Source organism: Python bivittatus, unplaced genomic scaffold (genome assembly GCF_059951505.1).
Source record: "Python bivittatus isolate LINGU-HERP-01145 unplaced genomic scaffold, Pbiv_v1 ctg000610_np1212, whole genome shotgun sequence".
In the NCBI taxonomy this organism is placed as follows: domain Eukaryota; kingdom Metazoa; phylum Chordata; class Lepidosauria; order Squamata; family Pythonidae; genus Python; species Python bivittatus.
The window spans coordinates 34,232,364-34,486,120 of NW_028277088.1; the positions used below are offsets into that span (position 1 = coordinate 34,232,364).

Here is a 253,757-nt window from a genome sequence, read left to right on the forward strand (position 1 = left end):
TTATTCTTATTTGTTCTTTAATTTTATTGTTTTACTTGCTTGCTTTGTGGTATGCTAGTTTTATGATGAAGCAGTCCATTTATCTTGTAAATACATAAATAAATAAACAAATTGACTCTAGCTTACCTAGAAACTTGTGAATTTAATGAAGCAGCTAGCAGACAAATTTCTCTGCACAGGAAAACTGCCTGAAGTACACCCTTCCTATTTAAACCTGATCTTCCAGATCTCAAGAAATAAACTTCTTGTCCTTCTCTAGAAATTGTGCTGTTCCCAAGGTAATAATTCCCAGAAATAGATCTGTACTTTCTGCTTGGCCCATCACGTATACAGGCCACTCACACTTCCTGAGTGCAGGAACTAATATTGTTGTCTTCCTCCAACCCCCATCTTACCACAAATGCTTCCCATGCTGGCATTTTACAGCTTTGATTCAAAATTGCTGTTTTCCAACCCAAGTCATCTTAAGCCCTTCAGAGCGAATGGTTTCCAGCATGCTGTTCCCTTCTAGGAGCAGTCCCAGCTCCAGTTGGCTGCAGTGCCTGGTACACCCCTTCCCCTCCAATGGTGGGATGCTGCCCTGGACAGCCTTTTTGTCCTGGGCTGCTGGGCTCTTATGTTCTTTGCTGGTCAGCAATTGCTATTTTTTTATAATGTTGTGGTTGGTAAAAGAGTGTCCTGTTAAGTCAACAGACTAATGGATACTAACAGAGACCATTGCCTTTGATGATGTGAGCTATAGCTCATGAAAACTTATGCCTCACATAAATTTGTTGGTTTGAAAAGGTGCTCCCAGACTCTTTTTGATTTTCATATGTTGGTATGTGGTTTTTAAAAAATCTGATATGACACTGAGGTAGTCTGGATTTGCCAGCCTGAGTATACCAGTTCATAGACAAATAAATGAGCAAATAAGTCTTTACATACCATTTGGGGAAAGCTTCACTTTCAGGAAAATTGTAAAATATTCACAGAATGCTAGTGAAAATTGTCAGGAACTAGCAACTAAGCTGTATAAAGAGATTAAAGGAGCTGAGCATGTTTAGCCTTGGAAAAGACCACTGAAAGGAGATAAGATAGCATACTTCAAGGCTGTCACATTGAGGATGATTCTGTCACCAAGGAGTTTTCAACTCCTAGCGACCACATAGATAGATTTTCTCCATGACTTACATTGAAGGTGGTCAAGACTTATTCTCTCCCACTCCAGAGTGCAGGACATGGACAGTGATTTAAGTAACAAAAAGGGAAATTCCATGTGAATGTTAGGGGGAAAAAACCCTGAACAGGAAGAGCAGTTTGACAATGGAACCAATTGCCCAGAGAGACTATAGAGTGGATGTGTTCAAATATACAACTATCCATGTGGAATACTTTGATTTGGATTACTATCTAATTTGTTCCTTCCAGCTTTATGATTTTAAGAACATCATTATAGAACATCTGTGTAGTGCATGGGTGAGAAACTGTAACCTTCCAGATGTTGCCAAACTACAGTAACATCAGTAGGAATCCCATCATCCCTGAATTATCCATGCTGGCTGTGGTTGATAAGAGTGTAGTTCTACAAAATCTGGAGGCTACAAATTCCCCATTCCTGCTTTAGTGGAAATAATGGTACTCTTTAACCAGGTGGATACCAGATTTTAAATTAAACCTTAATAGTGGGTGTTGCTGTTTAACAAAGTGATTGGTGACCTCCACCGACAAATGTAGGAATAGTTCAAGTTTTGCATCAAAAAACCTTTTTTTAGTAGTATATTTTTTAAAAAGTTCTTGCTTATCTGACTGATATATAATAGCCCAGGATCACAGCTTTATCCCAAATCAAATGGAAGATATAGTGGAAGTTTTATCATGCTGTCTGGAAGCCAGAAGGGTTTCGTTGAAGCTAAACCCAAACAAGATTGACTGGCTGTTGATCCAGAAGCCAATCAGTTCCAAGACAGTTCCATTTTTAGCTCTGGATGGGGTTGTGCTCCCCCCAAAAGGACCTGTTTTGTAATCTGGGGGGTGGGAGGCTCTTTGTAGATTCACAGATCCTGCTGGATCAACAGGTAGAGACTGTAGCCAGAAGGACTTTGCCCAGCTGATGTATCAATTATGATCGTTCCTGGGGGCAGGAGATACCAGCAACAGTTACTCTTGCCCACATTATCTCACAACTGGACTGTAATTCAGTGTACATGGGACTACTCCTGAAGACTGTCTGGAAACTACAACTGATATACGTTATAGAGGTCCATGTGCCAATGGCAGTGTCTCTACACTCCCACATAACACCTGTGCTGCAGGAACTACATTGGTTACCTGTTTGCTTTTGGGTGCAATTCAAAGTGCTGGTAGGAACCTATAAAGTCCTACATGGTTTAGAAACTGGACTTCTATGAGTCTGCTTGCTTTGAGTAGAATCGGTCTGCCCAATGTGTCCTGGTAGAGAGCATTTGTAGAGTCCCCATGCTTCATGAGGTGCTACAGAAGAAAATTCAGAGTGTATTGTTATTTATTTTGGCTTATGTGATCTATTTTATTATACTTGTATACCACTTTGACTATCCTGACTGAAGTGGCATAAAAGTACATGAAATAAATGAACACATAAAAAATAATAATTTTTTTCTTTTAGTTTGACTTGGGAGCTCTTAATGTAAAGCCATTCAAGCCTATAAATCATGTTTTATAGCTTTGTGGGTTCCTGGTTAAGCAAAACATGGCTTAAGAAGACATAAAGACCCAACCTATATAAAGCAGATCCCTAAGTTGGATGGGGTTACAACATGGCACAAAATCTTTGTCCATAGACCCTGCTGATTTCTATCCTGAGGTGTAAATAGACCTCCCTGGGCCTCAAGCAAACCTCACCTACTGGTTTTTGATACCTCTTTGCTACTGTCTAGTAGTCATCTAGATTTTTGCAGTCCCCATATGGCACGCTTATTTCTTTCCCTTCACTCCTTCACAAGCAGGAAAGAGGAAAAAGTGGGAAGAGAAAAAGCAGAAGGAGTCCTTCCTTCCTTCCTTCCTTCCTTCCTTCCTTCCTTCCTTCCTTCCTTCCTTCCTTCCTTCCTTCCTCCCTCCCTCCCTCCCTCCCTCCCTCCCTCCCTCCCTTCCTTCCTTCCTTCCTTCCTTCCTTCCTTCCTTCCTTCCTTCCTTCCTTCCTTCCTTCCACATTACACTTCCATTACAGGACCTGCTAGCATCCTCTACTTATTACTTGCAGCAAAGATCTGGAGGATCACTACACATATCAGCAAAGAAATATAGAAAAGTCCCTTATCTATCATCTAATAGTCATCTGAATTTTTGCAGCACAGATATGGTAGCCATACCCTGAATGCTCAGATTTGTTCAAGGCATGGAAAAAGGAATGAGTGAAAAGGGCAGCCCTGCAGGCCCCCAAAATGAGTACTTCCTCTCTCTCTCTCTCTCTCTCTCTCTCTCTCTCTCTCTATATATATATATATATATATATATGTACACACACACACACACACACACAAACACCTACATACATACACGTACATACATACGTGTATTAATCTGACATATTTTGAAAAGAACCATTACATATGTTTGATATAACACAGTAATTCACAACTCTTATTCAAAGACTACTAGGAACTGAACTTTAATATGGACTTTCTGAGGGAACAGGCTGTGGGTAAGCAGTATTCCCATAACATGCATTCTGACTACTGTGCATTCTTCACAAATCAGGTTGGAAACCTACGCATGGTTAAATATTAAAAGAAATTTTCTAGCAAAACACTCCTTCTGGAAGTCAACCAAAAGGCTCAATGTTAAGAAGTCCATAGTCTCAAAAATGAAGACAACTTATCCATCACTGTAGCAACAGACTTGATTGCATTGACTATGAGTGTCCTCAGTGGGGATTTGGGAGGCAAATGATGACATCCACATAATGATGCCATTGTGCTAATGCTGCATTTACACACTTGACAGTGGCTAGATCCTCTGGATTGCAGCATTGGTGTGATGGCATCATCACTGAAATGTCATGTTGATAAGTTCATATGATCATATGATGGATGCTGCAGGTCTTCCGTGACTTGCCAATCTCGAGACATATTGAGATTGTTGTTTGGGGAGGAAAGAGCAAGTAACTGCCATTTTTCCTCATTGCCACTCTTGCCAGGGCTGGGGTCTCCTTCTCCATCCTCACAGACAAATTGCCCTGGGAGAAAGAGCTCCAAACCCATGTAATATGGAGGTGGCAGTGTCAACCAGCCTTTCCAAACAGCCTGTTTTCATCACTGTTGGTCATGATAGGAATGAAAAAATAATACCTTAAGGACAAATAGTTAAAACTCACTTTTTATGTTTTAAGTATATTAAAAGAGACTGCTCTCATTTGGATAGTGGCACAAAGATTGTTCCTTGCCAAAATGAGAATTCTCCTTTAGTTTCATCAGATGGCACAGCTTCCTCTAATTATATAGCTTACTATGGGAATATGTTACAATTAAGCCTAAATTATATAATCAGTTGCATTGTCTGAGAAAGGCTGCATGTACAAAGGAAGTATTTTCCCATTTAATAAGAGGATTACAACAAAGAATCCCATTATGAATAATGACCAGCATGGTTTTTAATGAGCTGGATCTGGAGTTCCTTGCACTCAGCAGTGGACTGCCCACATGCTGTGTGCAAAAAAAACCTGTAAACAGAAAGAGACACTGAGGGTGAGAGACAGGGAGAGACAGAGGAAGGAAGAAGATAATTCCAAGATAAAATTAGTTTTGATCTCTGGAGATAAATTTAAATGGTCCAAAATGTGGAAAATTCTGTCATACTGTTTCTCAGCCATATTTGTTCACAAATATAACACAATAGTATTGTAGATATTATAGGAGGAGAGCCATATTAACCTCTGGTGGCGAAAAATCAGGAGTCTGGTAGCATCTTTTGTAAGATAAGTTATTAAAGTTTGTATAGTACTTTAACTTATCTGTTTATGAGGTGTAAATCCTGAAAAGTAGGTGCATAAGAGTGGGTAATGCAACATTCCCTGTTACTCTGGTAGGATAAGATTCAAAAAGTTACTTTAAGCACTCAAAAAGCTTGGGATTATCTAAAGCGTTGTGACTTTATCTAAGTTTGGGGTTATCTAAGGTGTTGAGATATAAATAACTGGGGCTTCCTGGGGAGCAATGGCAGATTGAAGATGGTCCATTTTTGTGGAGCTGATGGCTGTGGTGGTTAAGAGGAGCCGACAAAGGATCCGGCTGTTCAGTACCATCTCTGGACAAAGGAGGTGATTGGGTCACCCACAAGTACTCTTTACAGAGGCTCCCTGTGAAGAGATTAGCAATCTCCAGCAGGTTGAGCACTGGGAGTTGCAGAAAACATCGAGCCCAAGCTGTGTCTTGGAGCCTTCAAAAGGACACTAGATTTGCGTACACTCCCTCTTTTAACTGACAAAGGAAACTACCTATTAACAGTTTATTTGGAATTTTAAAACTTCTGAAAGGCAAGTTGCTGTATACCAAGAGAATTTCCTTTGTTCCTTGACAAAAGAAGATTTAAGTAAGTTTAAAGATTAAAAAGGGAAAAAAAACTTTAATTTTTGAAACAACAAAAGGGAGTTTAGAATCTTGACTGTGGACAGTTAAGGGGTAGATGGATTTGAAAGAATATTTTTTATAGACTTTTAAATTTTATAAAAATACAGCTGAAGATTTTGGAATTAACTGTAAGAAACCTTAATGTGGGAAAGTTTTGATTCTGAAAAGAAACAAAAGATAATGCTGGGCTTTGAAGGTCAACTAGAGGGAACCAGAGAGCATTTAAAGGAGAAGATACTAACATAATAGAGGAACATTATCTTACTGCAGAAGAATTTAAGTTGGTTTGGGAACAATGTGTTCAGGACTTCTTTTTAAAACTTTTTGATATTCCTAAAGTGGAGTTAACAGAGATTATAGAAGAATAAAATATTTTATTGGATAAAACAGAGGCTGAGGATGATTTGAATAGGGATCTTAAAACGGACTTTAAAAAACTGTCAGACTATAAAAGAGAGATGGAAGACACAGAAGATGTGGATTTGAAAAGGGACTTTAAAATGTTTGACTGTAAGACTGCCTTGGGAAAAAAAAGCTGCATGGGACCTACAAGTTATGCTAGTTTTAACAATCAAGGAGGATATTCAGATCATAAATCAGAAGAGTGACTCTGAGAGCCATTTTATTTTGGATCCACAGAAGGGAAGTATGAAAACAGGGAGAAAATGATAAGAGATTATTATGTGGGACTTTATTTGAAGAAGCGACTGAAGATCAAGCCTCTTAAAAAGAAAAAAAAGTTTGAAGTGGACATATTTGATCAGGATTAAATTGCATAAGGTGTGGTTCTGGGTTGTTACTATTGGAATCTTTTATTGACCAGGATTGTATGATGAGAATTTAAAGATATTTTCATATGGGGATAAACTTTGTATATTCTATTTGTTAGAGAAAGTTATAGGTCTGAAGGTAAAAGGAACCTATTTGATTTACTCTGTGATATATATGTTACTATTGTTGGTATTTTTATGCCTATGGGGATAAATCATTTATGTTTTACTTATTAGAGAAAGTTATAGTTAAAATGCATAATGGATTTATTTGTTTGTATATATGGGTACTCTTACTGCTTTTGCTGTGTAAGATTGATTGACTATTTTTTTTTTTTTATAATTTGGCTATTATTAAGCGATGACAAAGGGGAAGAAGTTTTTTGGGGGTTTTTTGTAATAATAGAGAAGGTCTTAAATTACTGTAAATGTTTATACCTGTTTGGAGGGAGGGGAAGTCACCTTTTATATGTCTTTGTTTCTTTTTCTCTCTTTTTTCTTTCTTGTTTGTATATCTTTTTAGTTCTCGATTAAGCTTTTATCCATGTAAAATTTTAATAAAAATATTATATAAAAAATAAAAAAGGGATAAGAATAACTGTAGGATCATGTCCTGCTGCTTCAAATAGTTCTGAAACGTCTTGTTTTAAAAGTATTTTGTAAATTGGATAGGAGTCACTGGTTTAGAACCGAGTCCCAAATCTCCTTGAGTATATAAAACATCCTGATATTGTTCCACATTTTGAATGCTATAAACTGGCTTGCATTATTTTTAATGTAGTAAAAAAGCAACTACCTGACTGTATACATGTATAAAATGACAATTATAATTTATGATATATATATATATAGTAAACCCTCAATTTATTAGACTTTCATGCAATAGGCTTCACATGCAATAGATGCCTTTTCCTTCCTTACCCAGGATTAACAGACAAATCCATTGGTTACAAAATCAGTTCAAACAAATGTCTCTATGCATGCATTAGAAATCTTCTTTGTGCACTTCCATTTCTTAATGTAGGTTTTCTGTTTCCTTGATGTAAACTGCTGGGAATCATTATAGAGTATGGCAGTATTGACTGATGATTGATTATGTACCATCAAACTGGGATCAGCTCTTAACAATCACATAGATAGATTTTCTCCATGAGGATCTGTCCCTAACCTGGTCCTTCAGGTCTTCCAACAGTGCACTCATCACCACTATAACTGAGTCGATCCACCTTGCTGTTAATCATCTTCTTCTGTTTCCTTCCACCTTTCCCAGCACTAGAGCCTTCTCCAGAGAGCTAGGTCTTTGCATAACATGTCCGAAATAGGATAATTTGAGTCTGGTCATTTGTGCCTGAAGTGAGAACTTTGGGTTGATTTGTTTGATAATCCATTTGTTTGTTTTTTGGCTGTCCATGGTATTCTCTAAAGTCTTCTCCAACACCAAAGTTCAAAAGTGTTAAACATCTTTCTATCCTGCTAATGAATAAACAGATTGAAAGAAAATATGGGACTTTGCTTTTATATATGACAACAGCAGCAAGACTTTCATTTCCACAGAGGTGGAAGGATTTACAAATACCTACAATGGAAGAATCGATGGTGAAGCTAATGGAATTGGCTGAGATGGTGAAATTTGCTACTTTGAATAAAGAAAAGACTTTGTCTAGCTTTGTTTCTACTTGGAAACCACTTTTGGACTTCTTGCTTGAAACTGAAAGAAATGAAACTTTGATTTGGGGTTTGAGGATTAGAACTGTCTGTGGCTATAGAAATATTGTGTGCTATTGTTAATTTTAGAGTAAGAGGTTAATGTATTTTATATTTGTAACTGTACCAAGGAAAGTCGGAAGTCACTCTTTTTCTACTTATTTCTTTTTTTCTTTTTCTTTTCTGTACTCTTAATTTTGCTTTTTTTCTGATCTTTTCTTTTTCTATTTTTTCTTTTCTTTTTCCTTATATTTTATCTTCTTTTTGAAACTTAATAAAGTCTTCTTAAAAAAAATCTTTCTATCCTGCTTCTTCACTTTGCAACTTTTGCTCCATAGAGTGTTCGACGGAATGCCATCGCTGGCACTATTCTGATCTTTGTAGGAGATACAAATAAATAAATGTGACGATAACACATTCCAAGGACTATTAATAAATCACTATCAAGTTTGTGTGATGTTTACTTATTTTTACTTTAAAAACAGGTTAAACTCATTAACTCTATGCTATACAGTTGTACTATATCCTCTAAGAACAATGCACAATATTAATGATGTGCATGTGAAGAGCCAGGAGAAAGAATGTCATTAGCAATCACATTTGGTCCAAAACTCCCTCCAAAAGTAAAGCTTATTCCAAAAATAAAAAGTAACATACAATTGCTTTCATGTAACCCAGAGCAAACATTTGAAATAATACTAAATGATATAGACATCTCCTCAGTTTCCTGAAACTATGGTATCAATGATATTTTGAGATATATGTTTTTTTAAAAAAGGAATGATTATGAGTTTTCTCCATTTTTTATGATTCTGTAAAGTAGTATTAAAAGCCAGTTTGGCGTCCTTTTTTTTCGTAATGTTATAAAGTTGTTGAATATCTGCCAGGTTTAAAACTAAGCATGAAAGCAGTCGTAGAAATATCTTCCATCTGTTTATTGTTTTCCTTTGAAAATAATTGCTTTTGTAGTAAAATTGCTATGAAAATATTGTATTCTTGGGTGAGTTGCTTTCAAAAGAAGCACTTTAAGGAAATAGAGAGGTAAGATAACATACCCAATTTGAATGTCTATGGCCTTTATACTTGTAAAAATTCTCTTTCTCTCTCCTCTCTCTCTCTCTCTCACACACACACACATGTAAATTGATATGCTCTTGCTTAAGACATTCCATAATACGTTTTTTTTACTAGGTGGGAGTCTGAATCTTAAGGCTGAAAATCACATAAGCTTATATAGGAATACTTTGAACTTCATGAGATTTGAAACCGAAGTAAATCTGTGTTATGTGGATTTGATATCTATAGATTCAGTTTCATCTAGACCAAGAGCAGTTCTAATCCTCAATGTTAGTTTAAACGTTCTTTCAAATATAACATCTCATTAGCTTATTGGGAATGTTACCAATCGCACAGTGAGTATAAGATTAAAATCAACTTTATTATTACTTCTGGTAAATTTACATTTTTTTCTAAGCTCTAAACCATGGGAATCTGGTAATGTTTTTCTAAGACCATTTATTTAGTCTGCATGTCATTTTGAGAAGTAATTTTTTCTGAATGAATGATTTAAAATAGGTAAGTAAATGTGATAGCTCTTCAAATGTTTCTGCTTACAGTCTGATTGTTTTAGATATGCAATTTATATTCTTGCTTAGGGTTTGTTGGTTAACCATGATTTCTTATGTGGGTCAACCTTTGATGCTAAGTAGTAAAATTGCCTTTGAATTGAGCTTGACTCCTGTCACACTGACACATCCAGGCTGTTTTCTTGGCAACAATAATACAGAATTGGTTTCCACTGTTTTTCACTTTCCGGTCTAGTCTTCTTTCCACCTAATTGATAAAGAATGACCCTGCTTTTGGCCCTTGTAAACGCATCCCTTCCTCTCTGGTTACTTTAGAGATGGCCAGGTCTACTGCTCTCTCTAGCAATCCTGTATTCTAATAATGGGACATGGACTAGGGTCTCCATTCACCAACTTGCCTGTCATGTCAATATAGAAATTAAAGCCCTAATAAGCAAGTTGCTGTGTGAGGTGTTGCATTACCGCACAGAGTGACCTGCCCACTGAAGCATTTACTTCTACAGGGATCTGACAAGGTTGCTAGAACGGTACTTACACTGCAAATCTATCAGAAAGCTATATACGGATGACCTTCCCTTATCTTTGAGAAAGAGAGAGAGAGAGATGTTATATCATGGCCCCATGTATAAGGATTCACATGATGGTCCATCCTCATCCTACTTGGAGGGGGTGAAATGTCTTTATTTTTACATAGCATACAGTATATCCTGTGTGATGTTTTCAATTACATTGACCACCAGTTTCATCCCATTTGGTCATATAGTCCTAAATAGGACCAAGTGCATGTACTACCTCCTGGTGGACAATGTACCTTACATTTCAAGATTCTGACAGATGGCTAAACTTCTCAGAACTTCCCTCCTCTTGTAGCCCCAGCTCCAGCTTAAGTCAGTGTTAGGAGGAGCAACTGGTATATATTTTTGCCCCCAGGAGGGAGCTCTGGATGCATGCACCTAGGACTCTTTGACACCCTCACACCGTTTGTTCAGAAGGAAACAAATATCCTTCCATATTACATAAATACTCTGATCCTTCTGTATTACATAAATACTCTGATATCAAACACCAGCACAAGTTCCTAAGAATGGTTAAACAATTAAACACACATAGAATACCCAAATATGTTATCTAAACATTCATTTTTCTTTTTAGTTGCTAACTGCAAATGCCCTGTTAGGACAATCCTGGTTTTAAAGTTATTCAACTGATAATCATTTTTATGGCATTAATAATTCACTCACTGGTATATTTTTCCGTTAATTAATAACAATACATATTATCACAAGGATGAGCACTTGGCCTGTGTTGGCATCTTTACATGTGAATATGAACTACTTATGCAATTTATTTCAACTATTGAGTAGATAATCAAGTTATTAAGACAGATATCCAAAGTCATCCCAACTGTTTAAACATTCATCATGAGAACAAGCCTCAAATTCATCTGTTATGCAACCTTACAAACGTGAGATGATTAGTACAGGACTAAATTGCAGCTAGCATACGTGGCAGATTAATCAGATTACTGTTGTAATTCCAAGTATAATGCATTCTGGAAGAAAAGTGACAGCCAGAAATAGCTTGACTTGATCCTTGAATGTCTTATAAAATAGAAATCTTTAAGTAATTTCCATTTACTCAGCCTAGTTACATAAAGTTGGTTATTGCTGTTGTGTTAGAGGCAGAAGAAATGTATATAACTGCTTCAGTTCATACATACAATATTTGAATGCATGAAGTGCAACTCTTTTGGTCTAAGCCATTCTGTGTTTTGTTAAATTTTGAGGAATGGAAGACTGCTAAATTCAGCTACTGAACTATATTTGACTTGTGTGGGTACATGTGCGTGTGCGTGTGTGTGTATGCATGTTTATGTCTGTGTGTATGTGTGGGTGTGTACACACACACACACTGTATATATGTGTGTATGTGTGCATGTTTATGTCCGTGTGGATGTGTGGATGTGTATACAGTATATACACACACACATATACTGTATATGTGTGTGTGTGTGTGTATCTCAGTTAATCAGGGTATGAGGGTGGGATGGGGTGGGAGCCCTGAAGTGATGTCTACTCTGCCTTCAAAGAATGTAAATAAATAAAACCAAAAAAACCTGTTTATCTAAAGTATGATCAGTGACAGAGAATAAAGAAATTATACTACTTTTTATATCCAGAAACCTACAAGCACAGATATGTACACACACACACTCATTCCACTCACCATTAATGTATTATTTTTTCAGGGGAAATTTAATACAGCAAATGAGAAACAAATGCAAATTCATCACACAGTGATTTAATCATGCAAAAGGACCATTTAGATTCCACAATTTATTCACAGCAGAAGAAGCGAACATCATTTAGGGCAGTATCATCTACCCAAATGCCCTGATAGGCCTCCTGCTTAGTTTGAAGGCCACAAATTCCACCTCTCTCACAGGGTGTACTCCACTCACTGTATTCACCAAATGCACCACCAGTTTCTTCGAGTTGAAGACCATTGCTGCAACGGAATCGGATGTTGTTTACTGCTGTGTCATCTCCAGCTCCTTGATCTGCTTCAACTTTCAGCTGAAAAGAACGTAAGACACCATTTCGTGGACACCATCTAATTGCTGACCAGTGTCCATATCTGGAAAAAGAAAAGAAAATATCAGCAACATCTCTTTCAAGAGAGGCTGTCTCTCACAGAAGGCTTATTTTATACCTTGTGTGAAATTGTTTAAGAAACACTAAAGTATATCTGTTTTGAACTTGCACAAGTGATTGTGAACTTTAACATGACCAGTTTTATTAGTGGTTGTAGATGTCTCCACTGAATCTAAGGCCTATTTAACAGGCAGTCTTTTTTAGTTTGCAAAAAAACACTTTTAGAACCAAAACAAAATAATCAGGATGATTCAGGAATGACACCTAGATTTCAGGGGTTCCCTGTGATTAGATTTTAGTTGATGATAACCTGTTAAAGAATGCAGTTATTTGAGTGGCAAATAAATAACCATCCCTCACTTAAATAGGAATTGATAGGTAACATCACTTCTCAAACCTTTGGTGTGTTTTCCACATTTTTCACTACAGCAATTCTAAACAACTGTATTTTTTTCTTATGTGCTTTTTAAAAAGCCGGTGATTCAGCATATTGCTATATTATAGATCATTTTAAACTCCTTCCATTTTTTAAAAAATGTTGAACAACATCTAGTTGCAGTCTAGAACAAGCATATAAATAGCACGATCAATTTTCTCAGTAACATTGACCATATATATTTGTACTTTGAACAGAGTAGAGTTAATCCCATCAGATTTTCATTAGTATACAGAAAAGGGAATCGTTTCTTATATGCTCACACAAGAGCCAAATATTTAGAAAGGGTAGCCTAGAAGTAATACTTTTTGGTGTCAGTGTCTCATTTTCTATAAAATTAAATAAATCATAGACATTTGGGGACAACAAAACTTACTCTCCAGGTTCAGATTCAACAGTATACATAATATTGCCGGTTTGTTCAGTTGAACAGAATAATCGGATTCCATTGAGTGAAGTGTCATCACTAATGCCTCTATACTCTTCTACCTAATGCAATAAGAGGGAAACAAAAACGTTGAGATTCAGATGACAAGTTTACAACCTGATTCAATGCCCGTAATAGGCACAGCAGATGGTTACCTTTACGCTAAAGCCAATGGCATATGATCCTGGTGGACACTTGTCAATCCATGTCCAAAACCCCCAACGTCCTCCATTTTTTACTGATATCGAGGTATAATCTCTTCTGTTTGCAAAGGTGCCATTAGCACTGACAAGTTGCCTATCCACGGCTGATGCAAGGCATACTAAAGCAAGAAAAAGGGTGACCGAAAAAGGCTGCATTTTTACAGAAGCTGGCCAAAGAGGCTTTAACAAGAGGCCGAAAACATTATGTTCTCTGTACTTTATACTTCAGTTTATCTTCACAGGTGTCACTGCAATGATAAATTCTTTCTGTCTGGAAAAATAAACATACATTAATGTTTAGCAATAGAAATTTATTAACTCAAATTGCTAACTGAATCTGGAAGATTTCCCTCAGCTTTGTCCCTGAAAAATGGGACCAGGCACAAAAATAAATCAAACCATATTTTTCCCTTTAATGACCAAACAGCCAATTATTTAGTCTCAGCTCCTGTGGAAATTCCAGATATTAATCCATTCAAAGCATTTGTACGTTCTTACTTCATGAACAGAGGAATCTTAAACTTTATTACAAGGAAATCTGATTTTATTTTGTTAGATTCTGAATAAGTACATTTAGATTCAGATTGCAACCCTCATAATTTTCTTTCCCAGGACAGACAATTTTGGTGGGCTAGTGGACGCATTTAATATTTTGAGAGCATATTTGGGAGGAAAAGTGGCAAGTAAATGAACAAATACATGTATATATGTTGTGGCTTCTCTCACTAAATGGCTGCTAGGGGGAAATTTGTCCTTTCACAAAGCAGCCAATTATCTGAAGCCAAGCTTGTAATATTGCTTGCTTGCTATCCATAGCGTAGTTTTGACTTTTTCCTGATGAAGGAAGCTTCATCTGAAGCTTCATACTTCTGAACAAGCTACCTACCAAATTTTTTTTTTTTCCTAAGAGTGACAATCAGGACTCTGGGGGACCTATAGGCATTTTTATAACTAAAGAAAATGGTAGATAATGGTACATTGGTTTGCTACCCATTTGTGGTTTTTTTAAATTAAAATAATTTTTAAAAACTTACAAATCAGGTGGGATAGGGAGGATGGCCAGAGATGTGTTGCATCCTCCCATCTGTACCACTGAGGAAAAGAAATCTATAGGGAAATACACTGTAAGAATTAAAATTTTCTGGCCCAAGTTCTATACAGTGAACAAGCAGACCAACATAATGTTTAGTTTTAGATTACATTTAGACCAAATTCCAAACTCTATTTAGCCTCAGAGCAGTCACAATCTCTCATCAAACCACTTCATAAAATAGGCCTAGGATGTCACCTTAATCTCAATTATATATGAATTAATTTTATTCTTGTGCAAGACCCACATTGCACAACTTAACCTTCCTTCAAGAATAAGGTTCTTTTATAATATATCACTGCTCTGATATTTCTTAATTCAGTTTTCCCTACAAGTTTTTGTTGTTATTGGTCCAGACACCCGTGCATATGTAAAAGTATACCATGTCTCTTAATTCAAAGTTAATTCCCAGACAATTCAAAATGTAACTAATGGCTTATGTGTACGTATACATACAAATACACACATACACACAAAATGAAAATTGTATTCTATAGTAGGCCTGCAATATGACACGTGCTAAACTTAATTCATACTCAATTTGTTTTTCCCGTTGGCTTAGGCATAGAATTAAAACACAGTGTCCCAAAATACGTAGTAGCTATACGTGTACAAACTACAATGCTCAGAAACATTTATTTTAAGTAGTTTCTCATGCTGTTTTTTGCTTGCTGTTAGCCCTAGAACTACAGCAGCAGTAACCCTGTACTCAGATGTGGCAAGAAAATGAGCAAACTCTACTGGTAATCTAATGTCAAACACCAAGGCCAAAGAACTTTTAGGTTCAGGTAAACCTAAAACTAATTAATTCAAACACATAAATGTTTAAAATCAATATTGTTGACAGTGCAAGTTATATACAGTAGATGTATCTTCCAACTTATTATATAGTGACAGTTCAAAGAGACCTACAAAATACTTCCATTATCAACATTATAGATTGCCTAGACTTGGATTAATTTCTCAGAAGTGAATATTTAGTTTTACAGGTGCTACTGACAGGACTGTCTCAGCTGTTGGAACATGCAGATAGAGACCTGGGTGAGGTTGACAGACTGACTCACTTAATGAACTTTAGCTTAACCTGGTTATGAAACTGATCTTTGGGAGGAACTTTAATTTGAATAGGGTACTGCTGGATTGTTTTTCTGGCTCAGATCATTGAATGTATTAACCTCATGTCAGTCTTGCTATTTAACCATTCAGAAAATTCCTATACAGAATATAGAATGTTCTCTATCATTTTATCAAATTACCAATTACTGGTATTTTATTGGGTCTTTTAATTTTATAAAATGATCAGAATAAGAGTCTTGTAGGAATTTAAAGAGAATTTTTTCAGCAAGTTGGGAATCTTACCTCGAATTGCAAGAAGAGGTGGCATGCTGCTTACATAAATAACAACTAAAAAGGCAATTTTTCCCTACAGGCAACATTTATTTAGGGACTCTTTCCCCATCATTACTTCTTCCAGACAGATGGTTTCTAACTCTATGCTGTAGAAAATTTGCAGATACTCTCTTTTCCCTCTGTAATGTATCTTCTTCTTGATGAAGCTTTTAACATGCAGCCATCCTATCTGAAACACACAATTCGTACAAGGAATCCAGACATTGAGTTCTTCCATTTGTAACTCTCCCTTGTCTTTCTATTGCTTCTGCCGTATTTTTTATTGCCAGAAAATAGAACACATGAGATGAAAAAAGTGAGAAGAACTTTAGACTGGTAGTCCTAGAAGCCTTCCATCTGGAAACACTTAATGTGGTATGAAAAAAGATAAAATATAATAGTAATAGAACAGACTGAAGACCTCAATGTCTGAGTTTCCCAGAAGTTCAATAGTTCTACAATGAAACTTTTGTTTTGACATATTTTCATGCTGGGACATTTTTGTTTACATGGCCTCCACATAGAAAGAGCATGCATATTGCAGTGTCTGTGTCTACAGGAGTGGACATTACAAATTACTGTATCAGAAGATAAAATGAGACCATTACTGATAGCAACTGATTTTGAGTGTCACAAAAAAAAAAGGAACGAAATGTTAGCTCACTTTTTCTCATCCAGAGTTGATCTCTAGATGAGAATTCTAGGGCTGAACTAAGGGTTAACGCTGAGTTAAGACCAGAAGTAGAGGTCTAACACAATTTGAGAATGCCAGATTGGAGAAAGTTTGGTTATTTTGTTGTAAATTTTTACTATCAGCAAATATAAGTGCTGGGCAGAATTATTTGGGTCTGGTGCCAGAATTGATTGAACCTGGTACCAACTAACTTGATGTAATATGGGTTGCAAGGGTTAGGATCTCTACATTTCATCAATTAAAAATGCCTGGTATGCTTTTGTCGTAGCTCATAATGTTATTTCTGGATGTATTCAGTATCAATCTGCCTAAATTCCTGAAGGATGTCAACATAGTCAACAAAATATGTGCTAAATGATGTTTTTAGATTTCATGGTTTTTTTCCCCTGAGAAAAAGCTACATACATTGGCAACTGAAGTGTTATGTTCTACAGCCGTGAAAGCCATAGTTTAATGCAACATATATCATTTCTCAACTGAAGCTTGTTGTTAAAATAACACCGAAGTATAACCATTGAAGATGCAAGAGTAATATATTTTATCTGAAATTAAACATATATAGCACGTGCAGCAATGTTTGTTGGAGTAAAAGAAATAGTCTGGTCTTTCAAGAAGCCATTGATTTATAACACATCGTCATAAGGTAGCTTAGCATATCAATACAAAAATAGTCAGACCTGAAGTGTGTGTAGAAATGGATACTGATCTCATCTTTCTATCAATTTCACAATTTCACAAAATGCTCTGTACCTTGTTTCCCATTTTTTCTTTCTTAAAGAGACAGGTAGCATTGGGCTGTATTTGGGGGTGGGGCACAATTTGGTTTTCTATGAACCTGTTGATACTTTTTTCTACACGAATAGTTCCATTTTAGAGACATGATGTCAATATTCACTACACCCAAATCTTTGGCTAATGTTAGTTATTAGTAGCCCCTAGCTTATCACTCTGTAACAAGATAATTACAGAACAGGATGAACACACACACACCACCTTTCTCTCTTACGCAAATCATTTCCTATATTGTCAAGCTATTGCCACTTAACAGCCATATCACAGAGATTTGGCAAGTTCTGGATAGTGTGATTGTGCAGAAAGCTGCGCCAAGCACTGTCTGTGGTGCACTTTCTTCTGCAGCAAAATTAAAGCAGCAGCAATGTATGTCCTCAGGATGCTGCGGTGACTGCCAAAGGTAAATTGATGGTGGGGCTTACTGGCTCACCTCTACATATCATTTTAGTAAGGGAACAACACTATTTACGTAAGACATTACCCACTGATGTAATGCTTCTATGATGAAACCACATATGAACGTTCATTCAGAACCAGAATACAATTGTGATTTTCCTCACAAAGGCTATTTTTGACCCAGGAACACATTCAAATTAAAAGTTGTAAGCAGTGTGGAGTAAGAACTGCTGTTAGAATACCTGCACTGCGGGCTCACACAGTTCTGGTTGATAGTCACCATGGTGTGAATTGGAAGATTATGGCTAAGGCTTATTATTGCCAGCCAGCTACACAGAGTATGAGAAAAAGACACAGAGCCATTTCTGCCACAGAATATGTAGTAAGGTATGAGATTATGCTATAGTAGCTAGGACGGCTTTAAAAAGGCATTGGAGAAATTCATGGTAGACAGGTCTATCAGGAACTATTCATCTTGAAGATCCGATATTACCTCCATATATTAGTTCTAGGGAATAATGGTGGAAGAAGTGTATGTCTCCATTTCCAGTCAGAAGCATCTGACTGGCTACTGAAACAAATAAATGCTGGACTAAAATGGGTCTTGGTCTGATTGGGTTCTCTAGTTTTAATTCCGCCTATGGGCTTGAGACATGCCCCTCCTGAGTCTTTTTGGGTAGCTTGGCAAGGTGTGAGTGGGATCCAGGAGGTAATCAATGCTTCTTTGAGAGGGAACAATGCTGCCTGCCTTGAGAGATACACTAATGCATCTTCTCTTGAATATGCCATCTCTGAACCTAGCTGTGTTTGATAAATTTTGTCTGGTCTCCAACCTTTTTTAGGGAAGGTTATTAAGGTGGTGATGGCAAATCAACTACAGAGGATCCTAGAAGAAATGGATTATCTGGGTTCTTGCCAATCAAGATTCAGGTCTGGTCATGGGGCAGAAATGGCAACCATAGTACCCTAGATTAAAACCCTGGTGGGCCCTAGACTGGGGGAGTGAGCTTCCTTGATCCTATTAATCCTTCAGCAGCATTTGATAACATGGAACATGGTGTCCCTCTGGACTACCTACAAGGGTTGGGAGTTGGAGGTACCATTCTACCATTGCTCTGCTCCTATCTGAACTGCAGTTCTGGTGGGTGATCATGGAGGAAGTGCTCAAGACCATGGGAATCCCAATGCGATGTCTGAGGTCTCAGTGCTCTCCCCTATGGTGTTCAATTTCTACATGAAACCACTGGGAAATATCTGTCAGTTCAGGGTCAATTGTCATCAGTACTCTGATCACACTCAATTATACACCCCAGGATGAGTTGGAGATGCCATGGATGTCCTGAACATGTCTGGAAACTGTAAAAATCTGGATGAGAGAAACAAGCTCAGATTAAATCCTACAAGACAGAGTTACTAGTCATGAGTGAACATCTGGGGAATCTGATAACATTAGCCCTGGGAGTGATTCTGAAGGTGTTATGCTCCTCCTCAAAAGGATGGTTCGTGACCTGTGGTCATCCTTGATTCAAGCAGCAGGTGAATGCTATGGCTGGGAGCTAGTGTTTACAACCCTAAATGACCAGAATGCCTTGACATCAGTAACTCAACCCAATTACAACTGGACTCCTGCAATATGATCTGTGTGGGGCTCCCTTTGGAGACAATATAGAAGCTACAGATGGTACATGGCTATCTCAGATAACACCATTTTAATACTGCTGCATTGGTTACCAGTGGGATTCTTGGCTCAAGTCAGAGTGCTGGTTATTACTATTAAAGCCCTTCACAGTGCAGCATTGGGATAAATCAGGTAATGGCTTGTTAAAATTGAATTTGCCTGCTCAGCCTGGTTATTGTAAGAGATTGTGAGGAGGCTGGGAAAGTTAGGGAAGGGAGAGTAGGCATAAACAATCAAGAGACAGAGGGTGAGTCTCTTGACAGCTTATTTTATAAACAGCAACTCAGCTGAGATAGCAAGAAACCTGAGAAAAGGCATTTCAAATAATTCAAGATTCCACCTTAATGAATTCAAAAAAATGAGGGTGAGAGATTCCTTTTATTGTTTCCAAAATTCTGTATTTACCCCAAGATTCACATTAATACCTTACTGAAGTCTTATAGTTCTTGCTTCCTTAATCTTGCCCAGTTGTGTGAGGCACGACAGTTATCCATAGAAGGCCTGCTGAGAATATCATGCTCTCATATGGGAGAAATATGTGGGGGATGGATTAGACAGCGAACCTTCTCCATGGTAGCCCTCACTCTTTGGAACATCCTCCCACTATCCTGAGACATCATGGCTCCTACCTAGTAGTCTCCCATAAACAACTACAAGCTGTGTTTTTCAGCAAGCCTTTGGCCCCAGTTGATTGAGGGATGGTGCCTATTATAAACCTGAATTTGAAGTTTTGTAATTACTGTCTCCCTCTTTTTTTAAAAAAAGCTACAGTCTTTCTTTTTTAAAACACAAAACCCAGTAGTTTATATTCTGCGTATTGCCAGAAGAATCAGAGTCCAGGATCAGTGGAAGCATTCAAAAAGGATTCATAATACCTATGTGCATATCCACCATCTTCATTTTCAGTCTTAAATTTGATAAATTATTCAATACTTTCAAATATCAACAGTTTCTTATGCACACGTAGACAGTTTTTTCACCACATCAATTCTCTTTTGAACTGAAGCAGCTGCTGCTAAGCAATAAATTACTACAAGCATGGAGTCTTCAGAACAGGTGTCCTTTCTGTCCAATTGTTGCCACATTTTTTAAGAAGAGCGACATTTACTGAATTGACCATCAGCATTTAACTAGTTCTTTGTTTGCTGTAAGTGGTGAGACTTCTTCGCCACACATGAACTGTTCCTGAAATAAGAAAACAAGATTCATACACTTGTATTAATATAAGGCTGGTACTAATTAAATGTAAACATCTGATTAATGAATCATTTATTTTAATGGAGAAAAGTAAATTCCTGATAAAATGATGGTTCTATAAACAAGATCACTGAACAAGAGATCATTTAATATCAGGGGAAAACAACATTAGTTCAGCTTTATAAAGAGAAAAGAAGCAAACTGCCCCAGCACTGCTTCTACAATTAACTAATTATAGTTAATATTAACTGTTTTTGCATCCTCATCCTCTTGTATATCAGCCTTCAGTTCATTACTATCAGGTGATGACAGGTGAAATTACCCAATTGGGTTTGAGAGCAGATAGAGAAAGTGATTAGTGGTACTAATTATTCACTGAACTTCTTGGCTGCACTATAGTGAATCTATAATTAACAAATGACTAAAAGGCATAGGTTGTAATCCAATAATTCATTATCCTATAGTTATCTGTTAGAGTTACTATACATGTCTTTTCTGATTCAAAATGAGATGCTTGGTATAATAAAGGGAGAAGAGTTTATTAAGATGGCACACCCCAAAGATTAGTTGCTTGCTGTTCTTCCGGTATTGCCATCCCTCTGCCTATTCAGGCAAATAACTCAAAGATAATTACTTTGTTATCAAACTCATTGTGCAGATCTAAAATAAATAAAAGAAAAAGAAACTCTTTCACCAAAGAATGGATAACTCAGAAAATAACGTGAGATGCATACTGAAATACAGATTAGATTATTCACCCTTTAATTAAATTAATTTAAATCTTATTGGAGTCAATAGGATTTAAGTGCAATTAACTGACTTTCATTATAGAACATCTCTAAGAAGTACAGTAAGAAACCTGAATGCACTATATAATCTCCACATCTGCTGAAGCATCAAGCTATTATTAATTACTACCAGGGCACTCCAGGAAACATAATTAATTTTGGAAGTACTTTACAACGCATACAAATATGAAAGGGGAAAAGAAATCACTTTTATCAGAAAAAAATATTTATAGAAGTGTCACCACTTACTATTTTTTTTCCTCCAAGATGTTTTTCCCCCTAAGATGGCAACAGCTTAGAAGCCTAGTCAGTAACTCCTCTTACTGCTTAGTTATTCAGTTATTAGAAGAGACTGTATATCTCCTATACTGAGATGGGCAAGAAGAGACATAGATCTAGCCCTGAGACTCTGAAGCAAGTGAAGGCTGCCAAACAGTTGAAGATTAAATGACTTCCTAACAGCCAACATTCCTACCTAATATCAGAAGTCTCCTGACAACAAGGATATTATAAACAGACCATTAACTCCAACTTATCAAGAAGTGCCTGCCAGGACAATGAGGACCAAAGTTCACAGTTCAACTCAACTCAACATTCCTTAAGACAGGCAGAGGAAATTACACTCTAGAACTGAAGGACTACCTCAGGCTCAAACTTAATTCATGAGACAGCACAACCTCTTGTACATCTCTCACACCTCAGAGAGAACCATAAGTCTATTTATATCTATAAGCAGCTTTCAAGCCTCCCAGAAGAGTTGATACAGTCTAAAGGCAGCACCTCCTCTATGAGACAGACTACTTCAGATTGCCCCAGAGCACAGGCTCAACTGATTACTACCATCTCTCTAGATCTAATGGCATGTGGGAATGACCTTGGGAGACAGGGGGAAGAGCCACAGCCAGGGGAACGGTTGGATAAGAGGCAGCTTAGCCCACGGAAGAAATGTGGATGTGACAAATGTCTCAGAAGGGACCTCCCTAGTTTCTTGGGCTGTAAAGGTGACAGGGGAGAAATGTACTTTCAGACTTGCAAGATTCTGTTAATATAACCTTACAATAAAATAGAATTAGTTCATCTGGGTGTGCTTCTTGTCTGGCCTGCCTTGCAAGGCTGACAGCGGCCTCTTCATTGTCAGAAGTTAGTTACAGAAAGCATAGTTTTGATTTCCCTCTGAGCCCCATTAATCTCCCAGAAGAGCTATACAGAGAGGATTTTCCATCAACATACATGCTTGTGGGCCTCAGGAAAACTCAGGGCTCTTGACTCCCATGTCCCCCTTAGCAGAAAACTCCAGAAAGTTAACATCTGGTCTAGAGTTACTAAGTTCCTACAAGCTGATCAGTATCTATCAGGAGCCACAGACACTGTTGACCCACCTTTACTCTATCTTCCTACTGTGCAAGGAGATCCATCTACTATAGAAATGGCAGCTTAGCCACTCAGACACTCCACAGACTGACTGAAAACAAATTCTAAGGGACTATCCTTGGTTTCCTGGAATATTGATAGGTGGAAGGCCAAGATGGACAACCCTTCTTTCCTGGACCTAATTCTTTCATATGATCTAATCCTGCTATAGGAGACCTAGTCTTAGGAGAAGCTGGTCCTCCAAGGATTTGCTGCACACTCTTTAGAAGCCACATTGAGAGCATCTAAGAGCCAGGCTTGTGGAGATCTTTAGCATCAACAACTTTGATGTTACAACCACTTAATTTGAATCCTGTCAGAACCTGGCCCTAACATCAGGGCTGTGGAGTCGGCACATAAAACCTTCAACTCCGACTCCTTTATTCATGGTACCTCCAACTCCAACTCCTTTAATTATATATCGATATAGGAAACACATTATAAATATACTAATTATATATTTCCTATATTTACTGCAAGCACGCAACATCCCCCTTAGTTTTCTGCTAAGGGGGACATGGGAGTCAAGAGCCCTGAGTTTTCCTGAGGCCCACAAGCATGTATGTTGATGGAAAATCCTCATATATTTACTGCAAGCACGCAACATTCATCACTGCCAATGTGAATCACCAGGCAACTTTTTAGAACCCTAACCTATTAAAGCTTGGGTCTAAAGGCTATAGCTAAGGCATTCTGGTTTTTTATTAAAGAAATTACAAACATCCAGTAACCTTATAATTTAAACAAAGGATAAAAGCTAAAAAGTAAAAACAATGAGGTTATATTTTTATCAAAAGACTATAGAGTATAAAGTAATGGGATATAAAAAGAAACTATAAAAGAAAATCAGGAACAACATTCTCTACTAGTTCAAAAATCTAAAGTATATCCTTTGATATTACTAAAAAGAATTCAAAGTCAAAACTACAAAAAAGTAAAAAACAATTGAACACCTAAAACAACTTAACAAATGACCGTTTTAAAAGAAATGAACTCAATTAGGTACATAAGTAACATAAACTTTCTTTTTTGAGATTAAAGTATTGTTTGAATATAAAATTCAAGTGAATATAGCATGAACATTACATTTAATGAAATAAAAATTATATTGTAGAAGATTGTTGAAGACTTCATTTTTGTCAGAACCACTAAAACTTCTAATTTTTGTATTTCATGTTTTTTCAGAATCACCATCTTCTATAATACACTGACATACTGTACATGTTTCTCTTCTGTTGTTATTGTAAAATGTTCAAAAACAGCCAACTTTGTTGACACTCTTTTTGCCATTGTTATTTTCTTCATAGGGTGCCGCTATCACAAATAAAAATACCATAGAATATGCTATATTTTGAAATTTGCAGAGAACATGAAATTCAAATATATCCTGAAAAAATAGGTTAATCAAATTATCTATGAAATAGGAAATTTTAACATATTATATTATTTATATTATATATAATTTAAATTTATTAGAAGTCAGAGTCAATACATTTTTACTGACTGCAGTAACCCAAGAATTGCTTCTAACTCCAACTCTGATTCCATGACTCCAACTTCACAGCCTTGTCTAACATCCATAATTATCCTACCCAATCAAGATCTCTTATTTGACAATGTTTATCTCCCTCCTTGTAGGCTGCTTTCCTTAACCAATACTCTTTGGGATAAATTGGAAAATTACAGTGGAACCTTGGGTTACGAACGCCTCTGTTAACGAACTTTTCGGGTTACGACCAGCTCGGCTGCAAAAATTTACCTCGGTTTGCAAACTCCGCCTCAGGGTACGAACAGGATATGTGGCCATTTTCCCTCCCGTGACACGGTCCGCGGCCATTTTTCCGCCCCTGACACGTGGTCGTAGGGAGGGGGACTCTCCCTCCAAGCAATAGCCGCCTCCCTGTCCTCCACGCCAGAACAGATTAACGGTAATTACATTGAACCTTATGGAGAAATTTCCTTCGGGTTGCAAACAATTCGGGGTGCGACCAGAGTCACGGAACGAATTAAATTCGTAACCCAAGGTTCCACTGTACATCTCTAAACTCATTTGGGAACACCTATATGATAGTGGCAGGTGATTATATTCCCAGAATCAATGATGTGGTGCTCTTCTCCTGCTTTGGCAGGTTCTCTCCCCTCTGAGGGATATCTGGATAATAAGGTGAGACATTCCAGGGACTTGGGAATGAACATGACAAATCAGTGCTTAATACAGCTTGCTAGGGATCTTTAGCTCTGCATATTAAATGGTGTGATGACGATGAGAACTCACATATTGGGGGACCTGAGAGTCAAGCACAACTGACTATATGCCGACCTCACAGCATTTATTTAATAAAGTGCTCACTTTTAAAGTCAATCTCTGGCAAGACAGTGACCACCTCTCTTTATTACTCCACTTTGGCTATAACTACCAGCTACCCCACTTAGCTAATGTTAGGAATCAAGAAACAGTCTGCAGAGTTCAAATCAGTCATAGGATTAAATGGACTGCAAAACAAGTGCAATGGATACAACTTTCACTAACCAAGAATGAATTCTCCGTGAGCATCTGCTATCAATCACAGATCCAAGAGAGGCTGTAGCCACATATCAAGATCTTGTAAACCACTTCTAAAATCTCCTTGCCAGGCTAGACGACCCACTGTATCCCTTGAAACCATGGTTTGACAGGAGCACATTTCAGCCAGGGCAGAATTAATGAAAGTTTTCAAGGGCCATAGATTGAGCAACTTTCCATGCACTAAAAGCCAGCTAATTAATCAGAAAAGGAATGACAAAAATCTAACTAAAATTAAAAAAAAATCAAGCCCTTGCCTGGGCAAATCAGGAGCAGTCTTTTCAAGCTACAAGGAATAAGAACCTTAGATTATGTTCTCACAAGTGGTGACTTTAAATAATTAAATAAATTGTCACCACTTGTAAGAACATAATCTAAGACAAGCACGACACCCACCCCTGCTCATTCCTCACCTTGTCGTAGATCACTTTGACTATGAGTGAACAACTTGGGCAGGTGGCCACATCTTCCCCATTCTCCAAATCTTCCTGCAACGATACATAAGAATTTATTCCTTGGGTAAAGCAGTCATTTAATGTGTAAGAAGAAGAGGGCACAATCCAAGTCGTGTCTGCCAGATACTTCTGAAATAACAGAATATTTCTCAGAACTGTTATGGGGTCTGAATTCAATGTACACTTCCTGTTAAAGTTTGAACTCAAGAGGCAGAATACTGGGATATGACCAAAGCCAATTGTATATATGCTAATTTTTCTGTCAGAAAACATTTTATTCACCTCAAAGTCTAAGTATTTTGATTTTCAAAGATGTCTTCTATGAATCTATACAGTGTTACAATTGGTTGAGCACCCAGAAAAGAGTGAGAAAAGAAATGTTAATTAATTATATAAAGTAAAATAAGATACAGGGATTGGTTCAAGCAAGCTAATCGGCTCAAGAGAAAAGAACCCCAAAACAAAATTTCCATTAACTGTTAAAGTTCCCCCTAAAGGCCATGAACTCAGCTCAATAATTCACTTACTCTCAAATTTAGCACAGCTCTAGGTAGTAGATGTCCTTCAGAGTGTTTGTTTCACCTGATTTATCAATATTATCCTCTCTGAAAAAAGGAGTGTCTTGCTGGTCACACTCACCTTGATAATTTCCAATATAGGATATCATAACACATCTATCTAGGACTGTCCTCAAACATGACTTAAAAACTTCATTCCAAAAAGCAGTTAAGTGAGATTCAGCAGCTTAGACATTCAGACACTTTTCTAAATCTCTAGCTCTGGCACTTAGGGCACATGTTCATCTGAAGGAAACTAGTAATAGATCTCAATTTGCTATGGATCAGAAATAAATTTTTATCTGTTCAACCATATCCACAAATTATTTTCCAAAATTATAGTGCTGAAATAGGCAGCTTGGGTAAAGAAAGTGTGGATACTTCTCTGGAAGGACTCTGCTAAGTTATGTCATTCTGAAGAAAATTTTCAACCCAGAAAAGAACAATATCCACAGTAGCTCCATCAAGGCTGAAGAATGTCTATCCTAGCCTCAGGCACATACAGTCTAAATTATTTGAATACTATATTAATTGATCCAATTTGGTTTTGAGCTAAAATTAAACTATAGGTGCTGACTTTTAAACCTCATAGAAGTTGGGATGGCACTGCCCTAATAATGCTGCTGCCCATCCAACACTTCTCAGGTTTACCAATCTTTTTCTTTTAAATGTAATAAGGTTATATCCATTCTGTCTTGCCCTATTATCAGAGGACTAAGATCCATTGGTTGTGTTTGGGATATCTCTCTCAGTTGCAATATTATTACAACCTTTTATAAATCCCGATTGAACACAGGAGAGAGATCAACCCTCCCCACCCTGGCACTCTCCAGATGTATAGGCTACAACTCCCAAAATCCCAAGCCAGAAGTGCTTGGAGCCCAAACATATCTGGAAGGCTCTAAAGCAGTGTTTATCAAACTTGGCAACGTTAAGATGTGTGGACTTCAACTCCCAGAATTCCCCTGGGGAATTCTGGGAGTTGAAGTCCACACATCTTAACGTTGCCAAGTTTGATAAAACACCGCTCTAAAGTCTAGCTTGAGGAAGACGGAAAGACAGTAAAGTTGATGGTCGCGATGTACTCGCAGTTCTAGATTCCTACATGAAGAATATTCAAGGAAATATATTTTGAGGGTTTGCCCCAACATGAGATATGCTCCCGTTAAAATGTATGTGACACGGCAATGTCTCTCGTCCATAGAAATGGCTGGCTCACCTATCCTCTTACCCGCGTAATAAGAAAGCGGTCTCCACAGGGGCACGGATAGCTGTAGGTCTCCGTCTCCTCATCGTACTCGAAGTCCTCTATCTCCACTTCGTCGTGGAAAACGGACATGTCGCAACTCGATTCTCTGCCTCCCTCCGCCAAACAGCAAACGTGGCCAGCACCGCGCGCCCAAGAAAACCGGCAACCGGCAGTTAAAAAAAGTAACGCTAAACCTCGCACACCACCATATTTGTTCCTGATTGAACCACAAATGATTTCCAGCCAATAAGCCTTCAAGGCAATGAGATTGACACCATATCTCGGCGCCTGACATCCAATAAGAAAGAGAGAGACAGAATTCGTGGAGAAGACAGAAAATTGTAGAGCTGTAAAACGATAGGAGGAAATCCTGAATCACCGCCCAATGCGTTCGGAGGGGCGGTGTCATCTCATTAAAAAAAAAAAGCGGCCAATGAGACTCCAGGTAGAAGAGGGCGGATCACGTTCAAGCTCTGTTGGGAAGGAGCACGTCAGAACCCTGGTTTACGTAATAAGGAAGAATTCCTATATCCCACCCCTAAGTTATAGAACTAGAAACCCTATGGAGCAGTGTTTCTCATCCTCGGTAACTATAAGATGTGTGGACTTCAACTCCCAGAATTCTCTAGCCACCATGTTCCTGCGCTTGAAATCAATAGCCGCCATTTTTAACCTCCACATCGATGAGTAAGCTTTTTTTCGATCGTCTCATTGAGTCCACAGTAATATCGCTCTGCCCTTGACCTCTCTGTGGAAAACTTCCATTTACTCTCTCGTCTTAAGAGTTAGGCGTAAAAAGCATGAAACACGACAAGCTTTTTTTTAAAAAAAATTCGGTCACCGACTATCAAAAGCGCGAACCATTTAAAACGGAAGTGCCCAAATCAGGGACGGAATGCGCGTCTCTTTTAGGGACCGTTTCCGCTAAATTTCTCCGGATGCCGGTTCTTTACTTGTAGTTTTGAGGAAGACGCCCGGGTGTTATTGCTGGCTTTTCCTGAGTCATGTAGCTAGGCTAGAAATTTAGCTGGAAGAGGCGACATTCAAGGCAGCGGTCGGAGGTGTAACAGGGTAAGTGTTGCTGGGGAAGTAAATGCCGTCTGTCAAAGCCCCCGCTCCTGAAGAGAAAAGGGAGATCCTTAATGAAGGATTAAGGGTTCGCGGTCAAAAACTGAGATGCTGGATCGAGCCGCTGACCCGAGAATAGCCCATTTGGTGGGCACGTTTCGCCTGTGAGGTGAGTCGGACGAAGGGCGGGTGGCTAGGCCAGAGGCAGCCCGGTGAGCTCTGTAGTTGTGTGGGGAATACCTGTTCCTGCTCGTCGAGCCTACTGACAGTCTAAGATGATCTTTTCGTGTATTGGACTACAGATACTTCAGAATTCAACTCTTGTCAGTTCTAATAAGCAGGAATGGTAGTGACTTTAAGGCAGTGACCATATAGCACCCTAAACCATAGTTTGCCTAATTATGGTTAACAAAATCACAGTTGTCTGGGCTCATACAACTTCATAAATCATTAACCATCATTTATCAATCACAGTGGCTGAGTCCACAGAGCATACTAAGTCATAAACAAATTCTATTTTATCTTAGTGTGTTATGTGATCTGGTCTAAGAATTGTTACACTGAAACAGGATTTTTGAAGCTAATGGCATTCATAAGAGAGGAAAGGACAGAGGAGAATGTTCTATGTATAACATCAAATATTTAATTTTATTAGCCATATGTAATGGGAGCAGTCACAGCAGCCTATCCTTGGCTTATAAAAAGCTGAGTACCTGATTATTACATGAGAGATCACCAGGAAATGCCAAAGCTGTAGGATAGATTGAGAATTCAAGAAAACAACCTGGAAGAAGGGAATGGCACTCCATTTCCATAACTTAGATTAAAATGGGAGCTCTGAAGAATTTATTATTTTAAGAAGCCACACAGAAGAGAAACCAGTTACTGTTGTTCCAAATATTCTCTGATGTTGTAAGAATAAACATTGGGAAAGTTTTAATTACTGTTTCTTAAAGGGGTATTTGAAATATTTTAGCGCAAGAGATTTTAGGTGCCAGCAGATGTCACCGTTGTTCATTACAAATAGCTGATGTGGCTATGTTACAGAATGTGCCTGAAAAGGAAACAAATGCATATTATGTATGAACAACATAGTACAGTAGAGTTCTTATGTAACGAAAGCATAATAGGTGGACTGTTAAAGTGATCAGTAATAAATAAATGTAATAAATTGAAATGTTAGAGAAATATTATGAGCTTTGGGAAACCTTAAAAACTAACAAGCCTACAATTAAGTAAGCTTTCAGAGATCACCATCCACTTCATTAGTGATACGGAATGAAGTCCCAGAAAAAGAACTTGTTATATGTTCAGTTTCAGAAAAGGTGGGAGGAATGATGGGAAGGGGCAGAATTGCTTCAAAAATTAGAAGCAGAGAGACAAACTTTTTTTGGATGTTAATCATAGTTAATAGTAAAAATAACAGATTCTGTAACAAGTGCTGTTAAATTCAAGTTTTCTTTCACATAAACGTTCACAGGAATGAGTTCTGAGAATTATTTTAGAAGGATGCTATTTTGCATTATAGCTGTTACCACATAATACAAGCTGTCTGCTTTATATTTCTGCCATCTTCTCTTAAGCTAAAAGTATTTCATTTTAGACATTTCTTCTGGGTTGTGCACAATTTTTAATTTCTCTGGAGTACAGGTATTTCTTCTTTATTACCAGTATTTTGGAATCTCAAGAAACCTGAACTAAAGCAATTACTTTTACAATAATTACATTGTTTTATTTAAAGAATATACATGTAAATAGAACAAAAACAAAACAAAACATGATTAATTCCATTTAAACATTCAACCAAAACTATTAGAAAAAACGTTACACTGCAACCTAACAAAAAACTAAAGAAAAGTTATAAAATAAAAATAATTCAATAATTATATAGTTTATTTTTATGATGCAAAATTACTGTATAAATTATAGTACAAAGTATTACAACTCAGTTTTTAAACAAATTATAGACTACATAGGATCATATTGCCTGATCTTTCCTTTCTTATGAGAAAGTGATGGTTTGGATCAAACCCTATTTAAAAACGGCAGGTCGAACTTTTTTCTTTTTTTTTTGAAGGAGGGAGAGAGAGTATGGGTCAAAAATGGGAGAGTCACACTTATTACAATCACAGTTATTAATGTCACATTTAATATCTTTGAAATATTACAAAAAGAATATAATTTACAAAACAGCTGAATGGCAATATATGTGGATAAAAGCATTGTGTTTTTTGTTTCCTCTGGAGGTTTTAGGATCCTCTGAAACTCTGATGGCCTTGGAAGCTTTGGAAAAAAGGTTTTCATAGAGGCCACACCAGCAATCAAATATTATCAATAATTTTTTTTTAATTACAAAAATAAATTTGGATAATATACAAGAAATTTGATTTGGGTAATATACAAGAAATTTGAAATGATCTGTCCTATATTACAAAATTAATGGTCCCAAGTGTTATGGAGCATCAGATATGTACCCTATTGCTTATGATTAGTAGTTACTTTTTGGCTATATATTAATACTGTAATAAACATGGCCTTGAGAGAAAGTTAGGATTTAAAGCTGCTAATGTTTTGTTAAATTATGTCCTCAAAATAAAATTTGTCTATTTATAAGAAGTTTTGAATCAATTACACCTGGATTGTTGCAAAAAAAAAGGGATTATGTATCCCTTGAAGGATGTTGTTTTCCAGGCTCTAAAGGGTGGTTTACCAATATTTGTCAACTCTCAGCCTTATGTGGTTGCTGTTGAATGTTTATTTGTTGGATGAATTCCACATTTTGTGTCAACTACTTTGAATGGTGGTATATGTCTGAGGACTCATCCAATTTATCATTTGTAACTTGTCTTACACTGTTCATTTTAATTTTATGAGATGTAGAAATAAAAATAGACAATATCAAATTTATCAAAGTAACGTAATGTTTTGACATTAACAGCATGAGGGATTAACAATGTTCAATTAGTTTGAGAGTAAACTTTACTAAACATAATGGGATTTTTCAGTAAATATGTATGGAATTGCATTAATGAAGGTTCTTAACAAGTTCTTAATTGAAATTTAAAACTTTAGTTTTATGATCTGGATAGTTCTAGCCCAGTTGGTAAAGGTTCAATGGGATATGACTGTGTTCAGGACTAGTAAATAATATTACTGCCTGACCTGCATCCTCCATCTTCTTGATGGAGTTCTTTGGGTTCAGTCTTTGATATTGGCTTTTCCTCCAACCTTAGTGGACAATTTTGAGAAGCTGGAGGATCCCGTATAATAATGAAATTAATATTGTTTCCTGCTTGGATGCCTTTGAAACAGCCACAGATTGAGAGGGGCATGATCTTTATGATGTGAATAGTTGGTTCATATATATTTTCTGTGATGTCAGCACTAGTCCAGAAGTTCATTTATTTTCTCTGAAGCATAGTGCCAATGAAATACTTCTTGTGATAATTTGTGTGCTTCAGAAGTTTACCGCCAGGCTGTTTGATATTACTGCCAATATTTGCTTATTAAAAAACAGATACAAATATTGTTTTAAATTGTGTTTGCAGGAACTTTTAACATAAAAGAACGCTATGATATGTACAACAGTTTTTGCTTTGCCTATATTAATGAGAAGTGCCAGTAGAATTCTTCCCTGCTGTTCTTCATACTTGTGTCTAAGACAGGCAGCTGTAAGATACTGCACAATAAATGGGTAAGCTATCAAATATTATTACTGTAAAAATGAAAATATTAACATAACACAGGCATTATTTTCCTTTAAAAATCAAAGAAAGAATTAGCTGCTGACTCCTATGTTCTAGAATATAAGGAAATCTGGATTAGCAGGCTGACTTTTAGGACTATAATTTTTAAATTAATAGATTTTTTTTTCAAATTTATTAAAATAAATCCTCGATAATAGTTTTTTTTAATTTTTAAATGTTAACCTTTTTATTTATTAAAAAAAATCAGATCACCCTTTATTCCATAAGATGTGTTAGTAAAAACACAGTATAATGGAACTATAAGCCATCTTCCATAAAATTGAGAGGAGACAAAGTTCTAAAACTGCAGCTAGAGGCAAAAAACAGTTTAACTACTTTGGCAAATAAAAGTGCCTTGGCCTGATTCTGAAAAGATTGTATTGCTTGGTGCCAGCCACGCTTTTCATAGGGAAGGTGTTTCAAAGTGAACTGGTCATAACTTGATGTACCTTCTCCTTTGAATAGATGGTGGAAGGTTTGGGGGGAGAAATCTTTTGAGTATTTTGGATTTGACCATTCAAGGTGAGCAACAGCATTTTGAATTGGAAACAAATAGGGACAGTTCCACTATGTAATTCAATGTTCAGAATTCTGAATTAACTAGTTTATGCATCATCTTCATGACAGTCTCATTTAAGTTAAGTTGCTGGATAGAGGACAGTAGCCAAGCTGTCCTCTATCCAGCAACAGCTACAGTTTAGGTATCAGTCAAAACTGATAGAACTGTAATATTTTAAAATGCATATACTGATAAATTCAGACAAGGCAAGAGGTGTTCCTGAGGATAACAACATTTATTTGGAGATTGTGCTTGTGAGGATTGTGTGGGTATATCATCTAAAAGTGAGTGGGGTTTTTTTTTTCCTTCAGAACTATTTTTTTTTGTTCAGAAATATACAGATCTCAGTGATTAACCATGTATATTTTAATAATCAAATAAAATTATTGTGTTTTTTTTGTTCAGTCCTCCTAACCATAGAATATCATAATATTTGCTCACCATTTATTCTTTATTCAGTCCTTTATTCATAAGCTTATCTCTTTTGGAGTGAAGCATTTTTATTGAACGATTTGGTACTCTTTAGTTTTTAAGTATGTAAAGCCTGATTAAATGGGAGATGAAGCATAATATAAGTTTCTGAAATTACTAAGAGTAGAAATAACAAAATAGTTTTCTCAGGGTTGACACTTGGGATCATGTGATAAACTTCGTTAGTAACAGATTTGCTACTTAACAAAAGAGGCTTAGACTGGGTTTATATATGCAGTGAAATGAGATGGTGATATATAAAAGCAACAGAATGAACTGTATCATTTTAGGATATAAATGGGAAATATCCTATAGTTTAAAAACTGGATTAGAGGCTAGATTCTAGCTCTTTTTCTGTTTTTTTTTTTTTTTATGATAGCATTTAGCATTTAAAAGATGTTATCGCTTGCAATTTGTAATACCAATAGAGGCGAATATGTGTAGCTCAGGGTTGAACTGTGGAGTCCTTGGGGTTCTCTGAGCTTGGCTTTTTTCTTGCAAACATTTCATTACCCGGCTAGGTAACATCTTCAGTGCTAGAATGGAATGGGGTTTGATCTCTGTTTATATACAGTGGCATGCCTTGCCAGTGTTGGTGGGGGTGTGGGTTTTGTTTTATTTTTTCCCCTCTGGAAGTTCCTTGATTAGGGTATTGTTTACTGCTGATTGTATGTCTGGTGATAATCTTGGTGTTAACAACATACAGTGTAAGGACTGTAATAACCACTATGTACAACGGACAGGCACAAGGCTAGCAGAGTGCATCCATGAACACCAACTAGCAGTCAGAAGACCCAATGAAAACTCCTTAATCTCACAACACATGGACAGACTTAACCATAGTTTCAACTGGGAAACAGCATCTTAGACCAAGCTAAATCCAAAAATGCAAGGGAATTCCTGGAAGCTTGGTATTCAGACAAGGCAGCCATCAACAGGCACATAAACAGCATCTACATACTATTCAGAAGAGACAATAGAGTGGTACCTCGGGTAACGAACTTTTCGGGTTAAGACCAGCCCTGGCTGCAAAAATTTACCTCGGTTTGTGAACTCCGCCTCGGGTTACGAACCGGATCCGCGGTCATTTTCCCTCCCATGACACGGTCCGTGGCCATTTTTCCGCCCCTGACACATGGTCCGTGGCCATTTTCTGCCCCTGACATGTGGTCCGCGGCCATTTTCCGCCCCTGACACGTGGTCCGCGGCCATTTTCCGCCCCTGACACGTGGTCCGCGGCCATTTTCCGCCCCTGACACGTGGTCCGCGGCCATTTTCCGCCCCTGACACGTCCGCGGCCATTTTTCCGCCCCTGACAAGTCCGCGGCAATTTTCCGCCCCTGACACATGGTCATAGGGAGAGGGACTCTCCCTCTAAGCAATAGCCGCCTCCCTGTCCTCCACGCCAGAACGGATTAACGGTAATTACATTGAACCTTATGGGGAAATTTGCATCGGGTTGCGACCAATTCGGGGTGCGACCAGAGTCACGGAATGAATTCGTAAACCGAGGTTCCACTGTACAAAGGAAAACAAAAGACCAAAACAGCTCCTCACCAGCAGTCATCACCCAGATAACCAGAGATTAACACCAAGATTATCACCAGACATACAATCAGCAGTAAACAATACCCTAATCAAGGAACTACCAGAGGGAAAAAATAAAACCCACACCCCCACCAACACTGGCAGGGCATGCCACTGTATATAAACAGAGAGCAAACCCCATTCCATTCTAGCACTGAAGATGTTACCTAGCCGGGTAATGAAACATTTGCAAGAAAACAACCAAGCTCAGAGAACCCCAAGGACTCTACAATTCGAAATACTGACTGAGTGCATGTATTATGTCTTAAGCTATGGATTGTTTTTTCACTTGATGTGGCAATAAGTCAGTGCATAAACAATTACAGTATTTGATTTCAGAGCAATAAACTACATTTTGAAACCATGGCTTGTTACATTACTGATTGCAATTGTGGCTTAGACTGATATGGATATGTATATTGTTTGACATTCCTTGATTCTTTTCTGGTTTGTTCTTATGATCCAGCCCATAGTTTCTACAACAGTACAAGGTAAGAACTACTTAGAAAAAGAAAAACAAACCAGTAATTAGCTGAACAAGGACTAGTATTGCCCTTTTTGATAACTTAATGAAATTATTAAAATAGTACCTAAGCTTGATTGAAGACAGAGATTTTCTCTTCTACCACCTCATTCTGCTTCATATATATAAACTGGGTCAAGAGGATTTGCTTTACTTTAAAAGAATTAGAAAATGTAGTGGATGAAACAAAGCTTCCTTATTCAGAAGCAGTGTACTTCTAAGTATTAGATACTAGGCACTAACAGTATTCTCATGGCTATATGCCTTGTTTTTTACTCTCCAAGTAACACTTTTTAATTGCTGTTGAAAACAATACATGGATGAGATGGATTTTTGTCAGTTCAAGGGACATCATTCTTATGATATCACGGTTAAAGTTAAATGAGTCTGAAGTTACTATTTAAAAGGGTCTTTAATGACGAGCTCAACCTGTAAAATTATATTGAGTAATGATACATCTCAGCTTGCCTTATTTATAGTAAAATGAAATCCAGAAGAAAGTCAGACCACCTGGAGAGAACAGCAAATGACTTTCGGCATGAGGTTGGTATTGTAGTATATGAGCCTGAAATGTACTATGTGCGGTGAAGGTATTAGATAAGTTTGAAAATAATTTAATCCTTCTCTATAATCACTTTTTTCCATCTATAATTGTTGTAAGCTGTCCAGAGTCACTTTTCCGTGAGATGGGCAGCTATACAAATTTGATAAATAAATAAACCCTTGTAACTTGCTCACAGTCACCCATGCTTTAGTTACCTTACTGCAGTGCACTTTGCACTTGCACTTTGCTGCCCTTGAAGACCATCCAGAAGTTGGAGCTGGGCCAGAATGCAGTGGCACATGCACTTTTGGGTGTCCTGCGGTTCACCTGAGTAACACCACTGCTGTGTGAGCTGCACTGGCTTTCAGTTGCTTTCCAGGTGCAATTCATGGTGCTGGTTATCACCTTTAAAGCTCTACATGGCACAGGGCCCAGGTTACTTGTGGGACTGCCTCTCCCTGAGGGTATCTACCCATCCTACTAGGTTAGATAGGGTAGGTATGCTCCAGGTCCCCTCCCTTAAATGTTGCCATCTGATGGGACCTTAGAGGCATGCCTTCTTGGTGACTGCCCCAGTCCTTTGGAACAGCCTGCCACCAGACAACAGAGGGATCCCTACCTTTTAGCCTACTGGGGGACTGTGAAGACCTGGCTCTTCCCCCAAGCGTTGGGCTAGGATGGAGGGTTGAGTTGTAAGGATGTTTGGTCTAGTGCCTGGGGGAAGGATATGTTTTTAAGTATGTTTTATGGATTGTTATAAGCCACCTAGAGTCATTGTATGAAATAGCAGCCATATCCTGAAAATAAATAAATAATTTCCAGAACAGTTTATTAAACATGGCATGTCATTATATAAATAAGTGGCATTGACACAAAAAATCTAGCTAAAATAAAAAAGGAATTGAGAGCATTGTATGATGTTGTTTCCAGATGATACAGGATGTAACAGTACTGATTGTTTCACCTTTTATTTATTTATCAAACTTATTAGGCCACCCATCTATCCATCAACAGTCTGAATGGCAAACATAAAGTATACAATAAAGCATTGACAGTTGTAAAACACAGGTTGAGGCCCTCTTGTTAAGAATCTCAAAGGACATCCCCACCATACATCCAGGCTAGAGCTTCAGAACTAACAGCCTGGCCCTGGTGCCTGGGGGAAGAGCCAGGTCTTCACAGCCTTCTGAAAGACTAGCAAGGTTGGGGCCATCCATATCTTTGTGGAGGAAACTGTTCCATAGGACGGTGCCATGACAGAAGAGGCACACTTCTTAGGACGCACCTGGTAACACAGCTTCACTGAGGGGAACTGGAGCATGCCCACTCCAACAGATCTGATGGGACACGCAGAAACCCTCAGGGAGAAGTGGTCTTGCAAGTAACCTGGCTCCATGCCACATAAGACATTAAAGGTGGGAGCCAGTGCAGTTCACACACAATAGTGTTATGTAGGCATACCATAATGTATGCAATATTGCACATGCCACTGCATTCTGGGCCAGCTAAAGCTTCTGAATGCCTTTCAAAGGCAGTCCCATGTACACTGCAGTAGTCCAATTAGGAGGTAAGTAAGATGTGAGTGACCATAAGCCGTGTCTCCTGACCTAGGAATGGGTGCAACTGTTGCATAAGTTGTATTTATGTAAAAGGTACTTCTGGCCACAGCTGCCACCTGCTCTTCAAGCAGGAGCCATGAATCCAGGAGGTCCCCCAGATTGCACACCAACTCTGAGCGTACTAAGAGGATGGATGAGTGAGCATGCTGGCTTACAAGTTCCCTGTATGCTTGTTTTGCCTCCTCAGTCTGAGACCTTGCCTTATTAAGCAGCAAAATTTAAAGAATCATATTTCTCATGATTGTGGTTCCTGCTTTAACATTTATATTACACCTTATGAATGAACGGTGTTCTGGTACATGATACTCAGTTTGTTCTACTTGGTTTCTCCTGTTAGTGGGAGTGACTAAATACATTTGGATAGCTAACTAACTAAGGGTTATATCCAAAGTAGGAACTCTGGCTAGTTTCTCTTATGGCTTATGACTCTGGGTTGTCAGGAGAGTACTTAGGCATAGTTCTCACTTTGCACATTAACAGTAAGCAAAACACTTCCCACATTTGTTTAGCTGCTCCTACTGGCAGGACAAATCAATGGGAACAACTGAGCTGTATTGAGCTGCACATTTGCTTAGAATTCTTGGAAATTGTGGGAACAAAAATATTTTCTGACATTCAGAGTTGCTTTGGCAAGATAGGCAGCCATATAAATCAAATAAATAAACATTTTTGTGATCTAGTTTATTTACAAAACCAAAAGGGTATCACCTTTTTCTGTAACAATATTGTATGCAATATCTGGTTCAGAAGTTAGTTATAAGTTGATGTGAAGATATTAAGGCTAGACTTATTCTTACTCTGGGGTTTCTGTGTTAAAGAAAACATTATGCAAGCATCATGGAAGCAGGACTAATTAACTAATATAACTTTCCTTAAAAAAATAAGTCTATTAAAATAAGAAAAAGTATGCTAGCATTTACTTGGCAAGCATCCTGTTGTTTTACAGGACGGTAGAAATGTTCAACTATTTTTATTCAGAAATTCATTTCCTGCCATATGTTTTAAATTAAGACATAGTTGGCTAAATTTCATTCATTGGACTTCAGTCCTTCTGGCTGGGAAATGATATACTCATAATTGTAGTTTGATATAGTTTATCATTTTAACATATTCTATCCTTTTGGACCTGCATGACTTATTTTAAGAACCTTAGGGTTTTGTTTTCCAGTTTATTAATATGTTCTGTAGTTTAACAAACAATTCCAAATGGTAGTTCTGTGAGTTGATTGCCATACTATAAAAGTCAGAGGAAACACTGCAGAAATCAAGAAAACCAAATTTTATCAAGGGACTGATTAGAAGTTATATGAAAGCTATTGTTGGCTAGGTTCGAAAAGATTTGTGTTCAAATCCCACCCAGCCATGAAGCTTGTAGCTGGTCTTGAGACAGTCATCCAATCTGCCTTGTAACATTGCTGTCAGAAAAATTGGAGGGGGGCAGGAGATGGGGGGTCCTAGAGGGAGCAATGTTATAAATGTCTAATAAAACATAACAATGGGATTTTCTTTTGCTTTAATGTTTTATCTGTGGTTATTTAGAGTTATGTTTTTCATTCAATCATGATTTCACTGTTTTCCTCCCTGCCAGTGGAGGAAAACAGCAATGTTTTTGCAGCAAGAGCTGCATTTTAAACTTTTTTTTAAACCTGAAAGCTGCAAAAGGCATGCCAGAAATGGGGTTAGAAGAGGCTGGATCAGAATTTTCAACCTCTTTTTTTAGTCTTTTGGGGGTTAAATAAATAGGTGTATTAAGTTTATTTGAGACTTAATGCCCATATATTTCTTTTAAAAGCACAAAAATTGGAACTGGGGCTACAAATAGGCCATAGATTGCTAATCTTTGCTATAAAGGAAGGGAGTGATGTAGAGATCTTGAAATGTATAGATATTTTTCTGTGCTAAAAGAGCTATAGCCAAACATGAGGAGGGCCATTTTTATTACTGTCTTTTAATTGATTATACTGTTTGGTTCTAATCTTCTGAAGTTGCCTAGAGTCATATGTGAGGGGGTAGCCATAGAAATTGAATGAATGAATGAGTAAATAAATAAAACAAGCCTAGTGTTTGTTTATTTTTTAACTCTTAGTCTTGTTAAGGACTCATCTTCATTACCTGCAGTGAGATTAGAACTTAAAATTTGTGTAAATGTGAAGGGATTGCAGTCTATCTAATAGTAGTTGCTGTATAAGAAGCCAGTGGAAATCATAGTTATCCCACTTCACTATTGGTATTGCGTGCCTGGAAGGATCTGGAAACAGATATTTTCTCTGTTGAATTTTGTGTTTATTTCCTGAAATAGTGGTGGTAGTAATGATGATGGTTTTTGTCTTTTTAGATTATTTCTAAAGCAAAAGTGTGTGGCATCAACAATGAATCTGAAATGGTTAAAAGACTCCGTTTGGCAGTGATGGATAAAGAATTTACTTTTAAGGCAGGACAGTGGTAAGGTTCTTTGATCTGCACATATTAAATAGAAGGAGAACTTAATAATGAAATCATAAATTGATGGTGCATTTATATCCAAATTATCAATTTTTATAAGCACAGGGATGTGCAAATGTTTAATTTAGTCACCTTTGATTGAAATTATTTGGTTTCATAAAACAAAAGAATACATCTCGATTGCAACAATTTCCCCACTTGTTCTTTAGCCTTGTATCACTTTCAAAAGGGTTGTACATAAAATTTCCTTAAACCTCCTCTAGTCTGGAGAAAGCTTCCTGTAAGTTTAATTTTCTCTAATACAAAGCCATATGACTATTTCTAAGTGAATATCATTGAGAAATAACAGCATGTGCATAGGAAATCTCACTTGAAAATAAAAACATTTCCAAAAGTAATAAAACACAAGATGATCTACTGTTTGAGAAAGAAAAAGTCAGTAGATCTACTTCTGTTTTGTTTCTCTGTAGCCTAATCATTGGATTGGATTCACTGGTATTTTCCCATTTAGCGTTTTACATTTCTCACTGCTGTATTGCATGGAGGGAGGGAGGGAGGGAGGGAGGGGAGGAAATAGGCTATTCCATTTGCAGAAGAGCTTCACTGAAATGAATTACAACCTCTAATATTTTACCTGGATATGGTATTGATTAGGACCAAGGAAAGTAAGTCTCCATTTAACCATGGAACTTACTGGTGATTTTGGCCCCTCATTGTCACTCACCCTATGCTATATCACAGGGTTTTTGTGAGGATAAAATCATGGGAGACTCTGCCTTGAATGTTCAGAGGAAAAGCAGAACATAGTATAATAATATAATTCTTTTAAAAATATGACAGTATTTTTTCTTGTCTTCATATCTCCATTTGGTTTCCTTATTGTAATTAAAGAAATTACAATTTGTTATTTTGATCATATGAACATTTTCAAGATCTGAGTGTTTTCCCTCAAAATTCAGGTAAATTTTTAGACCGAATTAGATACTGTACCTTTCAGTCTGGACACTGTTCTCTTGTTCTTTTTTTCTTTTACTTTCTATTATCAATCCATCTGGCAAGTAGGTTTTATAAGCATCAAACTTCATCTGTTAGGATGTTAATAGCATGAGTTACTAGTACGGTGTTAATTTTGCAGTCTTTTACATTTAGAACAAGAAAACAAGATGTTGATTGCAATAATTCATGTTTGTAGAGCAATTTGCAGCAGCCTTTGCACATGTGCACAGATGCATACTAAATTTGTGCGTGTTGGTTCTTAGGCAAACATTTACCCTTCAAAAATGTTTTGGTAATCATCATACTGAAAACTGGGTTCTTTAATTATAATTACTCTTTTCATTATCTTCCTTTTAAATTATTCCATTTCTGTTTGGCATGCTAACGTTCCACCAGTGCAGCTTGTAAGATTGCTTATGATCGAATGTGGTACTGAGAAGCAGAAGTGGGGAAAAAAGATTAATAGATTTACGTTTGTGATGGAATGGCTGGATGCCTCCTCTTCTTACAAACATGTACTATTGTTTTCTTTTGATTTGTCCAATAAATATTTCTCTCACATAGAGGAGCTACAGAGTTAGGGTTATGCCCACTTTCTGAAATTTCTGGTTTTGCAAATTGTAGCTTTTTTGAAATGTCATCACAGTAACTATTATACTGATGCAGGTTCAAGTACGTTCAGCAGTATTCTGTGTTACTAAAAAAGTTATATTTCTGCCTGACTACTTGTTCTGAAACTGGCTTCCTTTTCTTTGTATTTATGTTTACTAAAAATTACTGTTGCTTGTTTTCTTTAAAATTAAAATTATATATCATGAATGTTGAAATTTCATTTAAGTTATTTTTTTTTCAAATATGTTCTCTATGGTGTTTACAGTAAACTAAAAAAAATAGTTAAAAAGAACCCACAAAATGAAATAGACAAGACAAGTGTGGGTTATGTATAATACCAAAATTAAGATAACAGTCTCATCCATAGTCACTTAGGAATAGTTTCTTTCATTTATTTAAGAGTACTATTCTGTACATGTCAGAAGCATATCTCATTTTCAGTGGAGCTTATGCCCAATAAATGCATATTAAATTTCATCTATACATATGCAAGCAACATGGATTGGATTGGGTTATGTAGATGATGAACTCATTAACTGCCATTTAGAAACTAGATAGTTTCTGTTGAACTCCATAATGGGGCAGGACACCATGTATGCTTCATGAAAATAAAAGGTTTGTCTTTTATTTATATCCTGCCTTTCATTTGGAAGCTCAAGGCATACATAGGACTCCTTCCTATTTTTCCCAACAACTCTGTGAGGTAGTTGGGCTGAGAGAGAGTGACTGGCCCAAAGTCACTAAGTGAACTGCTGTGGTGGAGGATGGACTAGAACCTGCGTCACTCTGCCCCCAGTGTAACACCTCAATGGGTACACCCCCCTGGCTGTCAATACACATGGGGATTGCTCCCAGAGATACATTTTTGCATGCAAATTCATTTTAATGGAGGCAAAAGTCCATGTCCAAAGGGAGGAAAAGCTGTATCCTCCCAACTAGTAATTTTTGTGGAAAACATTTAAAGGAAAAAGACTTCTAGGGGGGGTTAGGAAGTATTCCAGCATACATTATATATAGAATCTATTTTTTATCTAATCAGGTTTCTGTTCATCCTGTCTTGATAGCCTGTTTTATATAGCGCATTTGTTCTGGCTAATTATGCATAAATGCATATAAATAACATTTATGTGCATTTAGTTTTATAAATACCTATAGCTTTCTGTGCAGAATATATTATAAGCTGTTATTGGTATCTGTAATTAGTGAAACACTTTCTGCAGACATTCTAAAAGGGGGAGGGCAAATGTCAGTCTTGCTAGATTTACTTTTGTTGTTGTTGTTGTTACAACCCAAAAGCCATTTACCAGAGGCAAGTGCAAAAGATATGCACTTAGAAGGACTTGTGAACCCAAGAACTTGTTTTGGGTAGCCAATCAGTATGTTACTCAAAGTTCTGGTTATCCCCTCTGTGATTGTTAAAATCTTTAGCTTCTTACCTGTCTACTTCATGTAAGTCAAAGATCTATCAGTAGATCCTTATGTATGCTTCTGTCCACCTCTCCTAAACAATTAGATTCTGGTAACTTTATCTCTAGGTTGCTTTTATTTCACAGAGAACTGTATTCTTATTACTATGTTACACTGATTCTGTTAACTCTTCTTATTATTGTGGACTTGTTGAATTCATGACTTGATGCACAGAATAAGAAGCTTATAAGATTCTGCCTTCCAGGAGCATCTTTAGGAACATATGTTTTTTCATCATTTCAGGCCACTATAATATTTTAAATAGATCCTCTGCTTTCTTGTCCTGGGCTGCATTAATGTTTCATAAATGTATTTTTCTATTACATTATCCAGTGTGCTGCATTTTTCAGATTGAAGATTCAGGTTTTTTGTTTTAGTGGTTTTATGATTTTACAGCATTATGATCTGTATTTATAAAGCATTAAACATATACTGTAGAGCAGTATATGTTTAATGCTGGCTCTGGGAGTTGAAGTTGACACATCTTCAAGTTGCCAAGGTTGAGAAACACTGCTATAGAGGCTTCTTTCCTACTGACTGTTCAGAATGCCAGCAGCACTATAGTGATTTGTTCTGTAAATAAATCTACAACTCTTCTAATTGTAGTTTTGCATTATTGGTGCATAGGTGAATTTCCACGGTTCCAGTAATAAAGGAAACAGTAAAATAATTGTTGGAAGAAATACTATTCTAAGATGTTTGTCTAGATAAATGGTAGCAGAGTTTCTGGCTTTTAATCAGGTTACTTGCCTGTGAAACAAGGCTGAATAAGCATCTCATCAAAGGGAGACATTGTGTTCAATTTGTACTAAATTTGAACTTTCATATATGTCCATAATTTGGTTTTACAACATTTAACATGCAAAATAATTTCTCACTAGAGGGCACTATAATGCAGCTTGTATGCATTAATTTATAAGGTTTATAAATGTATACATAAAAATAAAATGCAAATAACTCTGCGTACTTTAAAGTGCTTTTTCCTAGGCATTGTTTTGAAAAACTGAATTAAGTAGTAGCAGTATTGACAAAATTAGAATTGAACTTTTGAAAATGCTAGGCAAGTGTAACTCAGATAAGATGGAGACTGTATGTGTTTGTGAAGTGATTCAGATAGAAATGTATTGGATGGTAATGTGATATTCTTGAAATAAAAGTTCACATCTTAAGAATGTGCTATCAGTACAAGCTCAGTTGGCACTGGTGACAAAAGAACCCTTTTAACCACTTATATTTGCCAGCATGATTCCATCTAGATCAATTACGCATGGCTACATTAATGTATGCTTTAGCTGTGACCAGATTTTACTACTGAAATATGCTCTAGTGGGGGCTGCCTTTGATAACAGTTCACGAGCTTCAGCAGGTGCAAAGAGCAACATCCTGAACATTTGTGACCACCATGAGGTCCAAACATACTGTAATTAACTTGCAAAAGCCAATGTATATTGGGCCAATTCAAGTTGGGTTACAAACCTAATTAATACTCCTCTAGGTTGTTCTGTCTGGCTGCAATTAAGGGAGGGGTAATAAAGCAAAGATCCAGATCTTTGCACTGGTATACAGTGGGGCAAAGAAGTATTTAGTCAGCCACCAATTGTGCAAGTTCTCCCACTTAAAAAGATGAGAGAGGCCTGTAATTTTCATCATAGGTATACCTCAACTATGAGAGACAAAATGGGGGAAAAATCCAGAAAATCACATTGTCTGATTTTTAAAGAATTTATTTGCAAATCATGGTGGAAAATAAGTATTTGGTCAATATCAAAAGTTCATCTCAGTACTTTGTTATATATCCTTTGTTGGCAATGACAGAGGTCAAACGTTTTCTGTAAGTCTTCACAAGGTTTTCACACACTGTTGCTGGTATTTTGGCCCATTCCTCCATGCAGATCTCCTCTAGAGCAGTGATGTTTTGGGGCTGTCGCTGGGCAACATGGACTTTCAACTCCCTCCAAAGGTTTTCCATGGGGTTGAGATCTGGAGACTGGCTAGGCCACTCCAGGACCTTGAAATGCTTCTTACGAAGCCACTCCTTCGTTGCCCGGGCGGTGTGTTTGGGATCATTGTCATGCTGAAAGACCCAGCCACGTTTCATCTTCAGTGCCCTTGCTGATGGAAGGAGGTGTTCACTCAAAATCTTACGATACATGGCCCCATTCATTCTTTCCTTTACACGGATCAGTTGTCCTGGTCCCTTTGCAGAAAAACAGCCCCAAAGCATGATGTTTCCACCCCCATGCTTCACAGTAGGTATGGTGTTCTTTGGATGCAGCTCAGCATTCTCTCTCCTCCAAACACAACAAGTTGAGTTTAGACCAAAACGTTCTACTTTGGTTTCATCTGACCATATGACATTCTCCCAATTCTCTTCTGGATCATCCAAATGCTCTCTAGCAAACTTCAGACAGGCCCGGACATGTACTGGCTTAAGCAGGGGGACACATCTGGCACTGCAGGATTTAAGTCCCTGGCGTCATAGTTACTGATGGTAGCCTTTGTTACTTTGGTCCCAGCTCTCTGCAGGTCATTCACTAGGTCCCCCCGTGTGGTTCTGGGATTCTTGCCCACCGTTCTTGTGATCATTTTGACCCCACAGGGTGAGATCTTGCATGGAGCCCCAGATCAAGGGAGATTATCAGTGGTCTTGTATGTCTTCCATTTTCTAATTATTGCTCCCACAGTTGATTTCTTCACACCAAGCTGCTTGCCTATTGCAGATTCAGTCTTCCCAGCCTGGTGCAGGTCTACAATTTTGTTTCTGGTGTCCTTCAACAGCTCTTTGGTCTTGGCCATAGTGGAGTTTGGAGTGTGACTGTTTGAGGTTGTGGACAGGTGTCTTTTATACTGATAACAAGGTCAAACAGGTGCCATTACTACAGGTAATGAGTGGAGGACAGAGGAGCCTCTTAAAGAAGTAGTTACAGGTCTATGAGAGCCAGACATCTTGCTTGTTTGTAGGTGACCAAATACTTATTTTCCACCATGATTTGCAAATAAATTCTTTAAAAATCAGACAATGTGATTTTCTGGATTTTTTTCCCCATTTTGTCTCTCATAGTTGAGGTATAGCTATGATGAAAATTACAGGCCTCTCTCATCTTTTTAAGTGGGAGAACTTGCACAATTGGTGGCTGACTAAATACTTTTTTGCCCCACTGTAGTTCAGACCAACTATCATTTGACTCCTGCCCTGTTAGAATTTTCAGCTTCATTGGTCATTCCACATTATTTTATATTTCATAATGCTTGGAACCTGAACTTTTTTATTTTTCTTTCCTCTCACTGTTTTTTATATCGTTTATAAGGTTACTTACTTTCATGTGACATTTCATGTAAACATTTAGTCACTGATTGCACTGACTAAAAGCAGAGAGATGTGTATAGTAAATGAATAAGATTCACATGTCCATTCTTTGGTCTAAAATCCTACTGAAGGTTCTGAGTTCTCTGTTACGGGAAATTTTAGGTAGGTTAGCGAGTTACCATGTTATTTCACCAACAGTGATTTCAGTGGGAAGAAGCTCGATTCTTTCCTATAGTAGCATCCAAACCTGACTAGTGAATACTAAATATTTGGAAGATATTATTATGCTACTATGATTCACATTTATAACAGTCAGAAAATAATACCAACATTTGATCTGTTCTGTTGTTCTGATTGCTGATCTTTAATGGTATTATTATACCCATTGTTGCTTTACCACCTAATTATCTCCTATGTGATTTTTCCTTGAACTGTGCCTATAGAAATAGCAGTGCAATGTTCTGTGCAATTAATGAAGTTTACGTAGGGTTCTAACAAATAATGTGTGTATACTTGATCTACTACTAAACCTTACACGTTTAAATAAACTTGGCAGAAGTTTTAAATGGTAAAAAAGGAATCTGCTCCAGGACATTGCATAGAAGAAATTAAATGGAAATCTGTTTTCTTTTAGGGTAGACTTTTTTATACCTGGAGTTCCTGTAATTGGTGGATTCTCAATATGTTCAAGTCCTGGTATGTTGGAAGAAGAGGGAATATTGGAACTTGCAGTAAAACATACAACACACCCACCTGCTCACTGGATTCATAATCAGGTATCTATAACTAAGAGCACCTAATAATGTTGGTTTTAGTATTCTTTAAATTTATTTTTAAATATTAATTATTGGAAACCGTATTGTAACCTTATGAGTAATTAGGACAGAAGTTCAATGTTAGAGTGTAGTTTAATTTCTATTAGATTATTTGTGCAAGATTTATTAAATGTTACACCTGCCATTACACTTAAACAGGAAAAGATCTGTATAAAAGACAGTTTAGCACAGAAAGCTTCCCTGTACATTGCTGTTCATAAAACTTTAAAACTATATAAATATAACATTTTATCAATAACAATATCTAGAACAATCTGTGTTTAATTAATGTATATAGTTTTGAGTTGATCTGTTTTTCTCTTTTACAAACATACAGATAAAACCTTTGCCAGTACGTGATGGTCCTATACAAAAGTCTTCTCTTATTGAATTATGAAAGTGTAGTGGCAGGTGTGATATTTAAGAAGGCACAGTGAAATGGTAGAAATAATACAAAATTATATTCATTTGCATTCTAAAACTGGAAAAAAAAAAGTGTGGGGTGATATCAGAAGGAGGGAGAACTCTGAACTCCAGCTTATTTCCTCTGATGCTGCCAGAACACAAAGGGGCCAGAAAGTGGAGCTCGTTGACTAATACCCAAATAACAAAGACTCTTGTGGTATCTGAAATACTAATGCATTTGTTATCACATAAACTCCCATATATTATAGTCCTCTTCACCAGATGTATTTAAAGACTTGGCCTATGACCCATGAAAGTTTACATGATAATAAATAGGTTCACATTTTAGGTGCCACAAAACTTCCTTTTTGCTCTAGAAAAGCTGCTGCCCACTGAAAATTAATCCCAGAACATTCATGGATTGCTTTAAACATTTCAGCAGCAAAATACATACAAAACTGTTTTTTGAAAGGACAATTCCTGTAAAAGATAAGCGTTGAGAAGGCACCCTTTTGTGTGCTGTGTCAAGAACAATGTGCTTTTCTTCTGACATTATTTTTGTTGACTAGTAGGTCAATGTAAAATCAGTGCAGTCTTACCATTTGAGCAATGCGCGCTCTCTCTCTCTTCATTTCCCAGGTTGCTCCTAATCCATCCATTACCATATGCCCATTAAAAAGTGTTCCTACTGTTGTTAAATAGGCTACTTTCATGCACCATTGGAATTTCAATAAAATAATTCACGTTGAAAGGTATTCTGGAAATGTATAGAACCAGTTTGGCTTAGAAGAATCCTTGTGGAGATTTTCTATTGCATCTCTGTTGCTCATTAGGGACCTCCAAAAACCTAACCTCATAATTATCTGCCTCAGAGGCATCTCCTAGGACTTTTCCTTCTTGCTTTAATATTTTAAATTAAACTCATAGTGTCACAGTAATTAAACCAGTTAAAAGCATTAGCTAATTCTAGAACTGCTAGTTATCATTAAGGCTTTTTTATGCCAATTGGCAGGTTTCAAAAACGACATCCCTAATACGGGCGTTCTCCTGTGGAGAAATTACAAACCTATACCTTTTAACAAAAATAGAGCAAGTATTGAGAGATGACAAGAGATATAAGGCATTATCATAATCTGTGAGATTATGACTATGAGTTTTTCTTTAGTTATATAAAGTAGTAGTTAATAAGATCTAAACAAAAGGACGTTTTGAATCTCTTAGCTGTTGCTGAAATAGTTTATTGTGCTTCTTATTGTTTTGTGATTTTTATTGTTTTGGATATTTTAATTTCTAAAAAGGGAACTGAAACTGTAATGATAGTATAGTGCTACCACTGGATTGGATTTTGAAACCGTTAAAAAGCTAACAATTCTATATACTTTTTTATATATATATAAAATTATATATATATATATATATATATATATATATATATATATATGTTATATATATATATTATAATTTTGATGAGCATATGGTTATGTTTCTGCAGCTTAGGGAAAAAAATATACTGGATTCTAACTGTCACGAGCGGAGTGTTTCTAGGGCTAGGACTTTCCTCTTCTTTTCAGCATGCAATTTCAGTGCTGCTACCCACCCAAAAAAGACAGAATGGTTGGACTTGTGGCAAAGGGGAAGACCTGGAAATGGGACCTGCCTTTTTATCAGTGGAAGTGCTTTAGGGCCTCACTGGGTCTTAGTCAAGCTACTTGAGTTTTTTATCCCAAATTTCATTTGGCCTGACTGCTTTAAAAATGCCACCCTCAGTCTTCTTTGTGACTTGTTCCCATTTAAATTATCCTTCAGTAATAAAACCTTTTTGGTTTTCATATGCAATATATTTGCCAGTTCTATTTAGTCACTATTTGTCTTTTGGTGGAGAAAATATATACTCTGTGTTTTTATGTGTGTGAGAGTATTTTATAAAAATATTGTGAGGCACCCAGCATTCCTCATTTGGTACAGAAGTCCTTTCATTGATAGAACCAGGATGGGCAATTCCGTCTCCTTCCTGAGTCCATCATGTGCCCCAAGAGGTTGGAAGATGGAGGAGAAAGTCTTACAGTGAAAACTCATGTCCTCTCTCATGACATTGGATTCTGACAGCCTTCCCCAGTCTGGTGTCCACTCAGTGTGTTGGAACCAAATTCTTCACCCACATCTGGAGAATGTCTGATTGGGGAAAGTTGAATTATGCCTTTTTACATAATTCAGTTTAATATGATTGTTTTTAAATATTTTCTTCTTCACAGTATGATTTGTCTGGAAAAATTATGTGTCTTTCTGATTGGTAACTGTATTGGATACTGTGTAGCCATAACAACTGCAGAAATATGTGTATAATGTTGTAAGATAAACATTGAACTAAGTGCAACTTTTGTTTTTGTCCCTTTGGACAACATCACTCTCTGTTTTTTTAAAATGATTATAACTGCACTTCTACTTAATATGCCTCTGGCAAAATTCTTTTAAGGATATGTCTTTAAAAAAAATGTCCTCAGTTCCCAGGACCTTAGAATCTCTAATTTGAATTCCCAAGTTCTGCTGAGCCATACTTAGTTTGCGTTAAGCGTGTCCCATAGAATCAGAAGAAGAATGTAACCATATCTTATTATCACTCAGAGCGATCAGCTAAATAACATTCTTAACATTGAAGAATGTGTGGATTAGACTAACTTCTTATTTTCTAGTAAACTATGGAAGACTATTAATGTGGCTTTTCAATAAAAGCATTGCCTCTGGAACTCTTGCATATTTCCCTGTCTGATTTTCTTTGAAGTCCATCTGGGGTGTTTTTTTTTGTCTTTTTTCTTCTTCCTTATAGTGCACTCTTAATTCAGAAGTGGCTTTGCGAGTGGGAGGCAACTTCTTTTATGATCCTCAGCCTGAAGACATTCCAGCAAACATAGTGCTCATAGCAGGTGGAGTAGGCATTAATCCTTTATTTTCTATACTGCTTCACATCGCAGACCTTCACAGAGCTCAAGGAGATGGTTACAAAATAGGAACAACCAAACTCTTCTATTGTGCAAAAAATGCACATGAACTTCTGTTCAGGGTAGGTTTATTATAGATGATTGCATTATTTGCTTTGATAGCCACAAGACACTCTTAACTTCTTTTTTTTTTTTTTTTTAGAAGTCAGGGGCTGCAGTGGGTAGGAAGATAATGTAAAGTGGGTGGGGCTGTGTCATGCATGTAGGCAGAGCCAAGATTTTCTATTTTAGTGGGTGGATGGTGTTTTTAAAGCTAATTTAGGACTTAAACTTATACCAGTGGTTTTCAAACTTTGTGCATCTCCCTAAAATGTACATCAATTTGTGACCTCCCCCAGAATATAACTAACTATCTTATTGATGTTTGGATTGGGCAAGAAATAACTATAATCACTTATTTTTAATAGTTAAACTTTGTGGTACTCCAGCTGCCTACAGTGAGCTTCTTCGAGTAAAATGAGGAGCAAAGCCCAGAATTAGTGTTTTCACTTTGCCTGCACAAGCTTGATCGGGTTTTTGAAAAATGTGACCTTTGTATTGCTCCCCCAATGGGTCACAACCCAGTTTGAGAACTCTAATTTGCACTCTAGTTTTATGTGTTTCTTGTCTTTCCTGCCTCAAAATGACAGTTGTGAGCAGAGGGAGCATTGGGGATTGCAAATAGGGGTTCAGACCTACGTGATGTTTTGGGACATCAAGTTGCTCGCTCCTGCTACTATGTAACAGACTTTCTCCAGCTGTTGAGGGAACTTGGTGTAACTGAGCATTATGTAAAACTAGATAAGGGGAAGAATGTGAATAGCATGTGGTGTACTTGCTATTATTTGACCTGCTCTGAGCAGAAGTTGTTATAATTACTGATCTTGTCATTTTCAAGTCAAGCCAGCTACACTTGCAGCAGGCCTCTGATGTCCAGCCCAGTCAAGGTACTGTCCGCTGGAACTAGCGGACTAGCATCTAGTGAGGTTTGGAAAGACTGTACAGGAATTTGAAAAGATGCTTGTTTTCTACTAAACTTAAGAAAGGGCATACTCCTTCCATGAATTCCATCTTTACTTTTCTTGCTCTGTATTTCTTTTGCTGAACACCTATATGTATTTGCTCACCCCCAGCTGAAAGTATATTTTAGGTAAGGAGTAGAAGCTTGCATGGGACTCGATTAGAAAGTAGGTGACTATTTCTTGAGAACTTATTTGCACAGTTGGTCTCCACTGTAGGAAGATGTTGCCTGAATTTGAAATACTATGTTAATTGTAAGAAAAAGAGGGAGTTAGTTATACTACCCTTTTCTTAAAATGTTTGCTGAAAGTACAGTATTCTTACACAGTTCTTCAAATTTGTAGAACCTGGACCATCAAAAAGATCACATCTGCTTTGATTTATTTGACTGTGGTATGACTAAATATCTTGCACATTCCAGAAGCAGATTCTTGGTTTGACAAATGCATTTCCTGGAAAGATCACATGCAGTTTCCATGTTACCAAGCAGAATTCACCAATTTGTGAGAAACTTCAGCCTTACATCAAGGGTATGTATCTTTGTGATGCATTAAAAAAAATGCGTTATGAGTTACAACTTTAGTACTTTGAGATATACCAAAGTAAATATAGTGTACAGGTAGCCCTTGCTTAATGACCCTAATTGGGACCAGCAACTCCACTACTAAGTGAAGCAGTTGCTAAGTGTGACCGCTACTGTGACCGCTACTGTGCTTTCTGGCTCAAAAGAGACAAGACTAGTCAGTTTCACTCCTTCAGCTTTTGTTTGCCTTCTAACCACTCTCCCAACCTTTGGATTGCTTTAGTGCCTGCTTATTGTCTTGTACACCTTGAAAGCAATGCAATTGCACCGCAACCTGGGGCTGGAAGCCATGGGCATGCTACACAAACAGCTTACTCTCTTGAATCCCTTCCTCTCCAATCTCTCCACTCTGCAAGGGAGGGGAGAGAAAAAGCAAGCAATTTCTGTAGGCAATCTCTCTTATGCCTGACCCTTTCTGGCTGCCGGCACGATTATATTGCTTTCAATAGCTTTCTCTCTTGAAATCTCTTCCTCTCCAATGTCTCTGCTTTGTGGGGATGGGGGGTGAGGGAAGGGTCAGGCAAAGGAGAGATTGCCTACAGAAATTGCTTGCTTCTTTTTGGCACAGTCGCATTGCTATCGATGTGTAGAAGAGCAAACATTCCCTTGAAATCCCTCTCCAATCTCTCTGCTGTGCAAGGGGGGGGAGGGAAAGAAAAAACCCACAGGTCAGGCACAGGACAACATGTACTGACTGTTATGGCGATCATGTAACTGAGGTACGCTGCAAAGGCCATACATGAGCCATTTAGTTATTTTTTCAGCACTGTCGTAACTTTGAACAGTCACTGAATGAATGGTTGGTGAGGACTTTCTGTAGAACTTCAAGAGGATGGGGATTCATCATGCAGCCTATGCGTGTTTATTGAAAAATATGTCCTGATGTTAACAACAAAGCTCACTTCCAAATAAATGTGCATTGCAGTGAATAAAGATCCTTATTCTGAGTAAGGATGGCATGTATAAGAAAGTTATCAGCTTTCAAATGCAGTTAATGTGTTTTCATTTGCTGTTGACTTTTGTCAAAAAATATGGATATCCTTTACAAACATTTCTTTTAATCTTTTATTCCATTTCCTTGGTACTAGCTTGATTAAAGACAATTTTTGTTTGCTTGCATGCCCAGCTAGGCTGTTTTGATTTATTCCTGAGATAATTTAGTGGGTCAAGTTTAGTATTGTATTATTAATAGCAATTAGATTTTGGCTAAAACATAAAGTACTATAAGGAAATTCTTGTAAGCTTTCTGTAGCAGCTGGAGAGGACCTAGCTAGTGTCCTCCTTTCTGTTTGTAAATTATTAAATACTAAGGCTAAGCAAAGCATTGGAAAGGGGTACTTCAAAGTGCTTTGGCATAGTTGAAGCACCTCTTTGAAATGTTAAAGCATCAGTTTCCTCTGGAAATCTTGCATGGCTGCTTTAAAGACTCTTTTAAAGACTCTCCCCAGTTGTTTTCAATGCATGCATATGCACCACTGTTTCACTAGTGGTCCTAGCAGAAGTGTGGTCCATGTATGCTCAAGCCTTCTGGAAGATCTGGCTGCTGTAACAATTCAAGGAGAAAATGCTTTGCTCATGTCAACATGCTTTACAAAGCTCCCTTTTCAAATAATTAGCATAGTTCTATTAAATATCTTCATGAATGTTTTTCTTAATTCTGTGTATTCTCTGTTAGAAGGAAGACTATCTGGGAGTGACTTAGAAAAATGTATCTCCAAGAATACTTTGTGGTACATTTGTGGACCACCTCCAATGATAGAATCCATCTCCATGCTGCTTGAAAACCTTGGGGTTGTTCAGGGGAACATTTTCTTTGAAAAGTGGTGGTAGCACATCCAGCAGCTCTCCAAGCAAAATAAAGATGAAGACATCATGCATGCGTGTATGCTGATGAACACTGGAAGTTTACACAAAGTAAACATTTTTCCATTTGTGCAAATAAAATAATTCATTATAAAATTATATAATTTATTTTCAACATAGCCAATTTAGAAAAACAAATAGCAAACATTATGACAAATTTGTATATGTGCTGAGTCACAATTTCTAATAATAAAATATTTTCTTAAACATTTTGTTAACTTGAGTACATAATACATAACTATACAACTAAATATTATGTGAATAATATTTCACTGCACAGGGATAAGTAAAGGGATGACTTGACATCTAAGCCACAGTTTCATATGGGAAGGGCAAACTTAACATACAAGGATGGTGTTCATCTACCCATTTCTAGTCCATCTTTGTATCTTGTATTGAAGGCTTTTTGAAAAGCAAAAGGTGTTGCTTTGAAGTTTCTTGAATTTGAGGGAAGAGAATTGGTACAAGGTAATTAGCAAGCAAAGTTCTGGATGTACATTTCAGCCATTAGATTGGATCTGAAATAAATTATGCTTAGGATAGAACCACTGACATCAATGAGGTGAGATGAGCAGGTCATGAATAAATGAAGTGCTATTGATTTCCAGTGGTTTACTCAAAGCATGATGAAGTCTGGATCCAGCTTATTTCCATAATGTTACTACTTCTGTCATTTCTCAAAGCTATGGGACTTCATTGGAAATAACATCATTACAGTGTTGCCTATTTCTGAGTTAGCAGCAGCATGCTGGACACAGGAGTCAACCTTGGGGTTACTGCACTTGTATTCTGCTGCATCAAGCTTCCAAAATGCATCATCATAAATATATGAAGGTCCTGTACTTAGACTAAAATAGTTCTAAATGGTTTTACTTGGAAGAAAATCCTATTGATTTCAATGGAATTGACTTTGAAATATGTAGAACTGAGTGTTTGGCTTCTTCCCCCAACTTTCCATAAACCACTGGGCATGACTAGTGTATTTTGAGGCATTTAGTTCAACAGGAAGGCTGGTCATTTAAGGACTGCTCTGCTACTCTATTAGTGGAAATTAGGAACTGATTATGTAAGAGCTCTTATGCTTACCAGAAGGTGCTAAATAATACTGTGGTTAGGTGGTATAAGGTTTAAACTTAAGCTTAATTATGCTGCTTTCCCTCAGCCTGGAATGCTACATGTGGAGTTACTTTCCCATGTTACAGGAGTTACGAGGAATTTAAGGGAAGCCAAGTACAGAAGAAGAAAAAATTGTCAGTGGGATAAGAATTCTGTTTCGTCCAATGTGCTGCTAAGTATTTTCTCTTATGGATTGTGTCTCACAAAATTTGATAGTGAGTAGCTTATGTTGTTTTGAAAGGGGGCTAGACAAGGAATTGATTGTGTCTATCTTCCATACATTGCGATGCTTGTAGGGAACATCCCCTGAAGAGTGCGCTGATGCTCCCTGCAAAAGAGCATCACTATGGTCTCTCTGGGAAACAGGATATTTGGAGACTTGTCTGATTCAGATGGACACTTAGGTTTATATAATCTGTGATAACCATTGAAAATGTATGTGGAACTGGTCTCAGCTAAATCTTGGGAACAATTTTATGTATTTGCTTGCTTGCAAGGTTTATAGGTTGCTTTAATCAACTGACTCTAAGTGATATGTAACTCCCCAAATCCATAACTTGGGTTAAAAACAAATAGGACATGAAGGTTAAAACTAAAACCAAACATTGTAAAACAACCACATAGAAGCCACGAATCAACATTCATGTCACAAAAACTGATTCATTGTAAAGATGCTCGCAGCAATCCTGTCTCATTTATTTGAAAGACTTCAGTCCTGCTCAGGTGATTGCTGAAATGCACGAGGGCTTTCACATGATGCCCTCGTTGCTTGGTGGCCCTGCCTAATAAAGAAAGACACATACTGGATTCTCTCAGATTGTGTTACGCATGTGTGTATGCATATGTCTTTAATATACAAAAATAAAAAAGCTCAAGGAAAGAAAACGATTAGAAAAAAAGTAATATGTAATCACAGATATTAAAAAGCTGTTTTTAAATACGTAATAAACCTTGACCACATGGAATAGTATTGGCCCGTCTTTAATTATGTGAATAAAGAACATTTTTTGTAAGCAGAGGGTGAACACTTCAGTCCAAGATCGTAAATCCCAGGTAGCACTTATAACTAAGTGGCGACATCTCATGCTCAGTAAATCAAAAGTTCGTATACAGATAAACTCCACATTTTTGTTTAATTCTGTTATTTATATGCCACTCAATTCCAAAAAGTCTCAGAGTAGCTTTATAAAATTCAGCATCACATTGACTTCTTTACCCCTCATTCATTTCCCCAGACCTGTATTAACAAATGTATGAATAATAAACATTCTGTGAAGTGCCTGTAGACATGAAAAAGAAATGGTTGAATTAATGGCATTATAGGAGGAGAGCAATGTTAATCTATGGTAACAAAAAACCAGGAGTTATCTGGTGGCAACTTTTCCGATTAATAAATTTATTAAAAGTCACAAAAAGCTTATGCTTTTTAATATATATATTAGCCAGAAAAAATATCAGATTCTGATTTTTTTGTTGAATTAATATCTTTAGATCAGAAGAAACATAGTTTTTAAAATTATTAATATCAACTATCCCAACACTTCACTCCAAAGTTATTGCAATATTCATCCTGATAATACTCTAATTACCTACATAAATAAACACTGTAGACTTGGAAACATCTCAACATGGATCATTCAGGAGTTCTAGACGTTGCTAACGCATCTGGACCAAATTGGGAGATCTACATGTGTTGTCATATATTACCATTCAATTTTAGGCAATCCAATTTTCTTCTGCATTGCCTCAATTTGAAAGAAAGGAAATTAGCACAATTGGGACACCTTCTGGACAAGTTCTGTATAACACTTCACAATGGAGAGAGAAAGAGATAGAATGCAGCTGTTACATGTATTAGTTAGGTCACATTCTGTAAAATTGACCGGCACAGTGCAGTACAATGGAGGCTTTGTATTGCACCAAATTATTTTGAACTGCGTAGAAACATCCAGGTTTCCACAAACAGAGTTCTTGACATAAAAGAACCAAGTAGTAAAACTCTTCATGCAGCAGCTCTTCCCAAGCATTTTAAAATGGTACCACGTTTAGGTTTACCAGATACTGGAACAGGCAAAGGAGGAGACGGACAATTGGAAAGGAGGACAAACAGGAAAGGAGGACACACTAACTGTTCAACTTTCTTGGCACTTGTGACAAAAATTACGGTGAAAAACCACCAAAAAAAAAAAGTACATAGGCCTACATGTATATGAAATTACTTTTTCCAGCATCAGAAAGACTGTTTTTTCAATTGCAATGTTTTTCCAACAAATCCTTATTTTCAAGAACATATGCTAGCAATAATATAGAATTGACAACGTGCTTTTCAAATTTCACCATAGAAATGTATGACGAGTCATGTGATCTGCAGCTTACAGCCATCATAGACCATTCAATAATCATGGAGCCTAGAAGGGGCTGGATTGAAGTTGATTGGTGGAATCTAGAAATAAATAACATACATCTAGCTTTCCTTCTAGCTGAAGGAAAGAAGCAGATAATTTACAAGGTCCCAATGCACTAAGTTTGAATGGCTACTGTTATCAAAACTCTCCAAAATTAAAACAAAAATTAAAATGCTCAAAAAGCCAAACAATGATTGTAAGGCTATGCCTGTTGGATGAAGGACATGAGGAAAAAAGGAGGGCATGTCTTCCTTTTGCTGGACTTCTGGTAACCCTAATCAGGTTTTACCTCAAATGCTTAGCACAATAAATATAAATGCTATCCCAGCAGAAATCAAAAGTACCACAAGTTAATATTTTACCAAACTAAAATGGTTTTGCATGTGTCTGTGTGCAGGCATGTGAGCATGCGCAAGTACACATCCACGCATCTCCATGCACACATACAGGGTGCTCACATCACCCAGTAAGAACCAGCCTCAAAAACTATCACATGCCACAGAAATTCATCAGCTGCTCCTTTGGAGCAAAATGACCATTACAGCCCAGGCATTTGGACCACCGGATTCTGAAATTAACCTCCAGCCTTTTCTTACACATCCTACCCTGGATGCATTCCACCGCTCAGCTATGTAAGGAGAAGATACTTGGAAAGCATCGGTTCCCCAGTGCTCACGCAAGCCCCCGCGCCCTGTCAGGGCCCTGATGGAGGCGAGGGGAAGGAGACAGAACTGTTTGGGTTTCTGCCGGGCAGGGCAGGGCAGGGCGGGAGCGGGGCTCTTGTCAACTTGCACAAATACAGAAGTGAGGCTGCTGCTTTCTTTGAAATGCCAATCCCAATCTTTTTGCCTCCTCTGAGCTCAAAGAAATTAATCTCCCTCAAAAGGGAGATTATCTATGACAGTAACACTGTAAAGCTTAAAGTGGAACTATAAACCAGTCTTCTGTAGCAGCTTTTTAATGGAAACTATTTCTTTTATAATTTTAAGCAGTTGACAAGTGATGGATTGCCCTTTTAGGATACTCCGCTAGCCCGTCCATGAACCAAAGGGGCGGTGTGTAGTCCTGCATTTTTGCCAAAATGTTAACAAAATCCCCAACTTTAAGACCTCTGACTTTTACTGCTGGGTTGTATTTCTCTCCCCTTCCCATTCTGTCATTCTCTTTTATTTCTTCCTGCTGACTGAATACCACAGTGGCAAGGACACGTCTCCTTGGCCAGAGGACGTCACAGGCATCTGGGCACCTAGTGTTCTGGAATGCATTTTGGTAAGGGAACTCTCCACCCATGAGGAGGCCAAGGATTTGGTTCGCTAAGTGTAGGAGAGATGTGTTGCTTTGAGATTTTCAATTCTACAATAGCAAATACATCTTTTAATAACACAGGCACTTCAAACAAGCTGTTAAAATCTGTTTCACCTAGCATATTTCCTCTGAAGAAAAAGGACAGAGGGCATATCCATGTAATTGCAAAATTATATTCTCCAAGTGCTTTACTAACTAATTATTTTGCACCAAGGCTTTAATTCTTGATCATTAGGGAGTTCTTATGCATCTTAATGGTTTAAGAGTGTAGCAGTATTTTTAAAAAGCAATTGTAATTTATAATTCATTTGATGTGAAACTTCCTTAATTGAAGCGGATAGGGGATTATTCATGCAGATGGGGACAAGGACTGATGATATCACCAAAAGGAGGAACCTATGCAAGCAAAACTGCAGCAGCTGAGAGACACAATGATTGTTTTCACCTTGCTTATTTGTCAAAGAGAAGCTTGTCAATCTGTTCTTCGGGAAAGGGAAGCAGTGCCTATGGCCTTGAAAGAGGCTGTAGCATGCCCCTTCCTCAAGATGTTTGATACTTGATAACTATTGGGCAGTCTCCGTCCATTTTTTAGGAAAGATTCTTGAGAAGGTGGTGGGGCATCAGCTGTAAAAATTACTTAGGAAAAGTGATCTGGATCCCTCTCAGTTAGAGCTACTTTGGTCACATTGGTGGATGAACTTTGTTGTGGCCTGGATGTGGGTGATGTAGTGCTTCTGGTCCTATTGGATCTTTCAGCAGCTATTAATAGAGTTGGCAATTATATCCTTCTGAACTGTCTGCAAGAATTGGGGGCAATGTTCTACAGTGGTTCCACTCCTTCTACTGTGGGCAATTCCAGTTGCTGGTTATAGGAGAAGTCAGCCCTGTGGCCACCCACTTGTGGGGTGCTGCAGGATTCAGTCTTTCCCTGTTTAGCATCTAGGGGAAGTTGATAGGAGACATCATCTGTCAGTTTGTGGTGCAGGATCATTGGTATGTGATACTCAACTGTACATCGCCACCCTAGCCTGGGCTGGTGGTGCCATGGAAATTTTGTCCCCATGTCTGGAGGTTGTGCGGGTCTGGGCAGGACAAAACAGGCTGAAGCTGAACCCAAGCAAGGAGAAGTTGCTGTTTAAAGTGATTCTCAGCTCGAGAGTTGTGTCTCAAAGGAGAAACACTATCTCTGAGGGATCCATCAGGATTCACAGCTATTGCTTAATGGGCAGGTGGAAGTCATGGTGAGGAGTTCCTTTGCTCAGCTTTGGCTGATGCATCAGTTGTGGCCCTACCTGGAGCACAAGGGTTTTGCAACAGTGACTCATAGAAGACCACTTGAAAACTATAGTTGATGGATATGACCACCAAATGCATGTACTGTAACACTGTTGTTGCAGGCCTTACACTTCTACCAATAAGTTTCTGGGTGCAATTCAAAGCATTGATCTGTAAAGGCCTAAATGGATCGGTACCTAAATATTTGCAGGACGATCTTCTCCTACCTGAAACAACCCATCCTATATGATTGTCTTGGGAAAGGGTACTGGTTGTTCTTCACTTCTTGATGTGTGTGCGGGCACGTATATGTGTGTGTCAAATCTTGGAGGCACTATTTCTCATTCAGAGTTTTATGGAATAGCCTTCCCTTATAAATAAGGTTGACTCTTTCTCTAACATCTTTTTGAAAAATGACAAAAACAGCTCATTTTAAAGCATTTGGTGACTAACTTTGTTCAACATCGTGATTCTTTTTATTATGTAAAGTGCCCTGGATTTTTAAATCTATGCAAACAAATAAATAAATACAATAGTCTTATTGTTATGGTTGTTAATTTTAAAGGTTGATTATTTAATGCAATTATGTGTATATCTTTGTAATTATTTTAATAATGTTACTGTCAGTTTTTAATTATTGTATTGCAGAAGTTTAGTGAATAGTTGTCAGGTCCTGTGAGCATTGGTAGATGTGGCGGTATATAACAAGCAAACTCCAGGGGATTGAAAACTAAATGGTAGAGACCAGAAGTTGCAGCATAGAGACTGAAGATTGAAAGTCCGTCTAGTGTGAAGGGGAGAGATTTGTATTTGTCAGAAGACTAGTGCTAATACAGTAGATAATTGCATGCTGCTTTTAATTAAAAATAAAGCAACTCAGCATATTTATAGGTACATGTAGTGTAGGAAATTTTGCTTGGTACAGGTAGTCCTTGCTAAACAATCATTCACTTAGCGACCATTTGAAGTTACAACAGCACTAAAAGCTACTTACAACCGGTCCTCGCACTTACAACCTTCACAGTGCCTCTATGGTCACGTGAGCATGATCTGGGCACTTGGCAACCTGCTCACATTTACAATGGTTGCAGTGTCCCAGGGTCACATGATCACCATTTGTGACCTTCCAAGCCAGCTTCTGGCAAGCAAAATCAATGGGGAAACCATGTGATTCACTTAACGACCATGTGATTCACTTAATGGTCACAAAAATGTAAAAGCAGGTGCAGTCACGTGATGCCTCGCTTAGTGGCCACCCCACTTAATGACAAATTTTCTGGTCCCTACTGTGGTCGTTAAGTAAGGACTACCTGTAATCTCTACATCATTAGAGCCATGTCAACTGTAACATTTGTGACTTAATAAACCATGGTTTATTACGACTCCTCTTCCCTTAACTTCTCTTTGATCTTGCTCTGTTTAAACTGCATTCTAAGCTTCATTTATAAATGAAAGTGTGCTTTGATGTCTTTTGTAAAAACCAGGAGGAAACCAAGACATTAACATTAAGCCATTATTCTTTGATTTGGCCAGAATGAGTAACTAGACTAAATTGACTAGAACCAAGGTGTCAGAGTGCGTTAGCAGTAAATAAGGACAATGGGGAAGTGTATGGGCTTGATGATAATTCCTGGCCATCCTCCTCAGATCATTCTCAGATTAGTGCTTGACTTTAAGGTTTGGGGGACAATGTCTCAGCTGTCACCATAGATTTTGTGAGTCTCCATCACAGGTAGCAAAGGAACCTGTCCTTGGAGCAGCGGTAAAAAAGTTCATGGCTGTTACTCCTCCACCACTCATGCTCCGATGGCCAAGTAGGGGAAAGGGGCGCATTATTGGGGTAAGATGTAGAATTCAAAGATTCCCAGTCCCCTTGGCACATCCACCGATTGGAGGTGTAATACATCAATATGGTGAAAGCATATGTTCCTTCCTAAGAGGGGAAAGCTTCTCCAAAATTTAATTGTTGGGACAGGCATGTGTAGGACTATGCAGATCTTTGAAGGGATGCTTCATTCTGATGACACCTGGAGCACTGTGTCCCCTCAAAGCCACTTTGTAAATCAATGCAGATTCCTGGTTTCTAAACCAGCCACTTTGCTTTGTGTCACCTGCTCTGATTGCCTTGACTGGCACTTGCAGTACTCCGAAGAGCATTTGGTATATGCGACTTCTGGTGCTTCCAGTTAATGCTGTCTCTGTAGGAGGCTTCAGGACCCTTCAGTCTTCTGGCTATTGAAAAAGATGATTAAGGCTGCAGAACAGTAAAGCAACTTCCTGAGATGATTGCTTCCCCTCCATGAGAACCATGAAATCTCTGCAGCATGAAACTGTCCTGCACAAGCCTAGCGATTTGTACTAGGGTTTTATTTGAAAAGCTAGTCAGGCCTTGCTTGCCCCACTGGTTTGCTATTAACTTTGGTGACTGAAGAACTGCGTGCTTCTGATCCTTTGAGTATGCACACTGGGCTCAAGCGGGTGTACCTTTCTGTCAAAGCTCTGGAGACATGGGTGTCCACAGGGTATGGTCAAAAAAGTCAAGCTAGTGGCCACAAAGCACGTGTGATACCTGTGTGACACACATGAAAAACAGGCAGTGACACACTGCCATGGCCGTCATCTTGATTTTTTTGACCATGCCCTACAGACACCCTTGTGTCTGCATATGCTTTAAGTTCTGCAATCCTGCACGGAGAGGGCACAGACAATAAAATGCTAGGAAAATCCAAATAGTTGCAGATTTAAATATTTCTAAAGTGTTTATGATGTTACTGTCATGTTCTCCCTGGATGCACATAGATTACAAGCTACTTGTATTTAGTTACAAGTAAAAGCTTAAGGCATGGCTTGTTTTGGGGTGACAAGAATTCTTGCTTGTTGAATGCTAAAAGTAAAAAGTTATTTCTTAAAAGTCAGCTAAGCAGCTGCTAGAACAAGCCTTCTTCAGTTGTTGGTGGATGGGGGGAGCAAAACTGATAGAAGTGTCTTGGCATATGCATTGAACGAATGATTTAAGCTATTCTTCCATTATCTTTTATGTGTCCATCTGAAGTAGTCCACATTTGTTATAAAATGTTCTGCAAATTGCTGTTTCTTGTACATAAAGCTGACAGTTTAAAAAAAAACAGGTTAAGTATGCATGATGTGTACCTAGAGACCATGTTTTATTGAATCAAAATACTTTACAGAAAAACTAATGGGAACTATCAAACATATATCAGCCAGCTGGGAAAAGAAACAGTATTTTTTATACTCTCCAAGTTTCAATTTGTATAAGGACAGCATTTTCAAAACACTACAAAATCTAAACATTGGCTAAATAATGGATCTGCCCAGTAATAAGAGAAGCAACTACAAATATGTACAGTAAGATTCAAGTATAGTTAAGAGCTTTACAAATTCAAATTATGCAAGTTTTATTGTAAAGACTGACATGTTTGCAAAATGTGAGAAAACCAAGGATTTCACATTGCGTGGAATCATTATGTAGGAAATTTATTTTTCTTATCAACTTGTATATTTAAGACTACCAGCAGCTTTCACTCTGGTACCATTTATTCTGTGAAATTCTGAATAAGACTTCCTCTGTTTGCAACACAAGAAGATGACAGGAACCTAATCTTTCATGAAACAATACAAATTAATAGGGTGCTTTAAAAAACATTTTGTTTTATAGTCTGGATTATAATTTGATTAAATAGCAATCAGATACACTGGGTATGAATTAATTTCTTAAGCATATAGAAAATCACTGTGTGCTCTGTCTCTCTATCACTAGTGGTTTCTCAGACAAAATATGAGTCCTCATTATTGCTTTAAATTTCTGAAATAGATTATTTAGTCCAAAGACAATACAAATGGATGCACTTAAGACGAAATCTAATTAGCACCTGTTCTTTAAAGCTTCTAATATCCTAAATTCCATTCTGCAAAACTGAATAAAAATATGGTGCACATCAATAACACTTTCTTTAAAAATATGATATTAAGCATAAAACGTTCTTGTTTGGCTCAAAAGCAACTTATTCATGGATTTCCTTGGATAGCAGAAAAGCCTGAATAAGTTTGCATCTACTGCTAAGGTGAAAATGCAGTAGTGCTAACATTTCTACTATGTACCTATAAAAGCTCAACATTGTCAAACCAAGTCTAATTACATAGTTATGTTCAACGTGATAATCAAAATGAGTCCTTTACTTTTATTTGCCCCTCTCAATCAATTGATCACTCAGGCGCCCAGTCAGTTTCCGTTGCTTCTGCCTCACACTGTCCATCATTGTCTACTTCAATGCAGTGCTCTTGAAACATCTGGCTTTCGCAGTTTTCATGTGTGTCTTTCTGGCTCAAACAGAAGCCCCCTATGTCTTGATCACTACTGTGACTTGCATTCCATTTTTCTGCAGACACCTCTTTGTTGTAGATAGGCATGTCTCTGTGCTCAAGAGTTCTTCCGTCTTCAACACCAGCCAGCTGTTGATCTGAAATTACTGGGAACGGCAAACCACTTTCAACTGTGAAGAACCGTGCTTCTGAATTCCTTACATTTGTGATGGCTTCTGACTCCTGGGTTTCTTCCGTCTGCTGCTGTTGTGCTCTGGCACTTAGTTTTGCCTTCAGAGGTTTCTGTCCTTGCTTCTGGTGCCGATCTTGCTTGGAGAACCTCCAGTGGAACTGAAAACAGTACAGTGGTAAAGGTTATGTGTGAAAAAGATGAGAGCCAGTTTGATGTAGTGGTGAAGGTACTGGCCTAGAAACCAGGAGGCGCCTGCCTTAGGCATGAAAACCAGCTGAGTGACTTTGGGCCAATCACTCTCTTTCAGCCCAACCCACTCACAGGGTTGTTGTTGCGGGAAAAACAGGAGGTAGGAGTATTAGGAATGTTCATCGCCTTGAGTTACTTATAAAATAATAAAGGTGGGATAAAAACATCTAAAAAAAAAAAAAGATGAGGCACCAGGAGAAATCTACTTTAATTGCCAGCTTAATGTTAATTTATTTTTAAAAAGCTATGCTGAAGACAAGACAGTCTTCTGGCTTTTTAAATAGAAGTGATTTTGGAAAAAAAGACATTAACTTGAGTGTTACTTCTGCTGTAGATATATCTTTAAGCTTCCCAGAAAAAACTGTAAATTCCCAGTGTCAACAGCCTTTAATCAGCTGTATTTTTAAAATGTGTTAATCATGATCAAGTGGCTCCAGCAGATTGTTTTTTCCTTAAAGGAATTAGTTTAGTTCACAAACTGAAACATTTAACTGTAGTTAGAATGTTTTCTTCATAGAGGAAACAGGAAGCCTTCTGCAAAAGGAGGGCTTTACAGTGCTTCAGATTTTATTCTGACAAGGTCCTCCAGAATATGCAAAACCAGTTGGCAACTTATTACAGTTACTGTTTTTGTTTCCAGAATTCTGTGCTCTGAAGTACTATTTCAGGATTCAGTCTGAAGCCTTGCAAAGCCTTCACCAGCTGGGATCCTAGTAAACAAAACGAAATGCATTACGTGTCGCATCTACCCATTTGATGAATGCTTGCTTATCTTCTTATGGGGCTCAATTTCAACAGTAAGGTAATATCCAATTTCTTGAAAAATACACATTGGCAAGTGCAAAGTAGGAAGAAAAAGGCAGCGGAAGAAAATATTCTGTTAGGATGTATAATGGTTGGTCTCACAGTCAGCCAGATGTTTAGACTGGATTTGACATGTTTATCCACCTATTGAGCCCTTCCCAAGGACCTGGGATGATGATGATGATGATGATATTATATTGGCAAGGCATACACAACCAGGTTAATGGCATTGCTCTCCAGCAATTCCTTATCTAAGGGATTCTGGCTAATTAAGATCCCCAAACAATACTCTTACTTTCTAAAACAATTAGGGGAGAGGCTAGTAGTCTGAATTTCTCCAGCACCTCTCACTACTGTATTAGGCTAACTAAGTTAGGCCAACTTCATGCCATCTGAAGACTCCCCTAATTCATGCAGATAACTTGTTCAGTTTGTTCCCTTTCACAACATATTTCATTACTTTCTGACAGAAATGCTGATAATGTGTTCAGAGATCACACTGCAGCATCACCATTTTATCAAGAGCGTGCCTTCAAATTTTTGCCCATTCAAAAGGAACATACAGACAGTCTGTCTCTAGATTTCCTTCTTTAAATACACCATTCACATTTAATTATGAAAAACTTAATTCTACTGAAGCCAGAACATACCAGTGATTCGACAGCTCAGAGTAAAAGCAGAGCCAGAACAATTTGGGGGTAGTATAGCCTTAGCAGTGCTACCAGATCTGCAGTGCAAAAATCTACACAACCACTAAACGACAGCAAAGAGATATAGGAATCTGCAGCCTGTAGAATCTGCAGTTCTAGATATGCAATGGAGTGAGTGCCACAGCAACATTTGTAGAAAAGCTGACTGCAACAACTGATGGGAAAGGAGGGGAGCAGGAGATAAAATACTAGATTTCAGGACCTGATTCTATCCCTTTAACTTCAGAGTGCGCCTAGTGATCTGGAGAACTAGACCAACCCAATACCAGTGCTGTAAAGACAGAATGCAACACCTTTAAGTACTCCTAGTGGCTCGCTATTTCTTTGTGTCACAGTGTGGTTGGAGCCTCTCTATTGGTGTATATGATGTATGCTGCTTTCTTCTGCCATTTCCTTTGCAATCATAATATAATTTCTTCATGAAATGCATCAAAGAAATAATTTGAACATGCTGGTTTTTGTGTGCTTATGTGTCCGTGTTCAAGTCAGCTTCACTGCATTCGGGAAGGGACATCGTTGTTTTTTCCCTTTACTACAACCACTTCTCAACCTAACTGAAATTTAGAACGGTTCTTCCGCATTGAAGGGGCTACTACTGGTCCAAATTTAATTAAATTCTGTCAAATTAAAAGGATTTAAAAAATAGTTATTGAAGAAGTACAGCTTCAAAACTCAGATGTTGATTTTGATTATATTTGGCAGACTTATTCCTGTAATAAACTGATCTGTAAATTCCGTAGCATTTTGACATAAATCGAAAACACTATAGCCTTTTTTATTTCTCTTATGGTAGACAAGAGGACAAACAAGTCTTCATTTTAAACTCATTCCAGGTCACATTAGGCAATGTGTGCTTCAGTTTGCAGTTAAATGGGCCGTTCTGAAGCCTCAGAGTGGAGCCCCAAACTATACCCTGTGATCCAGGTGTACCCCTACCAAGTAATACTTGGGTATTTTGGTTCTTTTTGTTTTCCCAGGTAGTAAATGTCACAAACTGAAACGTCTTACTTCATGACATTATTTTTTGACATGTCTTTACTTTTAATTAGCCAAAGTAGGGGTAGACTTTAAATATGTAAAGACAAAGAGGGAGAATATGTAGTAACTCACTGGAAGGCAGGAGGGGAAGCAAGCAATGCTCCAAACACTGTTGAGCTACAGTTCCTAGCATTCCTCAAGATTGATTGAACTGACTGGGATTGCTAGGAGTTGAGTGTCACTCCATCTGAAAGTTGCTGAGCCACAGGTTCCTTGCCCTTGATCCCACTTCTTTTATCTTCTATGTACAGTAGTTTATGGCTCTTTGTTAGCCTTAACAGCTGAGCCATAATTGAAAAACAGTTCAGTAAACGTTTAAACTACAGCAAAGTTAAACAAGTAATTGATATGGAAGTCAATTAAATTATGAAAGCTTTGCCAAGACAAGCACACCACACAGTGGAAGGCCATGTACCTTAGGTTGTTTCCTCTTGGTTTTCTGGGGCAGGAATGGTCTCTGAAGAAAGACAATCTGCTTTGTGGCTAAATTCCCATCTCTACAAAATAAAAATAGAACCACTCTCCTGAGAATGTTTTCCATACCTCCACGCTGCACTTTAAAACTGATGTTCATCCATTTAAATTAGCTTTAAAACACGTTGTACACACAAGGTCCTTCACCAGACTGAGCCACTGGGATTGGTACTTACAACCATCAGTTGTCTATAAGCTTCTTCTGGACTCTCTTCCACAATGATAGAATTTAAAGTATGCTATCTTTGGGCGGAAGACAACACTTGGTCTTTGAGTGATGTGTCACACTTGCATTACAAAAACTAAAATGGATTTAAATTTAATATGACTTGAATTTAATATGATCACTCATATATTTAATAACAATCCCTGTCATTTTTCAAGGGGTTCATTCAGCAGCAGGTTTTGGAAAGCCCATCCAAGGTGTGAGGGGACCTTAAGGGGGCACCACACGAAACTGTTTATCTATTAAAATGTTTTGGAGTTGGAAAATAAACTCTTAATCACCAAACCTTTTTTTAAAATATTTAATCCATCTGGTAGCTGTCCTCCCACTGTAGTGGATGTTAGGGGAGAAAACATCTGTACAGATTGTATCTTCATTCATTGTTTCTTTAACTGAAGTCTCAATAGTAAGGTGTGGTTTGTGAGCCTCAAGTAGCACAGTCCAACACACACACACACACACACACACACACACACACACGGCAAATAAGATGCCCACATATACTATGTCAGCTTGATTCCAACAGAAGATTTGGTTAAAAAAGAATATATATGCATAATTGGCTGAATGATGGAGAGTTATGCCAGTGCCAACTTTAAAAATGGTTTTACATATTTTGACTGTAATCAGCCCAAATTCTACAGGCCTGGTTTTAGAGATTTCCCCAAACATTCCTTGGTTCACAAGTGGAAAATATGAACAAAACTAGGATCTTCATAGACCAGAGAACAGCTTAAGTGACTTCTAGAAGACTGTATCAAACACAAGATAATTTTATAACACCTTAAAGACCGAAACATATGCACCACAATAAATTAGTTTCTGTTTAAGGCCTCATAGGATTTTGTTGTTTTTGTCTAAAGGAGAAAAGAAAAACATGTCTGAATCTAATAAAGTATTTTTAATTTCTTTTTAATGATAGATTTTCTAATTAGAGACTCCTTTGCTATCCAACATACTATTGTCCACATCCTACCAATTCAGAGGTATGTGCAATGGACTGATACACACTTAGAATACTTCTGCAATTGTCTGATATATATTTTGTCAGATTTGTACTTCCTTTTGTTTCAGAAGCTCAAGGCAGAGTACAAATGCTCCTTCCTCCCATTTTTCCTGAAAACACCCTTATGAGGTAGGCAAGGGTGAGAAAGCCTCTATCCCAAAGTCATCCAGTGAGCTTCCATGGTTGATGTAGATTTGAAATTGGTCTCCCCAGTGCCACTCCAGCACTGTAACTGCTCTAGCATACATACTCTACAATGCTAACTACAACCCTAACCTGGAAGAGACATACAAGTCAACACTAAACTGGGTCAAAGTAATGAACCTCCAACTGCAACTTCTTTTTTCATTATACTACATGTACCTATTAAAAGTAAAGTCTCTTTCAAGTCAAACTCAACTTCTGGTGACTCAATGGACATATACACATAATATTTTTGCTGTGTTACAGAAGTGTTCTACCAGTGCCTTCTCCAGGACATCTTTTCAATTTCTCAGTCTAGTCTAGTCTACACAATTCAATGAAGGCCTCCTATTCAAGTATTAACCAGGCCTGATCTTGCTTAGTTTCTGAGCCCAGACAATATTGGTCAAATAATACCATCTACTAAGACATGTGTGTTAATTCCTTAAATTTGTTGGCCTTCCTAACCAACCATTCAGGATTATGCTTTATCTGAACGGCTTATTCCATAGTTGCAAAGATATAGTGGAACCTCGGTTTACGAACTTAATTCGTTCCGTGACTCTGGTCGCACCCCGAATTGGTCGCAACCCGAAGGAAATTTCCCCATAAGGTTCAACCGTTAATCCGTTCTGGCGTGGAGGTCAGGGAGGCGGCTATTGCTTGGAGGGAGAGTCCCCCTCCCTACGACCACGTGTCAGGGGCGGAAAATGGTCGCGGACCACGTGTCAGGGGTGGAAAAATGGCTGCGGACCACGTGTCAGGGGTGGAAAATGGCCGCGGATGTGTCAGGGGCGGAAAAATGGCCAGGGACCATGTGTCAGGGGCGAAAAATGGCCGCGGACCACGTGTCAGGGGTGGAAAATGGCCGCGGACCACGTGTCAGGGGCGGAAAAATGGCCGCGGACGGTGTCATGGGAGGGAAAATGGCCACGGATCCGGTTTGTAACCCAAGGCGGAGTTCGCAAACCGAGGTAAATTTTTGCGGCCGGAGCTGGTCGTAACCCAAAAAGTTCGTTAACAGAGGCGTTTGTAACCCAAAGTACCACTGTACTTGCAAATACTAACTGAGCCAATCAGCTACAGCCATTCAGTGGATAATCAGTTTATGGAAATCATAAACATAATATGTGACAATTACCGACTTTTAAACTTGTGATTAAACAGGTTCATAGTGGAAAATCCATTAATATCTGAATGGGACCTCCCAACTGATAGTGAAATGGAATCTGAATAGGACTTTGGCAGCTGAATGGTTACATTCACAGGAAATAGCTTTGCTGCTGCTGGAGGACAATGGACAGAGGAAAGCCCATCTTTTATTACCTTTTATGTGAGCATCCAGAAGCAGGTTTCCCTGGCAATGGGAACCTCCCCTTTATGGATGGTGCAATCCTAATATAAATACTTCTGTGAATGCTTCAATTCTAATGTAATTTGCTCCCATCCCCCAGGTTGTTTAATAACAACAACACTACTACTATGGATGTAGTTGAAGTAACAGAAAACAGAGTTTTAAAAATGAATGGAATCAGCAATAATCCATGTTGATAAACTAATTCAAGTTGATAATCCAGGCTACCTCTTCCTAGCCATCCTCTATGAAAAACAAGGCAGGTTTATATGTGGTGCTCTAGCACTGCCTGTGATGCGGTGAGGGTGGGAATTAAATCTTTGCATCTCCCCTCTGCTATGGACAGGTGCTACTAAAGCTGTCCCAGCTTTGCTACCCTCCAGATGCCTTAGACTGCAAGATCCAACATCCACAATCAACACAGCTGGGGTAAAGTGTTGGGAATACCAATTCAAGGCTAGTGCACCACACTAAGGAAGGCTAATCTAGAGCCTCACTAATTCTAGATTAGATCTTGGCTACCATTTTAAGGACAAAAGTAAAAGTTCAATGCTTTTTTAGGATGCTGGGGGTTTTGTTTTAATTTATTTTTGGCCTCAAGATGCTGGTTTAATATCCTGGCACACTGAATCCAGTGCTAATGGCATTTAAAGATGAAGGCTTCTGCAAGGGAGCAAAGATAAATGGCAGACATACAAGGGATGGTAGCAGCAAATGGCAGCCTAGGTAGATATGGAAGCCACATGACTTTTGTATCTTTGAATTCTATGACAATAATTCATATTCATGGGATGGCATTTTCCTGCTTTCCCCTGTAGCTTTCCACAGCCCCCTCCAAAGAGAACCCCTATGTCTGGGGATTAAAGACCTTTTGAGAATGTGTGAGACGTAGCGCAGGTGAATATCACTCCTACATGAAAGAGCAATCTAGGATATGAGCCAGTAAGGAGGAATGCCCTCATCTACTCTTTCATCAGGAAAAGAAAATTAAACAATTGATAATGTCTCAGATAATTGATAGGACTAGCATCTGCAGCTTGCATAGTCTACCCTGTGCTTGCCAAAGACCGCTTTCTACTTGCGCTGCAAGATTAATGGCACAGAAAAAGGAGGGGCTGAAACACTTCATGCTCTATTGTTATGCTGGCAGCCACTGTACAGGCTGTTTAAAGGCTCACAGAGAAGATCCCTATTGTAAGATCAATGACAGTTTCTATGACTGACTCTTAGACTTAAGGAAAAGGCCATCTCTTGACCATACCTGTTTGTCTTTACAATTGGAGTGGGAAGCACACAGGTCAGCTGCCATCCATACACAGCAAGAGAGTTCAACAAGGGGATGTAATCTGCCTGTACTTGAGCCCCCTAGGAAAGAGAAATTAAACAATTAGAGCTAAATGTGAAAAGTGAGCCTATTTTATAAAGATTGTTTATTAATCGGTTAGACTGTTTTTGCAAATTCACTAAGACCGGAAAAGAAATTAATATCACAAAACAAAAGGAATGAAGGTCATTTTTCAGTTCTTGCTGAAGGGATAAATAATTTTGTTTAAACAGGAGAAACACATTTCTTTCCATGCTCCAAAACCTTCCATGTGGCAGCTGATGAATCAGATCAACAGGAATAATTCATTTTGTTTTGTTGGAGATTCCCTGGATGAATGGCCTCCTGCAATATTAGCTGAAAGAGAACAATTACCTCCTTCCAGACAAAAGAGTATTCAAGCAATACAAAAATCGCAGCTCTACTAGCATGGGCCAATCTTGCTTAGAATTGTGCAAACGCAGCATGGTGGCAGCTGAAATACAGCAAGAAGCTCTTCATTTACACCAGATGGGCCAAGGAGACACAGGGGAGGGGAAATCCTGCTTCTCTGATTTCCAGAGCATTTCATGGTGTGTTAAACAACATTAGGGCAATAATGAGTCCAGGTCATTTACATCCCAGCAGCAACAGCAAACAAACAGAATGAACGCGATCCGCTTTGTTCTTTGCATTACCCACAGGCACACGAGCACCACCAATTTGTTATTTTTCACTAGCAAATATGTGAACAAGCACAACATGATGCTTTACACATCGGGGTCTGACTCAAAGACAGAATTATTGTGCGCACACACAATAGTTAAAAGATTGTTTGGCTTCAAACGGTAACATAACACAAGACATAAGCCCCTATCTGGAATAGGAAAGGTATGGGCTTAACAACAATTTATAGACAGGTTGATGAAGAATGGGTTTACTGAGAATTAGTCCATCTGAATGTAACAATGACCCATTTCCTTCAGGGAACAGCTTTCTGGATGGGTTGGACTTCAACCCTTAGGAAACCAGTCAGCAGGCTTAAAGGCCATGGAGTCCCCCTCTCTGCTCTAAAGTACAGTGGATGCTTTTGACAGTTAACACAATCAGAGCAGAAATTCACTGCCTCGCCTATCATGGCCCTGCAGTGTCTTTCTGCCAAACAAATCTCTGTTCTCTTGCCAGTTTTTAAATGGCCAAAAGCTTCTGGGGAGGGGAGTCATTTTTAGGGAGTGTCACCCCTTTCCCTCATGGCCCAGAGCAGGACTTAGCAATGTCGGCCACTGGGCACTCAAGCTTTGGTGCAATACAACTGACTATACTTGGTTTTTGCAGAAGCCGTACCATTTTGCTCCTTGCTGCCACTGATGTGTTCTCTACAGGCATGCATAGCGTGCTCACAGAGTATTGTTATTACTGTACTGCTACTACTATTTATTGTTATCATGATTATTTAGATTTAACCCTCACTTTTGCTCCTGGTGGCTCCTACCCAATCGTTGTGCAGCTATCACTGATGGGACCAAGTATTAGACCTAATGTGGCATTTCATGTTTCCATCAGGTTTTTTTTTCTAGTAAGGAAAAAAGACAGACATGGTGGGAAAATACAGGAGGGTTACAATGGACGACACAGTATTTGGGCTTCATAGAAAACCCCATGACTAAAGGGGGACAAGTCCATAATCAAAGTATTTTAGGAAAGCACCCATTGCAGTTTTTAAATATATTTTATTAAGCTTTAAAAACACTGCAATCAACATTTCTTTAAAATCATTAATTATGAATATCTAACACAATATCTAAACTAAATAACTATATGACACACACATTACTATTGTATAAAAGACTATGTACCTAAAAAAACACTAACCTATTTTATAAAAAACTATATGATGAAAGAAATAAAAAGCCTAATACTAATACACACACACACACACACACACACACACACATATCCTGGATTACAAAAAAGAAAAAGGAAAAAAAATTAAAACCTTTAACCTCCCCTTCCATCTAAATTATATCTAATTCTAAAAAAAAAAGGAAAAAATGTTAAAAATAAAACAAAATAAAAGGAAAAAACATTTAAAAAAAACAATCAGGTATTAAAATTATATAATTTTCATCAATGTCATCATTATAGTTCAATATTTGCATAGTGAATTAAACCAAGATGGAACGAAGCACCCAGCAAGGAAGGCCATAAAGGGCCCCCTGATCTGAGAGGGTTATTTTATACTTCATCTATTCAAGGCTTCAAACCTCTGAAAAACAGCTACTGACTTGATCAAAACATAAGAGATCAGCTGGAATAAAAATGTCTCTATACTTTACCTCCAAAGTATTGTCGTCAGGGTTGCCAATCCTATCTATATACATACGTTTTCATCCTACACTGAACCCCACCCCTTGGTCTCTTGTCCCTCTTTTAGGAACAGTGCCAAGTACCAAAGGAATCAAAGGGCCCCTGACAACCTGGATGAAGAGGAAATGGCTATTATATATGCTATTAGTGTCTTCCAAAAAACTGGAATATACAAAACATATGGGGAGAGCCACCCTTGATTTCTCCCCACCTTTTGGTGCCTATATTCCAAAAGTACAGAATTCAAAAATGCACATGGACCATTTTTTTCCTCTAAAGCTTGGTTTGCATTCACCTGATCATTACATAGACATTACATTACATACATTGTGTCTCGAACATGAATGAGCAAGTTGATACAGACCTGGGTTTTTCAAACTTGGCAACTTTACTGAATCTGGGAGTTGAAGTCCACACATCTTAAAGTTGCCAAGTTTGAAAAACACTGATATAGACTTTCAACAACAATTGAACATAGCTGAAACAAACCTTTCTACCCTCAAGAAATTCCTAAATGAAAAGACTCTTTCATATAAAAAAAGAAAAATAATAGCAGTTCTTTGTATTCACCCTCAACAAACAGTAAGGACGAATAAGAGCAATTCACAGAAGATTGTGGAAAATGGCAGTCAATGATTTGGAATTTTGGAATGAAATAAAAATGCCCTTCAAATTAAGGATAGTGAATGTGAGTTGAGTTACCTGAGCACACGACTACCTCTTATGGTAAGTGTTGTGGGAAAGGTGAAAGTTTACTGTCATTTCTAATTTGGGAGCCATCCCCAACAAATCTTAAGGAGTTAAGCGCTATTTAACACTGACAAGTAGATATTAGATCTTATGTTTTAGGTCTAACCTTACATGAGCTATCAGAAAGGGATGGGAGGCTAAAATATGGAGCAGCTGCTACAGAACATCCACCTTATCTGGTAGGGTCTGTAAAACTGCTACTATGATTGGGGTATTACCCATGGAAAGATGCATTTGGCCATAGTACCAGTTTTCATTGTCCTGAGATTATTTTGTTGTTGGTTTTAAAACCACAAAGAGTATTTCTACACTCTAATATATACCATTTGTTTTTCAGTGGTCCCATTGTGGTTCTGTTTCTCTTACACTTAAGGCCAACTCATTCTTTCTTAAAGATAATAATTAAAGGGCACCAAAACCAAAGAACATACATGTAATTTCATACATAACAGAAGTAATGAAAACCTTAACATTTCTAACACCATATGTAAGGGGATATACAATAGTCATTTTTAAACCTCAAAAAAACAGTTAACATCTCAATATTTTTTTAAGAAAAAAAAGCACATGTACAAAGGGGGAAAGAGTATAAGCTGATCTACAAGTCAGACTGAAAGACATTTTCTTTTATGTGTGAAAGGGAGCACAATTTTAATGAACTCATTCCCCATTCTTCTGCAGTTGATAAGTAATCTCTGATCACACCTTTAGTGTCAAAAACTAGAGAATGTTGAGCTGGCTGTTTTCTTCTCTTGCAGCAGATAAAAAGAATTCCATTTTACTTATGATTTTGGTGTTTATTAATTTTTCCCTACTCTCAGCAATAGTCAGGCTCATTAGGAAAAACCAGAAAGCTCTGTAATTTGAGATATGGAAAGGGGGAATATCTAGGCCAAATCAGTATAAAAAAAAGCAACATGTATTAGCAATTTCCCCCTTTTTCCTTCAGTAATACAGACTTTAGAATAAAGCCAGCAACAAACAAAATAATAAGATCCACAGTTGTATAAGACTAGAGAAAGCTCATCTGAAGCCATTTATTTTTTCCAATTTCTGGATCAAAATTGCCTGGCAGCTGTAGAATTGATATAACTTCAGAATCTGAGATGATGTATATGGTCATCAATCCAGCTCAACCTTTTATATGCTGAAGGATATATGAATAAGCAATCTTGATTGCTGCCTGTCAAACCACTTCTTGGAAACCACCAAAGAAACAAAGCCACAATACACAGGCAGCTGGAATGATGGACTTTGCTGAATGCATCACCCCCAGAGGAACATTCCAAAAACCCATCATCATACAATATTAGGACCAAACACGCACTACATTTTGGGGAAGCGTTTGAGATCTATTCCAGCACCCTGTCATCAACAGCAGAATTATACCAGCTTGTCAAAGACTGCATAGGAAGATTTTTATATATCTTGTGTAACATTAAACTGCATAATGCCATACAAACATTACGCATTCTTAGTGGTGTTGCTCTAATTGAGGGCAGTTTCAGGCAAAAAAAGTATTTACATTAGGCTCTATTTAAGGCATAGATCATATTTAACACAAATAACTGATGATATACTACATAAGGCTACAAGGAGCAAATGTTAACCCTTAGAAGTATTCCTTCAGGCCCCCATTCACTAGTGCAAACAGCTTCCACTGGAGCACAATTCCACACTGTAGGTGTATTACATGACTAAAATAACAACATAAAATTTCCCATTACATTGGACCATCTCTAATGTCAAGGGTGCTAACTGCATGAGAGAAAAAAACCACATGATTCACTCTAACTAGAAAACACTGCTGCATTGTCTTAAATACTTTATTGCTTCCAGCTTTATAATAAACTACGGGACCTTATTAAGTGGAAGCAATGTTGAGAAACAGTTTGTCTAGTATCCAAGATCCATCCATTCGTGACCAGTTGCAGTTTCCAGTAATCTTTCAAGAGCCATGCCATGAAAAGTGCTTGCAATAAGCCAGCCTTGAGGTCACCTGTCCATGTGTTATCAACATCAGTCTCTTTCTTTCAGGTATGGGCACAACTGGTTTATTAGTCAAAGCTCATAAAAGGCTCCCCTTGTTAGAGATGTTGCTCAGCAGTTACCTGGATCCAGCAGTTACCTGGGGTAGACCCCAGACTGTGACCTTTCCTCTACTGAGAAACTGATATGTAAATAGTGTTCAAAGTGGGAATGCATTTAAAATGACACCAATTGAATTTCACTTACTAGGTTATGGGGAGATGTTCAGCATAGACAGGGGAGATTTAATTCTTCCCATATGAAACGGTCTTCCCACAACCACTAGCTATTGCTTTTTTTTTTTTAAATCAGTTCATAAAATACACTCATGGAACACTGCATCTGTTCAGGATATAGCAAGTCACCCATAGTTTTGATCTAACTTAACCAGATAGTTAAGTTCTCATCCTGCCTAACACAAAAGGATGTGCACCACAGGGAACAATCCATTACATCAGTGGGCCTTGGTAACAACTGAAACATGTCCATGGTTATCATGGAGATGGCCCAGTCCTCAATCAGACCAGGCAAGAAAATCTGCATGCTGGTTTACCACAAGATTACCACACTGATTGAAATCCTTTGGAAACTGAGAAAGAGCTGGAAAGGAAATCTGGAAAAGTGGTTGGATTTACAGTAAGCTACTGAGACCCTGTTCCCTCACAAATGGGTAAATGGAGCTTCTCCTAACTAGTTCTGCCCAAAGCATCATATTGACAAACATATCAAAATCAATAATAGAAGGAAAGGTATTTTTTAATTCACTGACTAGGCTGCACCAGCTAAAGATAAATGGAAGAATATGTTCCTCTTCTTCTAATTATTAAGAGAGACAAATAGATGCATGCAAGCCCAAATCCTCTTGAAATACAGTAAGTGCAAAATCAATTAAGTATTATCTAAATAAATAGAGGGCAAATCCTGAATTCCTAATTTGCAGTTTCATTCATGTCTTGAGGGCTTTGTGGATTCACAGAAAATGAACCAACATAATATGCTGGTCAATGACTGCAATAAAGATTTTATTTTATTCTCAACACAGAGAACATTAAAAATCCTTCTTATGGATTTTTCATTTTATTTGAGCAGAAAGATGATAAGCATTTCTTTTAGCAAAGCAGATTCTTTTAATTTAAACTGCATTTACTTAACCCATTTATATCTGTCTCTGTTGCACTCTCCCCCATTCTTCCACCTTCCAATAACCCTTCTAATAATCAGAGTAAAACAGAAAAGGGAGACCTGATTTATGTACGCTTGGCCAAGCATTACTAAGTTAACTATTCTCTACTAGCAAAGTAAAGCTCCCTGCTTCTAATAAAGTTCATTCTATTATGTGTTAGCTAAAATGTACGTGAGTAGATAAATGGGTACTCTCACCCTGGTGGGAGGAAAAATGCTGGCAGTGCCTTGCAAAAAGGAATCGGAAGCAGTTGCCGGTAGCACGGAAGCCGCACTCGCCCGAAAAAGGCGCAAAGTAACTGAAACCCCGCCTCCTGCACTCGCCAGCTGGGCTCTGCTCTAGGAAGGAGGCACTGGCAAACCACTTCCTAAACACCTTGCCTTGAAAACTGCAAAGGACTTGTCCAAAAAGCAGTCACTGCAGAGTCGGTAACGACTGAGTGCAGATAAAAAAAAAAAAAATCTACAACACTCCCCACTTAGAGTTAAGTAAAGGCTTTAATTGCACTAACTCGTAATCTCTCTCAGGATGGTAGGACACGACTTCTCCATCAGGAAGACATGTTTCTCATCACTCATCTTCCTTCTTTTATGGTTTCTGGACCCCATCCAGGTCCATTTCAGGAGTCTTGCTCCAGCTCCTCCAGAACCAATACACCTTCACCAAATGCCTAGAATGCATTTTGAGTCACCAATCATCCTCTTCCTTCTTCCCTCAACCTCTCTAAGTCTACTAGCCAGTAGTGTTGGGGGGGGGGCTCACAAGGGGCAATATGATAGTTGTGACCATGCAATCAAAGTCCCTCCCCTTTTATATGTGCATCAATGTTGCATTCATGTACAGAGAAATGGCACTGTGACTACTCTCTTGTCTATTTTAACTTGTTCCTGTGGATACCACTATACCAGCTCTTTGCTCCCCCTTGCGAGAACATCAGCTTCCCTTTCCTATGGGAAAGTTTCTGTCTGAAAAGGTGTGTTACCTCCTCTTCTCCCAGCTTATGTTATCAGCTAAAAAACAGTATATGTGTCTGCAAGCTCACATGATAGACAGCCCATAGCTGCTATACGCTCTCACAATTAACACAGATTGTTCAAAGTATATATAGTACCATTATTTTTCTACTTGAATGCAAACTGATACACATTTTTAATAGTTCCTTGTTAAGATGCTGCAAAAAAGGTTGAACAAGTGAATTCATACCTGGGTTTGTATAAAAATGATTGTAAGCATTTTTATATATCAGGACAATACATTATATTGTGATATGTTAAACTGATCCAATATTTACTATATATATATATATATATATATATATATATATATATATATATATATATATATATATATATATATTTTAATCTGTGCTCAGTCGTTACTGACTCTGCAGTGACTGCTTGGACGAGTCCTTGCAGTTTTCAAGGCAAGTGTTTCGGAAGTGGTTTGCCAGAGCCTCCTTCCTAGAGCAGAGCCCAGCTGGCGAGCGCAGGAGGCGGGGTTTCCATTGCTTCGCGCCCTTTTCGGGCGCGCACGGTTTTTCGCGCTTACCGGCAACTGCTCCCGACTCCTTTTTTGCAAGGCGCTGCCAGCATTTTTCCTCCCACCAGAGTGAGAGTACCCATTTATCTACTCACGTGAGTTTTCGAACTGTTGGGTTGACAGGAACTGGGGAGGAAACAGGAGCTCACCCTGCTAACGCGAAGGCTGGACTCGAACCGCTGAAGCATCGACCATTTCTGGCCGGCAACTTTCAGCGTCATTAAGCCGCTGCACCACCGCGTCCCCCCATTTACTATATTATATCATATTTATTTTAGCAAAGTTTAACTAACAGCATTTCCTATAAGGCTCTATAGTTTTTTTTTTAAAAAGGCTTTAAAATGTATGCATCCAAAATATATGCAAAACTGCAACAGAAAGTTATTTTTCTCCAGACTGTTGTTCACTTTCATACCACCTATTTAGTCCAAATACCATATAAAAAAAGGTGTAAGAAATGCTCCTTATGTTCGAACTGCAGCACTTCCAGTGACAGACAGAAACTGCTGCCAAACCACATTGTTATATCTACCAATGATCTCTGCAAAACTTGACATCTGGCATTTTGAAGATTTTCGAGGTAGGAAGACACATGTGTCACACGCACACACAAAGAAACCACACATGTATACAGCTTCATAGGTTCAACTATTTTATCTATACTGAAAGAGAATCCCAAGAAGGCACAAATAGCTCATCTTCTTCCTCCTTTCTAGGTCACTCTGGAAAATAGCCAACAGGACCTTCAGTGCATTGAACTTCACACTCATCACCACTGGTCCTTCTGCTGCTCAGAGCTTCATCTGTCTGACTACAGATATCAAACTGTGTTTATCAAGACCACAATCCCTGTGCACTTAACAGATACATTTACACATCTAACACTGAACTGAGGATGCTTTGCTAACTGTGTACATGACATGTGCAGCCTTTCTCTCATCCCCAGCCCATAGCTGAGGCCAGTAAATGAGTTGATGTGGAAGAGGTATTTTCCATCTCTCCTGACACAAGCTTTGCTGACACAATGCCAGAGGGAAGACCATGGAATCTTTTTCATAGAAATTTTCAACTGAAAAATTTATACTCCATCAGCTAATGTAATATAAAACTAAGGCTCTAGTCCTTGTGGTTTTGAACACAGATCTGATTTAAAGAACATAAGAATTTTATTCTGACCTAAACCTGTGGCCCATCTGGTCCAGTACACTGTATTCTGGCTGGCAATGGCTATCCACAGTCCTTCCAATCCTGTGTCGAATAGTCAAGCACTGAACCTGGACTCTCCTCTTTCTTTCTTTTTTTGGGAGTGGTGGAGAAAAGTAACAGTAATACAGTGGTACCTCGGTTCATGAACTTAATTCGTTCCGTGACTCTGGTCGCGACCCGAATTGGTCGCGACCCAAATCAAATTTCCCCATAGGGTTCAATGTAAATACGGTTAATCCATTCTGACCCCTGTGAATTTGGTCGCGACCCGATTTTTGGTCGCGTCCTGAATCAAATTTCCCCATAAGGTTCAGTGTAATTACGGTTAATCCGTTCTGAACCATGTTTTTTTTTTTAAAAAAACCGCAAAAATATGAAACAAAATACAGTACGAAGAGAGAGAATGCTAACCTTGCTCGACACGACTTCTGGCGTGGAGGACAGGAAGGCGGATGGGGTGGCGGTTATTGCTTGGAGGGAGAGTCCCCCTCCCTACAGGAAGCCGCGACCACGTGTCACGGGAGGGAAAATGGCCGCGGATCCTGTTCATCACCCGATCTGGCGTTCGCAAACGGAGGCAAAATTTTGCGAACAGAGCCGTTCGTGACCCGAATTGGTCGTGAACCGAGGTACCATTGTAGTTATAACTTTCTGTGGATGGCAAAATCGGGAGGGGGGGACCAATCTTCATTTTTCCAAGGTACAACAGTATGTTGTCAAGTAGCTGCATCAAATATCCTATCTCTATCACTGTTCTGGTTCCATGAGAGATGTATGCCCTTCCAGTCTGAGCTATGTGTTCCTCATTCAAAAGACTGGCAGAGTATAAGGCTATTTTCCACAAAGGCACAGCTGGAAATACACTCTTCACTACCTTCTGGATCCTCTGTGTCACCTAGAGATTGCAGGGGCTGTGCCAGGATGCCAGCAGGACACAGGGAGGAACTTGGAGGGAAGACCATGACTCTTTGAAATCATACTCTCTCCTCCCAGATCCCCAAGCACTATGTCAGGACACGGAGGGGCACTTGTGGTGGCTGAAATAAAAAAGCCCTCCTGCTTAAGGGAACATCACCCCCCCATAGCATATGGGTAGGTTGTGCAGGGGAACTCAGAGGAGAGTCACAGTTTCTCTCACATCCCCTGTGCTCTGTGTGTGTCAGCAGGCCATATGGGGCATGAAATTCCCAGAAAAGCAGATGGGGAGAGCCTCTATTTTACTGGAAACCCTCCTCACCTAATTCACAGGGCCAGAGTGCTGGGGACTACGCCTTCCATCACCCCATACCAGTATATCAGCTGCTGCAGGTAGTAAAGCAGGGGTGGAAAGCCCCCATCCTTCTTGCAGATCAAGTTCCTACAGTTCTAGTCATCTGTCAAAACGTGACCCCTCTCCTGCCTTAGCCCCAGCTCACCTTTGGGAGAGACTACTGGAACTTTTTGAACTCCAGGGAAATTCACCAACTGCTGTACCTTAACTTGCCCTGCAATTAACTGTTAGGATAGCACCAATCACTTGCTTCATAACAAGGCTAAGTAGAGAATGGCTACATAAGTAGAGCAAATGTATGTTGGCATATTTTGTGCTGTCTCATAGAAGACAGCATGTTACATTGGCTGTCTGGGTGTAGAGGAGATGACCTTGAAGAAAGAATTCACAAACCATTATGTAAACATCAGCTTAACCCAGATACAGAGGAAGGGGATAGGAAAAACTCAAGATGTGGGGAAACACAAGCCAAATTTAAGCTAGCTCTTCAGAGACACTTCAGAAAGAATCATCACCTTCATGTAGTTCATCTTGCCCCCAGTTGGTTGAAATGCTGATAATGTTCAGCAGCAACAACAACAACAAAAAGGCATTCCAAGGGTCTAGCAGGAGCTAAAGAGAAGCAACAGCCATAATTACTATCAAGATTCAAACAGCCAACACTTGGCCTTATAGAATATCAATCAGCTTGGAAAAGCATTATCTTTATCACTTGGGGTGAAACAGATTAGGTTTGGGGAACAAAAGGACATGAAGCTATGACAGGGGCCTGCCTGTGCAAGCAAAATTGAAGCAAGGAAATAAGATTCAATGCTAGATCACACAAAGTTTATTGGAATTAATAGAGCCTGATATCTATAGGACTGGAGTAATAAGGGAGTAGGACACACGTGGCCATTAAATCCATATATTATATTTACTTCTACATTTGGTTAAATAACTCAGCTGTCTTACATCTTGTTGACTGCTTGGCAAGAACCACATACTGTGGCAGCTGGAAGGTTTACATTTTTTGCATATTGACATTTTACACACATATAGAGTACTGTGATGAACATATTCCCCTTGCTTACATTTGAGAAGCTGTTCTATTCTTAGAAATTAAGCATGCCAAAGTTTTTGTTAAAATGACAATGCCAATTCCCATTCAAACTCAAAGGAAGGCCCTCTCATGCTGTTAAATTAAACTGTAGATGAAAATGCAACTTGAACTACATTTCTCAGAACACCAGGAAAAACACTTTAAGGGCTGCATAATTCTTATGATAAGAAGAATTCTAAGATGTGCTGTGTTTCATACCCATATCAACACAAAAAACATAAGGGGAGAAGCCTAAGAGAAACTAACATTTATTTAAGCCTTCAGTGTGTTGCTAATGTTGAATTAGGGGAGGTCTGAAGGCACAATCCATTCACATCTAGCCAATATCTGAATGGGAGACTAACAATAAATCTATCACTCTAAATTCCATCGTGGAAGAAAAGTGGCATATTAAGGAAACAGCTCCATAGGAGTATGAGATAATTGACCTGTGTTATGCTTCCTTCTGACAAACCCTCAGAGGAGGAAGAACTGCTAAAGTAAGATCAAGAGGAACCAGGAGAGTCACAGCTCCTGGACCAAGGTGAGCCAGGGCAAAGCAGCACTTCTGGAGGCAAGGGAGTTAATCAGGAAAACTGCTAGACTCTGCCTGCCATCCTCCTCTAGATCCTAGGATCCTCCCTTCGATCCTAGAAAACTAGGCACAGGAAACTTGCACAAATAAGGCTCTACAGTACAATGCCTTAAACAATCAGAGATACCTGCACCCAGAGAAGCCCCTGCTGCAGCACTGAAGCCCACACCTGGCAGCTTTTCAGTGATACCGGCAACACTCAGTTTTGTTTGTGTGTGTGTGTGTGTGTGTGTGTGTGTGTGTGTGAGAGAGAGAGAGACAATCCTTGCAGTAGCCTCTTGTGCTTATCTGCTTCTATGACTTAGTTTTTGTCTCCCAAACTTTGCTGTGCCTATACCCTAAATTAGATAATTTGATTTATAGTCTTTCTGGCAACTGACCTCATTTTCATTTTGGATTCTCCCTCCCCATCTCTTAAGCTTAGTTATTAATGCCTGCAAAACCTAAGCAGGTCCTGTCTGAATGATGGACCTGGCTGGATAGGAAACTACCAGGAAATCCCAGGGCTGTAAATTAGACTGGGACATTTTTTAAACGTTGAGAGGAAGTAAGTGGCAAACAACTTCCATATTGTTACCAAGAAAACAGTTGATCTTGACACAAGGGAGACTCCGGTTTTTTGATTCCTCAAGATTTTCTTGTTAATAGGATTGGGGTTTAGGGCAAGACCCTGGCCCAGAACCAATAAGTAACCAGAGTGGTTGACATAACAACATTAAACAACATTCTCCCTATTCTGATATTCAACTCTATCCAGGAATTAGGCCAAAGGCTGACCGTAACAAAAACAAACTTTTGCAATAAATCCAAATGAACAGGGATTAGAACTTGGCCCAATCTGTAACAGAGCAGCCGAGAGATGTTATCTTACCACCAACAAAGCAGCCATAAAAGCAATCTAGTAGGATTGACCCAAGCAGTAAAAGAACCTACAGTACTAAGGTTTGATCTTATTTGGATAGTGGAGAATTTGTGAGTGATGACTTCTTCTATTATTATTATGTTTACAATCATCATGATCAAGTTAAATGCTGACCAGATTACCCTAATTTGTTTCTTAAGAGACTGTTTTTGGGAAGAAAAACAATCATATATTTAATTTGTTCAGAATGCAGCAGCAAGCTATTACTTGGCAATAGGGATTTGGATCATATAATCCCCCAACAATTTCTCAGTTGCTCAAGCCAAAGACTGACCTTTAAGGCCCTTCAGAACCCATGACTTTAGGAACTTTTTCCAGCTAAGTTTGCTTCGTTAAACAAATCATGCTCTAATGACTGTACCCCTCTGACATACCACAGGTGAGGAGATAAGTTGTAGACTGCCTCACATACCTACTTGCTCTTTGCCCTTTTGATTAGCAGCTGCATTTGTTTTTTTATAATAATAATAATAATAATAATAATAATAATAATAATAAAAATTAATCAAGTCACTATAAGGCTTTGGCTGTTTGAATATGCTGTTTGAATATACATTCCTATTCTTAAATCTTATTTTTATGACCCTGCTTAAATATTAATTACAGGATATAAATGTTTTATACCATTTTTCTTTTTGAAAGCCCGTTGAAATAAATGGCTTAGTTCTGTCCAAGAGTTGCATAACAATTTTGGAACTAAGCAGACATTAAGTATTATTTATTTATTTATCCAATTTGTCACCGTCCATCTCGTAAAAACAAACAAACAAACAAACAAACAATTCTGGGCAGTTTACTGAGAGGCTAAAATCAGTTAAAAATACAATATAAAATAGACCTAAATAAATAAGAAATAAATATAGTCCAAGAGTTGATGTTAATTGGCAAGTAGCTTATCAGGACACCAGCCACCCCCAGAGTTCATTAAAATTCTTGTTGCAAGCCAGGTCTTTAGTCCTTTCTGGAAAGCCAGGAGGTTAGGGGCCCACTGCCCCTCTGGGGGAAGACTATTCCAAAGGGCGGGGGTAATGACAGAGACGGCTCTCCTCCCGAGCCCCACTAGCTGACATCCTTTTGCTGACGGGGTCCGCAGCATGCCCTCTCTGCCTGACCCTTATAGATCTTATAAGGAGACTTGACTAACTTAATAAAGATTCCGTTTTTTTTTTTTAAAAAAGAGTCCTCCTTTGTGAAGTATATATTCCATATAAAGAGATAATAATGCAAGAAGTTTCAGGTAAACTCTATGCAGAATGGCACTAATAAGTTCCTTCTGCATGAATTTACTGTAAGAAAAAAAACACTATTTCTGACAACTTTCTTGGCAATTGTTTTTAAAAGGCTATAGTAGAAGTCATGATGAATGCACAATACACATGTAAAAAAAAGTAAACACTGAAGCTGATCAACAATCACAACATTAGGTAGGGCATTAATGCAGCGTGAAATTAATTGAGTGGAAAATGAAGCAAGCAAGATAAAACATAATTAATTTGTTGACAAATGCAGACATTAGTTTAGAATTTCTAATTTCTCATTGGGTTGTGATTCAAGATATTAGAAATGAGCCAAAAGGTAAAATGATATACTTACATCCAAGACTGTCCATTGCTCTACAACAATAGCATCATAGCCTTGTATATTTTTGCTATCATCCACAGAAAATTCTTCAAAGATGAACATTCCATCTGTCATGCCCTGGAAGGAATCTGTGCAGAAACAAACAAGTTCTATAAACCGCATAGTTAGCTATTATGTGTTAACAACAGTCTGTGCATTATTTATCACAATTCAAGATTCTTCTCACCATGTTTACAGAATAATACAAGGTGGGATAGACCTCTGTGAGGCTAAAGTTCATTAACATAAATGATAGTAATAGGGCTGGTAAGTTTCCATTTGAATTCTGCAATGCATTGCTGGTAACCATTATGAGTGCTGCACTTAACCTGTACTGGTAGTACCCACATATTGAAAGCATGCACCTGCCCAAGCTTATTGATGCATAAAGCATAAGGACACTGCTTTCCTTCCACTGTCTTTATTGTGCTGTTGTTCTGACTCCATGAAGCTCCCACAACTTTTCAGAGGCTTATGGATGTGGTGCTAGGGCAATGTAAGGCCTTTACAGCTGTATACTTAGATAATACGGACATCTTTAGGGACTTCTAGCAAGATCATCTGGCACATCTTCATCAGGGCTTTAAGCACTTACTAAACACAGAACTGTTAAATTGTCAAAATGTACCTGGGCCCAGCTGGATGTCAAATACTTAGGCTACATAGTAGGCCATGGGGACTTCAAGTGGAAGCTATTTGCCAACTGGCTCGACCACTAATCAAAAGGCAGTTCAAAAGTGTCTGAGAATGATATGATGATATCAGTGGTTCATCCCTAACTTTTTGGGTTTAGTTGCTCCTTTGACTAATTTTATACAGAAGGCTAAACCAATAAAAGTCACATGGACTGAGAAGCATGAGAGGGCATTTCAGAATTTGAAGCATGCTGAATGCCAAGCCCCAGTCCTCAAGAGTCCAGACTTTCACAAGACTTTACAATGAAGATGGATGCCTCAGAAGTAGGTATCAGAACTATCCTCAAACAAGTTCCACTAGGGAACGTAGGCCCATTGCCTTCATTAATAGGAAGCTATCACCTTGAGAAACATGCTATTCCACTACAGAACGGGAGTGTCTAGCCATCAAATGGGCCCTTGAATTAAATAGCATTATTACTTAATAGGGAGGCCATTTAAACTTTTCACTAATCATCAGGCTTTGAGAGGTTCCACTTCACGCACCAAACGCAAGATTGACTCGATGGTCACTGATAGTACAACCATATTAATTCACCATTGAACACATATCAGGGAAAGAGAACGTGGTAGCATATTATCTATCCTGATTGCCCAGTGATGATCAACTTACATCACTGAAGAAGATCTAGTCCCCACTGAAATAAGTCAAAAGCAAGCTAGCAAATAATCAAGACACTTCCTTTAAACAATGCAGCTTACTCCAGTCAGGAGACAAAAAGATCAAGGCAATCAATGAGTAAGTATGGTGAGTGCCTCTCTATCTCACAATATACTCGGAGCCCCAGAAGCCCACTAAACAATAGGGGGAAATATGGTACAGGAAAAACACCAGCCTCACATCAGCAGCAAATGAGTATTCACAGACTCAAGGTCTGTTGGATTTAAAGACTGCTCTGATGAAGAAGAAAGCATGGAGGTTGGAAACAAAAGACAGGGATGATGATGGACATCAGCAACTGGCCAAAAGCAAGCTAAAGAAAACAAAACTGCAGCTGGACTGCCTTTATCAGGCCCCTAAACTATGCTACCTTTCTATGCTGCCTGGCCTTGAATCAACTTTCTAATGCTTTTGTAAGGTATTTTGCAATATTTGTGTATAGGACAGATCAAGCCCCCATTTCTGACCCACTATTTCTTCCTGGCTAATAACTGCAGAAAGACATGCAGGCCATCATTCAAAAATAAGCTGAGGTCATGTTAAGAGAAAAATGAATTAAAGCACCTTTCCTTTAAAACTCCCACAAAATTTATGCCCCAACTCATGCAGCATTAAACTAACTACCCTGCCCCCATGTACTTAGGGGTCCTATAATAGCAATTCTGTTGCTAAGCAAATGTTTCCACTAAATTTTAGTGGCAAACTACACTAAGGTTTGGCAGTGCAATGATGAAAAATCATCTGGAACTGAATTTCTGATCTAGGTATTATGTCTTAAGAATGTCATCTATTTAAACATACTTCTTTTCATTAACTCCCTGAGTAGTTAACTTGTTTTTACTTACCACATTTTTGTGTGGTTAAGCCTGTAGAGCTCAGCGTATTCTATTTACTTAGATGATTCCTAATGCTAGATGATCAAGTGATGTCCCATTTGTTCTAATCACCAGATCACATCACCATTATACTAAATACTGAGTCTCTTCTGCTCAAGCTCTGCCATAATAATTATTTTTCTTTACCTTCAATCAGCTCATGTAAAAGGTTAATCCCTCCCTTCAAAAGAGAAGGTTCCATTATCACTGAATTTTTTATTAAGGGAGGATGCTCCCTCACTGAGCTCAAAAGACTATTTTCACTTGGGTATATAAATATTTGATGCTGTTCTGCTGGGCAAAATGTCATTTTAATGTTCCTGCACGTGATTTACAAGACAGCTATGGGGAAAAAAATTCTTATGCTATGATGACAGTCATACTAGTAGGAAGCAATGTCTCCCTGTGTTCTCTGTTTCCTTTGAACTATTAAACCCTCCGCACAAAGCTTAATCTTTGCATTATTGTTATTACCAAGTAAAAAATTCACTGGCACATATATAATAAAGGTATTTGTCCTGCAAATCTGCCTTTTATAGATACATAACCACTGCTTTGGCTGCTTCATATCAGGGGAGTTACTTTCACTGATTGTGATTTGTGTGTACCATAGCTTAGTGACTTTTTTGCCACAACCTGATAAGTAACAAAAAGGACACATGAATAGTTGTCACACACGACAGTGTCTATGTTTGTATAGCTGAGAAAAATACAAAATGTCCTATATGGAAATTATATATTGTATGTGTAAGTATTTTACAATGAGCCAAATTTTCCATCACGTTTCAGTAAGTACAAATGTGAGTTACTTGGGCTCAATATGTATATTTGTTACTGATCATTTCATTTTATGATAGCTTTACTTATATTAATAGCAAATTTGCTAAATATCCTGTAGAATGGAACTGATATCTTGCTATTATTACATTATTGCTGATTTTTCGATCTGAATGCAATTCTGAAAGTCAACAATGTTGTTATTCTATAACAATATGATTCTACTTGGACTTAAAATTAAACTTAACTTTCCTCAGGGAGGTGTTATCTCTTAAAAGACGCTTGCTCCTTGGGAGGAAAGCTATGGCAAACCTAGATAGCATATTAAAAAGCAGAGATGTCACCTTGCCGACAAAGATCCGCATAGTCAAAGCTATGGTTTTTCCAGTAGTAATGTATGGCTGTGAGAGCTGGACCATAAAGAAGGCTGAGCGCTGAAGAATTGATGCCTTTGAACTGTGGTGCTGGAGAAGACTCTTAAGAGTCCCCTGGACTGCTAGGAGGTCAAACCAGTCAATCTTAAAGGAAATCAACCCTGATTGGAAGGACTGATAATGAAGCTCAAGCTCAGATACTCTGGTCACCTAATGCGAAGAGAGGAGTCTTTGGAAAAGACCCTGATGCTGGGAAAGATTGAAGGCAAAAGGAGAAGAGGACGGCAGAGGATGAGATGGTTAGACAGCATCACTGAAGCAATGAGCATGAAACTGAGCAAATTCAGGGAGGCAGTGAAGGACAGGAAGGCCTGGCGCAATATGGTTCATGGGGTCACGAAGAGTCGGACACGACTTAACGACTGAACAACAAAATCATAGCTTATAGAACTACAAATAGAAGGGCTTCTTAGGAGCAAGCTGATCTCTACCAGTGAATTCTACTCATTTTCTAACTTGTATCATTCAAGTCTAAACTTATTTTGCTTGTTCACAAAATGAACTGTTAAACTCAACATGCAATACTATTTATGAAGGAACTTTAAGGTCTTGTTCTTTGGAAAACTCCCCAGAGTCTTGTAAATTATTTTTACAGTTGTAAGTCTTGTCATTATTCTATAGTGTTTAAGCAATAGGATAATGCTTTTCATGTGCACCATTTGGGATATTAAGCAATAACTGATAATGGTCCAGAAATCCAATTAAAAAAAAAACCTAATTGGCATGTATCATGCCTAATGAGTCATACTTTTGAAAATGTAGGGTGTGTTTGCACGCATGTGCACATAAATAAATAAATAAATAAATAAATAAATAAATAAAACGACCATTTGTCTCCAAGCAAGTTAGCTAGCAATGCACATGTTTTGCCAAAAAACCCCAAACAAACTCAAACCAAAAACAGGAAAGCATTCAGTTATGTGCCCTTTAAAACTGCCTCTGCTAAAGGATTAAAAAACCCTCTCCCTTTATTTCTCAATTTAATTTCAACAAGGATAAATGATTTTCACAGGGTATTTTAATTGGTGATAGCATTTCTGGCTATAATATAAACAAGAAACATTCTAGAATTTGCTTTCATTTGATTTACAAAGTAAGCTAGTTTTTTATGTGTTCAGTTGAGACCAGGGAATCATACATTCAATCCCCACTCAGCCGAGTTTACTGGATATCCTTGGGTCTGTTATTCTTTTTTCAGCCAAACCAATTCAACAGGTTTATTGCTGTGGTGATTTAGATGAGGTGAGACTCCTATGTATGCCACTCAGAGCTCCCAGAAGCAAGACAGACTATAAATATTGTAAATAATACTACGTGCCTGTAAAGTATTTGTGCTGTGTTAGCATGTTTCATTGAATTTCGCCCTTGGTAGTTCTCAAAAGGCCAGTCTAAAGACTTATCTGATTACCTGGCACCTGTTTCCATGGGATGTCGGCAACTGAAGATATTGGGGGGGGGGAGGAGTGAAACTTATGACACTAATGCATAGCTGGAAATACTTTTCACTCCTGAAAATTTTAAATCCACCCCTGAGAATTTATGACTCCCACAAGAATAGCTCAAAATTTCACCCAATAAGTCAACAAATAATAAAACTACCAAACCATTTTCAAACTTACCAATTGACTGTAATGAAACGTTCATCCCCGTATATTTTGAATTGCCTTCATCTCTGAATTTGCATTATTTTTCCTCTAAGATAATGCAACATTACTATCATGCCAATGTTGGCATTCAATAATGCTGGTAATAAAAATTATAAATAATTTATATGTAATGAAGGGTACACTGAGAGCCAGCATAAAACACTGGATCAGGACTAGGGAAATTAGGGTTCAAATACATTTTAGTTATGGAAGCCTACTGGGTAGGCTTTGCATCAGGCACTATCTCTCAGCCTAATCTACCTTTCAAAGCTGAGGAATGTTATGTTTGTCACCTTGAGCTCCTGAAGGAAAGGCAGGCTGTAGAATGAATGAATGAATGAATGAATGAACGAACAAACATGATGTTGAGCAATGCATAAGAGGAGAGGCTTGCATCATGAAGTCCTTTATTCTAAAACTGAACAAAAATGAACTAACACAAGAACAGGAGGGAAGAGCTAGTGGGGTAAACAGAATGGAATATCCAATTGTTTCAGATATACATGCATAGGCTTTTAAATATGCCATAGGGCATAGAAAGTGAGAAATATATACATAGTACATCCCCATACTCATAAAGAGTAATGCTTTTTGCATAGAATAAAGTGGGCTCTAGATCAGGAATTTCGAATCTATTTGAGTTGGAGAGCAAATCTGGAATTTAAGAACATGTTGGGGATATTTTCACAAAATAGCTGTGGAGGGACTTGCCTACTCAAAAATAAATAAATAAATGGCCGTCATGGGGGAAAAAGCACCCAAGTGTCACAATGTTACATGTCAGCCTTTCTAACCTGACCCTTCTGTATGATGCATTATAATGTCCTGGTTTACTTCTATTCTTTCTTTGGGCACGCAGGCATTCTTCCAGATAAAGCACTGGGCATGGCTCTTTTCTAAGGAAGCTCATCCAGCTCTGCAGCATGCCACCTTTCCAATGTTTGTAACAATAACTTTTTCAAAAGGTAGAAGTCAAGGCAGGGAGACTGGCAGGCACCAAGGGATACTGGCATATTCCAGTGTCACATTGGGGACGTAGCGCTAGACCTTGAAAGAATATGCCCAAAATAGATCTATTTTTAAGTTGACAAAAGAGAGTTTGTGTTGTTTTCTGCAACAGACTCTCCTTTGCCATTAGAACATGACAACGCTGGTCTTATCTTCATTAAGACTAGCAGTAGGCAAAAAAAACCCCAAAAAAACAAAATACCCAGAGGCCTACTAAAGCTAAACACGTCTGCATTTAATCAGTCATTCAAAAGGAATCTGCCTAAAATCTCCATGTTTACTGGCTTGAACTCTTTAAGGGAAGTACAGGAAGATAATTCTTAAATAAACAACTTAATTTTTTTAAAAGAAAGAAAAGCAATGTTAAATATCTTTAGATCTCAAGCCAAATTCTCAAATTAATTGTTCACTTCTCATAATAGCATTAACAAGCATCACATTCAGTGCAAATTCATGGGCTTCAGTCTTTTATATACACAAAGATATCAGAAACAGATTAAGAAAGTAGTCGTATGATACAAAGCGGCATGATGGGTATTACATGGCAATTGAGGGATTAATCTTTTATTACTTCTCTCATTCTTTTTTCCCCCCCTCTTCTTTCTGACCTATGGCAATTAATGGAGGAAGGGACTTAAATTGTCTAAGCTAACACACCTTTATTGAATCCATTAGCTCTAGGGTTCCTTTGGGGATTATACAGCAGGAAGAAAAGTGTTATTATCTTGTGGTTTCTCAATCATCCTGAATGTGCTTCATTCCCCACCACTACTGGGAGGAGATCTACAACTAAGGAACTTTTTATGAATGAACTGCTGACATCCCACCAATGACTTCTTTCCTCTCATCCCACATACTGCATCTAAGGCTTGGCAAAAGCTTTGGGCAATTTTACAGCTGTACCCTAAAACTGCTGGCATAATTATTTCTGAATAATAAAAATAAGATGCATGCTTGAGATGCATACAATTAAGGGCAGACAGAATTTTAATTTATAGGAAGGAGTAGCAATGAGACTAATTAAATGCAATCCTCAATATTATATAAGCCAAGATTTCTATCTTCAGAATGAAGAAAACACAAAAACAGTGTTATTCTCTACCAGAGTACATAATAAGAGTGGGGAGAATGAGCAATTGCAGAATTAAGAGTTTGTGGTTTGCAGTCATCACAGGGGATAAAAAACAGCTGTTATGAAGGAAGAAGCTGTATTCTGGAGGAAAGGGAGTATCACATGATTATGAAAGAGGTCCCGTGCTGCAACAAGGAGGCATTTTTTTTTACAATGTTTATTCTCAACTATGCTTGTGAAAATGCTCTTTTACTTACACATAATATACTTGGGTCTACAGATTTCATATAGTTCTTAAAATAATATGGTAGATTTTCAGAAAATTGTTTACTTAAAGCTAATGGAAAATTAAACCCCAAAGTTACTTTTAACTTGGTTATGTATCAGCTTTTTGGTATTCATTAAACAAGTGGTTTAATAATACTTATCAAGAGCTGTCACGCAGCACGTTGCAAAACATGTGGATGTTCTAAGCTACCATTAATTTTGGATGATATTTATATCATGTATCATATATACCATATCATATCATTCATAGAGAGACAGTTTAGTGTAATGGTGAAGGTGTTGGCCTAGAAACCAGGAGACTGTGAGTTGTAGGCCTGCCTTAGGCATGAAAGCTAGTCCAGTCACTCTCCCTCAGCCCAACCCACCTCACAGGGTTGTTGTGGGGAAAATAGGCAGGAGTACTAGGTATGTTTGCCACCTTGAATTGACCCAAATATATACATATACATACATACATACATACATACACAGTGTACACACACACACAAATTTATCTCACTATTGTATTTATATATTTATATTTATATACACATAAATAAAAAATAAAAATAAAAATCTAAAACTAATAATACATTACTAGTTCATGTAGAATGGAAACACTAGAATTGGTGTCAAAATCTAAGGGGTCTTCCACACAACTTACTAATTGCAGGCAACGTTTCAATAGTCTCATGGAAAGTGCTTGAGTGGGCAACGGCACCCTTAGCTCACCCTTATCCTGGCTCAGTGACAGCCTGTAAGTGTGCTTTCCTGCAACTCTTCCAGAGTGGTGTTTTCTGATTTGCACCAGCATGAGCCTAGCTATGTGGTTTCTCTGCTCTTCTTTAATCTGAAGTAGGCAGTATCTGCCTTCCTACTGGTTGCTGGATGGAACTGTCAATATACCCCCTCCCTTCAGGTTGTTGCCATCCCTCCTTTTTAACCCCCGCTTTAAAAAACAACAACAGATTCATTGGTTGACCTTTTCTGTTTTGTTTTAAACACATTTACTGACAGACATGCTGAAAATCACTATTCTGAATGTGGTCAAATGACAGAAAGATAATCTTGAACTACTAATGACCTGTATTCATTCCACTTGGTTGATACACTGCAGTTGTAATTGTGACTGGTTTGGGTTATTATCCATCTGCTTATTTCACACAGTAGTTTATCATTAATATATTGGAAGATCCAGTTCTTATATGTAATCTGTTGGCAGTTTTAACTGCCCCCACTAAAGTTAATTTAGATGCCTTCTGACTTTGTCCATTTTCTCTCTCACACCCCACCCCACAGGCTTTGAATCGAGACTTTTATATGGTTTGCTTTTTAAATTTTAAATGGATCCATTCCCATCTGAGCATTGCTCCACAAAATAGCAAGTTTTACAGAAATTTAAATGAGCAGCTTATAAAGGTGGTGCTGCTTCAAAGGCTGTTCCTGCCTGACTGTAACAGTTCACTCAGTATAGCCTGTAATTTCAAAGGGCAATTAGCACACACAGAAAATTTAAACTTTTTAATAATTTCAGTCTATTGAAAAGACTGAAATTGAAGCAAGAAGTGGTACAGATTAAGAGACGAGAACTGATACTCATTTAAGGAAACTAAGATGAGTAACACAGAAGAATTTCATACCATTTATCATTCCAAGACTGAAGATGGCATGGACCAATGTACTCCCTTTCCGGAAGTGATCTGTCATGTGCTCGAGCCAATTGGCTTCTAAGGTACAAATACTTTTTCCACTGCTGATGATCCTTACAGGTACAGTCACAGTGTAGTATTGGCTGGATGTTTGCAAGGTCTTTGGCTTGTTGAAGACAGCGAAGATCTCCGTTTCTAAACAAAATACAAGAATTGAAAAAGCAGCTGTAAGAGCAGCAAAAATGGCATATTAACTTTCCCAAATCTGTTGCCCTCCAGATGTGTTAGGATCTAAAGTCCTGGAGGCATGATTCCTACACAACTGGAGAACATCAAGTTGGGGAAACTGCATTACATTATATGGAATATAATACAGCATAAATCTAACATATTTAATAAGCACAACTGGTTTTCTTATGTAAAATTGAAAGTTTGGGATAATTAATAGAAACAGAATGACAATTAACTAATACATAGAATGATCTGCATAATGTAATTAATATAAAATATGTTGCATTAATTTTGTACAATTAATATGCATAGATTAAAACATTAGTCTGATAATCAAACCTTGCCACCTATAGCTGCATAAATAAAATAAAGTAGAAAACTACTTCATATGCCATTAGCAGTAAGGAGAGCTGATAAATTAGGGCAGAGGTTCCCATACCTTCCTGGTTCACAGAGCCCTTAACGTTTCAGTTATATTTTCACGGTGCACCAGACTCTACCTGTGAACTAACTTGAGCGAGTAGTTTGAGCGGTGTCCGACAGAGGTCGAATATGGCTGTATTTCCTTTGAAAATTTAAAATATCCTGCAACACCTTGGGGGGGCCACTGCACACATTTTGGTAACTGTAGAATTTGGGGAAGTCTACTGGGGCTGAACAACACAGAATTATTATCCAGAAAAAGCAAGCAGAGTTACTTCCTTTAATTCCAGAAATCTACAGTGTACACTTCCTTTCTTGGCATGATCTTGACTTCTCTTTCATTTCCATAATGTATGAAAGATCTGGTGGTTTTATTAGTATACAGAAAGTCACAATCCATGAACTCCTTATTTTTCTCAAAGTAATTTAACTGCAATGCTGTATTATCTACAACTTAATTTTGTTGTCTTTGTTTCCAAACGCAACAGTTCACAGCATACAGTATTGCTTTACCCTAAAGTGGTATTTTATATATTGTCTGCACAGTTTACTGTTTTCAGTCTGTCTAAACTGACAGATAGACCACAAACAATGTTTTTTTGTTTTTAACAATTAAAAAATTGAGACATTTTGGGGCTGCTTGAAAAATGTTAATTCTCTGCATCTGGGAAAACTCCTGCACGTTTTTTCCCTTTTGTCATTAGTGATAATGACAATGGCCACAACAAAGTTGAGTCAATTTTTCTCTTTTCCCCTTACCCCATTTTTAGCACTCTTTGACTGTTCTTCAAATTTCAGAATCTAGACAATGGTTGAGCCCCACCTTAAGAATGAGAAAAATCAAAAGTTCTCACCAGTATTCTTTCTATTGGAATATTATTGTACAGAAGAAGGGAACAGGGTTATACACTGTGGCAGCCTTTCTCCAAATTAGCCCCTTCAAATGTGTTGGACTCTACTTTGCAGAACTTCTAGCCACAGTAGAAGACATCACATTGAAGAAGGCTGTTCTGTCAGCCTCCTCACTATCCTTATGTTTGGGAAAAGTTATTTATTAAATGTTTACTAACACAAAACAAAGGTGCAGAGGTTTTTAAAAAAAATTGGAAAGAAAGACATAAAGAAAGACATAAAGAAAGATCAAAATAGAGTAGAATTAAATTACATTAAATCTTAAGCTGCCCCATCCACTTTTTGGAATATAACCTTTGACATGCTACCAGAGACTTTCCTTTTGGGTCTGATGGACAAACAGTTGGAAAAAACTTATGGAACTTTGTTTTTATATATGATAACAGCAGCAAGGCTTTTATCTGCACAGAGGTGGAAAGATATTACCTACAATGGAAGAATGGATGGTGAAGCTGATGGAGTTGATTGGGATGGCAAAATTGACGGCTTTGATTCAAGACAAGACATTGTGTAATTTTAATACTAACTGGAAACCTTTTTTGAACTTTTCGCAGGAAACAGAAAAAAATGAAATTATGTTGTATGGACTTGATGATTAGAAATAATATGGGTTAACAGAAATAATGGAAGTTATATTATATACAGTGGTACCTCGGGATACGAACGCCTCTACTAACGAACTTTTCGGGTTACGACCAGCTCCGGCCGCAAAAATTTACCTCGATGTGCGAACTCCGCCTCGGGGTACGGTCATTTTTCCGCCCTGACACGTGGTCCGCGGCCATTTTTGTGCCCCTGACACGTGGTCTGTGGCCGTTTTCCCGCCACGCCATGCCCGTCCGTTTTCCCGCCGCGCCCGTCCGTTTTCGCGCCGCGCCGCACCCGTCCGTTTTCCTGCCACGCCCGTCCGTTTTCCCGCCGCACCGCGCCCAGCCGTTTTCCCGCCCCTGACGTGTGGTCCGCGGATGCCAGAACGGATTAACGGTAATTACATTGAACCTTATGGGAAAATTTGCTTCGGGGTGCGACCAAATTCGGGTGGAGGGCGGAATGGATTAACCGTATTTACATTGAACCTTATGGGGAAATTTGCCTCGGGGTGCGACCAAATTCGGAGGGCGGAACGGATTAACCGGATTTACATTGAACCCTATGGGGAAATTTGCTTCGGGTTACGACCAACTCAGGATACGCCCAGAGTCACGGAACGGATTAAGTTCATATCCCGAGGTACCACTGTACTTAGAGAAAGAGTTTGATGTATATTGTTACTTATATCTGTTGCAAGGAGGGTCAGAAGTCAATTTTTTTCTTTTGCTTCTTTTCTTGCTTTTCACTTTTAATCTTGACTATCTCTTTTTTTTAATCTTTCCTTTTCTTTCTTATTTTCTCTCTTTCTTAATATTAGTTCTTGTTAGTTTTTACTATTTTTCTTTTAAACTTTAATAAAGTTAGTTAAAAAAATAACATGCTATGCAAAGCCTACAGTTTTGATTAAGCACTTTTGGTTTAATCAAGTGTAATCCCAGATACTACTTCGCAAATTTTCTATAAAAATATCACAATGAATCTAGGATTAAAAAACAAAATATGCCCTGGCAAAGTTAGTATCAATACAGTACAGCAAAGGTAACATACATAGAATAAAGGACTATTATTTCTATTATTATTGTTGGCCGCATAGTCAACCAGATGTTTAGACTGGATTTGGCATTTTTATCCACCTATCGAGTCCTTCCCAAGGACCTGGGATAGGCAGATGTTGCTATTTGATGGTGTATTGTTGCAGGATATAAGCTGTGCCAAGTAAAGTTGCCTTCTGCAATTGACTGATGGTGATTTTATCAATGCCGATGGTCTTCAAGTGGTGCTCCAGATATTCTGGGATTGCACCCAAGGCGCCTATTACTATTGGTACTATCTTTGCTTTCTTTTGCCACAGTTGTTCTACTTCTATTTGCAGGTCTTTGTATTTTGTGCTTTTCTCCAGTTCTTTCTTTTCTATTCTGCTGTCTCCAGGTACTGCAATGTCCACTATCCAGACTTTTTTGTCTTTCTTATCAATAATTGTTAAGTCTGGGGTGTTAGGTGGCAGGTGCTTGTCTGTTTGAATTCTAAAGTCCCTGAGCACTTTAGCTTCTTCGTTTTCTATTACTTTGTCTGTTTTGTGGTCCCACCAGTTCTTGCTTGCAGGTAAAAGGTATTTCTTGCATATATTCCAATGGACCATTGTTGCTACTTTGTCATGCCATTGTTTGTAGTCAGTGTGTGCAACCTTCTTGCAGCAGCTATCTAGGCGGTCCACTGTTTCTTCAGCTTCTTTGCAGAGGTGACATTGGCTGTCTCTTACTGGCTTCTAAATTCTGGCTTTGTATGCATTTGTTCTTAAGGCTTGGTCTTGTGCAGCCAGAATTAGCCCCTTGGTCTCTTTTTTCAACTTTCCTGCTCTTAGCCATTGCCAGGTCTTGCTGTTATCTGCTTTGCCTGCTAGACTCTGTGAGTGTGTGTGTGTGTGTGTGTACTGGCCATGTGATACTTTGCCTTGCCATATCTCTTTTCTATTCTTCATTTGGTCTTTCTTGTAGGCCAGCTTGGTCTCTTCACTATTCAGTAAGTCTTCGTGGTGTACTAGTTTCAATGCATCTTCTTCACTGTCCTTTGGATATTCTTCCAATGCCCCTTTTTCTTCTTCAACTGTCTGTTGTACTTGCAACATTCCAAGCCCACCTGTGCTCCTTAGTAAGTAGAGTCTGTCAACATTGCTGCGTGGATGAAGGGCATGATTCATTGTCATTATTTTTCTGGTCTTCTTATCCAGAGCTTCTAGTTCTGCTTGTGTCCAGTCCACTATTCCAGCTGTGTATCTAATGACTGGAATTGCTCAGGTGTTAATTGCCTTGATGCTATTTCCTCCACTGAGTTTGGACTTTAAGATCTTCTTCACTCTCATGATGTATTCACTACTAACCTTCTTCTTGACTTCAGTGTGTTTGAAGGATACCCAGGTATTTTTAGTGATCTTCTTCATCCAGACTCTTGATGTTATTTCCATAGAGCATTTTGATTCCTTCAGTTTTTACTATTTTTTCCCCCGTTGATGGTACATTTGTCCAGTCCAAACTCCACTGCAATATCTTGGCTGTATATTCGGACAGTGTTGAGCAGCAATTCTATTTCAGATGGTGTTTTTCCACACAGCTCCAGATCGTCTATGTAAAGGAGGTGGGAGAGCCTGGCAAATGTTTTTGATGTTTGATAACCGTGGCCTGACTTGTTCAGTACTGTTGACAGAGGAATCAATGTGATGACAAACCGTTTGATGATAGTGAGTCTCCTTGAAAGATTCCTCTCTTGATATTAACCTCTTCCAGTCTATCACCATTGACCAGCAACTGTGTCCTCCACAGTGCCATTGATCTTTGCACAAAGCTTCCGATGTTTCTACTGACACCTGTTATTTCTAGGCACTTGATTATCCAATCGTGTGGCAGTGAGTCAAATGCCTTCTTGTAATCAAGAAGACTGAAATTGGAGATTCTGCCTATAGTGCGTAATTCGAGCTGTAATTCTGCTGTTCTTCTTGGCTATGGCTGTTATTTGCTGCTCTATTATTTCCAGTGCTTCCTCGATCTTCCTTGTTCCTAGGTGATATTTCTTGATCAAGTAGTCTTTGGTCTTCTTGTTCTTCAGCTTCTTTCCTTCATCTGTTCTAGCTTGCTTGGATCTGATCTTAGCATGCTGATCTTACTTTCCAATCTGATCTTCCATTTTGGTGGTGCACTGTTTGGCTTTTTTTCTTGTTTGTTGATTTTGCATCCAAGATATTCAGTTATAACTGCAGCCATACTGTACATCAGTTGGTTTGATTATTGCAGTGAGCTGGTGCTTATATTTCATATTACAGCATCAGCATCTTTTAATACTTGTGCTAGCTGTTTCTTTGTAACAAGCTTCAATGCAAGCAACCTTATTCTGTTCTTTTTGTGCTGCTCTAGATGATCAGTTATTCTCTGTTTCAACTCCTCGTTTTTTAGTTAGAGGGCTTTGTTCTTTCTGAGGAGAAGGCAGAGAAGAAGTTGCCTGATTTGGGAATGAAAACAATTTAATAGCTATGCTGGCTTCCTCTACAGCTGACTCCCCCAGTTTGCCTCTATAGTCTGAGCTACTTCTGGTAAAGTTTCATTTTCTTTGCCCTGGGTAGATCTTTATAGTTCTTCCAATTCTATTTCTGTGAATATTTTATTTCGTATTATTCATCAATGTTGATCTGCTAGCTTCTGTTCTGTTATTTCTTATTCTGGATGTTGTTCTTTCCAGAACTGGTGCATTCTTTTCAGATATTCTCTCCTCATTGGGCTTGATTTGTAATAGCAGATCATTATTTCTTTGTTTTCAGTCTTTGTATAATTGTGACGGGTAAACAATATTTCTTCCAGTAGAAGCTGCTGCTGCTGGCCCTGGCTGCTCAGCCAAAAGTCCTGAGTCCTGTAGCCCACTTGTCACCAGATGTCCAGGAACTAGAACACCCAGCACAGTCCTTGCTGACCCGGGCAACGACTGATCTGGTATAGGTTTCTATAAATTATGTCTCACCATATTGTTTATGGGAGAGGCACTCTTTGTTTGGCTCCTCTGATGAGACCTGTCCAGCATGGTTGAGTCTCTTGGCATAGCTCTCATCCTCCTTGGACCATGCAAGCCCACAACCACATCGGGGGGGGGGGATTATTATTATTATAAACATGTGTTTCACCAGTGAGTCACAGACCCTCTGCCTCATGGTATTTTACTGAAATTAATAACTGAGACAGAAAAATAATGATTAGAACTTTTATCTCCAAATGCATTCTGTCCAAACAACTTCAGTATGTGGTCTCTCTACCCTTACTTTTGCAAACTGTCTTCTATTGGGGAGTTTTTCCCACTAATTATGCTTCTTATTTAAATAATAATTCTTACTGGCAAAACAGTTGAAGAGAATTGGAGAATTTGTATATAAGGACGACCACACAAGGGGATGATGGATTACATAATATTCAAAGAGTATAATTTTCCTCAAAACCAAACACAAAAGGCATTTTTGCTAGATTCACTATTCCTTTGTGGAATCTGAATCATTCCAAGGAGTTTGTATGAAGAAACTATCTAGAACACCCAAGAATGCAAAGAATAGACTGTATAGATAATTCATATAGGCTCTGGACTGCAACATGAATGTTTTACACACTTGAAACATGAATAAGCTGTTGGTTTGGTAAAACTTACCACATATTAAGCTTAGATTTTATAGAGAATTATTTTATATTGAGTTCTCAGATAACTCAATATAAAATAGAACTTTTTTCCCCCCAGCTAGGAACTTCATTATTCAACATACACATATTAAAAAAGAACTCAATATTATTCCCACATCTGTAATTATATTATACATACTATTGTAAATGGATCCATTCCTCTACAATCACCAAGAGGTTAAGAATACACTTGTGGGTAAGATAAAATGTTTTGCTATTCATAATTAAGGGGCAATAAGTTATGTAGGTAAGCAAAGCTAACTCAAAAGAAGAAGAGCAAGATCAAACACACCTCACTGGAAGAAATCAGAACTCTGAAACATGCTACATCAACCAAACGCAATGCATCATTCCAATTCAGCCCAAAATGAACTTTTTTAAAAAGACCTTGCCAAAGTGTAGAGTTATCTTTTAAAAATAAGACAAATAATATGAATGATGATAGTATTCTTTACTTCTTATGGGAAGATAAGATAGATCATGGCCAAAAGAGGACAAGGTTTTCCATTTCAGGAAAAAAGAACTGCTGACTACAGTCAGCAAAGGGGTAACAAATAAACCAGACACACACTGAGAAAACATGGTAACCACAGCTTCATCCTCACTTCTTGCATGTACAAATCACAAAACAGAACTCCAAATGTGTATATTTTAGAAATATTCTTAAAGCAGAACAAACAGAAAAGGCAGTAGTACCCAAAATATACCAATAGATCATATATATAATTTCTTTCAAGAAGTAGTTCAACAATTTGTTTTGCGTTAATATACAGTAATGGGTCTCAAATGTAACCTCATCCATGTTCCAATACTGTATGAATTTTAACTATGGTATGATATGGAATTGAAACATAAAGTAACTGAATTCCTATTTAGACACTGAAATAAAGCCAAAACCAAGAAAATAAAACAAAAGCCACATCCTTTTACTGAGAAGTTTACAGTAAAGAAGAAAAGCAATGCCTTTAAAGTAAACTCAGCCTAAAATCAGACCAAAAGAGGTGGCTAATCAGAACTGAAAATATATGTGTTAAAATCTGGTAACTCACCCTTTAGCTATTTTACTTTATGAAACTTCAGGCAACTTTTTTCCTAAGGCTTTGATACTAGGCTTCAGCTACTGCTGTGCTTTCTATTTTGGCTTTAGACTATGCTCAGCATTCATGCAGATTTCAATTTAAAAAGCAGTGTAAACAATGCATAATAAAAAGAGTCTAAGAAAAAGCAAAAGCATGGTTCTTCCTAAATGAAAATGGTCTTGACTCTGGACATTTTATTTCTGGTTTGTTTTGAAGAGTAATACATTATTTGAATGTAATTTCTTCTGCTGGAACATCTGACCCAAGAGTAATCACTATGTATGTCACTTCCCTCAAGAAATGAGGAGCTCTAATGCAGTAAGTTTGTGATAAATAGCATGTTCATCTTGTGCACATGGGAAAAGAGCATAAACGCTATCAACATGTTAAGCTTGTAATACACAATAACATAAACTAACCCTTCAGAACGAATTACTTAAGTCTGTAAAGCTCTATATCTATTGTTCTGGCAATAATGCAAAATCAGTAAAAGGTATTATATGACAATACTCTGACTGAATTAGACCTCTTTGAGTTTCCCACAAGACTATTTAGAAGAGCAGTTTCACACATAGAAAATAATCTAGAAGTGTTGGCAACTTTAAAACAAAAAATTCCTAGGGGGGAAAGATAACACTAAATGGGTGATTTGAGGAGATTATCAGAGTTTGTATAGGTTCAGATCCTCAGAACGGATTCTAGAATATGCATTCTAGAATAGCAGATTCAATTCCATGTATGGTGTTTCTGTTTTTATGCAGTACTATAATATTAATTATACTAAACAAACAGCATGTTGAAAGACATAACGTAGCAATAAGCACATTCAAAACACAGACAAATAGATTATTGTGGGGCTTTTTTAATGGAGCTAGGGTGTTTGCTTCATGTGTATGTGCATATATGAATAAAAATTCCTATACTATCTTTTTGTTAGATGCTCTGAATACTGAGTAGGAAAAAAATATAAAAGCAAAACCTATACAAACATGACAATTACATGGAACCTATTTTAAAACCTTGACACAACAATAATACTAATTTTGCTCTTTCTTACAAGTAATTATGCTATCAGGCCAAACAAGGCTGAATAAAAAGGGAGTCTAAATATTTACCTTATGATGAAAAGTAAAACCTTATTAAGCTGCATAATTCCAAATAACATTATCCACAAATTATCCAGCGTTCAACACTTGGCCTAGTCTAATGTCATTGTGACTTGATTTATACTGCAGTTGATACAACACAAAAGGTTTCAAAATTTGTTTCCTTTATCTAGGAGATACAGACGTCTCTGAGATGTGCAACACCTTCAGTCAACAAGAAGTAAATGGAGAAAAATTCTGAATCTGGTAGAAATTGGCAAGGAGGAAACTAAAGCAACAAAAAAATCAACGAAGCCAAATTTAACCCTTTTTGATTTGCCTTTCCTTTTGTCTGTGCTAACTGTTTCCCGTCCTGCTATGTGTCAGACCCTACCCAATCTTAGCTGATCCCCCAGAATGAAGGGGATATTTCTCCCCAGGGTACCTGCTTTCTCCAAACGTACTTCAGTGCTACTTCTTTTCTTGTGCTGATCTCTTATTTTTCCTTTACTTTGTTCTCTACCCCTGCCAATTTTAGCTTGTTTCAGAATGTTCTGTTCCAACGACCTGTGAACACTTTTCATCACTAGGTGGAGTGATGACAGGGAATTTCACTGTCAGAGCACCCTCTACTGATGAAAAATAAAGCTGCATCTTAAAAAGCTGCATTATTACAAAAGCACCAACTAATATTAAAATTGAAAATTAAAAAATAAAATATAACAAGTAGATCTGGACCCACTTATTTTTGGAGTGTGGCCCTTGTGGCCCTTGAGCCCTGATTTATGGAGAACTATCTGTTCTGCATCTATCTCAGAGTAACATTTTAAGTTTGTTGTTATTATTTTGGTGAAATGTACGAGCATCAGGCTAGAAACCAGGAGACCTAGTTCTGCCTTAGGCATGAAAGCTGGCGAGGTGACTTTGGGCCAATCACTCTTTCTCAGCCCATGACCTCACGCTTGGGCGACAAGCCGGTTGGTCAATACCTGTCACAACCAATGGACCAATATTTGGTTGATCTGAAAAAAAGGCGGACCCTGCACCTACAGGAAAAACGCTAGGGAGAAAAATATTTTGGGGTGAAATGTGTTTGTGGAGAGGGGATTGGATATATCTGCTTTGGCTGGACTATCTATATTTTTACAAAGTCTGTATGCATTTGGGACAAGGAAAATAACCTTTCTGTGACTAAGGATTACAGTTTTTCTTTATTTTCTTTTTTCTGATTATTTTGCAGCCTTTCAATTGCACAGGCAGTGTGGCTGTGTAATAGTGATGTCACCAGAAAGCTGATACAGAATTCCAAATTGAAATTTGGAACGTTCATAGAATACACACGTTAAGCCCAACAGGCACTTAATACACTTACTATATGCTTAGCTTTTAAAAAAAGAATGAAGAATCATACTACTTCAACAGCTTGGAAGCCCTGGAATCACAAAACAAGAGCCTGAACGTGTTCTCCAGCCTTAGTTTTGTGGCATGACTGTCGGAAGAGTTTGCCTGTTTGTTTTCTTTTCCCCTTAGCATTATCAGTTTCCCTTCAAAGAAATGAGCATTTTGCTTTATTTGTGGCATTTCAAGGTCAGAGTCTGCCTTGAGTTCTTGTTCCTGAGCCAGTAACTTGCCTTTTAGCACCAACAAGTTGCCTTTATATGGAACAGATGTTTTTGTTACACACTAAATTTTCTGATTGGCCATCATTCCTGTTGTAGACATTTTGTAAGCAGTCACATACACTTCATAGAAGCCATTTTATGATCCTGTTCATGGTACCTTCTCAATATTCTGAACATGTCTGCTGGCCCATAAGGGCTAGAGATCCCTAGCAAAGTTGACACAACCCACATTTCCTGAGGGCTTATCCATCAAAATAGAAACAGGCACTTCAATTGGTGAGAAAGCGTCAAAAACCATGTTTTAGATCTGATATTCTGCACAACTGACACATATAAAGGTTTTTTTGTCAAGATTAATGCAATAAACATACATACTTTGAAATTTCCTTCCCCTATAAACTAGCAGCAAACTGCATAATATTCTGCTATGGGGGGAACTCTAGAAGAGGAAATAGAATTGGGTATAGAAGTCAGCCCTTCAAGCTAGGCCGGGCTAGGAAACAGACACACAAATCCATGGACACTACTATATTATTGTAGGGTATATAATAACATAATCTTGAAAGTCTATCAGAGTTTCTCTCTGCCTCTTGCACCAAACAGAATCAAGACAGGGATATTTTGAGTTGCTTTCTCATGCCTTCCATTTTCCCAGGACTGATTTGCTGTTTTTCCTCCTTCCCCAATATCTCTACATTTCTTTACAGCAGAGAAAAAATTATCACTAGAAAGGATATGGAAGGTGAAGATACATGAAAAGCAAACAAGAACATTTTACCTAAGAGTTGCTTCCTTTTATAGACATCCTTTCTTTTTACCTGAACTGACAACAACCTTGGGTAGGGCACAGAAACATGTCAAAATTCCAGGTTAAGACTTAACGGCAATCACAGAAAAAGCAAGTTATTTGTAAACTATTTTCAAGCTACAGTTCAAACTTGGTTTTCCTGCCATTGTATAAGGATTTAGACTCAGAGACCCCACTTGACCAAAGACATCACTTGGTGACTTTGGACCAACTGGTCTTTCTCAGCTCAACTCTCTTCAACAGTTATTGTTGTGGGAACAAAATTAGGGGAGATTCCCATATACACTACATTGCCTTGGACTTTCAAGGAAAAAGAATGAAATAAATACAATACTATTACAATATTTAATATATCAGTAAACATCCATCTTGGTAAGGGAGTTTAATATATGAATTCAAATGTTAAAAAAAACCCATAACTATCCTAAACAAATATTGGCTTTTTTAACTTCATGTGCAAAACAGGCCGGTAATTCTATATCCCTTAAGTTCTGTTTGTACCAAAGTACATACATTCATACAGTGGGGCAAAAAAGTATTTAGTCAGCCACCAATTGTGCAAGTTCTCCCACTTAAAAAGATGAGAGAGGCCTGTAATTTTCATCATAGCTATACCTCAACTATGAGAGACAAAATGGGAAAAAAAATCCAGAAAATCACATTGTCTGATTTTTAAAGAATTTATTTGCAAATCATGGTGGAAAATAAGTATTTGGTCACCTACAAACAAGCAAGATGTCTGGCTCTCACAGACCTGTAACTACTTCTTTAAGAGGCTCCTCTGTCCTCCACTCGTTACCTGGAGTAATGGCACCTGTTTGACCTTGTTATCAGTATAAAAGACACCTGTCCACAACCTCAAACAGTCACACTCCAAACTCGACTATGGCCAAGACCAAAGAGCTGTTGAAGGACACCAGAAACAAAATTGTAGACCTGCACCAGGCTGGGAAGACTGAATCTGCAATAGGCAAGCAGCTTGGTGTGAAGAAATCAACTGTGGGAGCAATAATTAGAAAATGGAAGACATACAAGACCACTGATAATCTCCCTTGATCTGGGGCTCCATGCAAGATCTCACCCTGTGGGGTCAAAATGATCACAAGAACGGTGGGCAAGAATCCCAGAACCACACGGGGGGACCTAGTGAATGACCTGCAGAGAGCTGGGACCAAAGTAACAAAGGCTACCATCAGTAACTATGACGCCAGGGACTTAAATCCTGCAGTGCCAGATGTGTCCCCCTGCTTAAGCCAGTACATGTCCGGGCCTGTCTGAAGTTTGCTAGAGAGCATTTGGATGATCCAGAAGAGGATTGGGAGAATGTCATATGGTCAGATGAAACCAAAGTAGAACGTTTTGGTCTAAACTCAACTTGTTGTGTTTGGAGGAGAGAGAATGCTGAGCTGCATCCAAAGAACACCATACCTACTGTGAAGCATGGGGGTGGAAACATCATGCTTTGGGGCTGTTTTTCTGCAAAGGGACCAGGACAACTGATCCGTGTAAAGGAAAGAATGAATGGGGCCATGTATCGTAAGATTTTGAGTGAACACCTCCTTCCATCAGCAAGGGCACTGAAGATGAAACGTGGCTGGGTCTTTCAGCATGACAATGATCCCAAACACACCGCCCGGGCAACGAAGGAGTGGCTTCGTAAGAAGCATTTCAAGGTCCTGGAGTGGCCTAGCCAGTCTCCAGATCTCAACCCCATGGAAAACCTTTGGAGGGAGTTGAAAGTCCATGTTGCCCAGCGACAGCCCCAAAACATCACTGCTCTAGAGGAGATCTGCATGGAGGAATGGGCCAAAATACCAGCAACAGTGTGTGAAAACCTTGTGAAGACTTACAGAAAACGTTTGACCTCTGTCATTGCCAACAAAGGATATATAACAAAGTACTGAGATGAACTTTTGATATTGACCAAATACTTATTTTCCACCATGATTTGCAAATAAATTCTTTAAAAATCAGACAATGGGATTTTCTGGATTTTCCCCCCATTTTGTCTCTCATAGTTGAGGTATACCTATGATGAAAATTACAGGCCTCTCTCATCTTTTTAAGTGGGAGAACTTGCACAATTGGTGGCTGACTAAATCCTTTTTTGCCCCACTGTATGTACCTTTTATATAGCAAATAAAGTCGTCATCAGTAAAATAAGTGGCAAAATGCATTTGTTCATTCCTCCAAAATGTTACATTTATGAAACAATCGTCCAAGAACGCAGCCCGAACCTACTTGCAATAGCCTTAAGGAAGAACTTGCATGCTCACCTTGAAGTTGGTCTCCAGGTTCTCCAGCAGAGCTCAAGCTAAGATGCTCAGTGACCTCCCGTTCACCTCCTAGATCTTCACCAGGGTTCACATGCTGGTCACTACCTCCTTCTTCTGCTGCTGGGACTTTGCATATATCAGCGCAGTCTCCTTTTTCAAGATTTAATGAAGCAGAGTCTTCAGGAATATCTAATGGATTTTTGTCACCTTTTAGTTCTCTGGAGCTGTTGCTGATAGATATTACAGCACTGCTACTCTTGGAGTTCATTTGGGAAACATGCTGAGGTACTATCCCAACAAATTTCAGGCCCCGACTTGCAGCATCTTGAATCTATAAAATCAAGATAGATAATATTTTAATTTACAAAATGTCCTTGAGAAATATGAGTGCTTTAAAGAAATGCATGTCAGACAAACTAGCGTTATTTTATGGTTGGATTTTTCTCTTGTACATGAAAAGTCTCATTAGATTGGTATACTACAATCCAAAGAAGCCTATTAGTGTTTTCTTCTTTAAAAATAAAAAGACAGACTGTAATATAGAGAAGAATACAATAGGCATAGATTGTAAATACTTTGATTGCTGTCATTAGGCACAGGATTTGCAACATATGTTATGTTAGGCGAATAGTCCCCAGTATATGAAAGTCTGTATGCTTCTTACTTATATTAGAGTGCACTTTTCTCTTAAACTCTGAGACTGTATTGCTCCAATTTTTGTACTTGTTTATAAATTATTTAAATTTTAATACAAAATCAGAAGATACTGAGAAAAAACATTAGCATTGCTGAAAATATTACAGTAGTACTGAAAGCTGAACTGCAAACTATAGCTATGCAGAAAATAACTATAATAATGCAGAAAACAGATGTGTGGGGTTATATAAGTAGTATGGAGGGAAGATATGCACAGGAAGTGGGGGAGCAAGGCAAAAACAAAGACGAACCCATGGGCGAAAACAAAGATTCAGCAGTATTCCTTCAGCAACAATACCTATTTTATAAGATATCAAAAAAACTTTACACGTCATAAAAAAAACCTGCTTAGTGAAAATTTACTGGCTCAGAAATTCATACATATGCTATCAGATCTTCTTACTCCTCCTCTAGTACGTCCTTCCTCCTTCTGGTATGTTTTGGATGAGTTAAATTTTAACCCTCATAATTCCCAGCAACCGAGTTGGGGAATACTTTGCCCCGTGTAACACTGGTTGCAATCTGGGCAGCTGATTCGGTATATGATGCCAGTTCTTTCTTGATCTTTTGGTTTACACAAAATTTTTGTAGTGTTTTTATGGGTGTGTGGGTCACAGTGATGCCTCATGAATAATCCGCTGGCATGTTTTGACGCATTTCTTATGTATGGAAGTGTTATGGCGGCAGTGTCTGGATTGTCTTTTAGTTTTAGTTGTTCAAGTTGTCCTTTGGTTGTTTTGTTTCCTGGTGCGTTTTTTTTAATGAAATGGCGGGAGGGGGAGTTGTTTTTCTTGAATACGCTATTGAGGTATTTGAGTTCAGCTTTTCTGAAAGTTGGCGAGTTGCAGTGTATGTTGATCTGTTGATGAGGGTTTTTATGATTTATTTGCTTATTGTTTATTTCAGTTGTAGACCAGCATAAAACTAATAACAATCACTCTAATAGAAGTAAAAATAAAATATCATATTGATAGAATAAAATAAAGTAAAAATTAAAGCTATTTGCATAAAATTACAAAATACAGGGATTAAAACCATGGAGAGGCTTATAAAATTAAAATCAGTAGTCTGAATAATTTAAGTAATTAAGGTAGATAACTATAGATCAGTGTTTCTCAATCTCAGCAACTTTAAGATGTGTGGACTTCAACTCCCAGAATTCTCCAGCCAGCCACAGAGGGAAAAATAGGATATACTGAGTTATGGGGACTAGGTAAGGCTCAGCATCACATCACTTGGAGTTGTTTGTATGCAATCACAGCTCTAACACAGAACTGGGCTACAGTGAAATCCCCATCTCCTGATCAGCTAGTATTTAAGTAATCAGCCTCCAACCTGCCCGGGAATTGTATTGTAAATGAGGAAATATACATATCTCATAGGTTTCTATAAAAAAGGCAATGCAGCAATGCATGACCCAGAGTTTCAATTTCCTTCTTATCACAAGGGTAGAGCTGCAGCTCTTTTGGTATGTTACAGGACCTTCTCTCCAAAAAGGTGGAGGGAAGGGCATTACAAGGGGGAAAGTGTAAAAGCTCTTCTGGTGTTTTTGGGGACAATACTGTACGGGTAATGTGCAGGAGCCACACTTTTTTATGGGCTCACAGAATTAATATATGGTGGAACCTGGCTAAGACCTTGCAGGGCCATATATCTGGCATGTTGCTTGAAAGATTCTTTGGCCTGATCAAATCTCATTGGAATCAATACAATCAGGGAAAATCCACAATGGCTTAAGGTGGCACCAAGTAATTTCTACCAAGAAATCTGGTATTTGTCTTGGAGAGTCAAAGAAGCCAGATAGCTTGGGTTGAAAATTAGTTTGAGCCAGTAACTAACATGTGCTATTTGGGCACGACTTTTATGATTTCTGTGCTGTATGTTTGCAATGGAAGTTAAGGATTTGGTCAATATGGGTAGGTTTTCTGTAACCTTGGGTCTGCAAGTTAACATCACTCAGTGTGGTGATGAGGATGTCCAGGAGTGGGAGTTTGCCATCTTTCTCCATTTTTATAGTGCATCTGATCCCTGGGTATGTGTTATTGAGCGTGAAGGACATTATCAATTTGGTTTATCTTACATCCTTGACATGTGTATCAACAACATATCTAATCCATATTTTGAGTTTGATTTTAGGAAGAACCATACTTCCTAGGTGTTGCATAATTGCTTCTGCTATGTATCTTGAGACTGGGGATCCATAGGTGTTCCTCTGATTTGTCTGTACATATGGCTGTTGAACTGAAAGGAAGTGGTGAGAGCTCTTGTAGTATTAGACCTCAGCGTCAACAAAACTCAACAAAAGAATAAGCATTTTTTTCTTTTAAAAATGGCTGATAATTCATGAGATCTCCAAATCTTGCAAGATTTGGAAGTTTTTACATAAAACTGTAAGAGCATTAGCAGAAATGTGATAATCAAGGAAGAGCACAGTATGCTTGTTTGGGGCAATTTACCCATCATTACAAATTTCATCAAGGAACTTTCCAAAGTTTCCTTGGAACAGAAAGAAATATTCACATTTATGTAATATTTGTTTCATCTGTTATTTATCATTCTATTTATAACCCATCTAATTCAACAATCAAGCCTGCTTACAACAGCATACTAATATTAATAAGGCATTAAAATTAATAGCATAACTATGAAGTTGATGTATCCTTTTTACCCTGAATCAATATATTGGATAACAGCCTTATTATTAAAGAGGAAAAGGTATTTAGGACAGAAGATTGGCATCTATGATTATAGAAAAATAGTTCATAACACATGGTTCAAATTAAACAGGATGTTTTGAATGAACTTTGAAGAAATAAATTAACTAGCAAGTAAAGCCCTGGGGAGATCAAACAACTTTACTATCCCTATTATGTGTGAGTTTAGTAAAAATGGTTTTGCAAGTGCATGAGGCTTCATTCCGTATTACACTGATCTCAGTATTAAGTATATTTATATTTAATTTTCTGTACTGTTTTAAGTGTTGACTGTTTTTATTATTATTAGCCACCCAGAGTCACTGGTCTGAGATAGGTGGCTGTATAAATTAAATAAATAAATAAATAAATATTCAGTAATAAAATATATTTTACTAACATGAGCAGAAAGATCTCTATATATTGCCATCAAAAGAGCAAAAAAATATAATTTCCAGCTATCTCAAACCTTCTGAACTTATTTACATTTCTTTCAACTGAAGTAAATACATGAACCTTGCTGACTAGGACCATGTTTTCTAAATTATCAACGTACTTTACAGGAACAGCATCATAGTGTTGACTTAATTTATCTTTGTAATGGGACTTTTGTATTGATACAGAAATCCACAGAAAAGAGCATTCTTAGCTATAGTAAGGACAGTGAAGAGCTTGAAAAAGAAACAGTCCAAACTGGAGAAATGGCCACTAAAATTGCAAATCCAGTTCAATTATACGCAAGTATAAAATGATGTATGCTGGGACAAAAAAATTTGAACTGCTAGACTATTGGGATTTCTGATGTCAGTGACTCACCCGGAAAAAGGATTTTGGAGCATGGTGGATAGCTGAATAAAAATGTTGACTCAGTGTGTAGCATCAGTGAAAAAAGCAAGTTTCATATGGAAATCATTATGAAAGATACTGAAAATAGCTTTATAAAAATCTGCAGATTTAGCCATAATTGGAATACAGATGATCAGAGAGAGGTATGATTATCACAAGGTAGAGAAAAGGGCAAGTAACATATCCAGATGGACTTCCCTTCCTTTTCAGCCTTCTAATGTGCAAGAGGATGTGGTGACTGGACTGACAAGCTCCCACTATGCATTCACTGACACCTATTTCAATCTATCTAAATCCAAGATCACCGCAGACGGAGACTGCAGCCATGAAATTAAAAGATGCTTGCTCCTTGGGAGGAAAGCTATGGCAAACCTAGATAGCATATTAAAAAGTAGAGATGTCACCTTGCCGACAAAGATCCGCATAGTCAAAGCTATTGTTTTTCCAGTAGTAATGTATGGCTGTGAGAGCTGGACCATAAAGAAGGCTGACTGCCGAAGAATTGATGTCTTTGAACTGTGGTGCTGGAGAAGACTCTTAAGAGTCCCCTGGACTGCTAGGAGGTCAAACCAGTCAATCTTAAAGGAAATCAACCCTGATTGCTCATTGGAAGGATTGATAATGAAGCTCAAGCTCAGATACTTTGGTCACCTAATGCGAAGAGAGGACTCTGGAAAAGACCCTGATGCTGGGAAAGATTGAAGGGAAAAGGAGAAGAGGACGGCAGAGGATGAGATGGTTAGATAGCATCACTGAAGCAATGAGCATGAAACTGAGCAAACTCAGGGAGGCAGTGAAGGACAGGAAGGCCTGGCGCAATATGGTTCATGGGGTCACGAAGAGTCGGACACGACTTAACGACTGAACAACAACAAAATTTCAATCTACATTCCCTCATCTCGGATAGAGAGCCAGTTTGGTGCAGTGATTAAGGCACCAGGCTAGAAACCAGGAGACCATGAGTTCTAGTCCCACCTTAGGCACAAAGCCAACTGGATGACCTTGGGTCAGTCACTCTCACTCAGTTCTAGGAAACAGGCAATGGCAAACCACTTCCAAAATCTTGCAGAGAAAACTGCAGGAACTAGTCTAGGCAGTCATCAGGAATCAACACTAACTCGAAGGCACGCGCGTGCGCGTGCACACACACACACACACACACACACACACACACACACAGATCTCAGATATGGAATCTATATCTTCATAAGGGACAGATACACACAAATGCTCACAAAGGCCAACAGATCTCTCCCTTCCCTGCCCTCTGGAGAGGAAATATTTTGTAGTTTTAAAATACAAGCAGAAGTTGCTGGGATGCCTGAGATTAAGGGTTGTGTATTGTTTTAATTGGAATTGTTCACTTTGTTTTTATTTGGTTTTGGTTTATTATGAGCTACCCAGTGACAGTGTTCAGGTTGGGTGGCCACATTGATCGATCAATCGATCGATCAATCAGTCAATCAATGTGGAATTTCCAGAAAGGGTTATGTATGTAATAAATTGGCACAGAGATAAAATCTGTTCAAAAGTAGGCTATTATCTAGAAGAACAAGAAAAGGTTTGCTAAGAACTGTGAGAAATTTAATTTCTTTTTCTGTATGTGTATTTCAATTTAATTTATGTCTTTGGTGGTTATTGCTTCTATACAAGCTCAGTCATTTCATATTTTTATGTAACTAGGAATCTATTTATATGAGAATTGCTAAAGAGCAGCAAACCAGCATCATCTTTTTTTCAGTGTCTTATTTTCCTATACATTTTCTATGGGAGATCCCTTTAAGTTGCTTTCTGAGATTTGAACTACTCTATATTTTATCTCGTTTGCCATTCAATGTGGCACTGCTTGTGACTATTTAAAGCCAAAGGGGTATGTTATATTCTCTTTTGATTTTATTTCATTGATTTTATTTAATTAAAAGTTTGATTTTATTTACCTTGAGTGAAATTAGTCTATTTCCCCAAAAGGGAAGAGGAACTGATTTCCCTAGCCCTAGCATATACTTCAACACTACAGGGTCAGGAGGTGTCATTTATATAGCTGGATTCAGATTACTGGTTGGGACTGCCTCTCCCCAATAGTCTCCACCTGTCCCACCAGACCTGGCAGAATAGGCATGCTCCAGGTCTCCTTGGTGAAGCAATGTCACCTGGTCGGTCCCTTGAAGCATGCCTTCTCTGCCATGGTGCTTGCCCTAAGGAACATAGGTTGCCTCCAGAGATATGGAAAGCCCTGATTCTACTGGCCGCTCAGAAGGCTGGGAAGATCTGGCTCCCCCAGGCATTCATGATCTGACCATGCCAGAGGAGCCACAAAGAGCTCCCCCAATTCCAGATCACTTTGCCACTGCTCCAATAAGAAAACCAGATCAGGTGTGTGACCACTGTCCCTTATTGGGTCCTGGATGACCTGGGAAAGTCCATGAACTCCTGAGCCACCTTAGACCCCACTCCTAAGGAAGGCAGACTGAAATTTCCCAGACCTGAGGAATTTCACTGCCAGCCCTGAGACAGCATCAAGGAGCGCAGGCAGGGGTTGCTATGCAGCAGGGAGGCTGGTACAGCAGCAACAGTCCCGACTGATCCCTAGAGCCCAACTTAAGGAACAGTCTCACATCTGGCAACTTGTGGGGCAGTGCCCCTGAAAGCCATAAAAGATTCCCAAATGACAACTGCCACACCCCCACCTGGAGTCTTGGCTGATGCCACACCCTAAACCCAGCTGGGCACATTTCTGAGAGGGGAACCTCCCCCCAGACCCAGGGAGGTCTTGGTAATACACACCAGGTCAGCCTTCTCATCTGTGATTAAATAACAGATGAGGGAAACTTTATTACAGGCTGACCTGCCATTCAGTAGCAGCAGCCGAAAGCCAGGGCCTCTGAAGGCCTGCTGACCAGGAACTGAGGTTGAGATCTGGGGGCCAGAACATGAGACTGGTACAAGACACTGTGCTCGTTCCCTGAGAGCGGCTTGCCCCCAGCCTCCTACACCTTCCTATATCTGTCACCACCATATTCTGAGCCCCCAAACTTCTGAGTTCGCCACACCCTCTACCCTTACTTATGTTGATTATTTATTTTTAATTAGTCTTTATATTTGATTTTAATGGTTGGTTTTGTTGAACGCCATCCAGAGTTACAGTACCTTGTATGAAATGGGTGGCTATATAAATTTGCTAAAATAAATAAGATGTTAGTTACTAGAGCTCTGGCATAGATTTAGGTTGTGTGTATATTTTGAGATTTTTAATCAGGGCCTCAACTTTTTTTTTTTTTTAATGGTTTGAAACATTTCTTATTTCATTCACCACCCAGAGTTATATGGATAGGCCTTATACATTTGCTAAATAAATAAATAAATAAATAAATAAATAAATAAATAAGCAAGCAAGCTTTTTCTTTCTTTTCTTTCTTTCTCAAATTTGTCACCGCCCATCTCGTTAAAAAGCGACTTAAAATAATTTTCCCTTTTACTTGTAAAGCACACAAGGTGTGGAAGTCCTATCACAACCCCTGATAAAGGCACCTCCCTAGAAAATAAGTGGTGGCAGAAACTTCCAAGTCACTCACTAAGGCAAGCAGCACATCTTGGAGGACTGAGACTTCCACGTTCATTATCCGAGGCTCAGCCCTACCACTTTAGAGAGTATATTGGAAGTAAAATTCTGCACAATATGGAGAATAAAGTTTTTCTCCTTCTCTCCATAAAACCAAGATGATCCAATGAACCTGAACGGTGTGAAATTCAGGACTTTTAAAAGAAAATAGTTTTTCACAAGTAATTGGTGCAGTAATAGCATTAATTTGGGTGGCACTGAGAATTAGACAAATGTATGCAAGGAAGAGTTATCAGATGCTACTAACCATGATGACTATATATTATTTCTAATGTCTGAGATCACATGCCTCTGAATATCAGTTGCTGCAAAACACAAATGTGGTGTAATTATCCGTGTGTTTTGATTTTGGGTTTCCCATTTACAACTGGTTAGTTACTACAGAAAAAGAATGTTGGTCTTGGAGCCCTTTGGCATGATCCAAGATAGCAATTAAATTCTTATGTTCAAACTGTACCTCCCTATGGTCATCATCATTATCATCGTCATCCATTATCAACATCATCATCATCATCAAACCCACCCTTCACTTTGACGATAAACTGGGCTAAAGAAGAATGGTATTCACTTTTGGCATATTTTCTAGGCTGTAAAAAAAAAATACAAAATTGTGTGGTTTTATGTGTCAGTTACCACAGCAGATTTTGCATTTCTAAGAAATAAATATAACAGCATGAGAAAAAAAGCTAAATCCCTAACAAAAGCAATGAATGTAAATAAATAAATAAATAAATAAAAAATAAAAAATAATAAATAATTATGGAATCAATGTAGAGAAAATGAATTATCTTCCCCCGAATCCCTTGTTTCTTCTGCCTCTGATCTACTGTAAATAATTTTTGGATGCTATGCATATTTATAATCTGCACACATTGACTCAAATATTTTCACTGAATACAGAAAGCAACTCAGTATAATGAAGGAATGATTTCCCAATGCTAAATAAAACGCATAAATCCTAGCCACTGGGTAACTTACAGAATTTTTTGGAAAGCTTACTATTAAAACATCTGAAGTTGAACAGTTTTGTTTTCTTATTTACGGTTAACCAGAGACTTGATTGCATCTTTGAACACAATACAAACCAGGTTGTGGCATATTTTTGTCAACCACCCTTCCCAACACCAAGAAAGTATTGAGCAACAGGAATGAATATTAGTTGTTTTCCAGAAATATTCCATAGGCTTAGCCTGATATGGAAGGGAGAATGGGCAAAATCATTGTGCTTTGATCTAACATGATGATTCAAACTCCCAACTCAGCAAAATGCCAGTCTTATATTTTTCAGACTGAATTCCTTATTTGTACAATAAGAATAAAGCACTGACTCACATCATTACCTTCTTGTGGAAAAACAGTTTGTCTTGTCTCCATAACTTCAACCCTAATACCATATCTGTAAAATAAGAATAGCAATGACCTACCAGTTTGCAGTAAAAATGTGAGGCAACAATATTTCTATTAGGGATATGCTTGACTTCTGTTCTTTTTTAAAAAGCAAGTAAGTATCAGTCATGCTGACCTTAAAACAATGTTAAAATGGTAATAGGGGTTCAACATATTACTTCAAATTTAAGGATGAAATATGTATGCAGTAGATATAACTTTACAATTGAAGGCTGTATTAAATTTAATGAAATGGGAATCAGGAGGAGACTTAGAAAAAGAGGCCACGGCTCCACTCTTTGTTGTGATTATGGGAATGGTTTCAGAGAAAGTTGAGAGAATGTGGAATAGACATCTAAGTCTCTGTATCTCATTGGCCCATCAAATCTGATGGGTCTTTAACTTAATAAGATACATAGGTAGTAACTAATGGTCTTAACCCACTTCCACAAGTAATGAAATAATCTTCAGTCTATAATTCCAAGAGGTAATTTCCAGATAAGTTCATGCATTGTGCCAAGCAATTATGTGGTTTTATATTAGCTTAACGTATTGGACGGACACAGCTACTTTATGGCTTAGCCTGTGGCATACATTTGCCAAATATGTATTCGATAAACCAAAATTAAACAAGGGACTACTTTGGCCAATATGCAAACCAGGCTAACATATTAATTTCTGAGATCTCTGAATACATCATGTATCATTAAATGTATTGCAGATAATAACTAATATTACTTTGTTATTGTTTGGTTTTTAACATCATTGTCTTCATGCAAAACCTAAACCCAGGACAAGCCGCCATAGTCCAGATGGCACATGGTGAAACAGACTAGCTTTAGGTCATCAAAGGAATGAGACAAGGCTGTATACTCTTGCCTTATTTATATGCTGAATTTATATTGAGGGATCCTGGATTGGAAGAAGATGAGCATGATTTTAAAACTGGAGCAAGAAACATCAATAACCTGTGCTATGCTGATAACACTACTCTGCTAGCTAAAATTGCAAATGATCTGCAAGCTCTAGTAATGAAAGGCAAGGAACACAGTGGGAAAAAAGGGAACAAAAATTAAATATAAAGAAGATTGTGTGCAGCAACAGGTGTAGCAACCAGCCATAGAACTGACAATGAAGATACTGCAGTGGTAGTTTCTGCCTTTTAGGATCGACTATCAACAATAAAGGAACCAACAGTCAAGAAATACAGACTAGCACTTGATAGAGTAGCAATGAAAATCTTAGAAAAGATATTCAAATGCCATTTTGTTTATACTCACAAAAGCAGATCTGTACCTGCAATGGGTTTCCCTGTGACACTCTATGAATGCAAAAGTATGGAAGCAGGACAGAAAAGTATTCTTGTGTTTCTGATGTTGGAGAAAACTCCTGAGAATACCAATGGGTAGGCAAGAAAATAAACAAATGGATCACAGAACAAATCAATCCAGAGTCCACACTCACACAAATGATCAGGCTCAAATTATCGTATTTTGGACACATTATGCAAAGACATAGCTCTTTTGATAAGTCTATAATGCTGGAATGGTATAAGGAAACAGAAGAAGTAGTTGACCAGCAGCAAAGAGGGTAGATTTAATTACAGCAGTGATGGGAAGATCTGAAGGGCCAGGCTGGGGACAGATCATCCTGGAAAAGGCCTATTTAAAAGGTTAACAAGATGGCACATAATCAATTGATCTTCTTTCTTCACAAATATGAATATGAAGAAAAAAACGAAAAGAGCAGTGCCACTGTAGAGAGAATACTACTTCGCCCCTCCTCTTAACTATCAAATATCTGGTTCACCAGTTTAACAGGGTATAGTTTCAAACTTAATTTAGCAACCACCTGATTTGTTAGCAGTTGTATGTGCTGAAATAAAAACTGCATTACACAAAAAAATTAACTCACTAGTTTGTCTTAACTGTCTATAACAAGAGTTCTCAAACTGTGAATCACACTTTCTAGTCATTGTTATTTTGATCAAGGTTTCAAGCCATGTAGGCAAAGCTGTCAAAATTTGCTCCTACTTTGCCTGGGTAAGCCCTTTTGCAAGCTTGCTCAGGCACAGCAGTGAGCAAAGCCCAGAGTTAATCTTGAGAGAGGGCCATCTGTTAAAATCCCCCACTAATACAGGCACGTTGATTAGTGGATAATTTTATGTCAGCCAGTGACTTCCAGCACATCATGTAAAAGCATATTCATATTTTTTGGAGTGTCTGTAGAACTGGTACTTGTTAGTGAAGTTCAGAACTTTTAGCCATTATTTTTAAATTCTATCTTTTCAAAATGGAAAAAGTTTTTTTGACAGTAAGAGAAAAGCTAAAGATGATCAATGTACTTGTAGCAACCATAAACTTAAGTCAAGAAAGCATAATGAAAATTACCTATCTTTTTAAAATATATTTTTATTACAGAAATGTTTAATGACATAGAACTGTAAGAGAAAAAAAAAGATAATAAAGAATAGTAAATAGTGAAAAAAGAAAACAGAAAAAGAAATAGAAAACAAAAAGAAAAGGAAAAGGAAGATTATAAAGAAGTGGCTTCCGATCTTCTTGACAGCGGTTATAGATACATTTTTATTTTGCCCTCTCTCTAAGGTTACATGATAACTTCCTTCTTTCTATAAGCTACCCTTTCTAATTTTAAAAGCCATAAATCACAAGTTCATTTTTCTCTTTTTTCAGCAAAAAGTGCATAAGGGGTTTCCAGTCACTAATAAATGTAGTTGTTGATCTTTCTCTAATCAAACAGATTAATTTTCAATCTCTGCTAGTTTTGTCATCTTTACCAACCATTCCTCTGTGGTAGGTATTTCAGAGTCTTTCCATTTTTCCACATATAATACTCTTGCAGCAGTAATCATATATAAAAATAATCTTCCACGGCTCTTTTCTAATTGACTGTCCATTAATCCCAGTAAGAAAAATGCTGGTATCAGTTGAATGTTGATTTTTAAATTCTTTGTATCATTATATGTATTTGACCCAGAAATTTCTGGCTTTTTTATAAGTCCACCAGGCATGCTAAAATGACCCTTCAAATTGTCCACATTTTCAACATAAATCTGAAGTATCTTTATATATTCTAGACAATTTTTCTGGAGTCATATACCAACGGTACATCATTTTATAAAAATTATCTTTTAAATTATAACAATGTAAATTTCAATCCTTTTAACCACATATTTTCCTAGTGTTCCATCAATATGTTGTGTCCAAAATTCTTAGTCCATTTTATCATAGTTTTTCACTTGATTTCATCTTATATTTCCCATGTTCCTGTTCTAATAATTCTTGATAAGTTAACCATTTTTCTTTATCTATTGCTTCTTTCCTGTGAAATGCTTCTTGTGCTGAGACCCATAAAGGCATTTTTGGGACAGTCTGGGTTTATATCTGTTCCATATGCTCAATATGGCACTTCTAATATAATGATTCTTAAAATCTACATTAACCTTTATCATACCATAGAAGACCATGCCTTCCAAACCTCAGATCATGCTCTTCTAATTCTAAAATTCTCTTGTTTCTCAGCAGAACTTACTCTTTCATCCAGACTAAGCAGACTAAGCCAATTACAAAGATGAAGGTAAAAAGCAGGCTTCTCTCTTTTTTAATCTCTTTCACTTTCTCTATTCTCTTAAGGCTTTAGTCCAATTGATCTTTCTGTAGTTTAGATGACACAGTCTCATATTACACTTATCTCCTTATTTTGTAACTTCCATCTTTCCCAGGAAAGTCTAGTCTGTTTTTTTTCATTAATTCCAAGTAATGCCAAAAGCACTTTTGCCAAAATATTTATCTTTCAGATTGATACCTTCCTCTTTATCCTGTAACTTTCTTAGCCAAAATCTCGATTAAACTGTTTGCTGATATTTTAAATAGTTTTAAAAAGTATTATTTTCCTCTTTGTTTCACTTTTTGTAATCCAGAAGGAAGGCTGACTCAATGAGAAGTGTTCTTTGTCCTGCTGTTTTCAAAGACCTCTTTTCAACTGTAAACTCAAGATATCCTGAAGTGATTAGGAAAGTGAGTGGTCAAACTTAAGGTCTTTTAAAAGGCTGCGCATTGTAAGTGCGAGCGAACTGTTTCTCCTTGACTGCCAGCTGCTCTACTCACAAGAAGACCGCAAGACTTCCATCCTGCACTCTCCTCATGAGGAGCAGCTGTCTGGGGCACATGTGGGCAATCTCCCAGTCTCTCTTTCATCCAGAAAGACTTTTGCCACCCAGAAATCACCACTGGCTGCCATTCACTATCACTGCGCCATCTCCACTACTTTGGAGTCGTCTAGTCCACCATAGAACCTCACCTGGAAGCCCGAAAATGACCTGTCTTTTATTAAGATTTCTTACCCTAACCCTAATGTTAGCCTAATGAAATCATTAGTTTTATTTAGGGAAGGGAGACACAAATTAGTTTATAAATTAGGTGGGCATGGTATTTCAAGGTTTATGAGTGTCTGGTGTGGGAATTTGAGGCATTTATTCTTCATACCTCAGTGGGGGTATTTATGATGCAGCTCCTGCTAATACAGTGGTACCTCTACTTACGAACTTAATCCGTTCCGTGACTCTGATCGCAAGTCGAGTTGGTCGCAAGTCGAAGTAAATTTTCCCATAAGGTTCAATGTAATTACCGTTAATCCGTTCTGGCGTCTGCAGACCACGCGTCAGGGGCGGAAAAACTGCCGCTGACCACGTGGCAGGGCAGAAAAAATGGTCACGGACCACGTGTCAGGGGCAGAAAAACGGCCGCGGACCACGTGGAATGGGCGGAAAAATGGCTGCGGACCATGTGGAACGGGAGGAAAATGGCTGCGGACCACGTGGAACGGGCGGAAAAATGGCCGCGGACCATGTGGCACGGGCGGAAAATGGCCGCGGACCACGTGGAACGGGCAGAAAATGGCTCGTAAGTCGATGCGAATTCGTAAGTAGAGGTAAATTTTTGGGGACGGAGCTGATCGTATCTCGAAAATTTCATAAGTAGGGGCATTCGTAAGTAAAGGTACCACTGTACTTTGTAGTTCGCAGTTAAGGAGCAAGTATTAACTCTGCTCATTTTACAGACATATAAAGAAAGCTATCCCTATCTCTACCCTCTTATCATTATGATTATGACTGCACTTTTTCGCAGAGCTTTCAGAGAAGAGACTGCTATATAGGCAGACCACACTTTGGTGGGGCTTGGTGAGCATGTATTTATGATGGTGTTGCATTAACTGGTTTATTTATGTTTTATTGTTTTACAATTATAAGCTATGTAGGATTGATTGAGCAGTCAGCATACAAATAAATGTAAATAAATAAATATAAATTAATAAACAAACACAGATCCTACACCAATGTATAGTATAGTACTAGAATCAAATTGACTACATAAACGGAAACAGGGGGAGGAAAATATTATCTAGTAAACTGGATACTCTCAGGTGCAGACTGTAAAACAGATCATGAATTATTAGTATCAAATATACAACAACAACAAAATTATGTATATTCATGAAATTATATGGCAATAATTGACAAGCAGAAATTCATATACTTGGTCATGTAATGGAAGTGGATGATGGATTGGGAAAAAATGACAATGCTTGGCAAGGTTGAAAAAAGTAGAAGAACAGGGAAACAAGAGGTAAGGGAGGTGGGCTGGATCAGAGATATCACTGGAGTGTCCCTGGAAGAGCTGAGACTGAGACTAGCAGCAGGTTGAAATGGAGGGCAACTGTTCATACTAATTAGTAGGCTGGCCCAATCAGCCATCCAATCAACATCCAAGCAAGCAAGCAAGCAACCAACCAGGAACTGTGCTAGGATTTGGATTCATTGCAAGTTGGGCTAACTAGAAGGAAAAGCTAAAATTTCTATTAGTCTGGCTTAGTGTAACATGTTCCTTATAACCTTCAAGCATTACTGTACATTTGAGTTTTATTTTAGGACTGTGCAGTACTTTGGATTCTGTTTCCAAAAGCTGCTTCAGAGCATGCAGATATGCAATTTTAGGAAAGTATACCGTGGCTTTAAGATGTTGCAGACAGGTGCTATATTCACGCTCTTGTGTGCTTTGAAATAACCTCTGGTGAGTGAATCCAAAGTGCTGCACAGGACAGTGTACAACATGTAAGATATAATGGATCTACTAGATCAGAGCATTAAAAAACATGGTAAACATGTGATTTTGACTGTTGAAGTGTTTTTAATCTAAAAATATTGCATTGTGTTTTCAAGCACTATATTTTCAAGTATGCAAAATATATTAAACAAATCATGTATGCACATACAAAATAGGAAATGCTAGTTTCAAATATGTCTGTTCTTCAGACAATTCCTGGAATGCTGGGGTCATGCACTGTAATCGTTTACCACATCTATTTTCAGTTTAATCAGAAAGATGAATCTTTTAAAAAGTTACCAGGAAAAGAGGCTAAAAGCAAGCATGTCTTCTGGGCACGCCATGAAACACTCCTGTTATATTCACAATGTTGTTATATCAATGCAAAATGCAAAGTAAAAATGAACAGGCATATTTTGAAAAAACAGCCAAGAGCATGTTTATTTTTACACCATGGTACCCAATGAAAATTTCCACAATTCTTTTGTTTTACAAATGCTTTCAAAACATTATTACTATATACTATAGGAGCATTCCTGTCCATTCTTTTCTTTGTTTTAGATATCTACATCAAGCTCAATAAACATATTGTTTTCTGGACACTTAAAAAAACAAACTAAGAACTGAGTTAAATACTTTGCAAAAGGACTTTATTGTAAAGTATTAGAATATTTTTGAGGATGGAAATAACTTTAGTTTCATAACACTTAAATAAACTCTTTGAGAAATAAATAGGGTTATAACATGATCATCTTGGACATTTATACTTACACAACTGAAACACTTTAAATTTCATTATTTGAAATAAACTGCTTTAGGTTAATTTAAAAATACAAAACATGTATGAGGATCTTTTTTAATTAAACCTTTGTAATGCGTGATTAGCATACTGAAAGTATGTTCAACGTAGCAATAGTACATTCTTACCCATTTTCATTTTTATGATTCTATTACTGCTTAAGACTTGTGCTAGACTAGTTTCCTGTTGGACTGAAAGCAAGAAATTAAAATGTTTAACCAATAAATTTGAAAGTATAAAAACCAAAGGAAATGTGGCTGAAAAGACTGCTTCGGTTTAAGTACTTCTGCTTTGTAAGTACAGACATTTCTCTGTTCTGTACTTTATTCCCTGTAAAACATATACTGTACATATACATGGCAGACATTATCTCTTTCCCTCAGTTAAAATGCATCTGCAACCCATGCTGTTGTAACAGATTGTGCTATTAACAGCCTTGGAAATAAATGCCTGCAACAGGGTGTGGCAATTGCTCTTTCTATGCATTTGCTTTCCAAAGCACACTCAGTGGGTATGTAGCATTACAGGATGAGCTGAGTTCTCTCAAATGATTCCAACAATTCAGCAGGGCCAAGAAAAGAGAACCTACTTTGGAAAAGTTAGGAAGGTCTGCAGAGCTTGCAAATTTAAAAGCAAGTTGTTATAGAACTCAGCTGTGAAAGAAGATTCTGCTTTTTTTACAGGATAATCTATGAGATTTTAAATCAATTGCATCATATTAACTTCTATTAAACTTATTTCTGTTCTGTGCACCCTAAAGATGCTGAATGTATCTGTCCTTTTCTTATACAAAGAATGGGGAAGGAGTTGTTGCACAGCAATCAGATTGCTGTGCTCAATTGGGTGGCAGGATCTAGCTGACCTTGGTTGCTATGAAAAAGTTAAGCAGGGCTGGATTTGCTTAGAACTTGGATACCAAGGGCGCAGATTAGATTGGGAAATTGAAAGAACATCCTGGAAGAAGGCTCTGCGTTGTTGCCAAGAAAGTTAGACATGTCCACGAAATCGCAATTTGAATAAATTTGGAAAACTAGAATTTGGTAACTCTTGTTGTTGTTATAATATTTATTTAAATTGCATGGCTAACTTAAATAAAGAAATGCAATGGGTTCTATAGATTTAGTAAATCCCAGTGGCCTTCCTGTTCATGGTTTTGCATTCACATTTTATTATTTTGCAAGCATTTTCTATCAACTTACTTTCTTAATAAGGTCTGGCATTTTTGATTTATCTGGAAGTTGATCTGAGAAGAAGCAACTTTCTATCTCCAAAGTATTCCCTTCATTGGCAGGTTCCTTTTGCAAAGATCTAAAAAGAAAAGAGCTCTCAATTATGACATAGCAACAAAATTATGAAGTTTTATGCAAAGTTTGGAATATATAACTTAGATTGATTTTAGTTCCTAGGGCAGTGATGGCAAACCTATGACACACGTGTCAAAGGTGATACGCCACAATGTTTTGGGTGACACACCAGCATTCACCAACACCCAACAGCAACTATTCTCCCTGTTTGAGTTACCAAAGAAACTGAGTTTGTTTTACTCGTATTTCATTTTTGTAATTATTTGATGTTTCTTTATATAATACACAGCAACACACATGATTGGACTATATTTTTTTAAAAAATAAATGAATATGTAAAGAATCGTTTCTCTTTTGTTTGGGGGGGGGCACGCCAGCAGAGTCAATTTAGGCATTTTCTGAATTTTTGACACATCAGGCCCAAAAGGTTCACCATCGCTTTCCTAAGGTAACAATGTCACGGGGCATCAAATTATACAACAGGGAATTATAGAAATGTATGGATTTCCTGTAACAATAAGTAAAGGAATATAGTCCTGAACTAGAATTTGGTATATTTGAAAAACACACCATCCTTATTGTCACTCAGTATCACAGAATATGAATTTACACATTTAATGTCTAATTTACATATAATTCAACCCTTTTCCAACCTCACATTAAATTCTTCTCTCATAAATCTTTTTAAAATACCACTCTTAATAAAATATTGCCTTGCTTGCACATACTGCTTTAAACCCACAGTTATGCAGTTTTTAAATCTGATAAAAAAAGATCTCATTTCTTGAGCTACCAAAAATTGTTCTAATCTGGACAAAAAATACAAATTTGCTCTTGAGCCAAAACAGTAGCTAAATATTAGCCAAACAGCAGGCAGAGTAAAACTTAATCTTTCGAATTTTCTAACCATATCAGTTTCAGTTGTCAGACATATATATCCCTGCTCACCAAAGAAGAAAATGGTCCCTAGGAATTTCCTAAAATTCTAACACATTCAGAACTATGGAACAGGGGAAATAAAGAGTGAAAATGACTGTCAAGGCAGCCTAGGATTAGAGTATTCCTATGGGACATTATGGAGGAGGGTAGGCGGGCAGGTGGACAGGCAGGAAGGAAAGAAGAAAGGAGGGAAGCCATAACATACCACTTTATCCTAGCTGACCTTTTTCTCTTACTATTGTACAACTTTGGAACTACAAACTTCATGACATTACACACAGTCAATCTGAAATTAAAATCTAAGGTAGGTTCTTTTGTAGCTTTCAAGTGATCACTGATTTGTTTTTCTAAAGAAGAATGTAGAAAAAATGCTAATTTAATTCAGTAAACGGGAGAGGTAAGTGGGTACTCAGAATGGTACTTTCAGAATATTTCAAGGACTGAGCATCACATTGATCTTCAGGAAGTGATGAACATGAACAGCTTCTAATTAAGAAAAGTTTTAGTTTTTCAAAGCAAAGACACATATATCCCCTACTTTGAACATGAACAGCTTCTAATTAAGAAAAGTTTTAGTTTTTCAAAGCAAAGACACATATATCCCCTATTTTACTGTTAAGCAACTTGAATTAGTCAAAATATTCTTCCTTGTGATTAATCAGAATTCTCTTGAAATCTGAATTGGTTTAGGTTCTGCTCTCCAGAGTGACAGAAAACAGCCCATACTGTAATAGTATGCAGGATAACCTGGGGGACAGGACTTCGTATTCTTACTCTTATGCTAATAATCTTCAGAGGCACCTTAAAATTTAATGGGACTACTTTTCCCTGTCCCAAATTTTACTGCAAATCTCTGGCTTGTATTAGTAATATTTAATGTGATATACAATATACAATATTGATACAATAAACATTCATCAGTTACAAACCAAGATATCACACTTACCTGCCTCTGGATTCTGGTCTCTCTAGCTCACACATTCAAATGCTTTGTTATATTAATGTTACTAGCCTCAAAATATCTTGGATTTTTACAGAAAGATTTGAGAACATTTACTGATTTTGCCTGGAGGCAAAATTAATAAACATATTAATATTTTTACTTTGTGTGAGGTTTTGTATTTTCATGGGAAGCAACTGAGATTGCAAGATGAAGATTAAGTGCAATTCACAGTTTTTTAATAAGTGAGAATGCTTCTCTTTAATTGCCTTTGTATGGCATGGAAGCTAAATAAATACAACATATCATAGATGTATTTCCATTTGATGATCAGATAGAACTCTCCAAAGGCACCAGAGTTGCAACAGAATCAAGCCCCATCATGTGTCCATGGGTTTTGATTCAAACCAGAGACTCAATCTGATACACTTTTAGAGTGTTCTGTAATCTGTGCAAATAACCTTGTTTATAAAATGGCCTACGGACTGGATGGTTGAATAGTGTAAGAGGAGAATGCTCTAGATATGGATGTTAACACTGCTATTCTACTCTCAAAATATATTAATTCTTCTTTCCTAATCTTGCTTTTAAATAAAGGACCTATGTAAGTGCGACTGATTTTATACAACCCTTCTGTATGTCCACATTTCCAGTATTATGACAAAATTACCCAATAATAATGATGATGCATTACCTAAAATCTGATCACACAATATCCTCAAGCCAATGTGTCAAGGTTCTAAATGAAAAGACTTTCACCTGCTAGTTTCAAAAGGTCCTTTCAACTGGAAACATCAGAAATTAAACCAGAAATATTACGCATTCCTGTTCTGCTAAAAAATCTCAGTGCACTGTATATGAGACGTTATCTTCATATCTAGTTTGTAAGAAAAGTTAAGCCTAAGGATAATTGAATAACACTGGGCTTTACTTAGAGAAAATAAGAACAATCAACAAATTACTAAAAAGAAAACAAAACTCTGTAAACCTATTAAAGTTATGCCTTTTAAAGCTTTTACAGAAATTGTTCTTACATAGATAAATGTTTAATTGAACAAGATATGTTAAACACACAAAAGCAATTATCTGATAATCAGAAAACAAGATGACAGAAAAAGTTTGCCAAAATATCTTTCTGAATCTGTAAATGACCTTTTTATTATGCTTATTTCCTTCTCAGTGATACATAACCTACTTCTCCCCCATGTTCCTATTCTAGCAATATGCTTGGTGAATCAACTTGTAAAGGAGACAGGCACTCTAATAAGCCAGCGCTACCTAGCAATTCCTCCTCTGCACAGAGCTTTCCTGAAAGTGTAAATCAGTGTGAATCAGTTCTGTCATGTGAGAATCACTGAGAACAAGCAGTCCCAAGATGAAAATTCACATCTACAACCTCTTTATACCTGTCACCAACAAAACTCTTTTTATAATTTTGAAATTTCCTCATCAACCTTTCGTACTTATTTCATAATTAAAACATTTCTTGGATTTCCGTCCTGCCTCAGTTCATTTCAAGGCCTTGCCTGCACATCAGGCATTATTTCTTGTTAGATAGAAAGTATTCGAAACGCAAGGTGATAATGAGATTGTTTGGGTGGAATCCTTGGTGATTTTATATTTGTGAGAGAGAGTTTGTATATGGAATATCCAAGTAAAAGCAGGATTGTCTGTAACTTTCCTTAGTCTCCTTTGTTCATGAACTTGTACTTGATTGTTCTTTAGTTTCATATAGAATTAAATGGTAAACAGTGTACTAATTAATAACTTGGATTATTATTCAACTATAGGACAATAAAAAAATTAAGAAAATTCACGGTATGATTCAAAGGTATGCTTAAGAGATACTCAGAAGGTGAAAGGAAAAATATGCCTGATATGGGAGATTATAAAATTTGACTAATTGACCTTAAAAGTTGTTGGTGGCCATGATACTAGAGTATAAAGTCATAATGTCTCTGAATTTGCTAACATTAAGCATCACTGCGTTGCTCAATTTTTATTAAGCTGCCTGTTATGAGTATTTCTGAGTTCATAATTAACTCTGAAATATTAACAGCACCAACAGTAACATTTCATTCTGCTAGAAGAGCCTTCTTTGACTGGGGCATCTTCTGGTTGTGGGGACATGCTGACTGAAAGTTCTGGGAGTTGAAACACACACATCTGGAGAATATTCCAGGTTGGGCGAAGCCAAATTAAAAAGTACATAGTCTCTAGCAATTACTGCAACATGCCACAATTATACTGAAAACTTTTTATTTTATTATTTATTACTGCAATTTATATTCTGTTCAGTTTCAAAAAGGCTCTAAGCAACTAACAAATTATATAAAACCTAGAATAAAAGTAACAAGGAAAACAATATTATCCTGAAACCAACAGCAACATTAAACCTTACTATCCATTCCTTCCACCAAGGAAAATTAATCTTAACAATTTAACAAGTCTTAACTGCAGGAAAGACACCCACTATACCAGTGTTGTCCAAACTTGGCCACTTTAAGATGAGTGGACTTCAACTCCCAGAATTCCCCAGCCAGCCTGGCTGGCTGGGGAATTCTGGGAGTTGAAGTCCACTCATCTTAAGTGGCCAAGTTTGGACAACACTGCACTATACTGACAAATCCCAAGACTTTTTGGAACAGCCAGGGCTTAATGACTTTCCTGAATGCCAATATTGCATTATATAAACATGCAATGTGATTGTGTAATGGCATTGTGACACAGATGCAAGTACATAAGCCATATCATCTGGAAGATGATTTCATGATTTACATGCCATAATTTGCTCCCCTGCAGATGCCCACATATGTCTCAACTGGCACCCCAAACACCATCCAACTTCTCCTAAAGCTTGTGTATCTTTTTATTCACCTACCACTATCTAGCAGCAGCTAAAAATCCTAGACTTGATTTTTTTGCATAACACATTATATATTTCAAAAGCAACATTTCTCTAAATATTGTGATGCAGTTCTCAAAAATAAAAATGCATATAATAGTGAAAAGGATACACAAAATACATATTTATCAAAACACACCAAATGCATTATATTAAGGCAAACTGTTTCCAAACTGCTTCCAGTAGGTAATAGGGTCTATATAAATGTTATATATTAGGAGAAATACACAATAATTACATATATTTTAATGCAAACTTTAGAAAATATTTTCAGTTTGGTGTGATAAAGGAGAACCTGAACTTAAGACTGCAAAAAAGAAAAAGGGCAAAATAACTGATACATCCAACCAGCATAAGAGGGGGAAAAGTAGTAGTCGTGTGGTTCTAACAGTCAGTGAAAAATTATCTGATGTCACACACCTGCATTTTATAACACTCAGTGATATAATTTCTAGATAATGTACCTGATTAGTGACTAGATCAGAGTTTTTTAAACTTGGCAACTTTAAGATGTGTGGACTTCAACTCCCAGAATTCCCCAGTCAGCATGGAGTTGAAGTCCACACATCTTAAAATTGCCAAGTTTTAAAAACACTGCACTAGGTGAATCCTATATAATAGCCTCCTTGATCGGAGCCATTTCAGAATTCATATAATAGCTTGTTTATATATCTCTATTCTTCTTTTAATGTCTGTTAGCTTCCACAGTGAACAGGATCAGATAACCAACCTCAGTGTGAATGGTAAATTCATACAACTGCCTGAGAGGACTGTACCATGACAGTGATCTGTCACTAGTTTCAATAAGCCTTCTCCAAGATACAAACATAATAGCTTTAAATCTCCATCTGTCGGATTAAAAATAAATTGGAACAAAAACTAAAATACTAATGCCAGCACATAATATTTCAAGTATTACATGACACATATTAAACACATTTCTCTGGAAAAAAAATAAAGCAAAATCAAATGATTCCAGCTCGGATATGGAACTGATATATTATAGATTGTAAAGGATGAAAAACAAGCCACAGACACAGGGAGAGCTAGAGGAACACAGGAACAGTGTTAAAAACAAATGATTCTTGAAGACTGCGCCCTGTATGGAGTAGCTTAAAAACAAGCTGTGCTGTGCCACAAAGATAAAGGCTAAAAGCCTTTTAGAGCATAGCAGGCAATCTTGACTACATTTAAAGGATGTACAATTGCTGCTTAATGAATTTGCACTTACACCTGAGCCTCCAATAATCTTGGCTTTTAGTTACATCAGATGACAATTTTCACTGACTATAAGCTCTTCAGCAAAATGTCAGAACTAGACATTTTTTATTACCATCTATTTTTTTTTAGCTAATCTAAAACTGTATACAATATAGCCACAAATTGTATATGTATTTTGGTTAACAAAAATCCTTCCTAACCAAGCAATTTAACTGAAAATACTTTGTTCTATATTGCATGAAGTCCTAAACATTTCAGATGCAAAATGCTTTACTTCAACCGATAATCATAAAAATGGTTGATGGACTCATAGCATACATGTAACTGTAAAACACAGACACACACACACACACACACAATTTTTTACCATGTTCTCATGGTTTATGAAAACAGACAACCATCTCAAGTGAAAACCAAGTTTATTTGGCAGTTGCAGCTATTTGGTTTTTTTAACAGAAAACTGCTCCATCTGAGCCTCCTCTATGTATTCTGTTAGTAGTGCAGGTGTTACCTTGTGTGGTTCTTCTACTTTGGTAATGTAACATCCAAAAACTTAAATCTATATAGATTTCAGGTTGTGTAATTTAAGAGTCTTGAATATGAATGTTTGTGCTCTTGGTAGCCATGTGGTCAGATCAACACACCTGAGCTAAAACCATCAGGCATTCTGGGTTTTTTTTTTTTTTGTTTGGCCTTCAAGTCAGTCTTGCTTCTACTCCAGCATCTTAAACTTAGACTAAACTACCTCTCTGGTGCACAAACAACCATAGGAAAAGCAAGAACAATATTCACAACAGAGGAGAGGCCAGAAATAGCTTCTGGCTGTGAAAGCTAGTCAAAATGTGTAGTTTAAAATTATTTTTATAAAAGTTTAATCAGCCATATGACATGGCAGATTCACAACACCCTCTCTAAATCCCCCCCTTCAAAATGTTTATTCATCTTTAACCACAAAATACATATTATTGAGAACAAATGTTTCTTAATTCAGTGTATCTCTATCTGAAAAGGAGCGTTAATCATGGGCCACAAAGGAATACCTAGTGTGGCAATCAGCTGTTTGGTGGCTAGCAGCACGGTGGCAGCGCTGGAGCTGGTGAGCTCTGGAGGTGTTGGAGGCACTCGGCAGCACGTCTTTTGAGGTCTTCTTGGCAGTGGCAACGTTTTGCGGTAGTAAATTTACTGATTTTTTAAAAAATGCCGGCAGGCTGCACAAGGCTGCTTGGTGGGCTGCATATGTTGTGCAGGCCTGCCACATAGGCTTCAGTGGAAATACTGTTCCACAGGGCAGGCACAGCCATGAAGAATGCCTATCTTCAAGGTCCCAAAAGATGACACAGCTTTGCCAACAGGACCTAGAATGAACCAACCCTGCCATATCTTACCACATAAACCACCCAGAGTCACTCCACAGTGAGATGGGCAGTAACAAATTTGAAATAAAAATAAATAAATAAATATGCAGAAATGACCAGAGAGTATTGTATTTCTCAGTTTTTCTAGTAAAACTATTTCTAATAATTTGGAGTATCAAACATCTAAAGTTGGCATACAATTCTCCTTCCATTTCTGGACTACAGATGTTCTTGCTGCTACCAGTATAAATATGATCATGTCTTTATTTTTAATATTTTCATCTTTTCCTTCAAACAGTAATAAAATACATAATTCTTCTATTACTATGACAGGTGGCATATAGATTGTATTTACCTCCCTAAAAATTAATTTTTGAAATTGCCAAAAATGTGCAGCTTTTACCCAACAAATTTATGAGGAAGATTTTCTACATCATGAGTATAAAAACTGTGGTTTATCAAATTCTTGAGTTTCACTGAATGTTTCCTAACTCTAATTTAATCATTTTCGTATTTATTTCCAAATGTTCTCATGACTATTGAACATTTGGATATATCAACATTTATTGTTTAGCAGTACAGAAATCAAAGACAACCCATTCTCCTTTTTTTAAAAAAAGTATACATATACAGATATAGTGTTGAAAAATATTTAGTTGGAAGATGATTTTATTGACATGAATCATGAATACACATTTTAATTTGTTTTTAATAGTATTGCCTACTAGTAAAAAGACAATGAAGATATTCAAGAGCAAAATGCTTTTCAAGCTGCATTTAACTAATTTATTGTTACGATAAAAAGCAAAAATGTCTAAGAAACGTCTTCCTAACTTCATGCCCAAGACTGACTGTTTCTCAAATATGAAACACATTTCAGCTTGTTATCCCCAGACAATGTTGCCAATCTACAGAGGGTTCCTAAACACACAAAACATGGTAAGCCTATAGAAGTGTTCATGGTTAGCACAGTAAATATTAACATGACACCGCTATAATTTCCTGATCTGGGTCAAAGCTCAGTAGGAAATCTCATTGTCAATTTTTATTCCCAGTTCCCAAAAAGAGATTTACCTTTCCATTTTCTTGATCAATACAGCCCTGAAGATTTGCTCCTGAAGAGTCTTCTCATTCTTATTAGTTGGCTGCACAAAGGGATGGACAGCAGCCAGAATGAAGCCCTGCTGATACAATTCTTGCAGTTTAACTGGAAGATCACGTAAGGAAGAGAGCTTGATTACTGCTGATCCTGGTAACTCAGCTGAAAAAAAAAAGGTAGATTTATCAATAGACCTGAATTAAGCTCTGTAAGTATTTTAAACATCTACGAGTATATTTTAATCAGCCCAGCAAACTCTCCAAAAATTGCCATACTGTGAAAAAGCACCCATTGATATAAACTGATCTTAAAAAAGGAAAGGGGGGCATTTTCAGTAATCCTTCCATCCCCAAATCTATAAACCCACACACTGAAAAAAAATACTCCTGCACTTCAGTGAGACTTTAAAATATCTGCTGTTGAGATCAATGGAGTAGATTGGTAAACATCATAAAGTACATCTTTGCCATTTCATTTTATGTGTGAGTGGAGAAAGCAGCTGTTGTGAAAATATCCTTAAGCAAGATTAAGGATGGGAAAAGAGTCCAAGAGATGTAAGAGCACTGTCTCTCTCTCTGACATGCCTTTTCTCCTCTTTCTGATGCCCTGTCCTCTCTTTTCCAATCTGTAAGGAACAGACACGTAACTTACCTCTTGGAATTTAACCAAGGGCTCTATGGAACTGAAGGCCACATGTTACTCACTTTCTGTAAAAGTTGCCAAAATTTTAAAATATAGAATGCCACCCATTTCCTTAAACTGTGACAGTCAATTCTCAGCCTGCTTGTGGCTTTCTCCTGTAAATATCCTCAACAAATAAGATCCCCAAATTGGACCACTGAAAGTTGGTAGAAAAACGGCTGATTTTCATACTAAAAAGTACCAAAAAAATTGCATGCTAAAAATTAGTTAATTCTTACAGGTAACCCTAAATAATCCCCCCAGAATCTTGTGATTGTGGCAGGTATAAATACAATACATAAATACATAAAATGTACAAAAGGCTTGAAAATTTGCTGCTGATGGCATCCCCTTCATGACCTCTATTACTGGATGGAAAAAAAAAGTTTAAATGAAAAGTGGCTCCAGCTGCAAAGGTCCATGTGCCCCAAACTATGGTTGCATTTCAAACCATAATTTGTGCATCATCTATAGAATTAATATTCAATATGCAAAGAGTAAAAGCCCACGTAAACTTGCAATCAAAGGGGATTTATGAAATATACCAAGCTACATTAATACGCATACAGTATAACTCTTTCCCACTGCTCTATCTTCATGAGCATTCATTCTGTTTCCCAGCACAGGCTTCTTTAATTCCTTTTTCATTTGGGAGAAATTCACACTGTTTAGACACTGAGCTTAAGAGAGATTCAGTGTGCTCAGGACCCATCAACAGCCTAAGAGCTTACTGAAGATACTCAAGTTCTTGAAAGAGGCTCTTCTGTATGAAGTCCTATGGAATAAAGACTGCATGAAAGACTCTGAAAAACTAAAATGTACTGTAATTCCCATAAGAATGTTATCTTTTTTTTAAACAAGGAAAGGAGTTATCATCGAAATTAATGAATATTCAAAACCAATAATAAAAAGCATGGTTTAAATATACTCAATTCCTTACTTAGCTGTCGCAGATGCAATGCAGTTTCTGACTGAGAAGTGCAGGACACACAGTATCATTTCAAACACATCACCCACCCCCCAAACCCTTTCATATACTGATCAATAGGTACTCATGTGAAATAGCATGCAAATTAAGTATAAAATTTAAAACTAAATCTATTATACAGTGAAGTATAACATACCTTCTATTAAAGAAATATAAATTGTCAAGTAGGCTATAAATTAGACTGACCCTGTGCATTAAAATCATACGAAATAATTCTACCCTTAAAAAAACCCCTTCCTTTTCTATTATTATACTCAGTTTGTCTTTTTAAAATATCCTGAAGTCCTGTAATTCAGATTACATGATAGAACGTCCCTTTGAATAAGAATAAGAGAATAAGAGAGCCAGTTTGGAGTAGTGGTAATCCTCACTTAACAACCATTTGTTTAGTGAGTGTTCGAAGTTACAACCGTGCTGAACAAAGGGACTTACAACTGCATTTACAACCATCACAGCACCCCCATGGCCACATGATCACAATCCAGGCGCTTGGCAACCAGCTTGTACTTACGACGGTTGCAGCATCCTGGGTCATGTGATTGCCATTTCCAGACGGCTTCTGGCAAGCAAAATCAATGGGGAGCTGCGTGATTTGCTTAACACCATGCGATTTGCTTAACGGCCATGTGATTTGCTTAACGGCAACCTTATCAATCTCATTTTCTACCTTACAGTAATAATATTCTCCACACTCTAATAATTTTAGTCACTAAGCAATATAGAAGAATCTATAAACATAATGCAACAACTGATAAATTTCAGCATTTTTATTTTCAAAGAAAAAAGAGGGACGGATATGGGTATAATGCTGAATGTTCAAGTCATACCAGGTGTGGCACTGTGCCATTTTTTATTAGAAAGCATAACTGCCATTGTTAATTACTAAATATGATAAATGCTCCTATTTTCCCTAGATTACACTGTGACTCCTATCCTTCATTATCTTTTTCCAAGCTGATTTGTCTAATGACAGCTAATATGATACACAAAGACTGCTCATTTTCTGGACACCTAAAAACATGTTTTAATGATGAAATTTCATTACATTATGGAGGTTAGAGCGGAAGGATAAGTTTTCATGGGAAAGAAGAAAGGTTTCCAATGCACTAAAAAGCTTTATAGGTATAACTAAAACTATTCCAAAAAGGACAGCTAAATACTTTTAATACAGTACTCTGGGAATCTGCTAGTTCACTAAACATTTTAAAGGATTCCAAATGCAACGTTGGTCAAACATATTAGGTGAATTTTTAAAAAGCGTTCTTTTCTGATGATGGATATTCATCTAATAATCTGGTCAGTGGAATGAGTAAGCTTTTCCATTAATTCCAGTAAATAAGTATAATATTCAAGAATTATTCCCAGTTCCATCTTGCAGATCAGCCTATAGTCCAGTGCAACCATCATGGAGGTCAAATACAGTCCAGAATATCCTCTTAATCATGGTTAGCAGAATGCCTTATTTCCCTGTTCCAAAAATACAGGTCGGAGGAATTGTCAGAATGTTGTAATGTATTTTCAAATATATCAAGATATACAATTACTTATATCCAACTTAGACAAAAATGAAAGACGAATGAAATATATAGTGTCTTTGAGCAGTATAAGCAACCTATCTTTCTCAGTATAGAAGGTGACATCAGGAACATATGTTTCTGATAAATCTTTATGGTAAAAAACAAAGGTAATTGGTGCAACTATCATTTCATTTATTCCAAAGATCTAAACTTGACTTAATAAAATATTTTGAACACCTGCAGAAAACCAGCATCCAGCATATTAATTAACATTTTATGCCCATCTTATAAAAAAACCTAAAGAAACATTCAAACTACTATAATAAATTTGCATTTGGTTTTGGGTCCCTCCCACAAGAAGTGGTTGAATTACTTATTATTCAAGATATATTACTTCAAAATGAGCTTCAAAATGCAAATTTCTCATGAGTTTCTATACTATTTTTTTAAATTTTCCATATGCGCAGCCCAGCTTCATCTACTCCAGAATGTACTGACATTCTTGCACAGGCAAGCATAGGAAATTTTAATTTGTGTTTCCATATCGTATGTATTTATTCAATAGCTACTAAGTATCATCACTGAAGACTGGGAGCAATAAGATTTGTAGCTGAGCACATCAAAAGGACACCAGGTTGGGGTAGGCAGATGTAACCTTACTCAAGTTTGTAAATAACCTTTCCTGCACATGCCTTTTCTGATTACCAAAAATGTGTAACTCTACAGATGGTTAGCGATGCCCACTGTTTCTTGATATGGTCAACCAACTAATCCATAAAGTTACTACTGTACTACATATGGTGTGTTTCCAGCAAGTCCACTGAATTCCTATGCTGGATGTCTAAATCCTACTATGCAATACTTCAGACATAGATACAATATGGCTCCTACGCTCATCCAGTCTCATTATGAGACACTGAGGATATTTTATACTGATTACACAACAGAGCAAGACATGCAAGAAAATTATACCCATAAAAATTTTTGTGTGAAATTCTCCCCTTGTAAATTTGGGTACTTCCCAGCAATATGTATTTCTGTATGATAAATGAATTTCACATAGATAGGCTTCAGCGTTTATTATCTAGAATGAGTAATTAAACAAACAAAGAAACCAATAGCTTATACCTACAGCTTCCTAAAAGCCCAAAACATGTCATTCTATTGGCAGGAAATGAACAGACTGGAAATTTTAAAAAAGGAAGACACTTTGCAAAGTTTAATTAACAAGTCTTCATCTATAAACCTGGCAAAATCTCCACCCCCCCTTCAGAGTCTAACTGTAGTTGGTTACTACCAGCCTGACTCTGTTAATCTTTTTTTGGGGGGGGAGGGTACATAACATAGTCTGAGGAATGCCTTATTTAAATCCATAAGTTATGCATCACAGGTTTCTGACATAAAGTACAGGTAGTCCTCGAGTTGTGACGGGAATTGGGACCAGAATTTCAGTCACTAAGCTATGTGGTGTAAAGTGCACATCACATGACTGCATCGATTAGTGATGGCAATCCTGGCAGTCCACGTTATTGTCATGAACCAAATCCCATTGGTTGTTAGGTGAGGACCCACCCTGATCCAAGCCATTCCCAGCTTGGTCCCTCCCATCCCCAAGCCTTGGTATGGTAAGGGACTGCCTCCTCTGCTTCCTCTTCAATTCCCACCTATCTGCCACCCCACCTCTGTCCTTTTGGCTGCCCTGCACAGGGGCAATCCTTGGTGGTGGTGGCAGTGCTATGGCTGAAGTAGAGGCCCAGGCACTCTACTTTACTCAGACGGCTGCCACCACTCCCAGGCTTCTACTTCAGCTCCAGCATTGCTGGCACCACCGCTAGAAGTGTCAACTCAAGCCCTGCACCACGGCCAGCCGCCCCAGTACAAAGCCCCAGCCACCCTCATCACCTTGCACTCTGCAGGCCCTGCCACACCCAGCTGACCTTTGCTGTTTTCCTCCTGCTGATGATGAAGTGCACTTGGTCTGGCACTATGTAAGGCAGCTGCTGGCTGTGCCAGACCTTCTTCCCAAGGGCCAGGCTGGACATGCCTCATCACCAGCGGGAGGAAGACGGCAAGGGTCAGCTGGGCGTAGCAGGGCCTGCAGAGCACAGGGCAGCGTGGATGGCTGGAGCTTTGCACTGTGGCGGCTGGCCATGGTGCAGGGCTTGAGGCAGCACTTCTTGGTGGTGGTGCCAGTGGAGCTGGGGCTGAAGTAGAGGCCTGGGGGTGGTGGTGGCCAGCTGAGACTGCTAAAGGCCCTGGACCTTTACTTCAGCCCCGGTGCTGCTGCCACTGAGGAGTGCCACTGAGCAGAGCGGCCAAAAGGGCAGAGTTGGGGGAGAGAGGCAGGTGGGGGGAGTTGAAGTGCCCCTACGATTGTAAGTGTGGGCGGCCTTACAACGCTCAAATTTTTATCACATAATCGCAAAGGCACACTACAATGGCCGTAACTTTGGGGACCAGGTGTAAGTACCATTCATTCAGCACTGCTGTAACTTCGAACAGTCACTAAACGAACGGTCATTAAATGAGGACTACCTGTATGGTAGTGATAAGCTCCTTATATTTTAATTGCATACAGTCACAGGAAAAATGAATCTGTTGTATAGACTGGCCTAAGGTCACAATGATGCAGTGAAAGTTAGAAATAAGGAAATATGGAAACGCTGGAACTACCAATTAAATTCTATCTCACGTGACTTAAACAGAGACCATTTTTAGAAACATATTGTATTTTAATGACAAGATGTTTATGGTATCACATACAACGGTTTTGTGAATGGTAGTTGTTAAAAAGTAATTATCAATGCTTATATTTTCTGCATTTCATTTCCTGGTGTTTTAAAAGGAGTGAAAACCTGTTAGATTTTGTTAACGCACTAATGACTTCTTAAATGTTTTGTAAAATTTTAGAGGAATTGTTTAAGCATATATGACAGTGCCATTTTGCTAAAATTAATAACACTTTGGGTTTATCACAGTATATGTCACTGATAGAGAATCTTGTATGAAAAGGGAAAGGAACAGTACAAATGTAGCCAGAAAGTTGAGTGTTAAGAGGCAAGAGTCATACACTTGTCTAGCACTTCACTGCAAAGATTCCTTAGTTTGATTACCTTGATCCTACCACCAAAACCCTCAGGCTACATACAGGTTCTACTTGAATATGGCCCAAACAGCCTATCCAAATATGGCAACTAAATTCTATTTTTTAATTTGATTACATTAAATCAAATAAAATTTAGTATTTGTCCCGGATTATACTTCTTTGTCCAAGTCCAATCTACATTTTGAGAACAACCTTAAGCATATCACTCAAACCCCCAGTATGGCCTAGTCTTAAACAAAAATTGCACATCCCTGCTTTGGATAATTCAGGGTTTCTGAGAGTGAAGAAGAATCACCATATGACCTGTGAAAGGCTGTGGAGAGCCACAGAGAGACACATACTCTAAAACTGAGCCAAACTGACTCAGAATTTTCTCCCCCAAAAACTACAAGAATATTGTCAATAAAAACAATGCTTCCAATTTCTCTTTTTCCCACATGTGCCTAGAAAAAGAAGTCCATGATTTTTTTTACTAATAGCATCTACTCTCCCTTTTGGTTCAGGTCACTGTGGAATATGCAAAATGATAATTAAACTACTATTACATCTTCTGTTATTGTTATTTTTGCACCAAAGTACTTTGTGAGAGGCAGGGTGAGAAAGAAGCTGAGCTCTACTAATAAAAACCTCTATCTAAATTTTCTACCTACAAATGGGTGGAAATTTTTGAGAGGCTTATCACATGCAGTCTGCTATTTCTAATAATGAAAAGATCTTATTTGCCATACTATATCTGAGATCCACATCAGTTGATTAATGCCTCAAAATTTGCTTTATCAGTGACAATTAGACTATGAGGGGATATGTATGTATGTATGTATGTATGTATGTATGTATGTATGTGAAATACTAATGTGAGGATAGTGCAATTCCCAATGATTTAGTACGCTCAATAAAAATTACAATCCACTTTTAATCTTATCAATTATGGAGCAGTCCCATTCCCAATTTCACTCACAAATGCACTTCCTCTGAATGATTGTGTCCAGGGAGTACTGAAAAATAAAATGATTAACAATTCCTGAAACAAATACAATCAAATTGACTGACATTCTAAATGAATGAATCTGTATTTACTAAAACAAAATAGTGCCTGTGATGCTATATCAAGCAATATATCCAAGACATGAATATTGTAAAAGAAGTTTGCACGGTTATCTTTTTTTGAAAAATGAAGATAGGAAATTAAAACAAAAAATGTGTGCAATCAAACTTCAAAATGCCATTAACAAAAAGTATGACTTAGTGGAGGAAAAAGGGATAATATTAATAAATATTTCATATATTTTTCTTTATATATTTGATTGAATTGCACTCTCTAAGCTTCCTTTTTGCTTTGAAACAGTGTAATAAATATCTAATTAAACAAATTAGTAGTGATAATGCAAGACAAATTTCCACAAGAGCAAACTCTATTTATTTTTAATATAATATATAAGCTTTTAAATAGAATTAAAAGAGCATCAGGGAAAAAAGTATGAGTTGCGAATAGACACTCAGATATACATTCCCTTTTTTAATATATTAGAACACTTATCATTAGTAATATTCAGGAATGTTATTACCTAACATAATAATTCAGTAAGACAGTTAAATAAAATATGCATCTTATAGTGTAAGACTTGGATTATACATAGATTTTTTTTCCCTTACTTTTTTTCTAACATACTGTTCCTTGCTAGTTAATCAATGTAAGAGATTCCACTATGATATATTTAAATGATATGGACATACACTATGCATGAGACTTTGTGGCTTGTCTCACGGGAAGAAAAAGTGATCAGCTAAAGCCTCCAAGCTTCACTGTGTCCAGGTCATGGGCCAGCTTTTAAAAAAATATTTATTATATGCTTCAGCAAATATTACAAAATCAGCTGAATGGAGCCAATATGATCAATGCCTCAGCAGACACTGGCAAACTTAACAAAATCAATTTGGGATGTAAATACTGTCAGAATTTAAAGGAAAGGCAATTTCTGACATACTAGAAAAAGGCTAAGGTCAAAGGACAGCAAGCCACTGAGTGTTATTGGACAAATATGATCATATCGACCCATTTCAACAGCTACTATTCTTCTATATTAAGTTAGTAATCTATTTTGAGAAGCAGAAATAAAAACCTCAAGCCAGTGGTATCTCCCTATCACAGTCTTAGGAAAAGCAAGCTGTATGAGCTGTAGTTGGCCTTTAAATCATTGTATTTGGGCCAATGCAATGGAAAGTGCCAGAATGTAGCTGATGAGAGTATCAAAATAAGATTCTTTTCAAATGCCAGATACAGTACTGGATTATATTTTCATAATAGGAGGATGAAGAAATGGAGATGGAAGCAATAGCAAAGGGAAACCCAGTTAAAGCAAGTCCCGTCCCCCACAAAACAAACAAACAAAATGGGAGGCTGATCTCCATGTACGTGGCACAGATTGTCTCTCCACCCTACTCTATTACACAGAGATAGCAGGCAATGTCTTGAAACGTATCACATTAAATATATTATGTTTAATCCCAATTTGCTCCTATTCCACTTTTTCTTCAACACTCATGGTGACTAATAACAATAATAACACAATATACAAGCAAGCATGAAAATGGTCCAACCATTTTGCTCTCTGCTATATAAGATGAATTGTATAATGAGTTACATGTTTAAAACCATTTATTAATCTCAACAAATCCAATATGTTATGCCAGTATTCCACTGTTCCACTATTCTGGAATAGTAAAAGGCCATTGTTTGTTACAAGCTAAGCAGTTGAAATTTTAAATCAGGAGTGAGCAGCCCATAATCAGCACGTGCCCTCCAAACTTTTTTGTGGTCCACAAAGATCTTTGAAACTGCACAGCTGAAATACAAGAACAAACCAGGGACAAATGGAGATATGATTTTTCACTAATTTTAGCAGTAAACAAGATTTAAAAGAGTGCAAGATAAGATAAATGTAAAGTCCTTAAAGTTAAACACAACACCTGGTGACTTCCTGGACACATCCACAAATTGGGACAGTACTGAAGTGGTTTACCATTAAAAAGCAACCCCCACTCTGCACACACAGACTGCCCAATTCTAAATAGCTAGAGGTTTTGCTGGCCAAATCTATGCTGCATTCAAAGTGGTCTCAGCCCAGAATTTAAAGGGAGGAAATTTGGAGGGGAACTCCCATTGGATTCAACATGCTGGTAAATACTTAAAGAGCTTGGCTCCCTCCTTATTCCCATGTTTTGAGCATCTCCTTAGTCTGACTGGGAATTCTAAGTGATATAACCTGGCTCCCTCACCTTGTCTTTTCTGCACTCATTTTTGGCACTTCTATCATGTTGTTCTGACACAGTCTTACTGTCAAATCATGAATTGGCACAAAGCGCTTTCAAATGCAAATGGAGATTTCAGATGACAGAAATGACTTGTGCCTTCATCCTACTTCTCTTTAGTCAGTGCACTTTTCATTAGGATTTGACCCCAAATGACTAGAGTTTAATTCACTGATCTCAAAGAGACCTAAGTCTTATTGCTTCAATCCAATCCACTTTGCTTAGATCCAATCCAAGAATGGGGAGTAAAACTCATTACTATATCTTAATTTCTGAGTACAAAGTAATCTATGAAACAGATCAGCACTTAAGTATCAAACAGCTCGAGCTAAAACTTCACTTCGATTTTCCTATCTATGAGTAAGAAGTTTATTTGAATAATGCCCATTTTTGTTCATGTCCATCTTTTGGGGACAAACCTGAATGCAAATTATCAGTATAGCTGCAAACTGAAAAGTTCTTGTCAGCAATTCATGCAAAACAGTATAAAGAAAAAATACTAGAAAGGAATCAGACACTGCACATTTCCAAAGATCAGATACAGCTTTTTCTTCCTCAAGGAAAGAAATATCTTAGAAGGGAATGAAAAACTCTCATTAGCTTCTCACATGAACTGTATCTTTGATCACTATGCCAAAGATTGACAGGTGTGCCAACCAACAAACTTCCCACCAGGTTCTCATAATAGTCATTGTACAAAGTTCATTTCAAATAACAGGGAGCCTTCACACATTAAAAAAATTAAAACATTCCAATGTGGAGAAGACCTAGGGATGCCACATGCTTTCAAATGAAAGTATCAAAGAAATTAATCTGAAAACTATGAATAAACTATGAAGCCTAGAAATTAAACTGACGGAGTCTTGAGGAAGTTAAGGGACGATGCAGATAATAATGAAAGAAGAATAAAAATTGGTCTGCTACTGTTACATTTTGCCAGCTAAGTTTGCAACAGTTTTCCTACATAAGAATAACAAAGAGTATTATCTTCATTGGAATTAATTCGCTACCTCCCATCGTACTATTAAAATGCAAAACAAACTGACCTCCACTTGTACTCTGCATCTCAAAAAGAAAAAAGAAAAGAGAGAAAAGAGAAAAGAAGAGGGAGAGAATGGCACAATAAGTGGTCTCTTGTTAAGTTGCTGTTATGTGAAGTTTGGAACTGTTTCAGAATAATTTTTAGTTTGGTACTGTATTGTGTTCATTTCAGAAAGCTGTGCTCAGAAACAGCATCTGTCTTTTCTCCGTAGCTTTGCCTCTTTTTTAACCAGCTGGGTTGACTGTCTTGATGAAGCTTTTCAAATGATCAAATGGCTAAAATTAAAACATATTTGCAAGATTATTTTCATTGTTCTTCGCCACATGTTCACTGAATAAAATGCTTCGTTATTGTCTGACTTTTTGTTATCAAGCTGCACCCTTTACACTTCCTGTCAGTTTTGCTGTCGCCAATTTGTTGAGAGAGAGAAAAAGAGTGGGTGGGTTGACAGATAAGTAAGCATTTGATAGCAAGCAATCTTTAGAAACAATCACCCATGTACTACTTTACATGTTTGCTTATCATTCTGAAATTATATTTTTGTAAGCAATGTAATGTAAAAAACTGTATTTTTGTAGTATCACATTTCAGGGGCTTGTTAGTCATATTACAAAACATGACACACAATGAAGATGAAATAATGATATTGTAGGGTGAGACTAGATCCCATTACAAAAGAGAAATTGTAACGTCTTTAAAATCTAAGGCATTTATTACTATGATCGGTGTGCCTGATAAAGATTTTAAAGAGCTGTCTATAAAGAGGATGATCCTTTTTTTCTGTAACTGATTTATATAATTGTAGTTCCAGATATAATTAAAAATTGTTGGCCACCTGTTACATACAACTGTTGTTTTACAATTTTTTACAAAGAAAATTCACAGGCGCGTGCAGATGGAATAAATACCCAGTCATAAGAACAAAGAGAAAATGTTGTGTATTTGGGGGAAATTAAGGCCTGCCTTAAGCTTACATGAAAATCCCCATCTTTTGCAATTTTTTATTTTCTCCTTATAACAAGGATTTACTTAACATATTCTGGCTTGAGTACATACCACCTGTGTATATTAATAAAACAAGAAGTGACCTAAAGCTTGACACTGCCAATTTTTAAACCATTTTCTAGAACCCTTCAACTTTATTAACTCTATTAACTTCAAGACTAGATCTATATGATGATATTATAAGACCACTGTTATGTACTACATCATTTCCTTTATGCTGCGAATACCAAATATGGAGCCTATTATAAAAATGATGTATGTTTTCACTATTCATTTTTTTTTTTTTACGATATCAGAGAAGAGGCTTGTTTCAGAATGTCACACAGTATAAAATAAAACTGATAAAATAAGAAACATCCTTTTTTCCCATTTTCTTTCTTATATACTGCCTGAAGAATATATCTTAATGGTCAGTCATCTAAATATGGTGAGTAAATTAATACATTATTCCTGAAAGACATAATGATAATTTCTAGTTGTGTCTGTATTCACTTAGCCTAGGAAGTACTGTTGGAAAGGACGGATAGTTCACACTGTTTTATTTAATCACATTACAGTGTTAAGTTCTTTGTTTGCATAGCTGATGTTAGTTGCTTAAAATAGCATGCTCTGCAACTGAGGAACCAAAAAATGAAGATCCGTGTAAGGCCCAGGAGGAAATGCAAGTTGATTAAAAGGGGAAGGTTATAATTTTAAAATAAATTAACTACAAAAGGTGATCTGTGGCATTTCCAGCTACAAGAGAAAGCACTACAGAAAAGGAAGATAAATAGGTAACTTCCTTAATTTTTTTGCAGGAGGTTCAGCTATACACAAATCACTTTATCAGTCCCCAAATGCCTCAAAATGTTCTGTGCCTTCCTTTCAAACTGGCCTCTTGGATAAATATTTAAGTGCAATTATATTTATTTTTCAAATTTAGTCACCGCCCATCTCACTCAAAGCGAATTATATATGTATTTGGAAGTATTTTTTAAATTCTATGTTTGTGTTATAATAACCATTTATTTCTTTGTCCTGACTCTGCTGCTGGCATTTCTTAACGCCTTGAAGACCTGGATGTTCCATCAGGCATGGGGGTCTAGATCAGCGGTTCTCAAAGTACGGCCCGCGGGCCGGATACAGCCCACCAGGGTCATTTATCCAGCCCGCCCGCCTAATTGGCCGCTGCTGCTGTCTGTCAAAAGCGGAAGTGTCGGGAGCTGCAGGCGATGCACGAGGAGGGAGATCGTAGAGCTGGACTATTCTACATGACAGGTATGCCGGGTCTGGCGGCTCTCCTCCTCTCCTCAAACTATAGTCCGGCCCCCCAACATTCTGAGGGACCATGAACTGGCCCCCTGTTTAAAAAGTTTGAGGACCCCTGGTCTAGAATTTTGGGTGAGCTCATCAATGTGATTTTTCTTAATATGACTGTACAGATCATTCTCACTATCTGACCGCCATAGGGACCAGAATTTAGGTTGCTAAGTGATTTAGTCGCTAAGTGAATTGGAGCTGATTTTATTACTTTTACGATGGTCATTAAAAGTCACAAATTATGATCACATGACCGTGGGGGTCATAAAGCACTTTTGCCAAGGCCATTGTAACTCTGGACCATAGTTAAACAAATGGTCATTAAGCAAGGATTACCTGTAGTTGTATGGACTGGGTTAGATTATTCTCAGATGCCATTATGCTATTATTGTGTTATTATAATTTTTGTTTTTGTTTTCTTTGTTAACTTTAATCCAGGGTTCCCCAAAGTGGTCAATATCGACCCCCAAGGACCGACAGGACTATCCAAGGGGTTTTATTATTAGTAGTACTATTAGTACTATTGGTTAAAGTAGTGTTTATTAAATTATTTTAATATAATAAATGTTTGAGGGTCAATGAACAATCTGAAACTTCATGAAAGATTCAATGAACTGAAGAGTTTGGGGACCCCTGCTTAATCCTATGTTCACTGCCCAGAACATAATCCCAATTGTAAGATGGGTGGCTATATAAATTGATATATATATATATATATATCATTGCATATTTATAGTACAGTTTGAATTTCATTCTGGGGCATTTAATTTTAAATTTAATATTGGAATACCATGACACTGCCCAAAGTTATTTCTAAAACTAAATCTGAATTTTATAATAACCTAGTTCTGGGTTCTAAACTTATTCTGACTGAGAAGGAAAAGTGAGTTTCAGTTGCATGTCAATACTATATTATCCTTATTTCACACTGTCAAAGATGTTTTGTGTTACTAAAAAACATGCAAGGAGGTGGGACATATTTATTTATCAAGTTTTCTGTGCCTTCCACTCGTATGACTCTATGCAGTTTATAGTATATATAAACATTATATAAAAACATTGGTAAAAAATAATAAATAATAGGTAAGAATATTCATCGAAAACAAGTTCCTACAACTACATAAGATTACAGTGGCTGAACATCTTCCAGATTTTTTTTAAGGGACATAGAGTTGGGAACCTTAATGGGAAAGCTGTTCTAAAGTGAGGGGACTATTACTGAGAATATCATTCTCTAGGACCCAACCCTCCAATCTCTCTTGGATTCCGCACTGAGAAGTATTTTTCTCTTTGCTAAAGCATTTAGGGCAAGCAGATTCTGCATGGAGAAGTTGACCCTAAAGGTAACAGGAACCCAAGCTATGCAGGGCTTTATCACCAGCACCCTGAATTGGGCCTGGAGACCTACTGGTAATGCAGTTCTTACAAGATAGATGTAATTCTGCTAAAAAGACTATCATTCAGCAGGAAAGCAGCTGTACAGGTACAGCTTCTAAGGGCCCTTCAAGGGCAGCCACATGTAAACTGAACTGTAGTAGTCTAACTGACAGATAACAAAGATACCAGGCAATGTCTTTAGTACCTCCTGGTCCAGGGAAGCAAAGGCTAGCAAAAGACACTGATAGTCCTGGTGGATGATCATCTGAACCTTCATGGGGACGTGCACCCCCACTGGTCCTATTAAACTTCTCCACAGCTCTGTATACTATTGACCATGGAATATTGCTGGACTGCCTCCAAAGGCTGGGAGTCTCTACGGTATTTGACTCATTTTCCCCCATCCACTACAAGCTCTCTTTCCCATCCCATACCTTTCCTAAAAGTCTCCTAGCCCTTTGGGAGATGTTTCAAACTGCACACAAAATTACTGGGAAACAAAAGGGAAGATCATTCATTTTGCAGGAGCATACTTGCATGAATGTATCCCATGTCTTGAGGAGCCTACTTGCTGAAGCAGAACAAATTCTGAGTAACACTGTTCAATTCGTTCAGCCTGAAACCAACGTAAGAATCAATGAAACCACACCCTATGTAATAAAATCTGTATTGCTTAGCCATCCAAAAGCAATTACAATTTGTCTTGGTATGTTCATTAGTGACATTCACTAAAATTTATTTTTCCCCTCCATGAGAATAATGTACATTCTTCTATCCTCAGTTGGCTTACATTAACTCTTAGTCAAAAGACAAGATTTCCCATCTTCTCTCAGTAGGGAAGCTGTCACCACTTGGAGAAAAAGATTTTAACCATCTGTCTATCAAGCAGCAGTTGTGTGGGTGTTTAAGCAGTTTCTCATTATTACAAGATGGTCTATCAAAATGCACATGTTGGACCTTGGCCATAAGTCCCAATTTGCAAATTTACCTAGTTTGCTATTTTAAAAAATAATCCCAATTTATTTATGTACTGTACTTCTCAAATAATATGGAAACCTATATATTTCTATGGACTGCATCCTCAAGCTGAGCAAGCAGCATCACAATCATAGATTAAATTAATCTTCAGGTAATTAACCTGAGTTATATGTAAAATGCACATGATATACAGTATCTCCCACAGCAGCATTATGCTTACCTAAGTACGTTTTTCTGAATCCATGTACTATTATTGTTATTAATTAAATGTATATACTGTCCAACTCCCAAGGATTTATTTTACAAATAAAAATGTTAAAAACAATAAAAAATATGATAGACAAAACTGAGGGATGAAGATGGCAAGGGTGACAAAAAACTGGACAGGAACAAAAATAAATAAAGCCACATAATCCAAGGGGGGACTTTACTTATCCTTGCCAGAAGCCTAGGTGAAGGGCCAGGTCTTGAAGGTCCTTGGAAACATCAGCAGGGTGGGGGCTGTCCAGATCTTAGAGGGGAGATTTATAAGAACAAAGGAACCTGAAAGCACTTCATACTTAGTCATACTAAGTTGTCCAGGACTAGTAGATTCACATGTACTAACCATGATTTGTTGAATAAACCACTGAGTTTGTACATCTTTCTATATGCAAAGTAGTGGCTCACTGCATATAACTACACTTTTGCATTCATCTATGTATACTCAGAGTTACTGAAAAAGCTTTCCTTACAATTTGCTGATTAGTAGTTTGGAAGTACCTAGGAGACTATTGTGCTTAATTGAAAATAAAATATTGCTGGCTTGAAACTTTGTAGTGGTTTCTTAGTCTAGCTGCAGACATAAAACAGTACACAAACAGGAAGGCTGAGGTAGTTTCATAAGCTCTGTAAAAGAAAACAGCAATGGGCAGTATCAATTTCTGCTACACTGGAGGGAGGAATGAACATAGGAAAAAGATGCACTCTTCCATGCCCCAAGTTACTAAATGAAGTGTGCACTGAAGGTCTCCAATATGAGCCATGCTCTATTACCCACTATGAACTTCACTTTTATTAAAATCATACTATAGTCCAAATCAGCTGTTACAAAAGAATGTATACTAGATCACTTGAGAGGCTATGTTTTTTGTTGTCTCATAATAATTCTGTGTAGGTTTTTCCTCCTATTTGCTACTCACAGTGGATCACTTAAGCCAAGGTTCCCCGAATCCTGTATACAGTACTTCAATTCCCAGAACTGTCAGCAATCGCCATGCTAGAGAATTCTGAAAGTTGAATTCTTTACATCTAGAAAATGCCAACCATGGGAAAGGCTGAATGCCAAACAGAATGGTTCAGTCATACAATATAAGGAACTATAGTATAGGAGCTACCTTGCAAAACCTTGTTTGCAACTGGGACAGGTAACAACAGTCTCTTCAGTCAGCAGCAGTTGGCAGGAGGGAACAGTATATATGACCTTGTCTGTATCTTCCTCCCTTGCTGAGTTAAGAGATATCTACACATCCCTGAGTTGGCACAAAATTATGCCAGCATGAAATTTGCTGTCAGTTTTGCCATTCCCTATATTTCATCGTTTCTGGCCCTGATGATTTCCTGATTATATACTTGAAGGATGTGTTAAGCAAAGCAAATGATTATTTCCTCCAGCTTTACTTCCCTTCCTCTAGATGTCACTAGACATCACAGGGAAACACCCACCAATCATTACAGCAATACGAGAAGTGTCTAACACATTAGAGCTTATGGGCCTTTCTCCAGATAAATGAAAGCTCAGCATTGGAAAGTGACCCTGAACACAAAGGAAGATGAGCCACACAGATACAAAAAGAGTCCCACAAATGTGCAAAGCACAAAAATGTCAACTCCACCTAGTTCAGAGGAGGTGAGGGGCCAGTTTAACTGTCATTCCACTTTTGCACAATTACAGCTTTACACTAAAACCAGTGGTAACCTTTACTTCTTCCACTTGGTGAAGAAGGCTGCACTCATTCACTTTTTGGACTCAAGGTGGGAGGGATGAGGAAGGTTCAACTTTTCCTGGTCTGTTATCCAGTGCAGCCAAGAGTAAGGTTAGAAGTAACCTTCTAACTCAAAGCCAGCCTTGCTCCCCTCCCTGCCCACACTTTCATTTCTTCCTCTCCTCTCCCCACCCATTGTTTCCTTAGTTACTTGCTTGCTCACTCCCTGCCTACTCTGTCACTCTCACTTTTTCCCACTTTGTCTTTCCCTGCAGCATTGCATCTGATGGCCACTGCATGAAACTAACATATAAAGCCTGCCTAAAGCAGCATCCATAATAAACCATGACGACACCTTAATGACTTATGCATAGCCATATCATCGTGCAAATGTCACCCTTGTGTCCTGAAATTAGATGCAAATATGTAAGTTATAAGCTGATATAATCATCCATGTGCATTAACCATCCCCCTTCCATGGATGTCCACACCTGCCAGTGCTTTCCCTCTAATTAACTCTCTGCCACACTAGTTGTTTTCACTGTTGAGCCTTAGGACAACTTGTTTTGCCCAAGGAGGTGCAGTGCTGACAAACTAAGAGTACTAAAAGCGAGGCAGGCAGGAAGCAACCACAGCCACAAGGTAGGTAGTGAAAGACAACAGCGGAATGGTGGCAGATGAGGCTGATTGTGCACCAGATCGGAAGAAACATGCCCATATCAGCCTGAAACAGCTAATAAGCACCTAGTTCCAATAGAAGAGAATATATGTAGCTCAGGGTTGAACTGTGGAGTGCTTTGTGTTTTCTTTAAAATTAACTTCTGGGTCCATTGTTCACAAATGTCTTTCAATACATCCAATGTTAAAGTATTTTGCTCCATTCTGTATTAATAAGTCAAATTTAAGTGCTCTTCTCCTTTAATTACAATCTTTAGTTCCTTCTGGTTCCCTCTAGTGTCCAACCTTCAGAATCCCACCTTATCATTTTTTTTTTTCAGTATTCAAAACAGCAGCATTTTCTTGCAGGAAGAATTCTTATAATTAATTTCAAAATCTTATTTCAAATCCATCTGGACCCTTAGTTCATTTGTAACTTTCCAAAATCAACATTCTAATCACCCTTTTGTTGTTTATTCCAAAAAAAAAAAAAATTTTTAAGTCCTTAAACTTGTATGAAACTTATTTTACTACAGATTGAAGGAAACTCACCAAATATAATAAAACCTGCTATTATGGAGGTTCCTAATATCTTAAAAGCAGTTAATAAGCAATTTCCAAAAGTGATTAAGGAAGGAGGTATGCGAACCCTGTGTCCTTTTGAAGGCACTGAACTGCGGCTTGAGCTATGATGGCATTCCCTCAACTTCCAGAGTTCTAAACCCACCAGAGACCACTGTTTTGCCGTCTCCTCAGGAGAAGCTACTGTCTGGAGCACTTGTAGGTGATCCCAGTCCTCTCCTTGTCCTCACGAATAGTTGGCCCATTCACCAACTCTTCATTTCACCAGGATCATCAGCTCTGCTCTCAGTGGAACCATCTTCAGTTTGCCATTTCTTCCATGGAAGTCCCTGAGTTCCCTGGTGTTTTTGGATTGAGCTTGGTCTAGGATACTCAGAGTTTCCCATTTGAAACTATGGTTGAATCTGCCCATGTGTTGTGAGATTAAGGAGTTTTTATTGTGTCTTCTGACTGCTAGTTGGTGTTCATGGATGCACTCTGCTAGTCTTCTGCCTGTCTGTCCTATATAGTGGCTGTTATAGCTCTTACTGTAGATGTTGTAGATGACTCCTCTTTTTTCTTCTTGGGCTACTGGGTCTTTTGGTTTACTTAAGATGTTTTGGAGGGCTTTAGTTGGTTTGTACGCTACGTTGATGCCATGTGGTTGTATTGGTCTGTTGGTTGCTTCTGAGATGTTTTTGATGTATGGCACTGTTATCCCTTTGCATAGCTTGCATTGGTTGTGCTATACTGGGTTGCAGACAAGTACAAATGCACTGCAGCAACTTAGAACACCAGAAAAAGGAAACAGACCGCCTATACAACATCTTCCAAAAAAATGGAATTCCTGGAAGCTTGGCATTCAGACAAATCAGCTATCAACAGACACAGAGAGATAAATCACATTTACACACCATTCAAAAGAGACAATAAAAAAGCTAAGAAGGAAACAAAAAGACCAGAACACATTCTCTCCAGCAACCAAAACCCAGATAAGCAGGGATTAACACCAAACAATCAAGAGAAAACAATATCCTAATCAAGGAATGACCAAGGAGAAAACCACACCACCACCAATACTGGCAGGGCAGCCTACTGTATATAAGCAAGGAGAAAACCCCACACTCACTAGCAGTGATGATGTTACCTAGTTGGGTAATGAAACATCTGCAAGCAAATAACCAAGGTCAGAGAGCACCAAGGACTCCACAATAAGCACCTGGTTGATCCCATACGCTACAGGCCACTTGACTGCACTGCTGACCGAATGATAGTAAAGTACCCCAGATGTAATATATCCTGCAACTGCTGCTGGATACTGTCAGCTTAAGGAGGAAAGCATGACTAGCACAAGTATATCCAAGGAGAATGTGCATTTCACTTATGGGTTGGGGAGGAGATGGAGGCAACATCACAGGGATATAGCAAAAAAAGCATGTTACAACAATATGTTGTGCCATCCTTATATGCAATGGGGAAAGGTACTATATGGGGTTATGATTCTCTCCCCAGTGGATTTATCTAGATGGAATACTCTATCCCCCATCAAGTTCAAAATAATTGGGTACTTAAAGCAAAAGGGCCAGAAATTGATTACTCAGTATTACTGTGGACTATTTCACAGTTAGGCCTATTACTCCAACCCTGTGCTCCTCGTGACACAGAAAGAAAAGAGAAAGATGGGCTAGATGGAATATCGAGTATGAGAAACTAACAGGATACTTATTTTATCTTTTATTCTTTCTGCTTTTATACTGAAATAATGTAATTAAGTTACTTCTAACATTGGAAAATAAGCTAGTCAATTAACCAGGCAAAAACAATGCTTGAGGAAATGCATAAAAATTGTGTTGTACTAGAGTTATCTCACTTGTAATAGAAACAAAAAAGAGAAGCTCTGCACTAAATATGGGTGTACGTGTGTGTCTATTTAGTTACATACCATTTCTTTTTAAATAGTCAGTGTCAAAGTTATGTATAGGAGAAATTGCTACCAACTATCAATGTTGAGGCATATAACTTGACAAATTAACGAACCCATATATAACTCTTTTAAAATTGCATAAATCCTGCAATTCAACAATAATTTTGCTCATTCTAGCAATTATATAACATCTAGGAATACGGACCTTGAAAGAACACCTTATGAGCTATGAAAACCCTTGGATATAGAACAGTGTTTCAGGTATTTGAATATATACTTTATATGATAAACATGTGTACAGAAACACAGTAAAGATGTGAAAATATAAAAATAACAGTAGGAAGCTGTATCTAACATTGCTCAATAAGCAATTGCTTTACACTTTACAAAGTTAACCCACCAGTAAACACATAGTAAATATAGCCAGTATTATTCAACTCGGAGGTTTGGAAACTGCTGCAATGTATACCTTGGTTTTCTTATTTGACAAATATATAATTTTAATAAAGATCAAAAGCTTTAAGAGTTGTAACTCATGTGCTCATTTGTTGGCTATTGCAAAAACAGATTTAGCATAAACCTTTCCTCTACAGCAATATTCTCATACCACTCACTGGAATACATACACTGCATTAGTAGATAATAATTCATGTACTCATTTCATGTCACCCTTGGTTGAATTTCAAAACCTTATGCAAACAATCCATTCAGATCTCTGATAAAAGTTATCTATTTTCTATTTCCTGCTACATGACAGAGAAGAGGATGCCAAAAACAGACATGAGAGGGAGAAGAGCTATGCCTATCCTGTCCACTTCTGTTTCTAATCTGACTCATTGTTTATTGAAACTCAGTGCAACTGCTGCTTGTTCCAGTCCACCAGCCAGACCCCTGAGGAATTGCAGCCCTTGACAGCAAAGGCTGCCCATTCTCTGCAGAGGCGTCTGCGGGATCTGATGCTTTGTGAAAATTACAAAAGCAGCATCATGATGCAAGCTCTGCCCCTTTTACACATGCTGAAAAATCACAATGCATGCACAAAAGGGGTGGAACCTACATTGCAAAGCTGCAATGCCTTTTGCCTGTCATTTGCCCATCCTTGGGCCGCCCTGCAGATGCCTCTGATTCATGGTATGTCATAAAACATAGATTCCAGTTAGTGTAATATCTAGTAGTCTCTATCCAAAATGAAGAAATCAGGTTGTTGAACGTTAATTTTCCAGGGACCTCAGTCTATGTAAACGTAAAGGAAATAATGGATTCATTTCCCTCAAATTAATTTGATTATCTTATTTTGATTACCTTTCCTTCTTGCTGTAAGGACTCAAGGGGGTGTGGATATGCTAACATATACACATAGTTAAATTTTACTTGAATTGATTGGCAAAAATAACTGAACATTAAAAGATTATTCCTACAAGAGCTTTGACTTTTTTTCCTCTAAGAAAACACAAACTACATCAGCACAGTCTACATTTTCCCCCATTTTGAACCCAGTTCACTTTGATGTATTTCATGAGACCCAGAACATGTGGAGTACATTACCTTCCTTTACATTTGTTTTATTTTATGTGAATCTTATTATATTTGAAGTTTGCCAATATTAGAGGACAAAGCAAATCTAAATAACTTAAAAGATTTAAGCAGGAGATGGATAAAATTTAAAATGCCTAGAAAATATATATTGTTACAAGCTACATGATATAATTTTCTTTATGACACAAAATACACATTATTTTGTACAATGGTTACTAGCTTTGTTTTGCATACTGTGAAATTTAAACAGGAAGCAGATTCTCTTTTTATAGACTCCACAACATTTCCTTCTCCCAAAGTAAAAATAGTAACAAACCTTTCATGCTACAACTGAATAAAGAGAATTTAATGTGGATTTGTTTTCCAAAAATAATGCCAGCTAAGTCACAAATCTGAGCATTTTTACATGACTACAATCTCATTTAATGCAAGCTATTTTTAATTCAGCAATTGTTTTTAAAAAGAAACAATACTGAATGGGTCAGGAAATTGTGTCATATATTTGAATTATAAGTATAATGTCAATTTTAAAAACACAATTTAGAGATTATTGTATTCAGTGAAAATAAGAATTATCAATGATTTCTACAGAAAAATCAAAATTTCTATATGTAACATGACATGAATATATGATATGCCTTCATAATTCCACATTTCAATCATTCAAGTTCAATAAAAATGTAATATAACAAGTCAGTTCATACAAACTATGGAAAACTTTCCTGTGTATTCAATGTGAGGGTTACAACCTGTAAACAACCAAAGCAGTTCATAGGTATGAGAAATACATGTACACAGAATAGAAATTCTTGACTGTAAATGCTGGTTTTACCTCAAATCCCTCGTATTGCCTCAGAGAGCTATAACTCTTTTTTTTTTTTTTTTTGGAGTAGATTGCAGAACGGTTGGGTGAATATATGAAAAGGGCTAAAAGACAATTGCACAAGTGCTTATCTAAAGGTTATCTAAATGTACTTGATAAATGCATCATGTCATCTTTTTAATAACAATAGCACTTTATTTTTTAATCCATTTCTCCCTCTCAATGGGCCCAATCAAAATTGTATTTCTTCTCCTCCTCCATAGAATATCAGTGTCAGAAAGAACTTTGGAAATAATTTAGCCCAGTGCAAGAATCCACTATGAGCAGTACCCCAACTGTCTAGCATTTCTCCGTAATAATGTCTTTGTTGTTTCCCCTTTCTTGTATTCTTATCCAAATACCCTCAACTGGACCCTCATGCTCAAATTCCTGAATCTAAATGAAACCATTCCTGTTGCATCATCTGCCCAGCTAGTGGTTCACTTCGAGCAGTCTTCTTTCTTTTTGGGGCCATGTTCTTGACTGGAAGGAAGGAAGAAAGCACTACCTGTACTTTCATCCTCCTGCCAGCACTTCATAGTCCCTTGCAGCATCTTTAAGGCTGTGCCTGGCTATGCCATTTGTTGCCACATGAATGAGCAGGAAAAGATATTTGTCAATGGGCTTAACAAATCTTCGGACTCTTTCCATCACAATTTGAATGCATGCCCCAGAAAGACAGCATAGGCTTTCCAGCTGACAGAATCCTGCTTTAGTTTCTCTAAACAGGAGTCTCCATTCACTATCACCCATGGCTTCCTCCCCTTCAGGCAGAAGCAGGAATCCTTCTCTTTGCAGAACTTGTAGAGTCTTCCTCCTCAGTATCTGAGGCATGTGGCAGCTGTTTATCATCTGGTGAGACCTATTCTGAAATCTGTTCTGAAGCTTCAGACTATAAGAAGTCTTCTTAACAGTCTTGGGCCTTTCTGTCACACTCTTCCTTCTCTCTGCTGCCTATGCTTCGCTTTCTTCTATCTTCTGGGATGATTTGTGGTACTGCAGTCCTTCCACAAGTGCCTCCTGTGCCTGATTCAAGAATTTTCCATCTTCTCTGATAAACTGAGGGGCAGACAGCTTGCCTCTATTTCCTTCATCTTCTCTTCCAGAAGGGCAATCAGCCTGCACTTGTAGCCTCTATAGGTTCTGTTGCTTCAGGGAGGAAAATAAACGTAACGCATACCCTGCAGGTCACGAGCACATTTCCTCCTTCTCCGTGCTTCTCTTATGAAGAATAAACAACAAAAAAGTGCCTCCCCCACCAAACTCCCTATAATCCTGACATGGTTCCTACAAATGGCATATGCATCATATCTAACTTGTCAAAAATTACTTCCCAGAAACTAATCCTAAAGATTCTGATGAGATACAAGAAAATAAGCAACTAAAGCATCAGATATATTGAACAGTGGAGTTCAAACAATTATTCTCACTTGCAGGCACTGCAAAGCCAGATATTTAATTATAGTTAGGTAGCACATATATCCCCGCTTCTCCAACATGATGCCTCCTGATGTATTTGCTGAAGGAAATTGTCATTCTAACTAGCTTTGAGAAGCCTACAATTACCATTTAATCTATCTCAAGGATCTTCAACTCCTCCTGGAGCACACAGGATAGTGGATATTCTCATTAGTGGAGCAAATAGCAAACCCCTATTAGGATTTAGAAAAAGCATAATGCAAAGCATGATAATATAATGAGTAGGTGTGGGCAACTCACTGCAATCACATATGGCCTACATAGTTTTTTTTTGTAACCTATAGGGACCTCAGTATTTGCACTGCTGAATTTTTCAGCCAACCACTGAAAAATAGAAAAAGGATTTCTCACATTTTGAGTTGTATGAAAAATAAATAAAAACGGGTGTAAACCTTTACTAAAGCTTAATGGATCCAAAAATCCAAGCCTTAACTACCACATAAAACCCAAGTAATCCCAATCTAGCACACATCAGTGACATTACTGCTCTGTTTACTATAATTTTTAACTGTCCAAAACAATAATATAAAGAGTGCAGCTGCCAGCCACAAAAAGATTGCCTGTCCCTGATGTACAGCAACTGACACAGTCCTGTTAAGACTTTTAAAGCTGAGCTTCTTATCGTTTTGACTTGCACATGTACAGTATGTTTTTAAGATCTGAAAAGAGAGGAAAGACTTACCATCACTTAAAGTTGTAAATTCTAGAAACTGATATTCATAGAAAGTATCAATTTTCATTTCTACTTGGGGCCTCTTCAAAGTGGAATAGATGTTACCAGGCCGTTTTTCATCAGGTTTTTCCAACTTATTTAGTCTGCAACCCATTGCAAAAGCTGATGACAAGAAAGGGAAGAGAAAAATACTGATGAGCTGGTCTAAATAACTTCATTACCAGAAAGAGCTATTGTTTTACTAAGAATCATTAAACTTTTCGTATACTTTTCAGCAGCATAATTGAACATTTAGGCTACATACAATCCTATATATCAAAGACATATTTGGCTATGAATTTATCTTTCTTCAGGCAATCTGTCCCTCAAGCAGCAAGGGGAAGAATGGGAAGGAGTGCACTAACTGGACCAAATCAGATTACTGTACACATCCTGCTGTGTTCCACCTGCTAAGAAGCTGAACTTCTCCAGTCGGGTATCTTTCCTACTCAAAGGGACTCCTCATGTAGTTTAAAACTTTGGTTTTCTAGGCTTTTTAGACATGCTGGGAGTCTCCAATCTTCCACAAGGAGGAAGGCTCCCCACTATAGAAGTTCACCTTTCCAACATATGGCAAGTAATATAACCAGTGAAGGGATACAACAGAGGGGATGTGGCCAGCAATATCTGACTTCACATGAAGCCTGAATTTTATTTATTTGTAATGGGTATGATTTCCAGATTTCACTGGAAATCCACTATATAGTTTTTTCTTATGGTATATTTTTTTCTCAGGTAGCCTGAGGAGCAATTTCTTTTATGGAAAATATAGAAGCATGGGGGGGCGGTATCTTTTCCCTTCCCAGCACTGCTCCCTCCAAGCTGTTCACCCAGGAATGAAGTCTGACTACAGTGGAAGTTACTCAAAAGCCTTGCACAGGCACAGAGTAGCAAAATAGCTGATACGGGGCGGGGGGGGGCGGCACGCATTTACTAAAATAACTGACGATATTCAGAAAAATCTCCTGCTCTCTAAAGTCACTTACAGTGCACCTGAAAAGAGCTCAAAAAGGGTAAAAAAGACTCCTAATCAGTTCTTGTTTTTCAAAAGACAAAATGAGAAAAATCTCAAAGGTCATCCTAAACTATTTCTGGATAATTAAACCAGTAATCAGATTCAGACTGTGTATGAAATGAAGACTGAACTGAAAACAAGATTACATGAAACATGTTAGAGCAGAGAAGTCACATTCTGTAAGAAATATTTCTAAAACTTTACTACAGTGAATGATGACGGACAGAAAAAAACCTCATTTTGTTATTTAAGTGATCAAATTATCCCTCCATGAATGCAATGATCTTTAAATCATTAAAATGCTCAGCCATTTGGATAAACCTGAACTGCAAATCTATACCAGCCTGCTTAACTATTAACAGAATGTATACAATTAGTGCAGACAGCACTAATATTGAAGGAAAACGTAACACCAACATTTGCAATTAAATTCTTTCTAATGTCTCCTGAGTGACGAAAAAGGATTGCGTCAAGAGCAGAATACTCTGCCCCTATCACATACAGTGCACCCTTCTGAGATTTAAATATAAGACTACTCATTTCAGACATCAGCCAGTTGTGAAACTCTCAATTTATCATTTGTAAGATGCAGCGGAAACTACTCTGAATTGTTTTGCAAATAAAGGGAAACACTTCTAATAAGAATTGGGGGAAGAATAATCAATAGCAACACCAAGCCTATGTGCTAGAACACGAAGCATTATCAAGGAACAACAAAGCAACTGGATAGGCAGTCTTTCATGGAAAAACAATGAGAAATGGCTAATAGAGGTAAATTCAGACAATAGTGAACTAGATGGGCCAACAATTTGATCCAATATAAGGCAGTTTCCTAGGAGGTTAAATGTTATAGACCATTCTGGCACCTATAATCAGCCCATATAATTATGCAGAGAGCTGTAGCTTAGCTAATAAGTTGCCAGCTGCAGAAACCTTTTTTACTTCTTATTTCTCAAATATTTTATTAAAATGGATAAGGCCCACTAGCAAAATTCATTACCAATCAGCAAGAGAAGTGACACAAGAGACCACTCCCTATGAATATGTGAATTGCACTGATGAACAAAACAAAAAGCAGAGCAGCACAGGACAGCAATATTAATGTGCGTAAGAGAAAACAGACAGAAATCTATCTTCAAAGAGGCAGGGAAAGAGAATATAGTATGTCTGCTTAACCTGTGTCACTAAGCCAGGAATTACTGCTTGCTTTGATTGCATAGTTTCTTCCTGTAATCAAACTGTATTCCTCTCAAATAATTTAGGAGGTTGTGTGATTTATCCAAAGACACTAAGAGATCCAGTATGGCGTAAGTGGTTCAAATGTTGGTTTAGCACTAGGAAAACCTAGGTTCAAGTCTGTCTTTAGCCATGGAACCTCACAGGTTTTGGAGGATTCTTTCTTAGCCCAGTCCACTGCACACAGTTGTGTTGTAGGTATAAGAATGAAGGAAGATTCCCCATGTAAGCTGACTTGAGCAGGATATAAATGTACCAAATATAAAACAAGGGAACAGCTACTTTTTCACATCCTACCAATCTGCATTTAAAATGTACCTTGCCTAAAATGTACATTGTACATTTCCATCATGGATGGAAAAAGTCCGATGGATCCACCATCAGGATTTGGAAGACAATTATGTCTTTATTTTATTTTATTTTTTTATACAGCTCTCCCCCACACACACACACACAGATTCCATGGCACCCCTTGGTTTACTAAGGAACTCTGGGAAATGAAGTCTAGAGTGATGCTGGTAGAAAAAAAGAGAAACAAATGTGATCAAATATAAATACATGTGACCCTTCTTTGGGGACAATAAAGGTGGCAAGGCATAATTACTCCTCTGTCCTTACTGCATCTGCAGAATATAAGCCAGCTGCACTCTTGAAAGTGTCCTTTTGGGGAAGGATGGGCTGGAAAATCCAGTCAGCGTAAGCAATGATTATCTGGCTTCACAAATAAAATTACTCACATTTGCTCTGAGTTGAAAGCCAGACAGACAAACTCTATTGAGATGACAGAGGTGATGTCTTGTGGTATTCTCCGGGAGACCTCTGAAGTTGTGTATAGTATCCCAAGGAAGTGATCAAAGTCCTCTTTTATCTTGGCTCTACCACTTGTGGATTGAAGCCTTACCCTAGCTAGCTAAAAAAAGCAACCAAAAGAGGGGACTAGATTCTGGATCCAGGCTGTAATCAACACCTTTCTGGGAGAAAGAGATATGCCAGAGGCCCTTAAAGAGATACTAGTTCTTCCACTCCTTAGAAGCAGGTTTGGACAACTAGACACCTACTGTCCTAACTTTAACCTTCCCTTTAGGGAAAGGTTAGGGAGAAAGTGATGACCTGTAGTTGAAGTTTAGAGGAGTGCAAGAATGCTCTGGAGGATACGGAGTACCTAGAATCTTGGTTATTTGGGTTCAGTCTTAGGCATGGAATGGAAACTGTACTAATCACTCTCACAGATGGCCTGTGGCAAGACTTAGATGAAGACAGCACATTCATCCTTGACTTCCTTGATCTCTCAGCAGCCTTCAATACTGTTTACTATAGTATTCTACTAGACCAAGGGTTGGAAGTTGGGGACATGGTGTTACAATGGTTCCACTCTGACCTGAGTGGGTCCAGGGTCTAGATGTGGTTGTGGGGAGGGGGAAGAGGTTGGGCACACATGCATTTCAGTATGGAATGTCTCAGGGTTCAGCCCCCTATCCTATTCAACATTTATATGAGACCACTGGAGAATTTCCATCAGTTCAGGGTGAGGTATCATCTATATGCAAATTGATAATACCTAGTTACAGAACTCTACTCTGGGCCCACTGAAAAAAGTAATGGAATTCATGACCCAGTGTCTGGAGGCTGTTAGGGTCTGGATGGGGAAGAATATGCTCATACGCAACCAAAATCAGATAAAGTGGACACTGTTTTGATACTGAGGCTGTCTGATTCTAGGATTTTATTTTCTTTGACTCTTAATGGGATTGTGTTTCCATAGAAAGAGCAGTCTTGCATTTGGGGATCCTAAAAGAACAGGTGGGGCTTTTGCACAGCTTCAACTAGTCTGCCAGTTAAGGCCTTATCTGGAAGAAGATGCATTGAAGATAGTTGTTCATGCCCTTGCAATCTCTACATTAAATTTCTTTAACTTTACATGGGGCAGCCCCTGAAAATCACCTAGAAACTTCAGCTAGTCCAGAATGCAGTGGCATGCATGTGATCAATCATGATATTGCTAGATTACACCTCTACTCTGGGAGCTGCACTGGTTACCAATAGGTTTCTGAGTGCAATTCAAGGTGCTGGTTAATATCTACAAAGCCTTATATGGCTCAGGGCCTGAGTATCTTAGGGACCACCTTTCCCTAACAGTTTCTGCCTATCCCACCCAAACGATGGAATTCCTTCTAAGAATCTCCATTTACCAGGAAGTATGATGAATGGAGGCCCTCTCCTCATAGTGGGTGTTCTCTGTAGCAGCTCCCCTCCTTTGGAATAGCTTGTACCCTGACCAAGGATGGCTCCCTTGTAGCTTTCTGTCTCTTCCAGAAGGCTTTTAGGGATTAATTGTAACTAGTTGCACCATATTCAATAATTTTAACATATTAATTTTAGCATCAATTTAAACCAAGACAAGTAGATTACTATTTTAATCATTATATTGACTTGTATTGTGCTTTATATGGAAGTTCTGTATGCTGCCTACAGTCTTACTGGCTTCAGGCAACAAACAAATTCTATAAATAAACAATACTTATATTATCAATAAGCACTTAAAATATACCTGTATTAAATTTATTTTCTTTATGCAGTTTCCAAACTTATGAAACATCATCCAAGTATATTTTTGACAATGGTGTTAACTCTCTATATAAAGGAAAAGTGAATGGTGTTGAGAGGAAGTAGAAGAATGAGAGCAAAGTGGAAAGTCATGGTTGGATGGAGTTGATGAGATACTCAAGAATAGAGAAGTGAGAAATGTAAAGAAAAAAAAAGACAATTGTATAAATATCAGTTTATGGAGGTGGTAGAAACAAGGAGAGCAAAAAGTATGGAAAAATTTAGTGAATGGTATAAGACATATTAAGCTGGACTTCCTGTTCTTATCTCGTATGTCCTGCCTCTTATTTCTATTCTTACTACTCACTGCTCTTTTTCTGTTGCTTTCCCCAGAATGGAGTAGTGTGATACGTATGTACATACAGGTAGACCTTGCTTAATGACTGCCTCAGGCAGTGACCATCAAAGTTACAACAGTGATGGAAAAGTGACTTTGCAACCAATGCCCACATTCACGACCTCGCAGCAAAATTATCACATGTCACATGTTCACTATTATAGTCAGTTAGTAGGCATGGTCTTGTGCGTGACCCATTTCTTTTTCTCCCCCCACTGACAAAGCAGAGAAATTTCCTGAAGAAGCTATCTTTTCCTGAGCTGCTTTTCTCTGCAGCGCATCCCTAAAAATGGTTAACTTCAAGTTAACAAGCTCAGCTCTGTGACCTTAATTAGCCAGCTGGGAGCTGCTGCCTGTAACTGACAAGACTTTAATCAGTTTTACACCTTTGGATTTTAAGCAGCTCGGGACTCAGAACCGAGAGTGTGCTAGGCAAACATCAGCGTTAGCACATTCCTTTTGACGTGTATTCCCCATTGTGTGCCTGCTTACTCTCTTGTAATCCCTTCTTCTCCAATGCATGTAAATACAAACATTAATTCCCTTCTTGCTATATATTCCAGTGGCAGGGTGAGCATTTCAAAAGGTGAGGAAGTGGGGAAAAAGGCTATAAGATTTGCCCCTTTACCCAGCTTCCTCGTGAGTTGAGTTCCGGAAACCTTCCCCGTTGTTTGGGCTCACCCAGCGGTTTAGGGTCCTATCTGTCTGATGCTGTAAAGCGAAGGAAAGCTGAAGTAAAATTGTAAACACAGTTACAGTCACATGATTTTCCACTTAGTGACTGTGTCACTTAGCAATCAAGTTGCCAGTCCCAACTGCAGTCACTAAACAAGGACTACCTGTATGTATGTCTTCAAGTTACTTCCTCCTTTTCTACACTGATTATTTCAGTTTTACATAATTCTTTCTATAAGTTTTTCAATGAAGTTAACTGCTTATGCTAAACTATTTTCAAGGGTAGTGTCCCATCACAGTTGAGATTATTTCTCATCCTCTACTCATAAAAGCAGATCTATAATCCCACTGTCTGCATACTCTAATACAACATGGTAACTCATGATCACACAACTAGAACAGGCAGTAACATGCAAAAGATAAGAGAGTGTGAACATACAGGTAGTCCCCAGTTTAACAATGAGTTCCATTCCCAAGGTCTGCCCTTAAGTTGAATTTGTATGTAAGCTGGAACAGTATTATTACATAATACTGTATAAGTAGTATTGTGTAATGAACTTGAACCATTATGTATTTAACTCAAATCATTGTATTTAACTTAAATTTTGCTATAACAAGCTTTTAACTATGGGTCATCTGTAACCCAGGCATTCTTAACCCAGGGACTACCTGTAACAGGCTAGAGGGAAGAGAGACAATAATAAACATGAAAGAATTTCACAGTATATTCAAAACTATATGATTCTCTTTTCCACCCTAGAGGGTAAGGACTACACAGGTAGCAAAAAAAACAAGAAATCAATCAATCAATCAATCAATCAATCAATCAATCAATCCTGTTGTAATACTTTTGAGATAAAAATAGAAGTCTCCAACTGAAGTGATAGAAGCCAGCATTGTTTTTGAAAATTTTAGCACATGTACTCACAGGTGTGACCAATGTGACTGTGTAGTAGCAATACATTATGCAGCTTACACACCAACATTAAAAACTGATGTTAACAGATTGGAAACTACTAAGTGGTAAAAGGCAATTGTTATAAGGATGTTTCAGATACTGATAATTTTGCAAGGTGTAGAAATTTTAACACTGCTTCAATTATAACATTTTTGAGTGTTTGCAGAAACATAGAACTTCCCCCAGTAATTCATAATAATATTAATTGGAAAATATGTTAATTTTAACTGCATTCCTGAGCACAATGCAAATGTTCAATGTACTGTGCTGATTCTAAGAAAATGGGAGCAGCCTAAAACACACATCACAACCTTTATTAATGTAAGTCACAAAAATACTGTCTATCTAAAGACAAATGGATTAACTTTTTGTTTGAATTAAATAAAGTTACCATTGCATTTTTCAGCTAAAGATTTCAAATTGTAGTGTAATTAAATCTCAACTGAAATAAATTCAGACACATTTTTTTAAAATCAATCACTGAGTCCACTCAGCTGGCATGATTGCTTCCAGAAAGATCTAGATCAATTTGATTAAATGCTAAACAGTTACCAGGCTGTTTCCTAGTATGGAAATGTTGTTTTATGTTGCTTAACAGCAACCCTCTGACCAATCGAACAACATCACACATGAACTCAAAGGGGAGTCCATTCAGATTCCATTTTTCAGACGTTGGCAGCATGCTGAGAGCATCACTAATCAGGACGCCGCCTGGTTATGAAAGATACACACTGTTGTGGGAGAGAAAACACTACAATTCCCATTTTCCAGATAGATTCACGTGCAGCCAAAATAACTATTTTTCACACATTTCATCAGTCTCCACATTCAGAGAAATCATCACTGCTGCCCCACAGATATATGATCTCCTAACAGAGCAATAAAAACGTGCAAATGCAATCCAGGCATCACTTTAAGATAGAATGTGATTTGAGGGAGGGGAAAAAAGCCCTATTATACTGACATCGTATCTATAGAACTTGTCATTACTGATCATCTAATTAGCTTAATTATGTCTTATAACTCAGAGTTATCTGGAAAATCAAGCCACAGAAAATGGGATAATACCACTAAGGAATTTTCAAACTAAAAAGAACAAGTGGAACTTCCAACAAAATGCAGCAGGGTACACTTTCCTACACTAATGTTCCGATTCAGGGATTCAACTTGTCAGCCACACCCATCTCAAAACTCTTAGGCCTAATTTCAATTTTTTCTTCCCAGCTGCAGTCAACACTATAGCAACACTATATGCTCAATCCCTATTGGGTTATTTAGGGGAGAGATTTGTTTATATGGATTTTTTTATTTTGTACTACTGAATCTGATGAGGTTCTGGCAAGCATACCTTTTGTTTGTTTGTTTGTTTCTTGATTGTCTCCATTTTTGCTATCATTCACCACTTGAGTTCAGTAATACCGTTAGTGGTTTTAGCCCATACAAGCCTATGTTAAACTCTGCTTCAGTTCTACTTGAAGCAAACTTCCTAAAACAGTCTAATCCTGATTAAATCAGTCTGCAATGTACACAGAGAAAGCAAGATCAGCCACTTATAAAATAACTTAGGAGCTCATCTCCTCTTAAGGAAGAATCCTTATTATCAGAATCACAAAGGATTAAACTCTCTTGTACAATTCAGTGCTAGGTTAGATCAATAAGAATTGACACAAAAATAGACAGTGGGAAGAGTATCTTTAGAAGTGTTTACTCCATACCAATCTAAAACCACCTTTTTCCTAACTCTTGTTTTAATATAGCTTTCCTCAAATGTTAAATTGTATGTCATATATAAATTTTCAGGGTATAACTGAATAACTATGGAGAGAAGAACAAGATATGAATTGTAACATAAAATAAAACTAAACATTTCACAAAAACTACAAGTAACAGTAAAATATAAACAGTGAAAATCATAATACACAAGCAGAGGAAAACTAATTAATTAAATAAAAAGATAGTAACTGGACTAAAATAAAACTCCTTTTTTTCTTTAAATCTTTCTAAGATTTCTTAGGGGAAAGTTTACTATTTTAACAAAGGTAAGAACATTGCTAGGCATGGACTATGCTGTCTTAACTCTGAATATATTTTCCTGACATCAAATGTCAGAGCTCTTCCCTTCCAATTATAATTCCCCTGGAAATCCTTCTTCCACATGGCCATTTCATTTAAAATGGAAAGCCCAGTAACACTAAAGGAGGGTTTTCCTCTAAATTTTACAGCTAACTAGCAAGGGGGATGATTTTCAGGGGAAATCATGAGTTAGATCATGTACACCAAATCTCTACAGAAGGGGCTTTTTCTTAACACAGTCATGTGGCAGGGATTTTCAGGGGATTTCCATTGCAGAAGGAAGAACTACCTCTCTCTGCACCCCTAAATATTTTTCCTGGAAGGCACATAAATTTAAAGAGGGTGGGGGCATTCATTGATGCTACTGGAAATTTTTTCTAAATTACCAAATAGACAGGAAATTTTCAAGGCAGTCATAATTGGGAAGAAAAGATTCTCTCTCCCTATTCAATATTCGCTGACACCTGAATATCCTAACTTGCATAATTATTAAACTTACGAAAAAATTCCATTTGTACTATATGTAGGAAGGGGGAAAAAGAGTACTTGGTCCATGACTTAAGGCACTATTCACATTATCCTATTCTTTTTAAAGCTGTTTCCTGTCAGAAAGTAGAAACACCAGTCAAAAATATTGTATTTTGGGGAGAGGGGTGTCATGTGTGGCTGTTTTTCCACTAGTGATTTTTAGTGTCTTCAAGAATCATCTGACCCTCATTGTGCTGATAAAACAGTAATGAGGACTGGCTTTAAAATGCAACAAAATGGTTGGGTGACACTAGAAGATATTATAAATCACTAGTGAAGAAATGTTCTGTCTCTCTGCGTTAATGTTCTATTCTGTTCAAAGAAAAAGCATGTTATAGTAGCCTACCAAGTGACCTCACTGACAGGTCATATAAAAAAATTAAAAACTAGCAAATTGATATATGTTCTGACAATGCCTGAAGTCTTAAGATGTTGTAAGAAAAAAGTGGTAAACCTTTCTGTTAAACTTGTAAATAGACTGCACATACAAGCAGTACAGATATCAGCAATTACTTCTGTCAATCCAGGAAAAGAGAAGGAGGGGGCAGATACAAAGCCAGGATAGCGCTCCAGAATTTTATCCAAGTTTCTTGAATGAAAATTCAAAACAGCCTAGGCATCTTGTAGCACCTTAAAGGCTAATTGACCCATTTACTGTATAAACATTCTGTTATCAAGTCTTAATTGAGCTGCATGAACTATGCAAATATTGGACATTATATACATGGATGCATTTCAATTTTTTTCAGTGAGTGCTCTTCAGATAGCTGGGCCCAGTCTCATTACTCCAAAACAGTATGGCAGATGGGATCTATTGGAGCCAAGGTCCTTAATCTCTGGAGGGCACCAAAACGAGGAAAGCTAGTATGTATAATTTAATACATACAATACCTAGCATTTATATAGCATACTTTGAATGCTCAGAATGCTTTATGTATCCTATCTTAGTACTGTAATTATTACAAGAGCTTTACCAAGTAAATTACTGTTGTTATCTGTTCCAATATAGGTAGTCCTCAGATTACAATGGCAATTGGGAATGGGATTGCCATTGCTAAGCGATGCAGTCATAAAGCATAACATCACACGACCGCATCACTTAGCAACAACAATCCCAGCAAGTCCCATTTGCCATCATAACCCCAAGATGTGCAGGTTGTTAAGCGGGATGCATAGGGAATCCCAGGTAAGGAGGGGGGAGGGGGGATGTCACAGTGGGATGGGGGAAGCCGGGGGAGGCCCAGTGCAAGCCGTGTATGAGTTGGAGGAGGCTGGGGGCAAGGGGTACTGAGGCGCTGTGACAGCCCAGGAAGTCCATGGGGTGGAGGGTGCAGTTCTGTGCAAGCGCAGGAGGGCGATAGGGTGGAGGGTGTGGGTCAGCATGAGCATGAGCACAAGAAGGCCAGGGGGTGGAGAGCGCAGCGTGAGTACAGGAAATCCGGGCGGACTTGCAACCTTCCCTGCCAGCTTCCCCATTGACTTTGCTTGTGGGTAGCTGGCAAGGAAGGTCACAAATGGTAATCACATGACTGCGGCTCCTTGCGACGTCGTAATCACAAGGTGAGCACCTAAATACCCGGATTGCGATCAGGTGACCACATGGGTTCTGCAATGGCCGGAACTTCAAGGATCGGTCATAAGTCCATTTTTTCAGTGTCGCCATAACTTTGAATAGTCTCTGAATGAATGGACATAAGCCGAGGACTACCTGTGTGCATTAGTAGCATAGGATCAAATCCCCCTGGCACATTATAGCTCTTCTTGCAGCAAATGTTTTCCTCCTAAAGTTGGCATAAAATTTGAACAATGATGTCATGACAAAGTATGTTTTATGGGCATAATTTGGACCTAGCAACATCCTGGATGTGGGGCTACCATGAAAATAATTTTGCCCTGGTAACAACCAATCTAACATTTCCTATCAATAGTTCAAACAGGCCTGGATAAGCTTGCATGTCACAGAGGACAAGCTGGATAATCAAGTCCTAAACAATTTTGGCTTTAGAGTGCTTTGAACTGGTACTGGAAGCAAAATCATAGCTAGCAAATAGAAATGATGTGCCATGTTCCCAATATTTGTTATAATAGCATTCTTGCTGCTATATCCTGCATCAACTGAAGTTTCCAACCTGTTTAAAATGCAACCCCACATAAACCACATTATAATAATCCAAACTGATTTTAACTAAATTATGTTTCATTACAGTGAAGTTTATTTTATTCAGATAGGGTCATAGCTAGCAGAGCAAACAAAACTGGTAAAAATATACCTAAAATATTTTACCAGCCTCCCCAACTGAAAGCAAGGAATTCAAACCTCTTCAGGAGAAAGCAGTGCAAATTCATCTAAGACAGGTTGCACATCTGTGCAGAGAAATCAGCAGAGAAGCTGATTTATAAATCCACATAACCCCTTATTTTTCAGGATTATGATTTGGCTTCTTTGCTCATCTATCCTAAAGTTGCTTCCATTCATCTGTTCACAATTTATATCTTTTTGCTGGATTAGATCTGGGAAATACAAGCTAAGAAGACCTGATGGCCTTGAAATCCCAAACCCTTAATCCAATTTTTCAGATGACTCAGTCAAGGAGTACTTCTAAGGCCACTCCATCTACCAGATATAGTAGGATAAGTAAGTAGAACAAGCCTGAGAAATCTAATTGCAATTTGCTCCTGTGGCAATAGCTAATAGCTCATAATGGGAGCCTTCTCTATCAAGCAAAGTGAGTATACTTACAATCCCACACCGACTGTGCATTGAGTTCTGAAAGCCCTTTAAAAAGTCCTCCCCCAAAGCCAGTTCAGCTTTTTGAAAATGGCACATGCACTGCTTATCTCAATCTACCTATTCTATTGTGACGCAAATTAGTCATTCATATGGTACAACCACAACATCCTTTAGTTTTAAGTGGTTTGCATCTCCACATTAACAGTCTTACCATGTGTCACTCAAAAAAGTATAGAATATCTTAGCAGAGAGGCCAGCTGTAGACACTGGCTTGAGCACTGAGAAAGTCCAGTGCCAGACTAGATAGATGATGGGTTGGACATAACAGGGTTTCCATACAGTCTTATGTTAAAGCCCTGGCATGCTCAACTCCAACAGATGTTGTGCTGATCTCATTGAGGTGATAGAAAATGTAGCCCAATACCTAGAAAGATACCGAGTTAGAGAAGGGTGACATGGTTTACTCTATGTTGGAAAAAATGTTAATATTCAGTTAAGAAGTGATAAACAAAATTAATAAATTTTTTTAAAAAGCACCATCCTTGAAAGCTCAACTAGGGTTGGAGAGAAACAAAAACCAATCGCTGTTTCTGGAAAAGTCTGAAAGATATCCATTTAGTTTTTAAAAAGCCAAAACTGACAAGTTCAGTTTGAGCCTGAATGTTTCCACTTATTTTTCCTTACTGTAAATAGAGATGTCACCAACCCAGCCACACTGATATATCTTGTATACTTTGTGTTAGGCCTGAAAAAGCATCAACACAAAATTTTCTGGCCTCCTTAAGATTCAGAAGAGACTTTCACAGCGATGACACCAAATAATAATGAGAACCAGCGGTCAACAATGTTTCTGCCAGGCCTTTCAGCTATGACATCTATCACTGGGGAAGCATGACATCTAGCTGCTATAGTTAGTGTGTGTGTGTGGGTGTGTGGATTAAACCTATTTTGTTACAGTGCCAATGTAAATTTCTACAGTGAGTAATGACATTCTCTCCTAACCATTTCTTCAGCAGAGACTTTTTTCACCCACTATAGGATATGAGAAACATCCAGTTTGAAGATGTATAAAAGTCCTTGATTTTCCTGTTATTCTCTTACTGCCTCCTATGATAGGGAACTTCAGATGTTATCCTTCTCAGATGTTGTCAAAAGTAATTCAGTACTAGAGGCTAGCAAAACACAAGCATCAATTCTCAATTTCCCTCCTTTAAATTCGTTAATAAAAACAGGAAAGTGATAAAGGCCCGTTATCGGTTGTCGTCATTGTTGCTTCGCTTTCCTCTCTCCTCAGTTAGGGGGCTTTGCAAAGAAACCAAAAGGCGCCCGCTTCAGCCGAGCTCTTCGACATTTCTCTCTCCGGCTCCCGGAGGGTTCTGCTTCGGATTCCACCAGGAAGGGACAGAATCCTCGGCTCTGCCGGAACTCCGGATTTCGTCAAAAGCCAACATTACCGCAGGTCGCCTATTGCACCGATTTTTAAAAAATAAAGGAAGCGCGCGGAGGGGGGGGGCTATTACACCTGTGTGGGGAGAGAGCTGATGCAAAGCACGAACACCGCACGCACGCCTAGGTGGATGCATCGCACATTTTCCAATCCCGCCTAACGGTAAAGTTTGGCGAGACGCTGAACACCAACCCACCCAGAAGACCGGGAGCACGGAAGGCGAGGCTCATTTCGGAAATGAAATAGCGCCCTTCCCCAATGCGCCTGGCGGATCTTTCTCCCAATTCCCACCTCAGGGTTATATTGCTTGCCTCCGCTCCCCCCCCGTCCCCGTCCTTCCGCACCTGAGACTCGCCCGTCTTCCCCCTTTCTGAATCGACGCCGCTCCCCCGCTTCGCTTTCCTCAGAGCAGAGACTCCGCCGAGCAGCCTCCGGCGCCGTTCATGCCAACGCAGAAAGTTTGCTCCTCGACACCCCCTCGGGGAAATGAGCGGCAGACTTGGCGGCGCTTCACCAGTTGCCGGAGGAGGTAACGCTTAACGGGACTGGGAGGCGCCTCGACTCGAGGGAGAGCGGTGGGTGCAACGACCCAAGCAGCTCGAGAACCGCGGCGCTCCGTCGTCTCTCCGAAAGAGGCTGCTTCCTCGCTACTCGCCACCGGGCTAGAGGCTGGGAGGAGTCAAGAGTAGCTGCTCGCTGGGGAGAAGCGTCGTCTCTCGCCCCCCAAGAGAGGCTGCTTCCAGAGGCCGCGGCGCTCCCTTAGGCATGCTTAACGGAGTCCCCACCCTAAACGCTGATTTCTGGGAGTTACTGTTGAGTTAGAGAAACTAGCTCTCCCAGCGAATCTCCGCAGTCCAACTGTGAAGGTCGCAGGGGCTTGCTTCGGGTTAATGTTCTCCTGAATCATTTTAATCCGTGCTGGTCGGAGTGATGGAAGTCAGTCCAAAGTTGGAACAGCCTTTGAAATTGTGTTCAGGATGATTTCATACTAAATTTAAAACTAACTTGACTGATTTGATCTGATAGCAACCATAGTCACACTAAAAAAGGAACTTTTGAGTGAGGTTAGAAAGCACAAGCCTGAAGTAGAAAAAGTTACACAAGCCTGAACAGCTTGGTTGCTTAGGATAATTGTGTTTATTGAACATGGCTCACCATTGAATCAAAGGTCAAAAGAACCATTAAGGCTATCAAGTGCAGCCTCTGTTCAGTGCAGAAATCCATATTAAAGCATCCCCAAACATGGCAGTCCAGCTACTGCTTCAACACATCCAGCAAAGGGGAAACCACAAGTTTCCCTAACATTACCTGCCTTCCTATAACTAGGAAGACAATGTATTCCGTGGGACAAGACTGCAAATATCCTTTCTCCTACCCCACCCCAAACTTAAACCTATCCAGTTGCCTTAATCTTTCTTCATAAGGCTGTTTCTAGTTCCTATCTTGAACTATGGTGTTTAGAACCTACTACAGGTATTTTGTCAAGATCTAAACAATGCAGAATAAAGTCCCCATGTTTTGGGAAAAAAATGTTTACAGTGATGGAGCCTAAATTTTTATTTACCTTTTTAACAGCATGGCACCCACTGACTCATATTCAGCCTGTGATTGGCTACAATTCTGAGATCATTTCCACATGTAATATTGCCAAACTAGATTAATTTCAATGTCATTTCTATGCCTTTGTAAATATGCAGTGCAATCCTACATGTCTACTTAACAATAAATCCCTCTACATTCAAGTATGCATAGGAATTAAAGAGTTTCCTGAAAGAGGATTTAATTTGTGCCTATTTGTTACAGCTTCTAGTCTTCTTCAAGTATAAGAAGGTGAATTTTATCTCGAGTGGAATTCAGGAAGATTGAGATTCACACATTAATTCATTCATAAATTAAATGAAACCAATCTCTCATCATTTATTATTACGATTATCTCAACAATATGTCACACAGCATATAATCTGCATATATGTTGAATACTTTCAAGGAATTATGCAGTTGTAGAAAAAAGATTAGGAAAAGGGCACTTTTAAGAGTACCCAAGCAATGTTAAATATTCTTAATACTATTATTTTCTATTAACCTAATGAAAGGTTACACTTTGAGACCACAAGATAGTAAGTAGTAAGTTACATATTCAGATCATAATAGAATACTAGGTAGACAGACTGGGTCTATCCTTTAAAATAACTAGGAACCTCACATTATTTACTGTATTGCTATTTCTGGTATAGGTAGAAAGATCAATATTAAGAGAGTCTTGGGACCTGAAAACATGCTCTATAATGCTATGTTTAGACTAAACTACTCTTACTTCATGTAACAATTACAGTCAAATTAGACTTCCTAACATTGTCATAAAAGATCAACTAGACAAGGCAGAGAATCTTTTAAAGGTTTTGCTTGCTGCCACCTCACAATGGGAAAAGAAGCTGCACTGGGGGCTTATTGAGGATAATTAGTCTCATTTGCAAATAACCGATAATGTAAATTATGCTGCCATCTAGCACAAAACAGAAGGAAAAAATAACTGCCTAAAGATAAAGAACAGCATAAACAGGCTCTTGTCTTTAGTTATAAAACATTCCTATACATTTTCCAATCATTTTATTTTCTGACTTTTGATTCAGGTTTTGTCTTTTCTTCTTTCTCCCCTTGAATTTCCCTTTTTACATTTGTGCTGTTTTTCTCTCCCACTCTCTTCCTTTACCTCATCTTTTTTTTTTCCTACTCATTGACTTGTCTAGCTTTCTATGTGAAAAACCAGCATGCACTCCCAATAGGGGGGCCATATAATTGTACAGGTTTTGATAGTAGTGATAAAGCCTATGGAGAAGAGTGAAAATGCAGCATTTCCAATATATTGTTATGAGAACTCCGGTCAGGAGCAATTCCAGATCCAATCTAATGGGTACTATACTAGTAGTTTCTAATGACATAGGACTGAGTAAGGATTTAGACCTCTTTTCATTCTTCCAGACCTCTGGATTTTAAAAAGCTTGAAGAATACTTCTAGTAAAGTACTCAAAATCAGTTAAACGTCTTATAATCCATGCATTGTCTGAAATGTACTGGAATACAAAAAGATGGATAGGGGATCAATAATATGCATTATTCTTTACTATCAACAGTAAAGGATGCAGTCATTTATATTGCACAACAGCATTTAACTAAGAGAACAAGCCAAAATCTCTTTTCATAAAACAATGCTTTGGAAAGCATTTTACTCCAAAGTAATCTCAATCTGCACCTCACATATTATTGCTCCCTAGTTCCAATATATGTCTTTCAACGAAGGGAAGTATTCACTTGCCTATTACTCTACATTGCATAAGAAAATATTCACATTTTTTTTTTAATATAAGTGGTTTGTTTGGGGTTTTTTTGCATTTTGTAAAACTCCTCTCTGCATGCTACGTATCACTAAGCTTATTCTATAATACTGGATAAACTTGATGTTCCATGTTTGAATGTTAGAAGCACTAGTTGCCCAGGCGTTTCTCATTATTAATGCATTTGGGCCACATTTTTAGGTGATACAGAATGTACCTTAACTATTCTGACATCCTACCCACAGCGAATCAGTAATTGCTAGGATCATTTCCTTGTAATGGAAGAATTGCTACTCACAGCAGAAGACATACTTAGTATGCAAAATATACAATTCAGTGTAGACAATACTGAACTAAATGTACTATTGATCTAGTATTAGACATTTCCAATGATCTTGCATTTAGTACAAAGTACAAACATTAGATATACAAGTTTTTAAAGCTGACTTTGCAGATGCAGATCTCAGAGGCATATATACCCAAACCTCATATTAGAATAAATAATTCTTTATCATTTTGAATTTCTCTGCATTTCTCAAATGTATTTCATTGAAAGTACCAAGAGGAATGGAAGATTAAAATATAAAATATTAATATATAGACCAGTTAGCAATTCTTACTTAACTAGAGAAAAAAAATTACCTTTTATCTTCTCGCTAATGGATGACATTGGGTGGGTTTGCTTACTCCCAAAACTGCTGCCATAATGGAGTGATCAACTACAAAATACCCATTTACCTGAAAGCAAACTCACGTTTCCTCCTACCTGATGAAACCCTTCAAAAATGTTCTCTGTCTCTTTGTCTTTTTTGAGATAAGCAAATTTCCAGTCATTAACTTTGTAAGTAGAGTCACTTACCTTTTTCAAAAAATACCTACTAGGCCTATGTGGATCCCTAATTTTTTTTTTTTTTTTGAAGGGTGATATTAGAAGTTAGTTCTTTTCCTTGCATTATGCTAGCCTTTTTTAACACTTAAAAGCCATGTGGCACAAGCAGCTCAGTGGGCAGCAAGGACAGTATCTGTGGACCCACTGGTGTCCATAACATAAGGCATCTAGCATAAGAATTCTATTGCAACTCACAGATCTGTCAGCATTTAAAAAAAAAATCACTAAACATTATACTAGCCAAGGCTGCATACAAAAAAGTATATAAACATTTTAACAAATGAATGTTTTAGAAGAACAATTTAAGGCAAGTGCATATATTTGTGTATCATAGAAAGAAAAGGAAGAATATTGGGTCATATGGTGTAAAGAGAGATGATTTTAAGCAATAACCTTGCCTCTTTTCCTCTCCTTAAACTGGCTTATTCAAGTAGGAGAATTCAAGTGAGATACTGAGGTGTATGTTTTTTAATGATATTAGAAATGATTGTACATACTCCTTCCATACAAAGCTGTACTGGTTCTAGCTATTTTTAATGCTTCCCTTTTTATTATATGTAAGATAATAAAAAGAGTATTTAGCCCAGGAAGTTATATACCCTATTTATCAGCAGAATCTTTGTACAGTTGTTAAACTGAGATATAAAGCTGATGTGGAGACAAACCATTTGGTCTCTATATTGCTGTATTAATTTGCTATTGAAGTACTCTAAAATTTTAGTAATATTTAGCCTAACACCCCATCTGCTGGCCAGTGATTACGTTGCAGTAGAGACCAGAGATGACATTAGCAAAGTAGGCATCTATTCTGACATTTCTATTAATGCAAATTATACTTATGAATATATTCATTAATTTATGAAGACATGTTCAACTAGCAAAATCTATAGATCTACTACTGCCCTCAATTATTATAAATTATTTTACCACTTTTGATCAATGCCACCAATTAAAAGAATTATTTAAAAATGTTTTTAAAGCAACACAATCTCCAAGTCAGCCAATAATTATGAGATGCAATGATTTGGAACACATAAAGCTCATTGTCAGCAAATCATTGAAAGCCTTTGAAACTCACCATCCAATCTAATTTTTGTATTTTATTTTCTTTTAACTGCTAAATCCAATTTTTGGTATTATCCAGAAAATAGGGAATTCAAGTGGATTACTTTAATACTAATAATTATTTAGCTTAAAATGGTTGCCTTGTTCTTTAATAAACACACTTAAACAGAATTATAGCAAATGGGAAACCTTCTCAGAACTAGGGCCTCAGCTTTATTCTTTTAATATTTTAACGATTTTTTAAATCATCCTAGACCACAAGGATTATGGAAGTAGTATGTCAGTCTCACATCTCTCTTGAACACAAGGGAAGTTCCACAATTTGGTTCACGTCAAAGACAGCTACTGTCATGCATAGCTGCCCATCATTCAATGAAAAGCCAAGCATGAGGCCTCCTGAAGATTGTATGATATGAAGAAGAAAAGGCACCCAGAGTGCAGTACAGGACTCTGATCCACATCATTATGGCCTGATTTAATAATTAGCAATTACATAATGTATAATTAAAAATTCCTAAGATTTTGAACTCTAGCTTTATCAGATACATATTCTTGAAAGATAATTTCAGTAACTGTAGTTTGTGGGAGCAATCTTTAACAACACTGCTGTTGCATCTTTTTATAATTAAAGTTTGATATATTTCATAATTAAATGAAACATAAAACAAGAAACTGTAGCACATCTTTCAGATGAATTGCTTATTTGATCTTTAAAACATCTCTAGCCCTTACAACCTTCTTAGAAACATTTGTGATTTGTAGGCCTGAAATCAAAGTTATATATTATTAAAATTTAAATTTACATACCACCCCACTTCCAGCGACTCTAAATTGTGAAAAACTTAAAAACAAGGAATAATACAAAAATACCACAAAAGAACAGAGATGGCAGATAAAACAAACCAGGATGGGAACAAGGAAAAGGAAGGAAGGGGTGTAATGCTGAATGTAATGCACAATGTGTATTAGCTGGAGCAAGAAATTTTCCTTGCTTATGCATGGAAGTTTGTACTCATTAGGATCCTTTTACATGTGTTCTTGGGAATGCTGCATGAATAGTCTTGTGGTACTTAGAACACTGGCATGCAAGTTGCCCTTATTGCAATGAAGTCAACATTCTTTTAGGTCCTTTATCGTAACTTAAATGTTTTTTTTTCCTATAGTATAAAAAGCATGGAATTTTTTTGGCAGATATAAATGCTTTCCTCTGCTCAGTTGCCACCCTGCCAATCAACAAGGAAGCATTCAAATTAACTAATACATCTCTTTGCAGGTCTTGTATGGGATGCTTCACTTCAACAGAGCCGTGAATGAAGCACTCCCTCAAGTGCTTTTAAGCAAAATGTCCACATTGGTTCTCCTCTCTTCTGAGGCCTCCTCAGGCAGTTCCAATAACTTGGAAACCTGTGTTTGCACATAGATGCCTCTTCCAGCTATTAGAACTGGTAGACCAAGCCTTTGATACAACCATCAATACACTCATCTCTTCAAATCAATGAGTATGTCACCTTTATGGTATAAAGCACTCTACCGAGGCAAATCCAAGCCACTTCATACAGTCCTACTGGTTAATCTAAAGCCTCTGTGGGCAACATAGTGTAATCCTGATTTTTTTTTTCAAATTTCCCCTTCTTCCCATTTTCCCAGCATCAATTGACAAATAGTTCTGAAAAGCACAAAAATATGCCTTTTATGTTATTTTGCTTGATCCTTATAAAAGTATTGCAGAATTTCAGATTTTTCTCACAGAACCATTAGATTAAAATATACCTTGTTACTCATCATAGCATTCCTTTATATAGAGTATCTTCAATGCTTCAGCTCAGATAGTTGAGTCAATTAAAGTTTTATCTCATTTGAATCATATGATTCCCTTACTCTATCCCACCTAACTTCCCTCAAATCATTCTTGCTTTGTGATTTCACTTAAATCTGTTAACTATCAGTGGGCTCAATCATCAATCCTCATCTGCCCAGCATTTGATTCACAGCATACTACCATTCTAGAATCTTTTCTCATACACTGGTGCTGCATAAATTATGTCAAGACATCTCCCTTCTTGTTTTGATCACCTTGTTAACTTCTATACCAATGCCACCATTCCTATAATGTTTTGATGTAAACTTTAAACCCTGCTTGGGACATCAGAATGCTTTCAATTTAGGCACACAAAAGCTGCCAGTGGAGGTTGGTCTCCTGAAATCTCAAAAAGTTATGCCTTCTAGTGAAATAGAGAGCAGGGTATCCCCATTATACGTTGAAGACATTTCTGTCTCTTTTCCCTAAGCTTCCTTATCCTTTTGTGCTTCTTTCAGAATAAACTACATTCAACAAAGGTAATCTCCAGGGCTCTTCATTTTTGAACTGTATTCCTCTCCTTTTTGCAGGACTGAAGAGTCTGTGTTGAAATCCATCCCATCTCCCTGTCATTTCCTATATGAGCCTAGCCTAAGCAGGACTGAAGAGCACAGCACACTGTGATCTGAGATAGATATCTCCTTCCATGTCCTAAGGCTAGTGAAAGCCAAAACAGCATGTCCACAGTGAACTCAAGAGACTGCAATCAACCAGAAAGTGTAGCATTCCTCTTCCACAGAAACAAGGTAAATAGAAGTGCTTGAGTTTTATTTGTCCCAACTCCTGAAAGCTAAAGGATACATCTGACTAGTGCTTTTATCCATAGAATTTATAGGCCTGCTCTTTAAGACTGAGGGAAAGAGTAAATAAGAGTAAGGCACAGTATACACGCCAACACTAAATGTCCAAACCCCACTTAAAATATCTAACTATGCAAAGCTAGCAAGACTTTGCCAAGGGTACAGAAATGTAATCTTAATACTTTTCTAGACAGAAACTCAATTTAAAGCTATTTATACATTTGTAACAGGAACTACTTTCTCAATGTGCAAGCCTCATTCTAATTACAGTATGTGAGATCAAAACAAGCAGTATCAATATTTAGGTCAACTTTTAAAAAACACAATTTGTGTTTAAAGAATTGTGTTGCAATTCTTCCTGGCTTTCCAGAACCACAGTCACAAAAGAAATCCACCTCAAACGAGTTTATTTGTGGAATTTTACTGATACAAAACTAAATTCTACATAATTAAACAGTTTCACAAATTCTTTGATTTAAAGCTGGTGACCAGTTTTAAAAAGCACAAGATCACATAGTACTCATTCTTTCCACAATTTTAAGATAGTTTAGCCAGGAAGGCCAAGTATAAAAAAGTGTAACTCACCAAGTATAGTTAATACTATTAATTACATCCTTGAGTACACTTTTAATCCTATCAGTTTCAGAACTGATAATTAAGCAGCACACACAGCTAGTGAATGAAGTCCCCACTGATTGGATATGTAAGGCAATACTGTACTGAGTATGTACTTATGGCAGTAATTGAGATGCAACTAGATGTCTGTTTATTCACCTGATTCAAGTACAGTTTTAAAAATACCTCTTGCAAAAAAAGATCCTATTTTAAGTGTGAGCTGGGAGCAAGTTAAAATGTTAGAAACAAGTGCCAACATGCAGTAAAATGTATTTTAAAGCTTAGAAACACAACCCAATGTTTAGAACGATTAAGAACTCCAACTGTTAAACTTGACATTTTCTGGTTAGAAGTTAGAACACAGAAAAATCTAGACTAGATAAAACATGTGAACATGTCTAGAAATAAATAACATATAAATTCAAACATCTAGAAACATATTGCATACAAACTTCAAATGAACTCCAACTTCAAGTAACTTTTGCCAGTAAGGCTACATAATTGTCAAGTGTGCTTTGTCAGCAATATTAACCTGCAAGGTTTTCTATCTTTACAAATGACAAACATGAATATTTCAGGCTTTCTAAATCTATTGTTGAGTCAAACAGTTTTAAGAACAGCTCTGCTTCTTCTAAAATGATGTGCTCTCTTCTCCTATAAAATGAAGGTCGAGGAAGATAAATTAAAGCACAAGCAGATTCAAATTTAAGAGTTTATTATTTACTTCTAAGAATAAAGCTCTTGAATCAAAGAACAAACCAATTTAAGGAAACCCTGGAAGTAATGAATGCAAAAGCTATCTGTGTATTTTCTTTTCAAACTTTTGGGCAATTTATCAAAATAAATATGCATGGATTACAAGCTACTTTATTGTTTACATTTACAATATTGTAAAAGCATTTTTTATAAAGTTCCTCTGGAACAGTATTTTTGTCCATATTGTAAAGGTCCAAGTATATGATATTAACCATTAAAAATTACTCCTTTTATAAGGCACTAAGAAAAAAAAAAGTCAGATTATTGATGTATAAACTTCCTCTAAGATGTGTTAATTATTAGGTGGCCATTCTTTCTCTGTTTTTTAAATTTAGAAAAGGGATTCTCTCTGCCATTAATTCTACACACTTAGCTAAGTTGCAGTTTTAGGACTACCTTTCTGCTATTTTAATAATTTATTAGATTGGTAACTACAATTAGGCATTCAAAATTGTCATAAAACATAATGAAATACAAATAAAAATATATTTTAAGATTAAATTACACTAAACTGTGTTCTGGCCTGTGATTACAATAATCCATCATTTATTCATTTATTCTGCAGTGTAGAAAGTAAATGTGGAGTTTACTTATGCATTCTCTATTATAGCTTCTTTGTGATGTGCGAAGCTGCTGTCAAATATCCATCAGCAAAACAGTGAAAACAGCATTTGAATACCAAATTAGAATGCAACAATAAATCTATAAAGGAGGTGAGTGCTTAAATGTAGCCATCTCTGTCAAATCTGCAGTCAGAATATTTTCCCATCTTTAGATGCCAAACATACTATCCCTGCAAATTTGATCCTCTCTAATCATTCTTAATAACAGAACTCTTAAGAGGTCTTAGCTTGCAGTTGTATTCATACCTTAAGATAGTCCTCTTGAGTTACAATATTGTTCCTCAATCGGTTGTCTGGATTACATAGACATGATACTACTGTCTGTATGCTGCGATCCACAGATTTCTAAAATAATTAAGTTTTATTAATTTATTGTGAATATTGTATGTGAGATGTTTTCAAATAACTGAACATAATGTTGTATTACAGCATAAGGAGATAACCTCAATCTCGTCAAAAAAGGTGTTGTAATGCCCATTCTTTCTTGAATATATATAAAAAAGGCATCCATCCATTTCCTAATGATTGACTGAACTAATGTCTAAAATGATAGCCACTTTGCTTCCATGGCTATATCACTAAAAATAAATATGCTGTTTTATGGTACAGGTAGTCCCCAATTTAAGATCGAGTTCTGTTCCCAAGTTCTGTTCTTAAGTTAAATTTCTATATAAACTGGAACAGTATTATTGTATAATACTACATAAATAGTATTGTGTAATTAACTTGAATCATTATGTATTTAACTCAAATTTTGCTACAATAGGCTTCATTTTAACTATGGGTCATCCTTAAACTGGGCGTTCTTAACCTAAGGACTACCTGTATTTTACTCTTATGTATTATGTTCATATGTCTTATGTTTTATGTTTTAAGAGTAAAAACTATAAAATAAAACTGGAACAAAAAGTGCCTTCCAACAAATTCTTTGCTTAGGATGCAGTTATGGATACAAAGAAAATAACTATTTTACAACACCTAAAACAATGAATGTGATCTGGGATGCCAGATACTCTAAACATTAATATGGTGCAAGTGTGGAAGTAAACAGAAAAATACCTTTGTAAGAAATCCTATGGGTTTGCCTCAAAAGAACAAGCAACAAATTTGCCTTCAAACAAGCATATAAATCTCATATTAATGACTTTAATTACATAACTTAGTATTACTGCCACACAATTACATCTCCTAACCATACATCAGACATAGGTGGACAACTTTCTGAGAGTCATGGACCATTATCTTCTTCTCCCAACCAGTCTATTATTAGGAGACAGGTGTAGTTTGTTTTCTTTTGTAGGAATTTAAGAGTGGGTATACAAATACAATGCAAACTGCTTCCATTTTCATCCTTTGAAAGCCCTATACATATGGCTCTAAACCTGTTGGCAAAACAGCCAAGTTCAGAAACTTAATCTCAGGTCATGGTGTCTGTATTACGGATGGACACTTCAAAAATTGTCTCCGAGAGGCATCTTGCTCCCATTTCCACCCTTTGGAGAGGAAAAACAAAAACAAATTGCACCACAGAAAGTTTGCCATCTTGCCACTGAATTTCAGCATGCAATCTTGAGTCCTGGATAGCCCTGAATACTATGCAGGGGGTCCATTTATGGACTGCAAATTGTCAATCCTTGCATTAGCATACTGGCCAATTGTAGGGTTTTTAGCAAACATAGTAGAAGATGTTGAAAGAAATAATAGATCCAGAGTCTTTTTGGAGAATTAGTTCATTGGTTTATAATCTCCACAGACAAGACACTAAGAAAAGAAGCAATGCACGCACATACTACAGGTAGTCCTTGCTCACCGACTGCGTTGTTCAGCTACTGTTGCTGTTCCTCAGTCATGTAATTGCCCTTACAGTCAGTAAGCAGGCATACAATGGGGAATACAAATTGAAAGCAATGTGCTGGTGCTCGCAGCTGTTAGCGCACTACACAAACAGCCTGGTGTAGTGCCCATTGTGTGCCTGCTTACTCTCTTGTAATCCCTTCCTCTCCGATCTCTCCGCTTGAGGGGGGGCAGGAGAAATAAAACCAGCAATTTCTATAGGCAATCTCTCCTGTGGTGTCTGATCTGTTCCTCCCCTCAGAGCGGAGAGATTGGAGGAAGGGATCCCCACAGGATGGGGAATTCATCAGGCTGTTTGCATAGTGTGCTCACGACTAATTTCAATGTGTATTCCCCATTCAGTGGCTACTTACTCTCTTGTAATCCCTTCCTCTCCATTGAATGTAAATACAAACATTAATTCTCTTCTTGTTAATTATCCCAGCACTGGGTGAGCATTCCAAAGGGCAGAGGCGTGATTAGGAGGCAAACAAAAGCCGAAGGTATGAAACTGATTAGTCTTGTCAGTTTTGAGCCAGAAAGCACAGTTGCAATCACATTATTTCCTAGTTAGCGACCACTTTGCTTAGCAACATAATTGCCAGTCCCAATTGTGGTCACTAAATGAGGACTACCTGTACTTTTGATATACTGCTCTTTATTGCTTTTCATTGATTACACACCTAATGGCTGATCATTCTTTATGTAAAGGTGGATCACAAAAGAAATCATGTATACCTTTTGTGGACTGTTTGCACATGACTGTGCAGTGTCAGGCATAGAACACTCTGCTTGGTCAGTTCCTACATCCATTTCACTACCATAATTCACTGTAGTATATGCCTGTGTAAAGTTTAAAAGAGTTAGTAGAAATGGATACTTGTCCACTCTGTGAACTGAACAAAGAGGTCTGGAATAGAAACTAATAGAAGAAAATTCAGTATTACAAGTTAGAAAATACATTAAGCTGAATTATATCATTACCTTATTTATTTATGATTTGTTTATATTTGGCAGACATGTAGCATTTTGATCTTCCTCAGAAAAATCACCATACACTTTATTATGCATCTTCTAAATAACAGAATCAGTCAGTTTAAGTTATTGTGTTGCTTAGAATAATTAAGCAAGGATGAGGCAACTATCAAGGTAACTATGCAAACAGCAATCATACTAAGACTGCCAAAAAACCACCCATGAGTCAAGCAGCAGCTCCACAAGCAAAGCAAACACAAGAGAGACATTTTCCATGCAAGTGACTGAAGGAGACCAACGCCCACAACTTTGACAGTGTACTTGGTGACAAAACTATCAAGATTAATCTTTATACTTAAAAATGGAATGCTTCAACTAATGTTAAATAATTTTACTAACCCTAGGGAATGGAATTTAGCAACTGCAACATCTTTCTTTCAGTGGACAGTATCTACTGTAGGTGAGTGATGCTGAACAACAGTAGGCATCTTCTTGGAAATTATTGTGACTTGACTCATTTATGATCAAATTAGTTAAAATAATCATGTATGCCAATGTTTTAGTAGATACAATGACTCTTCAGTTCATATCTAACAGCAACTTAAAGATTAGCACCAATTTTTAAAAATGCTACAGAGTCTAGTCCAGAATATCTAAAGAAATTCCTCCCACATGTACCTGCCCAGATACTTAGATAATTTTTAGAGACCCTTCTTTGAGTGTTTCTGCTAAATTTCAGAAACTACTTGAAGGCCCTGTTAGTGAAGGGTCAGAATAATTATTTTCATGTACAATTAACAGATGTGCCAATGCAAAAATCATATTCAGCAGCTAGCACAAAAAAAAATAAGGATGGCAGTTCTCCATTGATCATTGTAAATATCAGCAACTGAACTTAAATAAATACAAGAAGTGTGACTTTCTTACCGGCACAATGTAATTTCTTGGTTCTCCAGGAGGCCACTGTGGTGGAACCTAAAAGGCCAACAGTGGAGAGACTATTAGCATGCAGCAGGTTTTAGCAGAATATAGCATTTAATTTGCTTGTTAAAAAAATAAGGTATATAATAATGCATCTCTGAATAGCAATTTTTAGAAATGTTTGTCTTCCAAATTTAAAGAAACCTGATAACTTAAGCTAAGCACCAAGCTTACACAACTCAAAACACACGAATGTAACAGTAAGATGGATTATCAACTTTCACTTACAGGGACGGTAACATTTGTTTGCTTTCTTGTTGGGCTTATTTCCTGCTCTGAACATTACCAACTCTGAGCAGCTTACATACTTTTCTTTGTAAATAAGGTTAAATATATAAGAAAAAAGAAACTACAAAATCATCCATTATTTATTGGATAAGGAACAGTATCATTCCTTAACAACAAATCTAACTCCATTGCAAGAGGGAACAGCCTGATAATATATCTCCTCTCTGCCTCCCCCAGTATCTACAGCCTTCCTAAAACCTAGCAGCACTGGGGCTGAATAGATGTCAGAGAGAATGCTCAGATCTCAGGGAGAATGCTCCAGAGAAAGGGGGGCAGCAATTGAAAGGTTTGCTGTTGATCGCATCCACTGAGAGAAGGAATCTGAAGGGAGCTCTCCTGATCTTATTGGAGGGATAGATGCAATCAGGAGTAGATGGTCCTAAAGTATCAAGGTCCTGAGACATGAAGGGCTTTAAAGATGACAACTAGCACCTTTAATTGCACCCAGAAATTAACTGGTAGCCAGAAAGCTAACCCTAGTCATCTCAGTGATAAAACCATACATTAAGGTGGGAAAAGCTGAGAATGAAATAAACCACAAAATCTAGATTTAAAAGTTACATTATATCTACTGTTATCTAGCATTTATGTATTTAAATTGTTCAATACTGTATAAGTATTTTAGGTGGTTAACTTTTTTAAAGTCCTCACAATTGTTGACAGGTGCAATGTACAAGCTTCTGTGTACTACTAATTTTTTTTTTCTCCGAAGTCTAGATTTCTGCATACTCTACTAACAAAACAGCTCACAGTTGAGAGTAACTTGGTATTTATATTTATCAAGACATACTGCCATTTGGCATATGTACTACCTTCTTCTTGCTTAATTATTCCTACTACTTATCAACATATCAATCAACCAGCATGACCTGCAAGCCATATTAAAACATCTTTAATTAGGTGAGACTTAACTTTAAGCTTAGCTTCCACTTTTGGATACTAAAACTGCAATATAGTTATACAAACCTGGTAATTATAAGTTGGCTGGTATCCTACAGGAACCTGCTGCTGAATTAATAAAGCTGGAGAACCATAAGGATATGCCTGCAAGTTCAAAAATAAAGTTACTTTTTGGAAAGTTTTCTTCCTGAACAAGGTAAGTCTGGAAACCAGTTTTGAAAATCTTTCTTTAGTTACAAGACAGAAGTCATGGACAAGCTAGATTCCACTAGTAAACATCTATCTGTAGAACCTGATTCATAACCCCAAACAAACTATATTTGGTGCATTGACAAGTTGGGATAAGCCTTAACTTTATGAATCCCTTTCCCTTTTGTGTTGGTGAACATTCTATTTTTAGTTAGTGATTACTTAGTTGGTTGCTATTTTCAAATTTAATAATTAGTTTATAGCACAAGAAGCCAAGATAATACACCAAGTAGCTATCTTTTCTCCCATGTTCACAAAAACAAAGAAGAATATAAGCCTTCACTCATGTCTGAAAACTGTATGATAAAGTTTTATCTAAATAACTTTGTTGACTGAACTATGAATTAAAGGGGATATGACTGAAAAAGCTAGTATCTGCAACAAGAGAATGCACAAAAGAATTTTGACTTGCAAAAGAAGCTAAAAACACAAAAAGGGGCCTTTTTTTTCTGTATCTGTATTAAAAGAAAGAAGAAGAGGAGGAGGGAGGGAAGGAGCTGCTACTTAGGAGAAAATGATTTTACAGCAACAGGTGACAATGAGAGGGGAGAGTGCAGTACCTACTTTGTTTTTGCCTTCTCCCCAAAGTGGAAATGTGTTCAATTGGGCTTAAACAGAACTACTGACAACAGGGGGGAGTTGAACTCAAGTTAATTATATTGATGATTAAGAAGCACCTGGCTATTATGAATGAATATAAGTCTCCAGGACTGGGTCAATTACATCTGGGAATCTTGAAGGACCTGTTAATGCCATTTTGGAGGCCCTTTCTAGGATCTTAAGAGAAATTACAGAGGATGGGTGTAGCACAAAAACACTGGAGAAAAGCAAACGTCGTTACCTTCACAAGGGGAAAAAGGAAGATCCATATAACAACCAATTGGTCAGTTTCAGATACCAAGCAAAAGAAGATACTATACAGTCAGTTTATGATCATTTAGAAAATAATTCATTGCTTTGCAGAACTCAGCTTGGGTTTATCAAGAATAAATCATGCCAATGTGATTTTTTAAAAACAGAATTCCAGTTTAGCTGACCATGGAAATGTGGGGGATATAATGTACCTTGACTTCAGCAAAGCATTCAAAACTCTATGAGATTTTACTAGAAAAGGTGGAAAAACGTAAGCTTCACTATGCAACTATTAGATCCATATAAAACTGGCTGAATAACTATACCCAAAAGTAAAAGTGAATGGCTCTGTGACAAGCTGGAAGAAACTGTTGAGTGACATACAACAGGCCTCCTGTGTTGGTCAACATATTTATAAATGTCTTGGAACAGGGATTAAAAATATATCGAGTTTTCATATAACACAGAGATAATAGTGAACATCTTAGAAGACAGTATCAGTATTCAGTTGGATCTTTACAAACTGGAATAATGGGAAGAAACCCGCAAAATGTATTTCAGCAGGATAAAATGCAAGTCCTACAGGAAAATTAAAGGCAAAAGTTTAGGACAGGGGGGTGAGGAATAATCCTATAGCAGTACATGTAAAAAAAGGTAAGGATGTGTGTGAATTATAAGCTTAACATGAGCCAACAGTATAATGCAACCCCCTCCAAAAGCAAATATTATTCTAAGGTGCATCAATAGAAGTCATTAAGTCAACTGCAAGAGAAATCATTGTACCTCTCTATTCTGCTTTAGTCAGACTGCACCCAGAAAGTTGCATCCAGTTCTGAGCATTGCATTTTAGGAAGGACACTGCCAAACTGGAGTGTTTCATAGGAAACTAACCATGATAAGGGGCTAGAAGGAAAAAGTTATGAGGAACCGTTGCAGGTGTTGGATATGTTTAGCTTGGAAATAAGACAACTGTGGGGAGACAAGACAGCTTTTTTCATAAAGCCGTGTTCAGAAGACAGGGCAGGAAACAGTGGTCTTAAATTACAAACAAGGTTTTATGAAACAATGGAATAGACTATCTGAAGAGGTAGTGAACCCTCCCTTGCTGGTGGTCATCTAAACAGAGTCTAGATGATCATCTGTCAGGGATGCTGCAGTAGAGGATTCATGCACTAAACAGGTGATTAGATGATCTCCATGGCCCTTGCATTAATCCTTGCATTATTAATATTATTACTTCTTAAATCATTACACAGTACTGAAAATACAAAACTCAGTCAAAATCAGAAATAACAATACAAAATAAAAACAATGATGGTGAATAATCATATTCCAAAACCCCTCCAGATGAGTTCAGCTTCACTGGCTCCCAGAAGACCTTCATTGATGGAGCCAGTAAGCTTCCAGAAAGGTTGTTCCAGAGGGCAGATGTCATGATAAAAAGGCAACATTGGCCTCAGCCCCCCCCCCACCTCCTGGGAGGATATCTTTGGACAAGTCAATTCTGTTTGAATAGGCATCTGATGCTTTGATGTCAAGCCATTTACAACTGTTTAAGTAAAAATATTTGATAATGATACAACATTATAAAGTAATTCTTGTAAACCAGTGATTTCTATGTTTTTACATGCTTGGCTTTTAAGAATTTTCTTTGGGTTCTTTTATTTATTTTTTTATTTAGCTTTTTTCAGTTCATTAACTACCTTTAGTATTTCACTGTTTATCTTTTGTATTTTTGATTAATTTTTTGTAATTTTGTTATAAAATACAATAAAATGTAATAAACATAAAGCAAAAAAGTCAAAACTAGCATTTTGAATTGTACCTGGAAATCTACTGTTAATCAACCCAAGGTCAACAAGATGGGTTTAATATTTTAAGAAATTAGCAACAGTCAGCAAGCGGACCACTGCACTTCGCACCCCCTGTAGTTTCCAAGTGGTCTTCAAAGGGAGCCCCATGCAGAGTAGATTGCAGAAGTCTAACCACATGGAGATAAAGGTATAAGTCACCATAGCCAGATCCATTCCAGGAAGGGCCACACTTGGCACACCAGCCAAAACTGGGCAAAAGCCTCCAGGCCACAGCTTCCATCTGCCCATCCAGCAGTAGCCATGAATCCAGGAGGACACCACTCCCATGTCCCAGACAAAGCCATGAATCCAGGAGGACTTCACTCCCATATCTCAGACATGCTTTCTCAAGAAACAGTACCACCCCTTCAGAAGACAATAATGGAGCTGACAGAGAACCATGATGAATAAACGTTACCTCCATCTTGCCCAAATTGAACTTTAACCTATTTATCCTGTCCAGACCCTGAGAGTCTCCAGGAACAAGAGGACTTTGACAGCAGCTCCAGAATATTCCAGAGTAAGAATACAGAATGGGAATAGTGTATTAAATATTAATAATAGGTTTGTACTCCATGCATCTAAAATATCAGAATGCCAGTTTAGCAGGATAATTCACTGGAATCTCTTAAGCCAGTTGCATGACTTTACTTTGTCTCTAATACAATTAAATGCAATTTACTATTTCATTCTACGAAACCTTACCTGAACATATTGCGTCACAGGACTCATCACAGTTGGAGACTGCATATATGTTTCTTGGTTACTCCAAACACTATGGAACTGAGGTGTAGGGGAATTAATAAGCATTGGCCTGGGTGGCACATGATAGGCACCTTGCGAGATAAGAAAAATTAGGTTATATCCTCAAAATTTCTTTTACCTTAAAAATGTCCCAAAACTCAAATATATTTTTGACTTCCACATAAATGTAGTGGAAGTTAGTAGTAATCAACATGCACCTGAATTACACCACTGACAAGACTTACTGCACAATGACAGTGGCTTTCATATATGCATCTTGCAAAGGAAAGTAGGTAACTGATGGTAGAATAGTAGTGGTAAATATCTAAGTTTGGTGTGTATGGATGCAAGTATTTTTGCTAGGCTTATATTTATCTAGCAATAAAATTGTCTGCTATATCAAGAAGTTTTTCTTTATACAGGCTGTCAAATGTAATAATACTTACATAAGTTTGGGTGTTTCCTTATTGCAGGTCCTAATTTGAGCTTCTTCCCATGAAAATTTACTTGTGACTAGAAAAGAGTGATTTGTAAGGATCTGATTCATGTACTTTTCTCAACAGACTAAATATTATCAATAGTTTCAATCAAATATGGAACACTGCAACACAAGTATATCCAATTGCTTCTGAACTTGTCCAAAAGTTCCCTTCAGTTAATACACTTAGTTACAGTCTGTAACAGGTGACTGGAATTTCATACTAGCAAATGTGAAGACTGTCAGAGGAGGAATCATCCTATACTTCCTCTGCAGTCAGCACACCAGTCCATTTTTAATAATAGGCTAAGTGACAGCCTAGTAGCCTATGTTCTCATATTTGCTGGGCTAGCTTCCTCTCTTTTGGGTTAAGTAATGAGAGATCTTGGTAGCTTTATTAGACTTCTGGGACAGCTACAGTCGAGTTAAAAGGTATTTCAATGAGAAGGTGAAAAGAGCAGGACAATGCTTCTTTAAAACAAATATTCTTACAATGCCTTCTACTTATTAAGTTTTGGGAGAAAGTACTGGACTATATAAATATGATTGTGCAACAAAAGCTAAACTTTTCAGAGGATAATATTCTTTTGAACTATATACCTAGTACATGGAACTTGACAACTGGACATAAATGGATTCTCTGTGCCCTTACTATGGCCAAAAGACTGATATTGCAACATTGGAAAGATAAATGTATGGCCCCATTTAGTCAATGGATTGAAGACCTGATTACACTTGCTACTTATGAGTGGATTGCCTACAGATGTAGACTTTGTATGGATAAGTATAATGAATTCTGGGACTCATTTATACAAAATACACCGGGTTAAAAAAAAAACAGGATAGTCATATAACTCTCTTAAAAATATATATGTACTTGAATAATATTTGTATTAGACAAGCATATATAGAATTGGAACTGTGTACTATTATGATATATTAATGGGTTTTGTTGTATTTTTTCACTTTTATGTTAAAGCACTTTTATGTATTTTTTTCTTTTTTTGTAATTAAAAAATAATTTAAAAAATTTAAAAAAGAGAAAGTAAGAAGAGCTGCAGCGCTTCACCTGTTACAGGCAGGGCAAAAAAAAATACAATAGTACTAACAAGTTAGTGTAGAGAGGAAAGAAATCTTTTGGCTGTTTTCTATCTAGCTTACTATTCCATCTGACAAATGAGTCAACAATGACTTGATGGCAGATAATCAGTCATACAGGAAATCTTTTAATTAAAAAAGCAGTTACTTAATAACACATCAGTGACCATAAGAGCTAGCAATCCAAGATAAAGAAACAACTATCTTGATATATGTAATAAAAAACCAAGTTAGTGAGAATTCTGCACCATTTTTAGTACAACAGCAGGTTATCTGATCAGAAAGGAAATGGGATCATTATGATCTATGACAAGTCCATCCTTGGATTGAGATAACATGTCTGACTACATGCACAGGTGGTGACAAGTCAAAGCATCAAAGATTGTATGCAAAGAGTGCTATTGTATTGCCCAGCTGTCTTCCTGCTCAAATGTTCTCAATCTATACATAGGAATTTGAATAATTATTCTAAACCTCTCATTAGGAGCTACCTTGCATTTTATGACTATCTCTGTATGTGATTTATATATAGTAATATACACTGTCCATCTGGTTTTTGTTAGGCTGAATGAACATATTACATATCCTAAGAGCATCATGGACCCAATAGAAATAAGAATTTCTAGAACTCAGCTTCTGCAGAAGTATAAAATCTATTAAGTTGCCCAGTCTTTAGATGAAGGGATTCCTAAATGCCCTGTGGAATTTTCAAGACACTACAGAAACAAATCCCATTGATGTCACAGTTAACTATGGAACAGAAAGAAGACTTGGATAACTGATGAGATTCCTCCTCAGTGCCCTCTAATTTGGGTGCAGACATCGGCCATTTAGTTTTATGAGGAACTCAGGGCAATAAAGTATTTGGATAGGGGACTGAAGTACAAGTAGAGAAAGACTAGACTGATCTAATCTAAATTTGTTAGTGCCCATTTTGGAGTCTATAACATGGAAGCGAGGACCACAAAGTTTCTGTTCTTTGTCTCAATTATTCATCCAGTGAAAGAATTTTAAGTAGACTAGACCCAAGGATAGTCTGGGAGATATCTCAAAATCCAATTATCCTTCACTTGCAATTTTTTCTAATAAAAATAATTCAAACTTCCCAACTTGGATTGCACAAGTAAGGCCAGAATCCAACGAGGTAAGGAAATAGCTTGTCCAGTTTTGCTAAATCTGTTTCATTTTGTTCAGCCCGAAAAGTTGATCAAAAGGATGAGTGCGATCATTTCTTAGGTCCAAGTACTATTAACTGGAAAGTCAAGCTCCAGAAGTGGGTAGGGGAGGGTAGCATTTTTTAAAAAAAATTATTATTCTTAATTTAACTTGCATTTGTAAATGCTATTTTATTATTTTTTAGCAAAGCTGTAACAGTAAAAATGCCACTGCACAAGTTGCAACATCTTCTTCATCAGTGCACAGTGCTAGGAATAAAACTGCAGTTTCTTGTGTCCTTTTCAAAGAAAAAAAGATGCATTTTTACTACTGGAGGGTACTAAGAGGCTGAAAAAGAAACCTCCCTGCATCTGTCAACACCTCTTTTAAGAAGTCTTTTCTTGGGCTCACTCCCAAGATAGGTGTGGCTTCTTTAAGATTGTACCAACAGATGCAGTAAGCTCATATTCATAGCCTCCAAATACAAACAGCTGCATCTCCATACTAATAAGGCAACAGAAATTTTATTTGGATGCAGTTGTATTGGTTGTACACAAGCTGTGGTTTAATTCAGACAAGATGACATCTCTTGATCAGAAGTGAATCTGGATCAAGATATAGGCGATAAGGATTCACATAAGGTTCTAATAAGTAATATTCTCCAGCTGAAACCTACATAGAGCAATAATGGATTCTTGTTTGAATAAGCTCCTCTTATCTTTATTTTATAATCTAGTCATTTTTTAGAGAAATAAAGCAGGTGATCTGCCTACAGAAATTTAACAAACCAAGTAATACAAAAATATAGGCATTTGATCTGATGACTATTTGTTTGGACATGAAAGAATTCAGCACTTTTTGGCAGTTAAAAGCTCTACAAAAAGGCCATCTAAATTCCAAATTGCAAACGAATTCTAAATATCAACAGTATAATCAAATCCCTTATCTAAGCAGTTTTTTCCTTATACTGCCCATTCCAAAAAAGAAATCAGTATTATGTTTCTAAATGAGGTTTACTACATAGGCCCCCAAATTAACAACTTACTTCTACTATTTTCTGTACATCTACGTTGTCCAAGAATGATACAAATCCGTATCTACAAAGATAAATCAAAAGTGTATCAATATCCCACCATGTAATTCACCTCTATGTGTTAAAATGGATGCACCCAGAAAAGTAGAAAACCAAGTACCACAGAGATAAAGTGTTCAAGTCAATGTGAATGTTTATATCCCTGAAGATTGAGAACTGCATAAGATCTTGCCCCAAACTAGAAGACCAATGACAATTTTTAATATTAAAAAGGAGATTGAAGGTAAGACCTTATGTTTGCCTGTGGCTCTGCTTCTGGTGATACCATCTATTTTTATTTTATTTAAAAGATTTATATCCCACCTTTTGATTCTAGAGCTCTAGGCAATTACAATAAAGATTAAAATAATGCACAATAAGGTTGCAATATCACAATAAAACATAAAAGTAACAAAGGAATGGATAATTAAAATTGAGAACAATATTGAAGAATAGATGTTTATGCCTGAAACTTGTGTTCAGTTTACAAACTTAGTTCTATTCCACAGTAATAACCTTCATAAACAGTTAATCCTTGAATACTAGTAGTATTTGTTATAAGTATGGAACATCTTCACAATTATTTATCAATGCCATCAAACGAACCAACTTACCCTTTAGATACACCAGTTCTATCAGTGATTATTTTCACTTCTTTAACTGTGCCATATCGTGAAAAAAAGTTCTGAATTTCTGTCTCATCCATCTAGGGATAAATTATATAAAGGTATGCTGAACATTATAGTGTCATTATTCCCACAAGTACTACTTCAAAATTGTTTAGAAAACTTTCAGAGCAAAACAATGAATTCTATGCACTCTGAATCCCCTTCATCACAAATGTAAAGTTATTAATCAAGAAATAGAAACTGAACCAATCCAACATCCTTATGTTACAACACATAAATAGGATTGAATTTGAGAATATTTTGAAATGAGGAGAATCTAATAGAATATCATTGGGAGTAAATCAAGAGGGAAAGAATTAAGCTTGGTGCAATGAAAGTATGAAGGGATAGGTGCAGACTTTGAAGGTGATAATACAGAAAGCCTTGTAGCAAAACACTGTTAACCTTAAGAAAAAAAATATTCCAAATAAGTATCAAATCATTTCTTACACAGCAGTATTCATGGCACATCCTGAGCATAGGAACATTTTCAAAGAGGAGAGAGTAAATGTTGTTTTAATAAACTGCTCAGAATTTTGTATACCTATGAACAAGTGATTCTTAAAGCAATTATTCTAACTTTCCAGTTCCCCTAGAAATCTCATGAACAAGATATGCCAAACATAGCTGTCTACTACAATTTTTCCTCTACCCTTAAATCATTGGGGGGGAAGAAATGGAGTGAACTACTAACAAAATATAAAACACTGTACTAATCAGTTATTTTCTATTTATTAAGCAACAATAAAAATGAAAACATATGAAACTTCCACTGAATGTGTGGGAGAAAAGACATCACTAATGGGTTTACTTTCAAAGAGGTATTGCAATCTTCATTATGCAGAATTTATCTGCTCAAAGTCTTTGTGAAAACACAAGACACAGCCTAATGCTAAAATCCTATTATGAATAAATACATACCCTTATATCTATTCCACCCACAAAAATAGTATTTGGCATGATTTTCCCTTCAGGCAGAACATATCCTTGGCTGGTAGCAGGCAACTGAGAGCTTTCTTCCCGTGGAAGGCTTGTGTTTTGAGAGTCCTGATTTGATGTAGACTGCAAAACAAACTTTATATGTTTTACAAAAATTCTTCCTCCTCCTTAAACACTATCACACTTATGTCTAGAAAATATTCCTCTCTTTTGTATATAAAATGTGGCACAAATGATGATAGAATACAAAAGGCAACCAAGCAAATATTTTACTGGTCCATAAGCAAAGGATCCTTGTTTTTACATTCCTCTGAAAGTACCAGCTGTCTATAGAAGGGGTATTTTCAGTTATTTATACTAGTGCTTTCCAACTACTATTTGCAAATAGGAACCTAACAAACATTTATGGAACAACCTATCAATCAGCTGATCAGAAGGCTGCTCCAAGTGTACTACACAGGGAAGCTTCTCTAGATTGATAATATTACCAAGCAGCCTTCAATCAAGGAGGTCCCAAGAGCAATTAAAGAGTGGTAACTCCTACAATTGAGTCATACAAGTAATCTTGGACAGTCCCCCTCAGCTGATTTGTGCTTCACCTGTTTTGAAACATGAATCTAGATCTATAGTCACTATGTTTATGAACCATGCACATTTGATCCATAGGCACAACTCTTTAAGAAGTGCCCTCCCACTTTGCTGAACTACTGTACAATACTTTGACCATGCTGAATGAGGCTTACATGAATTGTAGTCCAAAATAACAAGTCAATCAAATATATTTTGGATTGTTTTCTGATACAAACTTAAGATCATGTTAAGTAAATACAAAACCTCTTTTTTTAACACTTGTCTCATTAAACTTGTTTGTCTTGATATATGCTGGTATACCCAGCTCAAGAAAAAAAACACTATACACAATTGAGGAGCTCAACTCTTTTAATAATGCTAGGACTGGCTGTTAATCCTTTTTGGGATAGAGCCTTTGCCAGCCTGCAGTTAACATAGTAAAAAGGAAAAGTCACCGTTAGTTCTCCACTCCAAACATTGCAAGACTGTGGGCAGATTCAACTGTCGGACATCAACCTATTCCTCCAAATTCTGAGGACTTACTTTGAGACAAGTGCAGGCAGAATTGAACTCTCATACCTTAATACAGGCTACCATCCGATCTACACTTATCTTGGAGGAAATCCCACTGAAACCAAAGGGGCCTAGTCATGTCTCCGAAACTGCACTTAACCCATTAAGAATTTCACACCCGTAAATTCTACTAAGGAGAATTAAGAATGCGCTCTCCATCCATAAAACCCCCCAGGTTGTGTGGGGTAGAGGTTCTTTTACAATCGCGGTCTTGCGCGATCGGCCGCAAAAGGCGACTCGAGGCGAACATAACTCGATCGTTGACTCCCGCGCGGAGGCAAAATGGTGACCGCGCCTCCGCCTCTGGAGCCTCGTTCAGCAAGGCTTCGTTTGGCCTTTCCTACACCCACAGGATGTGTGAGGCCGCTCGACGTACCCTGCCATCTCCACGCACCCTTTCTTTCCACGCCTCCACTTCGAAGGACGGAGAGGGTAATCACTTCCCGCCTTTTTCTCGCCCCTTTCTTCACGACGCCCGGGCTTGACCCACACCTTCAGTCCCGTCCCTTTGAGCAACCCGCGTCAAAATGTCCGTGGACAAGTGGCCTCTTAAACTTGGTTTTACAAAAAAAAAAACCCTTTCGCTTTAGGCAGCCCGTATGCCAGGCTTCCCTTCTTTCCTCTCACTGGTTGCTTTTTTTCGGGAGGGAAAAAGTCAGACGCCCTTGCTCCAACTCAGCTTGATCTTTAAACCATTTTAAAAACCCAACAAGCGCTGTGCCACGGAAAAGCCAAACCCTGCGAATGAAATACGACTTGGCCTCCTTGAACTTACCATCTTACCGCACGTTAGGACAAAGCCTTTCCACCTAACAATAACTAGGACGGGTGTTCCCCGTTTTAAACTAACAACCCCCGCAAAATCCCCACCCTTCCCCCGAATACACGACCTGCGCGCCCCTTAAGCCGACGCTTTAGCAGAAAGCTGCCGAGACCCCGCCCCAAGGTGACCGGCCGAGGCTTTGCCACACCCAGAGCTCCGGGAGTGAATGGGAGCCAGAAGCAGGACGCCTGCCTTATAAGTGGAGGCTCGGGGGGAGGGAGGATGTGCTCTTTGGACCTTTGGTTTTGTCCCGTTCTCTCCGTTTTTAACGCCATGAAGGTGTTTGGTTTTTATTTTATTAAGTCATTGGTGATAGCTTTCATAGCGCTATTGACATCACGGCCTGTTAAATGATCATTTTAGGCCACCCTGCCTTTGGTTGGTTCCCCCCCCCCTCCTCCCGCTGAGGTAAATCTTGCCGTTGGTTCATGTTGTCGGTGTGTGGCTCCCTTGTCGAAATTCAAGCAACGGAAGAGTATTTCTTTGAGTCTTCAGCGAGTACCTAGGAATACATGGCATATGATGATATGCCTAGTCCAACTGTCTTTTCCTACTCCTCTTAACAGCTTAAAAGAGGGAAGAGCTCTTGAGTGTGAGACCATCTTAACTTTTCTATTTGGGATAATTGTAATCCTTCTGAGATGGAAGTAGCGTAGCAGCTCCTTCCATCCTTAGCGGTAATTAAATGGCTAATACTTCTGGTGTTTTTATTCTAGGTAGTCAGATCTAGGAAGTTAAAATTATTTTAATTTTGTGTTTTAACAGTATCTCTCCCAAAGAAATGGATTATATCATCTGTCCCTTTGACTGCACTGTAAAAGTTCAAATCTGGTATTTTTATGATATTAATATCATAGAATGAGAGTATGAATCCTAATTTTCTTTTGGCAAGACATCCCTCAAATCCACTACCCAAACACACATCATATTTCTACCCATGGGTATAAATATAATGGATTCTATGGTTTAGTGTCCATCACATAAAAACGTATAATTCAGCATATATCCACACAACAAATCTTTGCAGTTTTTTCCCATCGGAATTTCAAAGCCCACCATAGCCAAAGATGCATCTATAACGAGCCACCATGGTTCAAAAAAAATGCTACTTCATAGTGTAACCTGGTGTAAAAATACAAACCTGAGTTTTGATTCCTTGCAAACCACGTCAGTCACACATCGGGTGTTCCTTGGAATGCATCAAAAACCACTGTAGTTTGTGGTTATCCCCTTTAAAATTGGAAGAATCTGAGTCTCGGCATTGGCATGTAGCACTGAAACTCAGACACATTTGGGATTTGTTGGCAGTATTGGAAAATCCACTAGAAGATCCCTGACAAAGTATAGCTTAGATACATATGAGCTTCTGACTTTATTTTTAAAGATGCAGTACATGGATGTGAACTGAGACTTGGGGTTGGTTTTAGTGGTATCCTGCCTAAAAATGCATTTCTCAGATCCAAGTTTTCAAAAAGTGTTGCAAAATATGGGGCGTGTTATTTTTATAGGTGGATATAGTTGTAATCCATGGGTATCCCTTGTAAAAATCATACAAATTCATGACAACCTTTATCATGGTGGTTGTAGCAAGTGCTGAATTTATGATCCTGTCTAAGCTTTAACTGTGGTCTTGGGAGGACACTATGTAAAAAAGCTATGTGCATTCATGAATTTATTTTTTTTAATAATTCTATATGCAGGCCTGCTAAATTCCCTGATTCTCCACAAAGTTTTAAGCAAATTTGTCAGAAGTGAAATAATAGAATGTGTTTACTACTAAGTGTGTTACAACCACAGTACTGTAGCTGAATTAAATCTATTCTACTGCAAGTTCATCAAATCTTTTTGTTGCAGGTGTTCAGGGAAATTCTGAGGTCCTCTTGATTTTTATTGTTTTAATTTTTCCACCCTCAATTTTAAAATGTTTTAGTGGAAAGTTTTACTCTTAAAGACAGTTTTAAAATAATTACCTATACCCAGCAGTTGAAATTGGTTGCATATGTACAATAGTGTATAAAAGAGTCACAATATCTCATGGGTAATTTGATTTGTGGCAATTTTGAGATAAGCATTATTGGTTCAGATTACTAGTTAAATACTTTGTGAATTACTACTGTAAGATTTATATTTAGGATATTATAACACTTTTAATTAACTTTACTCATACTCAGATTCACAACTTTGGAGAATTTATCTTTCCAGCAATAACCCATGAAATTCTCTGCTTTCTTTTTCTTTTTAATTAAGTCTTTTTCACTTGTGGAGAAGCATAAAATCACTATCCTAACCAATTGTTCCCTAAGAAGATAAATACCCCTACCTTCCAGTTTTCTGACCCAGGAGTGATAGGAGTATCTGACAAACACTAGACGTTTATCTTTAAAATAATATTACAATTTATTTTATTACATGCAGATGCAATGAAATAATTTCATGCATATTTGACTATCTGTTTAAATTCTGGCTCATTTAGATGGATTTCTCCCCTCTATCCTGAATATGCATTTCACCAAAACATTTCTGACTATGAAGCAAAACAGATTTGTTGTTCTAATAATGCATCCATTAAACTGAAATGAGGATTAATCAGTGGCAATGATAATGAATTGGGTATCCAGAATCTAGTCTTTGTGTGGTACAATGTATCCATATTAAAAATGATATTATTTGAATCCAAAATTATAATCTAAAAGTCTAAAAATATAATTTAGATTCACTAGTGATTGCCAGAATTATTTTTTCCTCAAACCTATCCTCTGCAGAATTGATTTAAAATAGTTAAGACGTGCCTAAATTTCCATGGAACTGATTATTTGTTTTCTTAATTTATTTTAGTGATATTAGCAGTTTAATCATAATGCCTAAACTATACTTTTCAGTGCTGGTATGACAAAGCACTCTTAAGTTGTGTATACTTAATATATTGCATTTTATATTACATTTTACATATATTTCTATAATTTCTTCATGAAAAACTATAAATTGGATCCAGAGTTAGTTATATTTGAAGTAGTTCAGTTGAAGTCAGTGAAGTCACCGAGTATATTTTAACATCATTTCAACATATTTTTATAGACTACATGAAAACACATGTTAAAATTATGTAATGTTCCTTTTTTCTTTTCTGAAGTATATTTGCACATGTAATGCAACTGCATTTCTAAACACAAAAACCAAATTAGTTTGTTGTCTGAAATTAAGCCTTAAAAAATAGACAAGAAGTAATTATTCCAGTTAACACCATTAAAAAGAAGAGATACTTAGTAAAAAAAAAAAAAAAATCCCAGAAAAGATATTAACAAGGAATAGAAACTGTTAATTTTTCATTCTGAATGTACAGTAGATAATACTGATGAAAGAGAAAACTGAATAAAAAATTATTGGAATAATTAACATTTGTAATACCTATTTTCTGATTTGCAAGTAATGACATTGTTAGATTGTCTCACATTCCTCAGAGAAGACAAGCCACTGCATTTACACTACAAAGGCTCATTGAAGTCAGCCCAGAAATGTTAATAAACTTTATTAGTTTTTTGTATATTCTTTTAACTCAGGTTTTCTTGATTTAATTTCTACACTGTTTTGAATATAGGACTGTGCTAGATGTTATTAGTTGTACCAATACAGTATTACAACTTTTGTGAACTGGAAATCATTTCACTTAGTTGCTTGAAATCTTGTGCTATCATTAGTTGATAGGTACACATATGGATGTATTTGGTACACATGGATATATATTGTAAAATACTGGGTTAAAGTGCCAAAAAATACAATTTAAAATTATAACAACAATGCAATGCTGTCATTTACTTAAATAAGTAAATGTATTTTAAATGTATGCACAATAAACCTCAATTATATAAGGAGCAGTAATAGAATCTGTTTTTCTTTTACAGTTGAAAAGTGATTTATTGTAAGTAAATTAACACCTGTGTAAGGCAGGAAAATATACCTAAGTGAATAGAATCACACATCATTATTTGTTTTATTTCAGCTGTTTCCCACTGGGATTTGAAATTCTTTGAAATTCTTCTATTGGACTCTTTGCTTATTCCAGAGATATGCTCCAGATGTTTTGGATTAAAAATCCTATCAGACCATAACAGCATTACCAATTGTAAGGGATTATGTGAAATATAATCAAAACCACCCAGACTATCTGTGTTGGTTTCTTTTTTTGTAATTTGCTTGTTCAACCCTGAAATTTGTAAATCATTTTTAAAAAATACATAAAAGTAAACTCAGGCTATTGTGTCTGTGGAATCTGGACTAAAACAATAGCTTTTAATGAACTATATATAGAAGGTTTAAGTCTCATGGGATGTTAGACATCTGATCTAGGTTTTTTTTTTTTAAATGGGAAGTTCATAAGACTGCTGAGAATTTGAATATTTGTGAATATTTGGGATTAAATTCTGTAAATTCAGTGGACCAGGATACATATTTTATTTATAGCGTCTAGATCACTTTGACTCAACTCACTTTGCTATTTCAAAAGCATGTTAGATTAGGAGCTGAAAGCCCCATGTGCAGGTCCAAGCTCACAGGATGATTTTGGATCAATCACTCAGCCCAACCTACTTCACGAGGTTGCTCTGTGGGGAAAACTGGAGAAAGTAGTGTGATGTATGCTGCTTTTGAGTCCTTGAAAATAAGACAGGAGAGCAGTTCAATAAAGAAAAAAAAAGTCATTCAAAGAAAAGGTAAACTTGTGTTTTACTTGGGAGTTAGTCTGACTGAATTCCAAGAAGATTAGTTCTGAAAAGACATATGGCTCATTAAACTAAATTCACAGATCTATGGAACTTGGCAATTGTTTGAAATTCACAGTACTAATAAAAACGGATAAAAGACCAATAAGAATCAGAGACTAACAATAAGGACAAAAATATACTAAGTGAATAATATAGTAGGAAGAGGAAGGAGTCTAATTATATCTAATATTGAAAAAAAAATTGGGGAAGCTGTGGAAATTAGCATAGCATGCAGGTAATTATCTTGGATTTATAAACAATTATAGTAGGATAGAATTATAAGAAATGTTCAATAATATCATTGCAAGATGTTCATATTTTTCCAAGTTCTAAACATTTGTTAATAATTTCTTATTGCTTTTTAAAAGATTATTTCTTACATTTTATTTATGACACAAAAACACAATGCTTGGTAGAATCTTGATCATGCAGCTGTTTACCTCAGACTTGTTCCTAGTCCCTTCATTTCTTACATTTAAGGCATCCAGATTCTGCATTCTGATTCAGCTTCAGGTACAGTATTCTGAGTTACAGAGTATTAAAGCAGTGTCTCCTCAAAATGGAGTTAATATATTTCTTAGATATAACCAAGCCTGGAGCCTGGTTTTGTGATTTGTTCATGTACCATCTTAAGAAATTCTGAATGGAAGGCTATGAGACATTAAGTAAAATGAGATAACTGGCTCAGGTAATAGGTCCTAGGGGATAAGCAGGAAGCAGAAGTGACGTGTCGGGGGGGGGGGAGGCATAATGGATGGTGTTTTGTACATTCAAAGATCTTGTATTGTTTGGGGCTAAAGAATGGTTTCCCATCACCAGAGTTGAAGTAAGATTCAAGAATGATTCATATCAGCTTTGGAATGTTGGTTAATAGGAAAGTATCACTGTATTCTGCCTTGATTGTATTAATGATTAACAGCCATATAATGCTTCCCATGTATTGTCCATGTTCATGTAATCAATTTAGATAAGTCAGTAATCTTTAAATAGTGAATGGTTCATTTACAGTATTGGTTGCCACTGTAATCCTGTGAGATGACAGTGTATCTGCCATTACATTCTTGGTACCTACCAAGCTGTTTGCTGAGCCTAATTGTATTTATTTATATTAGTTTAATTAAAAAAAAAAACATTGGAAGTGAGCCACTACAGAGCAAAGCACCAGCATCTCTATCTCTGTAAAAGAGACAAAGACAATCATCTTGGTCCTACCTCTCATGTCAACACACACATATCCACTTGCTTAGTTTTCAACTTTGTTTCTCTGGATGACAAGATGAAGAGGAAATCTACTAATATTCACTCGAATGTATAGAATTCACCAAATAATCAGACTTGCAAGGGCAAGTAAAATTCATCAGAGATTCAGGTCAAGTGGCAGAATTGGAGATCCCAGGGACAAGAAAGCCTTGCATGGGGATTTTGAGTTAGTATATGCAGCCCATTTCTTCTTTGTTTAATAATACTTACTTTGGATATATTTCATGCACCTAAAAAGTATTTTTTTAAAAAAAACTTCAGATACAAAAGAAAGTTTTGCCCTGTCTATTTGAAATGATGTCACTAAGTCATATCACTATCCTCTGTGGCTTTTGGCTAAAAAAAATGTAACCCATGATTTCCAATAAGCTGCTCATCCCTGGTAATAGGATATATGAGAGTTAATTGCAAACTCTTACCTTTTCAGTTATTTCCATATATTGATTAGTGTGCTTGTTCAGGGCAGCATTTCTAAGCATTTTTCTGCTTGCTTATTTACATAAAGATTTGAAATCAGTAATTCAATTAATGCTTATTTAAATGTATTACCTTTGTATCTCAAAAGCCCTAGTTCAGCTTTCAAAATATAAAGTCTTAATATTTTTTCTTACTGAAACAGCTTTGTGAAAGTCCAACTCTGTGAATATAACTAGGCAATTCTAACACTTAATTCAGGATTAGTGGGTTAAATTCTGTTAATTACAGTATTGTAGTAGTTTTCTCAATGGAATCATGCTAAAAGTGATAATTGTGTATGTGGATCTAATTCTATACAGTACAAGCCTGTATTATTTCCAGGGATACTCCATTTCACCACAAGATGGGGTATGGTATCAGGACTGCAAGGATATGAATAAAATTTGCTTATCCTACAGATCTATGAAAGTTAGTCTATTTAAAAAAATTAAGAAAATACGCCTCTCAAAAGGGAAATTTAAACAGAAAAAAATTGTTTTAATTATTTTTATTCTTGCTCAGCAAATCCAAGAAGACCAACCCATTTTAATTATTTGCAGAAAATCTTAGTGTTTCTTTCAGGAAAAAAAAAGTATATTGAATTCCTTTGATCAATTTGTTTCCACAGCTTCACGTCTGTGTTTTTTATTGGTTTATTAATTATGCATCCCTTCTTTTTTTTATTATTTTAATTTTTCATAATGTTTTATGTGGGGTTTTTTTTAGGATCAACCATCAGTAGCAAAGGAGCAAGTTGTCAAATAGGCCACAGACCAGCACTTGGTAGAGTAGCCATGAAAAGATATTCAGATGCCAGGATGTGTCTATACCTACAAAAATCAGAATAGTGCACGGAACAATATTCCCTGTGACACTCTATAGAAGTGAAATTTGGACTTTGAAGAAGCAGGATAGAAAAAGTATTGACACTTTTGAACCTTGGTGTTGGAGAAGACTCATGAGAATACCATGGACAGCCAAGAAAACAAATTCAACCAACCCAGAGTTCTCATTCAAGGCACAAATGACCAGGCTCAAATTATCCTACTTTGGACACATTATGGCCAGTGATTCACCCACTTCCTTTGAAAAGATTTGTCCAGTAGTAGAAGCTAGTTGATATTTAGATGTATACTCTCTTGCTCATGTCTTAATCTGGCTAGGAGTACAATGTTATGTTGGCAATAAGAATAATTTAGAACAGGGGTTCTCAAAGTACGGCCCATGGGCCGGATACGGCCCGCCAGGGTCATTTATCCAGCCCACCCGCCTGATTGGCCACCGCTGCTGTCTGTCAAAAGTGGAAGTGTCGGGGCTGTGTCAGGAGCTGCAGGCGATGTACAAGGAGGGAGATCACAGAGCCAGACTATTCTACGTGACAGATATGCTGGTTCCGGCGGCTGTCCTCCTCTCCTCAAACTATAGTCTGGCCCCCCAACATTCTGAGGGACCATGAACTGGGCCCCTGTTTAAAAAGTTTGAGGACCTCTGATTTAGAACATTGTGAAATGTTTTTGATGATATAAGAAATATATTAAAATGACATAAGTTCCACTTTCAGGCTTGCAGTCTAAAATATATGATAGAAAAGGGGGCAAAAGGATGTGAAGAAGGGAGACAAAAATAATAACATTCAGGTACCTGAACTTCCCAAGTATATATAGTTAATTTGGGTATTTTGTTCCATGTATTTTGTGAACTAAAAGAGCAGGTCCAGGATTTAATTGCAGTAATTGTATATGGCTGTATTCTTGTCTGCAATAAAGTAATCTAGCTGAGTTATATCTATGAGACTGCCACTAAGTAGCCAATTCCTGAATAAGGAATTAAGAGCCAGGAGAACCTAGATTACAGCTATGTGAAAGCCCTGGATGCACCCTATATATTAATCATATGCTATCAAGTCAGTGTTGACTCTTAGTGACAACATAGACAGACTTTCTCCAGGCTGATCTGTCCCCAACCTGGCCCTTCAGGTCTTACAAATGTGTAAACAGCACTACTATAATGAAGTCCATCACCTTGCTGGTGGTCATCCTCTCCTCTTTTGTTTCACCTTTCTAGCATTATAGACTTTTCAAGAGACCACCAAAAGTTCCATTAGGTTGTAATTTTTAATGTGACTTTAAATGCATGGTTAGTATGGAGTAAGGGAAATGATCTCAATAAAGTGTAGTTCTAACTTTCCTGTGCAGTTGGTTTCTTGACAAGTCTACCTTGTATGCCTGACAGGGAGTACTCATATTAATTGCAATTTAACTGATGGGACTTAAATTTTAATTAAATCAAACTTAGTGTTTGTCTTTGCCTTGCTTACATTTTGGAGTGTGGACCCAACATGCTACTAAGACCCTAAATGGGTCTTTGTCCAAAGAGTGTGTAGCTTATTCTACTGGAACTAGGTAGAAAGGGAATGGCCTTTGACTATTCTTTAATCCAGCCTGATAACAACTACAAACTGCTGCATGCATGGTTTCCCTTTTCACTTCATGAGTAGTTACACTCCTTTGGATAAATCAGCTGGTTAAGTCTTCCCCATCCTGTTGTCCTGCTAGATAGGGTGTTCTGCAAGATAAAAAACAGGGCAGAGCTCTTTTTAAGAAAGAAAGCTGCTCTTGTTAGAGAACAAGAAATGAAGTAAATGAACAGAGTAATTCTTTCTGTTCAGGTCAGTGATATGATGATTTAAATAGATCACAATGAGTGTTTACCTTATATTTAGAGCATTACCAAAAACCTGCCACTGGATTTATTATTTTGTTGCTTTTTAATGCCGCAATTGTTGACAATGATTGGAATTGTAGTCCAATACATCTGGAAGGGATGTCATTGGAGAAGCTGGAGTAGTCTATGCTTGTGACATAATACTTTCTGAATGTGTTTACTTCATTATAATGCTTTAAGCCCATTGTCTTAACCACTAAATAAATCTGAAATTTAAATTTCATCTGAATCTGAAATTTAAATTTTTAGGTGAATGATGCTTGGCAAAATTCGGTCTTCTTATTGACTTCCTGGAGTAATATTTTCACAATTATCTTTTGTCATGATTTTTTTTTCATTAAGCTCTGGTGATTTTGTTACTTCCTACTAAAGGTTTGCTTCTGTACAAAACAGGTTAAACACGTTTATACTTGCCTTGGACTGTGACTGTTTTTCAAAAACCCTAAAATGCCTGTCAATTTGATGTTTCTAGAGAATACCTCCCTAATAAAGTTCAGATTTTTGATCATATTTGGATCTTAAATTATGGTAGAAAGCTAAGGTAGGATGGTCTTTAGTGAGAATTACACGCTCCATCCTCAACCCTCCAATGTTAGCTCTATTGCAACTCCCTATAGTCTTCTAAAACAGTAGCTAAGGAGGAAGCACTTAAAGGAAAGCAGCTGGAATCTTTTGTCATTAAAGGACTGAAGCTCTTAAACATTACAGTAGGTATTCTCCTAGGAGTTCCATCCTTCATTCTCAGCACAATTCAATTTTCCTTTTCCAGTGCACCATCTTGAAACAAGCAACTGGATTGCTGTCCCTTGCAGTAGGGCTCCTGATTCTTATCTGCCCTAGAGGTTTACAGTTATCATCCAAAAATTCCCAGGATTAATATCCCTATACTCATATCCTCACCTGACAAACTCCTTTTCAAAGAAGGCTTTAGAGTTCCATCAGGAAATATATGATCCTAAGAACATTGGGAGTGACCAATAAGATCCTAAAAACATGGGATATTAGACTCTCAAGAAAGATATTCACCTCTCTTTTTAGAATGTAATTTTTAGAAAAATTGAGCTATGTGGAATATTTTTGTAGTTCCCTTTGCAAAGATAAAACAACTTTGTTGGTATATAAAATGTATTATGTATAACTTGATTTGCTCATGAAAGTATGTTTGATATATAAAATTGAAAAGTATGGTTTATTTAGATAATAGGTATACATTTCTTGTTTCAATTTTACTTTTAAATGTTTTGATTTTTGTTGCACATGGAGCTACAAGTTGCTGGAGTCATTTTTGCCTGTTTAGGAGAAACAGACATGTAAAAAAGTTCATATTAAAAGAAACCAAAGGATTGTAGTTAAACAAAACAAAACAAAATAAAAAGTTATGTATTCAGAACTTTGTCCTTGACTGAATCACAGATATAGAAAACAGTAAATTTCTGAAAAGGGTTGAGCAAAATGAGAAAGCAACATTTCCTACATGAAATATTGTCTAATCAGCCTCATTTTCTGAATCCCAAGTATTGTCTGTCAATAGTGTCATCTTCATCTTTTTATTTATTTTTTATTTATTTTTATCATGTCATTTTAATTGATTTCAGAAAACTGAAGGTTTGCTGGTATTGGGACAAGACTATATAATCTTGACATAAAAATCATTTTGATGATTTTAAGAAAAGCCTAGTAGAAACATTTTCAGACTGCAGTCTGGCTCCTGTCCAGATGTCTACATGTGGCTGACACCAATATGGGGAAGACTAAAGAATTCAAATATTTATTGACCTTTTTGTGCCATTTGGTTGCATTTTTTTCTTGGATTGAAGATAAAGGCGAACCACCACCTTCCCTATCAACATTGCCTTTTTACAGCTCTCCTATTTGAGGAATAAGTCAGAGTCACTGCTGATAAGAAAAAGCACCCAATATAGTAGACTGCATTGTGTGTGTACTAAATACAATGAACCAGATGTGTTCTACTAGCTATTTACAAGAGCCTTGATAATAATTGATTGTGGCTGTGTTAATCTTTTTAATCCTCTGTGATTTCTTTGCTCTCTACCTCTCAACAAGGTAATGAATTTGAATTCCCAGACAAATCCTTTAAATAACACTTTAAAGGATTTGTCTGGGAATTCAAATTTATTACCTTGTTGAACACAAAGGACAATAGGTGAATTGTCTTCCTAGCAACCTATACACAGATTGTTATCCCTAGTGTTGTAAGCAGTTCCTGAAATGAAAGTGTATGTGGATAAACCACTGTTTACCCAAAGATTTTATATTTTTATCCAGGTGGTGGTGGTGGTTAAATGGGACCCTTTTTTGGTATAAGGTGACAGACTGAATTGTGGAGACCAAATTCAAGTTTTTATTCAGCCAAAGTTACTGGTAACTTTGGGCCAGTCACTTCCCCTTAACATACCCTCATTACAACATACTGTCTTGGGGTCCTGAGAGAAAAGACTGGACAATCAATCGATCGATCAATGTGAATGCTCCTTTCAAATGCAAACACTGCCCTCCACCTGCATATACTCATAATTGTTTGTTTGTTGAATCACTCTGGAAGACACTTGACCTGTATGCAAACAAGCTTTGAAGTCAAGAATATTTTAAAATTACGCATCCCAGAATGAATATAGACCTCACAAATGGTGACCACATGTGCTTAAGAGAAAGGGATTGGATTTTTCTGAGGAACAGCACAAGGAAAGCATTGCAGTGGGAAATGGCAACAGAGAAAGTAGCAGCCACTAGGGACATAGACTTTAAAACAATAAACAGTGTTGAGATAATACCAATCAAAACATGAAAAGCATTAACTCAAGGCACTCAGTGGAGGAAATAACAGTTGATGGAAAGGTGCAACCAAGAGAAAATGGTGTTCAGTGGGGAAGTAGCATTTAAGCACTACTGAGAAAACCCAATGAACAGTTCCTGGGGACTTGTGGACAATACGTACAGTGAGTTTTTAGTGAAGAGAGCATGTCTAATATATGCTCTGTACAAGCCCTTTTTCTTAGACAAAGTTTTAGATAAATAAGGAGTGAGTAATGGTGCACAAATCTTAGTTTGGGGAGTCAGAACATTTGTAGAAGGAAGCAAAAAGTAAAGAAAGGAAAAGCCAGCCTATTTGTAGCAGGTAAATAGTGGAAAAAATGGAGGAAGAAGAAAAAGAAAAAGGGGTAGGCTGTTGTAAAGATAGATAATAGGTCAGGAACTGGGCAGTGAGAAGGAGGAGGAGGATTGATGTACCTTTCTGCATGTGGCTCTGGTTCTTGAGGATTGGTCATTGACAGAGCCTCCAGAAATTCAGGAAGGAAAGAGAAGGAAGATAGCTACATATCTAGCTGCTCACCAGTGCTTTTTGGTCAGGTCAGCTCAGCATGTTCCCTAGCTTCCTGAAGCCATGGTACTCATGGAGCTGCAAACTCAGTTCAGAGGGCAGACATTGATCTGATCTGATCTGTTCTCTTGTCTGATCTGGACCCAATCTCACTCTTCCAGGCTGTGAAATCCAGTCAGCAGAGGCTGCATCAGGTATCAAAGAAGGCTGTGTTTATAAGGCTGAAGATGGTAATATAATGAACTGGTTAAGTTCAGCTCTTGGAAGACCTAGCAGCCTCCTTGAGTTTGCAGCTTTAGGATCAGCTCAGTGGAGGTCTCTGACAGGTCTCTTCCTGCTTTGTGTTTATATTGGTCATCCATTAGGGCAACCTGGTTTCAGAAGGTCAAAGAGGATTCTTTCTGGGATAAGCAATGGCTTGCGATCATGGCGATGATGAGGGGGAGGGGGCATAGCTGGCAACCCTGTTCTGCAATTCCAGTTGAGTGACTTGCAGTTATTGACAGAAGAATTCAAAATGATATTTTACTGCTGACTGGCTAAAAAGTCAAGGTTTTTATCCTGTGTCTTCCCAGTCTGGGTTATGGGTGGGGTGTGTGTTCACAAGTCATTTCTTTGCCCTGAGGCAAATTTACAAAAGGCTTCCCAGATCTATTTTTCTAAAACATTATTGTCTTAAAAATATTGCTTCTCACTTGCTTCCAAGGTGATCGGCATTGATGAGATTTGTAATTTGATCAACCTTTCAACAGGATGCCTATGTGTTTCATGTCTGTGCAATGGAGATTTTATACCTATAAATCTCTGAAGGAAAGGAGGTTTCATTTTACAACTATAAGTTGAACCACAACAACAGGACAGTTCATATTAGTTACTTACATGCTATTGAGTCAGACCCAGCTTTGATGACTGCATGGGGAATTGCTTACCATCTCAACCTATGTCCAGCAATTAACCATTACTCTAACAAGAAAATTCCTGTAAAGTTGATCCCATTATCTACTTTTCTCTTGTTCTCCCTTTCTCCTATTTCACCCTTTCCAAGCATAGTCATTGTTTCTAGTACATCATCTGGTTACATCACAACATGTTTCTGTTTGCTGATTGTCATTTGCTGATTGTCACACTTCACCTGGTCAGGATAATTCACTGGTTCTTCTTGCTATCCATGGGGCTCATAGTAACTATCTTACTCTTTCTCAATGTCTAGCTTTCACAGCTCTATATTACCACTGGAAAAATAATTGTTTTAATTATTTTGATCTTTGTTTGCATAGAAATTATAATGTCTAAGTTTTTCATTGATTTTCTCTTTAGGATTAAATGTACATCTTTAATTACTTAGTCCAAGAGATATCTTTACATTATAATTTCAGTTGACTCTCATTATTTAAACGTACAAGCTATTTCTCAACTCTCTATAACGATAGCATGTAAGGTGAATAAAATTCATTGCTTCCCTTTATAATTCCCAGGTGAATAAACCAGAAATTCTATGTATATTTACTTGGAAATTAGTCTGTGTTATAAGTATGATGTATCTCTAATGCAATATTATGTGAAAATTTCTTTTTTGTAGTCCATGGTACTTAAAAACTATCTTCAGATTAGTAATTTGAAGGAATCTTCTGTCCTTCTGTCCTTCCTTTTTCTCTGTACAGCATATTACTCCTGGAAAGACTATTGTTTTGACTGTTCTGATCTTTGTTGTCATGTCTTTCATTATCTTAAGTTTGTCATTGCCTTCCTCTATAGGATTTATTGCCTCTTTACTTCTCCAATACACTTTCTATTATCTCTTCTTTAGCCAGAGAAACCACTCTCACTTTGTTGGCAATGGTAAAGTCACTAAACATGCAGATTGGCATGATCTTTGTCTTCCTAATATTTAACATTAACCTATACTTTCCACTTTCAATTTTTATTTTCACAATGAGCTCCTCTAAGTCTTCCTTACATTCAGCTAACAAAGTGATGTCATTTGCATAGATTGTTAGTGCTTTAACCTCCGTTTTGATTCAGCTGTCTCTTCCCATCCTGCTATTTAAATAATATATTTGCTATATAAGTTAAAAAGATACTCATCCTAATCTCACTCCGTTCTATTTTCCAAACTGTCCCACTTCACCCATTTCAGTTCTCAAGTAGCATCTTATTCATTGTAAAGATTCCTCAAAGGAAAACTTTAGCCTTCTTATGTTAATGCTTTGGCATGATCTACAAAACCTCTTATCTCTTGCCATAGCTCCTCTGGTTTTCTTTCACATAAACATACTAAATATTTTCCTTACGTTGATCTTATACCCTGACTGTATGTCCTCCAAATCATATCTTGCTGAAGAGACTTATTCTCTTTAAATTTCTAAACTTAACCCTTATATTTGACACCAACATTTCATGGTTTGCTCCACATTCTATAGCTTGAAGACTCCTGGCTGACTGGATTGCTTTTCTCCACTTTCTTTTTTCTACTTTGTATTTGATTGCTTGTAGTCAAAAAAGGAAAACTAAACCTCCTTATATTCCTTGGCTCTTTCCATTATCCAGCTTATACAGATAGGTCCTGATTAGTGATTAATGAATCCCACAAAATGGTCACATTATTTGAATTTACAGTATTCAAAGTGATACTTCTATGGAAAAAAAGAGTAATTGGTTCCAGCTCAGTGGAAATAGGCAATTAAATTTTTTAAACATAATTTTGTATATGTTTATTAATGAAATATAGCAGTAAAATATTAAAAGAATATATTCACAGCTTAAATTTATTTTTAACAAAGTCACAGAGTAGTTATAGAAAGCAAAATAAAAACAAAAAATTCTAAATATCATTCCTAAAAGTAATTCTTCTGCAAAGAAGCTGAAAAAACAGTGGTCCACCTAGTTAGCTACTGCAAGAAGATCACACAGACTGACTACAAACAATGGCATGAAAAAGTAGAAACAATGGTGCATTGGAATATCTGCAAGAAATGCCATTTGCCTGCAAACAAGAACTGGTCAGACCACAAAACAGACAAAGTAATAGAAAACAAAGAAGCTAAAGTGGGACTTTAGAATTCAAACAGACAAGCACCTGCCAGACAACACCCCAGACTTAACAATTGTTGATAAGAAACACAAAACAGTCTGGATAGTGGACATTGCAATACCTGGAGTCAGTGGAATAGAAGAGAAAGAAGTGGAGGAAATCACAAAATATAAAGACCTGCAAATAGAAGTAGAACGACAATGGCAAAAGAAAGCAAAGATAGTTCCAACAGTTACAGGTGCTTTAGGTGCAATCCCAGAACATCTGGAGCACCACTTGAACACCATTGGCATTGACAAAATCATCATCAGTCAATTGCAAAAGGCAGCCTTACTTGGAACAGCTTATATCCTGTGTCGGTACCTTTAACACCATCAAACAACAACATCTGCTTATCCCAGGTCATTGGGAAGGACTCAATAGGTGGATAAAAATGCTAAATCCAGTCTAAACATCTGGCTGACTGTGCGATCAACCATAATAATATAAGAAAATCACAAGATACAAAGACCTGCAAATAGAAATAGAATGACTGTGGCAAAAAAAAAGCAAACATAGTACAAATAGTTATAGGCATGTTGGGTGCAATCCCAAAACATCTGGAGTATCACTTGAAGACTATCAGCATTGACAAAATAATCAATCAATTGCAAAAGGCAGCTTTACTTGGAACAGCTTACATCCTACAACAATACCTTTAACACCATCAAACAATATCTGCCTATCCCAGGTCCTTGAGAAGAACTTGATAGGTAGATAAAAATGCCAGATCCAGTCTAAACATCTGGCTGACTCTGCAACCAACAATAATTTACATGCAGTTATTGTTACACTTTTTTATACTGTTGCTCTTCAAGCAGACTTTAGTTTTCTGTCTCATTTTTATTGACTAAGTTTTCCTTATGGTTTTTTTTAATGAAAATTATGGCCCTTGTAACTGTACAATAGACAATGCTGAGTTCTTTTCTATCTCCTGCTGCGTTCTCAGTAGTAATTTGCATGGCAGATTGTGGTGGGTTTGTTTTTGTTTCTTTTCTAATGTTAAGGGTAAAGGATGAATAAACACCACATACCATGACAAATCTTTATGAAAGAATGGAAATAAAACAGAAAAAGAAACCCATTGTTGTCTGTGGAGAACACTGAAGCCTCTACATGTTATTTCCTTGAATTGCAGACTTTAGTTAATGGTAGATTCAGGTATTTTTATAATCCTTATTTATAACACAAAGCTTGTATAAGAATTATGCGATTTAGGTACTCTAATTAGTAGTATGTAAAAAAAAAAACCCTTGTGTCTTCAATGTCCTTACTGATCTTGAAACTTAAACTCTACCATTAATAAAAATCTGTATTCCTTACAGAGTAATTAAAGGCAGATGCATTTAATTATAGTGGGTGGTAGAAGAATCTACACAGGATATTCATTTCCTAGTCAATTTGAATTCTTGAATTTAAATATACACATTTTAAAATACCACATTGTTAACTTAGGAAAAAAAATCAGACTACAGAGTGGTACAGAGTCGCAGAGAACTTTGCTCTTTTGATGAAATAGTTGAGAAACTGTTCATTGTGTCTTCCTAGTGCAGTGATTAGATCTCCATCTTTCCACTGGAATACAATTTCATATTTCATATTAAACAAAGGCATCAGCCAGACAGCTATGTTAAAGTGCATACCACCACCCTTGAGTCAGCAGAAAAGTATATTGGCATAGAGTACACTACCTTGACAACAGAGCCCTATTCTGTCTCTCTTACAAAGCCAGTGAGTGGTGCTGTCCTTTAATGCAGGACAAGTTAAGGAAAATGTTTGGTAGATTTTCCTGGGCTTGGTTTTTTCTCCTACTGAGCATCAATTCCTGGTGGGATAAACAACCATCAATTGCTCTCCTTATCCTGTGGTAAACTGGGGCTTAAGAACTACAGTATATGTGGGCCCTTTGAAGAGCAATTTAGCTACCTGTCAAGCTTCCCAACTAGCAGGTTAAAGGAGCAGAAATATTCCATCCTGTAATCTATCTATCACAATATTTGTTAACATAGGTCTATCAGTCTTTTGAAAGACCATTAAACCTCCTGCTCCAAAATAGTTGCAAGGAGATGGGGAGTAAAATGAGAGAGTTCTCCTGCTGCTTGTTCTAACATCAGGGTCCTCTCTTTCTACTTCATCTCACCATGACCAATAATAAGCAAGTTGTATCCTGAAGTTGTGTGGCACCTGGAAATGGAGCATCAGGTAGGCAAAATGGAGCTACCCCACTGAGAGAAATAAAAAGTATGAAAATACAGCCATGTGCAAGTCTTATCAACAGAAGCCCTTGAAAACCTGCAATGTGCTTATTGGTAACAGAATTGCAACATACAGCTGGTAGAACCAGTTTCTCTTCCCTGGTTTAAGTTGACCACCTTTGCAGCACAGAACTAGCACTCAGGTCTAGTGCTCTTTCAAAAGAGCACCAAATCTGTGATATAAGGAGCCCATGAGACCTGACAACACTTCAAAAACTATTATTGAATTAACTATTAGAAATAGTAAAAAAACCCCACAAAAGCCATAGTGGTGTGAAAATACAAAAAACACTGTTTTCCAAAGAAGTTAAGACAGATATCAGAGATTAAGAAATTTTATTTAAAGAATTATAAATTTAGACCATGTTTCTTAATTAATAAACCTCTAGGATAATGAGAGACAGGTCACAAGGATGCTATTCTAATAAAGTATATACACTGATAAAAATTATTTGAAAGATGATACTTTACAATCTTGATATATTTGTACCTATTTACATTATTGTTCATTATTATTTGTCAAATATGAAATATGAATTATTTAGTAAATAATTATGTTGGACTATAAATATCTGTGACAATGCCTGGTTTGGGTATGGCACTTCAGTGGCTCCTAAAATATCTGACAAATTGACTAATGCCAAAAGGCTGAACAGATGGAATTCAGCTTTTATGTCCCCAAAAGAGCTTCTCCCATGTAATCCCATTTTTCAGAGGAAGAACTGATGAAAACCAGACTGTACTTTTATATTGCATCAAAGGTCATTAGTAAGATGGGTTTAACCCTAAATAATTTCTGATTTTCTAACTCAACCCTAGATATCAGACATGATACACTATCCTTGACTGAGCAAAGGAACAATCAATCTCCTCCAAACACCTAGCTTTTTCTTCTATAAAGCTGGGGAGAATTGCTCAGGAAAAAAACAAGGAAAAGCAAGAGAAAAGAAGAAATAGGAAGGGCTGCCTATGAACATCCAAGCACAGGCCCTAAAAGATCTTTCTTTGACCATCTCCTCTGCAATGAACACTTGCTGAAATCAAGAGATTATCCAAGGAGATTAAATATATAGTTTAGTTGGCTGGCATGTATTGGTTTCTTTATGAATTTTGTGTATGCAATTGTTCTCTCTTCCCAACAAACTCCTTTTTATATCTACATGTTTGGTATCATTAGTTTTATAAGGATATTTCTTATTAAAATCTTCCCTGTGTGTGCAAGACTGCTCAATTTCATAGCTTTCCCTTATTCCAGGATTGGTCCAAAGTTGTTAAATTTTGTATTTCTGGGCTTTGGGTGGGAAGATCCAAAGCACCTCCTTTTCTATTGGCATAGAACTGGGCTAATGGGAGACGTTCTGGGTAGAAAGACTAAGAACACTAATTGGACAAACAAGGTGGTGTTAGATGGCAACCTATTGTTATTTTTGTTCATTGGGGGATCATTGGAAAAAGGGATCTGCCACAAAGGTTTTAAACTATCCCCCGTTCCAGCATGTAACAGCACCCAAAATCCAAAGAGATATTTAGCTTTCCAATGGAGAGTTCATTTATGCTATCTGGTGTGCTCCAGATAAGCAATTGTTCTTATTAGGTCTTGATATAGAAATGTGTTAATTATTTCATCATATGTTCCTTCATAATATTTTAATACTGATCCTGATGTTCATAAAATATGCTTCATTGTTAAATATCTCTGTGTTTCAGTAAAGAGAAGAAAAATATTCTGATACAAAAAGATGAAGTACATGATCTAAGACCCGAGGTGATATATATCCCAGCCATGGTTGACAATATACTTCAAAAATCTAATGCTTGTCTAAAACATGAAAAATAGCTAATAGTTTACCTAAAATAATCACACAAAGGTTTTAAAAAAAAAATACAGAGCATTACTTTTAACACAAAAAAACTTAGCTGAAGAGGTGCGTTTTAATTTAATTTTTATAAAAACAGAGGAAAATGGGGCCTAGTGCGGGTCTCAAGAGAGAACATTTATAGCTCTTAGCACTCAGACCAGTTCATAATAAGAGAGGTGACCACTCAGAGAAACTGTAACCTGTTGAAATCCAATGCCCTGACTTGTTTTCCTCAAAACAATTGGCAACCAATTCAGATCTTTTAATACCAACATGATATAGTTTTGGTATCATGCATTATTTAGCAATATGACTGTCCCTTTTGTGCCAACTGAACATACTTCAAGGGCAGCCTTGTATTAACAACAATACAAGAGACTAATTGTGATGTAATTAGGAAATGGACAACAGTGGTCAGGACCTCTTCCAGACTGGGATACTGGCTTTTAACTATCTAGAATAGTCTGAATCCAACCCCCAGATCTGGTTTCCTATTCACCACCCCTTCCTCTCTTTTGCCTGTATTTAAATTCTGCTTATTCAACTTCAGCTTCTCCAAACTATTATTGAACTTAATCAGTGTTCAAGGATATCAACTTTTTTCCTGGAGTTAGATAGCAAACAACCAGCTCTTACTATGGTTGCAACAGGTAAAATTAATAGCACAATTCTGGTTTATAACACCGGAATGGATCTTAACACTCTTTTTTACTTGCAAGGTTGTTTCTGAGCTGTATAAGCATCATTGACTTATTCCTATCTCATCCTTGACCACCTATGTGGTGAACAGATTTCTGCAGAGTTCCATCTGTCACCCACAGTACTCAAATCATGTGAAATGACTAGGTGAGATAATCCAAGATTTTGGACTCTGAAGTTACTAGCATACAGATAATACTTCTCTCTTGTTTTCATCTACTTATAAAGAGGTAGTAGAAATGTTTAACTGCTCTGCTAGTAATAAGAGTCTGAATCGGGCAAGGCAAGCTGAAATTAGTAAAAATTAAAATGCTGTAAAGGAGGTAAAATATCTGATTCAGGATCAGTGTGCAACCTTACATTAAGGGCAAAATGAAACAATGTCCAGCAGCTAATACAAAAAGAAAGGGCTTCTATGCTACTTTTCAAAGTAGCATGTTGTGTATATTAAATGTTGACAATTCCGGGTATAAGATTTCAAAGCACATCGATAGTACTCTTTTAAGATTTAACAAATACTTGATTCTGACACAGCATGCAATTTTTTTTAAAATTAGATCAAAGATACCTTGTAAAACATGACAGCTGTAGCCAATTGTTGTCATCAGATACATCGGTGATCTCTTTTAGAGTACCTTAATGAAATTCAGCAGGAATTTTAGGAGTCTGTCGAAAGATAGCGACATCCAGACACAATCCACATCTGAAACAAGGCATCTAAAGAGTATGATGCTTAAGTTTAAGAATGAGCAGGTTCTTTAGGGTATGGTTTGGGACAGATTTGATGCTTAATTATCCAACCCTCCTCTGCAAGTAATTTCAGACTTCTGGAAATTGTAACATTGTTAAATGATTCCATCATCCACATATAAATACATTTTTGATATTACATTTATAAAAGTGAACGTTCACTTACATCTACAGAATGTCTTACATTTTAATCCACAAAAAATATTCTATAAGGCTATATAATAACTTACAACATTTTAAAAATAAAAAATATAGCCCTATGTACATTCTGTACTAAAAGATACAGATTGTATAAAATACATATAGTTTGACTATTGTATTATTTATTTATTTAAATTTATTGGCCGCCCATCCCCAGTGAATTAAATTGGCAAAGGGCTCAATTAGAAGAAAGATTTGTTTTTACGGCATGTTCACAATCCTAACAAAGGAGAAAAGTATACATAGCAAACATGGAATTCAACATGATTTATAGCTCCATTTTTTTGAATATCAAGGTCCCTCAGCATCCTTATGAAGTTGTCTGGGCATTAAGATCTATCTTGGAGGTGCATGTTGAATATTTACTTTCAAGCATGAGAAGCAGAGACTTTTCAGCACTACACTGCCCCAAGGAGTTGCCGGTCCCAACTGTGGCTGGTAAGTGAGCTCTACTTGTACATCATTGGTAAGATAAAGATAAAGTCTTCTTTAAGTCAAGTGTGACTTTTGACATGTCCATGTAGTTTCCTTGACAAAAACATGGAACTAGTTTGCGATGCTTTCTTCCAGGATGTTTTTTCAACTTCCCAGTATGACTTACACCTCAGGAATTTCCTATTAATATCCCATCCAAGTTCTTGGCCCAACACTTGTAGTTTCTAAGCCCAAACAAGGTGGGCCAGATGCTGCTACATTCTGATACTATATTATTCATCCTGTGTTTAATTCTGACACCTGATACTCAAATTAATCATTTTGTATTTTACCTTAATTTAAAATAGAATGTTACTTCCACAAACAGCACAAAAGTATTTCTTGGTCTTACTGCAGTTCCTTACTTAATGATAATTAGCATGTAGTATCAATATCAGCATGGTTGTGTCCTAACCGCATTTCCTGTTTCTCCCTGTATAAGTGAAAGCAACCTTAGGAAACAACAAGCCACAAAACAACGAACAGCTAAGTTACAAAGCAGTTGGATGTTATCGCTCAAAACAGATAACCCTTGCATATATGCATAATCTTGTGACTCGATAGAGTCATGATTGTTGAACCAAATGCTAAGAAGTTACTGGTTGACCCACCACTTGAACGTGAGTAAGCAGCAAATATGTCAATGTAATCTTGGGCTATGTTAAACAGATGCATTGTGTCTGGATCACAAGAGGACAATGTTCTATTATATCTGCGCTTGGCACACTTAGAATACTGTATCTGAGGCAATTATTACTCCTGAAATATTTGTGCCACCTGCAAAAGTGTCATTGAATGTATAGAATGCAAATTTGTACTGAAAAGTAACTTAAGGACAACCTTACTTAAGGTTAACTTACTTAAATTTACTCATGTGAAAATAATATGATGTATTATCCATACAAATAAATATCTCTGCAGATTTAAAAGCATAAAGAGGCAATCTGAAAAGGTATCAGATTTCATGTAATTTGTATCAAGTCCTATGTGTTGACATTTGTAATTTTAGTTTGCCATTTCATTTATGTGACTTTTTTCTCAAAATTGCTAAATGTGATTGTAAATGTAGCAATATTTCATTGGTATCTGTTTTGAGGTTTTAATTCAAGGATTCGTATCCCATATTTCAAAAAAATTTGATAAAGCAGCATGAGACAATACCATAAAAACCAATTGTAGGATATAGAATATTCAACATTGAAAAGTAAAAAACAGCAAGGGACAGAACAATATTTTGGACAATCCAATGCCCTCCATATGTGTTGCACTACAGCTCCCATAGTCTCTTACCATTGGGCATGCTAACTAGGACAAATGGGAGTTTACATACAATACATCTGAAAGATATTTGGCTGCCTATCCTCCTCTTATTTATGATCACCATTCTGCTGTTTGCAAGCTATAGTCAGATTTTTTTAATAGTAACCTTTCTGTGGATACCTCCAAGAAGATTCATTCTCCAACCAAGCCATGTCCAGATTATTGAGAGTCTCGATCATCCTTAGCCATATATGGACAGAATATGGGGGGGGGGTAGTATTTTTATCTTGCGCTATTTATCAATATATTATAATATTTATTACTGGGTTGTTTTATTATTATTTTACTTTTTAAACATTTTAAACCATCTTCTAATCCACCCAGGGAACTCTGGTTATGGAAAAGATTATGAATAGTATTGTTTAGAAAGCTTTCTGGCTATGCTATAAGGATGATCTGGTTTTAGAACTATCACATAAACTACTGGGATACTTAATAGTTACCAGGATAAGGGAAAATTAGTATATTAAAGTTAAATATCATCAACACATAGCTAGTTTAGCATTTTTGTTCTCAGAAACAATTAGAGGAGTAATTACAGTAGCAGGTCACTGACATTTTCATAGTTTATGATCCAACCTTCTTTCTCACTGACCCCAAATTGAGCCATTTATAAGAACAATGCACAGGTTTATGCTTTTTTGACCCAGTTAGGGTTGACTGGAAGGTAAATAAGCATCTACCCAGCATTTCTCTGTGATTGGCAGTAAATCTACATTTGTTTAACTCCCAACAACTGAGTAGTATCAGCAATAAAAAAAATTCCTCTGAATCTTTGCAACTCCTTGTAGACTAGGCTGCTGAAGAGGACTAGTAAAAAACCAGGAAAGGATTAAGCAATAGTATAAAGGTAGTCTTCGTTTAGTGACTACCTCATTTAGTGATTGTTCAAAGTTACAACGGTGATGAAAAAATAATTTTATGACCAATCCTTGCATTTATGACCTTCACAGGTCTGTAAAGCAAAGGAAAGCTGAAGTAAGATCATAAATGTCATGGCCCAGGCTCAGGACTCAGATTCTAAATCTGATCCTGAAGAAGCTGCTCCAGTTGAGCCTATGGAATGTCAGCCTCAGGAGAGACAAAGCCAGGAATGACATGAGGCTGATCAAACACAGGCACCACCTGAGCAGCTGGAGAAGTCAGATGAGGATGACGTAAGGCCTCCCAGCCCCTGCACCCAATGAGCAGAGAAGAGAGCAGAGTGGCAAAGGTCTTTTAGGCTCCTTGCCAAGCAAGGGAATAAATCTCCTGATTAGTGACAGTTCGCTGCAGCTTTATTTAAGAAGTAGTTCTGAGCCATGTTCTCTTTGCTGGAAACAACTCTGGCTCTTGTGTAACATTCCCACAAACCCTATTTTTGTTTGAAACCTTGAACCTGTGGACCGGCTGACAACCCTGACCTGGCTCTCGGAACCCTGGATTTGGACTACTCTTCTGTGTGCTCCTATTTAGAAAATAAACTCTTTTGTTTACATTCCTTTGTTTGCTGTTATCTCTTCAGCCTTGGAGTAAAATTGCTAAACTCCATAAGCAACTGTGTGTGAGTGTGCATGGTTGAAACCTGAAACAGGACAGTTTGTTTCCATCCCAATTAACTCTCAGCTGACCGGGGAGTGAAACTCTTGCTAACAGCATGGAGCAACTTGCTGAGAATGTGCAGCTGACTCAGCAGTTTGCTTTACTCTCACTCAGCTGCAAGTCTTACAAGCTCAGCCAGTGCAAGCCGCCACCGCTGCAGCACCCACCGCACATAGAAAATGTCCTGTTGCCTGCCCAGAAAAAATGGATGGGATGCTGTCTCAATTTCCTGCCTTCTGGGCACAATGCAATCTGGATATGAGTTTGCAGGGGGAAGATTTTCCAACAGACAGCATTGACTTGGTTTTGTGATTAGCCTCTTGTCTGGAAATGCTGCTAGGTGGGCCATGCCATTGTTAACACAACAGAGCTCCCTGCTGGATGACTTTGCTGCATTTAGTCAACAGATCCAAGCCATGTATACTGACCCTGTGGAAGCTCAGGCAGCGAATTGCCAAATTTGAGAGCAGAAACAAGGGTGCAACTTAGTGGCTGAATATATAAGTGCTTTCCAGCTCATCTCCCAAGATCTGGCCTGGAATGAAACAGCACTTATGGACCAGTTTCATAAAGGATTGGCAGATGAAATTCTGGATGAGCTAGCAAGAACTGAATGCCCAGGCACAATGTAGGAATGAGTTCAGCTGTGCCTCAGAATAGATAAGCGCTTATAACAGCGAACGGCTAGAGCCTGAGCTAACAAGCATCTTGCCAAACCTATAGCATGCCCATGCCTAGCCCTGGGAAAACCACCACAGAAGAACCCGTGCATGTTGGGGGTGCCCATCCCCAACTGACGGATGCGGAACAGGCATGGAGGCATAAATAGGGGCTGTGTTTGCATTGTGGGGCCAGGGACATATAGCAGCCACATGCGCTGCCAAAAAACCAAACACAGCCCTCTCGGGAAACAGAACCACCCAGTTTAGGTGGGCTGCTAAACCAGGGACAAGTTCTGGCAACACAAGCCCAAACCCCACGTTCCACTCCATCCAAACACCTCGTAGTCTCAGTTTCGTTGAAGCAACCAGGGAAGCCTGCCTTGAAAATCTGGGCCTTGGCTGACTCAGGGCCCACTGCTAATTTTATGTATGTTATATTTGCAAAGGACCAGGGAATTCCCAAACATCCAGTTAAACCACCCCAGTTGTAGAGACCATTGATGGCTGCACTGTGGCATCTGGACCGGTGTCTTGGGCGAAAGAGAAATTAAAGATGCAGCTTGGGACTCATTGTGAAGAGGTTTTTAATTTTAAAAAATCATTATGTTTAGGTCTACTGTTTTACTGTGTCAATTCTTTACATTTTAATATTATATTTATACTGCCTATATTTACATAATACACTTGTGGTCAACTTAATCATAGTTTACTGAATTGATACATTTTCTGGGCTAATGAACCATTCAGTAATCATGAACTAATTAGCATACTGCTAGTGGATCCAGGATGCAATTACAAATAACCCTCTAGGTGGAAGCTGAGTCATGTGCTTTTATATACCTTTGCTGCAATTTTGTGGTCATCTGACATTTTTCAGTCCAAGTCTCATCCTTGAGACTAAAATGTGGTTGGCTTCTGTGTGTCATGCAAGCCCTGCCATTATAAGCTACCCCAGTTACTAAATCTTTTGAGACAGTTCAGTCTTTCAGATGAGGTCCATCCTTCTGGTAGGAACTGCCTTCTTACACATCTGGGTAATTAACTCCAGATGCATCCACTTATGAAACTTGTCATCTGGTGCAGGGTTCTAACTCTGTTAACTGGAGCCTGTCATGACTCTTTTTTGTTGTTCGTGTTTTAAACAGAGTTCAAGTCCATCAGGCCCACTTTCAGTTCCTTAATAGCTGCATCCTGACTTTACCTACTCTGTAACACAGTTGGGTGAAAACCTAGAAAATACGTTTAGCACCAAAAGGAATAGTCACCAGAAAACAATGGATACACACAGACAAACACAACTTTTAGATCAAGTAATATCTCCAGCAGTCAGGAGACAGTTGAAGCCATTCTTGCTGCTAGGACTATGCAAAGCTCATTTAACCTCCCAGTATCTCTACCGTCTCTGGTATCCGTTGTATTGTTCCTCATAGAGTTTCAGATTACTGAGTTCCTCAAAGTAGATTCAGAAAAGGAAATAGTAACCAAAAAAAGAGCTAGAGGACGCTGTTGAAATTGTTTCTATTTAAGGAGAACACTCCCTTGCTCCATAAACATTCTAATCTTCAACCATTGGTTTCCTGGAATTTGATTCTTTAGTTCCACTATGGTTGTTATTCAACACACATGATTTATGCATTGTCAAGAGTGTGCAGAACTGCCATAAGATAAGGAACTAAACTTTTGGAACCAAACCAGTTTGAGCTTTGACCTGATATCTTGGCTCTGGTGGCAAAATAATTGGCCTCAAGAGAATCTCTTCAGCATCCAAATGACACAGTGGATTGTATTAGTGTCTCAACATTATCTTTTTTATTGCAGTTCAGTGTAATAAGTAATGAATTGTGGAAAGATGACAGACATAGCCAGACTGTTTCTGCAGCAAGTTTATTTTATTTTATTTTAGGTTTTGGTTTTCAGACAATTTTTGATTGCATGTTAGGCTATCAAATAGACCAAGCATGACACTGCCTGCTAAGACTGAAATGTACAGATTTTTTCACATGTTCTCCTAATGGCAGCTCGAAGATTCCTTATTAGCTGTCTTTTATGACACTGCCTTCATGTCATACCTAGCCATAACTTAGGCTGCCTGCCTTTGTATTTAGCTGATCTGATGTTTTCCATCTTCTCCCAGCAAAAACCTTGCTGTATGCATGAATTTTGGCCCCTTAGCTGAGATGGTGATATTGCATTCAGGGGCTGTCAGCTGCCCAGCTCTTATTGGTTATGTTCAGCTGCAGCATACATGATCCTTCTCCTTCAGTTGCTGGCTTCCAAGGCCATATGGTTTGTGCTGCTGGAGTGGCAAGACATTTAGCTTTTGCAGGCCAGCCAACCATATAATATCTAGCTGGCACTTTCTGAAGCTCAAGTCAGATCTGATTTGGATGTCTTATTAATACATGTTCACTGGTCTTGTGAAGCAGCCCTAGACCTGTTTCAAAACATGTATTTGGTACTCTTGTGAAAGAATGCTAGCTAGATATACTCTGTGTATGCGTGTGTGTAGTCTTTTAATATATATTAAAAACCAGGGATGGAGGAAGATCCACAGTAAGATTGTTATAAAGATCAATAGCTCTTTATACCAATGAAGATTGTTCTGGATTGCTCTGCACTGCTGCTTGTGTGTGCAGCAAGAACATAAGTAGACATGCATCTTCATTGTGATTATACTGTTGATCTTTGTAATGATCTGATAAAAAGGATGCCTGGGTTGGATACAGGGTGAAGGAGAATGAAGCTGTTCTGCACTCTCCTTGCATTCCCTCCCACTTTGTCCCTAACACTAACCCCATGTCATCAACCTGTCTACTGCTCTCCTGAAATAACACTAGACAAAGTTCAGATTTAACTCAAGTGACATCCCACTGTCATGGAGCACTTTTTTGCCAGCAGTCTGTCACTTGGGCAACTTGAAAGTTGGCACAAAGCATTTACTTTGTTTTTGATGTTTGTTAAACCACTAGCATGGCTTATAATAGCAATTCCTTCCTAGTGAAGGAAAAGTGCCAGGTCTCTGATTTTCAGGCTTCCATTAACCATCCTTGCCCCACCACAATACTGAAGAGGGTGATTATTGGTAGTGTTTCGAACCCAATGCACAGGAAGGGAAATAGTCACTGCATTTAATCTGTCCTGCATTAAAACTGTAAGGACAGCCCTATTTACTGAACTTTTGAGTGAAGAAGAATAAAAATTGATTGTCACACCAGAGCAAATTGTACTGACATATATTTGTGGCATCTCATGGACGGAAAGAAAGCATGTCTGCATGAGGTTTATGTCAACATTTCTCAATCCATTTTCCTCTAGATGAGCTGGCACAAATGTTCCCAGGGTTCCTGGTCAGTTTAACCATTGTTTGAGAGTTTTGGCAGTTTTAGTCCACCATATCTGCTGGTTTTGGTGGAAAGGCAAAATGTTAATTTTATAAATAAACAAACAAATGAATAAATAAATAAAATCACTCATTTGCATTTTCAGCACGGAAGCTAACAGTTGTTTGGTTCCTATAGAAGGAAGTGAGGTTATGAGGAATGCTCACCTTGACATTATATAAGTAATGTTGAATTCTTTACCTTTTAAAGACTCAGATCAGTGATGATATGCCAATGGGTTGAGGTAATTTCTATTTCTGGATGTGATCTCTTACTACAATGCTTTATGTCTAAGATACGGTATGTGCTCAGGACACACTGTGAATATGATACAATATTTATTGCAATTTGAGAAATTGTTTGAGTATCTTTACATGACCCCCTTTGAGTTCCTTGCTGAGGTTATTACTTTGACTTCTAATTAATTCGGAAAATATGCCACTGATCTATGTGAACTTATGGCTAACATTTTGTTTATCAATTTGCCATAAAGTGAAATTATGCTGAGGAGGTCTTTTGCTAGTTCATTCATGACATTTTAGAACTACTAGGCAAAAATGGATCAGGACTTTTGTATAATAAACTTACATGTTCAGGATCTTACTATAATAAACATACATGTTAATATAGATACACATGCACTTATATATACACACCTAAGCCATAATTAATGTATTTTGATTTAGACTGTCCTGTGTGAACTCATGCTTGTGCTGTATGAACCTATCCCCACCACACAGGATTAATACTGACCATCCTGTTCCCTCATCTTTAACAGCTGACTGATCTTAATGAATTTGATTTGTTACACTGGCCCCCAGAAGGAACTATATGATCAGTTTTGTCCTATTTGGGACTTGTCAGATGTAGGGAGCCAGATGTTATTCTACAGGATTTAAGCCTTCTACCAGGAATTTAACCCATGGACCTTGAACTTTAGATGACTATACACAGTGCATTGGCTTTAGGAGCTATCCAGTTCCTGGTGCTCAGCAGTGTTTCGGGAAGGGATATAGATTGTCTCTCTTTAGAGTGGTGTATACAATCCACCTTCCTTTAAGCTTTCAGAGCATAGAGATATGGATGCTACATTATGTCATGTCCCTGTGTACAGGGTTTTCCATGACTTCCATGCCCCCTCTTGGAGGGTGTGTGTGATTTCTATTTTTACACAGTGTATATCCTGTGCGGGGTTTTCAGTTACATGGACCACCAAGAGGCACCATAGGACTGGTTTTGTCCTATTTGGGACTTGTGTCACACTTTTCTCACTAGTTATTTCTACACTAGGATAAACTTATATGTCCATATGTCTGCAAAAGGCTGGATGGCCACTAGATGGGAGTAGAGATTTAGATATTTTGTATTTCTTTATTGCCATCTAATAGTCATCTGAATATTTGCCACCCAGATATGATCAACATAGGAAATGGTAGAAACAGAGATGAAAAAGAAGATACATTTGTTTCCAATTTTTGTAAAATCCCTTTTTATACTGGATCTATTTCATTTCAATCAATTTTTTTAGAATACAGAATCATTAACAAGCAACACTCTTCATGTCTGAATATAAAGTAAGCAAATTAAAGATTGCGGCAGAAACAAATCATAGTGACATGCCTATTTTTCAAAGCCACTTTTTTATAACAGAAAGCTGCATTTTAGCTGCTCTTAAATCTCAAAATTTGGCCACTTGTTAAATTAGGTTTGTACAAATTATTTCTCTCTTTTAAATAATAATAGTGGAGGATGCTAGAATGATACAAAGGTTTTTTTGACCCTCCTAAATCTTTCAGATACAGAAGTGCAGCTTCCCAGATCTATCTATCCCATACAAGTTGTTCTTCTGAGGGCTCAGGGTACCTCAGTTGTGCCTCAGTGCTGAAGCTATTAACAAGGTGGCCTAAAGTCATTTTGCTGCTTTACCACTGCATATGTAAAGTTGTGTGAATGTGCAGTTGAATCTTACTTGAACACTGTGTAAGGGTATAATCCTCCACTATAACTGAGGCAACAAACTAATTTGGGCAAACCAGGACAGGCTGCATATCACTCTCAAGTCTTCTTTCATTAAGAGGAGAATGGCCAATTGGTTCAGAAGAAACTAAGGTCTTCTATGTGCTGTATGAACTGTTGTATCACTCTCCTGTCCTCCAGATTAAGTGCACTGGTAGCAATGCAATGTTAGTTTACAGTGCATTTTACTGCTACACTAGGAATAAACTCCATTGTGCTGGATTGTCTTACAGAACTTCTCAACTATTTTTTGCTACACCTCTAAGCTTGTAGTATGTTATCCCATCTAAACCTGGTGTTTTAGCCTTTTTCTTCTGTGCTTTGGCTTTCCTTTCTTCCCTGGCCTTGCTGCAAATATCCCTTTCTCATGAACCCAAAATAATATTCAGATACCTACATTGTAATAATAAATATGTGTAGGACATACTCAGTGAGCAAGTTCCACATGTCACAAGTTAGTAATGCCTATTAGCAGCAACACAATCAAGAGTCAAAAGGTATCTTAGCAAAGAAAACAGTCCTAAGTTACATAAACTGTCCTGTGAAGAGCTCATTTTCATGTACTGTTGGTGTAGACAAGGAATTGATGGTTGCCTAACATTTTAAGAAATTTTGGAACAATATTGTGGGTCAAACTGCTGCTACGGGGCCTTGCCAATAAACAAAAATTTTGGAGGAGGGAGGGCATCAAAAAAGGAAACAAGTACCCACATTGGGTCAAAGTAGAGCTTAATTCCTGGTAACTGCATCCATGTAGTCTTTTTGTTTGAGTTAACAGAAGTGGTTTGCTTTTGCCTTCCTCTGGGATAACTCTTTTTACACCCCAGTTTAGCCCATAGCATTGTAATTCCCACAAAGACCCCCATCCATGTATTAACTAGGATCAGTCTTCTTAGCCAAGGTCAGCTAGTCACTATCTGCTAAGGCAGAATACTGGATATCCCAGAACAAATGTCTCTTTTGGAAAATAACAAGTGAAGAAATGTGTTCTTGTAATTAGATTGTTTCTGTATGATTCCATTCCCTTTGCCTACTGTTATAAAGAACAAAGATAAATAATCATTCATCTGTATAATATGCTTGCCAGTCAAACAAAATGAAATATAATCCTGCCAAAATACTGCATGTGCTTCATTTGTTGTCTATGTTGGTTTTTCATTTTTATTGTATTGATTTACTAGGAATGACTTTATGAGACCAAAGGGCATAGGGTGGGGAAACAGAGTAGAATATGGGAAAGTTGTAAATCTCTGCTGGATATGTCCTCCACAATAACAGTTGTAGCACAAGTGTAGCTTTAAAGTGAGGTGTGAATGCCTAGATGAAGAGGACTTTCCCCCTAACTTGCTACAATCCAGATACCATAGGGTTATAATTCTTAGAATTTCCAGCCAGCATGGCTTTTAGTTGGAAATTCTGGAAGATGTAATCTGAATACATATAAAAACACCAGGCTAGAGAAGGTTTGTCTACAGGAATTCCATCTTACTGGTCAGATATTCTATTGAACAGTCCAATAGCTCTGAATGTCTATCCTTGTGTGGTGGATTCAAGTTGGGATGCAAATTCTAGTATTCTAAAATTGATGTTGGGGATCTTAATATTACTGGACATAGAGGACCATCACCTGTACAGGGACCACTTTGTCAGGAACAACTAGGGATTTCAAAACCCATAATGACAGCTGTAATTCTTTCTTAAGTAATATCTAGCCTAATGCAGATAGAAGACTGCATAATGCAGGTAGAAGAATGCTAACAGTACTTTTGTATTGGTGGGAAAATGATCTATCAATCAAAAAGCCAAAAATATCTTAGTTGGAGATTATCTTATCTAATTTGATCTATCAGCTCGTCTGAAAGATGGAATTACAATTTTAAAAAAAGATTAGATCTGACAGTATCAGACAGCACAGTTGAACAGCCCACCTTCACTTTCCTGTTATTTTTTTAATCGATGATATCATTTCTGCTTCTTGCTCTTGAGGACACCAAATACTTTAAAGTGATAGAAGAAAAGGGGGCAACAAAGATCTCCCAAGGGGTTTCTCAAATTCTGAAAATGGGAATTAAAATGGAAAATGTAATGCTCCATTTCAAATGAACTGTATTGGCTAATACAGATCTGAACTGGTGATGGCTGACCAGAGATAAGATACCAGGGTTATATGTCATAATGAGAATATTGATCCATTGGGCAATTGTTGTGAAAAGGACAAATTCCATGTGTGGATTATGAAGAAAGGAATTTAAACTTAAATCTTCAGCATCATACTTTTATATATGGTAGCACCATATTTAAAATACAAGATACATTCCAGGTTGCCACAGCTCAAAAAAGTTTTTCATTTTATGATTAGATAAGTCTTTCATAGCAGTTGCAATCTGAAATATGTCTCTTGCTCAACATAATTTCCTAGTACTCTGATAAAATATATTAGACATATAGTAGTTTTGTTCTTGTGTGGTCTGTAGTGGAAAATGTAGGTCCTGAGAGGGTGTGCAGAGTCTGTTCCAGTTAAGAGATATTTGCCTCCTCTAATCCTCCATTGCTTGTCCCTTTGACAAGTAGGGAACCTTTGACCTTCTAGATGTTGTTAAATTACCACGCACAGCAGCTCTGGCCACCATGACAACTGATGACAGATGTCACGGTATAGTAATATTCGCAGGATCTAAAACTCCCAGCTATGCTCCACAGGCATAGGCCATTATCTCTCTCTCCACTCCTTTCACATTCTTTTCCATTTCAAACCTTTTAGTGTCCCACTGATGACTCATATAGTCAATGGCTTTTAATATTAAGTACCTGTATGTAGTTGCATTAGGGGCTTGACCCTTGAGATAGATAGCCAGAGAAGCTTTGGAGCTATTTTTTCTCCTTGGATGATCTATCTAATTAACTTCAATTAAACTAATATGAATAAAATAAGTGCAGAGAGAAAGGATTTACACATTTAGGGCTCCAAAGTGCTAGATGCAGCCTCACGCTTTATCTCTCCTCTATCCAATAAATGCATCACCTTCTCCCCTTCCAATTTACAGAATCCTATTAAAGTCTGCTAAATAGCTGAATTAACACTTTCATAGTTCAATTTGTGCACTTATCAGCTGTCATGGTCTGCATGCAGAGGAAAAAGATGCCAGTTTACAGGATGTGAGTAAAGTGGCTTACTCACTTTACTCCAGTGAATAAGGGCTACTTGTTAAACTACTTGTTACATGCTACATTGACCACCTGGAGGCATTACATGACCAGTTTCATCCTATTTGGGACTTGTCAGATGTAGGTAACCAGGTGTTATTTTATGGGGTTCAAATCCTGTGTCAGGAATTGTTACCCTTGCAAAGTAATCCAGACAACAAGTACATCCAGAAGTGCTAGCTCTAACTTTACTGTAAGGTTACATTAACAAAATCTTGCAAGTCTGAAAGTACATCTCTCCCCCCTCGCCTTTACAGTCCAAGAAACTTAGGAAGTTTCTCTTCTGAGACATTTGCCATGCCCACATTCTTTCTGAGGACTCAGCTGCCATTTGTCTGACCGTTGTCCAGTCTGCGGCTCTTTCACCTGTCTCTCAAGGTCATTCCCACATATCATTACAGGAACTGAATTCATAGACCCTTGCACTTTAGATGACCATATACAGTGTTTCACTGTATCTGACAGAGTCTATCTGATATAGATTATCAAAGAGAGAAATGGATGCTACACACACTGATGAGCGCTAGCACCTGGATAGCTCCTGAAGCTAATGTACTGTATATCTATCTGTATACTGTTAAAACTCTAATTGTGTTCATCTGTTTGTCTGTTTGTACCCTCAAGTTAGCCCAAACGGTGCATTATACTGCAACAATTTTTGAATCAAGGTACCTAAAATTTGCTAACTTAAAGAACATGTAAAAACTCTGGGACCCATTACTCCTGTGGAATTAAAATGTCCACAATGTTCAGACCAGTTTTATTTGCCACGTTGTGGCTGTTGCAGTGTCCCTGCAGTCACATGGTCATGATTTCCGACACTCCCTGCCAGCTTCCCACAAGCAAAGTCAATAGGGAAGCCAGGAGGAAGTCAGAAGTTGCTCCTGCTACCACTGCTTTTTTGCTTGCCTGTGGTCATTTTGTTTATCTGTTTAGGTAAGTAAATACTGACTTATTGAAGTTCGTTTGCCATTGCAATTATTTTTCTATTTATGATATATATTCTTCTCAGATGATCACGGGATCATCCAGCATTGGGGTAAAAAAATATGGTCTGCCTAAAATTTAATGTTCATTCTGGTCACATCAGACTGCACTACAGGTAGTCCTCAACTTAGGACCATTCATTCAGCAGCCAAAGTTATGATGGTGCTGAATGGACTTGTTTTATTTATTTATTTATTTATTTATTTATTCATTCATTCATTCATTCATTCATTCATTCATCATATTTATATAGCTGCCCATCTCACAATCAAGTGACTCTGGGCAGTGTACAGCAAAGTTAAAAACAAAATATACAAATCAATATTCATATTCATATTCACCCAGAGTCGCTTCCAGTGAGATGGGTGGTGACAAATGTGAAATATGAATAAATAAAAATATTATTAATATTAAAAACTTTAAAATGATAAAAGGCACAAAACTAGAAACAGAATAAAAAAGAGATTAGGTGAAGAGGAGGTGTTAATTACACAGAAGCCATCTCAACATTTCTCCAGACCTATGGGGTCCCCAGGCCTGCTGATACAATCAGGTCTTGAGGGACCTCTGGAAAGCTAAAAGGGATGAGGCCAGCCTCACTTTGGGGGGAAGGATGTTCCATAAGGTGGGGGCCACAGCAGAAAAGGCTGACCACCTAGGACCCGCCAAATGAAACTCCCTAGTCGACGGGACCTGCAGCATGCCCTCTCTCCTGGATCTGGTGGGATGGGCAGATGTAATCAGGGAGAGGCAGGCCCTCAACCTGGCCCCATGCCATGTAGGGCTTTAAAGGTCAAAACCAGCACCTTGAATTGGACCAGGAAACAGACTGGTAACCAATGCAGCTCACAGAGCAGAGGTGTAACATCTGTTATTGTGGAATCATACATAACTGCCTGCACCACTTCATTCTGCACCAGCTGATGCTTCCAGATACGCTTCAAGGGCAGCCCCATGTACAGTGCATTACAGTAGTTCAACCAGGTGACCAGGGAATGAGTGACTGTGAGTAAAGCCCCTCGATCTAGGAACGGGCTCAAGCAACGCACAACACAAAGTTGAGCAAAGGCCCTCCTAGCCATGACTACCACCTGCAGTCAAGGACTACCTGTACCTTTCTCTCAAAGGATGACCCAACGGGTCACAGAATTGTCTAGTAGGCATCTAAAGTGCAAGGACCTGTGAGCTCAATTCGTGGTAGAGGGCTTGCACCCCATAGAATAACAGCTACATCTGAGAAATCCCAAATAGGACAAAACTGGTCGTTTTGTACCTTTTGGTGGCCAGTGTAACTGAAAATAATATGCAGGTTATACACTATGTAAAAATACAGAAATTCCACCCTCTCCAAGAGGGGGAAGGGGTGAAAGTAATGTAAAATCCCGAACATGGGGGCATGGCATAAAGTAACATTTATATCTTTCTGCTTTGAGAGCCTTAAAGGAAGTGAATTGTATGTACCATTCTGGCTGATTTGTTACATGCTAGAAACATAAGAGAATGAAGGATCTGCCGCAAGTTTCTTTGTATACAGTATGTAGAAGGGAAATAAGACCTTGGTGAGTGCTGTAGAATCTGTTCTTTATGACATTAAAAATAAAACAGGCAAAATAACAAACACTTTTGGACAAAGATCTAGGGTCCTTCTTGGTTTATCATGAGCATACCACATCTTGATGTAAAAAAAGTAATATATATTGCCATTGAAAAACTCCTTCATAAAACCATTGGTCTTAATGGTGCATCATTGAAAAGCAATAAATTATATCAACAGGCTTATCCAAAGGATCAGCAAAGCTGTACCTGAGCTGCATTTCTTTAGTCTTTGGTATTCAGCAAATCCTATTTCAAAGTTAGCAGGTAGCAGAATATCCAGACCACTAAAGAAGGTAAGTAGGGACTAGCTTAGTGGATGAAAAATATTATTAGCTGAAAAGGTATTGTGCATTTAAGAGAAATGTGTGTTCCAACCTTGGAAAGAGATAGCACCTAACTTTCATAGAACTAAATTCAAGTTTGTTTATTTATTTATTTAATTTGTATAGCTGCCCATCTCAAACAAGTGTCTCTGGGCGGCAAACAATCATAAAATCAATTAAACCAATTAAAAGCACAATACAAAGAGAAACATTAAATAATATAAAGTAGCATCCAAGAAATATTATAATCTGTAGGTTTATAATCCGTAAATTTATAACAATTCATAGGTTTATAAAATAAAAAAAAATTACAATCCATAGGTTGATAAAATCACAAGGTATGCTACTAGAGAAAAAGGTAGCCTTGCTGCTACCTTTAGCAATTGTATTTAGCAGGGAGATGAAACACAGCAAAATAGCACAAAGAATTACCCTATTGCTTCCTTGCATAGGCTTCCATTCCTAACCACAATGACACCAAAATGACGAAAAGTGCATTGCAACATCATAACGCAAGTTTCCCCTTTTGTACTTGCATCATATGCAAGTACAAAAAAGGCAGAGTTTGTGTCATGATGTTGGCCATGCATGCTGTATCACTTGCCTCCACTTGCCTCCCCCCCTTATGAATGCCTATGCTTCCTTGTTAGTCCTTAGTCTTCTCTGCTCTCTTACAAACTTACCAGTTGCCACTGAGCATCTGTGAATGTTCAGAATATTTCTCCAGCCAACTTCATCATTATCATCATTCAGAGGAGGAGAGGGAGGAGGAGGTATGGCAGGCAAGAAATAGCTGTCTTAGCTACCTTCCAGCCAGCCAAATAAATGGATCATGAGAGGGAAATCTATCCAACTTTTAAATCTATTTCTATTATGTCTGACTTATGGCTCACAGAGTACATCCCTCCACTTGTTCTGCTATTTATTTTTTTCTCCTTATGGATTTTTCCCCCAGAGAAGCCTCTCTTGAGTTATAGCTTTGGGTAGAATGCTTTTCATTGTTGTAGGAAATCAGTGCAGTTTTCCTTGGTGAAGCGGGGGAAAAGGGTTGAAAAAAATAGGTACAGGGGAGAGGCATGGAGAACACATAAGCATGAGGCATTGATAGAAGAAAGGGATCTACGGACTGTGGAAGCCACTGTTCCTCCCACTGTCCCTAGAGCATTTTTTGCCTCTTTACATCTTTCAAGAAGTCAATGCTACATTTTACATAGTGCTGTTCTTCACCTTGCATCTCCTCTTGTGTATGCAAGGAAAGATGCCTTTAGTCTGCCCCATGCTTGTATTGGGAACACAGCAAAAACTCTGTGCTTCATATTCTGGGGGAGGCTAAGAGCTGCAAAGTGTGGGGCCACATCACACATGACGATATGGCTGAATTTGGGGTATTTGCTCTTTGTGCAGTGCCTAGATTGGGACTTATATTACAGTTGTCATGTTTTCCAATTCAGAACAGCAGAAAAGTACCATTTTTAGTCCTGATGATCAGGAGGGGCTTTGAGGGTCCCAAAATGAAGGCTGGGGTGTATCTGGCGCAGTTGTCTCCTTTGCACAAAGTCAGTGGAGAGGAGGAACTCTGCTCAGCAGGTCTGTTCCTGCTGCCCCACCATTTCAGGAAATAGCAGTCCCAGCCTCATCAAGAAAGCAGCCCTGGCAGAAGAAGGAAGGATTTATTTCCTTGTAATTAGAAGCAGGTACAAAGAAAAAGGAAAGGTAACTTTTTTTAAAAAAAAAAAGAAGGGGTGTGTGAGTGAACTGCAGACTGTTTTTTTAGTTTTGCTTGTTGACTTTCCCTTTCCTATAGAATGGGAAATAAATTTGGATTGCCATATAAATTCTACATTATCATCATCTTAGGAAACCTTTTTCAAGGTGACCTATCTCAAGCAGCAGATGGGAGACCATCAGGGATACCTGTGTTACAAATTTTCTCACATCTTTGTTTTTGTGGACTGGAACACTAATTATTAGCAGATAAAATGCTACACTTGAGCATCCTTATCTTTGTGCATTGAACAAGCACGTCTTTTACATATTTCATTTAAAAATAGAAGAGCATAGTATCTTGAACAAAAGTGTATTAACCCCTTTTGTTTCAGAAAGTAATGAAGACATTTCACAGAGAAGATTTATGGAGTTATTGACACATCTCTGACATTACAATTACTGGGTGGCAAGCTCAGCTGGAATTTAATCAATACTTGTTTGATGTCATCAATAAATGGCCTGCAATCAGATATCTGGGGCATACCATATAGCTACATCTTCATAACAAACTCAATTTTCGTTTCATTTCTTTTCATCTTCATTTGATGCTATCCCACATATGTACCCCATATTTGTTGGCTGGCAAATTTCCTGTTTTAATATTCACTCTCTGCCCTAGGAACTCAGTGCCCTGATACGTCTAAATTTAGAAAGCAAGTGTGCCTTCCAGGAAAGGGATCTCAGCATTCAACTTGTTCAAGAATATTAACATTCGCTACTTGGATTATCATACAGCAGTCCATCTAATGCAGTATCCTAGAGCCATATGCCTTTGATAGGCCCAGAGTTAGGTTATAACGGTGATTGCATACTTCATCTTAATGTTGTTCAGATTCTTAGGGTGAAAAGCCATTGATAAATGTTATTTCCTTGAACTTGTCTGATTAAAAAAAAAAAACAACTTTAGGGATCTACAATACTTCTAGGTTGCAAATGCCTTCTCTTTCCTATCTCTATTGTTGGGACAGAAGGATGCACTTATTGTTCTTCTGCCAGCCAAACACACTTCCTCTCAGCCAAAGGAAAGCACAATCAGAACAGATCATGCTTTGTTTTGCATTCTAAGAATCCAAAAAACAATCAGTAGGTCCTAGGAAGTGCACCAACAATTGACCAGTGAATAGTTTAAGGCCATAATCCATCTTCTGCCCACTTCCAACACACACACACACACACAACTGTCATTGGAATAGGTTCTGATAGTTTTAGACTAGTACATTAGACATGTTAATTTGTTAGAAAAGCAAAAACAGAAAAAAATGGAACATTTTAAAGATTACTTAGCTTACTTTAGTTTAACATAAACACTCATATAATAGAGCTTACTGGTCTTGGATTCTGCTTTTTAGTTGAATGTTTACTTCTGGCAATAACAAATCTTCGGGTTTTCAAATACTATCTTAATAAAAGAAACCAAAGAAACAAGAACACAGATTTTCTTTCCCCCTCCTTTAACAGGGAAGCAGGAAGTGCACAATTTGTCCCTGAGAAAATTTAGAACTTCAATCCTGTCCATTGACCCTTCCAGGTGGGCATGTTTTATGTCTAGCAAGAACATTCCTGATAGATTTTGACTGAATAAATAATGTTCAGTTTCCTGAAAACAGGATTCACACTTGATTTAGGGTTACCATATCTAGGCTTCAAAAATCAGGATTCAAAATCAGAAACCAGGAGACTGTGAGTTCTAGTCTTGCCTTAGACATGAAAAACTGGCTGGGTGGCTTTGGGCCAGTCATTCTCTTTCAGTCCAACTCACCTCACAGGGTTGTTGTTGTGGGGAAGGTAGGAGGAAGGAGTATTGGTATGTTTGCTGCCTTGAGTTGTGTATGAAAAAAAAGGTGGGATAAAAATCTTAAAAAAAAATTCATTAGATAGAAACAAAGTTCCCTTAATCTCAGTCTTGCCATTTAGTGGTTATCAGAATATTTACAGGTTGGATATGACTTACCTTGAGCTAAGTCATAATGCATTTTTTCCATTTTGGTTTAGCATATTGTATCAATCCAGTCATCATGGTTTGTAAGACAAGTATAACTGAGAAAGTTTTAGTAGAGTTAGGAAATAAATAAATAAGGCTAGTGCAAAGTGGCAGGGGTTTGCCCTGAGAAGCAAGGAGGTTAGTGCTAAGGATCTGATTGCACAATAAGTGGAAGGAGTCAGAAGTAGGGGAAAGAGGATCCTAAGGTAATGCTAAGATAAATAGAAGGAAACAGTGGTATGAGATTGACGGAAGAAATGCAATTTGGAGTTTGGAGAAGGTATTAAAAAATTGGGAAGCTGTGGGTGCAAGTCTCAGACCTAGACAGACACATACAGACATACAGAGCAGAGAAACGAGAGGAGCAGAAGAATTTTTGCCTGAAGGAAATGGTTAGCCTAAAACAGTGTTTCTCAACCTCAGGAACTTTAAGATGTGTGGACTTCAGTTCCCAGAATTCTTGGCTGAGGAATTCTGGGAATTGAAGTCCACACATTTTAAAGTTGCTGAGGTTGAGAAACACTGGCCTAGAGATTAAGTAATAGGAGATAAGAGGCAAAGCGTTAAGGTGGGGGTGGGGGGAAAAAAAGACTACTCATAAGTAAGCAGTAAAAGGAAGAAACCAGACTTTTCTTTCTGCAGCACTGCACCTGGCTCTGGGAGTGGGGTTGCAGATTGGGCCCACAGGGATTCAGGCTGTTGGGCCCATTCCACCATGGTGGATAAGGAACCAGAAAGTGTTACTTACGAGAGGTCGACCTAGTAGGCTTTGGCTTGAAGTTGATTGGGGCTTGCAGAGCAGAGAGGAGGAGCAGAGAAGATTCTGACAGGCCATGATGGAGGAGATCTGTCAAGAACTAAACAGCCAACAGGAGAGGGGGACAAAATGCTAGATGGGACTTTTGCCCTGGCAGTGGTGGCTGTGAGCATCTTTATCAGTGAAGGAGAAAAAGCTGGATTGTTTGAATATTTGCTGTGCTTTTGAAATGTTTGGTTTTTTAAGCTGGGAGTTCCAGCTGTTGGATGAGAGAGACAGCCTGCTTTTTCTGAGGAAGCCTCAGAGGGATTCGTACCCACTGAGTTCAGTAGCTATTGTTGTTTAAAGTTCTTCTCATACCTGTGTACTGTTTGTCTAAATAGAGTATATGAGGTTTATTGGTTTCTTAATGAAAGTTATAAGGTACAGCTGTTCTTGTCTGTTCATAACTAGAGCAGTGTTTTTCAACCTCAGCAACTTTAAAATGTGTGAATTTCAACTCCCAGAATTCCCCAGACAGCCATATGTAAGACCTAGGCCAGTGTTTCTCAACCTCGGCAACTTGAAGATGGGTGGACTCCAACTCCCAGAATTCCCTATCCAGCTGGCTAAGGAATTCTGGGAGTTGGAGTCCACCCATCTTCAAGTTGCCGAGGTTGAGAAACATTGAACTAGAAGTTTGTATTTGTATATTCCCTAGCTGGCTAGGGAATTCTGGGAGTTGGAGTCCACCCATCTTCAAGTTGCCGAGGTTGAGAAACATTGAACTAGAAGTTTGTATTTGTATATTCCCTAGCTGGCTAGGGAATTCTGGGAGTTGGAGTCCACCCATCTTCAAGTTGCTGAGGTTGAGAAACATTGAACTAGAAGTTTGTATTTTTCTCCTTGGATCCTGGCAGAAAGGGGGGAAGCTGCCCCTTAGAGCTCCTCCTGCTGGGTGGAGAGTAGACGGCATATTTGTTTAAAGGAAAGGATAGAAGTTGTAGCGATCCTGCAGGGAGACCTCCCAGCGAATCAACTTCTCAAATACAGTACAGTTAAAATAGGAGTTACACAAGGTTAATGGTATTCTAAGACCTCATCTAATTGTGGTTTATTCAGAAAACAGTGGCTTGGTGTAATGAAGACTTAGCTATTATGGATTCATCATACTCAGTAGAACTATTTCAGTAGGTTGTGCATTTTTTCACATGTGCAATAATATATATACTATAGTAGTAGCGATCAACCATTTGGCTGGATCCGATTGCTTGGCTGGACAACTGGTTGGCTGGAATAATTTAATTTATTATTTAGTTTTTGTTATTTGTTTAATATATTTTAGTATAACAATTATTAATACATCATTACTACTATTATGAGTCAGATGGGGGGAACACTCAAAGGCCTAAGGGTCATTTGTGGCCTCTGAAAGCCTTGAGTGCCTCCCTCAGAGATGCTTAGCAATTCTTTGCAACAGAAGGGGAAAATATAAATGCTATTATTAGAGACTATTAACTATCTTTCATTTTCATTACCTTTAGAATGTAAGTGAAAGACATTCAGACTTAGTTTTGAATTTTAGCTTTGAATTGTGAGTTTTATCTCACAAACTGCACTTCCTGACATGCCACCCAAGGGTGGTCCTTGGCCCAGAAAAAGTCTACTTTGATGTAGATAAATAAATGTATAATTTTAATTTAAATAATATATATTTATAAATATAAGAAACATTTCTCTTTTTGTGTATAATATGAATAATTATTTATCTGAAGAAGATGCTTACATACATTTTGCATTCTGGCTTACATTTTTATAATGGATAAATTATGCTGTTGGAGGAATAAATTTGCATATTCTACTTTCTAGGACAGATTTATAAATTACAAGATGCTTTGGCTCTGGTACCCCTTCCCCATTTTGAAAAGCCCCCTCCAGCAGAATTTTTTAGCAGAACCTTTTGTTGGTGTACCCAGAAAATGGCTTAGGATCAAATTCAAGCACATTAATTTAGTCCAGTCAGGAACCTGCTGAAGTGGTTGTCTTGAATAAATGGGGCCAGGAGTTCCCTTAACTGCTACTGCTCAGTACTGTGATGGTGAGGGGGAGAAGCCACACATGTCATCTGAAACTGTGGGAAACCTCTGGAAGAGGCTAGTTGGATTCCTATGAGCAATAACTGCCAGAGGGAAAGAGCTCCTACCATTGAGTTTTATTTCCAGCTTCATTTCCCTTTCTGCTTCAGCATGTTCAGATTTACTGCTTGCATCTTGATTTATAAGCATATTGTGTTACATATGCAGCCTACACTGGCCCCGTGAGAGATGATGAAACTTGTATCTCTGGATCTTTTCACAGTATTGGAAAATGTTTATTAGGAGAAGAGAACAGATAATTGGAAATCTCTAGTGTTTTTACATGGAGAGAACCATTAATACTTGGAGATGGTAACCCAGATACCTGAGGGGTATATATATGTGAGAGAATAAGGAGAAGAGATGATTGTGCTCTTTGGGAGAAACAGAAAAGAGTGATGGAAACCATTTACATCTACTATTGCTATGGAATAGTAAATCTGATGGCTAGTTGGAGTATACATGTTCTTTTCAAGTCTTTTTGTGCATAGTACTTTCAATTGTTAATGCTATTTGTGTGTTCTTTATTAACAGATATATATGACTGTGAATCTCTCTGTGTGTATATCACATGCTTACAAACAATATAGCTCTATGTCCATTTTTCTGGTTTATAGATTGCTTGTTCACACACATTGACTATCACATGAGAGGTTTTCTAATAATATTAGTATATTTTCATTTCTAAAAGCATAAATGCAATATTGGGGGAACTAATTCATCAGAACTGGAACAAGGTTTAATAGTTGTTGGCATTAATTAGCCAGTTAGGGACAAGGAGAGTATAATTGCTGGGTGTCCTTCTCTTCTGAGTTTCTAGAAAACTCAGAAAGTAAGTTTCTTTACTTCTGTCTCCCTATATCCCATAGCCCTGTAACAAATAATACACAAATCAATAGACACCTGAACAAACACACATCTAACAAAGTTTGATTCTTGTTAAAAAAGAAAATATCACACTGGAACAATATATTTCCAGTGCTTTCTTTTCCAGGTAATTTCTCATTGATGAAGAAGGTACGTAACTAAAAAAATGTAATAAGTATTATCTTTAGGTTATTAAATAAACAGGCCTCAAGTTACTTCCTAACACAGTTAATGGAGGAAGTGAAGATACAATGATAATATTTGCTGTACATGTTGTAGGTATAACATCCCAGAATTCATCTCTGAGATCTCTAGACCGTAGCTGTTGAGAAACATTCTCTCTGCCTAAAACCCTGGAAAGCGAATAATAATTAGAGCAGGCAAGACTGAATATCCCTTGTAACTATTTGCTGATGATAGGATCAAACACACTTGTGAGCAATAGAGTGTATACAACTTAAACTGCTCAAAGATTGAATTTTTCCATTTAAGTAATTTCTCATTTCATACAGCTCAGGCTCTCTTTTTCTCTCATAACTTCATAGCCAAGATTGGTCTATGGAAAATTCTGAATATGGCAAGATCTGTAATTCATGAATGGTTGTCAGCCCTACAAGGTAGATCAGTCCAAGCAACCGATATGAAGTGTCCCTAAAACTACTTTTATTAAGATTGCTTATAGTAACAGTCTGAATGGGTTTCTTTTCCTCTCTCTCTTTATCTTAGTGTGAATTTGGAGGATGTCTGAGACACTTTTGGACCGCTTCTCCCTTGTCTGGCCTTCTACAATGTTTATCTGCTCGTTGCCTTGTAAAGGATCTTTCCTCTCTCCATCAAGGTCATTCTCTTTACTCTCTACAGTGTAGCTCAGTGGTGTGGCACATACTTCACATGCATAAAGTCCCAGATCACAACTGTATTTAAGATGTGAAGAGCTCTAAGTCAATATAGGCAGTATCGAGATAGGTAGATCAGATGCCTAATTGAAGCTTTCGCAACCTGGAATCTTCTTAATTTGTTGGAATTGCAACTTCAAGAATAACCAACCAGGGGATTGGGGATGTCTAGTGTAATTAATTTATGTTTGACATTTAGGTGCGTTTATATGAAGGGAGAATTTTGGAATCCTTTAGTAACAGTCTTCTATCTTTTTAATGTACAACTTTTATTAATGGCAAAAGTATTTACCCTCAAAAGTGAAGGTAGGCTTTAATTCCTCAAAGTTAAGAGATAGGAAAAGTCAGCACCTGTCAGTGATCCTTTTACATTCAGTTCAGCTTCAAGTGGAGAAAGCTGATAAGAATACTTATTCTTTTCAGTCAGTGACATATACCATCATAAGTCAAAGGAGGGCACTACATCCATCCTCTTTAACAAATTGGTTATGAAAGGGTGGAGGGGTATTGAAATGGAGGAGAAAAAGAGAGAGATTTTATCTCATAAATTAAGAGGTTTCCCCAGTAAGTAGAGAAGTTGCTGAATTGGGTTCTTCTCCCCCTCTGTGGATGTGTGGTTTTCTTGGTATTCCTTATCACAACACTGGGAAACAAAATCCTAGCATGTTAGATGCCAGTTAAAAAAAACACCGCTCCAATTTTACATTTAAATAAAATTATATTTATCTTACAGACTCCACTGAACAATGTGAAATGTAGCTCTGCCTTTGATGTTGGAGAATATTTAGTATCATTCCATCTCTTCTAGTCTGGGACTTCAGCATTTAAGCATGCAGGCATGCAAGGCACCAGATGACCGAAGGGGAAAAAATAGGAGTGGTTTGTTTTTGCATTCCAAAAAACTCCTACATTTAGAATAAAAATTCTAGCAAAATTACTCTGTCTCAAGGTTTCCCCTCCCATCTCTAAAGATGAGACTGCACTTCCAGAAAAATATCTTGCCATAGCTGTTAGATGATTCTGAAAGAAAGAGAGCTATATGTAAATGGAAAGAAAACTGAGGGGTGTGTGTGTGTGTGAAGAAAAGAAGGTAACAGAGGAGGGACAGAAAGGAGGAAGAAGAAATATATGGGAAATCTTAAGGATTTATTGATGAAATATCTATCCTGCCTTTTCTCAGAGAATATAATATACATGGTTTTCTTTTCTCTATCTTGTTCTTGCAACAACCCTAAGAAAAAGTATAACTGAAAACAAGCCACCTTTGCCTCATCCTGCCGTAAGCACACATCCAAAAGCACATCCACAATAACCTCCCCATCTATCTCATGGAAAACCCACAACAGGGGCAACTCAAAGGTAGGGTCTCATGCTAGGTGCTAGAAGGGGTGTTTCCCCCCTTGTTCTGCTTCAAGTCACTGTATGCAAGCAATATAGGGATTGTGGATGCACGTGGGGGCGGCAGCTCTATGTGACGTGTTCTCTCCTGTGTATCTTATTGGGTCTCCCAATATTCTGTGATGCAGATACCTGCATCTGCCTCTTTGGCTTTCTGCCCACACCCCAGTCTACCTGTGGCTGCATAACTAGACAGAGCCCCTTGCCCAGGAGACATTTATTTTTAACTTTTTCTTTTTTCTTTTCTTTTTCTTTTTCCTTTGTTTTCTTTTGTTTTCTTTTCTTGTGTGTGGCCTAGCTGGTTGTACAGGCAGGGAGTTATTGGGCTTGTAAAAAGGAGCCTATCCTTCTTCCCTTTATTTTTTGGTGTTTTTCCTTCTGCACTGTCTTCCTTCCAATTTCTCCCTCACACCCATTATCCTAGCTATGAACTTCCCATTCTGCTATGTCACTCAGAGGCCAAGAACTGCCTTGCCTGAAAGAGTTGGGCAGATATATTTTATAGTATTTGTTTAACCTTGAGTGGGGCTCACAATGAAAGGAAAAGAAAGTGATTTTACAGATCCTGCACAGTTTCCAAGTTTAATTCTTCCCCACTCCAAGCCCTAGTCATGGCTTTGAAAGCTATAAAGGAAAGGAACAAGTGTCTCCCATTCATCAGGGTTTTCAGGTTTCTAGGCCTCAAGTTGGAGCTTGAGACCTGAGGCATAATATACAGAGGAGAAGAGTACAGAGTCAAGTAGCACTTAAAAAACTGAGATAAGGACTGGATAGTATAGTCCATATTTGTTCATGCTACACAAAATGTAGGCTAGTTGTGTAGGTGAGAACCCCTTTTCTTTAGGATTTAGCAGAGTCAGGTAACTGTGCTAAATCCTAAATTAGGGTTGGTCAAAGATTTTATGCTGCTGAGGCAAAGGAGAAGATTGTTCCCTCCCACCCACACATTCCAGATACAGAATCCAACAGGTAGAGTAATTGAATTTCTACATGAGTACATGAGGAGAGCAAATTGGATTAGGGGCTGCAGGATGGGTTGTATACCAAATGGTCCTCAATCCTTCAAAGAGAGGTATAGTTAGGAAGCTCAGGACAAATGTACGTGTGTATTGCTAATGCACTACTTTCCAATGCATCAGTTCTTTCAATAGTTGACCTAGTTCCTCATCCCTGCCACATATTTGGAAGCAGCAGCAGTTCCATGGTACCTCTATTTCTACTCTTGAATCCTCAAAAGTACAATGTTTAAAAGGACAAATAATCAGTGCCCCTTGAGGTCCTACAGGTCATGGAGACACAAAAATGCCCTCACACCTACATCAGGCAAAGGGCAAATAAAGCAAATTGCTTGCACTCCATATTGTTAACTTAGTGTTGTGTGCATTTGTCAGGTTGCATGTAAAAAAAAAATGCTGAATGGTTCTTATGCAGGACAACTTAAGAGCTATCAAGACACTTTTCCCCTTGAAAAATCTGCTAAGGCAGCTGAAACCCAGGAACTGGGAAGCAGAGTAAAATAAGAGTACTTGCAAATGGTGAAACAGATTGCAGTCTCCCCCCGGCTACAGCATTTTGCAGAAAATACTAGTTTTACTGCAGTTTCAAACACATTACGGCTCTACCAGAAATAGTCTCAGCTCTCACACACTGCTGCTGTTGTCAGATCAGAGCTAGTATAAAGAACTCATGTGGAAATGCCTTAAGTCTCACTGGGCTGATGTTCAACAGACTTCTAACAGTGCTCCAAATCTCTGTCATAGGACTGAAATAAAAGGGAGCATGTGGATTAACCCTGTGCTTGCTTATTTGAAGTAAACCCCCTGGGATCAGGAAGCATGATCAGTTCAGCATTAAGAATGCATAGGATTGCAGCCTTACCAGGGCATCTGAAAGGGGAGGGAATCAAAACATTCAAGACAGTGGCTGCAATTGTGCAAATGAAACCCTGTCCCTTGTGAAACACATGCAAAAAGGGTAAGGCTAAGATCACAGGGTTGTGGCTGCCAACTTTACTTTACATCTTTATTTTACATTCCCCAGCCAGCCATATGTAAGATGTAGGGCAGTGCTTTTCAACCTTGACAAGTTGAAGATGGGTGGACTTCAATTCCCAGAATTCTGGCTGGGTAATTCTGGGAGTTGAAGTCCACCCATCTTCAAGCTGCCAAGGTTGAAAAACACTGCCCTAGGTCTTACATATATTTAGCCTTGGCTGGACTAGACTATGACCATTATTTGTTTACATTTGTTTCTTCCAGCCACCAAATCTTTTTTTGAAAAATCAATCCAATGTTCAAAGGATGAAGCCACAAAATGATTTTAATTATTCCCTTTGAAATGATTGGTATCAGTATATGAAAACAAAAACAGAACAAAATTAGAGTTGCGTAACAATTGTAGGGTAGGGCTGCTCTTTTTAGGGATCGCAGTAAGAAAGTCTTGCAAGCAGCAGGCCCTTGGTCATGGAGGGGACATTCTGAAGATGAAAGGTTCCGAAATTCTTCAGGAAACAAATTTTCTCCCCCTTGGAAGGAGAAGCTGCGCCAGGGATTTCATTATATTCCATGGAAGACGTGAAATAAAAACGATCAGGCAGGGTTAGGTATTGGTGGCCATGCAAGCGCAGCCATATCATGTGGTTGCTTAGCAACCTGGGGGTGGGGAGAGGGCTGGCAATCGAAAGAAAGAGAAAGAGAAAGCGGGTCTGCAAACACGCCAGCCAGAAATGACAGGTTGACATTTCATTTAAGGTAGGTTTGAATGGGCTCCGCGCAGCGCTGTTTGGTTTGGCTGATGATGAAGAACACGGAGGAGGAATTTCACCTGTCCTGTGCAGGCATTGGAGCCATGCTCGGCGTGGTACAGTCCTGCTAGGCTCAAAGCTGCCTTCCTGTGAAAGCGGAGAGGGAAATGTCATCCTAATCTCTGTTTCATTGACTAGAAATCTGATAACAAAGGGCAGAGAGTCAGCGTAGGCAAATAGTACCGTTAGGGCAAGATCCTGCAAGCGTTATAAATGCGAGTTCTTTTGCAAATCCGGGAAGGCAAAGGAAGAAGATATTTTCACCCCCGCGAAGGTCACGCCGCAGTTTGAGAAATGCGATCTACTGTAGCGGATTGCAATTTATAAGAACACGAATCAAAATAGCAGTCCCCAGTTAGCAGCAAGGGGAGAACTGTTTTGGAACAGCAAAAGAAAGACAGAAAACTTTTATAAATTTTATTGATTTGTATTGGGTGTTATTCTCCGCTGCTTTGAAACATTTTGGCTGAAGCAAAAATGATTTCCGATTGCAACAGATCTTCCTCGCGGCCTCCCCCCAGCAAACAGGAAGTTTATGAGTTACAGTATTTGCTAGAAAAGCCATTGACACAAGTCATGGCAGCACTTTAAGGAAGGAAGAACCGCCTTACGCTGAGCTCCCGGTTGCTCTGAGGTCTGGGGCTGTGAAACGAAAGGCTGTCGTTCTTCTGCGGGAGAGACAGGCGGAGGGCCCTGGGCTGAAGACACCTGGGGGTGCAGGGACTTCTTGTAGGAAAACATGTGGGATTGCTGTTCTGTTGCGTGAATTCTATTGCTTTTCCTTCGGTTGCAATCTGTTTATATAGCGGCAAATAAACGAGAGTTAGAAAAAATGGAGGGGGTCTCCTGTCTCCAAAAGAAATGCAAATGTGGGAATGGTAGCTCTAGATCAGTGTTTCTCAACCTTGGGAAGTGGAAGACGTGTGGACTTCAACTCCCAGAATTCCCCAGCCAGCATGGCTGGCTGGGGAATTCTGGGAGTTGAAGTCCACACGTCTTCCACTTCCCAAGGTTGAGAAACACTGCTCTAGATGTTTTCATCACTCAGAGGAAGATAGCCTCAATTCCAGCTTTGTATCACCTATCAGTTTAAGGCTAATATTCATATTCAGCTATTATGTTGCAGTTCTTGGGCTATTCTAAGAAACTTGCACAGGACCAGGCTCCTCAGTTAATCTGTGGATCTGCCTGCCCACCTGCCCACCCGCCTGCCCACCCGCCTGCCCTTTGGAACAAAGTTGCCCCTGAAATTTGAACAGCTCCCACCCTACTGGGATTTCGAAGGGCCTTAAAGACCTGGCTCTCCGCCTGGGCCTTTGGAGAGGACGACTGATGTACTTTCTGTTCCCCTCTGCCATTGTTGTCCATTTGTCTTGTGCTATTTTTATGTTTTCTGTATTGTTCTTTTTTTTAAAAAGTGTTTTAATTGTAAACCACTCAGAGTCGCTGGGAGTCGGGTGGCGTATGAATTTAATAAATTATTTTATTTCACGCTGAACGTCTTGTACCATCTATCTGAGTAAGAAGGCAGGCAATACAAATATTAAACAGGCTAGGCCATCCACTGCCGTGTTATTTGAGGTAGATCAACAATGTATACTGGAGAAAGGCAGGCATAGCAGTTGATAGTGCTCACTATAGCACTGTTGTCCAAACTTGGCCACTTTAAGATGAGTGGACTTCAACTTCCAGAATTCCCCAGCCAGCCATGGGAGTTGAAGTCCACTCATCTTAAAGTGGCCAAGTTTGGACAACACTGCACTATAGTGCTTCTTCACATACAGGTAGTCCCTGGGTTAAGAACACCTGGTTTACAGATGACCCATAATTAACTAGCCTGTTGTAGCAAAATTCAAGTTAAATGCACAATGATTTGAGTTAAATGCACAATGGTTTGAGTTAATTACACAATACTACTTATACAGTATTATACAATAATACAGTTCTGGCTTACGTACAAATTCGACTTAAGGACAGACCTTGGGAATGGAACTCGTTCTTAAACTGGGGACTACCTGTACTGGAAAAACTAAAGTCACATGGGCAGTTTCTGCTCCATGTAACGCTATTGAGCTCAAACAGTATCACATATTGCAAGCGTCAGTATTCAAAGCAGAATGAGTGGGTTCAGCCAAACTATTCGATGCTGGCAGAAACAAATCCAAATTTTTAATTTCCTTTTGAAAAACAGCTTCAGAATATTGTTACAGTTGCACTTACTTAGCTTTCATAAAGATTATCTACATGGAAACTTGAATAAAAAACAAGAATCTGGGAAGTGCATAAAAGTTTTGGCAAATAAAGAGAGAAAACCAGACATGTTCTAGTGTGGAAAGAATCATTTTAAAAAGTTACTTGAGGAGCAAACCTTTTTTCATCATATTGCAAAGGTCGTTTATGATCTGGTAATCCCACAGGCTACATATTGTCAGAATTGTCTCCTAACTGTTCAGCTACCTCACTAGTTTCAAGTTAGGTAATAGCGTTAAGTAGCAGTTTTATGGTTATGCAAATAAAGTTTTTGCTTTACAACAGAGGCTAGAACTAAGGATTATCTCTGTGTCCTCATTGGTTTGCTTAATACAGTACCAGACACCAGCGTAGCTTGTTACATTTGAGCACATTTTGAATGATCTACAATTCAGTTTAGCACCATATATATGCAGTGTGATCCAGCTGCCTCAGTAGATTGTCTGTTTCTTCTTGTGAGGTACAGATCAGTTCATGGTGTGTATATCACAGCCTGGAAACTTTTAAGCAGGATCTAGTTGCTCCATCTGGAATTAGGGTATACAGACATACCTACCTCTTCTCTTTTGGAGTCAGTAACAATAGACAAAGCACAGAAAAGGAGTATGACCTAGTAAAACAAAGAAGGTAAAGGCATCTGGGAAAAAAACAGCCCTAAATCTAATTTACAACAGTACCATACTTCACTGTAACTTTCTATTCTTGCAGACTATCCTTGTTCCACCATGTCCATATTGCCTTTTGTTCTTTAAATCTCTTCCACCTGTTTGCTGATCTCATCTACTCCATCTAACCACAACGCTCTCAGTCTTCCTCTCAACCCATTCATTCTTCCTTCATATATTTGTTTTACAGTGTGATCCTTATTCATTTTCTGCATGTGACTAAGCTGCCTGAACATACTTCTTTTGCACTAGTTTCTTGTATTCAGTCAACATTCATTCATCAGACATTAATTCTTGATTCTATCACTTCTGATTTTACTACACACACTTCTTAGTACGCTACCTCTGTATTCTTGTGTTCTTCAATAATTCAGTTTTCATTTTATGTATTTATTAGATATACCGTATCCCACCATTTCTTCAGGTGGCATACATAGCACTGCCTCCTCCTGTTTTTCTGACAATGATAAGCCTGTGAGGCGAGTTAGGCTGATAGAGATGGACAGGCTGTAGCTGGACTTGAACCTCCATTTCCCTAGATGTAGTTCAGCACCTTTATCACTATGCCACACTGGCTCTCATAAATGGCCAAATGAAAAATATCTTTAGATTTAGATGAATTCCTTTTCCAATTGTATGTATGAAAATGTTTAAACCACATATTTGAAACAGTACTTTTTCTAAGCAGATACTTGCCAGTCACCATTATCATTCTCCAGTAACTGCGTGGTCCAATACCATCTCATCTCATTCCCACCATCCATTCCTGTCAGATTTACTGGGAACGTTGCAAAATTGCTCTCCAAAACCATATCTTGTTCTTCCTTTATTTTTTTAATTAATTAATTTATTATTATAACCCTAACCCTAACCCTTTATTTCAATGAAACATAATATGCAAATATCCCCAGCTTAAGAATTCTTACTTTCATATGTACCCATAGCTAAGTGACACCAATTCACATTTTCTGACACACATTTTAGTTCTTTCTTTCATTGTTAAATCTACAACTTTACTTTCCTGCATATATTCATCAACTCTATAAGATCAGATCACCTTCATTCTGATCTATTACATTCTTCCCCCTTCTCTTAGTTTCATAGACCCACAATATACCTATTTGTTAATTCATTCATTAATTTATGCTCTTTACCATTGACTCCTCTTACATTTTTCATATGCCATGTTTGTTACCCAGATGAGCTCATAGAATCTGACTCCTGCCTATTGTGGCTTTGATCAATTAAGGCTTTCTGGTAATAACAAATT

General features: G+C 37.7%; 5 protein-coding genes across 7 annotated transcripts; 1 reads left to right on the forward strand and 4 right to left on the reverse strand.

Moving 5' to 3' along the window:
• Positions 1-11,930: 11,930 nt before the first annotated feature.
• On the reverse strand, positions 11,931-13,569 carry LOC103054604 (vitelline membrane outer layer protein 1 homolog). Its single transcript, XM_015889721.3, has 3 exons — positions 13,318-13,569; positions 13,112-13,224; positions 11,931-12,282 (listed from the first exon to the last, which is right to left on the reverse strand). The coding sequence occupies exons 1-3, from the start codon at positions 13,519-13,521 to the stop codon at positions 11,982-11,984; spliced, it is 618 nt and encodes a 205-aa protein (XP_015745207.1). The 5' UTR covers positions 13,522-13,569; the 3' UTR covers positions 11,931-11,981.
• Positions 13,570-19,749: 6,180 nt separating this feature from the next.
• On the reverse strand, positions 19,750-27,891 carry DPH3 (diphthamide biosynthesis 3). The gene is made up of 3 exons (XM_007437555.4): positions 27,606-27,891; positions 25,776-25,850; positions 19,750-20,589 (listed from the first exon to the last, which is right to left on the reverse strand). Exons 1-3 carry the CDS (start codon positions 27,711-27,713, stop codon positions 20,524-20,526), a joined length of 249 nt encoding a protein of 82 aa, XP_007437617.1. The 5' UTR covers positions 27,714-27,891; the 3' UTR covers positions 19,750-20,523.
• Positions 27,892-28,287: 396 nt separating this feature from the next.
• OXNAD1 (oxidoreductase NAD binding domain containing 1) lies at positions 28,288-62,164 on the forward strand. Of its 3 annotated transcripts, none has more exons than XM_088150756.1 (8): positions 28,288-28,694; positions 32,240-32,385; positions 36,057-36,120; positions 40,076-40,182; positions 47,199-47,340; positions 50,609-50,842; positions 52,201-52,309; positions 54,041-62,164. In XM_088150756.1, exons 2-8 carry the CDS (start codon positions 32,264-32,266, stop codon positions 54,190-54,192), a joined length of 930 nt encoding a protein of 309 aa, XP_088006882.1. In that variant the 5' UTR covers positions 28,288-28,694; positions 32,240-32,263; the 3' UTR covers positions 54,193-62,164. The 3 variants fall into 3 exon arrangements, with proteins under 3 accessions (XP_088006882.1, XP_088006880.1, XP_088006881.1); XM_088150754.1 differs by having other exon boundaries at positions 28,292-28,694; positions 54,038-62,159; XM_088150755.1 differs by lacking the exon at positions 28,288-28,694 and adding an exon at positions 28,703-28,860 and having other exon boundaries at positions 54,038-62,161.
• Positions 62,165-63,364: 1,200 nt separating this feature from the next.
• RFTN1 (raftlin, lipid raft linker 1) lies at positions 63,365-174,943 on the reverse strand. The gene is made up of 10 exons (XM_007436295.3): positions 174,431-174,943; positions 160,453-160,605; positions 135,461-135,647; positions 126,922-127,030; positions 109,562-109,892; positions 95,823-96,026; positions 86,721-86,836; positions 72,145-72,248; positions 68,056-68,137; positions 63,365-64,997 (listed from the first exon to the last, which is right to left on the reverse strand). Exons 2-10 carry the CDS (start codon positions 160,595-160,597, stop codon positions 64,551-64,553), a joined length of 1,725 nt encoding a protein of 574 aa, XP_007436357.1. The 5' UTR covers positions 160,598-160,605; positions 174,431-174,943; the 3' UTR covers positions 63,365-64,550.
• Positions 174,944-183,245: 8,302 nt separating this feature from the next.
• Positions 183,246-198,226, reverse strand: DAZL (deleted in azoospermia like). The gene is made up of 10 exons (XM_088150442.1): positions 198,092-198,226; positions 197,117-197,208; positions 196,476-196,527; positions 193,146-193,212; positions 192,661-192,791; positions 189,068-189,145; positions 187,760-187,807; positions 186,596-186,700; positions 184,271-184,369; positions 183,246-183,299 (listed from the first exon to the last, which is right to left on the reverse strand). The coding sequence occupies exons 1-10, from the start codon at positions 198,128-198,130 to the stop codon at positions 183,246-183,248; spliced, it is 765 nt and encodes a 254-aa protein (XP_088006568.1). The 5' UTR covers positions 198,131-198,226.
• Positions 198,227-253,757: the final 55,531 nt, after the last annotated feature.

Coding starts and splice junctions, on each gene's coding strand:
- DPH3 (XM_007437555.4), bottom strand. CDS start 27,713: ATGTCCGTTTTCCACGACGAAGTGGAGATAGAGGACTTCGAGTACGAT. Junction 25,851..27,605: donor ACCGCTTTCTTATTACGCGG/GTAAGAGGATAG, acceptor GTATCGTTGCAG/GAAGATTTGGAGAATGGGGA. Junction 20,590..25,775: donor TCAAAGTGATCTACGACAAG/GTGAGGAATGAG, acceptor TTCTTATTTCAG/GAACAGTTCATGTGTGGCGA.
- LOC103054604 (XM_015889721.3), bottom strand. CDS start 13,521: ATGCAGCCTTTTTCGGTCACCCTTTTTCTTGCTTTAGTATGCCTTGCA. Junction 13,225..13,317: donor CCATTGGCTTTAGCGTAAAG/GTAACCATCTGC, acceptor TTATTGCATTAG/GTAGAAGAGTATAGAGGCAT. Junction 12,283..13,111: donor GTTGAATCTGAACCTGGAGA/GTAAGTTTTGTT, acceptor TTCTTTTTCCAG/ATATGGACACTGGTCAGCAA.
- RFTN1 (XM_007436295.3), bottom strand. CDS start 160,597: ATGGGTTGCAGACTAAATAAGTTGGAAAAACCTGATGAAAAACGGCCT. Junction 72,249..86,720: donor AGCAATGGACAGTCTTGGAT/GTAAGTATATCA, acceptor TCTCTTTCCTAG/GGGGCTCAAGTACAGGCAGA. Junction 64,998..68,055: donor CCAAGAGGAAACAACCTAAG/GTACATGGCCTT, acceptor TACTGTTTTCAG/TTCCACTGGAGGTTCTCCAA.
- DAZL (XM_088150442.1), bottom strand. CDS start 198,130: ATGCCAAATACTATTTTTGTGGGTGGAATAGATATAAGG. Junction 187,808..189,067: donor AGCCAACTTATAATTACCAG/GTTTGTATAACT, acceptor TTGGCCTTTTAG/GTTCCACCACAGTGGCCTCC. Junction 183,300..184,270: donor CTCAAGAGGACTATCTTAAG/GTATGAATACAA, acceptor TTCATTTTATAG/GAGAAGAGAGCACATCATTT.
- OXNAD1 (XM_088150754.1), top strand. CDS start 32,264: ATGATATGTACAACAGTTTTTGCTTTGCCTATATTAATGAGAAGTGCC. Junction 32,386..36,056: donor AGATACTGCACAATAAATGG/GTAAGCTATCAA, acceptor CCTTATTTATAG/TAAAATGAAATCCAGAAGAA. Junction 52,310..54,037: donor ACTTCAGCCTTACATCAAGG/GTATGTATCTTT, acceptor ATTCTCTGTTAG/AAGGAAGACTATCTGGGAGT.